At 36.6% G+C, this 288,358-nt stretch overlaps 1 protein-coding gene and 1 pseudogene across 8 annotated transcripts; both read right to left on the reverse strand.

The window, feature by feature from the left end:
* Positions 1–16,431: 16,431 nt before the first annotated feature.
* On the reverse strand, positions 16,432–229,465 carry CBLB (Cbl proto-oncogene B). 8 transcript variants are annotated; one of them, XM_037157011.2, is made up of 19 exons: positions 229,348–229,465; positions 227,845–228,026; positions 217,270–217,520; positions 142,075–142,221; positions 123,623–123,779; positions 118,322–118,443; positions 114,617–114,754; positions 111,300–111,387; positions 108,555–108,686; positions 94,278–94,481; positions 73,380–73,565; positions 71,503–71,868; positions 65,818–65,912; positions 50,573–50,719; positions 47,466–47,563; positions 47,222–47,353; positions 44,056–44,196; positions 33,516–33,635; positions 16,432–20,099 (listed from the first exon to the last, which is right to left on the reverse strand). In XM_037157011.2, exons 2-19 carry the CDS (start codon positions 228,010–228,012, stop codon positions 19,840–19,842), a joined length of 2,952 nt encoding a protein of 983 aa, XP_037012906.2. In that variant the 5' UTR covers positions 228,013–228,026; positions 229,348–229,465; the 3' UTR covers positions 16,432–19,839. The 8 variants fall into 8 exon arrangements, with proteins under 8 accessions (XP_037012906.2, XP_053519143.1, XP_053519148.1 ...); XM_053663168.1 differs by lacking the exon at positions 229,348–229,465 and adding an exon at positions 228,948–229,332; XM_053663173.1 differs by lacking the exon at positions 50,573–50,719.
* On the reverse strand, positions 116,504–116,602 carry LOC119058057 (uncharacterized; annotated as a pseudogene).
* Positions 229,466–288,358: the final 58,893 nt, after the last annotated feature.

Consider the following 288,358-nt stretch of genomic DNA (forward strand, 5'->3'; position numbering starts at 1 on the left):
TCTCTTCTTTATCTTGAGAATTATCTATTTCATTATCTATTTCATTTAGGGAGGAATAGATTCACTGCACTTTGATTGAACTATTTGGCTGAAGCCGAGCCCGCAAGGGTGTGCCTCGCTGGATCTGAATGCCACCGTGTGAATTCAGAGGTGATACAGTGTAATCCCTAGTTTATAACAGTGTCTTTTAAACCTGGCTCTGCATCAGAAATGCTTACAGAGCTTGGTGAAAATAATTTGAGATTATGATTCAGTAAGAGATGCAACCATGTATAAATGGAATTAAGTTTTAATCCTACTTCAAACATTCCTGAAAACCTTGTAGCCTCCGAAATCTCGTGCTTCTCCAAGTCTAAAATGTTATTAACCAGCATCCAACAAGCCGTCAAATTTGATAATGGGGGAAAAGAAGGAAATGCAGGTAACTCTCATTTGAACCATAGTGTTTTATTTAGAGCACGCAAGGCTGCGCTTTCTGGTCCGCCACCCTGGGTGCTGGTTGGCAACATTTAGTCTTTGGAAGGCTCAGAAATTTAAAAGTTTCATCCTGTTGATAATTGGAACTAAATATCCCTCCTGTTTGCTATATTTGCTTCAGCTTATTTTAAATAAAGATAGGTTTAAGCTAATTGACTGGATACTGAGAAAAAGAGTAGATCATAGGAAGGTGATTTAGGTATTTATATTTTCAGAAAAGACTTTTGAAATGAATGCCATTAATATATTCAAGAAAATAGAGAAGTGTATTTGCAGTTTCAGAAAGTATGGGTTGGACAAAACAAGCCCATTCAGTTTTTTCTGTAAAATAGAAGACACATTTGTTATTTTCACTAATAACTTTATTGATTTGGATATTTTGAGTATGTCAGCTATCTCCCGCTATTGGCTTCTAGTAGGTAGAGGCCAGGGGTGCTGCTAAACATCTCCCAACGCATAAGACAGCTCCACAGCAAAGAATTATTTGGCTAAAATGCCAATAGTACCAGGAAACTTCACAAAACATTTTTGACACATTCAATCAGTCACAGCACCATCTCCATACACTGCACAAAGCTTTTTTTGCATTTGAATTAGGTTTTTACCTTTCTTCAATTATTTACCTTACCTTCAATTATTATTGAAGTAATAAAGCATAATATGCCAAAAATGTTGTGTATTTTCTTCCATCTTCAATATTAAAATGGCTGCACAAAAATTCATCAGTTCTGACAATTTTTTAAAGTGCATGTTGATATGATAGCTGTCATAATACAATATAACAAAATTGTTTTGAGTGACATTAAAGACAATTAAGCACTATTAGAACCATCATACAGAAAAACAGTAAATGAACTTCTGGCCAACCCCTACCTAGAATTTATAAAAAGCAAGTCACAGAGAAATTCAGTTTTAAAACAGAAAAATATAATCTTTAACTACCCAGAAAATAATGAAAGACTGTATTATTAAAAACCTGATAATAGGAAAATTTGAATAATGTTAAAAAGCTTGAATTCAAAGAAGGCAAGAAGAATAGAAGCACAAACAAAAAATTTGAAAACAAGTATAGACAGTAGTTTTAAACACAAGTATATGAGTAATTAATTGAAATTCATCTGGGCCAAATAGTTCAATTAAAAAATATGATCATATCGGCTAAGGTAGTTACATCTATTTATAGAAAAATAAAGACCTCTTCAAATATGTACAGAAAATCTTGAAAGTGAAAGTATTAAAAATGTACCATGAACGTATTAACCAAAACAAAGTAGATGTGGCTTTATTAGGAAAATAGTTCTAAAGGAAAATGTTGCCAGAGATAATGCAACATTTTATAATGAAATAAGTCAGTTTAATAGGAACATGCAATAGCCCAAATTTACATGCATCCAATGCCATAGTTTAAAGTTATGTAAATGAGGTTAATAAAGCAAAAAAGGAAATAGAAAAAGTAATAATTAGCTGGAGACTTTAATAATAAAAATGAGTAAATACATATACGGTATGAAAAAACAGAAGTAACCAGCTTAATTGGCACTAATTACATTTGCATAACACTGCACAATAAAACATCAGAATAGACATTCTTTTCAAGTGAACATGGAATATTTATGAAAATAGATCATACATTGGCATCAAAGCAAATATCAATGACTGTCAAAGGACTGAAATAAATTTAGCATATGTTTTCAACAACATTGGAATTAAAATGTAATAAATAAGAAAAGAATATACAGAAAATTTCACTTGTTTATAAATTAAATGATATCTCTCAATAACCAATCCCATTTAAGAGAAATGAATGCATATGTTCATTGAGAGAATTTATTATTGTACATAGCAGCTTTGTTCATAATACCTCTCAAACGGAAAATAATTCAAATGCCCTTCATTGGGTGAATGAACAAATTGTAGTGTATTCAAACATAGCAATCAAAAAAAAAAGCTACTACAACATGGAACCAAACAGATGAATTTTATAGCCATATTATTGACTATAAGAGGCTAGACATGAAAGAGTACAGTTTCATTTCATTTATACAAAATTCAAGAACAGGCTAATTTATCTAGTATGATAGACCTCAAAATTGTTTCTGGAAGAGAGGATAGTAATGATTGCAATGGCATATGATAGAGCATTTGGGGTAATGGGAAAACTTCTCCATCATCTTCTAGCAAGTGGTCACATGAGTGTGTGTTTGTGAATGTACTTTACTGTAAGCACTTTATACCTTTTGTTATGGACTGGATTATGTCTCTTCAAAAATTCACGTGTTGAAATCGTAAATCCTACTACTGCCGAGTGTGACTATGTGTGGACACAGGGACTTTACGGAGGTAGTTAGGGTTAAAGGAGGTCTTCTGTGCAGTGTAATACAGTCTGCTTACCTTATTAGCAGAGAAGATTTGGGCACACAAAGAGATACCAGGTTCATGTGAATATAGAGAAGACCCTGTAAAGAGATGGTAAAAAGGGTAGGCTTTTGCAAGCCAAGGAGGCAGGACCTTAGAGGAAACCAACCCTGATGACATTTTGGTCTTGGACTTCCAGCCTCTAGGACTGTTTAAGAAAATAAATTTCTGTTGTTGAAGCCAGTCAGTTGGTGGAGTTTTGCTCTGGTAGCCCAGGCAAACTAATGCTACCCCCAAAATGGAAATAGTGGCTAACATTTGAAGTGTTTACCATATGCTTTTTAAACCTTTCAACACTACTAAAGGTTAAAAATAAAGTAAGGTTAATAATACAATTATTAATAATATGATCATTAACCTTATTTTATAGATAACACTTAAAAAGAATGAGTAACTTTGTTAAAAGAATTTTAACTTTGTCAAAATCATAAAGGTAGTAAGATGCAGTCCATGCCGCCTGACTCCTAAGTCCATATGTTTAATTCCTCAATAATGTATTTACTTTCTAAGTGATATTTCTAGATTATAATTCAGAGGATATTTTGTTTATTTGTGTGTGTGCTTGTTTATTTCTTTAACAAGGTTATCTAGCAGAGAGCAATGGTTCTGCAGAAATTTCCAGGAATGTTTTGGCCATGGGCACTGAGAAAGAGAAAATTCTAGAGCATGGGGCATTGTCAAAAGGAGAAGGGTTAAAGGGACCTCTAGCATTGAGTGTGTGAGGAGAAGAGGTGCCCTGAGGGGATCCTCTCTGAATTCAAGGTCAATGATAGTGAAAAGGTTGTTCACACTTGTAAGTAGATACTTGATTCCTTTCATTCTAACTAGTTATGAATGTTTGCTGCCATATACCAAGACCCTGATCCCCTTAAGTGAGGACTGTGTCTAATTTCCATTCCTTTACATAATGGGGAGCACTGAATGGGCACTTAGCACATGCTGTTGAACTAAATGGAGAGGACCCACAGGTCTTCTGGAATGGCCTTACCCTACTTAACACCTTCTCCTTGAAACTAATCCTGTGCTAATCTCAAATATCTAATAGTGGAAAATAAGCTTCAGGCTCACATCCTACTTCCTAAATTCTGTAGGATTTACTTACGAATTCTAATCAGATATGCTAAATCTGCCAAACGTGCCAGTTGAAAATAAAATGGAATTCAGCTGTCAATTTTGGGGGCCATATTTTCACTGTCCTTGTAGTGTATTTATTCTTCTCTAGAGCGTTCTCTCTGTTCCTTGCTCTCCCCTGCTCCCTTCCTCTCTCTGCAGTTGTCTCCCATGCTTCCCCTTCCATCTCCTCTGATTTACTCTCTTTCCGGCGGGTTGGGGGGCTGTCACTGGAACTGCATTTAGAGACTGATAATACTGCCTTCGTCCTGCACTGTGGTTGCTGCGCCAGGACCGGAGGCGCAGCAGGCGGCCACCGTTTCAACTCCGACTCGAGAGCACATCTGCTGCATGCTGATGGTTAATTTCGGGGTGAGATGAGGTGAAGAGTTCAAATTAGGATGTGACTGTCTCTTAAGAAATTCCCCCTCCCCTCACTTCGAAGGCGGATTCACTAACCACACACTACAGTGCTCATTTGGCTTTGAATAATCTTTTCAGAACTTTTCAAACTAATACTTATTTAATTTTTCCTAAGTTCTTTTCAAGAAATGAGAGGCTGTAATACCATTTTTCCTTATAGATAAGGAAACTAGTTTGTCGATAAGATCTTTTGTCTTCAGGGGACTAGTGCGTACATTCATTCCATCAGGCAGAGTCCCTAGTGTTTTTGAGTGAAGCTATTGCTTTGGGGCCCTCAGCAGAAGTTGCATTTACAAAAACGAAGCATGAGGTTGCAGCTGGTATCATGTCGTACTCATAGTTTGAGCGCAGTTTGATCTAAATTGAATGATATTTGAATTATGGTGGTAGCCAGTGCGTATATTTTAACCTAAGGGAAACTTAATTGTGTCTAAACATACATTAAAATTTTGCCCTTGACCAGAATGTCGGATAGTCTTGCAGTATATCAAGGATATTTCTTTGCCTTCAATTTACATAACTAAAAACTGTTGAGTGCTTTGAACTCTCCTTTGGAGTTCGCGTGAATGTTATGAGATGACTAAGGAGAGCACACAGCTCTCCTGAAGCTCGGTCCTGGATTGCATGTGGTGTGCACACCTCTTAAGATAACGAGGACAAAGCACTGAGGTGGAGAAGTTGAACTGGCTGAGCTCTCCAGGGCCGGCCCAGGGCTATCCGTCTGTGAAAATAGCTCGTCTGAGATGCCCCAAATAAGCTCACATTCAGCACACGGGTTTTAGAGGCTTCTTCAAGTGGGTAGCTTTGTAGTATGTGCCGTGTCTGTGTTCAGATAACAGGAGCGAATGCAAAGCCCTCAGCAGCTGCTTATCTCTCGGTTCCCAGAATTTAACACTTAGGGATTTATAGCAAACCTGCCACCCTCGTGGAAACAAAAAGTCACTCATCTTGCTCAGAACCCAACCAGTAAGTGATTAAAGTTAATCTTCCTAATAGTATACCAAAGGCAGCAGAAACTGTTGCTGACGGCCCCCAGCAATTTCTCCTGGAAATGTCGGCTTCTAAATTCCTGAATTGCTGAAGTTCGTTTGAAAGTATATTCTTGTCTGAAGAGCTTTATGCTTATTGCTTCTGGATTATTATTCCTGGGGGAGCCAAGAAGCAGACAGACTTAGGTGCGCACGACTCACTTGTCATTAAGCCAGCTCCACCAGTGCTCTGATGAAAAGGAAGCACAGGTTTTCACCTCAGGGAAATACCAGATTTGATTGTCTTCACTGTACTAATCAAGAGGTTAAGTACTAGTGTACACAGAATATTTTCCTCATATAATTTATTTTTATGTTTAATTTATTTTTTTCAGCTTTAGTCAGGTATAATTAAAAATCAAATTTTAGTATACTTTAAGTGTATAATGTGATGATTTGATATACATAGGCATTGAGAAAAGGTTTCCACAATGGAGTTGATGAACACATCATACCTGACTTATTTACCCTTTTTGTGAGAAAATCTAAGTACCACACTCTGTTAGCAAATTTCAATGATATAATATAGCATTATCAACTATAGTTACATTGTTACATCTTAATTCTCAGACCTTATTCATCTCGTAACTGGAAATTTGGGCCCTTTTATACAATCCCTTCCCTCCTCAGGGAGAAGCTAGGAGTTGGGGGTCCATCCAGATTGACAGGTGCTACGGGATTTATGGCAAATGTGCATGTTAGTCTTCCCTACCCAGTTGGACGTGGGTGTTTTCTCAGTTGCCTGCTGTGCAGGTGTCTCTTCACTAGTTTCTGGATCTCCCTCAGAGAGAAACGATCCACGTGTAGCTGTATATTTAGTGCATTCTCGGAAAGAGGGGAATTCAGGCGCCTCTTATGTTGTCATTTTGTTGACCTCCTCCTCCCCATGTTGACTAAGATTTGAAAGAACATATAGGAAAAATCAGTCCAGGCTCCATACATTGTAGATGAAGAAGTGGCCACAGAGAAATGACATGACTTGCTTACATGGTGGAAAAACAGAAATGGCAGTCATGGGTCTGATGTCACTGAGTATGCAATATTTCTCCAATGTCTAGATGCTCCGAGACAGTTAAGTGCAGAATGAGGCCATGGCCTAATGACTTCTGAAGTTATGGGTGGATAACATTAGAGGTCAGAACACTTGCTGAGGGCTTTGCCCACTGAATTTTCTACAGTGTCCCTTTAAGAACTCGGATCAGAGGGAATCCCATGTGGTAGCAGTGTGTTAGAGAAGTTGGAAGAGCTTAATCTATAAACAACAGAAGTGAGTTCTGGTTGCAGATTACTGTAAAAAGTGTAGAGATTTTATGGATATATTTTTTTAAATGTAGGGAACATCACTGAAGCCTTTTAAATTTGCTAGTAGATTTTCACAGTATCTTATGTCTTATATTAACTCTTGAGGTGTGAAGTAAAATCTGAGAATGCTCGAGTTTAACATAACTAAAAAAGACAAAATGAAATACAGATGAGCACTAATAAACACAAAATTAAATAAAGCACAGCACTACTAAATCTGTGCTGTGCTCTCGCGTTTTATCTGTAATGTGGGATCCAACCCCGGATCATTTTCTGAGGTATGTGAAGCTTAAATCTCCTTATTGATATGTAAACAGATTTTATTTTTATCATTTTTCTTTTTTCATTTTTATTGAATTTATTGGGGTGATTTTGGCTAATAAATTTATCTAGGATTCAAGCGTACAATTCTATAATATATCCTCTGAATATTATCTTCGTGTTCACCACAGGAAGTCAAGTCTTTGGTCACCATTAATCCCTCCTTCACCCTCTCCTGCCTCCCCCCAGGTCCTTTTCCTCTGGTGATCACCACACTGTTACCTGTGTCTATGACTTTTTGTGGCTGTTGTTGTTTTGACCCCTCTCCTCCACCCCTCTGACAGCTACGAGTCTGTTTTCTGTATCTATGCATCTTTTCTATTTTGTTAGTTTATTTAGTTTATTAGATTGCAGTTATAAGTAAAATCGTATGGTATTTGTCTTTCCCTGACTGGCTTATTTCACTTAGCATAATGTTCTGCAGGTCCATCCATTCTGTCGCAAAAGATACAAGTTCTTTAATCTTTATGACTGAGTAGTAATCCACTGTGTAAATGTACCATAGTGGTTTTATCCTCTCATGTACTGATTGGCACTTGGGCTGCTTCCAAACCTTGGCTATTCTAAAGAATGCTATAGTGAACCTAGGAGTGCAATATTCTTTCTAGTTAGTGTGTCGAGTTTCTTTGAATATATTCTCAGAAGTAGAATTGCTGGGTCATAAGGCAGTTCCATTTTTAATATTTTGAGGAAATTCCATACCATTTTCCAAGGTGGCTGCACCAGTCTGCATTCCCGCCAACAGTGCACCAAGCACTTCCTTTTCTCCACAACCTGGCCAATACTTGCTGCATTGATTTATTGATGATAGCCATTCTGATTTATGTGAGATAATATCTCATTTTAATGTGCATTTCTCTGACATTGAGCAGCTTTTTATTTGTCTATAGGCCTAGTAGTGTATGTCCTTTTTGGAGAAGTATTTATTCAGCCCTCTGCTCATTTTTTAATTAGATGTTTTTCATGTTGAGTTGTATAAGTGTTCAAATACAATAAATTTTGGATATTAAACATTGGTCAGATGTAGGACCCCCCCAAATGGGAATTTATTTATAAAAATTTGTGTATTTATTCTTACATGTTTATACTTCAGTCATCTTCAAAGCACTTTCCATTTGAGGCAACACACCTACTGAGACATTTTTTCCACTGCTCAGAACAGTTTGAAGTTGTCAATTTTGATGCCTTTTAGTGTCCTGCTGTTTTTTGTTTCACCTCTTCCACATCAGCAAAACTTTCCCCTTTGAGGTTTCTTTTTATTTGGTAAAACAACAATGAAAAGTCACGCGGGGTGAGATCAGGCTGCTGTGAAGGGTGGGGCACAGGGCTCATGCCAGTTTTGGTCAAAAACTGCCGAACACCCAGTGTGGTGTGGGCAGGTGTGTTGGTAAATAAATCCCCCATGATGAGATGGGCAAACACATTGAAAGAATCTTCAAAAGGAAAATTTACTGGAGCCAAATGCAGCCTCTCACAAAATCTCAGCTGGTGCACTGATACAGACGGGTTCCTAGAACACTCTCCTAGCAGGGGAAGCCTGTGCTACAAGGGGCCCGCCCTCCAGAGGATAATTCTGTTTTTTTGGGGGGGTCCCTCCTCATATTATTGACAAATATGTTCTTCCATTCAGTGGGTTGTCTTTTCATTTTGTTAATGTTTTCCTTTGCTGTGCAGAAACTTTTGAGGTGGATGTAGTTCCATTTGTTTATTTTTTGCCTTTGTTTTTCTTGCTCAAGGAGATATATCAGAAAACATATTGCTACAAGAAATGTTTGAGATTTTACTGTCTATTTTTCTTCTAGGATGTTTATGGTTTCAAGTCTTACATTTGAGTCTTTAATCCATATTGAGTTCATTCTTGCATATAGTGTAAGAAGGCGGTCTAGTTTTATTTTTTGTAAATATCTGTTCAATTTCCCAACACCATTTACTGAATATACTGTCTTTACTCCATTGTATGTTTTTGCCTACTTTGTCAAGTACTAATTGACCATAAAGACATGTATTTATTTCTGGGTTTCTATTTTGTTCCATTAATCTGTGTGTCTGTTTATGCAATAACCATGCACTGTAATATAGTTTGATGTCAGGTAGAGTGGTTCCTCCAACTTTGTTCTGCCTCCTCGAGATTGCTGTGGACATCCAGGGTCTTTTGTGGTTGTATGTGAATTTTTGGAATATTTGTTCTAGTTCCGTGAAATATGCCATTGGGATCTGTGCAGGAATTGTGTTGAATCTGTGCATTGCTTTGGGTAGTGTGGACATTTTCCGGTGCTATATTGAACAAGAGTGCTGCATATGGGCATGCCTGTCTTGTTGCTGATCTTAAGGGAAATACTTTTAGTTTTCGTCCATTGAGTGTGATGTTGGCTGAGGGTTTCTCATATATGGCCTTTGGTAGCATGGTGTTTAGCCTCTACCTGTTCATGTTTTTTTCCATTTTTCTTCTTGAAATTAATTTCTAATTTCATGTCATTGTTGTTGGAGAAGATGCTTGGTATGATTTCAGTCTTCTTTTTAAAAATATTTTATTTCTTTATTTTTAGAGAGAGGGGAAGGGAAGGAGAAAGAGTGGGAGAGAAAACATCAATGTGTGGTTGCCTCTCATGTGACCCCTACTGGGGACCTGCCTTGCAATCCAGGCATGTGCCCTGATTAAGAATCGAACCCGCGACCCTTTGCTTCACAGGCCTATGCTCAATCCACTGAGCTACACCAGCCAGGGGATTTCAGTCTTCTTAAATGTAATGACTTGTTTTGTGACCTAACATGTGGTCTGTCCTAGAAAATGTTCTATGTGCACTGAAGAGAATGTGTATTCTGCTTTTCTTGGATAGAATATTCTTTAATATCTAGTAAGTCCATCTACTCTAAAGTGTCCTTTAAGGCCACCGTTTCCTTGTTGATTTTCTGTCTGGATGATATGTCCATAGATGTAAGTGGGTTGTTAAAGTTTTCCCCTTGCATTGTACTACTGTTGATCTCTCTTTATTTCTATTAATATTTGCTGTGTGTATTTGGGCATTCCAACATTGCATGCATAGATATTTACAAGAGTTACATCCTCTTGTTGGGTTGAGCTCTTTATTATTATTATGAAATGCTTCTCTTTGTATCCTGTGACAGCCTTTGTTTTAAAGTCTATTTTGTCTGATATGAATATGGCTACCATATTTTTTGTTTCCATTTGCATAAAATATCTCTTTTCCAACCCATAATATTCAATATGTGTGTGTCTTTTGATCTTGAAGTGAGTCTCTTGTAGGCAGCATATATATGTAGGGGGAAAAATATATATATATATATATGGATTGTTTTTTCTTTCAGCCAACTTATGTCTTTTTAAAAAAGATTTTATTATTTTTATGAGAGAGGGAAAGGGAGGGAGAAAGAGAGAAACATCCACGTGAGAGAAACATCTATCAGTTGCTTCTCATACACACCCCAAATGGGGACAGAACCTGTAATTCCCAACTTTTTCTGATTGGAGTGCTCAGTCCTTTTACATCGAAAGTAATTTTTGATGGGTATGTAATAATTACTATTTTATTAATTTTTTCTTTTTAAAATTTTCTTATTCTCTTCAGCTGTACATTAATAACTTTCCATGGAAGTTTGTTTAGATTCCTTTTTCTTTATTTTTGTGTACCTATTATAGGTTTTTAATTGGTGGTTACCAAGAGATTCATATATACCAAGCTGTGGGGGCGACTTTCCTTGCAAGTCCCCCCGTGTGCCACGGATGAGAGTGATTATGACAGAGACATGATGTGATCTGCTTGGGGAGGAGAGGTGGCCAGTGTCCCAGAGGAAAAAGGCCTTGAACAGTGGCCAGTTTCTCAGGGGAAAAAGGCATTGAGCCCCTTCCTCCAAAGGCTTTTATTGGGTTGTAATACACAGGAATACAGGGCAGCAAGGATCAAACAGTAAATAACATTTCAAAGAAATCTGAGGGCTTAGTATGAGTCAGAGTCTGTCAGGAACAGAGTTTTAGGGTTTCCTGCTCAGAACCTTAACATATAAATGAAAGCAGTCTTAGCAGAGCAGATTTCACAGGTTTATCAGGAAGTCTTTGTGATGCTAGATTTTCCCCCAGGACACGCTCTAGCAAGGCAAGGAGCTGCACCTCTCCCCATCAGGTATTCAGGCTTCAAGGGATTAGAGCAAGGAAGCACTTCTCCCAGAGGACAAGGGGACTCAGGCCTTGTCAAAGCCGGTGGGGGGGCGGGGTGAGAGTCCATTGCTCTTCGTTGCAGCCCCCTTGAGTCCTTCCATGAAGGCCTCCCAACTGGTCGTGTCTGTCCTAGGTTGCCCCTCCTCTGAAGGGTCTTACCCGTCCGACCATGCTTTGGGGGCAGGGAGAGGAAACTGAGGCAGCATTTGCCACCATAAACAAGCCTTGTCTCCTGCGGCTCGAATTCTGGAGGCTGGCATTCCAGAGGTTGTCGCTCATTCATCCTTAGCCACAGGGGGTCGAGTTAGGTTCCTAGAGCCGGGCAGAGAGGTCCACAACACCAAGCTGTGTTCATAGAAGGCTATTTTAAGTTAATGGTCACTGAAGTTCAAACATTCTGAGAAAAAATAGATTTATTGGTTTGAGAGAGAGAGAAACATTGATTGCTTACCTCCCATACACTCCCTGACTGGAGATTGAACCTACATCCTAGGTATGTGCCCTGACCAGGAATCAAACCTACAACTTTTTGGTGTATGGGATGATGTGCCAACCAACTGAGCCACACTGGCCTGGGCAAGTAAAAAAATATGTATATTTTTTACTCATCTCCTCATGTTTATGTTTTGTAATCATATTTTACATCATTTGTATATCTCTTAATTTAATATTGTTTACACATGTTGTTAGTACTTTTCTTCTAACCTTCATACTAACTTTATAATTGCTTGCTCCATTGCTTATATTAAGTATTGCCTTTACTGATGTGATTTTTTAATGTTTTCTTGTTTTTAATTTTGACCTTTTCTTTTCCATTTACAGAATACCCTTCAGCATTTCTTGTACTACTGGTTTAATTTTGAGGAACTCCTTTAGATTTGCTTGTCCGGAAAGTTCTTTACATAGCCTTCGATTCTTCAGGATAACCTTGTGGAATAGAGTGATCTTTGCTGTAAGCTTTTCCCTTTCATCACTGCGAATTCACGGTTCCGTTTTCTTCCAGCCTGTAAAGTTTCTGTTGAAAACTCAGCTGATAGTTTTATGGGCCCCCCTTGTACGTAAGTAACTTCTTCTGCTACTTTTAAGATTTCCTGTTTTTAACTGATATTTTAACTCTAATGTGTCTTGGTGTGGACTTCTTTAAGTTCATTTTTTTAGGGGGAACTCTGTGCTTCCTAGACTTGTAGGTCTATGTCTTTTCCCAGGGTGGGGACGTTTTCAGCTATTATTTTTTAAATAGGTTTTCTAGCTCTTTCTCTCTTCTCCTTTTGAGATATCTGTGATGCATACATTGGCGCTCTCGATGTTTTGCAGAAGTCTCATAAACATCCTCATTTTAATTTTTTTTTGCTGTTCTGATTGGGTGATTTCCACTACTTTGCCTTGTAGGTCAGCGATTTGTTCTTTTTTATGATACATGACTTTCTCTTTGTCGACATTCTCACTGAGTGGTCTGTTTTCCTCCCAAGTTCACTGAGCATGTACATAACCATTGTTTTAAATTCTTATCTTAAATTCTCCATTTCATTCAGGGTTTTTTTTTTTTTTTTAGCTTTATTCTTTTCTCTCATTTGGAATATATTTCTCTGTCTCTTCATTTTGGCTGTCATTCTGTGCTTGTTTCTACATACTAGATATATCTTCTACATCTTCTGGTCTCCAAAGAGTGGCCTATGTAGAAGGTGTCCCATGGGGCCCAGTGGCACAACCCTTCCTGGTCACTGTGGGTGCTCCGTGGGTGTCCCCATGGATTAGGATGTATGGATTGTGCGTGCTCTCCTGTTGTAGTTGGGCTGGGGTTGTCTGAGTACATCAGTGGACAGTGTTGACCCCAGGCTGACTGGCTCAGAGAACTGTCCACAGCCACAGTGGACAAGCTGTGGTGAGCGGGGCTGGCCACACAGAGCAGGAGTTCCTTTAGCAGGGCGCTTGTGCCAGCTTAGGCTGTTGTGAGATGTACTGGTGGTGGAGCCACTTTGACGGGCCTCTGGCGCAGGCCAAGGATGGCCATGAGGTATGTTGGCCAAGGTGGGTGACCAAGTGTTTCGGCCTTGGGACCATTTGGTGGGAGCTATGATGTAAGTGAACTTTGGCTGCCACTTGTGCCAGACTTGTGGCCACTTGATTGAAGCTACACTGTGACCTGAGGCCAACCGGCACAGGTCCAAGGTGTGGGGCCATTTGTTAGGGGCTTCAATGTGAACTGAGGCCAGTGTTGCTTGTGCTGGACTTGGGGCTGCTTGATAGGAGATACAGTATGAGCCAAGGCTGGCTGCTACTTGTGCCAACCCTGAGGGCTTTGTGAGATTTCGGGGTGAGATGAGGCTGGCCACCTCTTGTGTTGAGGGTCCAGAGCCCCTGGAATTGGCTCTGGCCAGGGCAAGTAGGTTGGGTGTGTTGAGGTGTCAGGGAAATGCTGGCATGGGCAAATGGTATTAGCCAGTTTAATGAAGAAGTACAGATTTTGTGCCCACCTGCACCGGGTGAACTAGGTGAGAGAAGAGCTTCACAAAGGAACAGTGGTGCCCACCAGTGCTCTGTACCCTGGGAGAGTTCCCACAGGCCCCTGCCCATCCACTCTTGCCCTGAAGTTAGTTTTTTTTCTTACCCATATGATCCAGGCGCTTCTGGAAGTGCTGCCTCCATCTGCCTCCATCTGCCTCCATGCTGGAGCTTGGAGTCAGTGATTTGGGGCACAAATTAGGAACATCATCCCAATCTGTCACTGCCCTTCAACTTTCTACAAAGCAGTCCCCACTGTGCTCAAGGCCAGATGTTACTGGGATTCCTCTTCCTGGCCCAGGCACCCCGGGCTGGGGAGCCTGGTGTGGTGCACTGGCCCCTTGTTCCTCAGGGGGCCCCTCTGCAGCTGAGATGCCCTCCCATTTATCAATCACTACACCATGGGTGTAGGGCCTGGGCTGACCACATCGCCGCCCTCCTACCCATCCTGGTATGTCTTCTTTATAACTTTTCATTGTAGGAAATCTAACTAGTCTTCAGGTGATTCTCAGTGCTAATTGTTTTACTGTGTCATTTTGATGTGTTCATGGGAGGAGGAGAGTTTGGGATTTACCTACTCTGCCACCCTGACCAGGGCCTGCCTTTGCCACCACTGTCACTGCCACAGGGATCTAAGAGTAGTAGCCTTTTGAATAGACATGATGTCATAACCTATATATGAAGTGTTAAATATTCTTTTAGCTTCTCAAATTACTAAAAAATGTGTTTGAACTTTACCAAAACAGATTTTTAAATCTCCTAGCATTAACTTTGTGAATCTAATTTTATTACATACTTTCTGGTCCTCACCCAAATACTGCACAACATAACTAAGGCACCTCCTGTCACCATATTAGTGAGCAGGCTTGTAGGTCTCCTAGTGTTTGGGGGAAGGAAGCAGGGTCAAAGACAAGACACCATTGCACACAGGGAGCTGGGAGCAGAGCTGAAGCCAGAGCTCCAGACCATTTCCACTTCATCACATTTAAAAGTGCAATTTTTATTTACTTAAAATATTATATTCTGTACTGTGTGTTGGGCTCTATATTAGGAGCTTTGGCACACACAGAAATGAGACATTCTCCCCATAGTAAAGAGCTGCTGTCTAGTCGGGGCCATTGCTGAAGTCATTGCAACATCATATGTTAAGTACTATGATATTGGTGCTGTGAAATGCTAAAGATATCATGCTCAGCTCAGCCTGAGAGCATTCACAGAGACAGCACATGAGCTGGCTTTAAAGAGTTGGCCAGGCTGGAAAAAGGGAAAGTAGGATCAGAAGAACTAACACGTACAAAGACACAGAGCACAGATGGGCAACTGCAAGCGCAGAAGTAAAAGGGGCCGGCTGGGAGTTAGTGCAAAGGGGATGCAAGCAAGGGATCCAACCAAAGGGAGCCATAACGGGTCTTAGATCAGGAAGCAGCGTTGGGTTTGAATTTCAGAAACTTCATTCTGTTTCTCACTAGAGTGATGGAGGTCAGTTAGAGGCTATTTAAAATTCTATGGAGTCATAATTCAGATCCAAAGAGATGGTAGCGGAAGTAGGGATGAAAAAGAAGCAAAAATGGATAATTAAGAATATTGGCCAAGGTTCCCTTGAAAAATCCCAGACAGACATTAAGCAGACTGAGAATTAAATTTCCTTCAGCCTGTTGCCTGTCCTTTGTCATGGCCATTTACCAACCAGATTCCTCTTGAGTATTTCCATGGTTATGGTTCCCTCATCTGCAGCAAGCGCTTTCCACTCCCACAGTCCCTGGCACTGTCCTTTGTCCTCAGGTGCCAACCTGTCCTCCCAGTCTCTTCCCTGTTCCTTAGACCCCACTATTTAATGCCTCTAAGTAACAGTATTTTTATTACATGTGCTGTTCCTAGTTAAAAAGCTTTACTTCTGGAGTGCTTCATTAACAACAAAGACCTAGCTCCTCCTTTAGGCTGATGAAGGCTATTCAGCTTTACCTCTTGTCACACTTTCCAGCAGAAATGTATCATACACTCTTTGCTTAGAAGAGGCAGGGCTTAGCTTTAATGCTAAGTCCCCTGCATACAGTAAGGGCCCAATAAAGGCTCTTAAACACGTAGGGTATCTCAGAATTCCATTACCATGTGATAAATTATGTACAGCATTTATTAAATTGGAATTACTTGCTAATGTGTACCTCCTATTTAGTTGTATATTCTTTGGGGGCATAATTATATATTACATACTAGGCACAGAATTTTGCAGGTACCACTAATTACTTTCACAACATTCTGCTATGGTTCTTGCTTAAAAAGTTATTCATATTGGTTTTGCCTCCATTGTTCTCTTCCCATTATATACTGGCCTGTAACACATGACTTGAAAAGTCAAGAATTTAGAAAACAGGTGTTACTCTTCATCAGGAATGATCAATTATATGCTATGACATTCTTCAGCTTTCCCAGATATGTTATTTTTTTTACTCAGAAGCTTAATATAACGTTGACTTTCAGTTCTGAGATGTGGAGTGGCTTATCTATGCAAACATCTTAAAATGACGTGGGATAGTTACTTTTCATTTTACTTTGTTCAGTTAGCTGTTAAATGTCTTTTGCTTAACATGAAGAAATACAACAAATCGCTCTGAAAGAAATTTGTGTCTATTTGAAAAGAAAATACCAACTCTGTATTTAGTTAACATTCATTTTATAAAATACCTTAAAAGAACAGATAAAGTACTTGAGTTTACATAACCAGAATTGAAAAAAGGATAAAATATAAATTAATTGAACACATAACTATTTTGTCACATTAGACAAATTTTAAAAAGGCATTTAAAAAATAAAACAGTAATTAGGAAGAAAACCATTCACTCTATTGCTGTCTTTTTCTGGAAACGTTTCCTAGAAGCACTAAAACTCCAAGTTAACAGGCAGTACCTGTATTGTTGAACACATACTGTAATTTGCTTCCAAATCTGTCAGCTTAAGAGAAAAAATTAAAATTTTAACCAGGTTAGATAATTCAGTGCAAATTAAAGCTTCAAGTTGAAAATCCGAGAGGAAACAATGTCCAAACTGTAGGAAATACTTCTGGGACTAAAAGAAGAAAAAATTCACATTATAAAGAAATCTTTGCAAGTGTTCTTGTGTGAAATGTTTACAGATGGGCCCTTTGAAGTTGCAGTCGGGGTCTATTAAGACTATTTGCAATGTGAGCAAAAGGAGAAGTGGTTACAGAAGGGCTTAAAGGTCATCTTTGTGGAAGGTAGTTCAAGTTAACCACAAGCACTGCTCTGATTCAATTCAAAAAAATTTGGCCATGGTTATTACAGACACTTAGAAGAAATAAATTTATGGAGAATAACTTACTTGACTATCATTGAGGATAAATTATTTTACTCCCAGGACACATTGGGAAAAGGAGAGCTAATGTTGTGTTAATTATTAGGGCTAAAAATAGCATAGAGGCTAAAAAAACTTATTATCAGGTCTTGAGAAATGGGAGGAATATCTAACTTTTTTGGATCACAGTGAAACCAAGTTGGGATCATTACCAACCATTAGTGAGCAGTCATTTTTATAAATACAAATATTTGCATTTAATTATTTTCTCCAACATTTTTCTCGGAGTTTGATAAGTCACAGGTAATAGGTAGCAGTGGGCTTTTCATGACAGTGTCTGATATATTTTCCCTTTTTCTGTTCTATACTGTAGAAGTTTTCATCCATTCTTTTTAAAGATGAAACCAATGGTTGCTGTTGCATACAAGATCTGGAGATTTTGGTGGAGGCTAGTAAGTTTTCTTTGCAAAACAGATTTAAAATTTTTTTCAGGTCTAAATTTAATATTATTACCAGCAGTCCCTTCTTTTTCCCCTAATTTTCACTTGAAATTTTCACAGATTATTCTGCAATTGTTTGAGTAAGAAGAAGGTACTGTTCTAACATGTGTATTGTGCATCCTTCCCAAATCTACTAAGTCTGTCATAACAATGTCATCACAATGAAGCCGAAACCTTCAGATTTTAGACTGCACCTACAATCAGCAAGTCATAAGCAAGCCAAAATATACAGTGCTATTCCAATGTGACATCAGAAACTGATCAAACAACTGAAAACCATAATGACATAACATGGAGTTCACAAAACAATGCAGAATTGTCCAATATAATTTTTAAAAGTGTAAAAAAACTGCAGTCATATACCTAATCACAGGAAGAACAGCTAAGGCAAGTTAAAAATTCCCTTCCAGGGACCTTAATCAGCTCAGCATCATCTGAAGAAATTAAGACACGAGCACAAACTATCCAGGCCTGTGACTCCTCAAGTACCTCCTATCATGATAGCGAAACGGTCAGGCCAGGGCAGGCGTTACTTTGCAAAGGAATGCATGAGTTCCCCTCCCAGGTCAACTTGGGACTACACGAGTCTCAAACAGCATCACTGCCTATGGGATCTGCCAGATGACTGGCCACACCCTTTCAAGTCCTGAAGGGAGGTTCAGCATCACATGTGCCTTTCTATGTCACATGGTGTGTGAATCTAAGGCCCGGAGAGACATGCACAGTCCTGCGGTCAGGTGGCACCTAGAACACCTTCCGAGGGTTCTGCTGGTTTGCACAGACCTGGTTTTGTCTTATTTCTCCACTATCTTCTCATTAGGCAAGAAGATAGAAGCAGGTTGCCTGAAAATTCTGAAGCTTCGGTGGAAACATTCCAGACTTTCTCCATCAGAGACTTTTACCATTAAAAACACAGATAAAACAAATCATTATACTAAAATCAGCCTGTTTGTGCTTTGAAAACAGTGCCAAGCACATCATAGATGCACGATAAATATTTGTAGTTATTAAAAGTATTAACATGGTTTCTGAAGAACCAACCTCCATTTTCCAAATAAGGCAACGTTATAAGATTTCTTTCACCTGACTGGATGGAGCTATGTGAAGCAATGAATGAATCTACAAATTAAATATGAACTGTAATTTGATTGCAGAGAGAAAACTACCAAGGATTTTGAAAAACAAAAAACAAAAAACAAACATTGCCACAGTAGCATTAGCACTTAACAGTGCATCAACGTTTAATGTTTCCACTGCAGAATGACCTGGTTCCTAACTCTGGTACGTACCAGAGTGTAATCACTCAAATAGGAAATGAACTCTGTTCTACTTGGGAGAGGTATGACCACAGTTTTATCTGAAAATCATTACTATTTTCCATGGAGACAGCCCCCCTATTCAGCATGCCTCAGAGTAACGTGGGCACATGTACCAGGGACCCGTCACGGAACCTCCACACAGCACCCACCGTAACGTGCAGTGCAGTTCCCCCGCATCCGCAGTGGCTGCTTTCTGACTGTTCAGATGTTTACAGTCGTGACACTCTCGGGTGACAAAGATGAGAGTGTGGAAGATGACAGATCCCAGAACTTACACTACAAAGGGAAGCTCCTCTGTATGATATGAAAACACCTTATAAAAGGCAGGTCACTGAGAAAAATAAAATGTTTTATACATTCAGATTTTCCCCATCTCTCAACAATGGTTTCCAAAAAAAGACTCAGTAGTGAAGGCCACACACTTTTTTTGCATTAACTTGATACGCTGAAAATCAGAACCTTGGAAGCATCTTGTAACTGGGAGAGATGAGACGGGTGGGGGTGGAGGCGTGAAGGGCGAGTGTGAGACTGAGCTGTGCCACGTGGACGGCAGGCGAGTGGCGGGAAGTGTTACGGCAGACCTGACCACTCTCAAAGGGTCCGCCAAGAACACAGTACAAGGATCAACAAAACCAAACCAAAAACAAACTGCAACTTCGCCAACTTGTAAACGAGGAAAAGCATTTCACAGATTTGAAGTTCAAGGGAAGTAAACGTCTTTAAATTATTTTTGTCAGTTCAACCCTGATTTAAAAGTATGGCTAGCAAAAACAAGGAAGCCGCAGCCATGGACCTCCTGAGCACACAGCGTCTTCTGAGAAGCAGCCCTTTCCAGCCTCTCTCAAAACGCCAGGTGAGGACGGGACACCTTCCTCCTTAAATGACCCCACACTTCTCTGCTTTCCACTCCTGGAATATGCACGGCTTACTTTCCATCTGGGTGTCGACAGTCCTGGCTGCTATAGATTCAGACGTGGGGAGACTGGAGGGGGGAAGGCAAATTCTCGGAGGATGCTGCGGGCCACCTCGACGTTATTCTGGGCTATCTCTAAGGCTCTCTTCACCTCTTCAAACGCATAACCCTCTCCCATCAGTTTTGCAATTTTTGCATCGACATTTTCCAATGCGGCCTCAGGCCCATGGGGTTTTCTGTGGTGAATTTCTGGTGCAGTCCTGCGGGGTCGTGGTTTGGGAGGTCTGGCTGGTGCTTGGGAACCATCTGTGTAGATTTTAAAGAGAAATATCATTTAAATGATGAGATAAAAGACATAATAACATTAGTATGATTACGTTGTTTTACATGAAAACCTATTTTTCATTATCTTTACAAATAAATGTTTTTGTTTTTTATTTTTATACACCATTGTAGGGTAGGTTATATTTTCCCCATCCTGAACATTAGAAGACCGAGGTAGAATGTGCTGAAAACTTAACTGAGGAATTAACACTCATCTATTTCCACATCTTATTTTTCAAGTCTTATGAAATAAGAGATACAGAAGAAAAAAATAAAAACTGTCTGAAAAAGACAGGCTTTCACCTGGGAAAAACAGCGTACCCTTACTCGCTGTGGTGGGGGAAGGTTCTTGGCAAGTTTCTGCTACATACGACCCTGCTGCAAACTCACAGACACTCCCCACGGACACTCCCCCAGGTCCTCCATCCCACCCAGCAGAACAGCTCTGAGAAACACGCTTTGTAAGGTCTCTGCCTGATTTTTCAAGTTAATGATACTCTAAAGTGATGCCTTACTGACCCCAGCGAGGGAAATAAGAAATGTAGATGCTTTGAGTTTACTGTTTGTCAATAGGTTGAACAGAAATATTTTGCTCAAATACTTTATATAGTTTCCAACAACAGGAAGTTTTACTTGAGTAAAAGCTAAGCCACCTGAAACATCAGCAGGGCAACTGGGTTTCAGACCAGTTTCTCAAAGTTAAACCGAGTGACACTGTTGATCATGAGTGGTAACTTTATTAAGAGAAAAGGAAATTAATTACACACTACTACTCCATAGAAATATCATCAGGGCATTGGCTAATAACTTAAGAGGGTACTTTTCCATGGATTTCCATATATCTGCATTGGAAACTTTAATTAAGAAGACTAGATTTTTAAAAAGATTAAAATAAAAATTGTCATTTTATGCCATGAAATACATTATAAATTAACACTACATAAACATCAACCTTTATTTAATTTTCTTCATAGACCACATACAAATGATAAATCCAAGGACACAGGTAAGTAAGTGAGGAAGGAGGGTGAGCCCAGGACCACACGCCCCCCACCTGTGGTCCCCGTCCTGTCCCTCCTGCTCTCTGCTGCCTGGCCAGTTCCCCCATGGCTGCAGGAGATTCTGCAAATGGATATTTGCAAATAGTAATAAAATCTAAATCATAAAAATTACCTAATACTTTATTTCGTATTTTCCTAAGTATGATACCTTCATATTTTTCTAAGTATGATACTTTTCTATGAGAATATAGCTTGTAAAAAACCATCCTTATCACAATCCTGGCACTATCTATACCATACACAAAATAAAAGCATCCAGGATGAAAATATCTGGTTCCACACCAAATTGGATTATAGTCTTATTTTTAATTTTCTCTTCCTTATAGGATAATACTTGGTTTGAAAAAAATTATAGTAGACACAATTTATTAAACTATGCTCATATATAAGAACACATTAATTTGTTTCTTGCTAAGTCCATATTGCTTCTTGCTGTAACAAAACATCTCAAATTATTGTGGTCAGCTAAATTGCATTTTTTACTGTTTTGAGGTTCCATTTATTTTTCTATTAAGTTTTTCCACTATGTCATGCAGAGGTGAAAAATAAATTATATTTTGCTTCTAATAATTTCCAAAAAACTATCAGAAATTCTAGCAAGCCTTCCTTTAATCAGTGACCACAGAATTTATACATTGAAATCTCATCTGTACTGATATACTGAGAAAAGTCCTAGAAAAACCAAGTCTAAATTCCTTTTTTAAAAATATTTTATTTATTTATTTTTAGAGAGAGGGGAAGGGAAGAAGAGTGGGAGAGAAACATCAATGTGTGGTTGCCTCTCATGTGTCTCCCACTGTGGACCTGGCTTGCAACCCAGGCATGTGCCCTGACTGGGAATCGAACCTGTGACCCTTTGCTTCACAGGCCCGTGCTCAATCCACTGAGCCATACCAGCCAGGGCTAAATTCCTTCTTTTCTGCTGGTAATTTTATAACTTTTTTTCTCATATTGTTATTTTGTTTCTGTCCAAACTATGGAGAAGGGCACCTGAATGTCAAGCCTCTGTGTGCAGAACAGCTGTGTGTGCACTGCCCACGTGTGAGGGCCAGGGCACCAGGACAGGGTGGCTGGGCCTAAGGCCTTAAGATTTAGAACTCTGGATTTAATCAACCCCTGGGCAATGTCTTTGATCTTGATGGATGGCACTAAAAAAGATGGCACCTATTAGAAACTCCAAGAAACCCATCCACTCTGTGAAGCTTCTATAAAGAATACTGGCCAAATGCAGTGGAATTTAGGTGACTAATTTTATTTAAGAGAAAGCTATTTGCTTAAAAATAAATGGTAAATGTAATCTAGAAAACCTAAATTAGCAGGGAAAAATACTCATGACGGTTAAATCAAATCTCTAGTTAGAGTAGTGAAAGTATCTCTCATTCTGGTATTGGCATTTTCTTGGTACACAAAATATATTTAAAATATCAAATATAGAGAATAATTCAAACAACCTCTGAAGGAAATCATGACCTATTTTAAAGGCATCTTAATAAAAATAAAGCATTCCTAAAGCAAATTTTTTTCAATAGATGGATTTCCCTTTTAAATCCAAAACACATTTAATCCTAGTCCTCATTGCTTTACCTAAAAAATGTATTTCCCCTGAACAGTGCTGATGTCTCTTCAGAACCCTACAAGTGCTTGGAGGTTGAATTGTGTCCTGTATTAGGGTCTACATATGGAAGTGAAATGGAGTCTATGTTGCAACATTTTGTGATTTGCTATATATAAATTTTTACCTATCACTGAATGTTTATTTAATTTTGATTATCTTAATTTTTTGTTTGACTGTTTTGGTCAGTGCATCTCAGTTTGGCCACTAAAATTTTGAGTGACTTTGATTTAAGCAATTTTATAATTTCCCTCTCCAAATCTACCCTTGAATCTCCATTTTTAGAGTTATTTATCCCTTCTCAGTCAGGTAGTACATGAATTAATTAACAATGTACAGTGTATGTGGTGAGAAGACCATTAAAAAATAGGACAATGAGTTCATATTTATAATGATCAATGCTATACTGGAAGCAGCAATTACTGTATTTTAAGAGGACTATCAGTGAGGTGTGGACAGAACAAAAACATAGAATTTGCTGAGTGCATAATTCTACAGAAAGCTTTTAGGCAAGATCCTAACAAGATCTGTTACAACCTGAATAGTGTAAGCTGTTGTAAAAAAAAAAAAAAAAAAAAAGGAAAGAAAGAAAGAAAAAAGAGGTAGACCATTTCCTTGCTGGTCGTTAGAGCAAATCTCTTAAAACTAATCCCTCTTTTGACACATTTCTTCCCAAAGCTTATAAGCAGTCTCCCCTGCTCCCACTTATTTCCGCCCCCGCCCCATGTCTAATAGTAGGAGATGCCAAATCCTTATTTAATTTAAATGTGTGGGTAACAGAGGGAAGCACTGAAACAGAAGATAAAAACTATCCCACAGTTCCCAGGTTATTCTATGGTAGTTGGGTCATACATGCCCGTGGACTTTTACCAACTCTATGGGAATTTCTGTATCTGAATAAACGTCACCCTTAAAAACAGTCATTGGAATGGCATGTGTTTATTCTAGTGCTGTTGTCCATGCTCAAGGTATTTTTAAACTCCTGTGAGTAGCAGCAACAGTATCGAAAGAAGTGCAAGGATATGTGGATATAAATAGCACATTTTCCTAGGGCACCAATTTTATTCAAGGATGAGAGATTGTTAGTATTTTTTAATACTGAACCGAATACAGATATATCAAGGAATAAAATGCACAATATGCACATATTTTTGAGATAAATGACACTTTGAAGCAATTTCCTACATGTGATCATCCACTTTTAGTTACGGCCTTAGTCCCATGTTGTTCAGAGTTAACCATTTAGGTGTGGAGAAAAATTAGAGAAGCACTGACTTAGGGGGCAATCTTGACTGAATTTTCATTTTCTGAGCCTATTAAAGAGCAAAGAGACATAAAGGAAAGTCCTGGCTGGCCGGATGGCCTGGGAATTAGCCTGACGACAGCAAGATTAGAATAATCCCTTGAGTGATTACTGTACATAGTGCATTTTAAATTTGATACTATCAACCCCAACAGGCCAAAAACTGATCCTTGAGGGACAAAGAATGATCTTAGATCCTGTAAGGGTTTGTGGCCCTCCAAAGAGCCACAGTGCATAGAAATACATCACAAATCTGTGGTAATAAACTTACAGTGTGGTGGAGGGGGGCAGGATTGAATAGGGGAGAAAAAGCCTAAAAAGGCCTTTAGTTTATTTAAAAAAAACCCCAAAACAGGGAGACATGGCTGTGTGTCTGCACCCAAAGGAGAGGATGGCACTTCTACCCCAGGGGCTGCCAACTATTTTACCAGGAGAGGCCCCGAGGTTTTCCTTCATTATCCAAACTTTGGTGGGTTTTTTCAGTCCCCACTAAAGCTGTGTCTAATAAGTAACTGTCATCATTAATGACTACATTTTCTTCGTTATATTAAGTCTTATTTAACAATAACTACAACACCAAAAATTATGTATTTTTAGACAAAAGAAAACCCATTTAATGTTAGTTTTCTTGCATAAAAAGTGTCCCAGCTACCCAAAGCAATTTGTAAATTCAACGCAATTCATATTAAGATTCTAATGATGTATTTCATAGAACTAGAACAAATATTTCAAAAATGTACATGGAACCTCAAAAGACACTGCATAGCAACAGCAATTTTGAGAAAAAAGAACAAAGTTGGAAGAATCATGCTGCCTGATAGCAAAATATGCTACAACACCACAGTAATCAAAACAGCCTGGTACCGGCATAAAAACAGGCACGTAGACAACAGAATAGAGAGCCCAGGAATAACCCTACACCTTTACAGCCAATTTGTTTGACAGAGAAAGCAAGCACATAGGAGGGACTAAAGAGTTTATTCATTAAATGGTGTTGGGAAAATTGGACAGAGAAGTGCAGGAAAAAGCTTCAGCTTTCCTCTAATTACAGGTCTGAGCTGCTCACAGATCTAGGATGGGGAAACACTGGTTTTGCAGATCCATGAAGCCCAGAAAGCACACAGTGAGTAGCTTCCTAAGGTCAGGTGAAAAATGATCAGAACCCAGGTACTGCAATCCCTAATACAATTTTACCATTCTAATATTCTCTTCCATCTCTTTGTCATTGCTGCTATTCCTCTGCTGCTACCTTTATTAGATTTTCACATTGGGCATCTCCAAACTCTCTTTAATAACTGTTGTATGCACCCACAACTATTTTTTATTTTCCAATTACAGCTGACAGACAACACTGTATTAGTTTCAGGTGTAAAACATAGTGATTAGACATTTATGTAACTCATGAAGTGATCGCCCTGATAGGTCTGGTAGCCAGCCAACACCACAGTCTATTTCCTAAGCTGCACTTTACATCTCTGTGGCAAGCTGCACTTCTGAGTCCCTTTGTCTGTATCACCCAGCTCCCTACCCTCTCATACGCAAACCATACATTTGTTCTATCTGGGAATTTGTTTCTCTTCCATTTGTACCTTTATTTTGGTTTTTAGGTTCCACATATTAAGTGAAATCATATGGCATTTGTCTTTCTCTGTATGACATATTTCACCTAGCATAATAATGTTAGGTCCATCCATGTTATTACAAATGGCAAGATTTCATTCATTTTTATGGTTCAGTAATATCCCATTGTGTATATATCCACATCTTATCTATTCTTCTGTCAATGGACATGGGCTCCTTCATATCCTGACTATTGTAAATAATCCTGCAATGGGGTGAACATAGGGGTGCAAGTCTTTTTGAATTAGCATTTGGATTTCTTCAGACTAGTGCCCTGAAGTAGAAATACTGGGTCATATGTTAGTTCCATTTTAAAATTTTTGAGGAAGCTCCTTACGATTTCCCATAGAGAATGGACCAATTTACAGTCCTGCCAACAGTGCACAAGAGTTCCCTTTTTTCCATGCCCTCATCAACACTTGGTTGTTGATTTATTGCTGATAGCCATTATGACAGCTGTGAAATGGTATCTCACTGTAGTTGTAATGGACATTTCCCCAATGATTAGTAATGGTGAGCATTTCATATGTCTGTTGCCTATCTGTATGTCCTCTTTATTCAGGTCCTCTGCCCATTTTTTGAAAACCTGATAAAATTAATCAGTGAAGCCAGCTGGTTCAGGGTGTTTGCTGGAATTTTTTTTATTACTGCTTTGATTTTGTTAGTAGTTACCAGTCTGTTTAGATTTTCTGCTTTCCCTAATTTGGCATTAGAAGATTTTGTTTCTGGAATGTATGTTTTTTCCAGGTTGTACAATTTTATTGACTATAATTCTCTGTATTATTTTCTTATAATCCTTTGTATTTCTGTGGTGTCTGCTGTCTCTTTTTTTTTTTTTTCCTTGGTGAGTCTGGTTAAAGGTTTAGCAATATGGCTTATATTTTCAAAGAACCAGCTCTTGGTTTTATAGATATTTATATGGTTTTTTAAAAAAGCATTTAGTTTATTTCTGCTCTGATATTTATTATTTTCTTCCTTCTACTCACTTTGGGCTTTGTTCTTTTCCTATTTCCTTTAGGTGTAAGGTTAAATGGTTCGAGGTTTTTCCTGTTTCCTGATATACGCCTGTACTGCTATCAATTGCCCCCTTAGAACTGCTGTGAAGCTGCGTTCCATACACTTGGGGCCATCGTGTTTTCATTTTCATTTGTCTCCAGGTGTCTCTTGATTTCTTCCTTAATCTCATCGTTAACCCATTCATTGTTTAGTAGCATATTATTTATTTTCCACATGCTTGTGTGTTTTTTCAGTTGTCTTCTTCTGATTACTAGTTTTATACCACTACAAAAGAAAATGCTTCATTGGACTTTAGTCCTTTTCAATTTATTGGAACTTGTTTTGTGGCCTAACATGGGTCTATCCTGAACAATGTTTTATGTGCATTGAAAAGAATGTATCTTCTTATGTTTTTGGATGAAGTGTCCTAAAAATATCCATTAAGTCCTTTCGTACGATGTCTCATTTAAGCCCACCATTTCTGTCTGGATAATCCACTGATGTCAGGATGATGTTCAAGTTCCCTAGTATTACTATATACTGTTAACCTCTATATTTGTGTTGTTTATATTTATTTTATTAGTTGCAACTATATTATATGTGTAGATATTCACAAGAGTTATACCTTCTTGTTCAATTGTTCCCTGTATCATTAAGGAACGCCCTTCCTGTTTCTTGTTACAGTCTTTGTTTTCAAGTTTGTCTGACAGACGTATTGCTACCCCAGGTTTTTTCCCCAACTGCATGAAATATCTCTTTCCATCCCCTTACTTTCAGCCAGTGTCTTTTGATCTGAAGTGGGTCCCTTGTAAGCAGCATAATATACAAGTCTTGTTTTATCCATTCACCCACCCTGCGTCTTTTGATTGGAGCATTTAGTCCATTTACATTTAAAATAATTATTAATAGTTAAGGAGTTAGTGCTATTTTTTTGTTTTCTGTTTTTGTAGTGTTCTCTGTTTATTTCTTACCTGCTTTTCACTCTTTTATGGTGATGACTAATTTCTACAGTGTTGTGTTTGGTCCTTTTCTCTATTTCTTCTTTATCTCATAGATTTTTGGTTTGTGGTTACTATGTGCCTCATTTACAACAAGCTGTGTTTACAGCAATACATTTTAAGTTGATGGCTGCTTCAGTTTGAATCCATTCTAAAATCACTATCATTCTTATCCATCCATGCATGCTTATGTTTTATCACTACTTTTTACTTCTTTTATGCATATATTTGTATGTATCCCTTAATTTATTTGCACATAATATTTCTAACTTTTGTCATTTAACATTTGTACTAACTGTATAGTTGGTTGATCTATTGTTTTTTGAGGTTAGAAATTACTAGGTGGGAATTTTTCAGGGATTTTTTTCTTTGCTGTGTTTTACATGTAATTTTCTACTTAAATAATTCATATTAACATTTCTCATAATAGTAGTTTAGTGATGATAATTCCTTCAGCATGTACTTGTCTGGGAAACAATTAATGTCTCCGTCTATTCTAAGTTACAGCCTTGCTGGATAGAGTAATCTTCGTTGTAGGCTTTTGCTCTTCCATATTTTGAATATTTCATGCCACTTACTCTGACCTAAGAAATTTCTGTTGACAAATCAGCTTTTAATCTTTTGGGAGTTCCTTGTACATAACTGCTTTTCTCTTGCTACTTTTAAGATTCTCTGTCTTCTATCCAAGTGTTAACCAGGTCTGACCCTGCTTAGCTTCTGGGATCCGATGAAATTGGGAGTGTTCAGGGTGGTATGCAGGGAGAGTAAATGGGGGTTAAATAGGGATAACTGTAATTGAACAACAATAAAAAAATAAAAGTTGTATTCTAATATCCTAAAAATAAATAAATAGTGTAAGCATGTAGATACTTAAAAAAGATTTTTTGTCTTTAATTTTTGGCATTTTAATTATGATGTATCTTGTTGTGGACTTCTCTGGGAGACTCTCTGCACTTCTCGAATTTGTATGTCTATGTCTTTCACTAGTTTAGAGAAATCTGGGGGCATTATGTCTTCAAACAGATTTTCAATCCTCTGCCTGCACACACTTGCTCCTCTCTCCCTCCTTCTGGTAACCCTGTGGGTATGCATGTTGGTATGCTTAAGCGTGTCCCAGAAATCCCTTAAGTGGCTCACTTGTTAAAAGTTTTACTTAAAAATAAAAGATTTATTTTTAAAGAGAGGAAAGGTAGCAAGAAAGGGAGAGAAATGTTGATGTGCAAGAGAAACATCCATTGGCTGCCTCTTGTACTCCTTAACCAGGGGCCTGGTCCTCAATCCACGCATGTGTCCTGACCAGGAATCAAACTGTTGGCCTTTCAGTGAGCGAGACTTTGCCCAACTCACTGAGCCACACCAGTCAGGACTCTTTTTTCTTTTTGCTGCTCTGACTGGATGTTTTTCACTAATTTGTCTTCCACGTGGCTTTCATCCTCTGCCTCATCTAATCTTTATTTCAGTTATTGCATTCTTCAGTATGATTGGTTCTTTATTTTTCTGTCACCTTGTTGAGGTTCTCGTTAAGTTTATCTGTATGTACAATTTTTTAAACTTAATTTTAGCTTAGCTACTGGTGTGCTAACTATATTAACCTCGCTAAAAAATAAACATAAATGAATGAGTGCATAGGTTAGTGATAAAATAACTGATTTAAACCCTACCGCACTAATACTTACTAGCTGTGAAGACTTTGGTTAAATCACTAAACTTTGTTGTATTGTACTTTCTTCCATAAATTGACATTAAAGTACTTATTTAAGATTGGCTGTGAGGAATAAAATTATGTCTTAAGCTATATTATATGGTAAATTTACATTTACTTACATTTTATAATTACATTCATATAAACTACTTAACCTACTATATCATATAAAATATGATACACAGGTACATAAATTGTTATATATTGTATCTCTTATGTATAATCTACATGTTTATATTGAAAATACTTAGCACAACATTTGGACCATAGTATGTGATCCACAAATTTTAAATATCATTATTTTGTACAATCTGAGACATAAACTCTAAACTTACTTAATAGTTCAGTGACAATACTTGGGATGGACATCAGGACTTTTAAAGATATTCTCAACTATATCTGAGATTTAAATGACCAAAATAATATAAATTTAATTAAGGCATAAAAGAAATCTGAATTATTGAGTTGGCCAAAACGTCCATAAAATAGAAGATACATTCTTCATTTTAACCAATAACTTGATTAATTTGGATATTTTGAGTACGTCAGCTATCTCCCATTATTGAATTCTAGTGGGTAGAGGCCATGGGTGCTGCTAAACATCTTCCAATGCATAAGACAGCCCCACAGCAAAGAATTATTTGGCCAAATTGTCCCTAGTACCAAGAAACTTCACAAACCACTCTGACGCATTTGATCAGTTACAGAACCTTCTCCACACACTGCACAAATCTTTGTGTTTCAGTTGTATTTTTACCTTTCTTAAAATAATAAAGCATTATACACAGAAAATGGTGAATATTTTCTTCTATCTTCAATATTAAGTTTTTAAAAAACTACATGGGGATAGAACAGCTGTCACAATACAATCTAATGAAATGGTTTTGAATGAAGTTAAAGATAACTATGCACTATGGGAGCCATCATATGGAAAAACCTAAACAAACTTTTTGGCCAACCCAATACATTATTATTAAGGCTGTGTTTTTCTAAGTAGGATCAATTAATTCTGGAATTCAATTACACCATAAAATTGAATTGCTGCCACTAAAGATACTAAAGATGCACTAATTTAGATGGAGATGATTTAATACATAGTTTTCACTAAATACAAATAAATAAAAAATCTTCACATATGCTGTGGTAGATACTTATGATAGTTAAGGTTATGGCTATAATATACAATGTTTTAATGGTTATTAAAGACCATTACTATAAGATTTATAAGAAGAAAAGACTTCAGGTTCTGTGGTAAGAAAAAAAAAACCCAGGCAGTCCAACTATGGGAGCTACAGCACCGCAATTTTCCTGTTGAAAAACACAAAACTCTCACATACATAATTTATCTTAAAACATCACAACACAATTCCAACCATTCCAAATGAGATCTTAATAGAGATAAGTATAGAATATTTGGTCTTAATATAAAATTTATTCAATACTCATTACTTTTCCTTTAAGCTAGTAAAGGAAAAGCAGTATTGGAGTTAATTGCTTTCATAATGAAACCTCCTTAATTTTGTCTGTGTCTTTGGCAATAAGGTCTTTTAGCAGTTACAAATATACTTCATAAAAGTTATATGCTGAAATTATTGCATTATTCTCAAGTGTTGCCTTGAACTGCCTTCTAAATACTAACAATATGAAAAGTCTCAAGAGCTCATGCTGCACTGCATCAGCACAAGCACATCATTATGACTTTGTTGTTCTACTATAAGTTGGATTCCCTGAGTTTTTAAAGAATGATATTCAAACTGTAGCTAAGTATAACAAAGAAAAGCAACCTGTAAAATGTGTAAAAACTCAAACATAGCTGATAATAGCCATGAACACCATATGAATAATATAACCATGTGAAGAAATAAGCAGATTACAAGCACAAAAAAAGTCTGCCCCATATGCAGGCTGGTTAAATCCACTGATTTCTGATTAACTATCATTGCTACATTTGAAATATTCTAGCCCTGGCTGGTGTGGCTCAGTGGATTGAGTGCTGGCCTGAGGACCAAAGGGTCACCAGTTCGATTCCCAGTCAGGGCACATGCCTGGGTTGCAGGCCAGGTCCCCAGTAGTGGGCACACAAGAGGCAACCACACATTGATGTTTCTCTTCCTCTCTCCTTCCCTTCCCCCTCTCTAAAAATAAATAAATAAAATCTTTCAAAAAAAAAAAAAAAAAGAGAATACTTTAATCCTCTCCCCCCCAATTTTTAGAATTGTAAATATTTGGAAGGTTCTTTGTATGTGCAGATATACATATACATGCACACATCTATTTTAGATAACTGGACAGGGAACACAGTTTTATATAAAGTTATATTTTAGAATTCTTTAGAAACAGACTTTGCATAGAAATCTTACACATAAATTAGTCACTATCAGTCATTTAGATCACCACAAAGACCAGAGAAAACTGAATTATAACACGTAGCAACTATATCAGAATCCTGAACAGTCATCCTAAAGAGCCTTAATAAAAGCACTTACTAAGAAATAAAAGCTGTCAGAGCCCTCAAGGAACAGAGCACCAGTGTCAAATTCCTGATGGAAACCCCTAATTCGGAAGGCGAGCCCGAGCCCTCTGCTGGAGTACGGTTAACAAGTGACGGCTTGGTGGCCCTCCAGGTTGCATGTGAGCAAATACCTTGTTGGAAAGAGTATCTTATTTTCTGTGGTTTGACCTTGTTTGTAAAGAGACTTCGGGGAGTGTGTTGAAATATTTGATGTTACAGCTAGCTGAAGCTCTCTGAATAATAACCAGGACTATTTTATCACTCAGGTACAAGCCGCTTCAGGCTTCTGGTAAATGCCGATTTGGGGATACTTCCACAAGGTTTGTGACTCAAGGTTTATCCGTACAATTTCTAGAGCAATGCTAATCAGAGTTCCACCAGTGGAAATCATACATGTGAAAGATGTTCCTCTGGGCTCTATAACACCCACATATTATAGAACTGTAAAGAAGCTATGAAAATAGGGCATTTTGGTCCCAACTCTTCCCATAACTTGCATATATATTTCTTTTAATCCAGAGTTGCTGGTACTGAATGTGTTATTTTAAATCAGTAATGGTGCTCTCCTCCAAGTGATACTGGGACATTATTAAGGGATTTCCTTCCTTCTTATACCTACAGGCTGTCGGGCATGGTGCCCCCTCTTTCTGACGTTCACACTTTTTCATCAATCTGGAAATCCACTCTTTTGACTGAAGACTACAGTGTTTTGATGGTTACCCATGAATATAGCTGAAATCTTGGAAAGACCAGAATTGGTAAGAGAGCACTGACCAAAATGTGAAAAGGTTAATAAAATTTTCTATGCTCTCCTGAGTTTTATTCAAAGTGTTAAAACTTACAAAGCTATAGAAGGATTTCAACATCTCCCAGGCATGTTATAAAATATGTAAGTACTGTGTTGATAATTCTTAATCAGTCATTACTTAATTTGATTCAGAACTTAGAAAATATATGGCTATCACTAATAACAGATCTGTGAACTGAGGTTTGAACTATAGAAAAAAATCTTGAAAAAGGATAAAAATCTAATAGGAAAAATTCTGATGTTTATAATTATGAGAGAAAAATATCATTCATATTGTTCAAAAATATGGGTTTTAAGTATGGCTTGTATTTACTAAAATGGTGTATAAAGAGGGTATGTCCTTCTACTTACTGGTGGCAGTGAATCAGTGCATGGTGGCCCTAAATAAGCTATCAAATTAATAATTTGGTGCTAATATTAATTCTAAAGTGATTTCTTCCTTTAATGGAGAAACAAGAGAATGAGGCATTACAGTGTCTATACAGACTTCTCTCTTTTCCAGTATCTGGTAAGGCAAAAACAAGTTCGAGAATGAATAGATTTTGCATTAGAGAACATGCTCTACTGACTGATCAAAGATAATATTATGGCTAGACTTTTTTTATTTCCCATGAGGTAATTTTATAGGCAGTCTTCTTATAACACAAGCTTTATAAGCAAGTTGCAAAGGTTAAAAATCCCTTCTTAGGCTGGCAGTGCTCATTAAATTACATAATGAGTAAAAGGGTACTCCAAAAGCACTTTATAAGGGGAAGGTGTTCTTATTACTAATACTAGCCGACTCACCTGCAGATGAAGGAAGCTGGTCACACTCCTGTGATGCCCTGTTGGACTTGACACTCTCCCCTGGCAACCTCCTTGCAGGAGGCAAAGGAACTTGGCCACTTGCTGGATCAAAAAAGGGATCTTAAAAATAAAGATAATTTTCAAATTAGAATGACTTTCTCTGCTGGTTGACTGAAGGAAAAATTCTAGAAATTCTCTATAAAGATTCTACTTTTAGAAAATAATTTAGAAAACTAATTTCATAACTGATATTAACAACTTTTTAATCTACCAGCATATTTTTCTATTACTTGCTCAAATATACTCTTTCCATTTATGCCTAGTAATATAGTCATACAAATTTTATATTTATATTTTTCAGATCTTAGTTATGCAAAATTGTTGATAAAACTCCTACTAATTCTTATTTTCTGTCCGAATATTTCTTGTATAATGAATAGAAACTGTTGCAAAATTGAAAAAGGGGGGGTGTTGAACTTTTGTCTATAAGATTTGAAATCAGTGAGTCTCTCTCTAAGCAGTAGCAGGCAGTCTGTAAAACGAACTTTACACTGGTGATTTCTGAGGGTAGATGGATTTATGTATGTGAGCTCTCCTGTACATACAAGGTGCTTTATAAAGTAACACTAGATTGCATATCCTACGTTAAGAATTGTTTGTTGTAACTGGCTCACTGAATAGCAAAATAGATTGTTAAAGGTTGTATTATTAGTAACGTTTAAACATACAGTAAATTTTTTTTCACTACTTTGGCAGAGAGAGAGGGAACATCTGAAATAGTGAAAAATATAAATTACAGAGAAATTAAATTTTATTTTAGTACTTCTAATGATATTTATTAACTGGAACTAGAGTCAAAAAAAGAGATTTCGTCAATGCTACTATATCAAACTGTTAGGACCATGAACTTAACTGGTTTAAAATTAGTAGTGCATGGGCTTAATCCACAGAACTGATTCCTCTTCTGAGTGCACAAACGCTGCCTCTGCAATATCTGGTTCACTGACGACTTTCTGCCACCGCTTCCATCTCAGGCTCCTCTGGTTTCCTCTCTATGACTTACTTTGTCATCTGCCAGGCTCTCCAAAAGTGCAGTTAAGTTCTTTCGAGGTCACAGACCTCATCTTATTCATACTGTTTGAATTTAATCTCCTAACACAAACATAGTACCAAGAATGCTGTCAAGCAAATAGCCTGGATTTCATAAATATTTACTTTTAACTACAAAAAGTAAATGCTGACAGATTGATTTTCCACGAATTCAAAACAAACCTATGAATTTCACTGACAAATCCATGAAATCTGGATTTCTAACATAAGGCTAAAAATGTAAATAGTAAAGACCTAATTACAGTTCATTGTTTTAACTTCCATTTGAGTTTTTCATTCAGAATATGTAAGAGTTTGATTACTTAAGAAGGTAATACATGCTAATTTATACCAATTTTTCACTAGATAATGTAAGGCAACTATTGAAGTCATTGATTAATTTTGCCCCTATTTGAGTACAATAATTGTCCCCAGATTTGCTGGAGACTTTTTGACCTAAGAAAGGCTACTGAGCTTGCTTTCATTAATTTCAAGATTAAAATGAGTCTTAGATTTTGAGCTTTCAATATTTGAAGAGTTGGTGGTTCAGCACCATTAGCTTTGCTGAAATATTTTAGGAACATAAATTAAATTCCATGCAACAAGTGTTAATCTTTGATTAGGAAGAGTAACCAAAGGAACCAAATATGGTAATTTCTGCATAAAGTTAGAAATTTCCCAAGAATTTAGATATATTCAATGAAGTTTACTTTCAGTTCTTCTGCAATCTAAAACATCAATGACATAATAGGGTAGAGGGAAGATTATCTTTTACAATACATACACTTTTTAAATTTCCTTAGGGGTAATTTATAGGTTTGCCAGATATATGTATGCTATTTCTAATAACTATTTAAGGCCAACCATTAGATTCTAGATACACTGAGGAGCTATAAATAAAACACAAAATATACAGTTGTATGATGTTTTCCCATTAAACTACCTCACTTAAAAAGTCACCAGATACACTAAAACTATTACTATAAATTATAAAAATATTTGGAGTTCCGTTCGGAACCACTACCATGGTCTGTCATTCTGAGTTTGCTGCGTGTCAGGCACGGGGTAAACTGGGCTTTTATAGAAGGCTGTGCAGTTGGAAGCATTCATGCTTCAATGGGAAAAGGTATACTGCACAATTACTACAGAGTGCCGTAATTAACCGTCTCTTGGTAAGGAAAATTTGAAAAACAATAAAGTTGTTAAAAATAACTCTTCAAATACTAATTACAATAAAATTTTATGTTCATACTTAGAATTAGAACATACAAATTGAAATAACATAGCCAAATGTGCCATTAAATAGTAATACATGTTTGAGAAATGAATGAATAAACATCATGGGATTAATTTATTAAAAAAAGCAAAGTACTACGACCTGTGATTGACAGTATATAATGCTAAATTTAAAGTTTAATAATTATTTTAAAGATTATAAAATACTAAGGAAACACTAGAAGCAAATGTTGGCCAACTGTAACAGAAGTGGGAAAGATTTCTGGTAAAGATGGCAGAGTAGGTAAACACCGTGCTCGACTCCTCCCACAACCACATCAAATTTGTAACTAAATTATACAACCACCGCCACTGTAAACCACCTAAAATCTAGTTGATGTCCATAAGTCAAGACACGAAGAAGCCATGCGGAAATTGGGAGGAGAGATGGAGATGCAGAAGAGGCAGAACCCACAGTGTGGCAGTGAAGAACAAGGAGGGATATCTCAGCTGCGAAGGTGTCTCGAGAGAGCAAGGGGCCCCACCCCACGCCACGCTCCCTAAACCAGTGCTCCAGTGCCAGAAAAGAGGAGTCCAAGTAACATCTGGCTGTAACAACCAGCAGGGATTGAATCTGAGAGCGAGCGAGGCTGGAGAACTAGATGCTGCAGGTCTTAAAGGGCTTAAGCACAAACTCACTCGCTCTGGGCTCCAGTGCAAAGGCAGCAGCTCAAAAAATGCCTGGGACATAAGAGGAGAAACTAAATCGACTGGCTTCAGGGCCAGGGCTGGAAGAGCAGGGTTCAGGACAGCTCTCTCCAGTAACAGAAGTACTGGTGGGCGCCACTATATTTTTGTTGACCGTTCCCCCAACCCCACTGTCCCGGCTCAGGTGGGTGCCAAATCTGAGATCTTTACTAGCCTGGCTAACACTATTTGCCTCACCTTAATGATTCCCTGACACTCTGCCTCATCCTACTAGCACACCTGGCCGAATCTCTTCTACTGGCTCCTCACACAAGTAGCCTGCCTCGGCTCATGCTTCAGACTTTCCTAAAATCTATCAAAGGCCCACAAAATGCAAATAAGCAGTAAGTATCTGGCTTTGGTGTGTCCACTACCTCTTGCTAAACCACCTCAAGATTGGCATGACTAGTCTTAACCTGGAAATGTAACTCCCAACAGGTAACCCCAAGCCTAGAATAAGAAGCATCTAGTCTTGGCTTGGAACATAGCCTCAACTAAGTGGCCACAAACGTGGCACAAGTGGCAGCTGGCCTCAACTCACACTGTGATGCCCGCCAGAGGGTTCCAAGTCCAACACTAGTGGCTGCCAGCCTTAGTTCATAAAATAGTCTCATTCAGGAACCTCTCAGCCCAGTGCAAGCAGGAACCAAACACATATTACTCTGTAGCTCCTACTAGACACCCCCAAGCTGGGAACAAGCAGTAGATGAATTTGATCTGCACTGTAGCCCCATTTAAGAGGCTCCAGAACAAACACACCTGGTGGCCAGTACCACACCAGAGCCCCACCCAACTAGCTTCACAAGTTACAAACCTGAAGAGTGTATTTGGCTGGAACTTGAGCCCCACCAGAGTGATTCCTGCTTGTGGGGTCAACCCCTATACAACAGCTCATCCACTATAGTCACAGCCAGTCCTCAGACCCCCTCAGCCAGAAGGTCAAATTGACCCACTGATATGAACACAGGAACCAAGGCTCAACTACAATAGGAAGGTATACACAACCCACATAAGGGACATCTCTGAAGCACTGCTCAGCTGAAGTGACCAGGGAGACTGCATCACTGGGTTGGACAATAAGGCTAAATAAAGCCATGATACAAAGACCAGGAAATGAAGCAGATCTACCTAATACACAGTAACAAATACAGGGAGTCAGCCAAAATGACAGGACAAAACTGTGGAAAAGAACTAAATGGAGATAAGCAATATGCCAGATATAAAGCTCAAAACACTGGTTTTAAGGGTGCTCAATGAACATAGGCAAAGGATAGATGGGCTGAGTGAGAACTTCAACAATGAGGTAGGAAAGGTAAAAAATGGGACAGAAAACATAAAAAAGAATGACTCAGAAATGGAGAATACAATAACTGAACTGAAATGTATATTGGATGGAATCAACAACAGACTGGATGAAGCACTGGATAAAGTCTGCCATCTGGAAGACAAGGCAGTGAAAACAAATTATATATCGTGGTCAAGTGGGGTTTATTCCCAGGATTCAAGGTGGTTCAAATCTGCAAGTCAATGAATAAGATCCACCACAAAACAAAAGGAAGGACAGAATTTGTAAGATCATATTGATACCTGGAGAAAAAGCTTTTGAGAAAATCCAATGTTCTTTCATGACAAAAGACTCAGCAAAGTGGGGATAAAGGGAATGCACTTCCATACACGGCCAGATACGACGAACACGCAGCTATCGTCACACTCAGTAGTGAGAAGTAGAAAGCCTTCTCTCCGAGATTAGGAACAAGACAAAAATGCTCACTCTCATGGGATGTCCTAGCCACAGCAATCAGATAAAAGAACGGAAAAAAGGAAAGAAAGGAAGAAGGCATCCAATTTGGAGAGAAGTAAAGATGTCATTATTTGCAGATGGCATGATACTCTACACAGAGTACCCTACAGATTCCACCAAAAAATATAAGAACTGATAAATTTAGTAAAATAGTGGACTCAAAATTAATATTCAGAAGTTGGTTGCATTTTCATACACCAATAAAAAACTATCAGAAACAAAAATTAAGAAAACAATCCTATCAGTGGATTGAGCGCAGGCCAGTGAAACAAGGAGTCACGGGTTCGATTCCCAGTCAGGGCATGTGCCTGGGTTGTGGGCCAGGTCCCCAGTTGGGGGCACTCAAGAGGCAACCACACACTGGTGTTTCCCTTTCTTTCTCCTTCCGTTCCCCTCTGAACATAAATAAGTAAAATCTTAAAAAAAAAAAGAACGAAAACAATCCTACTTACAATACCTAAGAATAAATTTAGCTAAGGAGATGAAAGACCTGTTCTCAGAATAGGATAAGGTATTCAAGAATGAAATTGAAGAGAATATAAATAAATGGAAGTATATACTGTGCTCATAGATAGAAAGAATCAACATCATTCAAACATCTACACTACCCAAAGCAATCTATAGAATCAATACAATCACTATGAAAATACCAATGGCATTTTTCACTGAACTAGAAAACAACAATCCTAAAATTTATATGGGCCTACAAGAGACCCTAAATAGACAAAGCAATCCTGAGAAAGAGAACAAAGTTGAAGGTATTATGCTACCTGATGTCAGTCTATGTACCACAGGCTATATAATCAAAACAGCATGGTATTGGCACGAAAACAGTAATAGATCAATGAACCAGAATAAAGAGCCCAGAAATAAACCCATGCCTTTATAGTCAAATAATCTTTGACAAAGGAGGCAAATACATGCAATGGAGTAGAGTCAGTCTATTCAAAATAGTATTGGGAAAAATGGACAGATACATGGCAAACAAATGAATACCATATGTATACACAAATAAACTCAAAACAGATAAAAGCCTTAAATTAGGGCCCCAAAGCATAAAACTCCTAGAAGAAAATGTAAGCAATAAACTGACATTGCTCTTAGCGATATTTTTTTTTGGATATGTCTCCTCAGGCAAGGGAAGCAAAAGAAAAAATAAACAAATAGGCCTACATCAAACTGAAAAGTTTTTGCCCAGGAAAGGAAACCATGAACAAGATGAAAAGACAACTTAATGAATGCCAATATATATTCAATATTCACCAAAATACATTGGTTAAGAGCTAAAACATATAAGGAACTCATATATCTTAACACAAAAATAAATGATTTAAAAATGGGCCAAAGACCCGGAAGGTATCTAATCCTTTTTTCACAAATACGGTAATTCAAGATTGCTCTAATAATATCCAAGGCTGTCTCTTTTCTGAGTTAAACGTCCTCAGTTCCTTTAACCTACTATAGTTTACGTGGTATGGTCTGAGTTCCCTTTATGATCCAGACTGCACACTTCTTAGGTGTTTCTCTACCCAGAGATTCTTAACACTGAGCACGCATCAAAATCACTGGGAAGACTTATGATACAGGTGGCGTACACGGCCCTCCACCTTGTTTTACCTGCTCAGCACCTTGTTTCTACCCTGCGGCAGCGCTGAGCTCTCACTTAACTTGTTAAGGAGTAGTCACATTTACACAGTCCTAAAATTACATTCGGCCCTATGAAGGCAACTGTGAGGCTGATGTGGCCCCTGGTGAGAATGAGTTTGACACCCCTGCCTTATGAAAACAAACTACCGGGTCTTAACTCATTTAAGATACCCCAGGTGGGTCCTATGAATTTGCATTGTAAATTATTATGTTTTAATCCTCACTTGAGGATATCTTTATTGATTTTTTGAGTGAGAGTGAGAGAGAGAGAGAGGTAGAGAGAGAGAGAGAAGAAACATTGATGTGAGAGAGAAACATCAATCGGTTGCCTCCCCTATGCGCCCTGACCTGGGAGAGCAGGGATGGAACTGGTAACCTCTCCTTGTACAGAAAATACTCCAACCAACTGAAACACCTGGCCAGGACTGAATTTGTGTTTTAAAAACATCCCCGGGTGATGCTGATGCTGTTGGTCCCAGGGCCACAATTTTACCTCTAGCCCAGCAACCTTTCAACAGCTGAACAAGTAAGTAGTCTCCACACCCCTGAGCCCTGGGGAAGACCTCACCTCACTTCCGCTCTGACTGCAACTCTGGGAGTGCAGCCTCCACACAGCACAAGCTCCCTTGGTAGCCGCATTGTGATAGTGCTTTATAAAGGTCACAGTCATCAAGTATCCATAAATACTTTTCAATACTGTTACAAATGACCCAAATTTTCTCTGTATTTTCCTTAGGCAATTGCATTTCTGGATCCAAGTGGAAAACTTTCATCTATCTCTAATCAAGTCAATTTTGCTAGTTTTTAGATTTGAACTGTGATTTAAAATTAGATATGAACTACAAAAGGGATTCCAGGTTTGAAAAATAGTGAAAGGAAGCTTCAATAACAGCACCATAGACACCGTATTTTGTGCACTGCACAAAGACATGCAGTTATGGGAATGCACAGACATAAATACAGCCTTGGTTTTGTTCTCCGAGCACTGGCCCTGGCACAAAGTGGAGGGAGGGGTGCCTGTTTCAATATGCCAGCACAAAAGAAGTGCCTTTTTGTAATTCACAGAAAAGCACATATATGCTAGCTGTAGCCCTGGGCTTGGAGACTGGAAGTGTAGAGCTTTGTCTGAGGACTCTCCTGGTTTTATTAGGATATGACTGTCCTGTCACAGTAGACGGCTAATGTACAGCAGGGCATTAGTATTCTACCAAAAGAAACCCTGCAGGCAAGGCTAAAATAGAAAATAGATAGAAGGAGCACAGAGCTGTGTCCCGGCTTCACTTTCCCCCTTTGATCCTACTGGAGTCCTAAGGCTCCTTTGCAGAAATGCTGGACTGCAGTTTGAAAATTATTATTACTACAGAGCAATCGCTGGGCCATGGGGCTGGAAAGGTGCGCCTGACCCAAGTGTGCAGGGAAGTGAGCACTGTGACAAAGAGAGATAGGTATGATTAGATATTTCATACAACATCAAGAGAAAATCCAACCTTTGTCTTTAATTGGGTACAATGATTTCCTCAACCAAGTCTTACCAATAGTGGCCAGAAAAGATTTATTACTACACTGGATTAAAACTTTACATGTTAAATAGAAAAAATAGCTGTAAAATGCTATACAGTCTCTTTAAATTTAGCATTAACCTTTTAAAAAATCTTATATGGTGAACCACTGTTGTGAATCTTCTATCATAGTTCTTTAGACATTATAATGTTTTAAATACTTGGTAAAATAATAGTCAAATGCTTATTTATGAGCTGGAAGAAACCTTCACATTCTATGATATGATTAGGTAAGAAGAAGTAAAATATTTCTTTTTAAAAGGACAGCTAATGTATACGGTTTAAAATGGAATAAAAACAGTCTTCTCAAGGGATCTCAAAGGATCTGGCAACAGACTAGAAACTCTTGTTAATGATATACAAGATTGGAAAAGGAAGAGATGTTACCATTATTTTGCTTAAAAGTATTTATTACTAGGGAATGTCAACACTTTCATGAGTGCAATTAGAATACTCCCGTGTACAAAAGCAGGTCAAGGGAGAGTCAGCAGGTCCGAACAACACTGCTCAGGTCCACTGTGGGCCTGCCTCCTCCCCTGGGTTAAGGGCCATTGCTGCTGCGCCCCCTGCAGCCAAGCAAAGTCAAAGCAATCAAACCTGTATACAAAGTACTACAAAACAATGTGTACAATTTTTATTTAATAAAAGGGGGTATTTTCACTTTGAAGTACCAATTTTTTAGTAGTCTCAAGAGCATATTTATGAATACTTTTACATAATGCACAATGAACAATAAAATCATGATAAAGACGTGAAGTATTTTACAATCAATTCTATTGCTAAAAATAGGGGAAAGTATGTGTTTACATAAAATGTTTTTGTCTAGCTCCTGGAAAGCTTGACCTAATCTTAAAAGAAGGCACTTCATCGAACATTTATTTCATAGGGCTTAAATCACATATAAAAAAGGTGATAGGTACATTGTAGGAATCTGGCCAGAAACTATGCAGAATTTAGCCTTGGGAAAGGTTAACTAAGATTTAGAGTAATTCATTTAAAAAAATATGAATTAAAGTCCATGTATAAAGCAAAGATTAGAAAGTGTAAGTGTAAAGCAAATTGCAGTGCTTATGTGAAGCTGTCTAAAAATGTAAGCGCCTAGGCTGCCCACACTGCCTGCTGGGGTTCTAGAAGGGTATGGCCCTGGCTCTCTGGTGAGCATTTTGTCTCTGCACTGTAGGGGGTGGGGGGCACGTCAACAGGAAAGGTGACACAGAAAACAGTTCATTTTACTGATGAAAGAGTAAACTCAAAAGTATTTCTTAAAAACTGAAGTTGTACATTCCAAGGTTCATGTCTGATCTGTTTCTTATACACAAAGCTCAAACTTTCTGAATTATGAAACCAAGTGGGAAAAAAACAGAAAAATGAAGGCTATAGGTGAATGATAATAGCCAAAGGACAAACTGCACTCTTTTAAGGCTTTTCCATGATTTATCTCATACAGAAATGTAAAAGCAGCTGTTAAGAAAGAAGATATTTATCCTGTTGTTAACCAATCCAAATTGAGGAGGCACTCTTTCAGAGCCCAGACCCCAGCAGGACAGCTTGCAACAGTTAATTTAATGCATAACTGAGCATTTGTTCCCGATAATTCTGACTCATGGAGTGGATGGTTTAAATCCTTTTATTTTATTTCTACTGTATACCTGAGTTTTAAAAAGCCATGTATTAATTTTTCCTTGAAGACAATAATTTAAGTAGATACACTGAGACGTTAAAAATAAAGTAACAAGCCCTGGCTGGTGTAGCACAGTGGATGGAGCACGGGCCTGCAAACCAAAACATCGCGGTTCAATTCCCAGTCAGGGCACATGCCTGGGTTGCAGGCCAGTTCCCAGCAGGGGCCAGTTCCCAGCAGGGGTCGCATGAGAAACAACCATACAGTGATATTTTCCCTCTCTCCTTCCCTTCCCCTCTAAAGATAAATAAATAAAATCTAAAATAAATAAAAAAAATAAAGTAACAGAATAAAGGTATTCCAGAAAAACTTATCAATGTTATAACAATGTAATTTGCCAAAACAGTATAATGTAATTTACCAAAGTATATTTTTGAACAAAATTATGCCCGAGATATATGTAGTAAAATTTTTCAAACTTACTAGAAAGGAATTACAGTACTTAGAATTGGAGACGGCGTTTAGACCTTGTCCCCATCACTCTGTGGCGAATGCCCAGCCACAGAGCCCTCCTGGGTCTCCGGAACGCCTTCGGGACTACAGGTTACTGCTACTTGGACTTGGTGATCTCTAAAGCGCCGTTTCTGAATTCTGTTATTCCCTATTGCTCTCTCCATTTTCGTAACCCCTTTACGATTAAACCAACCAATTGACAAACAGAAGTACACAACTGCTGTTTTCCTCACTCAAGAGTTTTTTTCTGCTAGGGAGATAGAAACCAATGAATTACATATTTGACAGCATGATCTTAGAAATGTTCTTGCTTTAAGTTGAAAGCTTTCCTTGGCTTTTCCCTCCTACCTGAAGGAAGAAGGAAAAGGTCCTGTCCTGAGGACGGTCGGCTGCTGGAGCCAGGAGGTTTTGAGTGTTCGATGAGACTATGCCTTGCGGGAGGTGGGGGAGGTGGGAGGGATGGGGGCAGGGCATCAAAAGCATCTTCACCTGCATTTAAAGAAAGCTCAGTATCAACAGCAGAACTTCATTAGTCACAACACAGCATCAAGCCAAAGTAATGATCGATTTTCTCTTACTGCTTGTAAAGAACTTCACCTGCAGTGTCTATCCAGCTGTTCACCAACTTTGATAATGGGACCTAATCATTTTGTGGGAGTTTGGAGAGCAGCAAATGAGACACACAAACACACGTGTGTGCAAACTTTTTCTATCCCTCGGGTCTTTCTATTAAAAGGGAGTACTGCAGGTTATAAAACAGCCTATTATTCATCTGTAAACTTTGTAATGTTAAGACACTAGAATTTTGAACTAAAAATTATGTCACACATTCAAAACAGAATTCTGTGTGTAATAGCCTCTAATTAGAAAATCATACTATGCACAAAAAATTAATGTCACAGAATAAATTATCTTTTAAAGTTTATTCCACTGGGTTTTAATATTGAAGCTAATATTCCATATATTTCATTGTCAAAATATGCAGAAAATTCACCTAGAGTAGAAGAACATGATACTTTTCTACTTACAAGATAGCTCTAAAGAGGAACAACTAAGTATAGAGCTGCCTTTTGTGGTCCCAAAGCTAGTTACTTACATTTGTTATTTCCCAGCTTTACTAACTACAGAACAGTGTTGCATGCATTTGTCTATTTTTTCCCTGCCACATACACTGTTCTACTCATAAGTTCCTTTATATTGATTTTTTAAAAAAATAAAGCTGCAGTATGATATATTTTTGTAAGCAATCTTTGTGAATGGAACAGTATAAAATGAACACCTACATATTCCAGAAATAAAAATTCGCATGCATATTAATTTGCTGACAAAGACAATGGTATACTTAAAGTTTTACCATTCATCCAGTTTGCCTTGCCAAAAACAGTGAGAATATTTTCTCTAATGATCAGAAATATTTTTCTAACTTAAAATATTTGCAGGTAGAAGAGCACCATTTCTGTTTTCACTCCAACCCTCAGCTATATGCTAACTTCTCTTATTCATTCAAATCCTTTTTCAGCACCTAAATGTCGGGCACCATGCCAGGCACACTGGCACTGTGAAGATCAAAATCATAAGGCCTTGACCCAAGGAGCTTAGATTCCACATGGAGATCTCAGCAAAGTTCACAAATGATTCAGGACGCATATCACATAGGTCCCACAGACAGATATATTCATTTTAGGGAAGAGAAATTAAGAAAGTGGTGTTCAGCAAGGCATTACCAAAACCAGCAAGGTCTGGCATATCAGTGGCTGAAAAATATTTACTCATGAAACGTGAGGATGGTGTCCTCTAGACAGAGTAAACTGTATGAATAAAGCATGAGATATACACAAGGAAGGTGGTGTTAAAGAGACAGGTTGGAACATTTCTCTGCCCTGTCCAGTATGGTAGTCACCATCCACATGTACACCATCCACATGTAGCTATATAGTTTTTTCTGCTTTGAAAATGTGTTTTATTCTATTTCATAATCATCAACTAAACATATTCTGTGATATGAAATACAGAAATGAGTAAGAACATTATGCTCGCCACAGCATAATGGGAGAATTCTGTCCAGAAGTAAGATGACCAGATAGCATCCCCCAATGGGTAACACGTATCACTGTCCTCTCAGCTTCACCATCGCTCATGTGAATACACAGACTCCTTACATCACCACACAGAATTCTACTGGACAGCACTTAGGTAGGTCCCAAGGACTCGGGAAACAGGTTAAAAATCAGAGCATAGGAAGAAGGGAGAAAAACACTAGGTAAAGAAGGAAGTTAGGAGGCTCTTATAATTCATGTAGGTGAGAATAAAACGGTGAACTACAGAAGGAACACAGGAGAGGTGTCAAGTGTAAAACAAAAAGAATAGGAGAGCAAAATACACTGCAATATTTAAGTGGAAATACTGGTTGATGGTGATTGAGGGAAAAAAAAACAAAAGGTTCCTTTCACATTACTAGTATTCTAATAATTCAGCTAAGCTTATAAATGGACTTTCATCATACATTATTTTATATTATGATGACTTGCTACTGTGAAGCCTTAATGTGTGTGAAGATTCTGTTTTCCTCCGAAAATAGGGTAAGAAGCTTCCCACACAGAATTAATGAAATAAACACAGACAGCTAACTTTAATGTACATATACACCTGTGTGTACCTTCATACATGTACACACAGCAAACATACAACAGTATACTTCTCCATCTTAACATCTGAAACAAAGAAATTTAAATTCTTTGCATGTGTTTTTGGTAATTCTTTTCAATGATTATGAGACAGAATTTATTCCTAGCTCCCTACAATAAAATATATAATTTTCCATAATGCAACTAGCTAAGTGAAACTGAGTCATTAAATGCTGAAAGCAACAATACATATTCATTGAGAACTGTACTTAAAGGAAATCTCAGATGAATGGTTCAGCTCTACTGGAACACAAATGCCTGAACAAAGCTCCCATGTAGGTTTTTTGTAGACTACATTTAGTACAGAAGTTGATAAAATCCTGACTGATGGCCAGCTATTCACACCAGTGCTTCAAACATCTAAACCAGCGATTTTCAATCTTTTTTATTTCATAGTACACATAAATCAATGACTAAAATCCTGTGGCACACCAAAAAATATTTTTTTTGTCGATCTGACAAAAAATAAATAGGTATAATTTTGCTTCATTCACTGGATGGCTACTATTGTGCTGGCTGTTGCCATTTTTTATTTGACAATCTAAGGGAAAAGAGCTCAGTGCGCCTGACTAAATAGCCAGGGGCTGCTTGTTTTACAATTTCTTGTGGCACACCAGTGTCCCATGGCACACACTGAGAATCAAAGACTGAAACAGAATAATGGTCACATGAACTTGTGAGCCACCATTACCTGAAGGATCATCTCTAATTCAGACAAATTCATAACCTAGTGAGTCCGTATTATACTGAACTCTGATCTCTGATAACTCAGATATTAAGTAAAAGAACAGGCAGGGTGGCTTATTTGAAAATTGTTTTAAGGTTTCAACCTAATGGAGGGATGAGAAGATCATAATCAGAGGGCGTCCTGTTGAGTGAAGAACCATGCTTTGGATTGTCCCGAGTTGGAGGCCTGGCAGGTGGTAATGGCACTGGATCAGAGGCTGAATCAAAAACATCTCCTAGAGGATAACACAAAATCTTAATGTATTTTCAGTTCAATGGAATGGAATTTTGCCTTTAAATTCCGACCATTAAGATGTGGAGTGCAAAGAGAATCTGTGTAATACATACCCTTTAAATATATGCCTAACTCAGGGATGTTTGATTTCTTCATCTCTGAAGATGTTCCATGTGTTCCATTCAATATACAATGGCCATTATCATAAGACCTAAAGCAGAAAGCAGAGGATAGAAATCATAAGGTCAATCACTTTCCATCTGAAAGTCATTTGGGAGGGTGATGGGAACTAGCAACCCAGTTCCTATAATAAAGTGTGAAAACAAATAATAATTAATTTGGTTTTCTGGGAAAAGTGCAAATAATATTATCTAGATACTCCTACTCAAATATTTTACAAAGCAGAAGTAAACATCTCACTGAAGACAAATAATCTCTTTTTTAACTTAAAGTTAAACCAAAAATTACAATGGTCACAAAAATTGTTGCTACTGGAAACATCTTTGAAATTAACATAATGTTTTGAAAGAGTTCACTAATAACTGTCACACTTTTGAAAAAATATATCATAAAGCAAAAGATATGTTCACAACCCCAATGATTCCATTATATTTTAATGGTGTTTAACATTATATTTTTATTTCAGTGATTTAACTTTTCCTTATAATAAACTAGAGCCCAACAATGGAGAGTTAGGTAACGATCAGCAACTCCATCACAGTTCGGACGGGCATTTTCAAAGACCCAGAGTCTGCAGTGTAATCCCACTGCTGCAGTGAACAAGATGCTGGCGCTTCTGACAAAAGCACCAAAACAACTTTCGCAGAAGTCTTGGATACACGACAAATGTTTTGATCTAGATGTCTAGAGAGGATAATACTACTGACTGAAAAGCACTGTTGTTGTTGAAACCGTACTGTGGGCACTGGATAAAACAGGGGCACGGGAAGACAGCGGCAGGAAGGGAATGCAGAGAGCATCCTGTCTTCAGAATACAGCTGCGTGACAGCGAACTCTCTGCTCGCCGAGTTACTCTGCTCACAGAAAGCTATACAGAAAGCGGGGTTTATAATTTACTTTTCTCTAATTTACTCTGAATTCTCGGGCAAAGTAGAAGTGTATATCTATTAGAGGAGATGGTGGATATTTGAATAGTTATTGAAGAGTGTTTCATCTAAAATTCATTTTCATTCTCTCTGGTGGCCACCTCTCTTCAAAGGGCCAGAGATAGCTGATTTAGAAATAGTTATTGTGTATTGAGTTTTCATAATAATGATGAATTTTTAGTAAAACTGAATTGAATTATTCATCTGCTATTTAACCTGTTCCACATATTTACTTCTGCTGCTCCAAGAGGAGGGCAGGGACAGAGGGGAAACTGCTGTTTAGCTCGCAGCGTGCCCTGCAGAGGACATAAGAATATGCTTCATTCGTCAGCTTTCAGAAACAAATTAGACATAAAACGCACTCCAATTAAGTTTAGGGATTATCAACATTTATTACTTCTCTGTAACAGTACAAAGATGGTAATGATGGTCATAATTCAAATTTATTTTCTGGTTTTGGGAGGCCTGCCACCAAAGAACTCATCCAATATGATGTGACAATTAAAATTTAAACTATTAAAATTATACTCCTCACTTCTCCAGCAATGAAAAATAATGAGACGCTATGTAGACAGAAAAAGCTCATCTTATTTCAGTTTTTAAAAATTACTACACATTGGTAAGAGTCAAAGGAACTGAAAATTTCAACAATTTATATTTGATGTAAAGGCGTAACTTTCTTCTCTAATGAGAGCAGCAGACAACTGGTTCTTTTGATGTAACAAATTGCCTCTCAGTTAATTTTTTTGTCTCTGCACAGATACTATTTTAGCAACAAATGTCTTAAACACCAATTAGTAAGAAGTACTTTGGTTCTTGCTTGGAAATATGAAGCCTTGGACTTCAGAATGTTAATAATTCTGGTTAATAATTCTGCAGTGTTGATAATTCTAACCAGGATCAATCATTAAGACAGATCTCTGGTTCAAGTGAACACCTGCTTCTCAAATGTTGTGTTTTCTGCCTCAGTACGATATCAGAGAAAGGCATTAAAACAGTTTTAGACTTTTCATCTGAAAAAGGAACAGTCCATACGTAAAATATAATGCCTTCTGCTGACTGACTGGCCCTAAGAAGGACACGGCACACTAGGGTGACACAGATGACCGCCGCGGTCAACCACTCTCCTATCTCTCAGTCAAGAGCTACCGGAAGGCAGAAGGCTGGGCCACCGGCAGCAGTTGTGTCCTATCTCCCCAGCAGAGCTTCAGGGGTGCTGTCAGACAATGAAAGCTGGAGCTTAGAAAGTAAGTGTTGAAACTGAGATTTCACTTATTGAGGATCTCATATAGGTCAGTCTTTTAAAAAGATATGAAGAATCACATTATTATATTATGATTACTAAGTCAATTACATAAATGCAGAATCATCCTTCTACCTAAACACAAACTAATATTTCAATACACACCACTCATTTTTAATAAGTCATATAGCTCAATGAAGCTACAACTTCTAAGATCAAGGCTATCTCCATTTGAGCTAGGATAAACAAGTGAAAAAAACCCAAAGCAACACTATTCCTCACATTCTTATTTTATGTAAGAAAAAGTAAAATATATAGTACCTGATAAAAAAAAAAGTTAAGAAACCCAATTTTAGGATTTTTTAATTTTTCTTCAAGATCTGAATAGGAGGTAGCATGTTAAGATGGGAAATGAATATAAATTATACTAATCTTTACATCATGAAGAAAAATTTTAAGGAAGATGGGCAATATAATACATTAGTTTCTAAGCACTAACTTTTCTTCATGAGATAAGAGCTTAAAACTTATAAAATGGATTGAAAATAGCTTATTGAAAATGCATGAATTAATCATCACTACAGGCAACCTACAAAGTTTTATCAGAATATAGTTTGTTTTGGAAGAGAGAGGCAACAAAACCTCCCATTAGACTTACTGGTCAACTAATTTAGTCAAATAGTTTCCTGAAAAATCTGTATCTTTTAGTTTTCTCTGAAAGTAATGCAGAAAACAGTATATAGGAAAAAGAGGCTTTGAGCAAGAAATCAAGGATTTTAAATAAATAGATATAATTGCTAAAAAAACAGACACCACAAATGATACTGTTTATGCAGATGTGAGATGATGAAGAAGCTGCCCGCACGCTTACCTAAGAGGAGGTTTTACATTATGACAATGAGATGGTTGAGAATTCAGGGGAACGGGATGGGATGAAGGGATCTTATATTCATCGTCATCTTCCTCTACTGGGTCTCTCGTTTTCTCTGAAAGAGAATTTGCTAATGGACCAGTACACCTACCAGAGGGCAGAAAACAAACAAAAAAAATGCAGTCTAGTATAAGCGTAGTAATTTACAACAGGTATAAGCATAATAATTTATAACAGGTAAGTCTGATGTGATATATTCAAATTAAAGAAGCTACTTTGTCATGTGTATGCATTTTTCAATTACAGGGTCAGCACAAGGTCAGAAGGTCTGTTCTTATGCTAAATACAAATGAGATGAATTTTTCAATCTTTTGTTAAGACTCTACAGATAGAAGAATTGTTATAACTTTAAATGGCACACTAAGGAAAACTAGTAACTTGTCAAATAAAATGGTCTTGGAGTTGTAAAAGAAAATGCATACAATTATTCAAACCAAAGCTACTAAAATATTAACATTTTATTCCAATTGAAATGAGTAAATTAAGATTATATACACATACATATGTAGTAGTTATATACATTATAGATGACAGTTTTATATATTAATGAAGTTCTTATAGAAAGGACAAGTTTTCTGTCTCTTGTGAATATTACCTATAGTCAAAAAAATCCACTTTAATTAAAAACAATTCTTCCTTCTGAGAAGTCACAGTTCAAATTGTTAATTTTTCTCCCAAACCAACTAAGAACTAAAAGTGACTGAAATGATTAGAAGTAGATAATGAGAGAACTAATTAAGCTGGTGAGGTACAGTACATTATTTTTCTGGCTTAAATTCCCAGGCAAAGTAAAAAAGAATGAAAATGAGTAAAGTGATCACTTAGTATCAGAAACATTGTTCAAGAATTTTATTCATCCGTGAGAGCAAATAAATACAACAAAGCCAAGCAAAGAAAAACCGACCGTTTTTCACAGTTGTTGTCACTGGAGTTTAACCCTTGCTCATGCAAGAGAAAAACGCCAAATCAGAAGAGCACAAAGCTATCCTGACCAGCTTTAGGACAGCCAACCAGTCTACAAGACGTCAGAGGTACACATGGATCCAGAGCTTTTTATTAATCATCACGGGCCTCTTAACAAATCTATTTCACTGTTTTTTTTTTATTGTGATTCTATCCCTCTGGTTCTGTTTTGCTCATTAGTTTATTTTGTTCATTAAGTAAGTGAGATTATATGGCATTTGTCTTTCACTGACTGGCTTCTTTCATTTCTGGAACAGACTGACAGTGGGAAGAGGGGAGGAGGGGGGAAGCTACGGTTGGAAAGGTGAAGGGATGCATCAAGGAAACATGTATAAAGGACTCGTGGACATGGACAGTGGGGTGGGGACTATGGAAATGGGGGTGGGGTGGGCGGAGGAGGACAAGGGGTAAATAATTGGAACTGTAAAACAAAACTTAAAAAATTGGGTCTTCTGTATGTCCTCCTTGGAGACGTGTCTCTTCAGGACTTTTGCCCATTTTTGAAATGGACTGTTAGTCTTCCTGGAATGGAGTCCTGTGAGTTCTTTATATACTCTGGAGATCAAACCCTTGTCCAAGGTCTCTTTAGCAAATATATTTTCCCATACAGTTGGTTCCCTTCTCATTTTGCTGATGTTTTCTTTAGCTGTGCAGAAGCTTTTTATTTTGATGAAGTCCTGTTTGTTTATTCTTTCCTTCATGTCCCTTGCTTTAGGGTACATATCAGTAAAAATGTTGCTGCATGAGATTTTCCTGCCTATGTTCTCCTCTAGGACTTTCTCCAAGGAGGACATAAAGAGGGCCCAGAGACATATGAAAGGATGCTCAGCATCACTAGCCATCAGAGAGATGCAAATTAAAACCACGATGAGATACCACCTCACACTGGTCAGAATGGCCATCATAAACAAATCAACAAACAACAAATGCTGGTGAGTGAGGTTGTGAAGAGAAGGGAACCATAGTGCACTGTCAGTGGGAATGCAGACTGGTACAGCCATTGCAGAAAACAGTGTGGAGTTTCTTCAGAAAATTAAAAATGGAACTGTCTTTTGACCCAGCAATTCCATTGCTAGGATTATATCCTAAGCACCCTGAAACACCAATTCAAAAAACCTATGTACCCCAGTGTTCATAGCAGCACAATTTACAATAGCCAAGTGCTGGAAACATCCTGAGTGCCCATCAGTAAATGAATGGATCAAGAAACTGTGGTACATTTACACAATGGAATTCTATGCAGCAGAAAGAAAGAAGGAGCTTCTACCCTTTGCAACAGCATGGATAGAACTGGAGAGCATTATGCTAAGTGAAATAAGCCAGGTAGTGAGAGACAAATATCACATGATCTCACCTTTAACTGGAACCTAATCAACAAAACAAACAAGTGAGCAAAATAGAACCAGAGACATGAAAATAAAGAACTGCCAATAACCAGAGGGGAGGTGGGAGGGGATAACGGGGGAGGGGGGGAAGGGGGGAAGGGTTGTCAGGAACATGTATAATGGACACAGGACAAAGCCAAAAAGGTGGTAAGCCTGAGGGTGGGAGGTGGGGATGGCTGGGATTGGAGGGAAATGGAGACAACTGTACCTCAACAACAATTTTTAAAAAATGGAACTGAAAAAAAAACTTGGGACTGCAATTTTGAAGCACCTTCTGTAGAGGGAGCAAGAGGCCTTTGGTATATTAGCCATCAAGCAATCCTGAAATAACTTTCATTTTGATATCTTCTCACTAGAGTTAAAACAATTTTAAAGGCTTTTGTTGTGCCCATTACAAGAAGACATTCTGAAAAACCTGAAGGTTTTTACATTTCAATAATGTAACTGAGTTATCTAGAAGTTCAGAGGTGAAAGAAAAATTTCTTCTAAGATTTTTCAAAAGTATATTTTTGCCTATCTTTGGAGACTTTTTTAATACCAAGATTTAATTCTTGTTTGCTTCAGCAACCTTGGAAATCAAATGACAGTTCACAGTAGGATGAAAGGACAGAGATGATACAGTGACAAAGCCCACTGTCAGTGCCCAGAGCACAAGATACTAATCTTACTAATAGCTAAGGATTACCCCTCCATGGTTTAGTCCTGCAGGGTGTACATTCCAAATGAAGGCCAGTGAGTATATGGACAACAAAATGATGACTTGATTAGAGCAGGGATTTCAAACATTACCTTTCCACAAACTCTTAATAAATGTGAGTATGCATATATCAGTTTGACTAATTCAAGGACCAGCACGGGTTCTTTTAGCAAATGAAATGAGAAATTATACACCCTTTTTTGCCCTAATATACTTTCATTCATAGTGATACTTTTTTCCTATGCAATTCAAATACACTCTATAAAAGGACCAATTGACCAAATAGCCAACAACCATATCATCATTAAGAATGTTCTACTATCTGCCTGCTGCAGGCTATTTCCAAAGACTCGAGTTGGTAAAGAAGCACAGCATACGAGACATGAACAATTTCTGAAATCACGTCTGTTGTGGCTGACTCTGTGTTTTCTCTTTAGTGATAAAGAATTTCACCTGGGTAATTCCCCTCTAACTCTTTCTCTTTGTTGCAAACCCACAGAGAAAACATTTCTGAAGGAAATGAAAAACAAAGTAGGGAAGGTGAAGTATGTGATAGGGCAAGGAGTGTGTACAGGAAACCTCTGTACCTTCTCCACAAGTTTTTCCTGAATCTAAAACCACTCTAAATATAAAGTCTTATTTTTAAAAAATGAAATAGGAGGGTACAATTAAGATAACTTTTTTGCATAAAAAAGTTTTATGCAAAATACCAAAAGAGAAATTTCAATTCTTGCACACAATTACAATATATGTAATCATATGTGGGATTTTTCCCCTTGCAAACTCATTCTAGATGCAGGTTCAATTTAAATGGTAACTAAATAAGTGGTAAAATAATTAAGAATTTTCTTAGCAATCATGTATATTTGCTTTTGGCAGTAGAGAATATATCTAACTTTGTGACACAGGAAAATTTTCAGTTGCTGATTTAGCTTATGGGAAATTTTAGGGTACCAGCAAAATTAAACACACACATACACACACACATACAAATTATATTTGGCTGGTTCCAAGGTAAAGCTGCCAGGAAAACCACCCTTCCACGTTCATCTATTACTTCACTTTCTTCATATTATCATCATCCATTCATGGAGCACTCTCCACTGTGGCTGTCACCCCTGAATTAATACACCAGTAATGCACAAGGACAGACACTCCCAAAGATGTGCAGCCATCCTCACCACAAATGGCTCCTCTTGTAAAATTCACTGGTATTTGAGGCTTCAGTGAGTGATGCATGCATTTTCTGCAGGTGCACATTTGAGACAAACCAAGAGTATATAATCTAACACTGGTTTTCATTAGTGATTTGTACATTTTGGAACTGAAGGCTCACAGGTGTGTTCCTGTACAGTGTGCCATATTCCTGGGGTCAGGCAGATAGGGCGGGGCAAAAGAAGATTCACAGTGTGAGTATGCAGTTTATTTTTGTATTGTTATGTGTTAAATATATTACTTTGATATGAACTGCAGACCTACTTTTGCCCCACCCTGTATAATCAGAGGGGTGACCTTGCACATATCCCATTGGCTTTACCTGTGTAACAGATTTTAATCATCGCCCTACTAAGTTCTTTTCTTCCCTTCATTTGAGCAATTCATAATACTTCAATTAGTCTAACATGTAAAAATCTTCATCTAAGAATATCCGCAGACAAGTTTTTAAAAAACTTTTGTGAAAACTGAATCTTGTAACTATCCCAGTCCTAACAGAGAACATACCTAACTCAGAGAAATCACAGTGCAGAGAAGTGGTCACACAAAGTGCATCTGTGTTTGAAACGATGGCACATGTGCAGCACAGAAGTCATTTCCCCAATTATCAGAGTGAGGTTTGTAATACACACACTACTTTTGAGGGTTCTTTCATGACATTAAGGAAAATTAATGTGGTATATTATTAGGTTTAATATGTTTCATTTGTAAGCATTTTCGCTGATTTGGTTTTAAATTAGATAAACAAATTTCAAGTTATATTTTCAAATGAACTTAATTAGGGCCAGTATTCCTTTTAATACTTTTAAGGGTCTGTGTTAGCAATCCAAAAGATAAATGTTAAAGAAACTTGTATCTTTCTTGGACTCTAACTTTCCAATACATGTTGAAAAATAAAGACTTCAAGGTATTTAAAGTGGCATTATTTGCAATAACCAGAGTGGAAACAAACCAAATGTTCCCCAACGGAATACTTACTTGTCAATAAAAGGGACAGACTATTGAAAACACCTGACAACGTGGATCATTCTCAAGCACGTTATGCTAATTCGAAAGAAGGTACAGTATGCAGGCTACATACTGTACAGTTCTATTTATATGGGCTGGAAAAAGCAAAACTACACAGACATGAATCAGATTGGTAATTTCCAAGGGATTGGGGTGAGTGGATAAATTCACCCAAGGCATGGGGATTTTTTTGTTTTTGAGTGATAAATTGTTCTATATCTTGATTGTGGTGTTAGTTACACGACTATGAATTTGTTAAAACAAACTGTACATTAAACAGGCTGAGTTTTACTGTATATAAATTATACCTTAATTGGGATTTTTTAAAGTTTTATTTTAACTCATTTAAAATAATGCCCGTAAAAATATACTGCCCATAAGCATCATTCACAAACAAATTTGCTTTAAATTCTTAGTGGCCTTCAAAACCTTATTTAATTCTATTTGAGCCTATGGAGAAACATTAACAGAAACACAAGAAATACTTGAATATGGTGGAATATGTGAAAATGCTCTTATTAGGAAAATAAAATTGCTTTCCAACCCTATGCATTTTCTATCAAAGGGTCGTATGTTCTTTGGGGAGGAAGGAGAATCTATGGTAGATTATGTGTCTATGGGACAAACATGGAACAGTATGAGGAAAATATGTTAGATTGCATGTGAGCCATGGCTCACAGGTCTGTCTAAGGCCACCTAATCTTTTGTGATCACAAATTACAAGTAACAAATCTGTCAGACCACCGGGATTAATGTTCACATCAGTGCCCATTACAGCTTTTAGGCAGAGAAAATGAAAGGTCAGTGGGATTACTGGCATTCCCCCACCCAGATTACAGCCATCCTCCAACAGTCATTTTCCTGTAACAGAATAGAGGGGGGGGTTACAATTCTAAATTTAAAAACTATGATACTAAAATAAAAAAAGAAAAACAATGTCCCTATTTATTTTTTGACCTTTCCACACACTCGCTCTTTTCGCCGAGGCTACTTTAAAACGCTGCACTTGCAGCCCTCAATTCTTTTTATCGATGTGTCAACAAAGTAGGTTCCAGGGGTTCCCCCACAAGACACTAGAAAACCTATGTGAGGACAGGCAAGCTGCTTTGCAGGAGATTTAAATAACACTTACATTGTTTTCTGGCATAATGACATTGATTTATAAATTAAGCCTGAATCACATCCATGGGTTCAAACAAAAGGTGCAAACATTTCTCCATGATACATAAATGAAAGAACGCCACAGTGATCTTAAGGAACCAATGAAAAGAAGGACCCCTTCACACCACTCCTACATGTTGTGTCAATTGTTATTTACAGGAAACTGCCATCTTTGATAAAAGTGTGCCTTTCCATCCACCCAAGGGAAAATAATGAACAAAAATACTGTATCATCTTACCAAGTCTTCAAAAGAGTTTAAGGTAATGGAATGAAAGTTGGTTCAAAGACAAACAGCAATAATGTTCATTCACTAGGATCCATGGGGGTTAATAAAATAGAGCAATCCTTTATATAACTTTACCTTCCATTAAAAAAGTTTTCTACTATGTTATATTTAAATCAGTGATGCTACTTTCATATTGAACATGAACAGGATTAATGTAAAACTGTAGCACACATTGCCTACACAATTCCTCAGGTGAAAAATAACAGAAAAGAGCAGTTTCTTGACAGTAAGCGTAAGAAACAAAGCCTGGTGTGCACCATGTACAATACAAAAAATGTACATCAGGCTCATTACCCTTAAGTCTGCAAAAATCACAATGTGTTATTTGTTTTAACAGCTTCTGTGGCTTAGTTTTTTTTCTGTCATTTACTCTGTAATTAAAAAGCAAAGTAAAACAAAAACTTTCTACAATGAATTTTGCCCATCTTTTCAGTCAAATTGATCTAGCTTTAACACTTATTTCACTAGCTATAACACTAGTTTTACACTTATTTATGGACCATTTTGGCCACTCTTTCTTTCTTTTTTAAAGTATATTTCATTGATTATGCTATTACAGTTGTCCCCATTTTTTCCTCCCCTTTATCCCCCCTCTGCCCTGCAGGCCCCACACTCCAGCATTCCCCGCCCCGACCCCTAGTTTATGTCCATTGGTTGTACATGTAAGTTCTTTGGCTTCTCTATTTCCTATACCATTCTTAACTTACCCCTGTCTATTTTATGCCTACCAATTATGCTTCTTCCTTTTTAAAAACATTTTATTTATTTATCTTTAGAAGGGAAGGGAAGGGAAGGGAAGGGAAGGAGAGAGGGAGAGAAATATCAGCATATGGTTGCCTCCCATGCATCCCCTGCTGGGAACTGGCCTGCAACCCGGGCATATGCCCTGACTGGGAACTGAACCTCGATCCTTTGGTTCACAGGCCCCTGCTCAATCCACTGAGCTACACCAGCCAGGGCCCAATTATGCTTCTTATTCCCTTATTCCCATTCTTCCCCTCACCCTCCCTACTGAAAACCCTCCATGTGATCTCAATTTTTCTGGTTCTGTTCCTGTTCTAGTTGTTTGCTTAGTTTTTGTTTTTCAGTTTCAGTTGACAGTTATGAGTTTGTTGTCATTTTACTGTTCACAGTTTTTGATCTTCTATTTCTTAGATAAATCTCTTTAAACATTTCATATAATAATGGCTTGGTAATGATGAACTCCTTTAACTTGACCTTATCTGAGAAGCACTTTATCTGCCCTTCCAGTCTGAATGAAAACTTTGCTGGCTAGCATAATCTTGGATGTAGGTCCTTGCCTTTCATGACTTTAAATACTTCTTTCCAGCCGTTATTTGCCTATGAAGTTTCTTTTGAGAAATCAGCTAATAGTATTATGGGCACTCCTTTGTAGATAACTCTTTCCTTTCCCCTTGCTGCTATTAAGGTTCTCTTCTTATCTTTAATCTTGGGTAACTTAATGATGATGTGTCTTGGTGTGTTCCTCCTTGGTTCCAATTTCATTGGGACTCTCTGGGTTTCCTGGACTTCCTGGAAGTCTATTTCCTTCAAAAGTTAGGGGAAATTTTCCTTCATTATTTGTTCAAATAAGTTTTCAATTTCTTGCTGTTTTTCTTCTCCTTCTGGCATCCCTATGATTCAGATGTTATAGCATTTAAAATTGTCCCAGAGGTTCCTCAGACTCTTCTCATAGTTTTTGACTTCTTGTTTCTTTATTTTGTTCCATTTGGATGTTTATTTCTTCCTTTTGTTCCAAATTGTTGATTTGAATCCCAGTTTCCTTCCCTTCATTGTTGGTTCCCTGTGCTTTATTTCACTTTGTGTACCCTTCATTTCTCCCTTCATTTTCCAACTGAGCTCCATCAATTCTGTGAGCATCCTGATTACCACTGTTTTGAACTCTGCATCTGATAGGTTGTCTAACTCCTTGTTGCTTAGTTCTTTTTCTGGAGTTTTGATCTGCTCTTTCATTTGGGACATATTTCTTTGTCTCTGCGTACTTATTACATGATAAGGGGCAGAGCCTTAGGTATCTGTCAGGGCAGGGCAACCCTGTTTGCTACGTTCTGGTGCTGTGTGTGGGGGAGGGGTCAGAGAGGAAACAATGCCACTTCCTCTGTTCTAGCCCCACTTTCCAACAAACTCTCCTGTGAGACTGGGAGTTTATCCTGCCTTCATGGCCCCCACAGTAGTTTACAGCTAGAGGTGCTGAGTCTGTACTTCCCTGGTCAGCCAGCACCACCTTGCCTGCCTGGTCTGCTGCCTTGCTGTGGGTCCTCTCTGCCCACGTAGCTTTTGGCCACTATTTCAAAACAACCACACTCCCAGTACTCTCTGAGATAACTCTCACTAGAAGGTGGCAGTAGTTGAGGCTGCATTTACATATCTGAATTTATAGTTTACTTTCCCCAGCAATTTGGTATATAAAGGGAAATTATGATAACAAATAGCATATAATATTTGCTAAAATTTTTCTACATAGAAATGTTCTAAATATGTTTTCTACAATATCAACATTTCAGGGGTAAATGGTATATAGTTACCTTGAGGTAATAGTTTAAGTATATGAGTTCCTTCATTGTTAAAAATCTCCATGAATTACATTCACATGTGCTAAGAATGTGACTAACTTACTAAATTTGGTATTGTGAAGAAATGAATTTATCAGCTTTAGATGGCACCTACTGAAATTTTCCCCCGCAGGGTGTTTACATGTCATAGGCATTTGGTGATATGCTACACCATGAACTTGAGCATGTGTTGGTTGCACTTACTATGTAGCCAAAGGCAAGAGTAAACCACTGCTGCAATTTCTAAATCTTTATTTCTCTCTACTTTTCTTACCTTGAAAACTCTTAAGATGAGACTGTTCACTCATTCCTATAGTTGGAGCTGACTTGATGGCATGTAACAACTGAAATATTTGTATCGATGCAGTCAGATGGCATGGCCAACTAGCCCCTCCACATGTCTATTTGGAGATGTGTTGTGTAACAGGCACCCAGAAATCAACAGGTCCATTAGTCGATTTCCCCACCTCTGCCCCCTTCCCACACATGCTCCTTCTCTGATCCCCTCACTTCAGTAAATGGCACCACCTGATCACCCAACTTTTTTTAGCCAAAAAGCTATGTGAGTGTCATCACTGACTGTCATACCTGACTGACAGACCTCCAATGCATTACCAGGCATTTTGGGGTCAAAATGCAACCCCAAGCTGACCACCTAACTCCATCAGCATCATTCCAGGCAAAGCTCTGGCTGTACCATCATTTACTAGTCTGGCACATCAGTCAACTGCGAGTTCCCATCGGTCTCCTTGCATCCACTTCTGCTTTCCTAATGACAATCTCCACTGAGCAGCCAGTGAACCTCTTTAAAAACACAAACTAGCATCGTGTCAAAATGCTGATCAAAATCTACAAATGGCTCCTAAAACTAACCAAACCAAAATTCTTAGCATGGCCTTACAGGCATGATTTATCTCCTGCAGACCGTAATCCAGCCACACTGCCCTTCTTGCTCTTCTTCAAATATGACAAAAGGACTCACTTGTCTCACTGTTTTGAATGGAAGTCCGTGCATGCGTGTCACTCAGATAACCTCGGGGCTCTCTCCTTGACTTTTCCGGTTTCTGTTAAAAGACTACTTTTCCTGATGAGCTCCTGTAAAGTATAAACCTATCACCATTAACCCCCTCCCTGTTTTACTCTTTCTCCTAGCATTTACCACTACCTGACAATATGCTATAGTCACTGTTTCCTTTCTGTTCTCCCTAACTAGAGCACCAGCTCCAGGATGGCATTCTTATCTTGTTCACACTAAATCTCCAGTCAGCACATGCAACTGAACGAAAGCAGGACAGGCAAAATTTGACTCCCTAATTTACTGAACCTAAAATATTAGCAACCTTGTATGTCTAGAAAAATATATGACAATAGTCAACACTACCACTTCCAACAACAAAAAGCCTTTTTATAAATATATGAACCACATAATATTGGTTTGTATGTATTTGAAAGCTTAATATATCAAAAAGTACAAAAGGTCCATTTCTAAAAGACAAGGCAAAAGAAATATATTCTTAAAAAAAAAACTTCCTCAGCATTCCAGAACATTATCCTACCTGGAAGTACTATTCCATTATACTTGCAATAATTCCTTTGCTCATTTTCCAACATTTTATCTTATGTGAAATACACTAAATATTTTTAACTGTTTCAGGTTATATTGTTTAATTTTGAAAAGTCAAATTATTTCATGACTGAAAATAATTTAGAAAATTCTATACCACAAAGTATAAATAATCCACGAAGATTTTTTTATTCTTCCACAACCAAAAAACTAATTAACTATATTTCAAGATTTTATTTAAAAATTTATAGCTAAATGCAAGGTTAATAGAAGCAATTTAGAAAAACAGTTTAAGAAAAAATAAGTAAACTTATACACAGTAGTAAAGTTTCAGCTTTTATAACTGAAAACAATAAAAAGTACAGCTTCTTCTAGGTCTCAAAATATACTACACAGTAAGAGTCACAGCCCTGGCTGGTATGGCTCAGTGGATTGAGTGTCAGCCTGTGAACCAAAGCGCTGCAAGTTTGATTCCTGGTCAGGGCATACGCCTGGGTTGCAGGTCAGGTCCCAGGTGTAGGGTGCATGAGAGGCAACCACAGACAGACGTTTTTCTCCCTCTCTTTCTCCCTCCCTACCCCTTTGTCTAAAAATAATTAATAAAATCTTAAAAGAAAAAGTCACATAATTACAAACATACAGTTTTACAAACAAGTAAACACCATCACAGAGTAACCTCTTAATATCAAGTAAATGGGAATCAGAGTAATACAAAATAATTTAACAATGAAACCTCAGTAAATATTTACATGAACATGGTACAGATTTAAAGCAAATGGTATTTTTTAAAAGATTTTATTCATTTATTTTTAGAGAGGGGAAGGGAAGGAGAAAGAGAGGGAGAGAAACATCAATGTGTGTATGCCTCTTGCATGCCCCAAACCGGGGACCTGGCCCGCAACCCAGGCATTATGCCCTGACTGGGAATCAAACCAGTGACCCTTTGGTTCATAGGCTCGTGCTCAATCCACTGAGCTATATCAACCAGGGTGGTAAATGGTATTTTTGACATTAATTCAACATTGAGCTTTCAATAATTGTGAGCACTGCAATAGCCTATGTTAGGCAGTGATCTATAACTCTGCTCTGGCCTGAGTTTGAAACATGCACTAAGATAGAAATAGGTACGTGAACATCAAACTCCCTACTTCAGTGAGTTAATTTTGTCAAGACCTTTGTTCTATGCCCCTCCAGAACTGAGGATCTTTACTCATTGTACTTCAGTTATAAACTCTAATGAGGCCAGCTGACAAAATTTTAAGAAATAAAAAAACTAGGGCAGTAATCCAACTCACATTGGCTTCAGCAAAAGTATACAACTGACCAACTATAAATGAATATTCAAGTTGCCAAATATTTCAATATATAATTAACAGTACAGTTGAGTACTCTTTTAAAAATATTGTGTAGCCCTGATTGGTGTGGCTTAGTTGGTTGGGCATCCTCCCACAAAACAAAAAAGTTGCAGGATCGATCCCCGGTCAGGGCACATGCATGGTTTGGGGCATATTCCAAGGGCAACTGATTGGCGTTTCTCTCCTTTTCTTCCTCCATCTCTTCCCTTCTCTCTCTTAGAAAAAATTGCATAGAACCTAAAAAGCAGAAGTTCATTTTGGAGATTATTTAAATAAATGGATCCATTCATTTAGCAAATGGAGAAAAGTGAGTCCCAGAGAAGTGACCTTGTTCAGAGACAAACATATACTTAGTGCTGGTGTCAGGTCTGGGACCAGGTCTGCTTTTATTTCATGTTCATTTAGAATTCGATGCTGGTTTTATAATATGTAATGTGCATAAAGGCTTAAGAAAAATGCTTATTTAATTATTAAGTGGCAAAGGAGGGCATACAATTATCTGTACAAAATAATCTAAAAATTACGTTTTAAAAAGTCTTAAAAGAAAAAATGACAAAATGTTAAAACTGATCATTGATATTTGGGGGAATGCATATATCTGCATTTAAGTATTTATTCTTTTCTTTCCTTTATATATTAATACTCTCCTTATTTTTACAATGACTAACTGCTACCTAATAATAAAAATAAGAAATAAATCAGAGAGATAAATGTGCCATTAAAAGCCAACACTTGTATTTATTAACTACGGCTAATTTGCAGCATGCTAAACACAAAACTACCTTGCTACTAAGCATGCATTGCTAAAATATTTCTCTGGTTCATTAAAGCAACTGCATTATTTCTGTTGGAAAAATCAAGACAAAAAAGGGAGAAAGTATATCTACATAACATACAAACTGAAGGATTTTAAGAAGTCAACAAATATATTTTACTGTGAATTTATTATTCTTACTCTTTATAAAGAAATAGGTACTTGCTATTAAATACAAAGGAAGCAAACTGCAACCTCTGCCTCTTATCCCACTTGCCAATATGAATTAAATAAAGACAATGTGACCATTTAACCTTTAATAACAAGTTCCATTTACTTCACTTTCTGGTTTCCCCTCCATTCTCAAGGTAGTTGAGCTTAGATGTTTTAGTACATACAATGTAGCAGAGTCCATTTGAGGCTAGAATGCCACATGCTGTTACTGATTCAGAGCCTACTACCAAGATTGCATGCATGTGCTTCCAGCCTGTATGTCTACTATGGACCTGGCAGTTCCCAAAAAAGTTGCCACTGGAGAATGGTCCTATTAGCTTAGTTTTCCACTGTCCTCTGAACGATGCCAAATTTCACACTCCTGCTTTTTCTCATGTGCTCCCCCTTTTGCGATTGTACCTACTCTCCATGATTCAGGAAATTTCCATCCTCTCTATAAAACATCCTTGCCTTGCAAAGTCTACAATAGCCTATCCTCCAAGCTGACATAAAAACTAAAACATTAGGAGTCACACAATTTAGTGCATATTGTTCTCTAGTGGTTTCATGTATGCTAACTTCATTATAAAGTAGATTGTAAATTTTAGGGGGAGTTGCTATCTAGCTCATCCTTCTTTCGCATTCATCTGTACAGCGGAGCTCAGTGACCACCAGAGGAAGGAATGAAGATGCTCTAAAACTTTCATTTAGAAATGAGAATCTCAGCAGAGGAAGTCAACCAGCCACGCAACCACGTATTCTCAGCACTGAATGTACAGCAAAAACAGTCAGGTGTTACGGGAGAATCACAGAATACAAAAATAGGGTTTTGCCCTCAGAAACTTACAATCTTTTTAATGTGGAACAACACTTAAAAATTATAAAACAGTACAGCAGAGTATATAACTAAAGGTGTAGGAAATAAACTGCAGCAGGAGCGAGGATCAGTTTTACTACTAGCATCAAGCCTGAAGAAATCACTCAAGTTTTCATAACGAAATAGAGGCGGAGACACGACTTTATAGAATAAAGATTCTGAAAAAGTGGTGCATAGGATGGGACAGAATGAAAACTCACAAAGCCAGAAAAAATATCAAGAGAAGATTAGAGGCCCACATTAGGAATTACTGAACAACATTATAACTGGGTATAATTCTAGGGATCTTACTGCTAGCAGAAGAACAGAATAATTGAGAAGGGAAGAAAGAACAATGCTGGGTTTTGAACAGGAAGGTGATCTGGGGAAAGCAGAGTTTAAATTGAATCAGCAGTGAGAACAAAATATACCGGAGGAAAGGCAGGCAGCCTGACTTAATATAAAGAGTAGGCGCACGGGACTCGGGAGGCCTGTTCTCATCATAGTTTGGTTTGGAGTGTGTGTGTATGTACTGTCCATTGTGCCCTTGTGTGCCCGGTTTTTAAATGAGACACCTGTGTTAACTCATTTTCCCAGTTTTAAAGTCTAGTAATATTAATTCTGAGATCATATCATATGATAAGTGTAAGGCCTGTTCAGTTTTCCAGCTACGAGGAGAAGCAAAGGCAATGGGGAAGATTAGTTGAATATAAAAAACTTCGAAAGAACAATCAACAGGACTTAATGGATCAGTAGATTTGAGAAATAAGAAAATTGGAGGAACCAAAGATTATTTTATGATGTCACAATCGGTACCTGGGAAAAACTGTTATCTTTGAGAAAAGAGCTGCACTGGAAGGGAGAACCTGCTGTGCTATGTGCTACCCTACGATTTTCTTGGCCGCAGGGAAGACAACACTTTCTCTCCCTGCTACTCTCTCTGTATCAGAGAGTTAGGTGGGGTCTCATGGGTTCTGGGGTTACCAGCAAAGAACCAGGGAGGATCTTGATTTCTGGTACTCCAGTTTATAAATACAGCTGGGTCATCTTCACTGATGCATCTGAATTCACCCTATACTTCTGAGAACATCAAAACCAGTATTTACGACATCTTTATGCATGGACAAAGGACTCCCATATTCAGTAAAACTCACTTGATGCTAGGGAGAAGGGTGGCAGCTGGAGGAGGGGGAGAAAGCCGAGGGGGAACGTCATATTCTTCACTTCCCAGGTGACCATTGGAAAAGACCTGAAAGGAAACCAAAGTGTTAGTTTAGAATTTAACTTCTGGAAGACCTTAAAACAATAGCAGCATTAGAAAATCTATCATTTTGAAAAGAACATATAATTTCAGTTTGTATAACAAGTGAAATGCCATATAATTTACGTAAGAGTTAAGAACACCACAGTGATAATTCACCAGCACCCAAGGTAGTGTCAAGTTACAGGAAAGAAATGCAATGCAGCATGATTCTCAAACATACTGAGGGGCAGTACTGTAATTTCTGTAAATCGAATCTGGATAGCTAAAGAAAGAGTACAATTCCCAAACGTGATCAGTTTTTATTGAAACGTTAGAATTCTCTGGAAAGATTCAGTAAATAAAAAAGCAGCACGGGTACAATTCTTACCTCAGTTCCTCCCAAATAAGTGTTCTACATTGTATCTCTCGGGGGTTAACAACATTTTTATTCTTGGCAACACAGTACATGAATACAATCAGAAAGGCCTGTGTTCTTTCAAACTTTAGCACTGTGAAAATAACTAGAAACCCGCTCTGGCTTTCAAAGTGCAGGCAATTTTATACACAATTTTCTGTGTGTAAACAACACAAACCAAAATTGTAACATACAGAGAAACTGTTTCATTACTCAGAATTTGGAAATTTTGACTTCCAGGCTGGCTCAGTTACATTACAGGGACTGCTCTTTACTAAATCCAACAAGCATGAAATTAAAGCAACATGAAGAAAAGAGAGAATAATTTTGTAAAGACATATTCACAACAAAAATTAAACATATTTTAAGACTGTTAAGCAATCTTTAGTGTTTCATCATTGGGCTCTTTCCCAAACTCTCACTAATACTTAAAAGGTGCAGGTAGGGGATAGGGCAAAAGGGATGGACCACAGCTTGAACAGCCCTAGGCAACCCAATCAGTGACCTACCAATTGCCCCCCACTTCCTATTTCTAGAGCGGTGCTGCAGCTTTACAACACAGAATCAAAAAAGCCATGCATGTCCTCCTCTATCAACTTAAAATATGAAAAGGAACATGTTTAAGGAATACATTTGAACTATATCAATTTTTGTATTTCAAAGCTACATAATCTAAATTTTATAACTCTTAGGCTCTGTAGTACAGTTCTACTTTCCTCTCTCTCCCATTAGATTCAAGATATTGTTACACTATGACAAAATATATCCTTAAACAAAAAAATTTTATGGTAGGCTTCTGATTATAAACCAAGTAACAGAACAAGGCTGTTTTTGAACTTTGTTACAGAGAGAAAATTTTCCAATACATATTAATTGTGACAAAGTTCAATAAAAACCTTTAATATAAAAAAATGCCTTTTAACTCACAGATACATATAGGAGAACACAAATGCTCATTGTGATAATGAATATTTAAGTCATTCTTAATTGGCATCCTGTGCATGTTACTGGAATGGGTACAATGTAAAACTTGTAATCAACTCTCCTCGATGTTTCTGTCACAAATATATTTAAAATTTCATTCTAGAAAATGTGGTACGGATTTTTATTTGTAATAATTTGTTTTATTAAGAGAAAGTATCTAATGTACTACTGATAACTAATAAATTTTTAGCAGCTATAAAAGGGAAATATGGAAACACTAATTTATTACATAGGCTCTAATCTAATAATAAACTGACCATAATTTTATAATCAGGATATTGTGAACATATATGAAAAGAATACCAATATATTCAAACAATTATTGATATTAAAAATGCTTTCACTCGTACATTTGGTAAATGAAAGAATAAGTATATTAATAATAAAGCGTACATGACATTGTGGGTATTAAATTTTAACAAGTCACACAGGCAACAGTGTCTGTCTGTCATCAGTAAAACCATGAAGCATAGTTAATGATGTAGTTCATTTTAGGAGATCAATAACCTAAGAAAGTTAAGTGACTTGCCCTAATTTTGTGAAACAATGTATTAATATGCTTTCAAATGCAAACAGCACTTTGACTGCTTTAGACGCATTGTTATTACCACACAGTAACTCGAGGATTTCTCCTGCCTCTGAAATGCCAGTGAATTTTTCCTGAACCATCATTCTTGGCTTGTGCTGATATTTTGCTTCTGTTATGTGTAGCTATGTTCTGGGGAAGAGCATTCATGCCACACTGAGTCTCAGCACAAAGCCTCTCCGATTTGTATGCCATTCCTTCAGTGTTTTACACACAGCATGGCTGGGGTGAAAACTGCAGATTGGCTTCGATGACCTTATTAACGGAGGCATAACCCAATGAAATGACTTTCCTTTGGCACAGGTGGAAGAAACTCTTTAGTTTACTGGCATTCTCTCAGCAAATGTACACAATCTGTTTAACAGCTGACCTTGTATACAATATGCCTAATACCAAACAAGTAATTCTTTATAACTTTTTAGCATGTTTTTTCTTCTTGGCAAACCCAGATTTTATGTTCTGGGTGCTATTCCTGTGTTTTATCTCTGAGTTAATGGTATACCTGTCCCACCCTCACTGTGCTGGGCTTCCTTCAGTTCGTATTCCCCACAGTGTCCTGAACATCCTAAGAACTCATACAGCCACAATAGGTTGAAGGAGTAAAAATATATTAGGGGACATTCTGACATATTAAACTGTAATCTCAGTTATCCCATGATTTATTATAAATTCTAGGTTACTCATATGCTAGATTAATATTTTTCTACATCCTTCAAGAGAGCACTGGATCTTAATCTTGTAGTTTGAAGTGTTTCCTTACAATTCAGGTATTATCTAACAACTAAGGTTACCAAATTTGGGACCCTTGTGATAATAGGGAAAAATACTCTTGTGAACCTTGGAACCATTAAGAAAAACATTTTTATTTGCACAGATTCCCTAACACACCCCATTTCCCTTATCCCACACATGGAATCCCACACAAACTCTGCCCCCAAAGTGTTGCTACAGTCTGTCGTTCAATAACGTCAGATTGGAAATGAAACAAACATACACAGAGGACTCATCTTCTGAAAGACAGCCTTTGAGATCACAGATATGTTTTAAGGTTGTTCATATAAACACAAGCCTCACCACCAAAAGAGCAAAAGCCTCAATTTCAAAAAGTGAGATCACTTGATGTATTTATCTGGGAACATCCTCAACAGGTTATTACACACAGGGTCATCTCAGAGTGACGCCACGTGAAGTAACGTAAGTTAGAGGTAGTTTTTATCATCACTAAGAAAGAGCAGTGGTCCTACAGTCTTTCCACAGAAGTGAACAAAGATAGTCAGACACAACGTTAGTACCTAGAAATAAGCAGATAAACTTCAAGTTTCCTAAGGCATTTTAAAACATTTCAGTGCAAATATTTTTACCTCAGATAATTAACACACACACACATACACACAGAACCAACCAACAACAATAAATAAATATCTAGCCAACAAAATATTTATTAAGGAACAGAGTAATAATGTGACTAGAATCTGAGAATTTCAGAGAATGGAAACAGTGCTCTAAGACAGAAATCTCTTACCAAGAAAGTAAAACAAGATAAATAATGTTAATAACTCTGAGCTTGCAGGTTCGTGTTAATAAGTATTATGTTAGCTATTTGACTATGGTAAGTGGCAAGGAGAAGAGAACAGGGAGTAAATGAAAGTCACAGAAAATTCTTACACTTCACTTTAACTATGAATTAGAGGGCTTCCCCCCTCAGAGCTCTCTACAACTAGCAAATGGAGTAATTAGAACTTAATTTATTCTTCCTTCCCTTACCATTTATGTAGCAAAGATGCCAATAAAAAGGGAGAATGGTTCTAATGAGTGACAGAAACAGCCACACGGAGAGAGAAGACACACGATGACAGGAGCAGGCTGTCACTCCAGTTATAGGGGGTTTAGTTTTATGGATTCCCCTTATGGCATTCCATATGTGCATTCAAGTTTAATTTAAACTTTCAGGACTTATCCAAGTTTTCTTATCCTCAAATAGGAAATTAATACTTAGTTTGAAGCATCACCTCTAATGAAAACAAGTCTAAATAACAGTTGTTACACTGGACACAAAAATGTAACCTTCAATACAAAAATTAACAGCCAGCATTCTAGAGCTTAAAATAACAGGTTTGTGTTAGTGCTAAAACTATATAACACAGTATTTAAAAGAAGCCTGAGACAAGAAGTCTTCAGGGAATTGGCTGAGATAATTATTATATTTTAAGTATCTCTGAAGTGCATTCAGGAAATAAATTGTTACATGCTGCTAATATATAACTAGTCAATTCATGTCAGAGATCATTACAACACTCATCTCAAGACAAGCGTGATCATGTAGAAATGAAAAATAATACGGATTAAAGGAGAAAAACTTAAAAAAAAAGAATGGTGGGTCCCTCCCATGAGGCTTCCAGGTCGTAGAAATATTCTTTGGAGGGTAACAACGTCTCCGTTTTCAGAAAGCATTGTAAGGATGCCTCGGTAAGGGCTCTCCCTTTCGGTGGCACCCTGTTTAGATGGCTGGAGGACACTGGGAGCCCTTCCCATTTATAACAGGGGAGAGACTGAGTCAGGGCAGACCGCCACCACTCACGCCCCTTGTGTTGAACACCACACAGGACAGTTTGCCTCTCCTACCCTGCTACCCTGGAATATCACAGAGGTCGTCTATTATTACACAAAGTTTTCATCATCACTCTACCTTCACACAAGTGCACACACACACACATACAGGAGTTGAGTACATGTCACAATTCACACGTCTTTGTTTCTTGATTTTAGGATGAATTCATTGGCTCTAAGCCATTACTCTGAAGGAATAAGTTACTTCCCTTCAATTAACAATTTAAGATCAAAAAGGTGTCTTCATTTTAATATTAAAGACTTCAAAAGAGGCAAGCCTCCTTCAGCTTAGAGAAGATGGCAATGATCTGATCTCAGAGCCAAAAAATATGGAAGCAAAAACGAGAAGGTGAGCTCTTCTGCCAAGGGCCTGCTGACAGTTCTAAACTCGAAAATTCCTGCGGGTAGGTACCCCACTGGTTTTCCATACGCCTGCATTCTCTCCTGGACACAGAGATGATGGTGGTGACAGCCTCAAGAACTCGGTATACATGAGTCTCGCCCAGGTTTATGGAGAAACCGCTTGCTTTCCAACAGTGAACCAGACTTGGTGTTTTCACATTTGGAGAAGTTTCATTTCACCTGCTTGCATCGATGTATTGTCCTAGACAACAATTCCAATGCTCATTTATGATATGCTATAGTTATACATTATTTTTCAAATAAGATAGCACTAGGGAGTTTTAAAAAACAGTGCTAATTTCCCTACCTACTAGTTACTAACAAGAAAAAAATTGGCAGATGGAAACAAGGGAAGTGAAATAAATCTCTAGCAAATGTGTCCAGTGTCTTCACATTAAAATGAAATAATTACTTAGAACCTTTTTCTTGTTATTTTTTAAGTTCAAGTTTTAATGAGCTTCTGATTATTTACAACTTGGACTTAATTAAACACCTGCAGGGAAGTACCACACAAAACCAAACCGTACCAAACAAACACCACTGCCCATTCTTTTATACTACCTCCTGTCAGAAGAGTGTAAGCAGATTTGCATGTGTCTTACCTTGGCTCCTTCTAAAGGCAAATCCTCACGTCTGTGTTTCCTCATTAGCACTGGGTCTGAGCCCATCCTACTGTGCCTGCCATTTACATTTGAACTCGCTGTGATTCCAGGCTTAGGAGAGCCGTCCCCTAGCAGTCGACATCCCACTGATTGATTAGTCCCAAATATATCCCGAGGACACCAGGCTTCAAGAGGCATTGGCTGGTCTCTGGAAGGCACACTCTCCACGGTGTGCAAGTGACGACTCAGTCTATTGTCCGGTGGGATTGGGGGTGGTCGCTCAGGTGGAGGGGGCGGAGGATCTCTTAAGGGAGGAGGAGGTGCTGGGAGCGGTTTATCTTGTTTTCTCACCATGCAAGGAGAAGACTAAAGAGACACAAGAGGAAAAAAATCAACACTGGACCAGGCACTGAAATGACTTCCAGACTAGTATATTGCTTTTGTTTTCTAAGCCATAATGGAGCTTTATGAGATTGCTATGTCATCTTTAAGTTTCTGTTTATTACCAGTTAATGAAAATTTTAAGTTAATGGAAGACTCATATAAATATATTTCATTAGAAATGTTTGTAGACATAAGTATATAAGCTGAAATATTAAAATTATAAAGACCATATAAAAATAGCAGAATACCAAAATTATACAATGATTTTGAATGGTTTACATTAAAATAATATTGAGTCATTAATTATTTGCACATTTCTATGAATTAAGAGAGACAGAACAAACAAAATTGTACTTTTACTTTTTTAAAGAGCAACTTCGAAAGACTTTTAGTTTGGGCATTTTGGGGGCAAAACCACTACAATATGAAACAAATGATAAGGGCCAGGTCTGCTCTGACTCTTTGTTTTATCAGTTACCACCAGAATACTGAAAAGTCACAAATAATAGAATAGCATTATTTATAGACCTCACTTCAATTTTAGGGACCCTTAAAACAGAAAAAAGAGTAAACAACAAATCAGTAATTCTTTTATGGAAATATGAAGGCATATATATGCGCTTGAGTTGAATCTATGTAACTTGCACAGCTTTTACTTTTCTATACTTGGTTCACCTGATGAGTGATTTGTACTTTTGATATTAGAGAGAAAAGAAATATGTTATGTTTACATAATTCTCCCTAAATAACATCCTAAGAAGTCTTAATATGATCTTAAAACCAAGTTAACTGTAATGGAGAAACAAATACTAATAAAATATTGAGCTTCCAAGTAATTTTAGACTATAAAGCATATTGCCAAATGGAATTAATTTTAAATCTTGTATTTAATAAAGCAAAATATGCCCTTATCAAATTTGAAAAAAAACACATAGAACTAAAACTGTGGGCTTAGATTTACTGAGTTAGAATTATGTCTTCAATATTAAACAGTAATGTAATTACTCTGCAAATATTATAATTCTTTATAATTCATTACTTTAGGTATAAAAAGTACATATAATTCCCTCTTCTGAGTCACCTTGAAACATGGGCGATAATTTATTACACCTTAAGCCCTTATGCAAATATACTTCCCTCACATTTTTCTTGTCATGACACTATGAAAATGACTGTAAAATATCGTCTCACAGGTGTATTTTAATACATATAATGACTTTTTAAAACCATTTTACAGAATAATTGTACTTACTCTACTATTTTAGCAAGTCAGGGGGCCATTCCAGACATGTGTTGTCTTTGAAGTCATGGAGCTTTTATAATAAGAAGCAAGGAATGTAATAGTGGGCTCACCATAAACAAAATGAGAAAGCCATCAAAGTTGCTCAGTAACAATTAAGAACACAAGAAATATGACACGTGACATTTAAAAGAACCCGAGCAGTCGCCACTGTCATATAAAATCACTGTCTGTGTCTAGTCAGCCTACTCACCTTTGGTGAGCCAGTGGGGCTGCCGCACGGAGAGCGAACTATGCCTTTCTGAATCAGGTCCAGGCGAGGAGGCACAGGAGGCAGGCTCAGATGTGGGATCTGGAGAGGGTCCGCTTGTGGCTTTCTTCTCTGTGCAAGGGGAGATGACCCTGGTGAGGTGACTGGTGAATTCTGCCTGTCAGTGCACTAGAATAAAAAAAGATACAGATGCTTTTTAAAAAATGTGTCAAGTGAATGCCTTTTATAAGGAAGACATCTGGTTTTGAGAAGGTGTCTGACATTGAGCATCTGTTGAAATAAACTTACTTAGTTAAATCCGATTAATAGATGGGAAGAGCTCACATTGTCTCTGAAAGGTAGTATTATGTGAAAAATAAATGGACAATTTTCTCCTACATATTGCAGAAAGGGCCTAAGAGAAAAGAACAGCAAAAGTATACGGTAAAAACAACCAAGTGCAGACGCTATTCTAGAAATCCGTCTACACTTCATTAGGAAACCAAAAACACGCAATACAGTAATACATATTGTTCTTGGTTACCTATCCTTCTCTCTTTGATTTACAGCACAGTCTAGAAGTAAGAAGCCATTTTGCTCCATATAAAATATGTACGCATCCAGTGTGTAGTCTACTTTTCTACAAACCAATGAAATCAGATAAGGTTTAAAAAATGTTTATTTAAAGTAAACTGGTTTAAGCCCAAAGTACTTTCTTCCCAAAACTGCATATGGAAAAATAATTCCCTGTTAAATGTTTTTTACTTTAAATCAATGAACTAAATCCAGAAATGTCTGTGCTTCTGCAAAAAAACTGATATATTTCTATGCTACTACAAGTTTTCTACTTTGCCTGGTAGATAGCATCAAAAAGCCAATAACAAACACCGTATTTTGTCATGTATACTGCACTCCATGTACACTGCACACCCATGTTTTCATGAGCATTATACATGGGATCATTAAACTCATTATTATACTCATGGGATGTAATCATTATACCTATGTATAAATGCATCCTTATTTCCCCCTCAAAAATTTGCACAAAAGTGTGCATTATACGTTAAAAATAAGGTACTTCTATGTATTATATGGTCTGTCCAAAAAAAATCCAGCCATTGTTCATATAACAAGATTGTGTGCGTGACACTGAGGTAACCTGGCAGCCAAGGAGACTGGAATGTGCATGTGTGAACAATGGCGACTTCACTGTACTAGTCAGTGGGGGCAGGAGACACCACTGAGTGAGTATGTGTGCTATGCGGCCGTTGCATTAAAAATGACTGAGTGAACAGAGCAATGAATCTGCATCAAATTTTGCATTAACTTTGAACATTCCTCTATGGAGACTATTTCTATTTGGATGATTTAGAAGGCCATGGCTAGGGGCAACTGGTAATTGGAAACCTCACCACGTCTTGTGCAGAGTTTTTGGCAAAACATCAAATCACTCAGGTGACTCAGCCCCCCTCTAGCCCAGATTTGGTGTCCTGTGACTTCTGGCTTTTCAGAAAACTAAAATCGCTTTTGAAAGGGAAGAAATTTCAAACCATCAATGTGATTCAGGAAAATATGACAGGGCAGCTGATGGAGATTGGGAGAACTGTGTGAGGTCCCAAGGTGACTACTTTGAAGAGGACTGAGGTGTCACTGTTCTGTATACAATGCTTTTTATATCTTGCATTTTCCTCAATAAATGTTTCTACTTTATTACATGGCTGGATACCTTCCAGACAGAACTCTATAATGCTTTCCAATTTATAAGAGGTTGTATTTTTTTACATTGTGAACTAACTTGATTGCTACTTGGTATAAAATACATACTAATTAATCAAGTAGCCGCTCTACTTCATTAACATTCTATTCTGAAATATTAGGTAGATTCCTTTCCTAGGCAATTACTAGCTTTTAGGAGATCAGGGCATAAATTTTACACCCGCTGCGACAATCTAGCAAGCTTGGATATTCATCTGTTTCCTAACATTAGTATTCCTAAAGAGTTTTAAGTTTGTTTTCAAGCCATTTCTCCCCTAACGTTACTCACCTCTATAAGAGTAGTCAATGTCAACAACTGAAAAAGTAATTCCAACTCTGGAGACAGTGAGAAAGATTTAGCCATTCTGTCTTTATCTAACTGAGATGGTGTTCACATCGACACTCAGTTACATCGTATAAACTTTTTTTTCTAATTGACTACCATTGGATTTCATCTGATGTTTTCCCCATGATTAGACAGGGGTTGTCGGTTTTTGGAAGGAAGATGACAGAGGCAGAGTAACGTTTTAACCACTTCATGTCCAGGGTCCACACTATCAATATGATTCATCACTGTGAATGTTGATCCTGATTACCCGGCTGATATATTTATTAACTGTCAAGGTTTACTTTCTTCACTATAAACTGTAAAGTTACTTTCTCCCCCCCCTTTCCCCACTATACTCTTTGCAAGGAAGTCATTATGCACTGCCCACACTTAGGAAGTAGGGAGTTATGCTCCCCTTGTAAAGGTTTTTTTTTTCTTTAAGTTGTATTTTTTCATTACCACTTATTCCCCTTATACTCTGCTCCCACAATCACCACATTGTTGTCCATGAGTCTTTCTGAAATAAATTTGAGTGGCTAAGCAGAAGCTTCTAGACCATACCTCAGATACACTGAAATACTGTCATGATATTGCTAAACTCTCAAGTGTTTGTCTCTCTCAATTGATCAACTAATTTAAAACAGGTCAATATGTTCAGATATAACTTTCTGACAACTTTAAGAACTTTTCTTTTTAGTAATTGCATAATGCTTTTTATATTTCTTACCTGTGATAAGACAAAATATTTTCAGTTGTTACTAAGTTGAAAGAGAAAACGTAGAAACTCTATAGTCATAAACTGATTTCAATGCAGTTAGTGACTCTTAACAAAATAGCAACTGCCCCCCATAAAGCTGTGGGGCCTTCCTTACATGGTCATGATTTTAACCTTGTGGAATAAAATCTATGAAAAAATGATCACAGTGAAAAGAAAAAGAATTCCTGATGTAAAGCGGTGGGTTTGCACCATGGTATCCCAGCACTTCAAATCAGGAGATGTCACAGGACATCTCATTCTCCACCATGCTCTTCAGGGTAAATTACACTCACTGAGAGCCAGCACTATTTAACTAATAAAAATACCTTGTTAATCTGCTTATTATTCTTTTTAAAAAAGACTTGAGAAGTAAAGCTATTCACATAATTTCTACCCCTAGTAGTTTATTTCTACCCCAAGCAAAACACACACACACACACACACACACACACACACACACACACACGCGCGCGCGCATGCGCGCACAGTATTTAGCACTTCATTACTTTAGGTACTTGCAGAGAACTTTTTCAGTTCTAGGTGCACACACTGAAGGACTACTGAATAAGACCTATTCTCTAAGCACTATTATTTCACAACTATCCTCCTGCTTCCCTCATTACCTGTAACAGGAAGAAGACCTCTGAAAGAGCCAATAGCCCCTTGCCATCAGAACTTGACTTCCACTTTCATTGATAGTATTTAAGCAGTTACCAAATCCCTAGCACATATAAATAATGGAGTGGACTTTATTTGAAATGGGTGAATTATCAGACTTTGAAAGGGTAGAAAGTCATCAAGACAGATATCCAAACTGATGTGTATGATGCAGCGATAACCTTGAATTTCTAGATATTTCCCAACAAGCACACTGTCTTACAGTTTTGTGAATGTACTTGGAAGCAGAGCTTGCTTAGCACAATTCAAGTTGTATTCTCAAGGTGATTATAGACGTTCTTCTGAAGAACTAATTCATTTTGGAGCATTATAGTATCTGTAAGTTGACGTAGGTAGAAGAATTTTATGAAGGATATATTTGTATTAAAGGGACAAAAACATCTTTATTGATTATGTGGATTAAATTCACCATAACTTATTTATTTTTCCAAGTTCTCCTAAATTATAATAAAGTTCTCATATAAATGTAGATGATTTAACAATACCCCTTAGATAATAACATGTTAGTTCTGTTTGGTCAAACATTTTGCTATTTCTATGAACACTTCTGCAATTAGAACACTACATATTTGCATTAAATTTTATTGCTGGTTATATTCAATGCTAACTATGAACATTTGTAAACTTTTTTAGTAGATGATCATATAAAGGTAATTTTTAATTTATTTGAATAATTGCCATTTTTTTCCTTCCTACTTGAAAGTCTAAGGAGGAAAGAAGCCCAATACAATGTTTCACACTTTAGCTCATAACTAAATTTCTAGATGTGACTTAAAAATTAAGAACATCAAAATTTATTAGGTAACAAGATCAAGGAAAAAATCAAGAGATACGTACCTTGAAACAAATGTCTCCCAAAATCTGTGAGACAAGGGGAAAGCAGCCCTAAGAGGGAAATTCATAGCGTTATAGGCCTACCTCAAAAACAAGAAAAAGCTCAAATGAACAATCTAACTTTACACTTAAAGGAACTTGAAATAAAACAAACAAAGCCCAAAGTGAGTAGAAGGAAGGAAATAATAAAGATCAGAGCAGAAGTAAATGAAATAGTTAAAAATGATACAAAATATCAATGAATCCAAGAGCTGGTTACTTAAAAAGATAAAAAAGACTGACAAACCTTTAACCAGACTCATCAAGAAAAGAGAGAGGACCCAAATAAATAAAATCAACTGAAAGAGGAAGAATAACAACCGACACTAAAGAAATACAAAGGATTTTAAGAAAATATTATGAATAACTGCCCTGGCAGGTGTGGCGCAGTGGACTGAATGTGGCCTGTGAACCAAATGGTCACTGGTTCGATTCCCAGTCAGGGCACATGCCTGGGTTTCGGGCCAGGTCCCCAGTTGTGGAAGCGCATGAAAGGCAACCACACACTGGTGTTTCTCTCCCTCTCTTTCTCCCTCCCTTCTCCGTCTAATAATGAACAAAATCTTTTTAAAAAGAAATATTATGAATAACTATATGGCAACAACCTGGACAAAATGCATAAATTACTAGAAACATACATTTTTCCAAAACTAAATCAGGAAGAATCAGATAATCTGAACAGACAGATTAGATCTAGTGAAACTGAAGCAGTTACTGGATAGTGTCACAGGTGAATTTTACCAAACATTCTGAGAAGAACTAACACATCTTCTCAAACTACTTCTTAAAATTCAAAAGGAGAGAAGGCTCCCGAACTCATTTTATGAGGCCAGCATTATCCCAATTCAAAAACCAGATAAGGACACTACAAAGAAAGAGAATCATAGACCCATGTCCCTGATGAACACAGACACTGAAATCCTCAACAGAATATTAGCAAACAGAATACAGTGATGCATCAAAGAGATAATACACCATGATCAAGTGGGATTTATTCTGGGAATGCAAGGTTGTACAGCATTTGTAAATCAATATATGTGATTCGCCACATTAAAAAAATGAAGGTTAAAAACCACATGATCAGATCAAAAGATGCAGGAAAAATTTGATGAAATCCAGCATCCATTTATGATAAAAACTGTCAGCAAAATGGGAATAGAGGGAACATACCTGAACACAAAAAGGCCATTTATGACAAACCCACTGCCAGCATCTTACTCAATGGGCAGAACCTGTAGGTGTTCCCCTTAGGAATGGGAACAGGCAGGGATGTCTGCTTTCGCCTCTCCATTTAACACAGCACTGGAAGTTCTAGCCATAGAAATCAGACAAGGAGAAAATATAAAAGGCATCCAAAATGTAAAGAAAGAAGTAAGACTGTCATAATTCACAGATGACATGATAACTGTACATAGAGATTCCACCAAGAAACTACTAGAACTGATAAATAAATTCAGCAAGTAGCAGGATACAAAATTACATTCATTTTCTGTATCTAGATATCCGTTGCTCTTTTGTATGCCAATAACAAACTAACAGAAAAGGAAATTAAGAAACAATCCTATTCACAATTTCTACAAAAAGAATAAAAAGCCTGGGAATAAACCTAAACAAGTATGTGAAAGACCTGTACTTGGAAAACTGTAAGACACTGAAGAATGAAGAAGATACAAATAAGTTGAAGCACATAACGTGTTCATAGATAGGAAGTATTAAAATCATTAAAATGTCTATACTACCCAAAGCAATCTATAAATTCAATGCAATTCCTATCAAGATTCCAAAGAATGAAGAGGGGGAAGTAGGACAACTGTAATGGCATAATCAATAAAATATATTTAAAAAAAGACTCCAGAGACATTTTTCACAGAGCTAGAACAAATATTTCAAAAATTTATATGGAACCACAAAAGGCCCCACACAGCAACAATGATCCTGAGAAAGAAGAATAAAGTTAGAGGAATCACACCACCTAATAGCAAACTATACAATAAGGGCATAGTAATCAAATCAGCATGGTACTGGCATAAAAACAGACACACAGATTAATAAAACAGAGCACAGAGCCTAGGAATAAACCCATACCTTTATAGTCAATTAATATTCAACAGAGGAATCAAGCACATACAATGGGCTAAAGGCAGTTATTCAAAAAATGGTGTTGGGAAAACCGAACAGATAAGTGCAGAAAAACGAAACTAGACAGTCTTCTTACATCACACATTAGACTAAATTCAGAAATGGATCAAAGAGTTAAATATTAGACCCCAAACCATAATCATCATAGAAGAAAACATAGGCAACAAAATCTTGGACACTGCTTGTAGCAATATTTTATTGGATATATACCCCTAGGCAAGGCAAAATAAAGAAAAAATAAACAAATGGGACTACATCAAACTAAATTGTTTTTGCACAGCAAAGGAAATCATCATTAAAATAAAAAGAGAACCCACAGAATGGGAGAACATGTTTGCCGATGCATCTGGCAAGGGGTTAATAATCAACATTTATATAGGACTTACAAAACTCAACACTGAAAAAAAAAACACAACCCAATTCAAGAACGGGCAAGAGACGTAAATAGACACTTCTCCAATGAGGATATGTAGATAACCAACATGACATGAAAAGATGCTCAATAACACTGATCAACAGAGAAAGGCAAATTAAAACCACAATGAGATATAATTTCACACCAGTCAGAATGGTTATCATTAATAAATCAACAAACGAGTGCTGGTGAGGATGTGGAGACACCTCAAGAAATTAAAAATAGATCTGCCTTTCAACCCAGCTATCCTACTTCTGGGAATATACCCAAAGAAATGCAAAACACTAATTTGAAAGAAAATAAGCACTACTATGCTCATTGCAACATTATTTACAATTGCCATGAGATGGAAGCAATCCAAGTGTCCATCAGTAGATGAGTGGATAAAACAGCTGTGGGATATTTACATCATGGAATACTACTTGGCCATAAAAAGGAGAGAATTTACCCTTTGTGACCCCATATGGATGGACCTGGAGAACATTATGCTAAGTGAAATAAGCCAGTCAGAGAAAGATGAATACCCTATGATTTCAGTCATATGTGGAACAAACTGAACAAGGAAAATGGGGACAGACTCACAGATGGGGAGCAGGAGGACAGCTGGGATGGGCAGGTGAGGGGCAGAGGGATTGAGACAAAGGAAAAGGACTCATGGACATGGACAACAGTGTGGTGATTGCTGGGGGTAGAGGAGTACAAGGAGACTGACTACATGATAATGGAAGAAATATAATAAAGATAAATAAAAACATCAGTTCAATTTACAGGAAAGGAGAAATACTTAGACATTTTTCCCTTCTGAAAAGGAACAAAAACAAAATAGACTGATTTAATGTAGATCCAAGTTATTTCTTCTTTAAACTACACCTCTGTCTTTATCTAGTATTTGAGTATTTAATTGGTCTTCTAAAGGACTTTAACTTCTAGACTATCAGAATTTCCCTGCTATAGGGAGTCATCGGGTAAAACAAATGCCTCTAAAGCCAAGCTGTGATGAAGGGATATGTCCAGTCACCTTCGGTCTACTGATTTACATTATTTCTACATGGATTCAACAGACACTCCCCTCAGCCCCTCACTCTGCCTTCTTCCGTAGACCCAACGCTCATCCCAAAGTCACGGAGGTCATTTATTTTTCTCCACTTCTGCACACCATATAGGGAGTTGTCGGGTGAAAACAACAACAAACAATACTGGAACCAATCCTCAGGCTTACATTCTAAGACGGTGAACTGGGCTAACTTAATCACCCCTTACTGATTTGTTTAGTAACCCACATAATCACTGCCACTTCTATTCTGTATAAAAAATACATATTTAAGACATGCATGTAAAACATCTTGAACAGAAGAGTAAGAAAGTACTTATTTAAATCTTGAATAATAACAGATAAGCATTTTGTTAATAGAGATTTACTTGATTGGAATGTGAATTTCAAGTGTGGCTATCAAAATAAAGTTCTCACACCAACTGATTATAAAGATTTAGGTTTTTCTTTAAAAAAACACATAATTAATTATAAAGTCTGACTTCATTTACACATATTTCCTATTTTTGGCCAGAATTTAAAAATGCTATGTAGTCCTATACAAATCAACACCTGTTGCTATTGTCCCCTATAGATTACAGGTAAGGTTAATCCATTTTCTGGAGACTTTATGGGTTAATAAAATGAAAGAAAGTATGATAAAATAAAAGCTTCTAAAAACATTAATTTCTATTTGGGTGATAGGAATGCTGACTATCTCAGTATGACTCTCAATGGAAGTGGCATGTCCAATGTGTTGTATCTCTAGTCAAAGCTTGCTCATTCTCACTATCAGAACTGTATTAAAGTTATCTTTAAGCAAAATGTTCCCACCTTTTTTTATTTTATTTTGTCCTCCACAATTTTTCTCACTATCAGGCATAAAGAAAGCAATAGTGATAAAAATCAAATACCTAAACAGATATTTCTATGCTAAATTCTTGTAATACATTCGAAAGACAAATAAAAATGCTTGCTATTTGCTATTAACATTGGCCATCACCACAAAAGTCTAGAACTGAATTAAATATTTTTCTTTTTGCTTATTAATTTAAACACTGTCTTAAATATAGAAACAACTAATAGTAGGAGTAGTTTAAGAATAAGAATAGATGCATGAGTTTAGGGTATGTTGTCAAACTTTTTACAACAATAAACACTTTTTACTGGTTTGGGCACTCCACTCCTATCTTTTCAATTGTGTTTCCATTTCATTTTTTTGTTCCTCATTATTAAGAACATAATTTTACTGCATAAATTTTTGGAATTATAGAAAAATATATAGATGTTTTGAAAACATGTACACACAGCTATGGGTGATGGTTCCTAATCACATACATGTCTTTAAGTCTACTGTACACTGGTTAACAGTATACTAAAATAATATAAACATTCTTCATAAATATAATTTTAAAGGATGAATTATATGAATATACAAATATTTACAAAACTATACCCTTACTATGAACACTAACGCTGTTTTCAATTTTTCTTAATTACAAAGTGATAACAAAGAAATATTTGATTATATACATTAATTTTTTTTAAAGATTTTATTTATTTATCTTTAGAGGGGAAGGGAAGGAGAGAGGGAGAGAAACATCAATGTAGGGTTGCCTTTTGTGCATCCCCTGCTGGGAACTGGCCTGCAGGGACCTGGTCTGCAACCCAGGCATGTGCCCTGACTGGGAATCGAACCACGAGAACTGTGATTGTCTGGTTCTCAGGCCCGCGCTCAATCCACTGAGCTACACCAGCCAGGGCTACATTAATTTTTTTAAAGAAAAAATCCTAGAAAATTTTGAGCACAGGAAAATAAACTCATAACTGGTAAAAGATTAGGAATATTCATAAGACCTTTTTGATATTCTGATGGTAAAGCCAATTTATTTACCAGTGATTGTTACCACTGCACAATCCTCAGAAGCACATAGGGTACATTTAGTTTTCAATTTGTTTACTTAATACTTGACTGATATTTTAATGGCTCACAGTGATGTTTAAATTTGATTTTAACAAATAATTAGAAAACATTACAATTTCCATTTGCCACATGTATTTCTTCTCTTGTTTACTACCATTTTATGTTCTATGTGACACTATCTATATTATTTTATTTACCTCTCATTGACATGAATGAGCTCTTTATATATTAGGATAGTGAACCTCTCTATATTATCATTGCCATAAATACATTTTCCTCAGTTTACTTTATTTTGTAAATATTTTATGGTAGAGATTTTACTCCTACTCTTCTGGTTTTAATCTAATGAATGAGTAAAATTCAATCAGTATAATAAATGGTCTTCAATCAAGGGATTCTTAAAATCCCTTGGTCCTTTTTGCTAATGCCTTAAATGAATTCCTTTCTTTGTTGTTTTCATCTCTATCTATCTACTTTATTAAGTTAGGATAACAAAATAAAAGGCTATGCAAAAGTTAACTAGTAAAATATAGGAAATAGGATGTGGGTATAATTTATTGCACAATATTAAAAGTCATTTATATGTGAAGGTAACTGCAAGAGTTGCAAAGAATGGAACCTTGCTTTCAAGACACAGAATAGCTGATTTGTATAATTCTATTTCTTTACCCTGATTTTAGGTAATAATTCACTTTTCTCTAGCATTACACTTGCTTTCAGAACTTTAAATTGTCTTTTTTTTTTCATTTCAAATCCTATCAAAATGCAAAAGCCAGACAAGTGCCTTATCAGCACGCCTGCATACTTTTCTAATAATTTCTCCTAAGTTCCTTGGTACTAGTTGCTGATGAATATGTCTTTAACAAATGGGAATCCTGGTGTTCTAGACACTTTAAAGACTACATTTGATTCCTTTCTGTCTACATACAAAGTATCCCCAGGTCTTTGCTTTCTGAAATGCATAAGTACAATTCTTCATTACTCTGAAAAAAATTTACATAATTATTTAGCATTTAGAATGGAACACTAATGACTATCAAAATGAATAAAGGGATCCAAATATGTAATTTTAACAGAAAAGTCTGAGAGAAAAGGTCCAAAAAGTAAAGTAGTCAAAGGCCTGTCTTGGCATACTCAGCAATTACCAATAATAATCAGGGATTCATTCTAGTTCAGTCACTCTTCATTTATCCATACCTTTTAAGGGCTGATTTTACAAAAGCTTTAATAAGATCCATTACTATGGAAATGGAAAAACATTTGGTAAGAAACCTCAAACCCAGCCAGGCTATTAATAAAAACAGGACAAGAGGAAACTCTCCAATTAGTAATAAGATGAGATTTCTGACAATCCTGGAGATAACCAAAGTCAGTATTATAATATTTCTAACAAGGTTTTCACTTAATGAATTCTCATATCTGAGCAAGAGAGAGACATGCATTATAAGAATGATGAGAAGGGCTCTTAGACGGTCAACATTGCTCGCTAAACCCATGAAAATTAAAGAATTTTATCAAAAAACATAATATTCTAAGTATATTTTCCTTTCTACTAACTATTGTCTTCTTCTTTTCCTACATCAATTTGTGAACATAACAAACCTGAAGTCTTTAAAAAATAGCCTGTATAGAATATAATTTAGAAGGTATCCATTACAGGAACATTTACACACACACAGAGATCCATATGTAATGAATTTTATAGGATAAGTATAAATGATTTATTTTGGAGTACCTGTATTATTGCTCCATGAGATGATAAACAAAAGCTCACGTGAGGAATGTAGTATGAGAATACAGTCATTTCCTTCTCATCCACAGTCATATTTCCAGAAGCCTCAATTTATAGGAATTTAGGGAGAAGCTCAAAGTGAAAAAGAAAAGTTCTTCCAACTTGATCTATAGATTCACTGCAATCCCAGTAAGTTACTTTGTGGATATGATCAAACTCATTCTAAAGTTTCTAAAGATAGCCCTGGCTGGTGCAGTGGGGATTGAGCATGGGTTGCAAACCAAAGAGTCACAAGTTTGATTCCCAGTCAGGGAACATGCCTGGGTTGCAGGCCAGGTCCCCATTGGGGGCCATGTGAGAGGCAATCTCTCTCGCTTTCTCCCCACTTTCCCCTCTCTAAAAGTAAATAAAAATTTTAAAAACAAAAAAAAAGTTTCTAGAGACAACAGACCCAGAATACCCATAAAGATACTGAAGGAGAACAAAACTGAAGGACTGACACTACCTGACTTCAAGACTTCCTATAAATCTACAGTAATCAAGACCGGACCCTGGCTGGTGTGGCTCAGTGGATTGAGTGCCGGCCTGCAAATAGAAGGGTTGCCCGTTCAATTCCCCACCAGGATACGTGCCTGGGTTGTGGGCCAGGTCCCCAGTAGGGGGTGCTCAAGAGGCAAACACAAATTGATGTTTCTCTCCCTCTCTTTAAATAAATAAAATCTTTAAAAAATGTTTAAAAAATGTATGCTCCCAAAAGACACTATCAAGAGAATAAAAGAGACAAACCACACAGATTAGAAAAAAAATTTGGAAAAGACACACCCGATGAAGACTTTTATCCAAAATATACAAAAAATCTCTTAAAACTCAACAATAAGAAAACCAAAAATTAATTGAAAATGGGACAAAGACCTTAACAGAAACCTCATTGAAATATAGAGATGGCAAATAAAAATATGAAAAGATGCTGCCAATCACATGCCAAGAGGGAAATATAAGTTAAAACAATGTGATACCACAGTTCACCTTTTTGGCCAAAATCCAAATGCTGACAAGGAAGTGGAGCAAAAGAAACACTTATTCACTTGTAGTGGAAATGCATTATAGTAGATACTTCAGTAGACAGTTGGTGGTTTTTTACAAACTGAACATACTCTTACCATGTAATACTCCTTTGTATTCACCCAAAGAGGTTGAAAACTTAGGTCCACACAAAAATTCTGCACACAGATGTTTATCAGTGCTTTATTCCTGATTGCCAAAACTTGGAAGCAACAAAGATGTCCTTCGGTAGATAAGTGGATAAATAAAATGTGCTACATCACACAATGGGATATTATTTAGTACTAAAATGAAATGACCCACATTAAGCCATGAAAAGACATTGAGGAATCTTAAATGCATATTACTCAGTAAAAGAGGCCAATCCGAGAAAGCTACATACTTTACAATTCCAACTATATGACGTTCTGGAAAACTAGGGAGACATTAATAAGACCAAGGTTTTCTGGGACTGGGGTGAGGGAAATGAACACGCAGAACACAGATTTTTAGGGCAGTGAAACTATCCCACACGATACGACTATGTATATTCGTCACTAAACATCTGTCCAAACTCAGAGAATGAACACCACCAAAAGTGAACCCTAACATAAACTATGAATGTTGGACATTAATGAGGTGCCAAAATAGATTCATCAATTACAACAAACGTACCACTTTGGTGGGGGGTAGGCTGTGTACGCACTGGGACAGGAGATGGATAAGAAATCTCTGTATGTTCCCGTCAGTTTTTCCTGCTCTAAAAGCTCTAAAAGTGCTCTGAAAGTCCTACAATATAAAAACAACACAGAACAAAACAAAGCAAAAGAGCCACCAGCAACAAAATGTCCTGTAAGTTGGGGGAGAGGAAAATTCTGCTGCACTTCTCCCTGTAAGAAGGAAATACAGGCACCTTTCCACTTTCATTAAGAACATGGATGTGTGTGTGTGTGTGTGTGTGTGTGTGTGTGTGTGTGTCAAGTGAGGCTTACTATTCTAAATTGTCATTCAAGTTGTACTAGTAACTTCTAAAATTTTTTAGATACCACAAGTTAGAAGCAATGAACAGGAAAACTGAAATACACGTGGAGATATATCAACTGGATTAAGAGCTGACTTTTCCTTAAGGTTTGACCGAGAATGGGTCAAATTGCCAAGTGTCTACTTTAAAGAAGTTGCAGACAGCCTCACAAATGGAATAGCCCCAAGGGCACAACTCTGTTAACACGTTAAACACTCGGCTACACAGAGCTATGCTGCTTCTCCTTGAAGGACCTTTTATGAGAAGGACTAGTCTCCGTAACACTAATAATTCTCTGAAGTTTCATATTTTACTTTAAAAATTTCTATGAAGTTTGCATCCTGATCCAAATATATGTGATTTTAATTTTAATCAGTGGTTCCCCTCTCTTCGCACAATCTCGCCTTAACTTTTGTAGCAAAACGTATGCTTCAAGAAGGACGTCATGTTGGTTGTAGTGGCCTCTTATACTCTTTGATTCACTCAGCTGCATAACCAATATTGAGAAGTCAGGTAAGAGTGACATATAATTCAGAAATATTTTCATAAAATGGCTGAAAAACAAGAACATTTTGAGAATTAAAGGAATAAACTTCAGTTGCTGAAAAATGGTCTCATGTGAAATCCCTATTGTTCCAAAACATAAAGTACAGCTGGTTTAGAATAAGCAAGTACTAGTTAGTTACTACATTAGAGGATACTTAACCACTTCAATTTACATATGTAGAAAATAAGACATGTGAGCTCATTTAAATGAGCATTTTCTCTGACTTTTAAATATAAAAGATGGCTTTTGGGTACATTATTTTTTTAGGATCTTATCTTTATTTATATTTAGAGAGAGAGGAAGGAAAGGAGAGAAACATCAATGTGTGGTTGCCTCTTGTGTGCCCCCAAGTGGGGACTTGGACTGCAACCCAGGCATGTGCCTTGACTGGGAATAGAACCAGTGACATTCTGGTTCACAGCCGCACTCAAATATTGAGCTACGCCAGCCAGGGCTGAGTACATTATTTTAATGAGCTCATGAAATAAAGTCATAACTATGAATAGATATTGACACATTAGAAAACACAGCCAATTGCTTGCAAACTATAGTAGTTTGGGTGCCTAATTCTTGTTAAAGAATGACAGGTAACAGTATTTAAAAGAAAAAGAAATGTCCACAAACATCTCAAAACCACTGATAATTAATTCTCACAAGTACAGCAATATTTCAGGAGTCTTAAGTAATACTATATAAAAATTAATGTTAATAACAACAATTACTATGTACCAGCACTGTTCCAATGACTTTACATACATGAACTCATTGAATCTCAGCCCTTGGAAGGAAGGTTTCACAGACAAGGTCACTGAGGCAAGGGGGGTTGAATGACCAAAGCAAGGCCCTCAAAAATTAACCAGTAAAACTAGACCATGAACCCAGGCTGATGGATGCTAAGGGTCATAGCTTTAAGAAAAGTACAGTTAGGAAGAGTGTCACCACTGTTCCTAAATAAAACAAAAAAACGTTCTCAGTGGCATAGGATGCATCACACTGTGCAAGCCTGACAATGAGAAGAGCAAGGTGTGGCCTCTGCCCTCCAGGAGCCTGCAGTCCACCACAGGTGGCCAACCAGGTACGAGATTTCAAGTGCTTATGTCTCCTAAGCTACTACATATTCAAACCATTTTTGCAGAATACATAACAGTACCTTCAAGGTCTCCTATATCATATAGCACAAGGCAGTGTTTTGCTTGGTTAATCACATACTAATAAAGAAAATGCTACTATTTTGCAGAGAGCTTTAGGAACATAAGTAACACAGTTCAACATCACACATGGATGAACCTGTGACTTGGGATTGCTTACCATCATCCCTGACTTTATCTGTGTGCACAGTGTGAGAAGTGAGGACTATTGGCAGGAGGTCAGAATGATTCTCTCTGGTGGTACTGCCCTGGGTTGCAGGGCGTTTCCAATCTCTGGCCTTGACCACTAAATGCCAGTGGTTTCCTCCACCCATCAGTCATTGTGAAAACCAAAAATGTCCCCACATATTTCTGAACACCCTTAGCAGACAGAATTGCCTATGGTGGAGAATAATTACAGTGTGAATGTTCATTGTTATTTCTGTATTTCACTGTTGTTGTAATTTTTGTCATTACTGCTCCAGCATAGGCACGAGCCCTGTCGTTGGAACCTGAGTCACGTTAAAAAGGCAAAACTCTTCTAAAAACACTTCAAAGACACTGATCTGTACACACAAACTCTTTCCTCAAGATTAGAAATACTATGGATCCTTTTTTGACACTTAGTAAGAAAAGCAAGGCCCTGGCTGGTGTAGCTCAGTGGATTGAGCACGGGCCTGCGAACCAGACAATCGAGGTTTGATTCCCAGTCAGGGCACATGCCTGGGTTGCAGGCTGGTTCCCTGCAGGCCAGTTCCCAGCAGGGGACACACAAAAGGCAACCATACATTAATGTTTCTGTCCCTCTCTCCTTCCCTTCCCCTCTAAAGATAAATAAATAAAATATTAAAAAAGAAAAGAAAAGCAAGAATTATATGATACGTTAAATTTTTAAAAAGTAGTATGTATTTTACTTGGTGACAACATCAGAAGAATGTATAAAAAATAAAAAAATTCCCTTGACCTATAGCCATAGCAGTTTTTGTTCTTATATGGCAATTCATTTACATTTTATGTACTTTAAAAAAAATAAATAAAAAGTTTAACAAAGAAAATAAATTAATCTGGGTTCATATACCAGGCCAGTCTGTCAACATATTTATTTTGTATGCAAATCTTTATTTTTTTGCTTGTAATTTTATGTACTTGGTGAATGGCTCTTTACACCTCTGGCAAAATGAAACAAAATTCTGACTAGCAACAGACACCTTTTCTAAGCTTTGATCTCACTGAAGTCAGAGAGAAGGATGAGATCCTACCAATCATACCCTGCAATTCCTTTGAGGACTCACATCAGATCCAATCATCGTAGAAATTCTGACAGATCAAGGACATAGGCTATAGTACAATTTTAAGCAAAATCTAAAACATCTTCTAGGTAAAATTATAAAATAGTCTATATCAAGAAAGGTGACAAATATATACTATATTATAATTTGTAGGTTCCATTTCCTTCTGTAAGATTAGCGTTATTAAATATACCTTATAATAAGTCTTATAATACCTTATTATAATAACTTATAATAATAAAGTATAATGTTTAGTATGCTACTATTTATAAACTCCAGTTGTGGGATGTCACCATGGTAACAGGAATATATAAAGAACTCAGTCATGTATGATACGATGGAAGCATTACTAATTTAAAGAAGAAAATATGTATAAGATAGGTAGAAAGATTCCACAATATAGTCATCAACCTGCTCATTAAAGAGGAGAAAGATGAGTATTTTAAAAAGCAGATAAAAAATTGAAATCATTCTCCTGGACAATGACTGATAGTCACTCTTGGAGATGAGAAAATGAAATGATTTTAAAATGAATGATTAAACTAAACTAAACAAGCACTGAGAGACGGATTCAGATATAACAGGACGACAGACAGCTAAGGGAGGGAGGGTAGGATGTAGAGGGATTGAGCAAAAAGGAAAAACGACTCACTGACATGAACAACAGTGTAGTGATTACGGGGTGGGGTAGGGGGATATAAAGGGACTAAATGGTAATGGAAAAAAGTACAATAAAAAGGGTGAAAAATAAAAAAATAAGTGAGTAAGGCAAAAGAATGATTTAAAAAACATAAAGGAGGTGCCCTGGCCAAGTAGCTCAGCTGGTTAGAGTGTCATCTAATTACACAGAGGTTATGGGTTTTGAGCTCCCACCAGGGAACATACAAGAGTCAACTAACGAACGCAGTGAAACCCGTTTCTCTCTCTCCCTCTCTCTCTCTCTCAAATCAATTTTTTAAAAAAGAACCCTAGAGGAGGAAAATTCCAGAACAGCTACTATGTCAAAATGACCATGCAATAGTTATTTATAAACTCAGCTACAAGACAGAACTGAATAAAATCTATAATTTGATATATTGTGTGTGTGTGTATATATATATATATATATATATATATATATATATATATATATATATATAGTCTTCAGATTGGAACAAAGAAAAAAGAAATGTAAAATTGGATTACTGTCCCCAAAGAGCATGTAAGCATGAGTGTGCATTCATTATTTCACTTAGTATGTTTAGGTGCCAGGAACAAAAGGTAGACAAGAAACTCACCCTAGGCTTATGAATTAATAGTCTAATAGAGAAGACTTTCCTCTAATAATTTAGTATAACTACTGAAGTAGAAGTACATATTGAGTATTCTAGGAACATACTGTCATAGCAATATTTTTGCCAGTTATTCAGAAAGAACCGATGCTTATATGTACATTAAAATTGAGATTTTACAGACATTTAAGTGACAGCAATTTATGAAGTATTATAAAATCAACAATTTGTTTAATTGACTAGAGGCAGATCAGTGCACATAAAGACATTTCATTCAAATGATTCCTCAACTTAAGAACAAATAATTCCAAGTTCTTCAGATTTTTCCAATATCTAACTGCCATAGGAACGTACAGAAGTAACACTGACTACGGTGAAAGCTTTATTACATGGTAGTATTGACCGCCAAATACACCACTGAAGTGGGGCTTTTGGAACAATAACATCTGAAAGCACCATTCTCCTTTTCACATAAACTAGAGAGAAGATTAAAATAAAAAACCCTCAGCTCCCTTGACAGAAAGCTCACTGGTGGGCTAGGGAGAACAAAACATGCCTGGCCTTGAAAGCGGTAAAAGGATCAGGACAAACCACCAGAGTCACCTTCCAGCGTTCTGCTCATTTTATGCTACCAGTCATTCCTTCCACTTGCCAGAGACACTGCTGAACCAATTCTATGCAGCAGAAAAAAAGAAGGCGCTCCTACCCTTTGCAACAGCATGGACGGAACTGGAAAGCATTATGCTGAGTGAAATAAGCCAGGCGGTGAAAGACAAATACCATATGATCTCACCTTTAACAGGAACCTAAACGACAAAACAAACAAGCAAGCAGAATATAACCAAAGATACTGAAATAGAGAACAGGCTGACAGTGACCAGAGGGGAGAGGGGAGGGAATTTTAGAGGAAAAGGGGAAGAAGGGTTTACAAGAACAAGTATAAAAGACACATGGATAAAAACTAAGGGGGGTGGAAGTGGGAGGGAAGTGTGGAGCACTGCGGGGGGCAGGGGGCTGGGATGGGAGTAAAAGACAGAAAACTGTCTTGAACAACAATTAAAGTAAATAATTTTTTTAAAAAAGCTCCAGCTTCTACTTCACTCAGTGGAAGACAGGCCAAGACTGCAACATTTTCCAAAAAAATCACACAGGGCAAATACTGCTTCCCCCCAAGCAGTAAAGTATACAAAACTCTTGAAAGAATTATTTTTCACACCCCACTCTCCTCCCCTGACATGAATCACTGAAAGAAGAAATTCCATCTGGTAAAGAATACTGAAATGCCTTTTGCTAGCTAGAAAAAAATTACCATCGAAGTCACTTAAAGTACTTGAACTGTTTTATGCTTTTTCAAACACTTTTCCCTCATTCCCTATTACCCGTGCATTCAATACCATTCTCTACCTGCTTATAGTGCCCTAGACCTAGGGACTGCAGTGTTCTTCATAAGGTCCACATGGTAAATATTCTAGGCTTTGCAAGCCAAGATGCAAAATCAGTGAAATACGTAGGTACTTACAAAATCATTTAAATATGTAACCATTTAAAATGTAGAACAATTCTTAGCTCACAGAAAAACAAACAAAAACAGGCCATAATTTGCTGATTCCAGTGCTAGATCACAGCCATATATCCAGATAAAGCAAAGACCATTAGGTTATCAAATTTAAATGAATGATCTTTTGTACTAAGACTTAACATCTTCCAATATGAGCCTGCAGTGCAGGAGTGATCTAAGGAATCTCTGTCCTATAGAAGTATCTACTGGATAGTAGGATAAGAGAGACTTCTATTACATATATCTTCATTATGTATTTCAACACCTATAGAACAATGTTCTACATCTGTAGAGTTTAATATGGTAGCCACAACACAAGTGGCTATTGAGCATTTAAAATATGTCAAGTGTATCTGAGGAATAAAATTTTTATATTTTATTACCTTTTAATTATTTTAAATTTATATTTGAATAGCCACATATGTTCTCTTCACCGAGTGTTTCCCTACTAGACTGATAAATGTATATAGTAAATACAGTCTGATGCTCTTACACATTATCATCAGTCCACCTAGATGGCAAATAGGTTTCATGTTACCTGCCAAATCTTGATGAATTGCAGTGGAGGTTCCACAGGGCTGTGTAGGCAAAGTCTGGACTTGATGAGGGCCATGACTGATTAGCCATGCCTGCCCTGATGCAGGAGGAAGGGGGTCACCCTCACACAGTATTTGCAGGCCCCTTCATACCTCTCATTGCCATTTTGAGAGCATAAAGTTTCTGAGTATAAACTGAATTTCATGTATGTTACTGTACAGAGAATAGCTTGATATCTAGAGCCCAGTTCTCTGGATCATTGTATGTCTGGTTTGCAAATTACTCAATTTCTGTTCTGATTCATTGACTAGTCTCTTGTGAACTTGGTTACAGAAATTCCAACTGGGCAGTAGCATCCATTTTCAGTGAACTGACAAAATCAATTTTCTGAATTGGCAATATGGATAAACAAACCACAGACTATGGTAAATGCACAAAGTTAAATCATATGTGACCTCTTAGTAGCCAAAAGGAAGACTGGTTTTCCTGGGAAGAAAATAACTTTATCGGATACTTCTTTTAGACTTCAACAAAGACTATTTTTGATCAGTTTCATCATTTCCAATTTTAGTACTTTCTTCCTTAGATTTTCTTCACAAATCTCCTATTGCCAGTCTTAGATAACATATACCTCCATACAAAAGTTCGCACCACCTCCCATTCTGAAGTCTAAAGCTAGTGAGAGTGCACTTTGGGTCCACAGCTCTTTCACAGTGTATGAGTGCATCATTGTGTCCACATCACTTCTACCTTCCCCTTCCTTTTGATGCCTGAATCTTCCTTTCCAAAACCCACTCAGTCATACCCCACTTGTGCCAAGACTGTTTCTTTTTCATGTCCACATGCCACCCTAACTGAACCCACATTTTCTAGTTTTACCTTTCGGACATTTGCCAACCGATTCATCATCAAGGACTCCTCCCGGTCGTCATCCTCATCCAAGTCCAGCATGGGCATTCCAAAGGAGTCAATGATGCTGCAGCACCTGGATCCTTCATCTCTTGGATCAAACGGGTCCACAATTATGGGCTCTGTTCCTTTTATTTCACAGCGACAGAAGGGGCAGCCCTGGCCATCTGACTCCTGAACAAATACAAAAAAATGTGCTGATTGGTCTTTGTTCAAATAAAATAGTACTGGGAGGAGCCAAAGTCTTGTAACTATAAAAAGAAGTTGCAAAAAAGAGTTTTTAGGCTAGTCAGTGGGAAAAGGTCTGTTTTGAAGAGACAGCGAAGTAGAACAGAAAGCCAAAATATGTGATAAATGTTCAGTACATCAAATTTCACTTTTTAAAAAATTTCCTTTAAAAAAAGTTCAGCCAAAGCAAAGGAGCCTAACCTAATTTTCTTGAATGTTTGCTTAGAATATTAATGCATCAAAACTTCAGTCCTGCAGAAAACTGGAAATTGAATCATGTCCCTGTTTACCAAAAGGCACCGGTACTAACTAAACATTTTAAAAACAATTTATTATAAATAGAATAATAGTAACAATTAGAACGATCCATTTTACAATTCACTCTGGAAAAGATCCTGTGCATAAAACTATGACTAAATATTGCCATTTTAATTGCCTCGGTCTTTTAAAATCTTGATTTGCAAGTGGGAAAACATAAGGTAACTCTATATTCAGAAGCCATCATCTGTCCCAAGAGCCTGACATCTTGACACAGCCCATGTGGGACATACTATGTGGGATGGTTAGTGTCATCCCTCGTCTCCTTTCACACGACAAAAAGGTTTGTTGTGCAAATACTTTTGACAACAGAAATTTATTTCTGGTAATTATTAAAGATTTTGTGCATAGTTTCCCAATTCCATTTCCTAAATATAACTGCCCTAAGAATTCATAACTGACAGGAAAATAGGGCGAGACTGTTTCCTGCCCTGTGGATAGTGCTGCCTTACAAAACACAGATGGTGTCCGATATCCGCCACTGCATTTTTGTTTCTGCATTATACCCTGACTTTAGTAGTGTGTAATTTAAAAAACAGTAAAAATCATGTAAAGGCAGAAATGGGATGACTTAGAACCATTTAAAGATGAGACAAGGGATGCAAAGAGAAGCAACGTCTTTAAAGAAACCATTCAGTACTTAATTCCAGACTGCCCCGCCCCCTTGGAATGATGGGAACCTGGAGACCACCTGTGCTGCAGGGAGCTCTGACCAGCAGTGGAACGACACGCTCACTTTCCTCTCACGGGACAGTTACTAACAACCCCTCTGAGGCAGATCCCTTCCCAAACGTAACTCAGATTAACAAAATGAACATCCACACTGCCACAGATATTGTTAAAATAAAGAAAAAGAAAAACTTTCTGGATTGGTTAATGAGAGGAAATTGCAACATTCCTTATTTATTTACTGTTAAATAACTTGGGTAAGAATCTTGGAATGGTAAAATAATTGAACTCAAGTGGTGACAAGATACAGACACGCTACTACAAAATCCTTTTCTGTTTACTGCCACACATGTTCAGGTCTGGTGGGCTTCAAGGCAACTTATATATTATTTGGTCCATATTTACAGATAATAACAGATAGTAAAATTGAAAATTCTTCTATCTTACATTGATATTTTCTAACGCAAAGCTAAGTCTCCTATCTTTTGATAACAAGAACATTAAACTTAAGTACATATTCAATATATGTTGTCATCTGGGTGAATCCCCCTTATTATAAAAGTCAAAAGGGATCCATATGGTGTGCCTCTCATGGAATTTTCTTAGTGATCCATGTAATTTCAAAAAGACAGTTGTAATGCATCAGAGCAAGATGTGAAAGAGCTGATGTTCCCAGGGTCTTTACTGTATGAAGGATGGAAAGCAGTGAGGCCGACTTTATTCACACGTTAAAAAACAAAACAAAACAAAAAAACTACTACAGAAAATTTTAAACATACAAAAGCAGAAAGTATAATACTGGGTTGGCCAAAAAGTCTGTTACATTTTTTCTACAATATAAAAGATATATTTTTCATTTTCACCATTAACTTACTGATTTGGAAATACTGAGTATGCCATCTATTTCCCACTATTGGCTTCTAGTGGGTAGAGGCCAGGGGTGCTGCTAAACATCTTCCAGTTCATTAGACAGCCCCACAGAGAAGGATTATTTGGCCAAAATGTCAATAGTACCAACAAACATCTCAAACCACTTTTGACACGATCAATCAGTCACAGCACTTTCTCCACACACTGCACAAATCTTTTGTTTGTTTTTGTATTTCAGTTGGTGTTTTATCTTTTCTGAAATAATAAAGCATAATATGCCAGAAATATTGTGTATCTTCCTCCATCTTCAGTATTAAAACAGCTACACAGAAATTCACTTATTTTGATTTTTTAAATGCACACTGATATGACAGCTGCCACAATACGATCTAACAAAACTGTTCCGAATAAAGTTAAAGATAATTAAGTACTGTTAGAGCCATTACATGGAAAACACGTAACAGACTTCTTAGCCAGACTAATAAATTTGAATGTTCCTATCACCCGACATCGACAATTATCAATTCATGCTCAATCCTGTTTCCTCTGTACATTTACTTTCTCCCTCCACTGTTGGACTACTTAGAGCACATCGTACACATTATATAAACTCATCTGTAAATGTATGCATATCTCAGAAATACAAAATCTCTTAAGCTCTAACTACAATACAACTATCATAACTAAAGATGAGTCCACTCCATCTAAACCACTGCAGCCACACTATTTTTGAGTGCACTGCCTAGAATGTGTGAGCCACTCTGTTTGACTACAGATGCTTTTCTTAGACCTTCAAGGTTAATTTGCATTTTTTTTTGTTAAGGGGTCTTACAGTTATTGCCATGTATTTCTTAACAAAAGGTAACTAAAAAGACCAAGTATGGAAAGAGAAGGAGGTAAAAGGCAGTAATAGCATCCTGGTAGTACAAGAAAAAGACTGGAAACAGCCTATTACAGAGCCCAATTTAGGTTCTACTCCATCTCTCCTCTCTGAAATGCTATACAAATTAGTGACGTGTGTCAGAGTAGCAGTCTTATGAGTATGTATCACAAAAGATATCTCTGTCAGTGTTATCTTTGTTGAGAGTTTATATTACTAGATTTAAAAAACAGCTATAATATATATCCTTTCTGACTTTCAAACACAGATCACACTGAATGTGTCTTCTTAATGGTATTTACTATAATATGATTTCACCCATTACTCTTTCTCCGTAAACTGACTACTGTCATATGCAAATTAAGTTTAACCATAAATTCTCAAATGCCACCTTGGTAACTCTGCCCTGGTTTCTATTATATGGTTGACTGACTATACAAGAAGAATGCCTTTAGCAGGCATATAACTCAACAGCACTGAGCCTCAATAATTAAAATAATGTTTCTGTCAACATATACTTAACGCAAAATCAAGAAGCACATGTTAATGAAAAAGAAAGACCAATAAATGCCCCGTTTTCTAGTCTCCGACACATTAACATTCCGAGAATGCTAAGAGGAAGTGCTTGGGACTCCTCCATTCCAACTGAGTAAGTAGGTTTCACTTCCTCAAATACTCCCAAAACGAAAGATACAGAAGTTATCAGTAGGTACTATATTTACCTGAAACTTAACTATGTAATATTCTCATAATAAATTCATTGAGACTTATGCCAGCCCTTAATACTATAATTCAGCAATTTTCAACTAGTGTGCCTTGGTACACGGGGGTGCCGCAAGAGGTGTGCTGAAAAATGTTAGTACTTAGTTTGTGTGTCCTGAGATAAAAAAGGTTGAAAATCACCATGTAAGTTAATGGTATTAAATATTATGTTTAGGTAGCCTGAGAACAAGTCAACTATTGCAGAAAATAGAAAAAAATTCCAAAAATGTATTTGCTTTCAGGATGATTATCTGAGGACAAACTAATTTATGCTGAAACACTTCACGCCTTCACACATATACGATGTACACGGAAGGCCTGAGAGGGTACACAGGACTTCATGAGTCTCACTTTAGAGTGCATTTTATATCTTTACTGTGCAGGTGTGTTTTCCATATCCATCTAACTTATATTACTTTGCTATACTCCATGCAGATTTAAAATTACCATAAATCTTGTTTCTAAAACTGGAACAAATAGAAATAAATAAATAAATCGGTCTGTACATGGATACGTACATACACTGAGAGTAAATTGGATCCACAGAAAGCATTCTTCAAGCATAATAATCCCCACAGCAACTAAATAACTTCTTGTAAAAAGAATAAATGAAAGAATGAATGAGGCTCATTAATAGTAATCTTAGACCAAATAACACAGAGTGGGAGAGATTTTGGCTTTGGTGTTTTTATGATGGGGAAGCAAAAAGACATTGGTGAAGAAAAAGACTGGAAACATTTTATTACAAAGCCCAATTTAGGTTCTACTGCATCTCTCCTCTCTGAAATGCTATACAAATTAGTGATGTGTGTCAGAGTAGCAGTCTTATGAGTATGTATCACAAAAGATATCTCTGTCAGCATTATCTTTGTTGAGAGTTTATATTACTTACTAGATTTAAAAAAACAGCTATAATATATATCCTTTCTGACTTTCAAACACAGATCACACTGAATGTGTCCTCTTAATGGTATTTACTATAATATGATTTCACCCATTACTCTTTCTAGAGTAGTTAGAAGCTCTAGATTGAGAGCTTCTAATTTTAATCTGGGAGACCCATGAAAACAGTAAATCAGAAAAGCAGCATGAACATTCTGAATCAGGACAATTGGGTTGGAATATTACACCCACCATTTGTGACACTGAATAAGCCATTTCTTCTTATTTGCAGGGTCTGAGAGAATGTATGTTTCAAAAGGCATCTTAAATATAAAGCAAGATAAATTTAGTCAAAGCTTTCCAGAGACTTCCCACCAAGATGGAGGTATAGGTAGACACACTGTGCCTCCTTGCACAACTGAGAAAAGGACAACAACAAATTTAAAAACAAAAAACCACCAGAGCTGACAGAAAATTGAACGGTATGGAAGCCTGACCACCAAGGAGTTAAAGAAAAAACATTCATCCAGACCGGAAGGAAGGGAGGATATGGGTATCCAGGCAGAGAGGACTTGCAGCAAGGCAGCGGCTGGAGAACCAGGGCAGTAGCTGGCAGACCAGGTGGTCCCACATTCACGTGCAGATAAACTGGGAGGAACAACTGGGGGACGTGACAGACCACACAACGCAGGGTGCCACTGTGGGGGAAATAGAGCTCCAAACCTCTGAGTGAAAACACTGTGGGGGTTGAGGTGGCAGGGAGAGAAACTCCCAACCTCCCAGGAGAGTTCACTGGAGAGACGCATGGGGTCCTAGAAAGTACACAAACCCACCCGCCCAGGAATCAGCACCAGAAGGGCCCAGCTTGCTTGTGGGAATGAGGGGAAGTGACCAAAAACTGGCAGAGAGCAGAGCAAGTGGCACTGTTCCCCCTCCCCCACACACAATATCACGATGCAGTGAAGTGGGCTGCCCTGCCCAGGTGAACACCTAAGGCTCCACCCCTTACTACATAACAGGTGCACTGAGAGGAAAAAAAAATGGCCCAAATGAAAAAAAATGGATCAAAGCTCCAGAAAAAATACAAATAAGTGACAAAGAGATAGCCGACCCAGATGCAGAGTTCAGAACACTCGTAATCAGGATGCTCCAGGAACTCACTGGGAACTTCAACAGCATAAAAAAGACCCAGGCAGCAGTGAAAGTTACATTATGGAAAATAAAGAAAAATCTTCAGGGAACCAACAGTGACAAGAAGGAAACTGGGACTCAAATCAATGGTGTGGAGCAGAAGGAAGAAATAAACATCCAACCAGAACAGAATGAAGAACCAAGAATTCAAAAAAATGAGGAGAAGGTTAGGAACCTCCAAGACATCTTTAAATGTTCCAACATCCAAATCATAGGGGTGCCAGAAGAAAAGAGGAAGAGCAAGAAACTGAAAACTTATTTGAACAAATAATGAAGGAGAACTTCCCCAATCTGGCAAAGGAAATAGACTTTCAGGAAATCCAGGAAGCTCAGAGAATCCCAAACAAGTTGGACCCAAGGAGGAACACACCAAGGCACATCATAATTACATTAGTCAAGATTAAGGATAAGGGGAGAACCTTAAAAGCAGCAAGAGAAAAGGAGACAGTTACCTACAAAGGAGTTCCCATAAGACTATCAGCTGATTTCTCAAAAGAGACTTGCAGGCAAGAAGGGACCAGAAAGAAGTATTCAAAGTCATGAAGGGAAAGGACCTACATCCAAGGTTACGCTACCCAGCAAAGCTATCATTTAGAATGGGAAGGACAGACAAAGTGCTTCTCAGATGAGGTCAAGTTAAAGGAGTTCATGATTACCAAGCCCTTATTATATGAAATGTTAAAGGGACTTATCTATAAAAAAAGGAAGATAAAAAACATGAACTTTAAAATGACAACAAACTCACAGTCATTAACAACCAAACCTAAAACAAAAACAAAAACAAACTAAGAGAACAACTAGAACAGGAACAGAATCACAGAATTGGAGATCACATGGAGGGTTATCAGCGGGAGAATGAGTGGGGAGAGAGTGGGGGAAAAGGTACAGGGAATAAGTAGCACAAATGGTAGGTAGAAGATAGACAGGGGAGGTTAAGAATAATATAGGAAATGTAGAAGCCAAAGAACTTACATGTACAACCCATGGACATGAACTGAAAGGGGGGGATGTGGGTGGGGGGAAGTGCACAGGGCGGAGGGAAGAAAAGAGGGGAAAATGGGACAATTGTAATAGCATAATCAATAAAATAGATTTTTTTAAAAAGATGAAACAGGTTAGAGAAATGCTTTGCTCACAGCTACACAGCATGTACAAATAAAATCATCTATGGGGCGGGGAAGCTTTCCAAAGTGCTTTGTAAATTCCAGGTGGTATAACTACTATAAAAATATTCTCAAGAACAAACAAATATAGTAAGATAAGCAAGAAAACATATCTTAGCATGTGAAAAAATCTGTATATCCATAAGAATTCTATCTTAGAGTGAATGTAAAAACTGCACAATTATCAGTGTATATAAATAAAAAATAATTAGAAATATGAGATATCTTCCTAAAGTGATACTATCAGTTACTATATTAGGAACAGTAAGAGCTAAAATTCCAGGCACTGTTGTAAGCACTAGCCATATATTATCTCATATAATCCTATGTATGGGATAGGTAGTTATTATTCAGATTTCACCAAAAAGGATATTGAAAATTTACATAATTTGAGGGAGGTCACACAGCTAAACAAGACTGAATAAGAAATTCCATCCTAGAAGTCTGTTTTATAAAAAAAATATTTAATTACTGTTCAAGTACAGTTTTCTGTCTTTTACTCCCATCCCAGCCCACCCCCCCAGTGCTCCCCACCTCCCTCCCATTTCCCCCCCCCTTAGTTGTTGTCCACGTGTCCTTTATACTAGTTCCTCTAAATCCTTCCTTTTTTCCCCCTGAAATTCCCTCCCCTCTTCCCTCTGGTCACTGTCCCCCTGTTCTCTACTTCAGTGTCTTTGGTTATATTTTGCTGTTTTTAAGATCATAATCTTTCATCACTGTACTATCACTATACTATACAACAATAACTTAAATTATTTTGTACAAGCTGCAAGTTTCAGTTAAAGAAGTTACTATAAGCAATAAATATTCTATTTGCTCTAATTGAAAAGTCTCAACGTTTAGTATGAAGATGCAAAATTTGTCCTAGTAACTACACTATTCTTTGTGGTATTTTTTACATAATAATAGCTTTTCTTTTGAATATCTGTTTCTAGAATCTATTTTAAAGCTTTAATGCATAAAGTTTATGAGAGTTTACATTCTAAAGACATTTAATTTAATGGAGCCAACTTTCACAACACGTGTTAAAGGCCCTTGTTAGAGCCAACTGAAAATGTTTCCGAAGCATCGGTATCTGCAGTGAGCATCTATTTAATGTAGTCACTAGAGTCAGAGACACACATTTCCTCTACCAGATTTTAGTTTCTCTTATCTGTCTCACCCTTTTCATTCCTGTCATCTGTAGAATTAAGAACTTTAGTTCACGGCATCATTAGAACAACAGTTTTGTACAACTCAAGTAGCCCCTGCATCACTTCCAAAGTGAAGGAGGAGCTCTGACATTTCACCGTGCACAAAAAGACACAACATGTAATCCAAGACACAAATACCAATCTATAACATTCTTAAAGGCAGATATTTATAGTACTACAGTTACAAAATTTCACTGAGGCTAGAAATTGGTTGCTTTAAAGGAAGATGCAGTAAAAGAATATTTCTTAGTGCCTTAAATGTGATGCTACTGCTTCTCACCTGTCTTAAGAGAACTACACATTGTTTTTCTCTGACAATGCTCACTAAATATAGGGCATCCATAAAATCTCTTTAATCACATGTCATAGTAAAATCAGAGCTTACTGATTTACATCTATTGACTTTTTTGTGAATTACTATTTTGAACACTCTTTCCTTTAAATTATTTTGAAAAAGTATGCAAAAGAAATAATCACAGGAAAAAACTAATTGTATTTTTAATTGAAATCCTTAGTAGTATTTCAAAACAAGTCTGCAAATGTCGATACATGTGTATCCATTTTTATTTTGAAAGATATATTTGATGAACATGGTTTTGAGTTTGTGCCAGTCATGAGCTCAGAGAACTATTTTCTAAATTACTGGGGGAAAAAAAAACATAGAATGGAAACAAATCCTTACTTTACACTTTATGTGGTAACCCTGCAATTATCATAGATGCATAATGCTACTATAAAAAAGGAAGATATGGAGGAATTCAAGATGAAGAAAAAATATTTTGTAAATATTTTGTTAATATGCATGGAATTGTGTGGAAGTGAAAAAAATCCTCCAAGTTTTATTGCCAAAGAGAACAGAAATACCACACCCAGGGTGATCCTGTTTCAAAGAATGCCTCTAGAGAATTGATGATTCAACTTATTTAGTATTCTTTGCAAACTTGGGCTTGCTTATTCAATTTATTAAATAACAAATGTTTCAGAAGGAGAAAAAAGTATCTGACACTTCTTCAGAGGCATGACTAATGGACCATTATGACAGCAATTAAAGAGTAACTGCTTGCAGCCTGTAACAACTGACACTACTACTGTGCATTTCTTAGGGTTTCTGTTAATTACCTAAAATTTAAGTCTCCAATAAATTTCAATTAAAACAAAGTAGGGCATCAACTAGAAGGAAAAGTTGGCAAGGAACAACTGGCTAGATGTTTGCACAGGCATAATGTTTTATGGTTAGGGTTTAATATTTCCGATTGGACTCTGACTGATTTATCAGAGCTTCTTGGCAGACATGCAGCCTTTAAAATCCTTTCCGTATCAGCAAGTTCCACCAAAGTAAGACAAAGTAACAAAAATACATCTTATCCATAATTAAATTTGAAGGATAACAGGATGTTCATTTGAAGCAATTATTAATACCACATTCCTTTATATAAAACTTACAGATTTAATTTTAACTTCATTGAGGGCAGGGGCTGTTTCTTAGTGTTCTTAGCTCAGAGACTGGTACAGAACTCAAGACATAGCAGCTCTTTAAGGAATGTTTCCTAAGTAAATAAATTAGTAAATGAATGGATTTGAAATCATGGAGAATAACAGATGAAACAAATCCATGTCTGCTTCTACCAAACCATTTAGGAAAAGCAAAAATAAATTATTACTGTGCGTAATTAAGTTTAAAAACTTCACCTTTTCTCTAAAGAAAAAACATATATGCATATAAAATGAAAACACTTGGCTTTAAAGTCAGAAAATATGGACTGTAAACCTGTACCATTTTAAATAAGGAGAAAGTTGCAAAAGAGACATTTTAACTACATGCACTCATATCCACAGACATAATACTCATGTTTCCTATTACACCTATAGGTTTAGATGCATTGTTTGACAGTGTATTGCAGAACTATGAAGATGTTCAATAATTTTGTTCTCTGATTCACCATCAATTAGGTTAAGTCCAGTGAGCAACTCATTAAGGCTACAATGTAAGGATTTTGGAATATGTAATGTTAGTCAGTTGCATTAACTATGTAAGACTTTTATTTTTATTCAGTAACGGGGGCATTTGTGATTACATTTTTAAATGAGTGTCAAACACTGCTGGTTCATACAACATATGAAAGCTGCCAAAACAGCTCTGCTGGTTAGCAGGAAGCACCATGGTGTCAAATCCGTATGCAAATGAAGAAACATTCAGATCACCCAAAAGCAGAAATGTTTAAAAGTTGAAGCTTCCTTTGACCACTAAGATCCCACTGAGATAACAGAGACTATGTATGGAATATCACTTTGGAATTCTTTCTAACCGTGGCCTAAGAACAGTCTTTAAGGTACAGAAAACTTGAATAAGGGATCATGATGCCATGTTTCTTGGTGTAAAAAAGCACTAAAAAGAAACTCGGTCTTGCTCTGACCAACATGTCTCAGTTGGTTGAGCACTGTCCCACAAAGAGAAAGGTTGTGGGTTGGTTAGGGCACACATCTGAGTTGCATGCCTGGTCCCCAACTGGGGCATAAGCAAGAGGTAACTGATCAATGTTTCTCTCATACCTTAATGTTTCTCTCCCTCTCTTTCTTTCTCCTTTTCCCACCTCTCTAAAAAAAATAATAATTTTTTTAAAAAAGAAAGAAACTCAGCTTTACTATCTCTCCATTATATCATTGCAGGCAATAAAAGTAAAATAACGTGGGCTCAAAAATAAGTGGAAGAAGTCAAACTGTGAAAAGTTGAAGGGAATCACCCAACTACTGAATGTAAAAATTGATCTGATGTTTAAAATTCTTAGAATTCATTCTCAGTTTTTGAGCATGAGAAAAGATCTTTGATAAGATCATAAAGTCTTCTCAGAAGGGAAATGGACAGAATTAAGACATTATAAGGGTTTTTTGCAACTGATTTATAGTATCAATGTCCTTTAATGTAATCTCACTCCTCTTCTTCCATTTACATAACCTGTAGCATATAGTCATAATTACTAATGTGTAGGTAGGTAGCATGCTTGCTCAGCAAGAGGAATTCTAGAATAGGTAAAGTAATGCACACTTTAGAGGAGAAAAAGGTAAATATACAAATGTTTACAATACAAATACAATGAAGAGATTACAGGAACATTGTAAGAAAAATACTTATTAATCATGAACTGTCTTGTGTGGGAAGAATTAAAAATAATGCTGAAATAATTCCTTGGCATATTTTTCATTACTCTATATGAAAAATTCTATGATCAGATTAAGATGTTAATAACTTTAATCACTGGTGCCATGAGTGTGATTTCTTTTGATTATTATTTTGACCTCTGAGTACTTATAAATTTGTCATCTTTTGTTACTACTTTAGTTAGCACACTACTATTCCGTTACTACTTTCTTATATGGCTTCTCCTAAAATTCTACTCAGACTGTTTTTGGCGCTTGACAATTTATGCACTTCCTCAAGTTCTGAAAGTGAAGCTGAAAAATGAGAGGTACTTCAGAGTAAAACAGAAATAGCAAATGTTAACAATTTACAAATATGATTGGACATAGCTTCATAGAAGGCCCAATGCACAAATGCATGAAGTGAATCGAGGAATTGATCAGCTACTAGCAAGAGGAACTGCACCATTTGGAGAAGGCACATACAGAAAAGCTGTAGCGATGTAAAGTGCAAAGAATAATAAAAACACCAGTGACAACTGGAAAGTTCCCATATCTTTTCCACATAACATTCCTATTGCAAATAGTTCACAAACTTTAATAAACTATATAGCATTGACCCTGAAATTTTAAAAGGTGTATCTTTCAAAAGTATACAGAAAGCAAAATAAAATCTTTTTTTTTTTTGGTTTATGTCCAGTTGTGCTCTTTTATTCACACTAGGCCACAGGTAAACACTTTTGTACAACACTTTAAACAATAATCTTTGTTTGTCAAAGGTGTCTGGCAAACTATTGGGAGCTTCTGACTTTCCAATCCACTTAATTTCCAAATACAAGTTAAGTATCAAGTTAAAGATGCCAAGTCCCACAATATGTGTGTTTGTCTGTGCCCCTAGACAGGGCTGCAAGAGAGGAGGCTGGAACGCCCAGGTCATCCAGGAAGGCAGAGAGTATGGGGAGTCTGTACCAGCCTAAAATTCTAGTTTTCTTTAGGGAGGAATGCAAATTTTTACTATTTGTACCTGTGAGAACCATACCACCACACTGAAGGCATAAGTCAATCCAAAGGAGTGACACGCATAATGAACCTCTGTCAGTTTAACACTCACACTGAAATACAATAAGTACTCAATGGGTACCAGGTAAAGCACAGTATCCTAAAGTAGTCCCATCCCAGTCAGTGTGGCATTTGAAACACACTTGCAAACAGTTTCACCTTCCACCAGCTTAGCTAAATTTACCGAAAGTCATTTATAAAAACATTTCTAAGTCTGCAATCTACTATTGCTAACATTTAAATAGCAATCAAGTGCCCAGAAAATGAGAGTGAGCTTACTGATGACATACTAAACATCCTCCTTCCTCCAATTTCTCCTATACTATGCAAAATTCACCAACATCATGAAGGAATAAAGGCAAATTAGGGCAAGGATATCAAGGAAAAACTGAACTAAAATGTAACCCCGATGTGTATTGGAAGATAGAAGTATAGGGATGTTGAATGATTTTAACTAAGTAAACAGGGATATCAGGAGTTCAGGGATGGCTTTGAAAACTCAGCTCGATTGTAATTAATTTCCTAGGTTCTTCATCCTTTTCTTCATCCATTTTTTAAATGTCCCCAAAGGAAGAAGAGCGCCCTTTTCATAAGATTGTGAACAGGTGAAAATCATTATATTTCATTACTGAGCAATGAGCTCAACGGGCATCAACGCCCCTCCAGTCTGCATTCCCCTCCTGGACAGATGCTCTATGGGGACCCTTAGGCAAGGCAAGCTCTGCGCTGGAGAGAACACCAAGTGCTGAGAGGGCTCAGGACTACGGTGGGGATGTTGATTATACAGTCAGCTGCAATTTTAAAGAAAGAATTGAAATTTAACTATTTGTTTTCTAAGCCCCATCAATAATATTCACTTCAATACTGGCTGTGTTAAACAGCAGTTAAAAATGGTTTAATCAAAATATTTTAAGAATCTGCTACACACTGAAAACTTGAAATTCTGTTCAATGATCTATTTTTAAGTCTCACCCTTTATTACAGTTAAAGAAGTACAAGAAAGGCCTTGGGGAAACCAGTTATTCTCTAGGTCTTATTAAAAAAAATCAAATCAGTTTACATTTACTGAACATTTGCCTAGAGAGGGGAAGGCAGTTTATCTTCAGTTCTGCTTCTGCAAATTGAAAAATTTACCGCCGGTTTCTGTGGGAACCATAAATATTTGGGAGACACTTCCTGTCTGATTCTCCCATTTTGGCCTTAAGGAGCAACTGCAGATGCATGTGGGATAGGAGCCCCACCTCCTCAGGAGGAGAGAGGCGGCTGAAACATTAACATATGCTTTATCTACTAGGGTTTACTCTGCTTTACAGTCTGACCTGCTGTAAGCAGAATCTGATCTGCAGTAAATAGTGTCAATATAGTTAACTGGTAACATGGATAAGTGACTTTCTGAAACAAATACTTCTACAGAAGTAGAACTACTTATGACTAATACAAAGTTATAGATGCAAAAGAAACAAAACATAAAGCACAGCAAAAAATCAAATTATAAGCTAACAAGCAAAATAGAGACAAACACACAGAGGGCTGGCAGCTATGGCGGTATGGCGGGGCGAAGGTGGAGGGACTGAACAAAAAGGGAAAGTAAGGACTCGGGCAGGGACAACAGTGTGGTGATTGTCGGGGAGAGGCAAGTGGGGCAGTTGGAAGAGGGTATAGGGGGAATAAATGCTGACGAATATAAAATAAAATTAAATGAAAATAAAACTTTTAAATCAACAAAAAATCAAATTATATAAATAAAAGAAATTCAAACATGACTTTTTATTAACAACTATTCAAAGCAAGTATCAGTACTATTTCTTGAATCCTTGGATGAAGAGAACTGAAAAGATAAATACTGATAGGAAATATAAGGAAGAAATTCTCGAGGCTAATGAGCCCCTGATTATACCTGCCATGCTGTAAGACAAGAGGTGCACATCAAATGGCCACATGGCTCAATCTTGACATCTTTGTCGTTCTCAGCACAAATTTTACAGAGCTGAAAAGTGGAGCCCATTTCACAATATAATTCATATTGTTCCTGGAATTTGGGGGGAAGGAAAAAAGCAATGTTAATGTATCTGATGCATGAGCAGCTAATGCTGAATTTTCTCAAATACAATGATTCACAGCACATCCTTACACTTGATCATGTCGGGGTTATGGTGCCATTTGAGACATGATATAAATTGGTAATAATCATTTGGTTTACAAAATAATTTTCAAAAATATTTGAGCTTTCATTAGAAATTATAAAGGCTATTTTTTTACATCTCTGATATATTTAATGTTTTGTAGTATTCCTTTAGGAAGGGACTTGCTTAGACAGTCACAGTGATTCAAAAGACAATACTTACGGTTTTAAAAATCAATATAATTAACTTTATTTTCTTTGTAAATGCCACATATGCATCTAATTTTACTGTCAAAACACAAATATATACATGAATACAATGCTTCTGGCTGCATTAAACTATGTTTCTTAGATACCTATAGAATCCCGGAATGGAAGAAAAGCAGCACTTGCAAACCCCTTCCTTCATGGCAGGCGCGGAGGCCCTCATTTGCTGTCATGTCATTTCCCAAACACAACCAGATATACTGAACTTAAAAAAAATACTTGAGGGTCCATAGGTCTAAATTCTTCCCAAATCTATAGTAAATTTCTAATCCTAAATGTATGATCCTCACCTTACTCACTTCAGCAACCAAAACTGTTTTATAAAAACTCTTGATTTACTACTAGCTTAGAACATTCTGGCATAGTAAAATTTTCAGTGTTCAAATATTGAAAAGAGCTCTTACAAAGGATATATAAATATATTGATGAATGTAAAGAAAATACAAAAAAGTGTTGTTTAATAGAGATACAAATATTATAGAAATAAAATTTGTTTAAATAAAATAATGTTCTAATCTAGAAAGTGCCTATGTACTTGGTACTAAGATAAATAAATGACAATATTTAATGCTTAACCTACCAAAAAATCTTACAGTGTCTGTGAGAAAAAAATGTATACATGCATAGATTTACATACATACACATATACATTATGTGTGTAAATTGTGTCCATGATAATAAATGTATGTGTGACCATAAAAGTAATTTATTTTTAAAATTAAGGAAAAGATAAAAAGGAGACTAGATTAGTGTAGAAAAAGATAAATCTGAAGTAACCCAATATAAATTATAAATCACCGAAGTCCCTAAAATACATAAGTATTTATGTTGGTTTTGACATCCAAGGGTTTTTTGACATCCAGATTGGTTTTGACCAATCTACAATGATCAAAAAATTACCACAAGCTAAAAACCTAGATGCAGAATTTAATGCATCATAAGGAGTCAAGTATTTATGAGATGTTTAAGAGAATGATACTATTCCTGGATATGTATTTTCAAACAACAGTTTTATAAAGAGGGATTTTATAAAATGTAAAATATTTTATATTTAAATGTTATATAACACAGAATTACTACACAATTTAAAAATGGAAATAATATATTAAATTTTAAAAGCTGCCCACAAAGCTGTACATATGTCAACAAGTATGTTTCATATAATATCAAGACTACTGAGACTAAAAGCTGAAGAATCAGAAATAAAATTAAAAAAATTATCTACAGTCTTCCTTCAAACCTATAATTTGTTTCTTATCAGATTTTTATTTATTATACAAAGCACAAAAATACATGTTATAAGACATTTTAAAACTAGATTACATGTAAAAAGATCCTTTCCTCCTCTCCCTGACTCTCCAAACATTTGTGCCTCCTCAGTTAAAACACTGTTACCAGTTTGGTGTTTGGTAATTTTCATTTTTTTTAAATATATTCTTATGTTCATATTTGGTCATTTCTGTACTTAAAGAAATGGAACTTAATGTAATTTTACTAAATAAAGTGTTCTATCACTGAACTTTTCATAAACAGAAGATTTTTACATAAAATGCAGAGATGCCCATGTGGAAATGTAGTTACTACTACCCTCTTACTAATGACTTTATGGTATAATACAGTATGAGTAATATATGCTTTTTAACCTATGATAGAATATTTCAGTATTTTGTACTTTCACATTTTTATGAAACATGCTAAAGGGAACACTGGTGTACAGATCAGTGTGTATATGCAACTACCAAATGTATGAAATGTAGAGTCAAAGACATTTTTATTTAGATTTTGATCATGACTGAATGTCACACTCCAGAAAGCCTTTACGAAGTTATCCCCCCACTCATAATCTATGAGGCTGCCAGCAGTGAATTTATAAGATTGTAATGATTAATTTTAACTAGCTTCACTTATTCATTTGACTCTAAAAGTAATGCCATAATTATCCTAATCTGCTATGGAGTCTCCTAAGACTATGGCTCTGCCATATTTATCTATCTGCCTATGGGCTTATCTATCTCCCCAAATAAATAACAAAATTATATTGAAAGGAAGTCTATTAATAGCAGAAATTTTTATTTAAAAAGTGGAAAAAGTAATATGTTTTCCTTTAAAATAGCCTTAGAATTCCTTGGGTTATCTACTGCATTAAGTATGTGTACATGATTTTAGTTCTAGCACAAGTAGAGAATCTTATTTACATCAAAGGTATGATAAATACTTATATATTATAAACACATTTGCACCAACAATCCTTACCTGTGTAACTTTTATATGGTCATGTGGTGTAGGTTCACATAATCCAGTTAAATCAGGATTATAACTTCTCCCATCAGGATAAAGGTAGCTGGATTATAAATAGAAACTTTATTACTATAAACAGAGAAGCTTTAATTACAAGTAGGTTATTTAACCAGATTCTTTTATATGCAATCATACATCTGGACATTTCCTTTTTTATGTAACTCTATAATTATTTCCATAGTACAGGGTCTGGCAGAAGGAACGCCTTCTTGAGTGTGGTTGGTAGAGTGATAACATGGGTGTAATTATAGTTTTAATTTGAACATTTCACCTAAAATGTCATATGGTGTGCTTGAATGTGATATTGCTATGTTACAGAATTACATGTTTACGATTTTATAATAAAAAGAGGGCGGTATTTGTGCTAGACACTGTAGTTATTTTTTAAAACATTTAAAATCTAGAAATCATTTTCATGTAAGAAATATATAATGAATATGGACTCTGCCACTAAGCAATGGTTTTCAAATAAACATCCTACTATGTTTGTTAGGTAAGTTAAACATTTGTTTTACTGGTCCCTCATGTTCCATTCTAATATACTTTGAATACACATCTTTGCAAATACTACATCTTTCACCCGAAGCACAGTCAATGTTCAGTGTACCATTTCGCATCGCACTTGACCACACGAGGAGAGAAAACTGGAATTAAGCCCCCGGCTCCCCCGGAAGTCACTCAAACACCTGCACGGGGTTTCCGTCCCTCCAGGCTCCCATCCCTGTCTCCACCTCACCCTCCTTGTACCCCATACACGCACTTAGGGAAATCAGAAAGTGTTACAACCCCGGGTTTCACATACTTCAAATTAAGCTACAGAGTGATTTATAAAGTTCCATTATTAGAGAGAATTGAAATAAGAAATAAAAGTCATAGTGCTAATGCCATCTTGCTATGGTAAAACCGTTTTTACTAAGAAATTCACTAGAATAAAGTTTGTGTTGGTAAATCCCTATTTTATGTTTTTAAAAGATTTTATTTATTCATTTTTGACAGAGGGGGAGGGAAGTAAAAAGAGAAGGAGAGAAACATCAATGTGTGGTTGCCCCCTACCAAGGCCCTGGCCTGCAGCCCAGGCACGTGCCCTGACTGGGAACGGACGCGCCCATCCTTTGGTTCGAAGTCCAGTGCTCAGTCCACACAGCCACACTGGCCGGGGCCTATTTTAGAGTTTTTCAAATGGCAGTATTACTGCTGGATTTTGTCAATGTATTAAGTATTGGTTAATTTTGTTCAGTATCTTCCTGTTCTAGATGGCCTAAATGAAAGCTAAAAATATACTATTACAATGGTGAATATTTTAAGGGGCACACCATACTAGAACTACTCTCTGAAGTAACAAAGAATATTTATCCTTAAATGAAGAGTCTATAAATAGGTTACTGTTGAAATATATCCAGAAAAATCAGAGAAAAAAGAACTTAAGAGAACAGACAATTCACAAATGGTAAGGAACAAATCAGTTAGATATATTGCTTAAGATTTAGGAAAAGAAGTTGACTATATCTGAATGTGACTCCAATGTAGCGTGTCATTATGGAGATGAAATAAAAGTCTACAAATATTAAATGAGGGGTAATAAGCAAAGGTTGTTTAGTAACTTTCTTTTTATACACTACAGTGGCCAATTTTAAAAATCATTATATAACATTTTGATCATCACACTTCAAAAACATGTAGAAATTCTAGGAAAAAGTCAGAAATAAAAGATTACAACTACGATAATAATGTTGTTAAGAACAGGTTAAAAGGCTCTTTTTATTTAATGTATGAAGGGCAAATCAATGATTACCATCCTCATTAAACCAGGAGGGCACTGATGAGCCCCTTGTACAGGCAGTGAAGGAAGAATCCCGGCTGCTTATCAAAACCAACGCACCGCCTGTGTCACACGATGCTGGGATAACTACTGGAACAGCTGACCCTGGTGACAGCTGGACTAGACAGATGTATCCCTCCCCTATTTTTACTGATCTTAAAACAAAATGTGATCTAATTAATATAATATCTATTTTAATCTCACCTAAAATCTGATCTGTTTTAAAATCATATTAAAATTTCCATCTGATCTATGTTTAATGTAATCTATCCCTAAAGGAAAAATTCAACTCCCCTGAAAATGTGTGTGTGTGGAAATATTAACAGTTAATTTTCACAGGTGTTCAGAGGCTAGACTGCTGATTACAAATCACAGCTTGTTATTTTTCACTGGCTTTGGAAAAATGCTAGATGGAAGGCATTGTAACAATATAAATAGATTACATCAACTGACAGAATGTCCACTCATGACCTCTACTTATAAATTAAAACTTTAAAACAAATTTTCTTAAAAACAAAAATCCCGCAATCATAGTGCATCAAAGGAGCGCACAGGAATTTCTGCTGCACTAGAGGCAAAGTATAGATAACTGAGAAGAGCGCATTTATGATAATTAAGAGAAAAAGAGAGAACATACTTAGTACCACAGACTGTCATACAATTCGTACATAACTATTTCTAGAAAGCTCATGACTTTAAAAAATGTATTATTTTTCTTCACATAATCCCATCACTCATTTATTTTCTTTTTCTTGCGATTATTTTCGGACGATAAAAGGTAAATCATGTGCTCTTTGCTGACTCAGGTGGGTCTCCTGCTAGGTTCCTATCACAACCCATGCTGCAGCAACCTGAGTCCCGTATGTCTCCATGCTGCTCAGCCAGGCAAAGGGCCATAAAGTCTGTGGGATGAAGTGACACTGAAAATACAACCAAAGGACGGAACAGAGTAGGACTAAACGAACGACAGATGTGTTTACTACGAAGGGACTTGCCAGGTTGCCTGCACTTTGTGGGTGAGCAAAAGAAGGTTTACTGTTGTTCGTATGGAAAATAACACAGTAATTAATACATAATACAAGAACAAGATATTTGGCATACTCACAACTATAAACCTACCTTTGCCCACCCCTGTGTGTGTGTGTATGTACAGTTTTACGTCTATTTTAAAACAACTTTTAAGTTGCAACTTCCTTTCCTATAAAAGATATAAACTCACTGTTATTTCAGTTTGGAATTTATTTGCTAGAATATATAGTTAAATTCAAATAATTAAGTTACCTTAAAGTGACTATTTTAAGAGAGGAACAATAAAAAGTAAGGAGCATCCACTTCGTACTCTTGAAGTAAAAAACAACCATGTCATAGCCTCGCTACCCATTCTCTCCATCACAGAGCAGTCTGTGTGTTTCTCATCTGTGAATACAGCCTGACACCCATTTCTCATACTCACAATCCTTCCCTGCTGCCATCAATCAGGGCTTGAAATAAGGGCTTGTTATGAGGTATGGTCTGTAAGATATTGCCATCCCCTGTCACATAGCCGATGGCCCATTGTCCCAATCTGGTGCAGCTTAACCGGAAAATGTAGCTGTAAAACATGAAAAAAAATATGTTGAATCACATTCAAAAGGTATATAAGTACTATATAATTTAAGTTTCTTAAGCAAAAAAATAAACAGAATCATTTAGAATTCCTGATATAAATTTTTCTTCTAAATTATTTTAACACTGTTCTACTTCTCCATCTATTGATCTGTAACAGAAGCAATCACTATTTCATTTAAATATTTCCACAGTTATATGAGAAAATAATTTAAGTTGTAAACTATCAAGGGATTTATTGCTATTACCAGTAGCGGATACTCTGTATAAAAGTGCTGATGGTAGGAAAGAGCTATGACATAAATCATTTTCGAGTAGTAAAATAAGCAAGGAAAAGTTTAATCTGTCCATATTAGACAGAAATTGATCCAGTTTCTACTGTGGAATTCAATATTTTATAATTTAAAAATTGTTAATAACTTGCAGTTTTGGTTGTTAATAACTTATATTATTGTTTAAAAATATGCTTTTTCTTTCAAGTATTTTTTTTTAAAAAGCTGACCTATGAATACTAAGAACCTTACTTTGGTTATAGAACCTTTTGAAAGAAGTTCTCAGAAAAGTTTATAAACATTGTCCTCAACAGCTTGAAATAGAATATCAACCTATCATTTATTACATCCTTAGTCAGATCAAAAAACTCCACACAGCCTGGCTGGTGTAGCTCAGTGGATTGAGCATGACTCTGCAAACCAGAGGGTCAATTCCCAGTCAGAGCACATGCCTGGGTTGCTGGCCACATGCCCAGCTGGGGGTATATGAGAGATGGCCACACACTGATGTTCCTCTCCCTCAAATCCCCTCTCTACAAAAATACATACATAATATCTTAAATATATATATTATATATTTTTTTGTTTAAAAATTCCACACAGACCAATGACTGCCAGTTGTATCCAAAATTCAGTACAACCTGAAGCACCCAAATGTTCTTGGAAAAGGCCCAGCTATTCTCTTTGCCATGAAACCACAGTTGGAACACTTTCCAAGACAAAGGACCAGTTAAACAGATATATTCTGTAAAGCAATTATTTATCAAAATTACTTGATTTATTCGCTGAGTTTTTCTAAACACATTTTTAATCTCTATCATATTTTACATATTATATAATTTACCACACACTAAATGTCTCATCTTTACCTAAAACTTAGTAGAATAAATCATTACAAAGCAAGTTGGGAAGAAAAGGAAGACATCTTTCCAAAGAGCACTATCTATTTATTAAGAAACTATTCCTGCCCTGGCTGGTGTAGCTCAGTGGATTGAGCGCGGGCCTGCAAACCAAAGGATCGTGGTTCGATTCCCAGTCAGGGCACATGCCTGGGTTGCAGGCCAGTTCCCAGCAGGGGATTCACATGAGAGGCAACCATATATTAATATTTCTCTCCCTCTCTCATTCCCTTCCCCTCTAAAGATAAAAAAAAAAACAACAGCAATTAAAAAAAACTATTCCGATGGTGATGAGACCCAGCTTTTGCTTCCAACAGTCATTAACTAGCTCCAGATCTTTATTTTCTTAAATAGTACTTTTAAAGATTTTATCTATTTATTTTTAGAGAGGGGGAAGGGAGGGAGAGAGAAAGAAACATCAATGTGTGGCTGCCTCTTGGGGGCCCTTCACTGGGGACCTGGCCCACGACACAGGCACGTTCTGGTGACCCTTTGGTTTGCAGCCCTGCACTCAATTACCTGAGCCACACCAGCCAGGGCCATCTCCCGATCTTTTTTTTTTTTCTTTTTATGGAATGCTTCACGAACTTGCATGTCATCCTTGTGCAGGGGCCATGCTAATCTCTGTATTGTTCCAATTTTAGTATATGTGCTGCTGAGCACTATCTATCTCCAGATCTTTAAACAAGAGACCTTAAAGGGACTGAGCTTCCTTATTATATTCAGAGCACCAAACAAGATAATTTCCCAAATAACTTCTCTGTTAAATTGGTAAGACTGCAGAATTCCACCTGTATCACATCTTTCAAATCATACTCCAGGAATAAAACAACACTCTGACGCCAATCTAGACAGTAAACAATATGGAAATTCCTGCCTTGGGAGATCCTTGGATGAATCAGAATGACTCATTAAATCCACTGTCAATGTGCAAAATATATGACCAACTGCCATGGTCATAAAGAGAACCAATTCTCCTTAATCTTAACAGAAGACCTCAACATGAGCTAAACCATTTTCTGCACCCAGTGCTTTCTTTGTATATACCATACAAATTATTAAATATAAAAAGGGAGGAAATCTTCATTACAGCAAAGAAGAAAGGCATCAACAATATTAGCTTGTACTTGAAAAGACTATTAAAAGATACACAAGCACCATCTGCACTACAAATCAATAAAAATGATATTAGAAGAAAAAGACAGACTTAAAAAATAGGAACGAAATTCCTTCCCAAAATGAAATGACCTGTATATGAAAATAAGGACACTGAAAATGAGAGGCTGTGAGGAAGGGTCTCCACTGTCATTACTGCCATACCCAGCACTTTACTCGCCATGGCACCAATGGCTAGTATGTGCGTAATGCATTTCCAATTAAGATGTGGGGAAAATGCACTAACCAGGAATGACACATTTTCTTATCCCAGATTTGCCATTAATAAGGTGTGGTTTCTTGGGCAAAGTCAAAGGAACTGACCAAACCTCTGTGAATCTCAGTTTATCATCTGGAAAGTAAAATAACTTCTGTGACTGTAAAGAAGCATGGGGTATAATAGAAGTTCTCATGAACATAAAATTGGCTTGGATTATAATAATGGATCATATATGTTTATGTATTTATATGTCTTTACATGTACTCATGTGTTTATCACAAAGTCAAAATGAGTATCTTAAAAAATCACTTAAAAATGAACATAAAACCAATACACAAATATATACATACAATTTTTAAATTATATTTTATTGATTATGCTATTACAGTTGTTCTAATTTTCCCTCTATGGCCACCTCCACCCAGCACCCCCCATTCCCACAGTCCATCCCCACACCATTGTTCATGTCCATGGGTCATGTGTATATTCTTTGGCTACTCCATTTTCTATACTGTACTTTACATCCCCATGGCTATTCTGTAACTACATATTGATGCTTAATTCCCTCACTTCTTCACCCATTCCCCACACCCCCTCCCAACTGACAACCATCAAAAAGCTCTCCATATCCATGATTCTGACTCTGTTCTTGTTTGCTTAGTTTTTCAATTCAATTGTTGACAGATACAATTTTATACACAAACACAGGTACCATGAAAGTAGTCTATATGCTAATATTCCACTCCAATTTGAAAATCAGAACTCTGAGATCTAATAAATCTCTAAGTTCATCAAGTTACACAGTATTCTCTTCCAGTTTATGAGCACTAAGTTTCAGAACAAGCACAAGGCATCCGTTTGAAGGATTTGCTAAAGAAACGCTGTTGTGGTGTTATCAGCACTGCCATCCCTCCACCCCAGGGGTTCTACTGATATACTCGGAAAGTTATGAGAAAGGACTCTAGGTCGTCATCACATCCCAGAGCGGGACTATCAAAGAGCCGTACCTGCCCGGCTTGGTGCTGTATTTCTGCAGTCGTGCTTTCACTTCATCATAGGTGAGAAAGGCCATGTAACCTGGATGTGTTACGGCTAAGAAGTTCCAATTCCGCAAAATAGAGCTCCAAGGCTAAAAATATAGATAACGTATATTACCCAGATAATACCAACCATCAATTACATACTAACCCGTCATTTACTATACTTACTGAAATTCTCCTGGATATTTTTAATGTGAATTTGAGCTTAAGTGGCTTAGGTCAAGTTTTATTTTCTAACAGCAAACGTACAGAAATGTATTCTCTTTTTGAAAAAATATCCTTAAGTGGAAAACTTTTCTTAGGAATAGAAAACATAGTACAAAAAGAAAAACCACATAATTTTTTACTTACAAATATACACAGTAGAGCACCTGTGATTATTTTAAAACTTAAATCATATCACTCTTCTGTTCAAAACCCTCTAATTTGAGTAAAAGCCAAAGTCCCCATAAGTGGCCTAGAAGGACCTTACAGGGTTGATCCCAGTTCCCTTTCTTCCCGGCCTGCTGTGATGTCACCTGCTGTGATATCTCCCACTTTCTGCTCTCCTCCAGGTGTGCTGGCCTCTTGGCTGTTGGCTTGAACACAATTGCACTCTCTCACCCCACAGCCTTTGCATTTGCCAAATCCTCTACCTGAATTCTTTCTCTAAATATCTATGATTCCTTTCTCCAAACGTCACTTTCTCAATAAAGCCTTACCAGACCTCCCTTTTAAAATTGTTACCTCTCATAACATTACTTATCTCCCCATGTGTTCACTGCTGTACCTGTGGGCATTTCATTTTATAGAACAAGAAACCATATCAGAGAATGTAAGTTGTCTTACACATTAACCATAAGCTACACAAGAGTAAGGAACAAGCCTGTCTTGCTCAGCAAAGGGATACTGGCACTGATGCACGGTGTCAGAGACCCAGTGATCATGCAGGGATCCTTGCTGAATAGCTCCCCTCATTAGTGACTTGTCTAAACGGCCTTGACTCCTACGCCAGTGTTCTTTCTGTGGTAACACGCCCTTGTACTCACATTTGGTTTACCCTTGCACAATTATAAAATTAGAAAAGGTTTACAATTTACCAAGTTATGTAAAAATCTTTCCCAGAAATACTACACACAAACACTCACACAAGGTTTGTATCATTCTCTCTTTAATGTGATTAGTTGTCCTTCCAGTTAGTTACCATGGCAAAAGAAAAAAGGCAATCATTAACACATAACTTTGCTTGAGGGTGTAAATGAATCTCTGCTGTATTTTTAAGGCTGAAGCTACATTTTTCCCTCAGGGAATTGGCAGCATACTGTATCTGATGTGCCAGATTATTAATTCAAATCTTCTACATAAAAGAAAAAAACAGTTTATATTGCCAAGTGAAAGTTGTAGAAATAGTCATCCTAGAAATGATACTGGTAGAGAGAGAGCTTTTGCTTTGGTTTGTTTTGACACTTGTTCCTCATTATCATTAAGTGTTTCAAATTTATAAGGCAGAATTTGTCAAATACAACATCCCTTGAGATGAGGCTCACAAGGGCAAGAATGATTAAGTAATGAAGAGTTTTTTTAACTTTTTCTGACAAATAGTATCTTTAAGGCATTAAGAGATTTCCCCATCAAGCTGAAATACCTAACTGGGCAAAAAAGAAGCTCTAGAGAATACTATTATGAAAGTCTTGTCTACGTACTTGAACAAAATATATATTTAATTTCTCAAGGCATGACTAAAAATTGTATAACTACACTTGGAAGAATAGCAGCATATATTTTAAAAAACCCTGCTATTACAAGCACTGAGTTGTGTTTTCTTTTATTTTTTCTGCTTCTCTATCTACAAATGGAAAGGATGGAAAGAATATAAAATATTTGGGACACTTCCACTAAAGTCCACACAAATTAATGGAAGAGCCAATTTTTAAAAATGCTGAACTTTATGGAGAGCCAATGCACAGATCAAAATACAAGTGAAAAAAATGAAGTTTGAGTTTTGAGCCAACTACTGCATAATTCTTAGTACATAATCCAGAGGACCAGCTTCTAACTACAAAAATATTTATGTAATAGAAAGAGTCTGTGTACTGTTTTTCTTGCGAATGCAACCCACATTCAGAAACACGTGGTCCTTGTGTTGTTGCTTTTTTAAGTATTTTGCCAACTAATGGTTTAAAGAAGGCAAAACAGAGTGCTTTAGAAAGTAAAAATTGTTTTTGCAATTTGTTTTAGAGATTAAAGAAAATCTTTTTACATACATTAAAACAAAATTACTTGGAAATTTTGAATGACTAGTAAATAAATTAAGGAAGTGAACTAAGGAGATTAGCCCCTCCATTATCCCAAGTCTATTATTTTCAAAAACAGCAATTTACAAAGCTACAACTTGTGCTGGAAGAGGGGCCTCAAGGTGGTCTGCCCAGATACTTTTTCTTACTTGCTACAGGGAGTGACTTTCTTCCTCTTATTCTTCTCACCATCCCATTGATGCTACTCATTCTAAACCATTCATCCCTTATCCTGTTGTCCCTCAAATGCATTGCTCCATTTCTCAACAACCCAGTCTTCTCTAGTTGTAGGGAAAAGTAAGCAAAAGGGGGAACAGCAGCCGCAGGGAGAAAGAAGAGAGAAGCGAAACCCCTGTTTTTTCCACTCCAGGACATTATTACCTACCAATCCTAGGTCTCCGAACGACCTGGAGAGGAGAAGATTAAAGGCAGAATAAAGAGGAAGAAATACAGAAGGTGGCCACTGCAAGTTCTTTCCAGTTATTCCCCAGTATTTTTTCAAGTTTTGGCAAAATAAGAGAATGAGGGAAGAGATGAAGAAAGGGTAACTAGTAACTAGTATCCAGTTTCTTGCTTCTTCCATGTCCTGGGCATTTTCATCTCCTAGCCTCTGCTGACTCCTTCTCCAAACCGTATGCTAGTTATCAATGTCAGACCCCAGTCCGAGAGAGTACCCTGCCCACTTTCAGATCCCAGTCTGCTAAACATTCCACATCTAACAATTTAGAGCGAGAGGAATTCGCTGCCCATTAACCCCCAATATCAGAGCTGCAGAAGGATGTGTGTTCATGCAGTTACAAAACTATACTTTCACACAGAATACATAATTATGACTTAAAACTATTACTCAATCTTTAAGGTTGTGTAAAAAAGAAAAGACCAGTAAAAGTTAATGCACTTCTATTTCACTTTTCTATTCATAGAAGCAATTTTATCATTTTAAAGTACATGTATGATTATTCATTTGAATAATGAGACCAAAAGAAGTGAATAATCTCAGAAATATATAGAGGCTAATATGAATTCTTTAGCTACTTCTGTATTGTGTGTTTTAAAAGAAACTAGGCATTCTTTGGTCCACAAAGAACAGTTTGGTTTTGTTATCTAAAACTTTTCATAGTAGTTCTGATTAAAAAGATGGTTTTCCTCTCCCATCCCAATGAGCATAAACAAGATATACTAACAATATATTAAGAGAATTTAGGCTATTTTAAAGTGAAACAACTTTTAGGAAAATATATGCACATACTAAATATCAGTTGGGGTAAGTGTTTAACCAATATTAAGTTGTCCTAATATTTTTTATAACTGAGGTATTCCAGCATTTAACAATCATACTAAATATCATCCAGGCCCCCTGCCCACCCCAAAAAACACAATCCTCCTAGAATGAAGAGTTAGGTTTATGAAAATAACCTTTGTTCTCTTCCTTCACAAGTAGAAGAAGTAAAGCGCCTACTGCTTAGAGTGTCTTTGCACCATGTTAAATAAGGGGTTTGAAAAATTATCAGAAATCTTTAAAGAAAGGATAAGTTCCATTATAAAATGATCAATATCAGTTAATACAACCTTTTTCTAAAATTTATCTTAAAATTATATAAGCTGAGCACCTATACATACCAAAGGAATAATCATGAAACTGCTGTAAATTGAAAATAAGCAAAAGAACACTCTTTGTAGTCATATATCTAATACCTTATCCTATATGCTTAGGCAAAATTATGACTTTAAAGTTGTAATAAAGCAAAATATATTCTATGAGTATTGTTGACAAGAGTTAATTTGCCTTCTGTTAACAGGTTCTTTCATAAATTAAAAGTTAATCACATGCAATCTTGTTTTCTTACATAAATCAGTCACCCAATCTTTGCAGGCCAATGTCCAGTCACAAACCACAGAAGCCAAATACTTACATCATGGCAAACATGAAAACCAATATTATACTCTTAATGTTTGTTGAAAGCATGTTTCAAACAGAATAAATCTTACTACAGACTAAAATAATAGAAAACTGCATCAGAATGTAAGCAAGCCTGATTTCTATATTCCTTACTATATAATTTATCATAAAGATTTTAGGAGGGATGCTTTCATTATGTGACTACTTGAATCAAATTTCAGGTCTTTATGTTGAGGGTAAGTCCATTAAGACACACAAAAGAGTAAAATGATAGCATCCAGCTTTTATCATATGACAGCTGCTTTCTCTGAATAGCTATGTAAAGACAATTATAAAGGACTGGCTAAAAAAAAACAATAAACTACACAAGATGGTTAACCTCAAAATCATATACATTAGAGACAAAATAGAAAAAAGTCTTAATATTCCAAAAGAGAAACTTGTTAAATGATCTATTATATTGATGGAATATTAGTAGCAACTGAAAATTAAAAGGTATACTGATGAAAATATTTTTGACATGGAAAGATGTTTATAACACATGACTGAACAAGCAAATGAAGTGGTGGAACAGGACACCCAGAGTGATCTCCTATACAGAACTGGGTAAATGTGCCGTTTATTTCCAAGTTTATGTACTGATTACCTTCTCACCTAACGAATGTGGAGGCAAAGGAGAGAGGCTGGGATACAACCCCAGCAAATGCCCAAATGTAAAAGCTGCATTATATCAAATATTGGGCAAAAAAAAAGACTAAGAAAGTAAAGTGAAAACTAAATAAGGAATTTAAAACAAAGCTCCTTTGCATGAATCTTTTCAACACTAATAAGCAACCATTAGGCTCATAGCACCTGACAGTCCAAACAAACTCTAAACTTACAGCACTGGCCAAAAACTTACTGTAGTGACTGGCTTTAAAATTACACACTACAAAGAATGAGACTGTTTCCAACACGTTTGTGTGTTTGTGCCTGTGCATGCATGTGTACGACAGAAACTCATACACACAAATGCAAGTGTGCACCGCACACACACAAATGCAAGTGTGCACTGCACACACACAGAAGGGGAGGATTAGGTGAATGAAAACTTACCTGAAATAGCCTGGTAAAAATATCAAATTCAAAAACTGAAATATAATCATTACAAGTTAAGTCAATTGTTGATTTTAGAGCCATTGCTTCCAGGCCAGAGCTAATTTGATGGACCTCATGAAGGCACTGTCTAAATACTTTCCATGGCACGATAGTTCTGTGCAAGAAAAAAAAAGAGTAATTGAATCAAGAGTCATTTAAGACATACCTTCCATTGAAACAGCAAAATTCAATCATAACATTAACATAATTGCATTTGTACTGAAAGACAAATAGTTGAGAATATTGTTCATAATTTAGAACACATGTAATGGGTTTTGCTAATTGGATTATTTTCCATTTGCTAAGAATATGACAAAAATCTAAATCAATATTTCCCTCAAACAGCACTTGACTATCACGGTATTTCTAAAAATACATGTGAAAGAAGGTATTAGGTCTAAGTCCTGTATGTCTGATCTCTTTGTGTATACAAGATTACTTAACTTTAGAATCAAGTTAAATTTGCCCCCTCTATTTATTTCCTTAAAATAATTACAAGACAACGGGATCATATAATAGAACCTTTTGTTCATTGTGCCATTCGTCTACCATCTTGCATCGGTGGAAAGTCATTAAGACATTTCAGCTGCCACCCCAATGTTTTCCGCAGAGATGAAACGCATATGTGACCTAACCTTTCATATAATGCAGAGGGGAATCTTAATACCTTCTTATAAGACTGCATATATTTAAATCTTTTCTTCACAATATCTCTTCAGAAAACAGACTCAAGCAGAACAGACTAACTTGGTCCCATCTTATCCCAACCCTCCCATGAAGTGTCACACAAATGCACAACTTTCATATTCATTAAATAAGCATCCACTGCTGTGCCTGTCAAACCTGAGCGCGCACCAGAATCACCGAAACGACTGTTAATACAAAAATTGCTGATTCTCAACTCAAGGTATTCTGATTCAGGATGACTGGTGGGGCCTGAGAATTTACAGCTCTGACAAGTTTTCCAAGAGATGCTGATGCTGCCAGTCTGGGAACGACATTTGGGAGTCACTGATCTGTTGTATCTATTAATTGCTAAGGCAAGGCATGTTTCTACAGAGCAATCTCACTATGGAAACACAAAATACCATATCCGTCCTTGAGAACACACATTTTCAGGATTCTAATGCTAAGGAATATAGAGGCAGAATATTTAAGGAAGTGCTGGAGGAAATCCAAAGGAGTGCTCTGTGGCAAGATGAATAAATGAATGGTGAGCCAGGCTTACAACACTATGCTGCAGTTACAAGAAAGTTTGGGTCTAATAGTCCATTAAAAGAAAAAATATGAGTCTGAATACATCAAAAGGCTTTTCTCTATGTAAGAAAAAAACAGGAAACCACAGAGAACCGAAGAGAGACACCACATCAGATGCCATTTAGAAGAAACACACATCAGGCTCTGATTAAGGTAACCAAAATGTTGCTGTTTTAAAAGAACAAGGAAAACTTTTGATAATTACAGAAGACTACTGATTGATAGTGAAACGTAAATATGCATTTTGTCCCGCTTCATTATAGTTACTATGGAAGTAATAACGATTAAGAAGCACAGTTTTCTTTTCCAAATTAAAGTTCCAAATATTCAACACACAAACGGGACATGAACAATGATAGTAGAAGTAAAAAAAAATTAAAGAACTACTGATTTAAGAATGGTATATGTTTTATCTTTTATGTGGAAATGCTTTAAAAGTTGTCTTGCATATAAAGTGTAAAAAGTATAAAAACTGATCAAATAGAAATCTTATTATCTATTCCCATAAAAAAGAGATACTCATCCCCATATTTAAGGTAGATACAGACCATAATTCTTTTGAATATCCAATAATTTCCCAGAGCAAATTGTTTTTTTTTAATGTACACATTTCTAACATTGCAGTCTAACACAGCACTGAGGAACAGCAGTTTAAGAAGGGGCAAGCTGTATTTCCGTACAGCTCGAATACACAAGGCTTTCTCAGAGTTCACTGGTGATAAACCTAACATTCAAACAGCATTCGCTGGAACCTTAATGAAGAGTACTGAACGGAATTAAGAATGGCAGTACTGGCTAACTTACTATACACACAAGTCTGTACAACAGCTACCCTTCCTTCCTCTGATCGGCTGAGCTAAACGCCACGGTGGGGAGGACGTGGCGTGAAGGGGATGGTGGGGAAGGGGACACGTGAGTGAAAAACAGAAACAACTACAACGGCAGCTTTTAAAAATTGTTTTAAAATAGTTACACTAAGAATCTAGACTCACCAAAGAGGATTTCAAGTTTCCACCATACTCAGTCCTGAGGTGAGTTCCAGGGAAGGAGAAAGGAAGGTGTGAAGGGAAGGTGTGAAAGGACTTTCACATCTTTAAACTAAACTGTAGCAACAAGTCAGAGTGTTGGTTTCTACTACCCCTCTCCCTAGAGATGAAGAAAGTGAGAGAAAATGTTGGCAAATGGTCTTACAAATACGTAGAAACATCAGTGTGCTGGGTGAGACCTGGGGAAAGGAAAGAGGAAGAGAAAGAAAAAGAACAGAGAACATAAAAGCGCCAGCTAAGCTTTAAGAACTCACCGATCCAGAAATACTTTAATCTGTCCTTTTACTACATACAAGTGGAAAGACTTCTAAATAAATGATGGCATGCATGCCATGAACACAGGTTGTCACAGAAGAAGATGCATATGCCATGGGTACCCCACGGGATGGAGATCCATGAAATCAACAATTATATCTTCTTCATCTTTTCCCAAGACAAATGAGGCATGCGACTAAAATTTGTGTTTTCAAATTAAACTGTATGGAGGGAAGCCGTGAGCGTCTTTCACAGAGAAAGAGCCTACAATGCATGCTACCGTTCGCCTGCACAGAGACCCTCGATGACTTAAGGGGTGGAGGGTTCATAGAATGTCAGGAGAGACATGAACTTGATAAATATAAGGCCATATTTATAATTCTGTTATGCGATAATGGTTCCTGGTCTATCACAAAAACAAAATAAGTATAAAGTCTTGAAAATAAAGTGTCATTTCAGAGAAAATAGGGTCAAACCAACACACAGAAACAAAACTGCAAAGGTGTCGGGAGGCCGGCAACTGAGAAATCCCTCAACCTTTCAGGCTCCCCTCCTCCTCCGGGAAAGCGGAGGACCGTATTAGATCTTCTAATTTGAAAATGCTGCAGTGTTAAGACAAAAGTGTAAGGAATGGAAGACAAAAACCTTAAAGACTGATACCCCCCAAAAGGCAAAACATTTTCATGAAACACAAGTTCAAAAAAGGCTACAGGTTTTATTTATAACTTGCAAGAAATCATATATTTAAGGTGTAAATCTCAACACAGGCCAGGGTGTTTGGAAACAGTAACTTCAGTACATACAGTTCTGGTGTGAGTGAGTAAGAATTTACACAGCATTGCCAGACAGCAATTTGGCAGCAAGTGTGACCCAGAAAGCCTATTTCCAGGGATTTTCCCCTAAGAAAATTATGCCCACATCCTATTATTAAATGGGAGCAGCATTTAAAAAAGTGTACATTCTTTGTGATCCAATGCTACAAACGATATAGAATGTCTACAGAGATCGACACAGATTTTAACTGAGGATAACTGCACAAGGGTAGGATAATAAGTGATTATTTTATGTTTTTCTGTATTTCTAACAGGCTCTGATAGCTTACAGGAAGAAAAGATATACTAAAAACATTTTAAAATATATTATAAAACCACAGGCAGAATAGCTTTAAAAATAAGAGTATTTACCTATGTTTTTTTTTAAAGATTTTATTTATTTATCTTTAGAGGGGAAGGAAAGAAGGAGAGAAACATCAATGTATGGTTGCCTTTCATGCATCCCCTACTGGGAACTGGCCTGCAGGGAACCAGCCGGCAACCCAGGCATGTGCCCTGACTGGGAATCGAACTGCGATTCTCTGGTTCACAGACCTGTGCTTAATCCACTGAGCTACACCAGCCAGGGCTACCTACTTTTTTTTATATAGGAAATACAAAAGAATTTTCAGATTAAACTTTAAGAAGTCATAAGATACTTCAATATGCTCGCTGAACACAAGAACAACATATGAATATCGGTTGTATTTCTATACATAAATAAAACATAATTAGAAAATAAGGTTTAAAAAACTTGCTTTTACAATAGCATCTAAAAACTTCAAATAAATAGGAATAAAGCTAATAAAAGATCATGAAAGCCACAACACAAACACAGACACATACACAACCAGAGATACAATACACAAAATAATTTAACCCTTATTGGAAAGTTCTGCAGTTCTATTTTTTTTGTGTGTTTGTCTTAATCCTCACCAAGGACATTTTTCATTGCTTTTAGAGAAAAAGGGAGAGGCAGAAAAACATCAACGTGAAAGAGAAACATCAACTGGTCGCCCCTATACATGCCCTGACCAGGGATTAAACCTGCAACCTTTCAAGTACAGGATGATGCTCCAAGCAATTGAGCCACACTGACAAGGGCAAATTCTGCATTTTAGGACACAGTATAAGAAAAGAAAGACAAAAAAAAGTTAGGAGAACGACCCCCCACAAAAGGCAAAACATTTTCATGAAACCATAAGTTCAAAACAGGCTTTATTACTACTAAATAAAGGTTTTATTTTTACTCATATAACAAATTAGCAGATTCGGTAAGATGTAAATTCTCACCAAAATGATTCCTAGATTTAATAGAATCCCAATAACAAATTCTAGAAGGTATTTTTCTATTTGGAATTGAAAAGCTGATTTTAAACTTTATAGGAAAGTGTCAAAAAGCCAAGAATAACCAAGCCAATCACAAATAAAAACAACCCTGACAAGCTTATGCTCCAAGTTAATTGTAGTGTGGAGAGAGAGCAGGCAAAAAGGGGAAGGGATTAAGCAAAAAAGCGAAACAAGAAAACTCACAGACACAGACCAGGGTATGATGGTGCCCACAGGGAAAGACAGGGGTGGGGAAGATAAAAAAGGGTGAAGGGAGAGTAAATGCTGATGGAAGGAGACCTGTCTTGAGTGGTGAACACACAATTCAATATACGGATGATGCATCACAGAATTGTACACCTGAAACCTGTACTTGGATTACCCAATGAATTCCATAAAATAGTAAAAATAAAATAAATAAAAACAGTGTGGTACTGGCACAAGGACAGAAATATAGATGGAAAAAACCAGAAATTTTAGAAACATATGGAACCGTGTCTGGACACTGGACACACAACAGTGATTACAGGTAAATAGCAGTGAGTAATGGACACTGTTTTCCATTCATGTTCGTGAGTTAAATGGACACACGTGTGAAAGAAAATGAATCCTGACTCTTATATAATACCACAGAAAAATCAATTTAGATGCATCTTGGACCTAATTATGAAAGATAAAATAAAGTTTTTTAGAAGAAACATGGAGAACACCTGCATTACTCTGGAGCAGGCAAACAGTTTAAACAGGACCCAAAATGCTAAAAAAAAATAGAGAAAAAGATAAATTAAAAACCGATATTCATGAAAAGAGATGATGAACAAAGTGAAAGAGAAAGCTCCATATAGAAAGAAGCTATTTACATGTGTAAGATCAACAAAAGACTCCTATCTACAATATATAAAAAATATCTCGGTAATGATTACTCACACATTGGACAAATAATTTCTATATACACACAAAAGCACAAAATCAAAATGTTCAACAAACACACAAAGGTGTGCTCAGCTTCACTGAGTCATCAGAGGACTTCACTGGTCATCAGGGTAAATTAAGCCACCGTAAGATTCCACTCTATCCCACCAGATGGCCTATTTGGGGCAGGGGAGGGGGAGATGAATGCTATAATGAAGTGCTGGTGAGGCTATGGCATAACAGAAATTGTTAGACACAGGTGATTAGACTGGTAAATCACTTTGGAAAACTCTGATGGTCTACTAAAAACGCTACAAAAGCAGAAACTATGCATACACTAGGAGGAAGCAATACTCTTAGATATACATCCAACAGGAATAGATACATATTTTAATGTTCAAAAATAAATAGCCATAGCAGCACTACTGACGATAATCTGATGGAGGATGAACCCAATGTCCACCACAAATAGGTAAAATGGAATAGCTATTCAGTGCAGCAAGAAGGAACACAGCACTGCACTATGAAAGAACATAGGTGAGTTCCAAAAACACAATGAAGAATGAAAGAAGCCAGGTATTTCTGAAAGAGTACAATTACATGACTTCACCCCCATGATTCTATGATGACAGAAGGTAGGAGACTGTGGGCAGGTACTGACTGCATGGGAAGAACTGAAGGTCTGGGAGAAGGTGGATTCTGAACTGTAGGTAATACCTTATATAATAACCTCATATGTGTGGCATTTATATTAGTGTGTTTACTTTGCAAAAACTCCTCACCCTACATTTATGATTTCTGTACTTTTCTGTATTATATTAAACTTAAAAATACCTAAGATTAAAAAGAGAGAAAGGCAATATAAGAAAGGACAAAGTACCTGTCATAACATAAGTAAGGAAACCAGCATGTGTTTTTGGTCATTGGTTTTGTTGCTGTGGTAGTGGTGGCGGTCACTGCCTAAAATCCATTCAAGCTCAGGGATATAAAATGTCATCATGACTTTAAACAAACTGAAAACATGTTCTCTCCCTACTAGCCCATTTCTGCTTTCAATTTCATCCGAATGTTGTCAGAAAATTCACCTTGATCAACAAAGACATGGTTCAGTGAAGGCTACCTTTGTTCAGAAGGAAATAGAAAATTCATAAGATATTTGATTTTTGTTTTTATTGTGGAAGCAAAAATATTAGTTCTGTGATTCCTAAGTCTGTTGATATATTACATTTAGTATTTCCTTAAATCCAGTCTTTTTTTGTAATGACTCTTTGTTAAAGGACATGAAAATAGATTTTTAACAGGCTATTATTACTGCTCTGGTTCTTCCATCACTAAGAGAAAAACAATTGTTTCCCAGTAACACACAGAAAGAGGGTATCAAACCCTCTGATCAGACAGTCCTTACAAGGAACTCACCATGGACAGGATGACAGCCATGGTCACCAAGGATACAGGTAATCGGGTCTAACTATTCTTCCTCATAAGTGAAAATACAGACGGACTCATACAGAAGGGCACAGATGTTGGGCATTTGTGATAGGCTTTTTTTCTTTATAAAAAAAGTCATAGCATTTTGCCTATATTGTTGTTAAACACTTTCAGAATATTGCAAAAACATGAAAATTGCTTCTTTAACATGATTACTGATTTTCTCACTATCCTCATGTGATAGATTTGATACCCTCTAACTGCTAGTCTCACAACCTAACTTTGAATGTAGTAAATAGTAAATTTACTGTAGCCATGAAATTACTTTGCATGTAATTCCATTTATTTCCCGGCTTTGAAATATAAAGTGTATTGGTGGAAGAGAAACTGCAAGTACAATCCATAAAAACATGTCAAAATTTAATCTTTTAATGTTCCCGCTTAATAGCCATGACCATACAACAGATTTTATTCTTAAAATATTGTCATTTTCTTTCTAATGTACAACTATTCTTCAATATATTTTCTCTGAAAGTTCTGTGATACTTGGTAGGTTCACAATACACATGAGATACAGTATCCTCTGGATGACAGCAAGATGCCTTTGATCTGCTGAAGTCAGATTAAACAAATTTAGGAAATTATATACCCTAAAATTAGCAAATCCTGCCACAGAAGAGCTTAAGTAAGGCTTTAAAATGACCTCCCCTTTAGCATGAAGAGCCCAGACTATTTTACCAACAAATAAAAATGTCAATAATAATAATAAATCCTCATAAATCTCTCTACATAGAGCAATTAAAGGTAAAAAGTAATGGGCAAAGTCTGATAGGTATATAACTTAAAACTGAGGCAAAAGAAATATTACAACTTCTCATAACACTTCTAAAACCTTCACAGAAGAAAGTGTATACATACTATTGTGCAAAAGTACATCTCCTAAAATTCCTTTTGTTGAGAGGAACTACTAATGGTTACGGCATAACACAGCAAAACAAAGCTACAGTGGGAAAACAGTTATTGTCATTTCCTGCTGATAGTCAACATTCAGAATAAGGAAGAACAGAAAGTCTATTAATGAACAAATAAATTCCTACATGTTAATTTTAAAAAGCATTATCTATTTTGCTATTAAGTATAATTTCTCTACCAACAGAACATGATTCTCAGGAGCTGTAGAGCCTGGGATTCTACCCTATTCGCAAGTTAACAAGTTAGCCTGCCATGGTGTCAGGAATGCTGGCAAGGACAGGGTCCATAGACTTTGTTATTCACAGGAAAAACCATCGTCCCTACATCAGCATTTTCTTGGACTTGCTCCCTGAGAACCAGGTGACATCTGTACACACAGTGAGTTTTGTAACTGGAGAGGAACCTAAAGCTTAGAGAGCCCAAATATTTTACAATGGTCAATACATATGCCAGTCATTGGCTCTGCAGAGAATAGCTGCCTCTTTCTTACAAGCCTGTAAGCAAAGATAGTTTTTGATCTAGAAGAAAAGTGTCTCTCTATGCCTCTAATATGGAAACATCTAGCAGAGAAGGGAATAAATGTTCAAGAGGGATTAAGAAGCAGGAGCTTTCTGAATCCAGAGGCACATTATTAAATACTTAATAAGAAAATAATTCTCAGAATATAATATGAGAACTTTTTAAGAACAAGGGTATATATATATACGGTAAGTGGCTTGAAATTTTTGTTCTAATGGAAATGCAACTTATCAGCTGGCTAGAAGTAAGAGATGGAGATATTTGAAGTTTTTTTTTTTTTTTTTTTTTAAATAGGGCCCCACACAGAAGAGCACAGAAACACAAGGAGGCAAACACAAGGCCGGAGGGCCAAATCCGGCCCTCCACCTCATACTGTTAAGGAGTAGTTACATTTACACAGTCCTAAAATTTGGCCCTTTTGAAGGCAACCGTGAGGCTGATGCGGCCCCTGGTGAAACTGAGCATGGCACCCCTGATCTAGAAATACAGTTTCTAGAAATTTGAGTGATTGGCTTAATATTCTGAATTGTTAAGGAAACATAATGGTCTTAGCAAATGCAATAAATGTATTCTCCTCATTTGGCAGAGCAAACTAATTTTAAAAAGTGAACCAATTTAAGTAACTAAAGTATAGAAATAAGTAACCAAAGTCTAAACACAAGAACGGATTAGACTTTTTTAAGGACAGGAGACAATTTTGTCCTATTATTAGAGAATTTAGAAACTTCAAAATAAAAAGAAGGATACTATTAGCTTCTACCTTCTAGGGTGGCTGGCTATTACTCACCAACAGTCTTGGTGGAAGATAAAGACATTTAAACTACCTATTCAGTGCATTCCAAAGTCCAACACACCTATCAAGTACGCACCAAAAACCCAACACACCTACTGAATGTACACCAGAAACCCAACATACTTACAGCATGTACACCAAAAATGCACAGCAACACATAAACTCAGTGAAATTTGTGGAACTTATTTGAAGCTTTGGTTACAAAGAGACTTGCAGTATATTAAAAAAAATAAAATAGATTATAAATGCCTTGTTGTTACTATATATAACGAAAAAATTTTAAGTCTTTCGCTAGTTGATCTTTAAGTAATAGTACCTGGTTCATCTCCTTCTTTCTTTAAATCCTATCTTTCAGCATCTCTAATACTGCACTTCCTAGGTTTTCTCACTACTTTTCTGGTGACTCCACTTCCTTAAACTTCCTCTGGGCATTCACTGGAATTCTTCAGGGATCTGTCCTCTTCATTGTCTCTGCACAGTCTCCATGGTCTATGTCAATCGACTTCAATAGCTTTCAGAGATCACAAGAGTCAAATATCCGGGGACTAGTCGAGGAATGTAAATGAGTGAAGAGGTCCAGGTAAGGGCTGCACTAAACTGGAGGAGAACACATCAACACTGGGTAGCTGGCGCCCAGGTCTAGCCAATCATTGCCTGTCAGAATTTAGATGTAGTGTTGCCATCACTCCCAATTTTCAAGTAAATTCAATATAATATTTTTGTATAAAATCAGTAATTTGTAAAAGTTATCCACTATGTCTTTTTTAATGTAAATATTGCATGAGGCCAAGGAAACCGTTGTGCAGGCAGTCAGTCTGCAAACTCTCATAAATGTACTGTCAGTCCTAAAATCTCTACCCCTATTCTGCATTCTTTCTGCAGCATGAGGTTGGATATCCAACCTACTACTAGATCATCGCCACATGGATTTACCTGGGTACACAAAAGCAAACATATGCCAAACGAAACTTATCGATCTGGTTGCCAAATCTCTTCTTCCTGTTTTTCCTGTCTCAGTGATGGTACCCAGTTGTTCGAATCAGAAATTGAGGCATATTTAACTCCTTTCTTTAACCTCATATATTTTAAAAATCAAGTATGGTTCACTGTACCTTCATATCATTCACTTCTCTTATTTATAGAGACATTATTTTGTATATTAATTATATTCTATGTATTGATTATCATAAGTACACTATTATAAACTCCACCTAGCTTTCTACAGCAGCGTCCCACCTCTCTCTTACTTCTCTGGTAATTTATCAGTTTCTCCGGCGTGTGTGTGGAGGGGGAGAGTCACAGTCAGAGTACCCCAGACCCCAGGGGTGCACAAGCCCATCCTCTCCTGGATGAGAATACTGAAATTCTACTTTCATTTTTACTTAACTTTAAAAATGTACGTTATAATGTGTCCTTTATTTGCATCATATATGAGAATATACAGAGTCTGGTAAAAGTAAGGCTTGCTAACTATAGTTCGTAGGGTAATAATATGGGTGTAATAATTTATTGTTTTAATTTGAACATTTCACCTGAAATGCCATATGGTATACTTGAGTGTGATATTGTTATGTTACGGAATTACATGCTTATGATTTGTAATAAAAGATTTTATAATAAAAAAGGGGAGTTATTTATGCTAGACATTATATATTATCCATATAGTAGTACATATGTTATATATATGTATGGTGTGTGTATATATATACATATGCATACATGGTGTGTATACACACACATATACACATACATATATGCTTATGACATATAGTGACAAGATAAATATTCTAATCTACTCTAAATTATATTAGGCAGGAGAGTAAGAGAAAAAGACAACATTAATTAAGTAGTTAATAGCTGTGGGCCAACTCACTAAAGACTGTGCACGTTCCTGCACATATGTTGGAACTCTGAATCAACTTTGGTAATGACCACCAAATGCCACAGCGCCCTGAATATGCATGAACTTGTAGGACGGTAGGCTATGGTCAATCAAAAGCAGTAAGTATTTCTTATAGACTGTACCCCTATCATAAAACTGCCCCCACTTCACCTTTTTCCATTCTCCTTATCTGTAACCAATATAAATTTTTTCAAAACAACTTACACCTTTCTTCCCCCCCAAAATAACGTATAAAAGTGCCCATCAACTCCAAGACAAAAGACATGTTTGTCTTTTCTAGGTAGCCATGTTGCTGGTGATTCAGACTCCATGCCCCAAGACCTGGTCCTGTTTTGTGGCTTTAATAAAACCTTTCTTTTTAAAAAAGTCTTCAGCTGTGATTTTTTTTTATTATTTAATAATAGACAGATAGATCCTGATATGCAAAAAAACGTACTCAGCGATAAGTGATGTAACTGAATGGGTTTAGAAACCACCGCTCAGATTCATTATCCATACTTCAGCAAGGGTGACCCACTGAAAATGCAAGTGTGACCACCTTCCTACTTAAAACCATTGATGGGTCTCCATTTTCCTCAGACCTTCAAAGAACAAAGTTTCAAAAATGCAACTATGCATACAAATAAACAAAGTTCAAAGGGACAAAAATGGACAAATCTTTCAGAGCACAGTCCAAAAAAGAGAATAATAACTTCAATTATTTTAGTTCTTGAAGCAGAAAAAACCTATAATGGATTCCATGTTCACCAAGGAATGTAGGTGAGTAGCACTGAGAATAGCATTAATCACTGCAAACTTTAAAAACCATCACTCTGGTTACAGATCTTAGCTAATTGTGTCCACTCTTCTAAACATGCTCTTGGCCCTGATAAAATCAGGTTTTAAGAAGGAGACCCGGAACTTAAGTCATGGTGATTTACGAGGGTAAATGACATTTATTGAGGGGTTCCAAGAGGAGAGAAGGGAAAAAGAGGGGTTAACAAATGAATGGCAATTGGTAACCCAGAAGTTACTTTGCAGCTTTCTCTATGGCAGACGCCATAACACTTCAGTCCCAATGACCGTGTTCGCCCTGCACGACGGCTAGACCCTGCATGGACAAACGCGTTGCCCATGCACACTACCAGCTCCCGCATGGGACCTGAGTGGTCCTCTGACCACTCTAGTGAGTAAGTGGGTTACTATCAGTGACATTCTTTAGACACTTTTCTAAAGGAACAAAAGTGATCTTAAGTATTTATCATTTTCAATATACTGTCTTCATCAAATACATACTACTTAAAAGACAAAATTATAATTTGGCATCTTATTTGCTTTTATATCTAGGATCTTGTTACAACAACTTGTAACTTTATTTTCCTTATTAATATAAAGAAAATTTGATTAAAAAACAGACAATAATATTTGACTAAATAGAAATATTGAATCCTCAAGTTCTATTTCAGTGTTTTTCTTTCTCTCTAGAGATCCTGAAGCACAGTTTCCTTGTAAAAACCTTTAATTTCAGTTGTGCAACCCTTCCTTTAAATCAAGTATGACTAACTTGTCTCTTCTTTAAGGAGAGGGAAAACTGATCTAGGTAATATGCTAGAAAAACAACTATCTCACTCACTGGAAAGGTAAAGTAACCATTGTCCTTTGTCTCTTATTAAAAGTGAAAGGAAAATACAGGAAACCAAAGGAGGTCCATACCACTTCCCCAGGAAATCAAAGGTAGAGGTAATAAACTGAGCTTTAAATAGACGATTTTTTCCCCAGAGTAAGCAGGACAGTTTCTTAGGTTCTACCCTACTTTTATATAGGGCTACATACAACTTTAGAAAACTTTTACTTATTTTAGCTTTTGCTTTTAGACTTCTAGGGACTACAGAATCTCCCTTACACAAAGTTGAAATATTAAATACATTATTTGTAGAATTAATATAAATCAATACACTCACTTTGAGCAAGATTAAAGGTTTAAATTGGTTCATTATCCCACAACATAAAGTACTGACTTGTGCCAGACACTATTCTATGTGTGTTGTAGGCTTTTGCTCTTTTAACCTTCACAGCAACCCTAGATAGTAGCTATTATTGTTATTATCACCCACATTTTACAAGTGAATAAACTGATGCAAGGAGAAACCAGGCTGCTTGCCCAAAGTCACAGAGCTGGTAAACGCACTGCAGTCGGAGCCCAAGCACAGGTGGCCTCCAGGCCTGCTGTCACTCAAGCAAACCAGGTCTGTTCCTCTCTAACTCCTGTGTGCACACACTCACACATACTCCTCCATGCCTCACCTCATTTGAATAAAATGAATAACACTTTCCCAAAGTCAAAATATGGCACACTGTGTTGCGCTACTGCAGGAAATGCAAAGGTGAATAAATAAGGCTGGTTTCATGGTGCTTATCATCTAACAGGAAATAAGATTACTAGACAAATAATCTTAATAGAACAATGAAAATAAGTAATGTCAGGGGCTAAGGGAGAGCTTAGAAAAGTTTAAGAAGAGATCTAGTAATAACAACAGGGAGAGAATCTATAGTGAGGTGAACGCTAGAGGTAAGTAATAGTGACTGAAAAATAAAAATGATTAAAATAAAGATAATTTTTAAAGATTAGTAATAACTATGATGCCAGAGACTATAAAATAAAAACCTTCAAGTGGAAGGAGTGATATGACCAAAGACATAGACAGGAAAGAGCCAAATAATCCATTTCACTGGAGAACAGGAATAAAGAAAGGAAGACAGAACTTTAATGCCAGAATATGCCATGAACTCAGCCAAAAATTACTGCTGTGTATAAATGACCATTAAATGGTTATTTAATGACCATTTAAAGGATTAAACATTATGTTGAAAATAGGGTTAGCTTGTATGAAGGCAATGATCACAGAGTTCAATATATAACTCTAATAAATATATGTTTTCACTAAATTATTAATAAACTAAATTAATAAATTTATATATAATAAACTCATTGAAAATATTGAGGAGAACCTATTCAGTTATTCATATAGTCTGCTACCATTTATAGTACCCACACGTACCAGGAAGTGTGCCTGGCTCTGAGAAACACAAATCAGGAAGGCACGGTCCCTGCCTTCAAGGCGCCTTCCTAGTCTATTGGGAAATGTGCACATATCAGCAGTTCACTGCAATCTAGTGTGACAGATGACAGCAGGGGTGTCTGTCATAGCTTAGGGTCATCAAGAAAGCTTCCAAAGTGGTAACACCAGGTAGGGAAAGGAAAGTGGGCTTCCCACTCAGAGGATTCAGGTGAGGGGGTGGTAGGGGGTGCACATTAGGAAATAAGTACAGCATGCTGAACAGTTTGTTTCTTTGAGGATGAACTGAGTACAAAAAGATTAAGCTGGAAAAAACAGTTCCTAAAGCTTGTCATGTTGATGGGATTTTAGACTTTAACCCACAATCAATAAGGATTCAGAGAAGGACTTCAAAAAAAATTAGAAGGCTTAGGTCTATTTTTTAGAGAGGTCACTGGTCTCATTAAGGAAAACAACTGAGTAGGTTGTTACTGAAGGGAGGGAGACAGACAGATCAGAAATTCAAGAAAGAATCTGAATTTGAAAGTGAAGAACAGAACTTGAAGCAAAGATGAGGAAAAGAGGATACATAAGAAGATTCAGGAGCTGGAATCCAAGGTTCTTACTGAATTATTACTTGTTTGGAAATGCATCTCTATATCTCCTCAATGTCAAGAAGTACTTAAGCACTTAAGTACCTGCTTAGAAAAATGACTATCAACCAGAGTCTGATAGATACGATAATGCGTCTCTAACAGCAAGTAACACATTTTTTGAGCCTAGTGCTTACAGTCTCTAGATTACAAATTACTAACCCAGGGTGTCAATATTCAGTTTGGTATTGGCTTCATTTTCAGAATTTACTTACACATATTTATTCAATAATGTCACTTCTCTTTTCTTACATATTTTTACTATCTCCTAGTCAACAGACTAAGAAAGCAAAAGCAGGACTCAACTATTAAAACAGTGCATTTGCATAAAACTCTAACAGAGAACTTCCCAACCAGCTGAGCCTGACACAGATGTGTCACTTAGCCCCTCGGGACTCCCACCAGGCCCTCCCTGCACAGCTGAGCTGGGGCGCTGCCATGACTTCATAAGGGCTGAGAAGCAGAGAAATTAAGCATTAGGCATATGACACCTAGAGACTTTATGCCTTCTGCTTGTGTTTATAAGGTCTGAATCCTAAAGTTGTCTTTATAAGTTTTACAATGTCCTTTGAAAAATAGATTTTTCCCAATTTTAATTCAATCTTAAAATTTTGTTTTTATTGAGTTCCTTTTGGTAAAGAAAAAAAAAGCCACAATACTTCTTAAGCTAAAAGCTGCTGTATAAAAGTTTTAATCTGTTTGGCTGATTTTAGAACTAACCTCTCAATGGTCCTGTTTATAGCAAAAAATACTGCTTTATGTTCAAAGGCATTGGTTAGGTCAAATAAAAGCACTCTTCCTGGCTGATGTGGCTAAGGGGATTGAGTGCTGGCCTGAGAATCAAAGAGTCACTGGTTTGATTCCCAGTCAGAGCACATACCTTGCAGGCCAGGTCCCCAGTAGGGGGTGTGCGACAGGCAACCACACATTGATGTTTCTTTCCCTCTATTTCTCCCTCCCTTCCCCTCTGTCTAAAAAATAAATGAATAAAATCTTTTTAAAAAATTTCTCACATGACCTCAATGGGTAGCTAGGTAAATGACAGGAATGCTTCCATGTAAGAACTAAGTTATGTGAAAATACAAACTAGTATTAGTGCATAAAGAAGACAAAAGAATTCAACCTTTTGAAAGACTCTATCATTTATGTATCTGTTCACTCGTTCAATGAAATACTGTGGAACAATAAGCTGAAAATCCAGAGAGAACATAAAGATGGTTCCTCCAAAGATCTTTTAAAAGAATCATTAATTTTGATGACTACAGAAATATGTCCACGTTCCAGAAGAAGCTTTAAATTTGGCTCTCATCCCAAATGTAAAAATGTTAAAGAAAAATTAAGTAGCTTTTTAAAGTAAGTGAAGACAGCAGACATAAGTACAAGGCTTTGGGAGGCAGAGAAAGTATTTCGTCGGTATTTTAAGAATCCTGTTTGATTTAGTAGTGATTTCACTCATGTAGCAGTTGAACAGAAATTTCAGCTCCCTGATGTCTATGACTATAAATAAAGGGAAGTAAAAATGTCTCAAGTGCATAATTCTCTGTGGCTTAAGGTGCCAGCAAAACAAATGCCTCTCTTGAAAAAAGTGTGAGCAATCTCTCCATTTTTTATTGACCTTTTGAAAAGCAAACAATTTCATGACTCACTGAAGTTTTCAGTTTTCACAAAGAAATACCACAAACAATTTATCCTATAGATTTTCTTATAATTTCGAGATAAAGTTTATTTTAAAGGTTACCAACTGTTTGCATCAGGTTCACAGTGTTAATGCATGAATTATAATTTCAAGAAACCCTCAGCTTTTTCTCCCAGAACTCAGCAATGACTTTCTCCTTTCTACTATTCACAAAATTTTAATTAATATACTTTTGGCTCAGAGGAGGATGAACCTTTTTTATTTAAATTTCTCATTTGTGACTGGATATCAGAACATTGTAAATAGCTAGATTTCTGGAATACAGAATGTCCTTATTAATGGCAATAATGACATTTCCTCCTTTAGTGTCCAAAAATAATGCAGAAATACTTTTATTTAAGTAGGAAAAAGACTTAACATTTTCAAACCCAAAACATTATGTATGTAGTAAAATATGTAATGCTATGTAAGCATATTTTAATCATGGTGGTAACTCTAGATAAACATAGTAGTTCCTAAAGAAAGAAAAAAGTTATAGTCAATTCACCAGCATATGAGGACTAAGACCACCAAAAGTGTATACCAACATTTTATATATATATAAACTATACCAACATTTTATATATATATATGTACACCAGGGCATAAATATATATATATATTTAGAGAGAGAAACAAACAGATGGACTTTAAACTACAGGATGAGAACCATAATCTAGGCGTAAACAATCTCTCTTCCTCCTTAACACTCAGCTGCAGTTCTGCCTACGTGTAAGGACATTCTGATGTGCACTCTCATCAAAGAGACCCTTAAAATGTTACTGAAGAAACCATGAGCCTCCTGATGTTCAGTTCTTGGTCATCTTACTGAGGGATTCCCAACAAAATTTTTAAAGTTTTTTTTAAAGATTTTATTTATTTATCTTTAGAGGAAAAGGGAAGGAGAGAGGGAGAGTAATATCAATGTATGGTTGCCCCTTGTGCGTCCCCTACTGGGAACTGGCCTGCAACCCAGGCATGTGTCCTGACTGGGAATCCAACCATGATCTCCTGGTTCACAGGCCCGTGCTCAATCCACTGAGCTATACCAGCCAGGGCATTAAAGTTTTATAAGTTTTAAATTATGCTGGCTTCAAACATTCACCTTCTATTATTTAGCAAGCTCACTTGAGTCTGAGTATAAAATACCTAAAAAAATTTTTACCCAGCTATTTTGTGATATAATGCAACTTTGTGTTGATATTATCCTCATTTCTGTATCTTGCTTACACAGTGCTTGCTGTGCAATGATACAAACAAAGCCTGAATCGGGATTCTAAATGCCTCTTCCCACTCTACTTTCAGACCTTAACCAAGCTCAGGCACCATCTCCTTCAGAAAGCAGTCCCTGATTCCTGAAACCATGAAGCAACTGATCCCCTCTGAGCAACGTATTTATGCCACCTTTAAAGTATCTATGCCCTTTTGACTCTTATTTTGTACACATCTTGTATGTTTACTGTATTATAAAAAGTTTCAAGCATCTCATGTAAAAGAAACTCTATCTTATACAATCCTGCTGCTTAGAACAAATTAAGAATGAATTAATCGTTGTTAATCAAAATTAATTAATGATTAATCAATGAATAATCATTAAATAAATAAATGCTGTATAACTGACATTTACTCTGGAATCACATAAAACTATTCAGTTATTAAGGTATACTTTTGGTGGCTAACCAGAAAAAACTAGCAATCAAAACACTTATCCAAAATATTCAAGTACATTCCCAAACTCCTAAATCCACCCTACAAAAGTGGAAACAGGACTAGGTCATTCTGCAAACATGGTTCCAAACTATAAAATGACTTTTTACTTACTTGTCTCCAAAAAACTTCCTCCAGAATTCAGCAGCATCTGCTTTCGTAATACGAAAGTTATCTCCCTGAAACTGCCCGTTGGGAAAGATTGCTTTGATTTCTGCCAGCATGTGACTGAAGATAAGGGACAGTTTTGTGAGATTTCGCCTGTAGACACAAGGGAGTAAAGAAAAGAAAAATAAATAAATGTTTTAAAGGTACCATATATTATAAAAATAAAATTATATATAGTATCAGCCTAGGTATTGGTGGTTGATTACAAATGTCTCATTATGACCCTAAAAATAATGTTCATAAAAAGGCTGAATACTTAAATTCCTAACAAGCCTTTCACTTATTATTAATCCAATTTAAAATAAACAGGAACAAGATTAATTAATTGCATTTAATGGGAGAGATAAGACAGTAAAAAAAGTAACCGAATATAAATGCTGAATACAAAATATAGAGTAGCTATTTCAACACGTAAGGAAAGATTTGTCATGAGAGGAGAATCCAGGAAGTTAAGACATTATTTGACAGACGTGAGACTTAGATTAGAAGGGGAGAGCAGAAAGAGAAGGTGGTACTTTGGAGATTAGGGACAACATGTACAAAAGCATAGAGGTATGGAATAAAACTATTTGTAGACTATCTAAATTTAGCATGGCTAGAGAAGAACTGAGGATGGCTGGAGGAAATGGCATGAGATGGGATAAAAAAGTTTGGTTGGAACATGACATACAGGGCATATGAAATAATGAAAAAAATTGCAAATACACTTTCCACTTCTATGAAAAAAATCCGAACCTCTGATGATGGGGTTCAGGTACATGTATATTTTAGAAGCTTCTTGAGCAATTCTAATGTATTCCCGTTGTTGAGAGCTCCTGCTGTAAGGAATGAATAGGGAGCCAAAACAAACTAGACTAAGGACATGATCAAATCTGTTTTAGATATAAAATGTTTTGACAGTATGAAAAAATGGCTTGGAATTTTAAAAAATGCCAGTTGAGGCATCTGAAGGGTAGGGGTGGGGGCTGCAGTAATTACTTTAAGACTGAAAGTAAATATAGAGGAAAATTAATAGAGAAAGCCATCAAATCTGGACTATATGTAAAACCCTACAATGTTTCAACATGACTTTGACATTGAAAGTTTTGGTTCTTTTTCCTCATTGTTGCTCTTGTACCTAATGCTTAATGATTCTCAAATAACAGGCCAAAAAAAACATGTTAGGTACCAAACAGATCATATAACATACATATGTCGATAAAGTCAATGGATTTTACTCTTTCTAAAACACAAAAAAAAGTCCCTATAACTTCTTATATAGTATGAATAGAAAATAAATGAATATACTAGTTACAACAAGTGGAAAAAGAAAGACTGAAAAGCAGCACTCAAGAACAAAGTAAACTACATCTCAATAAATTCATCTCTATTGGAAAACCAAATACATCCCAATTTCCGTAACCTTTATGTCTATGAGATTTACGGAAAAGAAGGGTTAGAACTTAGTCCTTGTTTTTGTGCTTGGCTGGCAGCAATAAACAATTTGCAAAATCATTTTCATTATGCATAATGTTCCATCATTTGCTTAGATTCAGCGACACTTCCGTCCAACTCAGACTACTCAAATGTAAAACTTCTTTAATTAGTTGAATCTTTCATCTTCTCATTTATGTCAACACATCCACATTGAGATGATGGGATATATAAGAAATTCAAGTCTTAGGACATGAAAAGTAAACTGCTGAACTACATTAAAGGAAAGAATTGTGACCAACATAAACTGCAAATGACTTTTGAAATTTGAGTTTAAGGAAAAGAATAAAGTCATTTCAGAAAATCTGCACCAAATTTATTTCTATAATTAGGCCAAGGGTTAATTTTCTACTGAACTTCTAATTGACAAATACAGAAGAAAAAAAGAGAAAGAAAGATGGTTATAATTAGGTGAACCAACTGTTCCATATTTTCTGAATTGGTTGCTTTTTGTCCTCGCTTCTTTGTTCTTTAATCATAACCAAATGTTTTCCGTTTTTTTATTTGTTAAGATCTAAAGTTTGAAGCACAATGCCAATAATTATCCATTTTGGCTATTTGATCCACTGGCTATGTAGACACTAAACCTTTAAAAAAAGTAACATTGTGTCTTTATACAATCCAGAAACTCTAGTAATCACTAATACCTATATATCCAATCATTGTGTAATTATAAAATATGTGTATAGTTCAATTTCCTTATTCTTGCAAGTTATTTATCACATTTTACTTTTTGTATATGAAGGCAATGAAAGTGAACATTGCTCCCCGGCTGGTGTAGCTCAGTGGATTTAGTGCCGGCCTATGAATCAAAGGGTCACAGGTTTGAGTCCCAGTCAGGGCACATGCCTGGGTTGCGCGCCAGGTTCCCCAGTGTGGGACACACAAGAGGAAAGCACACATTGATGTTTCTCTCCCTCTATTTCTCCCTTCTTTCCCCTCTGTCTAAAAATAAGTAAAATCTTTAAAAAAAATAAAAGAAAATGAACTTTGCAGTAACTTTAAGCTGTTAAAACATACAATTGTGAATGCAAAGCTTTTGTGTTACCTTATTTTTCACATATATCAGACTATATTTCTTTTATATCTAATTTTTAAATACACATGTATACCATACACATGTAAATAATCATTTTGGAAATGATTTAAAAGACTGATTTATAGCTTGCAATCAATACCAGGATATGAAAAAAACCTGACAGATAAGTCTACCACCTAATGTCATTTCAATTTATTATCAAGACAAATAGCTTTTCTTTTTTATGTAAGTGTAGGTTTCTTTTTGTTTGTTTGTTTACTGTATTTTATTACACATTATGTGCTTTCTTTAATTCCCCACCTTTCTCTGCACTCGTAGATATCCATTTAAAAAAATAACCTCTAGTTTTGAAAGTGAATTCCAAGAATACAGTCGTCTCAAACCAGGGGAAAGAAGGGCAACAGCTATACATCTTCTTTGTAACTGAACTGCTTTTTTTTATTATAAAACTTTTCCACACGTGGCTAATTCTCCCTTGATTCCCTCTCATCATAAGACCAGTAATAATGACTGCTTAATACATATTTGATGCTTACTAATTAAGAATGTTTCCATCACTAAAGTTCCCTACCCCAAAATGATGAAAAGAATAAAATCTGTCTACAAAGACTCAATAATTTTATAATTATAAATTTAATTTTACAAGGAATTGTGTAATACTCTCATTTCCAGTATAAGAACCCTTGATTGTGACTAATTACTAACTCATATTTCCCATTAACCATCACAAGCTAAGCCCTTTTTTAAAATTTGTTGTGTGCGATTTTGTTTATAAGAAATAATTATGAAATAAAAGTATTTTGATATACCAGGTAATCAAAAATAGCTTCTAGATGTAAATACTTGGTAAACCAGCAGAGATGGTAATATTACATCTCTACTTGAATTAGAGGAAAGGAAGAAAAAAGGAGTAAAAATAGAGAGGAGGAAGAATAGAAGGAAAGCTAGCTATTAAAAAAAAAGTGTGAGTAATGTATAAGCAATGTCAAGAGTATCACCTAAAGAGCAAACAAAGTATCTCATTCTCGCTTCAATCACCTAACACTGTATTTCTTTAAAATAATGTGAATCAATTTTAACAAAAGTCAAGTTACATTATTGCACAGAATATATAGTTGAACCAGAGCAAATGAGCATGACTATTGAAATGACAGAGCTTCACTGTTCATAAATAAGTCTTTGAAGCTTAAAGTGGCTAGAGCCAAACTTCATAAGAAGACTGAAGGTGCGCTAGTTTTGATATAGAATGACATAATCCTACTCTTAATAAATCTATCACATAACGTGGGACAAAAAGGCACAAACAGATTATTATGATACAATACAGTGGGGGCAATGCAACAACTATAGACATCTCCATGTGATAAATTAAGTCTGAAAATAAAAAATAAATCAAGATTCGATTAGTAGCTTCCACTAAAACATGAGGGGGGCACAACAATGCAATCTAATTAAATTGAATGCAATTTTTGCATTTTCTCCATTCAAAGAAAAACAGTTGCAAATAATAAATCAAAGAAAAATAAAAAATTTTAAATGCTGTATTAGTGAAAAACTTTCAATGACACTTTATATCAGTGAGGTCCAAAGTTTGTGAGATATACTACTTTGGAGAGAAAAAGGGGGAGACCATTTGTTAATTTAAAAATATTTATAATTCAACTCTCATATTTAGAAGTTAGAATGTGTTCTTCTTAATCTTTACAAAGTCAAACAAATTCAACATATAAAGAAAGGCAAGACCATAAAGAATACAAACAGTGGTATTTTTCTCACCAAAGTGAGACATTCAGCTAAAGAGCAATTTCCATTCACTGAATTTCTGACATAGTGGCCTCCAAGATAGTTAAACAGTTACTTCACACTGTTTTTGACCTTGGGAACCTTATAGTTCCTATGAATTTGAGGAGACTGGGTTGATACAAGCCTTGCCTTTCATTTCTCCCTCTTGGGAATAAACTACTATTAAGATGGATTCTGAAAGTCTTAAATAAAGGTGGATCTTACCCATTCCCCTGCTTAAATGCTTTTAAGTTTTCAATACCTCTTAGGGAAATATGAAGCACATCTTAAAAGTCCAAAAATCAACAAAGACTCAGAGTCTACACCAAGCCATAAGAGAAGTCCCGCGTGAATGCAGAAAAGATCTAACCTAAGATGCAGGCAGAATAATTTTCCACATTGCCCCATGTGACCTCATAGAAATTAAATGGCTTTCTTAAAAAGGAATTTGGCAAAGTATGTCAGTCAAAAAACTTCACTGAAACAGGTAACCAGAGAAGGTGCTTTTCCTTTGTCCAAGGAAACATAATGCACCACTGACATGGCTAGGCAGGGGAGAGCTGACCCCTCACCCCTCTGTAGGACGGTTACTCCAGAACATGCCGCCAACAAAGGTCTATGAAGAGCAAGAGGCTATCCTTCAAAAGAAGATATTTCTTTCTACAACAATTTACAAATGCCTTTCTTAAACACGGCTCAACCACAAAACATGCCTATGATGTTCAACTGTAGTATCCTTTGACAAGTTCTCAGAAGATACTCAAGAGAGATTCTGCTCTAATTTATCAACTATCCTAAATTAAGGAGTTTGGCCTTGAAGTCTGATAGTGTTTGGTTCACATCTTTACTCTGCTGGTAGTCTTGAATAAGCTACTTAGCCTGTCTCCCTAAATCAGTTTCCTCAACTGTAAAAGTTTTCAATAAAAATGCTTGTCTCACAGAGTTGTTGTGAGAAGTCATGTAAGTAAAGTCTAACACATTTACTTTTAAACTCTCGACAAATCACTTACCATTATTATTAATTTTACCTACTTCTTCTGTTCAAAAGTATAAATATTTATCATAGTAATCTTCCTTCTTTTTCTCATATAATACTATTGTCTATTACACTGAAAGTTATCTTAATAAGGCAAAATCATCAGCCTCCCCTTATTAAAATCATCAGTTGCTATGGTGGCCTTTCATAATTCTATAATGGACAGGTATCTGACTCACCCATTTAGTCAGTTATTCTGCAAATCCTGATTGTCTATTACATACCAGGTGTGATTTAAGGACTGATGATACAAAGATGAAATGACACAATCCTACTCTTAATAAATTTAAAAGGCTTAGCGATCTCCCACGGTATAAAAAATTGTGAGAATAGAGCTGAGACAGAACCAGAACAAACATGGTCATCTATAGGTTCTGCAGTGACGTAGTTCTGAGCGGAATGTGGCGCTGCATTCTGGTAGGCGGAGTGGTGGATCAGGCTACAAATTAGATGTGGCTGAGTGGGGCCATGGGGATTTTAAAATCTCTGATTGTGATAGTAGTTTGCAGGCAGGAAAGGACTATATACAGTAAATCTTACCTCAACATACTCAATAAACCTTCCCAGATAGGATTTAAAATGCCAGTTATTTTAACTTTGTGGCAATGCCAAAACAGGATTAACAACATCCCTTTGATAATTTCAACAGTTTTATATGAAAAATTTATAATGATATGACTGCTTGTACTTTCGTCTGGTTTAAAAGCTTAACAATATCTAATTCAATCAAGAAAATTCTTTTGTCTTTGAAAAATCTGTAACAGGTATCCCTTTGTAAACTAAATTTTTAAAGTGCAGACCAGTCTACTACTTGGAAAAAAAAACTCACCTCTATACTTCTTTTTATTAAGATAAAATACAGTAACAGTTCTGTGAACTAAGCAAAAAGTCTCCATTGCTATGAAACTCATACAGAAGTAACCAGAATATAGTAGAACTTTGTTTTCTTTTTCTTTTGAAACATTAGAAGTTCAAACTATACTCTTATGACCTAGGGTAATTTGATAAAAAGAAATGTCTCACCAACAAAGAAAATAACCTTGACCTGGCAACAATAATTTTATTTTAAAAACTAGATTCACTTTTCCTCTTCGCAAGTCCCAATATCATATTTCACACTTCAAAGACGGCTTCTGTTCATGTGTTTGTTATTACTCAGTGAAATATATTTTAAAATTCTCCTAACATGTTTTCTTCAATGATTTCCACTTTCTACCTTTCTGCCACTTCTCATGCCATCTCTCTGTGCTCCCCTCAAGCTGTGTGACTGGTCTGCCTTTCCCGACCCACACTTTAGGTTATTCCGTCTCTGCCCCCTCCCTGCCTCCTCTCCGATACAAAGTTCCGCGCCTCAGCCTATTTAACTTTCATTTGCACCAGCTCTAGGTCGAGGTACTCCTGTGGGATCCTTTCCATCCCCCTCCCAGAGATGCCACCTGTCAGGCTCTTTCTTACCTGTCGCATCACTCCGGCCACGGCACACAGGTTTCTCTGAAGAGCACCACGGTTCCCTTATACAAGTATCACATTAAACTTCTATCAGAGCAAAAGTCTCAGCTGGAGGAGAAAAAGCCTTATTTTCCCCTCTAACACATAAGGACTATAGTTCTCACACACAGTAGATAGCCAACAAATGCTAATTTGAAGGACAATGAAAATATTTAAAGAACTATAAATAAGAAAGGATTTCCTTTAACAAGAGCTATATAAATAGACAATTAAAAATCTGGGGCTTGATTCTAAATTACAAAAAACAATGTCATATGAGTGGTGAGATCTTTTCTTTTCTTTCCCTATCTTTTTGTAAATTTTCTTTGTGAAAGGCAAAATACAGCACCAGCAAACAAAAGGAAATTAATGCTATGGTCCTCATGAGCAGTTTCCAGAAACTCAAGTGAACTGAGCAAATTTGTCATAGTTCTCCGGGAAGCATAACATAGTTTTCCACCACACTATCTGTTCCCGGAGAGCTACTTCCTCCTTGTGGCTTTGGAAATTTTCCTTATTGATACATTTGCCCTACTTCACCCCTGCTCTCTGAGAGGAGAGGAAGTAAAAGACAAAGGAACCACAGGATGAGGAAAGAGATGGCTCATCTCTCTGGTGCCAGTGTTGCATGTTACTAACAGAAGAAAACTAAAATCATGAGATCTAGTCCATTCATTCATTCCCCTGGACTTAAAATCATCTTTATTTATATGATTGGAGCAAATGTAAAAATGAAAGCAAACACAATTTTGCCAAGCAATTCTCATTCATTTTTGATATAATCTGATATGAATACAACATCATAATGTTTTGCATGTGCGTGTGTGCATGCACAGGAGGCACCATGAAAGTGTGAAGTGAGAAAAGGAGGATAACAAATAGTATGTCAGTATCCTCTTAGTTCTTTAAAAAAAAAAACTTACTACCAAATTATAGATAAGAAGAAAAAATATATGGGCTATAAAAAATACAAACAGTAGTAATCTCTATTACTAGTTTACAAATAATTTTTCTCTTCACTTTTTTCTTTGAATTTTCCTATTTTCAACGAGAAACAAAAACATCATTAAAAGCCATTATATTGATTTTCCAATAAGCAAGCCTACAATGTGTCCGTGGGACACCAAATAGGTTTCCAGACACCAGGGCCCCAACCCTCTGACAGGCCCCGCCCACACCAGGGAGCTCTGGCTTTCCAGGGGAGAACGCATCCCGGTGCAGCACCCAAACCACGGACTTCACCACTAATCCCAATTTCCTGAAAGCTGTTAGCCCTTCCCCCATAGCACATTCACCAATGGAATATTTCTCTAAAGGACTAGTATCCTTCCCTGAAAGGACTCTATTATAATTTCACATTTTTAGACTATAAAGCAGGAATACAAAGGTTGAACAGTCCAGAAACTGATGGAATAAAATGAGGGGTCTAATTCTAATTAAAGACTTTACCTCCTCTTATAATAGTCTTCTAAAAAATTTGCCTCGAGTTAAATTATTTTTAGAAAAAAAATCCCTGATGGTTACATAGATAAAGGAGCACAATACATATATTCTTTATCATAAAACAGCATAAAATAAATTGATAGTCACATATGACCAGAGGATTCAATTACCCACACAATTCTTCTTCAGCTTACCAGATACATGACATGCATGCATGATATCGGTTCAAGAGAAAGTAATAATTTAGATGTCACGGCCTTACAGAGAAATGCTATTTTTTAAGCAATAAAACTATATTTGAATTTTTTTTCATTCAAAATGGAAAACAAAAAGGCAAAGCAATCATAGAAAATCATGGCTATAATAATTTACCCATTCTAGTAGCAAAATTTTCTTAAGACCACTATAAAATCTTAAATTTTCTGGATATTACAACAGCAATGAATATATTTTTGAAAAATAGGTCTAAGATTTCCTTAAGTTGGCAAAAGTTAAACTGGATATAACTTTCTGTAGTTTAATTGTGGTTATAATACCTTCCAGAAAAGGAGTTTCTACATTCCCAACAGCAAGACTCAGGCTGGAAGTTCTGTGATCGAGGGAAGAACACACAGCACCAGAGAACAGGGTTCTAGACCAAAGTCTGCCTGTTTCATTATTCAATAATATAAAAATGAGCTGAAAGCTTCTCTTATCCAAAGTTTTTCCTCTACAAAATGAGGTGATTGCATACCTAAATTCTGAGGCCCCGTGTCACTGTGTGGTGCTACGATCACTTCTATTCCAGCCAGTAGATGATTAGATAGCTCTGGCACTAGTAAGTCCACATGCTTTAGGTAAAAACTCTGAATCTGTTCCCCATCCTGCAACTAATGCATAAGTAAAACATGCTATATAACATTTTCAGTTTGCAGACATTCCTCAATATATGTCAGAATAAAAACTCATTAGTATTATTTGAATGTTCTGATTTTTATTTTGTTCTTTATCATAACAGGAATCTGAGATTTCTTTTTTTCTTTGTTCAACAAAGTAAAATCCTTGATAACACTGGCTCTCAAAACAAAACAAAACAAAAAAAGCAGCAGAAATAATAAAAAAAGGCAACTGAAAAGTTCTGTGTTTCATGTTAATGAATAGTAAACATTGTAATATTTAAACCATATGAAAAATGTGGACTACCAGAACAGAGTATTCCCACTGGGAAATTTATGTTTTAAAAAGTTGGCTTTATTTATTTGTTCTTGTTAAGGAAATGTGTTACTATATGTAGTAGGCATAGAATAATACTAAGTAAAAGAATTTTAATTTTCATCACAACCAAGAGTTCAGAAATTGTCCAAATTTAGAGAGACTGTGATGTTTACTACATAATGGCTAACCAATAATATGAATCGAACCCCTCAGCTATTTCAGTATGATTGCAAATAGAATAACACCCACATCAGTAAAATCACCCTCCCATTTGGCTTTGAAAAAGACAAATGGATCACATTGTCCTAAACCCTGAAGGCAGAGTATTATGATAGTGAAAAGCCCTAGCTCTAGAGTCAAATTTACCTAAACTGGAGTTTAAACCACTTAGTAACTGAATAACCTTGGGTATTAAGGTAGCCTCTCTAAGCCTCAGTTTCCTCCTCTCCTTTTAAAAATATGAATTATAACATTACTTATCTCAGAGGATTTGTGGGGGATTATAAATAGCCAAAAAACTTTTCTGGCTCTTCTCACCATGAAGTAGAGTCCATTTCCTTTCCACTTGTACCTGGGCTAGGCTGTGCCTTGCTTTGATCAACAGAATGTGGTAGAAATGATGCTTTGTAAATTTTGAGGCTAGGCCTTATGAGATCTGCAGTTTCTGTCTTTTTACATCATGGAAAACAACCTGGAAATTTAACTACCACTCACCGAGGGAACCCAAACAGTCATGCAAGAAAGACCCCAGTGAGGAATTAAGACGACAACAAATGCTGGGCATGTGAGTAGGGCCACTGGACCCTCCAGCTGAACCTGAACCTGGCCAACACCACACAATATAGAAGCTGCTCTCAACCAACAGAGGTTTTTGCAAGAAATCTGAACTACACTAATTGGAATGCAGCTGACCACTACAGTGATTTCCCAAAACATATTTATTTAGATGGCCAAACATTAGATGTGAAAATGCCATTAGACGGATCCACTGATTTCTACTGACAACAGACTTAATTTCCACAAGTCTTAAATATTCAAAGGTCAAGAATCCCCTTAATATCATCATATCTATAGAAAATGTAAGCAGAAACCTGGAGTGTTTAGAGACTTTATAGTAATCTTTTAATTGAACTGCCATTTAAATTACATGTGCTGTGTAGACTATTTAACATAACAAGATTTAACATATGTCTAGATAAGAAATCATTCTGAATGTTGGCTTGTCACTTCTACTCACAGGAGCCTCTGTTTAAAAGTCAAATACTATTAACAATCCCTTACTTATTATCAATTCTACAGTGTATACAATCATAATTCTTTTAGCTTCCAGCTGTACCTAAACCATTACTATAATAATCTCAAGCATTTTAAAATACTGCTGACCAGGTCATTGTGCCTATTTACCCATGGGAATGCTTTTAAGTGAAATGGTTATTCAACACATGTATTGCAATACCTAAGACTTACAGGATTTAATTTATACACTAAGCACCAAAATCAATCATTCTTCCTCTCCTGAAGATACCTATCATTTAAAAGTTAATAGAAACAAGAAAATCCAAATATGTAAAAAGAAGAAGCTGTTTTTGATATTCGGTCAAACATTAGAAGAGGGATCATGTAATAACTTACAGAAATTTTATTTCTGGCTTAACTATTTCCTGTTTAGTCAAGTATTTAAGGAATTAAGTATGGAGAGGGAATGAAAAGCTACAATAATTCACAAATATCAGACAGTAAAAGGAGCACCAGTTAATTATTTCTACTTGTGCTATATCTTACCTTATGATACAGCTCTCTGCTTCTCTAAAAGCCTAGCTTGTTTGCACAAATGTCAGTTCTGTTTTTCAGAAAAAAATTTATATGTATAGCAAATGTGATCTACATATGTGATATTCCAGTGACTTTAATAAAGTGTATTCACTCAACAACTATTTTTTGAGACTCTGGTCTGTCACTATCCTAGGCAATGGGGTTATTAATAAGGTGAAAACCAGTTATGTCCCTGCCTTCTGGGAGTTAATAATCTAAGTGAGTAATTACATATAAAAGCACACAATTACAACAGTGCCATTGTACAGGGTGGGGCAAAAGTAGGTTTATAGGTATTTGTATGGAAATAACCTCCGTGTTTTGAGTACTTACAACTGTAAACTCCAACTTCTATAACTGAGGAACATTCCACATGCTTCAGGAACACATGGGTTAACGGGAGAAAGTACTTCAATCTGGGCCTCTTAAAAAGAGTTAAGACAGACAGTGGAAGGACAGAAGAACACACCAGATTAAAGCAGCAAGACCACTAGAAAAAGCCATGGGGTGTATAGATGAGTCTGGCAACATGAGAGATTGCAGGGTCAGAAGTGATTTGTATTCAGGGGTGAGTCTGATAGGGTAGCAAGATCACACTATAGATTTTAAACTTGCTTCCTGTGCAGCAGGCCCGCCCATGTTACCAGCACAGGCCCACCCCATCTAGCAGGCTGCTGGGGGAGAGAAGACGTCTACATATCTAAACATGGCTCCCCTGGGCGGGACTGCATCTAGGGGTAGTTTGAAAAAGGAAACCACTTTCAATAAAATGCCTCACAAGGTACAATTTAATAACTAGGAATTCTTAAATCTTGATCCAAATTCAAAAGATTTGGTTGAAGTTTTCTCTGTTGTAAGATAATAATTGAATTTGGAGGGTTTCTTCCCTATGCCTTTGATGGGATATAATCTAAATTTAAGAAATTGAAAAAACGAGCAGAAGAAAGTAATAGTACACAGAGAAGAATGCACCACAAGCCTACGTCTTAGATGCAGATGTTCTTCTTTGGCAGAGTCTCAGGCCCTGATGTATTACCATTTGAAACAGACACAGAGATCACATTGCTGATACGCATCTAAAAGGATGTGTTTCTATTTCAAAATACCAAAGTAATCCCCTCAATTCCAGAAATGATTCACCAGATAAGTACTTGGTGTAATAAAGAAATGTATCATTTTTCCATCATTTAAAATAGAATATTCAATATGTGAATTCCAGACACCACATTATTAATAACCAATCAACCACCACGCCACCAGGTGACATCCTTGTAGATAATACAATAGATAAGAGGCTCTGCTGAAGCTCTCAAGAATGAGACCCATTTGATTCCACTGAATGCACTGTGTCCTTTGAAAATGGACTGGAGTTAAGAAATACATTTTCCCATTAAGTTTTATGGCACCTGATGTATTCCTGTGTCAAAATCTACCACAAAAATATGTTTCTCAGACATCTGTTTGGTCTAAAGCACATGTGAATACGGTACTGTGTGAGATGTCTACAATAACAATGTGTATCACAGTATTTGGTTCCTGATGAGAAAGAATTTCTAGTATGTTGGTTGGTGGACTTGATTTGGATTCTAATAATATCTATTATTTATTATGGTTCTTCTCATAATTCACCTATTATATATACTACTTATATATAGACACTACATTTTATACCCTTTTCATTGTAAATAGCATTTTCATAGTCAAGTATAAAGAAAAGAAGACTAAACATGAATGAGTACTAATATTTATTTTGTAGGCCTTAGATTTCAATGTGGCATTCAAGTTCTAAGGCAAGAACAAAAACAAATGCCTAACAATCATACTCAAAATTCTATCCTTGGACCAGCAGCATAAACATCATTTCGCAGCTTGTTAAAAATGCAAATATCAGGCCCTGCCCCAGAACTAATCAATCATTCTGTACTTTAATGAGGATTCTTATTTAAGGGGTTTGTATGTGTGTTTAACTGCTGAAAAGCATGCGTTTAACAGGAACCTCAAAAGATCTTTCATTTTTCATTGTTCTGTCTCTGGGTAAAAGTGCATGTAAAGCAGCCCCAAGATCTAAGGACCTATGTAAAGATTTGTGAAAGACTGCACTCTGTTGCCCCAGACCTCCTCATCTCACTGGTAGTCAGCTAACGTCAGCACAGAGCTGGAACATCATTGTTTTAGACCAGAGGGATTTAGCTTCTCTTTCAGGACAGACCTCAGGGGCAACTACACATGAAGCTTTCATTTGTCAAACCTCTTGCTCAATAATCCTAAGGACTCACCCCTAGTTGTTGGTGGCCCAGTCCTGGATACTTTTCACATTTATAAATATTAATATCAGGCTGATAATGACCTCATCACCACACCCCAGTTCACCCCTACATCCCTATCCTGGGAGAAAAACTCGTTTCTTCTGACTGGTTAACACACTGCCAGAGGTCAGAGAGAGGGCTTGCTTCCTCCTACTACAGGAAACAGAAGACGGCATACACAGCGCTAGTTCACTGTAAGTGGGGCTCGCCTATGTCTAATTTGAGAAAGGAACAAATTAACTTTCCGTTCAATAATCTCCCTCAATCACCATTATCCTTGAGATTTGTAATGCAAGCAAGCAATCCATCTACTATGCGTGATTCTATCTTTAAGAACAGCAAAGAGGTTGGCTGGGATGGTGGGGGAGAGTAAGGCCTGCCAGCTGAGAAATTTAAAAAAACAGCTTCTGGAAATGCCACAAAAGTGCTTTTCCCACCTAAAACTGATTTTTCTCACTGCTATATATCTCCCTGTAACAGTAATTAAAGAGCAATCAGTGCCTCCCCACTTATCCACCAGCATAACTATCCTTGGAAAATGTCAATCAAGCCCGGCTAACTAATTTTATCATGAGAACCTCCAATCAAAGAAAGACCTTGGCACAGCCCATGGTGGAATGATGAACGCAACACCACAGACTGGCAGGAGGCCAGGGGATGTCAAAGCTTGAAAGGAGCAGCTGCAGAATCCTGAAGGTGATGCTGCTCCGTTCTGGCAACTGAGAGGAGGAAAGTGAAAGGCAGAGAAAGACTCCCCTGGCAGAGCATATAAACATGCCCAACACTGAGAGGTGACTTAGAGCAATAGATCAAGGGTAAAATGAATTAAAGGGCTCTGAAAAACAGTAGAGAAGCAAGCCTTTTCAATATTACAGGACTGATGAAAGTGTTCTATAAACCACTGGCTTCCCGCTGCTTTTGTTTAAAAGACCTTGAAATGTCTGGCAATGACAAAAATAGGGGAAACTAACAAATGACTCCTATTAACTTCACCAAAAGGGCATTAACAAAAAAACATCATTACAGAATATTTTCACACCACAAGAACAAGATGGGCATAATTTCAGGGTAACAAATGTATTCCTTTAAATTAAAACAATTTAACTTCATGAAAGAGTCACTAAACTGCATGCTATAACTCCAGTTCCCGGCCACAGACAGGTCAGAGGAACACTGGTCAGGAGCAATGCAGAGAATCAGGAGGAAAGTTTCACGCTGCAGTACCTCCACACACCCCTGATCACGGGGGAACCACTGAGCTAGGCACGCAAGAGAAAGGAAATACAAAGTGCTGAAGAAACTTCTCACAAAAAATGAATTACATTAGTCTGTTAAAAATTAGTTATTATTCACCTATAAAATATGACCTCATTTTTTTCCCAACTGTGAAACTGATTTGCAATTACAGACTATACACAAAAAAAGGCCAAGAAGAAAAAGAATGACTTTCAAAATACAGCCAGCCAACATTAAAAATAAGACAATAGCTCTCATTTAATCCATTTAATGCAAGTGAAAGTTTAATACAAAGATTTCTTTGGACATAAAATTTCAGGTTATCGAGTTATTTGAATAGCAAAATTAAGTGCTGTAAGTTCATTTCAAATACTCTCTGTTAAACTTCTTGACAACTACTACGATGTAAAGGAAGGAAAATCAGTATTTTAACATAAATCTTATGTAAATTTGCCTATCACTAAGTCATGCCCGCTTACGGAAAAACCCAAATAGATTTCTGCATATCCCAATACTATTCAATTAGTGTGAAAATAATATAATCAAGTGTTAACCTTACTAGGTAGTTTTGTTACCTAGTAACAAAGCATACTTCTAGGACATTCTTCTAGGTAACATTCTTCTGAGATACTTCAAAATAATCACAGAGGTAAAGAGAGGAAGGCACCTTGAAAGTCATAATTATGTCTCTCTTATTTATAGAAGTGTAATCACAAACTCAAAAAGGCTGTGATGGACCCAATATAACAGACCAGTTAGGGCTTGAAATGAGTCTTCAAACTCCTCCGTCTACTGAAACCACACATACATTTTGTCCCCAATATAAATAGGTAATACGTTCTTGTGGGCTAGCCAATTAATCAGACATAACTCATGTTTAAATGACAAAACAAGTAAATAACAGACACCATATAAGTATATTAAGATATATATATATATTCAACTAAAGCACAAGACATACCCCATGACACAGCAACAGGATGACAGTTACAATCACAATGTTGAGCAAAATAAACCAGACTCAAAAGTATATACCACATTGTTTCATTTTATTTACTTATTTTTAAGTAATATTTACTTAAGTATTTTAAGCAATTCTTAATATAAGGATGCATTACCTACTAATGGATACAATCATAAACATGTGGACAGATACATGTTCAGTGTATATGTAAAATATGTATGTATGTATCTGCCCCTCCCCTGGGTGAAGAAGGAAGAAAAGACTTATGCTGTTTTCTTCAGTCACTCCCTGAACTACAAGCTTATGAACTCCAGAGACTGACTTCCCCACTGGCTACTTTTCAGTCCAAGCTTACCCACTGTTAAAAACAAGAAATCAAGATCAAAATGGAATCACATACTAAGCTGCACATCATCGAACAGACTCAATTCCATTACAGTTTGGCTCCCCCAGAAATGAAATGTTAAACCAGTGAATCAGACATCATCTGAGGAGCACAAGTTAGCAAATCTACCTCATAAGCCCCTGCTACCCCACCATTTTAGGGAAGTAACCTTGCAATAACCAACCCATGTGGTTGCCTAGAATAACTTCCTGTTCCCACACCCTTCTCCCTGTAAAAGTCTTTCCATTTGTACAACTCCTTGGACCTCCTTTCTTTCCGCTAGAGTCAATGCTGCCAGATTCTGATTAATTTTTGCTCAAATAAAATTTTAAAAAATTTAATATGCCTCAGGTTATCTTATAACGACCCTAAAGCTGAACGTAAAACTGCCAAAGCCCATGAACTGAGGCTAATATCGGAAAGTTGTTTCATCATTTTTGTTTAACCTGCTGTTGTGTACATCATAATACTGTTGTTTTTTTTTAATTCACCTTCCTCCATTAAAAATGCTAACTACCAACCTTTCATAATAAATTCTGGATTTCAATTAAAACTCAGTTCTCCCCACAGAATACTTTCAAAACTTTTTGATGTAAATATGTAAATCAAGGTAAGTAAAATTAGGCCTAATTTAAGTTTGTAATTTATAAATTCAGTTATCAGGACAACTTGATTTTCTTGGGTATGAAGTCCTCTTCCTCAGGCATTCCCTAATTCTGTGCATGGAAGCAGGAGGAACAATAATGGAAAGTGGAAGCTCTCACCACCTATAATTGTTAGGTAGAAGTTTAAGAGAAGAGGAGGGGTGAAGGGGTTCCATACTACTTGCAAAAGAGGGGCATAAATACGTTTAATTAAATGCCAGCACCTGCTTTCACCAGGCTAACAAGAGGCGGTCTGAAGCAAGATAAAAATCTGAGTTAGCAGACCTCCACCCACACTTATGCTTAGGAGGTCACACCCTCCCTAGGAGGAGTATGCACAACCTCTCCGACCAAATCAATTTGTAATTCCCTCACAAATTACTTAAGTCCTCAGGACAAGAGACCAGGAGCCCGGGCCTTTCTCACCCACCTGGGCTTGGTCCAGCCTGTTCTCTTCCTTGAGAACATATCACTAACAAACTTGAGTGCTTCAATACTAATATGCTTGCTGATCTGCAATTCTTATACTGAGTAGGCCTGGGCCTCCCACAACATGCCCCCTACAAAGATAAATAGGAGGCCCGGGCTCATTACTGGGCTGCGGCTCAGGTGCCAGCTGCAGAGCAATGCAGACCACCCCATTCTGGTCATTCTAAATTAAATTTGAAGGTGACACCCATCACCAGATGCAAATACACATTTAGTTTTTTGTGAGAGACAAGCTAGCATACAAAGAAATCTAAGAAAATTATTTAAAATATTTAAAATGCTACACTAAACTTGTTCCACTAAACAAAAACAGATATAAAGCACTAATTAAAAAGTTTTAAAAAGTGGAATTTTAAAAATACAGATACCACATAGCACCACTTGAGCTCTGCCCATGTGAACTGATTTCCTATTCAAAAGTTAAATTAAAAAATAAAATGCCATCAGTAGATGAATTAAATGTGTCTGTTTGTTGTTGTTGTCATTGTCTCTAAAACAAGACAGAAACACAGGATACGCAATAATTTCTTTCCTTCAAGGTTTCATTAGCAGATGATCACATTTACCCCTATCCAGGGATTTGAAATGTTGGCGTATCACACCATAACTGATACGGGGGCTGATCAGATCACTGGGGAGGTGTAGAGAGGGGTCAGAGGAGGAGGTTGCCCAAGATAACGGTAAACAGATTAGGAACGGGATTGGCTGAGAAGCTGAATGCCTCCAGAATGCATGGAATTATGGGCCAGAATGTTTAAAATAAAAGGAGAGCAGAGGCCGGAACTCTGGCTTCTTCCTGGAGGACCCCTTGATGATCATGTTGCAGCGGTCTGAGTTTCCCAACAGACAGTGTTTTGGATGGGAAGGAACTCAGGGCAGAGCCTGGGATCAGGCTGGCCTGGCAGAGGGTGGCAGGGTTACTCTCCTTTGGGTGTTCTAGAGGGGACGGCTACGAGCCAGAAGCCTGCCACTCCTCCAGAAATGTGTAGCTTTTGTATCTTATGTTTTAGTTTATAAATAAAAACTACAAAAATAAGATAATTAAAAACCAACAGGGAGAATGATAGACAGGTGTTATTAAAGAGTTTAGCCTTAACTGAAAAGCTTAAGTAATTAAAGCTGTAACTAAACACTTAAAGATTTTAACCTTTTTTTTTCATTGATAGGTTTAAGTGACTAATGCATGTGGAAAGCTGTTATTCCAAAATGTGAAGCTTTTGAATAAAGACTCCTTTCCTTTACCAGCAAACCTTGGCCTCCAGAATTTTGCCTGGAGGGTGGTGGTGGGCAGCAGGACCCACTTGCTGTTTGGTAACGTGACTACTCAGAAAACTGTAAGGCATTCAGAACAACCTTCAGGTTGTGACAAGTCATAAACCAAAACATCTGACCCTACAGACCACAATAAAAATTAAAATGTTACCAGAAATCAAATGGTTGAAGGCAAGAGCAGAGTGAAAGAGGATTTAAGTCTTTTTTTTTCCCTTCATCTCTTGTCAGTACCAGATATTAGAGTTTGAGATTGGGGTGGGGAAAGAAACTTCCTCTTTTAAAACCCAGGAACTACCCTTTTCCCCACTTTACTGCTTATTTTGAGTGTTATGAGTTTATATGCAAACATACAAGGTTTCAACTGTAGTTGCAGCTTAGATCTCAAAACCTGCTAGTGAATGTGCCTGTGTGAGGAGGTCAGGAATTTAGAGAAGCATTTATGGGTTTTTCTGCTTGTTTGGAGGTGGCTGGGCATCACAGATAAAGCCAAAAATTAAGCTGCAGTCCTCAAAAGATCAAGTAGGGAGGTAGGTAGGGCTCAGCAGCAAGGAGGACTCATTTCTTTCCTAAAGAAATACCGGTACTTCCAAAAAGAAGAAATGGTGAAAGACAAAATGAGACCTCCAGGGTGATCATTTGTTGCTAACCTCTCAAGATCTAATAAACAATGTGTCTACATGAAGAAAAATATAAAAATGACCAGAGTAATAAAAATAAAAATGTAGAAAAGATAATAGTGAGAGAAAAGAACACATGATAAATAATAAGAAAAAGTCCCTTCAACTGAGAAAATGAACAGAAAAAACATCAAGAAGGTTAACAGGATAAACGAATTAATAAAATAAAGAGCAGGACAACAAAGAGTTTAATGTAGACGTACGTTAAAGAAGAGAGCATTTAATCGTGGAAAAGCTACCTTTTGGCAGTCTTTACAGCTTTATCAACTACATACAATAGGCATAATTAGTAAACATTTGTTAAATAGATGAGGCAAGAATTGCACCATGAAGTGTTAGTAGCTCATAACTCCCATCCACAATATATACCTGCATATAAGAAAAAAAGGCATTTTGATATCTGATTCAGAAACAGCATTTGTGCTATGTTATCTCTGGGTGGGAAGGTTACATACATGTGATTTTTATCTTATTTCCTTTATACTCATGTGTTTCCAAATTTTCTATAGTAAATATATAATCCAGACAATACATTTTTGAAGATTCAGGTTGGAGGTCTGAGGTGGATACATGATGAAAGAATGTTCTCTTAGCAACTAGTATTTTAGGACATACTTTGAATTGCTGTCTACACTTACCACCCCTGTCTCCCTAACACACATACCCAACTTGGAAGTGGGTGTGTATGGTCTTAAGGCTAATGTTATGATTGATAAACGTACTCCAAGGAAGACCCCAACCAAGACACCAAATTAAACATTTATATAATTATATTTTTAGGAGAAAAAAATGCTGTATTGAAATAGTTCGGAATTTGAACCTGCCATTTCCTGTACCCATTTTTTTATTACAGATCCACAAATTTAAAAAAAAAAAAGTCCCCAAAGGCCTTCTTTCTGCAGAAGGCAGGAATAAAACAGTTCTCCATGACAAAAAGAGCAAGATGCTAGATTATCACAAAAGGAATTCTCTTTTAAATGTCCTTTTTGTTTTCAAAGGATATCTTATACCTTTAGGCCATTAATTATATTCTATGACGAAAAAACAAGTTTTTATCACCAACAAATATTTACTGAGTAAATTATAAAGCAGCTACAAATTCCTCCATCCCTGTATGCATATACCTTTGCGATATGACTGCTCCCTTAATCAAGAGATGGGATCTCTGGCTCCACTCCTTTCACCAAGACTTGGTCATGTGACACACTTAGGCCAATGAGCCATTAGTAACTGCAACAGAAGCAGAGGCGTCTCCAGCTCTAGTGCATTGGTGGGCCCCTTCTCTTGCTTCTGGAAACCATTATGCAATCACATGAAAGTGCCCAGACTATCCTTCTTGGGGATGAAAGACACATGGAAAGAACTCCAGCCATCCAGCCAAGGCCGCAGGCATACAAAGCAAGGCCATTGTAGACTGCTGAGCCACAGCTGAGCATCCCAGACCTCAGGAACCACCCTGCCAACCCAGACTAGTGAGAAATAATTACTGTTCTCTTACGTCACTTGGTTTATTATGCAGCAAAAGCTAAGCACTGTAATAAAGTCTGTAAAGCACCCAGCATAGTACCTGGCATCTATGTTCACTTTGTAAATGCCACCATCTTACTCTTTATTCTAGGTCCTTCAGAGAATACAAAAGAGGTACGGTATCCCTCACCTGGGAAAGTGAGAAGATAAAATCCGCAGGATCCTAAAGCAATGATGATTGAGCTCCACTTTCAGAGATTCTGATTCAGTAAACAGGGACTGATAATTTGCCTTTTCGTGAGTTTCCCAGGCATTTCTGCTGCTGATTCTACTAGTATGCAGGTCATATTTTGCAAAACACCTCCTTAAGAGTTTGTAGTCTACTTAAGTTATTCAACAAATACTTCTTAAACACACACTATAATCACAAAGATGCTAAGCTAAAGGCTACAGAAAGATAAGTGTAATAAGTAAAGCAAGGAGCAGGTGTTGTGGGGACTGGAGGGGGCTGGAGCTATGCCTACAGAAAGGCTCATTTGTGTGTTTGGGGAAGTAATCAGTTGTGGGCTACAGGATAACACCGCTCCTCTGCCCTAAGAGCATCAAACACCCATTTGTTACCCAATTATATAAGAACATATAGTTAGCCTATAATATTTTCCCTCCCTGACACTCTAAAAATATTTCTAAACCACTTCTCTAACTCCTACCTTTGCTATTACCTTTACTGATAAATTACACTTTATAATGTATATTGCAGCTATATCTCCAACCATATAGATCTGTGCAATCTTCTCCTAGAGAATGACCCATTTATAAACACAAGCATTTCTAATTCCTGCTATAGAAATAAAAGCCTGGGGTTAACCTGGTATAATACATTTCAGCTGGATTATTTTCTTAGTGTAATTTACTTCTAGATTAATGGGTGCAAATTCTAGAATATTTAAATGTATCTAATTCCTAGCTCCTACTTCCTGCTTTGTCACCACTGTGAAAATGATTAAATCTTGGCTAACTTTCACATGTCCAGTAATAGAGAAAATATTTGTCATTTTCTGAGCTAAGCAGCCAAAGAAGATAATTTTGTAGCTACTTCTGACATGCCAAAACCTACACTTCCATAAAAATATGTGATGCCCTGGTAAACATATTTTACTACAAGTCCTAAAATCAGATTTGTGGTTCTGTTCTGTGGATCTTGGACAAGTCACTAAATCTCTCTAGTCTGAGCCTCAGATTCCTCACCTGAAAAAAAGAAGCTGCAGACCAGTGGTTCTCATCTTTGCCATTGTACACATTCACCTGACTGTTTTGTAAAATCCACATGCACAGGCAATATCCTAGAACAATTAAATCAAAACTTCTAGGGGTAGGACCCAGACACCAAGAGCTGCTTAATTAACTGAGTGATTCCAATGTACAGCCAACACTGAAAATCATGAGTAGGAGGACCTCCAGGAACCTTCTAACATTCAGCAGCTCCCAGGGTGGCTGGCATATCGGAATCACTAGAGAAGCTACTGAACCTATCATTGCCAGGGCCCACACTGGCACAGACCAATCAGAGCCTCAGAGGGTATCAGGGCACTGGTGTTGCTGTGAAAGCTCTCCAGATGATTCTAATGGATGGTCATGATTGGAAATCACTGTAAAGATCCACACACTTAGCCATGACTGGTGTGGCTCAGTAGGTTGGCATCATCCTGAAAAATCAAAGGTCCCTGGCTCAATTCCAAGGCCACAAGCCTGGGTTTCAGGCCAGGCCCCCAGTTGGGGACGTGCAAGAAGCAACAGGTAGATGTTGCTCTCATGTTAATGTTTCTCTTTCTCTTTCTCCTTCCCTTCCCCTCTCTCTAAAAATAAATAAATAAAATCTTTTAAAAAACATTAAATGTACAGAAAAAATAATTTCAGAATTCTTTTAAGTGGCAAGTTCTTATCTGGTTACAGCAGATTTGTTAACAAAAACCTACAATTTATGTCCAAATTTCTAGGAAAAGGAAATATACATAAAACTACAAAATCTAACACTGTGAGCTAAATAATACTCTAAGGACACTTACTGATAATTCTAGAATAAATCTCTGGAATGATCTGATTTATTGGGAAGTGACAATTATATTACATTGATAAAGGTAAAAATGTAAAGACTTACGATTTAGGTTTTAACAAACTACTGCACAAATCAGATTTAGTAAATGGATATAAAAACAAACAAATTGTGAAAGACAGTTTAATGCATATTTTATTGAAAAAAGAATGTTGACCCATTTGGTTTATTGAACCACTTGAAGAAAGCGACAGAAGTAGAGAGAGAAAGAAAATGCTACTTTGGCATGTTAAAAAAAATTCCTGAGAAGAGTTTTAAAACACAGTTCTTGAATGTTTGACTAGTAAGTTTATACTTTAAAAAAAGTTAATACCCATGACTTGAGCAAGTTTAAAGCCAAATTTTATAATTTAGCCTCTCTGGTACTGAAATAATGACTTATTAATAAAAATAATCTTTAAAGCACTTAGAAAAATAACATAAAAAGCAGCAGTAGTCATCATTAATACATAATGGGTCTGTAACTTAATAGCTTGCATAACCCAGGTATAGGAAACTAAAATGATACATAATCATTCTACTAAATACCACACTTATAAAAGTGAGAAAATACAACAGTTTTAATGAGAAAGCATATTATTATGTTTAATAATTTTAATGTATTTAAAATTATTTATACTAAATTAATTAATTTAAGACTATTTAAAATGTTTAGCTACTTAAAAGTTGATGAATTCAAAGGCTAAAATGAGTAATCCTCTCACAAATTGCTAGTCAAATTATTCATTGAGCCTCTAAGGAAGCATTAAGTATTAACACGGGTCTGTACAAATGAAATCTTCATTTTATAAAGAACTCTGTTGTGCTTCACCACATCACTGAATTCATTTACATGAAGTGGGCTCCTTCCTTCACTCCTCCTGGTGCAGCCAGCAGCTCAGGGACTTCCCCAGCAGGCTGGGCCCTGCCAGCTGCCCATGTTGAAGGCGCCTTTGCAATTTGTTGTTCTTGTTGCGACTGTTATGTTGGCAGAGGCCAGGCAGGACTCTAAGCTAACCTAGTGCTAATAAGAAAAACAAGTTTGTTAAAACTCTTAAGTGTAGGAACTAATAATGATAGGATTTCCTCAAAAACATGCTTCAGAAATGAGGACAAGCTCAGGACTCCATCTCTATCAGCAAGATACTTTGAATTACAACCTAGGACGGAATCTTTAGAGACTCCAAGGATATTTGGAGGTGCCTGGGTTGTAAGGGGAAATAGAAAAAGCTTTCTTCAAATACACAAAGGAAAATATACATATTTGAATCAAAGATAATAAACCAGAACTAATAAGCTGAATCATGTTAATAATTTATCAATTCACCAGAACTAATAAGCTGAATCATGTTAATAATTTTCAAGGTAATCCTGTAAACAAGCCAGTAATGTGACATAATTTTAAAACACCTCATGGAGAAACACACACCCACATCCTACTGGATGTCAGACCCCTGCCCTCAGTATCTGGCCCCTGCCGTTAGCCTCATTCCGCACTGGGACCTTCACGTAGGACTTGCGTTACCTAAATAGGCAGCTGTTCCAGGCACCAGTGCCCCTCTCACTTCCAGTCCTCTCCAGCTGGACCAGTGCCCAGTTTGCTTCTGTCTCACTAATTCCTCCCAGGCCTTATGCAAAATTGTTCATTTTCGTATATCTTTCTGGGGAAAAGAATCCATAGATCCCTACCAGACTCTTAAAGGTATCTATAAGCCAGAAGAGGTTTGAAACCAGTGCTCACCAAAGTTGTTAACTAAAACCTTCAGTGAAAATTCAATAATGCATTGGAGCCAAATACCAAATCCAAGTCCCAGACACTGAGACTCACAGATCCCAAACAGCTTCCAAGAGACTCACAGCCAGAACCAAAAAGTTGAAAAAGATGCTTAATTCCTAAGAGTCAGGCCGTAAAAATCATCCACTTGTCTCCATCTTTTGACAAGGAAGGTCAGAAGAAGGGAAGAGGAAGATATTTAGCTGGTTCCATCTAGATACACCTCAATCTGTACTCACAGAAACTATTACAGAACCAGCTAGACATTTTATAGGATCAGTGGACTCTGCTGTTAAATTAACTGCACTTAGAAGACAATGAAATTTTCATTTAATGATGGAAAGAAAATTAATGGCATTATCAAGGGAATTAACATATGAATGTTAATATTTTCTTGGAATTTATAAATAAATGTAGATATTTTCATGTATTATTTCCTTTCACCAGTTTAGCTGCTTTAGTTTTAGACAAGGACTACTGTTTGGCTTAGACAGGGAGGCAAGTAACAATTTAAACCTGTAGTGTTGACAAAAATTAAATTAGAGAAATCAGCAAAGTCTTCACACCAGCCGATGCTAACAAGCACTCCATTATAAATAGCTCTCACACATAATCACTTTATGTCCAAATTTTGGTTACTGAAAGATATTCACTGAGCAAGCAATTCCAGGTAATTTGCTAGTTGTGATTACTGTAATGTATAATTTTTAGTTGTGATAATTACTCAAGAGTTTGGAATACACAATTTGTAGAATAATTACAGAACCTCTATTTCTTTAGTCTCAGTTTTAGAGAGTAGAGACTGAGTTTATGAGGCCTGATATTTATTTTTCAAGTCCATTCCTAAATTGCCTTTGCATGGCAGTTTGTACGTCTCCAATTCCCCACCATAACCGCTATCTGCTATTAAGTACAGTTCCTTTCAAAGTATCAAGGGTACCATAAAGACATGCAGTTTATTTTCATGAAGTGAACCACCTCCTCAGCATTCTCAAAGTTCAGTAAAAAGGAGCCAGTCTTAAAGCACTCCATTCATGCTTTCCACCTTCCTCCAGTCAGGGCACAGAGGAGTTGTGGCTCAACCTGCGCCCTTTTCAGCAGTCTCCTAAAATTCTTTCATGTGCTAGTTGTCATTATTTGTTCTATTATTCCAATGGCCCTGGGGGGGAAGCAGTATATTCTTAGTGGAAAATCCAATTCGAGTAATCTAAAAGCTGACTGAAATGACAAAGTTAATAAAGCTAAGTATATAGTCTTTTTTAAAAGATATTATTTTATTGACTTTTAGAGAGGGAAAGGGAGGGAGAACGAGAGGAAAACATCAGTGTGCAAGACACAGATTGATTGGTTGCCTCTGGCAGGTGCCCAGCCAAGGACCTGGCTCCACAATCCAAGCATGGGCCCCTGACTGGGAATCAAACCAGCGACCTTTCAGTTTGCAGGCTGGCACTCAATCCACTGAGCGACACTAGCCAGGGCTGGTGTATATATTCTTTAGGATGATAGAATCAACTTAATGTATTATGTTATACCCCTTGAATGGCTACATTTTTTCTCACCTTACCTTTTTTTTAAAGTTATACTTTCCCCTCAAAAATGTATTGCTGGCCCCAAAATATTTGAAACTAGGAACAGTTAGAAATACCAAGATACTCCACTACAGCATTTTAAGGTAATGCTGAGAGGAAGTTTCTTCTATTCACATGAAGGCCTGTGCATTCTTCTCTTGAGCTACATACAACTTTATTTCATAAAAATTACCAGTTCTCACATAGCACTCTGAATGCACACTTAAACTCCCCAACCCCAGCAATTTTAATATGTATAAATTATAGACAATTTTAAAAAAAGACCTCCTAAACCTGCACTGTCCTTCACAGGCAGTCACTAGGCACATCTACTATTTAGCACGTCAAACATGGTTAGTATACACTGAGATTTACATTAAGGGCAAATGCACACTAGATTTCTAATACTTAGTATTAAATAAAAAAATATTTAAAGTGTGTTACATTGATTATGTATTGAAATGATACTTGTCATTTTAGATTAAACAAAACATTAAAATTAATTTCTTTTTACTTTTTAATATACTACTAGATAACTTAAAATTGCATGTGGTTTCCGATATATTTCTAGCAGACCTCCTTCAAGCTTAGCTTCTCCCACCTTCAGTTACATCTATTGCTTTGTTTCTGTTTTCTTTCACTGTGTCTCCTCTTTAAGGATCTTTGAATCCACTTAAGACATTCCCTGTAGTGGAACTGCTGTTCCTTTATCCTCACTGCATAGTGAGAGAGCATTCCATCTCTAATACCATTCACTACCAGCATCTAAAAGAAATAACCAGGATTTATAGTTCCAACATTATAGTTATCAGCTCCTCTTCCTCAATACACAATAACTTCCACACCCACCGCAATAACAGTTCCTTAGGTCAGACCTTCACCATCTCCCATCCAAAAGCTAGTCATGGGCATCTACTGTTTTCTCTGCCTCTAGTCTATCTTCTCTTGATACATTTCCATACTTTGTCCATGATTATCTTTCTAAAACACAGATCAGATCATTCATCTCCTCTAACAAATGTCAATGGCAGCCTTACTTTTATAAAAATTCACATTTCTTTTTAAAAAGATTTTATTTATTTATTTTTAGAGAGAGGGGAAGGGAAGGAGAATGAGTAGGAGAAAACATCAATGTGTGGTTGCCTCTTGCACACCCCCTGCCGGGGTCCTGGCCTGCAGCCCAGGCATGCGCCCTGACTAGGAATAAAACCAGCGACCCCTGGTTTGCACACTGGCACTCAATCCACTGAGCCACACCAGCCAGAGCAAAATCCACATTTCTGAACATGTCAGTCATTCTCTCGGGCCTGAACTGACAATCCCACCCAGCCACATTTTTCTCATTACTTGTCTCCTTACTATACCTGACCCAACTTTTTGTACTTTTTACATGGAATTCTCTGAAATACCAGATACATTCAGAACCCTCTATTTTCACTCATGCTATTGCTTCAGACTGAGAGACCCTTCCCTTGCATGGGTGCTTTATCCAAATTGTGTTCATCCCTCATTGAAGCTACCTCCAGTCCCAGAAGGTGTGATTAATCCCTCTAGTCTCTGGAGCCCTGTACTACTTTGCCAGTATCAAAAGTGCAGCATTTACATTTTTTCTTCCTTTGAATTGTATTCATTGATCTGTCTCCTCTGCTGTGATTCTTTTTGAAAAAACAACAAAAGAATGAAAGAAATGGACAAAAGGGAGAAAAGAAAAAAAACAATTAAAAAAAAAGAGTATTAAGGATAGGGTCTCTTAAGGATAGAGTCACGTTAGTTACCTATGTTGCGTACAGTGATCTGCACACAGCAGAGACTGAATAGGATAGCCGTTTGCTAAATGAAGACCAATGTGAACGAAATTCATTCCAGTTTTAAAAATTCAGAAATTCAAAGAGATTTTTAATTCTCACTAGCATGTGTTGAGTGAATGAATAAATAACTTTTATATATCCTCTGCGAGGTACCTAATGCCTGGAAAGATCTCAACAAACATAACCAATCTTTACCACACAAAGGAAACTTTAGGACAATGAACACAGTCCTCCAGGGGAAGTTGTCTCTTTTGAACTATTCACCAAACTTCACTCCAAAGCAAAAGAGGATTGTATGTGACGATTACTAGAGGGAAAGAGAGGTAGAAGAGGGGATAAATGGTGAGGGAAAGAGACTTGACTACGAGTGGTGAACACACAACATACAGATGATATGTTACAGAACTGTACACCTGAAACCTATTTAATTTTATTAACCAAAGCCACCCCAATAAATTCGATGAAAATTTTGAAAAGTGAACAAGGCAAGTTGGAGGAAAAGGGCAGATTGTATACAAATCAGAAAGGGGTCACAACAACTTAATTTTACATCTTTCTGAATGAAATTTATTTCCAACAGGTCTTCAGGGCAAAAATAGTACACTGACATTTTAGAATACTTACATTGGAGGGGTTTCAAAACCCCAGATTATTAATCTGAAAGCATCTCTTTTGTGAGTACAAATGCATCCATTTTATGGATGGAAAAATCAGGATGCTAGGAATACTCACTCATTCAATAATCAAACAAACTGATAAGTAAAATTTTAATAGTCAAACTCCTTATCTTATGTACATGGTTTAATAAACTGACTCATTAAAACTTCTCGAAGACAGAGATAGTAAGTATGAGATCCCTATCTGTTACCAGCAAGCATATATTCTTCTTAAAGGTCACCAAGATATGATGAGCATTAATCCCTCACACTAGGCTTTGCAGATAGCTAGCTGAAAAGAAACTCAAAGAAAATAGATATGCCACAGGAAATAGCATGGGTTACATCAGGTTATTTTTATTTTTAAGTTAACAATTAATGGGTAGAAAGTTTCTAAAAAGATTAAGCAAAAAAAGACTTAGTAAAAATAAACATCTGAAAACCGTTAAAACATAGATAAAAATAGAGAAATTTTAATAATTAATTTACCAGAATTAAAGAAACAATGAAGCCAATTCAAGTTGTCACAGCTGCTTAGAATTTTTTTTAAAAAATTAAGAAATGCATTTGCATTTACAAACCTAAAAACAGAACCATGTAATTTAGTAAGCTATTGTTATTGAGCTGTTTTAAGACACAATAAAGAGTTTTTTAGGCTTCCTCACTAACTGGAAATTACTTGGTTTTCATTAACAAAAATACTGAACTAAATATTTATTTCAATTAGTACTCAGAACATTTCATCACATATATCTAATAGAATACCATTATTTAAAGGGAAACTTTAACTTTCCTAAGTAAATTTCTATTGAAACATCAAAACTGCACTGAAATAAATGTTACTAGATAAAATTTTGTGGAAGACTACTCTCCTAGAGATTCCAGTTTTCATTATTAGTAATTCAATCACTAAACTAACTAGTCACATAATTTTGCAAAGAACCCTGAGAATTTGGTATGTGTCCTGTTAGCATTTTTAATAGTTTGATACAGTTTTATTTGTGAAATGACACAATGTTCAGAGAAACACAGACAATGAAGGGAAAACATGGCTTCTTTATATATATATATATATATACACACACACACACACATATATATTTCACAAAACATAGTAAGAATTAACAACCAAAACAAAAAATCTTATTTGCTTTAAAGAAAAATAATCAACTGCAATCCTTCTTAAGATTATGCTCAAAGAGTATTCAGAATTACTGCTTTTGAAGTCGAGTCAAATATATCAACAGACCTTGAAAGGACTTTACAGATCATGCAGAGCAACTCCATGAATTCATAAAGTAAAAGATCCAGAAAACTTGCTTGACATTATACAACTAGTTGGAAAGAGAACCAGGTCTGGAATCTTAAGATCCTTTAGTCAGTACTCATTCATTATACTATCACTGTGTATGGAATAAATGTGTCACTGCTTTATGTAATAAAATCAGAAACCAAGTCACCAAGAAAGAACCTTTGTTTACAGAACTTTTCCTAAAAGATATCGTTGGTCCACTGTCTGTTTGGCTAGCTTCACTATACAGGCTTGGGTACTATCATCTTTCTTCTACTGAGCCTTCTAAAATCAATAGGAAAAGAATTTTCCATATAAATATAAGAAGAAAAAATTAACTTCCCATCCTTCTACAAAAATTATTTAATTTAAATAGGGTTTTTTGTTAAAAACTTAAGAACCACAGAAAATAAGCTTTTAAACATCCTTAGCTTAACATTAAAGCTACAGAAGACCAAAGCTGAACCATTAATTTCATTCTCTCTTCCTCAACCTTATGTCACGCCCAACTGTTGTCCCACCATCCTCAGTAATATTTCTTTCCCTTAGGGTCTGTATGTGCACTCCTTTGGAGTCTGTTGTTGTGGTAAGCTGCTCCAGTAATCACTTGTTCAGCAAAGATCCCATTGGATACACACTTGTTTTCACAATATAAACTTATTATCAGTTTCCTGCTATATCATAAATCCCAGGCAGCAAACACAAGGCCCGCAGGCCGACGCCAGCCCTCCAAATAGTTTTACCTGGCCAGGCACCTTGTTTCTACCCAGCGGCAGCACCAAGCTCTCACTTAACTGTTAAGGAGGAGTTACATGTACACAGTCCTAAAGTTACATTCAGGTCTTTGAAGGCAACCACAAGGCTGATGTGGCCCCCGGTGAAAATGAGTTTGACACCCCTGTAATAGACTTTCTTATGTCATTGGACTGTACTTACCCAACTATACTCTTAAATTTCTTGAAGGCAGGACTCATAATTTCTATTTCTTTTGTTCTCCCCTACATGATTTGTACATATTAAATGTGTTACAACTGTTTTTAATTAACATAGATAACAGAATCTGAACTTATTCATCACTCTTTGAGCCACCGACAATAATATACATTCAGGTGAAAATACTTTGAAGATGAGAATAATATTAGTAAATATTATTTACCAACAATATTCCCAACAGTTATTTGTTGTTGTTATTTATTTGGTTGCTTTTATTCCATTTACAGAAACCAGTAACTATTGTTTCAAATGTTTTTATGTGATAATTTAATAGGTCATTTTAAGACAAATCTAAGACTAACATATCCAAAGACTAGAAGCATGGAAAGTAAATTATGAAAAATTCATAAAATTAAGTAATGTATTAGCTAACTTAATTGTAGCTTTTAATTTATAAGATCGGATGCTGGCTGCTTAAATGAAAACATAAAATAACCCACCCTGTAAGGAGACTGACGCATTCATTCATTCATGCATTCATGCGATATTTACTGAGTCCAGCTAGCGAGCTGCCCTGCACACTGCTAGGCAACAGTGACACAACACTGAATGCACGGAAACATACTTAAACAAATGAATGAACAGTCAGATAAAAACAGACAAATACACACATGAAACAAAATATTTAAGAATAGCTTTTTTCATTATACTCTATTTTGCTACAGTAAGATCAGAAGTAGCTTTTTAAAAAAGTATATAAGCAACACATATTCCATCCATGAAGAGCTCAGGAAACAAATATACCCAACATCTGAGTTTAATCATAGGAGATTATTATTAATACAGTCTAATTGAATGACATGAATGGGATATCATTCCTTGAAATTTGTGTCAGTACTCATCTGACTTCTACAGGAAAGCCTAAAAGCTGATGAAGGTTGGCAGGAAGGCAGACAACCAGACAGTATGATGCTTCTGTCACAAAGCCATTCTTGAGCTTGCCAAGAGTGACTTCAGACTTTTTCTTATTGTGAAGCATACCCATAATCTGCCAAGAATAACAAGCAAAAGAATAATCTAAGGCAAAATCATAGAGACAGTAAAAAGACCAGTGGTTGCTAGGGGTTGAGGGGTGGGGGATGAATAGAATAAGCATAGATTTTTAGAACAGTGAAATATCCTGCATGACACATACATGTTATACCTTTACGTACATCAATACCACAATGATGCATACATGTCATATCTTTGTCCAAATCCAGAGTGTAAACAACAAGAATGAACTGCAGTGTTAACTATGGACCTTGGGTGATTATGATGTGTCAATGTAGGTTCATCAATTATAACAAATGTGCCATTCTGGTGGGTAATGTTAATAATGGGGATGGCTATCTATGCACGAGGGCAGAGTGTTATCTTCCTCTCAATTTTGCTGTGAAACTAAATTGTCTCTAAAAAAAAGTATAGCCAACAACAAGAAAATAATCTCACCACCATCTTGTTTTTTTTAATACCAATGTATCTAATAAAAGGCCTTCTTTATGTTTATGGTTATTTGAGTCATAAAATCAATGACTGGAAGATAGGCATGTGTACAAATCCCAGGCAGATTCAGCAACTGCCAAACACTGTTCTTTTTGTTTTCCTTTGCAAATACTAGTTGGTTGACTGCTTCCTCAAACAGATGAGTGCTCAGATGGGGCAAAGGTCACATACACTGTTTAATGGTATGTAGCAAAACAACAAAGCAATAAATGGTAAATGACACATGTGGTTTTAATGTCCCACTATCATGCTTCTGAAATGGAGAAATTCAGTGAAAAATAAAGGTGGGATATTTAGAAACAGTGAACCAGAACTCCCTAATAACTAAGAAGTATAAGCTAGCATAGCAAAAATACCAAGTTTTACATTCCTAAATAAAATACTTTTGTAGACATTAGAAGGAAAAAACAAAACTTTAAAATTCTCCACTGACTTCAAAAAGAATAAGCTAATACTTCATCAAGCACAAAAGGCATACACCCAGAAACATGCTTTAAGCCTTGCTAGAAGCTCTACAAATTAAGTGAAATTGGTTTTGCTGTGGATTTCTGCCCATTCAAAATCGATGACTGCCTGGTAATAGTGCCAATCCAAAGACATTTTCTATTAGGAAATATGTTTCCCTCATTTTTATTCAATGGCATTCCGATTATAATTTAATTATATTACAATACTAAAATAAAAAGTTCTTGGTCCAAAACCTTTAAAAAGATTTTCCCATAAAAAATTAAAATATCCAGAATTTTTCTGTGAATGAGATAATTATTTAAGGTGGTTTACTATTATCTTAAATCCATAAGAATCACACATTTTAAAAGATAACCTATATTCCATATCTTATCCTAATGTAATGAAATTACAAAAAATATTAGAAACTGCTTCATAGGTAAGTTGAACTTAGGGAAGAAAGTGCCGCCCACTCGTAGTAAAACTTCAGTTCTACCTCATAATTGTGTGGGTCATGTCAAGCTAGAAAACTCCCCCACTCAAAGGTAGTGCATAGTTTGAGAAAGTAATTTGGTTACAAACCATTTTTTTCTACAATCAGAAAATACAGAAAGGCTTCCATTTATTATTTTTTTTCAGACAGGCTTTTAACAGGATTATTTTCAAAGAAGAAGAAGTTAACTTTTTATCCGATTTCAAAACTAAATAAAATATTAATTTATATTAATTTCTTTATATTTCTTAATAGGAATAAAGGCCTGCTACTTCTGTGAAGTATTAAGGTTGTCCACTGATCCATTTTAATCCTCAAAATAATTCATACTTTAGGGTTTATAGGTTCATACTTTAGTAGTTCATAGGCTTAAGATTAAAATATTGCTCAATGCATTAAGTATATATACCATATATAGTATTCTATACCATATATAGTTCAGATGCCACACATTTAAAATCCTCAACTTTTACTACTACAGTTTATTATTGAAGCAATTAGTTACCAGAAGAAAAGCATCAGCAGATAAGTAAGCAATTAAAAACCTTTATTTTTTATTCTAATCCAAGTGATTAAAGAATGGTTTCAGGAAACCTTAATTAGGCCTTCCCTGGGTATTAGAGGTCTGCTTCTGGGCAAAATCAAAAGCAGAGGTTTAATTCCAATATTTGACATAGATCCAAGTTGATAAAACTCAATGTTCTGAGTCTGTATGAACATAGCTGGTTAAGAGGCGTAGTTAATCTCTCCATGTAAGAAGATCAACCAAATGCTAGCACTAATGCTAATGAACAGTCCTGATATTTGCAGAATTCTGTAACTTATGGCCAGTGGACTGAGAGCAACATGGAATTTAACAAACAACTATTTTGTCTCATGGACTGGTGGGTGACCTTGAACAAGTCACTGAAGCAAGTCTATAAACTTGTATTTTTTTCATTAAAAATCTCCTCTGTCTCAAAAGAGTACATGCACATAACTAGACAAATCTGAATGAACTCTGCGAACGATGCCAATGTCAATTTTCTGCTATTGATATAGCGCTATAGTTATGCAAGATGCTAACACTGAGGGAGACTAGGTGAAGGTTAAAAAATTTTTAAAAGATTTGCCTAGATAAATTGCAATTCATCCAGCTATGAAATTTGTAGTCCTGTGAAAATCACTTCCTTTTTTTCCTACTTGGTTTCCCTCCCTTTCTTCCATTTCTACTTCTTAAACTTGTTTGTTGTTTTACTTAAGCTCCAATGACTTCAGCCTACCAGTCATTTCTGCATTATTACTTTCCTACAAGTGGCACATGGAGTAAAATCAGACAACAAGTAAATGTAGAAGCTGACAGAGATCACTGGTTGATTGTAAATGTTAAAAGACTCTGGGGGAAATTTCAGCAAAGATAGTGTCATGAACCCACCCACTCATGTAATAAATGTTTACTGAGAGCCCAGTGTGTCTCAATGTCTGTGCTGGTCACGCACAATACAACAGTGAAGAAAAGAGGACCCAAACACATCACAGTCATCTCACAGAATTTACAGGTCTGTGATGAAAATAAAGTAACACTGCAACTATTTCTTGGGCTACTCAAAGGAATTTCACCTGGTGAAGTCTGGAACATCTTTTCTGAGGAAGGTGAGATCTGAGGAATAAGCAGGGGTTACCGATACTGAAAAGACAGGGGAGCCACGGGCAAAATGAGCATGGGCAAAAACTCTTTGTTAAAGGGAACAGTAATTCCAAGGGACTGAAAAAAAAAGAGTCCGTGGATGCAGCAAAGAAACGTGGGAAACCGGATATGAGATGAATCAGGAGGGATAACAAGGGTCAGACTCAGGAGGGCACTGTAGGTTATGTTTAAGATTTGAGACCTGTCAAAGATTTCAGACTCCTATCCTCCGTTCTTCCTACTGTTTTAAATAAAATCAATGTTAATTTCAGAACCCTAATTTCTTATTTCAGTTTAGTCATCTTAGGCAGGTTGCTTAAACAGACAGTCTGGCGTCACACGGGCTCTGCACCGGCGCCTTGGCCTTCCACCCTCTTCGGACCCCCCAGCGTGTTCATCACCTTTGCCTTTCTCACTCCTAAGCTGCAAGGACCCTTTTCCTGCCTCTGTAACTTTCTAAATAAACTTTCTGCTTTAACTTGAAAAATAAAAAGAAAAACTGACAGTTTATCAATTTTCTCATCTATAAAATGTAAACAGAATCATCAATCCCACATATATATGTTGAGAGAATTAAATGCCAAAATGCATCTTAAAAGATAAAGCAAAGAATAAAGTAGTATATGGATTAAAAAATGACATTTCAAATACTATTAAAACTAACCTAACAAAAACATTTTTAAATGGGTAAAATTCAGCCAATTCAGCTAACACAAAAGGAAAATGACTGGTCATCTTCTCTGGGAGAAGAGTGGAAAAATGACTACAAAGAAACTCTACAGAATATTTCACTATATAAGTGCACATACTTTCTAAGTGACAATTACAAACAAAAAGGGAGGAAGTCAAATTAAGTAGATCAAACAAAATCTCCAGCATAGGTATCTTGGGGCTTACCTCCGTTAGTTTCATGAAAGAAAATATTTTTTAGGAATTAGTAATAACAGATATGAGAATAAAAGAAAACCCACTTTAAAGACAAGGGTTATTAATTATTCTAAATTGTTACTAAATGCATAGTGGGTACTCCTTAATCACTTTATATTTACATTATTTTTATGCAGAGGTTTTCTGAATAAAGTTATAAGAAGCCATCATTTCTCCTCCTAAACATTAGCATTTTTTTCTACAAAAATGTGAGTCCAAATTAGTTACACATTTGCCTTCCAAGGTCTATTGGGCTATGCCCCCAAGAACCAAAAACAATATCGCATTTAAAATCTATCACAGAAATATTAGAGAATGTAGAATTTTGAGGAGAAAGACTCACATTCGAGGCACAAGTAGCAGCTATGCACACAGAACCAAACTTAGGAGATAACTGGTAGGCTACACCAAAAACAAAACAAAATAAAACATCAGTTAGAACTCCAAACTGAGTATCACACTCAATTCCTCTTAGAAAACTGTGGCTATTTTTCTTCCCTCCTGGGAAATCTGCTTTTCTACTCTTCATCAATGGCAGAATGTCAGGGAAGAAAATCTTTCTTATATGCTGCTTGCAATGCTGCTATAGACTCTTCAATGAAGAAATATTTTAGGGCAGGAAAAGTTGGTTGATGATACTGAAATTTGAATAAAGTTTCTGGCTTAAAATATAATTCAATTAAGCAATTTTGATTTTTTAAAATTCTTTCAAATGAAAACAGAAAAAAAAATCATCTGGTTTATATGCCCAAACATTCATGCGGCAGAATTTGAAAATTCAAGGAGACTCAAAATTTGAATAGAATTTCAGATAGAATTAAATTCTCCCAATCAAACCTCTTATATGCTTGATTTTTTATATGTTCATCAACAATAATAAGAAAAATATAATTTGATGAAAAATAAAACTTACAAAATAGAACTCAGATATGAAGATTTGCCAGTATATCTAAACCAACCAGCATCACTGAAGCTAAATAACTGTTGCTTTCATTTCATTTTATTTTATGCAAAATACTATATTGAACTTGACGTAATTCTGTAACAAATCTCATCTATTTGCCGTGACAGTAAACAAACTTTGTTGCTACAATTATTCAAATTAATTAAGTACTCCCACCACTGACCATATTTGAGGAGAATAGTATAAATGTGTAGTGTATACTTAATGACTAAATATTCTCATGGAAGCACAAAGAGATATAGCACCAAGTTTTGCTGATTCATCCAAAATCACTCTTGTGCCCATTCATTCTTTCCCATTTTCACTGCTACTACCTTAATTTCAGGCTTCAACTACTTCTTACTTATACTATCACAATAGTCTGTATAGAAGTGTCGTGATTACTGATGTCATCAAACTCCAGTTTTTCCTGCCCAGTTTTTCCAGTGGAGTCAAATCTTCATAAATTCACAACTGGTTGTGTGGCTGCTCTGCTATTATTATTCCTCACATCCTAAAGAGTCTGAGACATATTCCTTAGTGTAAGATCCAAGATGTGGTGTCACCCATCTCCAGATCTGTGTTTTCTACTCTCCACACCCCCCACTACCTCCCTTGTATCTGCTGCCCTGTATCTTGCACAGGACAGTCTCTCCACCTCCCCTGTCCTTGCCCACAGATCGCCCATTTGTTTCTGAAAATGGAATCAAACGCTGTCCACAAAACTCTCCATAAATGGCCCAGCATGACATAAGAAATCCATCTTCAAAAGTTCTGTTTTATACTTCTCTCAAAACATCTCCCAGCATCCTTCCTCTGCAAAACCCTAATGTCTTTTTGTACATGTACATTATTCCCTCAATATGAGAATGCCTTCAGGATAGACAACTTTAAATCTAGAGAGAATGTCTTATACATCTACAGCTACCTATGTGTTTCTTGAATGTGTGAAAAAAATTTTCTTTGTTCTCTTTGAGTGTAGTAGTCAAAGAAGAGATTCACAGATGATAAGCAAAAACCACAGGAAGACTGTTAATAGCTTTACATTACAATGGAATATCCATAACATTTTTTACCATTTCCATTGAAACATATAGAAATTGCATGGCATTATCTAATTTAATCTTGTTTTCCACTTTGCTAAACTATAAAATTAAGAAGAGCAAACTGACTTCATCAAAGCCAATGGTAATAAACTTGTTAACTGATATCATTTAAACCATTTGGATAACTACTAAGCAATTTTGCCCAATCTTCGTATTTAGTACTTAAGCTTCTCTTTTCCTCAAAACCTTAATTTTGCTATATTAATTCTCTTGAGTACACATAAAGTCACAAATACACTAATGAAACACAAATACTATTCATTATTCCCTGTGCTAAAAATGCATTGTTAAGAAATAGAAGCACTTCGCCAAGTCTATGAAAAAAGAGCAGCAGAAAGTATCTTTTAGAAGGTACCTATAGGAATAAGTGATGAATTCTACTTATGTGTTGTATACATGTGCTGTTCACTTAATCTCAAGCCAAGCACTTTTAAGAAACAAAGTCTGTATTTAAAAGTTGAATTATAACCTCCTTATTTGATTTAATCAACTATCAAGATTACTGAGCATCAAAATATGGGTCCAGCACTACCAAACTGAGTTTCAAAAAGTAAATGATCTCTACAAAAGGAATCTAAATTTCAATTGAAATGACAAGTCTACCACAATTGCAAAATTTAAAATAAAGTATACTTTTGCATACACTGGTATCCAGCTCAAAAGAGCTAAGACAGGTTTAGGAAAAGGAGAAATCAGCAAGACCAAAAGACTCAAGGAATAGCTAGAACAGGACTTGGGTAAAATGAAGAGATTTCAGATAGGTGGGAGGATATATTATAACCAAAGGAGACAAAAATTACCATGATAGGTGTCTAGGATTAAGAGGAAATAAAAAAGAGATGGAGACAAGTCTAGAGTAACAAATGAGATAGGATATGTAAAGTAAACCAGATTACAAAGACCTAATCTTCTGAAACAGAGGCAAATGTCCACAATGGGGACACAAGTGTTAAGGCAGACCTCCCTAGCTTTAGCACAACAGAGGAACATACTGAAAGGCCAGCTGTTAACAGTAATCTAGCCCGGAGTATGGGAAGGCTAAAAAGCGTAGTTGCAACAACAGAGAACAAGCAGCAGCAGCACAGATTACTTTTAAGGGGGAAGAGGCTGAACAGAATTTAGGACTAAATGAAGAAGAGAGATGGGGAAGGAATGAGCAGCCACACATGATTTGAAGCTTGCTGACACCAGTAGAAGCAAGGATGTTGGGAGTTGAGAGGAAGAGTTCAGATTCAATAATCTTAAATAATGTTATGAGTTCCCAGCACACATGTTCACAGACAATGTGGAACTAGAGCTAAGTTGAACAGAAATCATTAGAAACATGAGAAGCATAAACATGACAAGGGTACTGGCAGTTAAATGAAGTCACCAAGAAAAGGTAAGACTGTGTCAAAGACTAAGCCATGGGGAATATTGTCATTTAGGAGGAAGAGAACCTGACCAGAGGAATACAGAAGGAATAGTTTAGAGGTGAGAAATGAATTGAGACAGATAATGTTATTGAAAACCAGAGAAGTGAATATTTCAAAAACCAGTGAGAGAAACAGCAGAAAACAAGCCACTGAGTTAAATAATAAGGTCAAAGATAATCTCAGGGCAAGTTCTGAAAACCGGAATATACTGTAGCCTAAATCCAGGAAATAACAGAAGACATTGTTTAGGAAAAATTAAAGAGTTGTGTACACCACCAGACTGGCAATAAAAAAATCTGCATTTTTTAATTGGCATTTAAAAAATTACCAACAACTTCATCAAAATTAGTGAAAACTTGTCCTAAAAAAACTTCTGATGATAATTATTCCAAAGAATGAAAACTAATAAATTGGTACTAATGAAATATATTTACACACATCATCTTATACAATCAGCTTCTAGAGAAACACAAAATCCTTTATTCCATAATAATTCAATTTAGTAAATAAGTCATTAATTTTAACGGTTCATCATCGACAATCAACATGTACTGAGATTCCATTCTTGTACTGCTAATAGGAAAGCGATTACAGAAGCTGGAAAGACATTAAAAAGGTAATAAAGTGGGGTTCACATTAATAGTGCTCCCTACTAAAAGAGAGCAATTTCAAAATGAAACACAATGACTGCGCGGTTCTTTCACATCAATAAAAGTGCTGAAAAACAATACTGACATTTTTAAGGCAAAAAACTAAATCTCAAAATTAAGTTAAAAGCCAAAAAACAAAAAAGTGTGATTATGATTACTTCTGATGATACACCATAAATGCAACTGTACATTATCACTGAATTTAAAAAGGTTTTTAAAAGTTTTAGAAAGTTCGTTTTCCATCTTTCTTACTCTACTCCATTTTGTTCTTGCCTAGAGAAAATGAAATGCAAATACTGGTCAAATAATTCTAAACAGAAATTGTAAGAATTTTTCAACCAATAACCATAGAAAGCCTATAGAAATTAACAAAATGGTAATTGTGAAGATTAGTTTCATTGAAACAATTACAAACAATAGAGTATACAGCTATTTTAAGCTAGTCTATCACTTCAAGTCTTTCAGCAATGTATGAAATATAGAGTATAGAAAAAGTAAAGTGAGGATTTGCCCCATGGCACTAACTTGGAAAAAAAATACGGAGAAAGTGGCTGTGTCTGTGAGCAAAAGGAAAGTGGAAAAATAGCTATTTCAACTCAGTTCTCTCTGACTTAACTTTACAACTGCACCTGTCAATCTGCAAAACAGAAATCCTACTTACATGAAGACAAAAACTCCATTATGCACCACACGTACTTTGTAAAATGTTGGCTATAACGTGACTAAGTCTAGACTCAGATATCAGCTACATATAGTCAACTGTTGTGCAAACCACTTGGAACATATAAATATAAGTATTTAAGTTGGAGCACAGAGTTTCTCTGAAAGTCAAGTTAAAAGACTTCATAAAAATATAAAATTAGGTGAAAGTAGGTAATGAAACTTAGTTTCTATATTTGAATTTAGAAACTGAATGGTTCTACAACTTAACTTCTGGTCAAAAGTAATCAATAGTATAGTTTTTTGTTCCTGTTTTCGTTTTGTTTTCTTGTTGCTATTTTTTTTTTTTTGGTCACAGTTGTTGTGTCTTCATTTCTTTGCTCCTGAAAAGTTTCAGCTATCATTTCTACAAATACAGTAATATCAGAACTTCGTGCAAAATCCTCTAAATGGATGTCACATTTCCTTTCAGTTTTATTCACTCTACATATTGAATATTAAATAATTTCAAAATTCTGTTGATATACTGATTTGCTATTATTACATTAAAAATTCTAAAATGAAAATATTATATTTCTATATGAAATCTTTTCATCCTAAATTATAATAAAAGTTCAGAAAGAAGCAGCTAACAAAATTTAAAATATGATTAAGATTGGGTACATTTAATTTGGTTCTAATTTAATGTGGTTTTAGGAAAAATTAATTATATATAAATAAATGGCTAAGATATCATAGCTTATGCTTGACAATTAGCAGTTCTCTTCCCCCACCCAATCCCGTTTTTTTTTGTTCTTACAGTAACCAAAGAAAATAAACTATTTCTTTAGAAAGATCAACTCATTTGTTTTAAACCAGTCACCATAATTTAAAGTTTTATAAATTTCACACACACAATATTAAAAATGTAAAACCTCAAAGAGTTTACAGGCAAAAATTTGTTAGGATAATTTTTAAGAATTCTATACCATAAAAATCAACAAAATACATACAGATACTAGACTTTGTTCCACTGTAAAGAAATCAACTGGTAAGTTGGAAAAAGCATTCATTTGGCTAAAAAGTTTCAGAAATATGTTTTCCATCTTTGTTACTCTCCACTCCATTTGTTCTTAACTAGAGAAATTGAAATTTTATTTTTTTAAAAAAACTAATAATTCAATATTTTAATGAAGGCTCATCTGATCTGTTTTAAAATATATATTTAGCTATGTCCTTAAAGGTAGGACATAAAGTGATGGTTGTGAGATACCATAAGATGCTATGATCCCCAACATTTAAAGTTTTATACAAATGCCAAATAAGAACTAAATATTCCATTGTTTCTACTTTCCTAATTTTATAGGATTCGGAACATTGATCAAGGTATTCATTCTGTCCCTCACATCCAAGCAAAATAATTTAGATGCCTAACATTATTCAACAATTCTAGTCTCTTTAAGATCAGAGACACATAACCTATTCAACTAGTAAGCATCTGCCTAAGAGAACCATCAATATTTCAGTGCCAAATAGTTGAAAGGTTTATACATTCGCCTTCCTAAAAGTCAAGTGCCAAAGCAAATGATCTTACTTCTAGTAAAGTCCTTTCTAGTTCTACCAACAGGTAGTATACTATCCCCAAAACCAATCTACAGGCAGGGTGTTAAAATTTCACAATACGAGTACAGAGTCATGTAAGAGTTACTGCAAAGAGAAAGAAATAGAGGAGGTTAGGGAAATGAACACAAAACAAGGGGAGGGAGGGTGACGTGACAAAAGAAGGAGAGGAAAGAAAGGAGGGAGAAAAGGAGGGAAGGAAGAAGAAGAGAGGGAGGAAAAATTTTATGCAAGGCAGGTGGGAAAAGAACCTGATGACAAAGGTCAGGGGCACTAAAGAATGTTAGTGCCAACTCTGAATTTGTACTCTCCACGCCCCCTTCCCTGAGCATATGAGAAGGTACTGCAATCATTCAACCAATGACCCTGCATTCTCAAGATTCCCAGGTATTAAAGTGTATATTTTTAAAAATATACAGGGTTTGTGCTCACTGAATTCCCTTCTTTTTTTTCCTCAACTAATTGTTCATCATTTCAATATTTCTCTTTATCTTTGCCCAACTTCTGTCCCCTTATCGTAGAGGAAGAAACAGAGCTTCTCATTTCCAAAGTCATGACTCCACCCTTCTCACCTCTTCTCATGGTCCAAATATAAACAGGCATAGATGTTAACGTGTGTGTCTGTAGATATCCCTGCTCACAGCATGTTATTATACTAAACACATTTGTCTGCATTTAGTTGCACCTTCTTGTTTCTGTAAAACCTTGAAAATTGTTCCATATCAGCATGTACAAAAACAACTAATTATTTTTACAAATAAAAATGTTCTATTGTGTAGATATATAATTTCTTTGATTCTCTGTTATTTGCTACTATAAATTATAATTACAACTTTTATGACTAGCTTTATTCATATGCACTTAAATATGAATGCATATGGTGCATACGTATGCATACACACAACTATAATGACAGTGGTTAACCTATTTAACAACAAATTACACTTGTGAACAGAATAACATGTCACATGGCTCTAAACACAAGAGGCACAGGAAAGCTGCTCAGGAAAAGCTGGCAAATGTGAAAGAAACAAAACGCCTGAACAGTTCTCAGTCTGCCAATTCCTGAGCAACCCCAGTATTTCAGGGCCTGTTCTTAGGATGAGCATGCGAACGGGCAGGGATTTTAAATCTTTCCATGGCTGGTTAATTCTGGAACAAACTGGTACTTTGTATCTTGGGTACAGTGAATGGGGTCTCCTCCCTTTAGAGTGAACTAAAATAATGCTCTCACTCACGCAGGACTCGGGGCACTTGGTGGGGGGCGGCAGGGGAGTGGTTAAGTGTCTCCAGGCACACACAGAGCCCAAGTGAAGAAACCAATGAAAATCTAAACTATATGAAGAGATAACAGTAGCACCCTTTCAGATATGGGTGGGAAGTAAACTCCCCAAGTGACAGGATTTAAAATGTTCTTCAAAGTCTCCTCCTAGTCTTAATACCCAAACAATTCTATCCAATTTCTTTTGCCTTTCCATCTTGTGATTTCTATAAAAAGCAACATGTGTTTAATCAACATATAATATTATTCACATATCTATCACTCAGAAGCTGCCTAGAGAACTGAATAATGGCAAGTAGGCACATCAGCCTTTTCTGATTTATAACCTCACTGCTCCTTAAATCAAAGATAACAGTGTTGCTTCCCCAGAATGGAGCAGAGAAAGCTCTCAGCCTTATTCCCTCATCACATCCCTTGTCTTGTTGACATGCTATCTTTGTGCTGCTGTGTTCCTGTTTATGGCTCAGAAACATACTTGTTTATAGAAACCGTTCAATGCCCTATTCATCCCCAGAAGTTAAGTGTGTTGAAATTAAAAAGCTGTGCTTGAGTTTGATAAATGAAATGACAGAGGACAGAAGGTCTAAACAGCTTTATCTTACGCCTTTATAGAAGGCCCTAAAATTCAAACATCACCTCTGACATTCTTCCTGCTTCTACTGAAAATACATGGCAAGTCTGAACTTCACTGAAACAGCTGCTTCTGGCTATGATCAGTGTCACTGACCAACAAAACCACATAGGACAACAGAAGGCTCACGGGCCTGCTTGCATTTCTGCTTCTCTTAAAGACCTCCCATCCATACCACTACAAGGCAAAAGGGCAAGAAGGACTGACCACTCCCCTCCAGACTTGAACACTAAATTTTGCATTTCTCTAGCTACACCAAACCCCATTCCAGGCTACAGTAGTTCAACACAGACACTGTCAGATCCACAAACTATTTTTTTTTAATTACAAGAAAATCCTATGTTTAAGTAATCATTTTGAGAAGCATATAGGAGTTTCATGTTACCTAATTAGCTTATATATCCTATTTCCAAATCAATCAATATAGTCCAAGTTCACCTGTACATTTTGACAAACAAGCTACTACTGCCTTTCCAACTGGGTTATTCTTCCTCCTGAGGAACATGGACTGAACCCTGCGCCTCAGCAATCCTGACCTTTGAAAAGGAGGACGCTTCTCTATCTTAGTCACAATGACCCTTTTGTTTCAAATTGCAATGAATCTCTAGAAATTCTTCCACTCCCAGAGTAGAGTAAAATGCAGCTTATAGAGCTCCTTAGAGTTCCCATTCTTATCGTTTCTCCATTACTCTCCTTCCCTGGTGGCACCTCCCACCCCTCCCCCAAATTCTGGCTTTACTGCAGATTCTAAATAGCTGACTCTCAATCTACCCCGTATCCTTTTTTTCAAATCCAAATAAGGTTCTTTCTTTCTCCCCATTTCTCTCCACACTGTCGTCACCATTCCTCAGGGGTTCTCTAAAACCCTCCCTCTTTCACAACTCTTCTCCCCAACATCAGTTCTCCTGAGGGACAGGAAGTTCAATGGGAATCTTAAACTAAAGCCTACTGATATTATTTTCCTATAGCTTCAGAATTCCCCAAACTCCAGACTCACAGGTTGTCAAATCCCCAAGAGTTCCCCCTGCAACCCTACTCACTCTTCAGGGATAAATGGGAGGAAGTGAAATCTTCTTTCTTTAAAGGGCAAGTTTATGCATAAGGGGCCTTCCTTGTAAAGGGTACTATTGTGGTGACTGTTACCACAGTTTCGAATTCAAATGTCAAACACCAACCCTGCTTACTCAAGTAAAATGGACTACAGACTGGTCTCGTGCTGTCCAAGCAAGATTACTTTAGTTAACAAAACATGTACATAGAACCTAAACCAAATGCCACATATTTCTGTCACATGAAGGGCTAACACCACAAACACAGCCCTGGCTCAGAGTACCTGTGAAGCAGACAAAGGCTGTCTTTAGTGAATTCCACCCTGCCCTCTCTGGACCCCTTTATTCTTTTTTTGCACCCTTCCCCAGCATCACCTAGCACATTCCTCCTCACAACTGGTGTAAGATAATAACAAGTAAAAACAGGATTGGACACCAACCGTGGAAGTCTGTGTGGCAGAAATGGAGAACACTGAAGGCTCAACCGGCAGAGTAACCCTGATGAGGCAGCAAGAACACTGAAGGAAGTGGGCAGCCTCCTCCATCCTTCCACCTCACGCCAGCCACTGGCGGGGCAATTTCAGTCTCCCACCTTCACCCTTTCCAGCTTAGACTTACAGGAAGAACTACCTCCACTCCTGGGAAATGTGCGGAGAAATGACAGTGCCATGTGCGTAACACCAGGCTGCAAGCAGAACAGTACCTAGAGCATCCCTATAAAGCATCTTCTCTGTTTTCCATCCTCTTACCCCAGACTACACTTCTTCACAGAACACATCACTAATTGAAATAGTAGCATCTTGTATATGTTAATTTCATGGTCTGCATCTCCACTAGAACGTACGTGGCAGACCCTAGACTGGTTGTTTTGTTCAATGTTGTTTTGTTATGACGTTGATGAAACGCTGTAGGAACTTAACTGTTGTTTACATCAAGCAGCCTGTGGCAAAGCTGGTTTCCTTCTACGTCGTCTCACTTCAAGGTGCAGAACCTATCGATGACATTAAGACTCACTACACACTCCAAGAGAACTGGAGGCCCATCTGGTTTGTTTACCATTGAAACTGTGGTGCCTGGAACACAGATGGCACACTGGGAGCCTTCAACAGATAACAGTGGGGTAAGGGGTTTCATCCAGTCATTGTCATCTCTTCCTTTCACAGCTTTGCAGCTAATGCCTTATCAGACACTAGTCAAGGTTCTAACCCAGGGTGGGAAAACGATGTCTTTAAACCAATCTTCCACTCTGAAGTCCCATCTCCTCATCTCCTTGAACCCAGAGAAGGGTGAGAAAGGAAGAATGAGGACAGTGCCTTCCCATTAGCTGAAATTCTCATCTGCTTTTGACTGACTACACCTGATGAAAAGGTGTGAAGCCAATAATTTACAGAGGCATTATGTCCCTGGCCTAATCTGAAGTATCCACTTTCCAGTGTGGTAAACAATGTACCCCATTATCAGGTGAGCCACAATCTTTCCACTCACATTTCATTTCAAATCTGAACGGCATCTTTGTGACTATTTTGATAACATAAATTCATTAAAATTAGACAAAATCAATTTAATGAGATTCAAATTTTTGAGATCGCTTTAATTAAGCATCTAAACAGCAAATCCAACTACTTTTCAAAATTAAAACCAAGCACTTCGGGCTTCTAAATGGCTCCAGTATGAAACAACCCCAATTTTGTTTATGGAGACTCAAGTTCATTGCACAACTCTAAGGCAATGAGACACTAGGTACCTCAAAAGAAATCCGTTGTGTCCTTGACCAGAAAAATGAACTTACATTTACTACATACATTAAATGTTCTCTATTAAGTAATTCATTACAAAAGTATTAAGATCATATGGTACAAAATGTCACAATACAGTATTAAAACATAATCTACATTAAAGAGAGATAAATTATTAAACAAGACACAGTAACCTGGCAACACCATAGCTTCAGTATATTATCCAACAAATTTCCTATCCGGTTCTCTAGTCTTTACCACTATCACACAAACTGTACCAGAGTAACCTTTCACATGTATTCTGTAAGTGGTGTCACTTTACCTACGATGGTTCTCCATGACTTTTGTAAGATCAAATCTATATTCCTGAACCCTTAATTATTTTGTCCCTAATTTCTGCTTTGTCATCTTTTATCATTCTCAAATAATGTTAAAATATAAAAGCTCACATTAATTTTTAACTAATTGCATTGACCTCTACTAGGCAGATAACCAGTACTTTCCTACAAACACTCAAACACTCCACTGGATGAATATTATTACAATACCCTCCTTACAAGTAAGAATGTTGAGACACAAAGGTAATTTATCTCAGTTACACAGTTACTAACTTGGGGAGCTAGAGTTTGAACTCAGATCTGTCTGGCTAATGATTAATGGGATCTAAACTGGGTATGGAAATGAGTGGGACCTGAAGAATGAATAGCAGAAAATATCAATGAAGTTTAAAAGGAGATTTCATGGGTACAAGGAAATGAGAGGTAGAAAGATTGGGGGTTTGTTTGCAGAATGAGATTTTGGAATTAAGAATTGTAAAAGGTAGCATGATTTTGCCAGAGATATACAAGACTGAGTGGAATAATGTAAGAGTCCCTAACAGTCAAGTCAATGAGGTGAGAATTATGGTTGCTTAGTACGAATGTAACACCTGGAGCACAAAAAGACTACACAGGAAGTTCCCTTCAAATGCGGAAAGATTCTATAAAGACTAATATGGACATCTATTGGGTGGGCCAAAAAGCTCATTTAGTTTTCTCCCCCATACAATGGCCCTAGTAGAGTTTTTGTTATTTTTAACTTCAACAGCTGCCATATCAGCATCCATTTTTTAAAAATTATCAAAATTGGTGAATTTTTATATAGTCAATTAAATATTGAACATGGAAGAAAATATGCGACATCTTCAGTGTATTATGCATTATTATTTCAAGGAAGGTAAAAACACGGCTGAAACACAAAAAAGGATTTTTGTAGTGTATGGAGGTGTACTGGAGCTGTGACCAATCGAAGCTGTCAAAAGTAGATTGCAAAGTTCCTTAATACTACTGACATTTTGGCCAAATAATTCTTTGATGTGGGACTGTCTTATGCATTGGAAGATGTTTAGGAGTACCTTTGGCTTCTACTCACTAAAACCAACAGCAGGAGATAGCCAACATACTCAAAATATCTAAATCAGAAGTAACTAGTAAAAATGAAAAATGTGTCTTTTATTTTACAGAAAAAAATGTAACAGACTTTTTGGCCAACCCAATACAAGGATGTGCCTGGTACACAAGTCAGAAGATTGTGGAAGCCCTGACAGGAAGATTTTTTAAAGTAATTAGGAAAACAACAGTGTACAAGTGGCTGCGGTTGTAAAGAGATTTCCAATACTGGTCCAAAGATCAGGATACATGTATAGAATGCGGTGCTAAAAGGTTTTCTATATTAATATGGAAGGCAATGTCCCCTACACTTTGCTCACTGACATATAAACTGAATTTTACAATGTGAATGAATCATAAGCAATGAAGATTACATGTAGCCATTTCCTAGTTTTCTCTATAATGCAAGATGCCTGTTATTTGCATTCTTTATATCCACACATACAGAATCTGATGGAATTTGGCACAGACACAAACAGAGAGGTTGGAAAGGACAGGAATAGAGGAACACACATTGTTCCTGCAATATAATACTTCCCTTCTTTCAACTCTCCCACATACGGCATCATACAATTTTCAATGAGTCTGCAGGGGCAGAGTATTTCAATATAATGAAACAGGCCACAATGACTTGGGGAGCAAACTGTATCATTCACTGAAGCTATATCCCATCCCCTATGTGATGATGTAAGTTGCCTTTTAGATTGAAAGTGATAAACTAAACAATGCTTTCTGAAAATTTCTCACTCATCATTATGAAACTTTTTTTTCCCTTGTACTTATCTCCCACACAAGATTTGGTTCCTATAACATTTGTAATTTCTTGTAAGTGGTTATTACTTAGTATGAAAGGTTGCAAAGCATAGGGCATTTTTCCATCCATTTTAATACAAGCTCCAAACCCTCCAAGCAAATAACTGAATTTCACCAGTATGTGTGTTCAGTAATAATGCCAGGTACCTGGGCTTGGTGAACTAGTCAGGCAAAGCTGCACCAGAGCTTCTTCCCGAAACACTGCCCAAACGTGGAAAGGGAATAAAAAGACATGGGGAACAAAGATAAATTAAGGAAAGTCTAGTAAATCAGATACAAACACTACAAACAAAGGATATCTGGATTATTATCAGATAATATCCTATTTACTCCTCCATGGGTCCTAAAATCCAACAGAGTCAGGGATAGTCATGTGATGTTTTAATATAGAACAACCATATAATATAAGTCAGAATACTATAATATTAGCCCTGGCTGGTGTGGCTCCATGGATTGAGCACCAGCCTGTGAACCAAAGGGTTGCTGATTCAATTCCCAGTCAGGGCACATGCCTGGGCTGCGGGCCAGGTCCCCAGTAGGGGGGTACTCTACCCCCCCAGTAGGTGGGCAACCACACATTGATGTTTCTCTCCTCTTTCTCTCTCTCTTCCCTCTCTAAAATTAAATAAAATCTTAAAAAAAGAATACTATAATATTAAAGGGCCTCACTAGCATGAATTCAGTGTTTGCTTTGGCCTAAACAAAGCATAGTTCATAAAGCTTTATTTATATGGCCGCAGTTTCACTTATACAAATTCCAAGCTTAAATCACAAAATGGTGCAGCAGAAACGGTGAATATTTTCAACACCATGGCAGATTTTAGCTTGTAATTTTGGGTGACACGGAATAACAGTGTTTCACACTGATGTTTATTTCCCTCTCACTTAAAAGTGCAGCGGCTCTCATCTATTATTTGCTCAATGACCAAGGCTCTTTCTCCCTTGAAGTTCTACCATCACTCTCCTGGTTAGGCCAAGATGACTCATAACCATCCCCACATTCTAGCCCACAGGGAACAGGAAAAAGGGGGAGAGAAAGGCATGTGGCCTCCCTTTAAGGGCATAATCTAGAAGCTGCACACCTCACTTCTACTCTGACCCAATTAGTCAGAACTTACTCACAAAGCTACATCAGCTCCAGGTGAGGCCAGGAAGACTACTTCCTTTACTATGGGTAAAACCTGGGAAGGACCGTGTCATGATGAGAAAGGAGCAAAATGAGTTGTGGGAAACATTTAGCAACCACTAGTACAAATAACAATGGAAACTACAAAATTATTTTCGTTACATATTAAATGAAGTCTTGTTGAGTGAATTAAGCTAAATTAGACCATCTTTCCTTAAAGGACAAAATATTAAGACAGATGCCAAGAAACATTAACAGCAGGATTATATCAACTACCAATTATTTTTATAAACTAACACTAAAATGAATATTTTCCCCATTTCACCCTCAAACTTTTTATAATCATAGTATAAAAAATAAATAAATATGCCTCAATAAGTTTAAATACTATTACTCTTGACCTGGGGCAAAATACATTCTACCTTTCTTTGAGTGAAAAATTTACATGAGACAGACAATTATTTATACAATATAAACTGAAGTATCTTAATAAATAAACTTACATATCTAAATATAACCTACTTGAATTTTTATTTTATCATTTTTTAAATCATCAGCAGGTCTAAGGAGGCTTGGCCCTTGGTCTAGAAAAGGCCAAAGGAAGCTTTACACAACTTTCTCTAGGCACATTTCAAGAGAGCACTTACATCAGCAGTAATGAGGTAGTACAAACAGGTGAGAAAACATTTTAACCACAATGGAACTGAAGCTTCTAGGGAACTTAAATGCCACATTGCTGTACCAGAAAATTTAACATGAAAAACTTGCTATAATTCTTTTTCAGTTATAGTCATCCTGAAAATTTAAAAAAAAAAACATTTTTAATCTTCTATTCCCCATGTAGTAACAGCTAAAGAGACACTATAACATCCCCTAATGTAATGATAAAATATTTTAAAATGCCATTTTTATGCCCTGCTGGTGAGCAATGGTCTTTGAACCAAATGGTCACCAGTTTGATTCCCAGTCAGGGCACGTTGCCTGGATTGTGGGACAGGTCCCCGGTGGGGGCATGCAAGAGGCAACCACACATAGATGTTTTTCTCCCTCCTTTTCTCTCTCCCTTCCCCTCTGTCTAAAATCAAATAAATAAAATCGTTTTTAAAAAATACCATTTTTGCAAAATTTATGACATATGACTACTTTAGGAAATATGGTTACTTTTCCAATCTGGTTTTGTAGTTTATGGCAAAATAAACATTATAGTATCAAACACATGGCTGAAATAAATGTAATGCATAGTGTTTATCTGTATAGTTGTTTTCTCACAGTGAAAGCAGAAGATCAACTCCTATACACATAACTGCAGCTATCTTTATGATATGGAAGGAAAACTCCTCTAAAACTAAAGTTTTCTATCTTTTTAGCTTCCTTGGAATAAGACCTGGCTGGTAGCAGTAACTCCCAGCCCTATGTCACATCCCAAGTCTCCCAGTTAGCTTTGGGACAAACCTCAACTTACTTAGCTTTTGCTTTAATTTAAAATTTTCTACTACCTAATGTAGCATGTCACAAAAAATTATTAAAGATATTTTTTTTATTCATAATTGATTTATTTATTTCTATAACAGATAACTCCTAGATTTGTTAAAAATGTGTTATTTTAGCAGAGTCTTCAATCATTCTGCTCCTTACTTCAGCAACAGGAGCCTATAGCACATTTAAGGGGAAAAGGGAAATATTTTGAGTAAACAACATAAATTATGGCCCAAAAGTTTAGTACTATGAAAAGTTTAAAGTAAACGGAAGTGAAAAAAATTCTATTCAACCAAAAGTTAATTGGAATTCCCACAAAGTGGTTAGTTATAATATACTAAATTATTTCTGAAGTCATTTATTTAGCACCTAGGATTCAAGGTTTATCATGTTTGTTTCTATGCGCAGTTGCGATGTTTGAAGAATGGTCAAGGAAATGCTAATAATCCTAAATCTTTTTTTTTCCTTTTAATTATTTATTTATTTATTTATTTTAATTTTATTTAGTTATTTTTCAAGTACAGTTTTTTTGTCTATTTCTCCCATCTGTAAATTCAAGGTGGATAAAAGACTTAAATGTAAGTCATAACACCATTAAAGTCCTAGAGGAGAACATTGGCAAGAAAATCTCAGATATTTCACACAGCAACATTTTTACTGATATGTCCCCTAGAGCAAGGAATGTAAAGGAAAGAATAAACAAATGGGATCTCATCAAAATAAAAAGCTTCTGCATGGCTAAAGAAAACAGTATTAAATTAGCAAGACAACCAACTGTATGGGAAAACATATTTGCCAATGATACCTCAGACAAAGGTTTAATCTCTAAAATATACAAAGAACTTACACGACTCCACTCTAAGAAGACACCCAACCCAATTAGAAAATGGGAAAAGGACTTGAACAAACACTTCTCCAAGGAGGACATAAAGATATATTATAATAATTTTGGAAACACTAGTTCACATTTCTAAATGAAGGAATTCCTGCTTTGAAAGTCATTACAAGAAAGGCATATCATTTATTATTGCTGAAAATTTAGTGCAATCCTAATAACAGTATATAAAATCCTGTCTTCAAATACTGTTTTATATCCCATTTTATATTAAATTAGTCGGCACACCTATAAACCCAAGAACCCCACTGATCCGGCTGATCTGACTTGACTCTATTGTCAGTGGGACATACATTAAATTCTACTGCTTTAGATGCTAAGAAACAAGAGAGTAATAATGTAGAGTTATACTCTGTACTTTCCAGTCCTCCTCCAATAGTGCATCGCTGTCAACATAAAACACCTTGTAAGACTGGTATAATCATCTTACAAATCCTTGAGAGTCACAATGGGAAAAGTATACTAATAAAGCCATTGAATGGGTGTTCCAAAATTGCCTAATAAGGCTGTCCCTTGTTGATATGACAGACATGTATATCCTTGTACTTCATTTCCTAGAGGAAGCAACGTTTCCTATCAAAGCCTTTTCCTCTGTATGTAACACTTTCCCCTGAGTCAGCAATACAAAGATCTGAATGTTTTTCATCTGTCAGGGGAAGTGTTTGCAACCTTGATACAGAATTGATCTTATGAAACATCATATGATAACAAGAAAGAGCAATCAGGTTTTGTTGTGAGATAGAAGACGGATGAGACCTACATAAATTTTTCTTTTAAAATACCATCTGTCTCTAAGTTTGTTAAAAACAACAACAACCCTGCAGTCTAAGATTAAATTTTAAAGCAGAAGTTACAAAACAGGAAAATATCTGATCATGTATTTTCAGAGACAAAACCATTTCAGGGTATCAAAGTAAGACACACACCTTCATATAGTCAAATGCTTCTCTTGTGAGCCTAATGTAAAACACACTGTTCTATAACTTCAATTAGGACATAATAAAGAAAAAAACACCAAACTTAAAAGTCAAACTCTATTCTCAAAAATTGGTGGATTCCCTCAGGTATTAACTGAGTGCTCACTCTGCACAGGACACATGGTCTAGTACAAAGCGAAAAGTACTGAAGCTCTGAAAATACAAATGAGCAGCAGCAAAATTGCTTTTTCAATTTTAAAGATTTTTTATTGTTGTTCAAGTACAGTTTTCTATCTCTTCCCTCCACCCCTCCCTACCAGCCTAGCCCTCCACACCTCCTTCCCCTGTTTACACACCCCCTTGTTATTGTCCATGTGTACTTTAATGTTCTATCATTGTTCTATCATTGTGTACTATCATTGTTCCTGCAAACCCGCCACCCTTTTCCCCCATTACCCCCTCTCCTGTCCCCTCTGGTTATATATTGAGAACTGTCAGCCTATTCTCAATTTCAATGTCTTTGGTTATATTTTGCTTGTTTGTTCATTTTCTTGATTAGGTTCCACTTAAAGGTGAGATCATACGGTATTTGTCTTTCACTGCCTGGCTTATTTCACTTAGCATAATGCTCTTCAGTTCCATCTACGCTGTTGCAAAGGGTAGGGGCTCTTTTTTTCTTTCTGTTGTGTAGAATTCCGTTGTGTAAATGTACTATGGTTTTTTGACCCATTCATTTACTGATGAGCACCGAGGTTGCTTCCAGCACTTGGTTATTGTAAATTGTGTTGCTATGAAAATTGGGGTACACAGGTTCTTTTGGATTGGTGTTTCAGGGTTCTTAGGATATAATCCTAGCAGTGGAATTGCTGGGTCAAAAGGCAGTTCCATTTTTAGTTTTCTGATGAATTTCATTATGTTTTCCACAGTGGCTGCACCAGTCTGCACTCCCACCAACAGTGCACTAGGGTTCCCCTTTCTCCACAATGTTCCCGGCACTTGCTGTTTGTTGTTTATGATGGCCATTCTGACCAGTGTGAAGTGGTATCAAAATTTCAAAATGAACAGCTAACGTGTGAAATATCCCATATGCAAAACTTTGTTATTTAAATACAAAAAGGTGTGGTACACTATCATAGTATCTTCCTTTTTTGTTTTTGTTTTTTTGATATACACTCCCCAATGCCTCCCATCAGAAACATAACCATGCTCATAGCTGAAAAGTCAGAGAGCAGAAGAGAAAAAGTGAAGTGCAATAAGAGAACATAAATCTTCAAATTCCCATGCTGCTGAGATACTGGAAACCACAAAACCCCAATACAACATGCTTTCACATACTTCTGAGCTAAACAAGTTAAAGTCCTATACCTTTAAAATGTCTTCCATGACACCCCCACCCAGGCTATATCTAAAACCGCTACTCAACCCTGGAGCATCAGCTTCTATATAGTTTCCATTGGAAGTCTTCCCTAATCCCCCAATTGGCTCAGGTACCCCCTTCTCTGAGTCTTGGGGATATGAGTGTCCCTCAGCTAGATACAGGACATTGAAGAACAAGAAAAAACTGTTTCTACACTACCATCCAGAATGTTTTGACAAATAGTAAAAGCTAAAATAACTCAAGTGCCAACCCTCAATTGTTCAAAAAATGCTTCAAGTGTAAGAACTTCAACTGTATCTTGAACAACAGGTTACATAAATAAAAAGAAGAAGAAACCATTGGCAAACTTTGAGAATACTAATGGAGAAAAGCTACTTTAGTGGTCATAGAAGACCCATCTAAGGTGATAAGTACACTTCAATCTTTGTCCTTGGCCTAAAATGTGAAGTGTCAAGGGAAAGAGCTTTTCAGAAAGGGGAAACAATTTGAAGAGGCAATAAAGTGGAAAAGATCATGGCTCAATCCAGGAATTGAAATTAGACAAATGAGGCTGAAGCCTAAGTGGTTTTCAAGAGTAAGGAAGAGAGAAACATGGTATTTTAAAAATTATTTCAATTTATGAAAATCAGATGAGAGAATACTGCAGTGTGGGGTATTGAGTTATGGATGGAGGTAGAGAATATGGATCAGAGAAGTAGGGTAAAGCCAAAAAGCTAATCACAACAGTTTCAGGTTGATACAACTAAAATAAAGAATGACAATTATTTCAAGAAGGTAACATAATTACAGTATTATTCACCTGTTTCAGGAAGAAAGTTGTATATCAAAGACCCCACCTATAATATATTCATAATATTATGTTCATGAACTTAAAGACTTGCCACCAAGAAACAGCTCAATAGTTAACAAGAAGAAATATATCATTGATACATCAGGTTCCAATTTCATATGTCACAGTAAACTTTTAAATATGCCACATTTAAAGCAGCGCAGTACAACACATAATTAAATATGAGGAAAGCGGTTTCACGTGTAATCCCGATGTTTCCATGCTATTGAGTTCACACTAAAACATACTCTAGACAGTGGCTGTGATTATGGATCAGCAGGCAAAAGAGCGATGAATGTGGCTGCAAGGCCTTTTTCATCTTTTGTTAAATGTCACAAGAAGATACAATCCTCAAGTGATTAAAAGAAATATCATACAAGATTAACAAACCCAATTCAATTGCATTTCTTAGGCTTAATAAGTATTCCATTTTTTCTTCTATCCCCAGGGAAGAAAAGAAAACTGAACGAAACCAAAACAAACCAACAACAGCCCCTGCCCACATACAGGTTTATTCACACCTGCCAAGTTTTACGGTGCTCCCTAAATACCATGTGTCTTGAGATTAGTAGATATTCATCCATCCTTCCTTTAATACATAGTTACTAAGTACCTACTATGTGTAGAAACTGGAGTAGGCTCTGGGGGAAAATGGTGAAAAAAGAAAGAAAATTATATAAATTATGACAGGTCCTGGAAAGAGAATGGAGCACCAGGAGAGAAAAAGTGCAGAATAATGCAGAGCGTGGAGGAAGGCCTCTCTCAGGCACCGACGTTTACGCTACGGTCTGAAGGACGAGGGAGAGCCAGCTGAAAACGTTTTCCGGCAGATGAAGCAGTAGTTATGTGGAGGTCCTGAAGGCCTGAAAAACGGAAAAATGTGAAGTGGCTGAAGCACAAAGACCTGAGGGAAACTGTCTTGAGATGGGGTTAGAAAAGTAGATAATGGAAAAATGTAAGAGATAAACCATTCATATGAATAACTAGTGTTTTTGTCAGGTTATTTCTCAAGGTTATTGCCATCACAGTTTCCATTCATTTCACCCATATGGTCTTAGATAATGAGAATAGATTCTGAGGCCAGAAAATAAAAACTACAACTCATTAGACATGAAGAAGGTTCTAGAGAGCATGCTGGGGTTATACTTCAAGCAGCATTGTGAAAGCAGACCAAATACTTTTCTCTGGGACAAACAGACTTATTAATTTCCATGACCAGTTAAAACTAAAGACAAAAAAACTTTAATGTGAAATAAAAAATAGTGATTTTTATTTTTTTACAAGTATTTGGCTTACAGACATTCAGTTGGATAATTTCTTTCTGCTTGAAATCAGTTTCATTTTCTAAATAGAAATGCTATTAAAATGTGTTTTCAGTATCCAGAGGTATTCTAAGTATAAATGTATGAGTTTAATTCTTACTTGAAATTAAGTAAGATTTATATACCAAGGCATTTTCCTTATAATTCAAATAATGTAATTATTAATGAAAATTTCAAAAATCTAATATTCTTCTCTTTTAAATCTACTGACATTGGCAATAAATAATTTAAAGATAGGTCTTTTAAAAAAATCTTGAAGCAGCATAAATTTTTAAATGAAAACCCAGTTTTCTTTGGAATAGTTACACAATCGTTAAATACCAGTATATCAAAGGATTTAGAACTTGTAAATTAAGTAAAACCTTTAATTTTAAAAAAACCTGAAAGTTATTATTTTTCTAGGTCTTAGGATTACCAGGTCCAGAACAAAATGACCTTCTCAAAGTTTCCATGAAATAGCCCTTCTGTTTTGCTACTGCTTCTTTTTCCTTACTACAAAATAAATCCTCACTCAATATACTTCAAAGCTTTACCAATCAAAATGAACTCAAGAATTTGAAAACAAGATGTTCAAGAACTAGGTTAACTCTGATAATAAAAGAACAGGCTACATAGGGAAAATCTAGCCTAAATGAGAATACCAGGATTCTTCACTTTTTGCCCTATTGATTCCATTTGGAGAAACAGTTAACACAATAGTACAACAGACTTCCTGGTGGTAACCCCCTAAGGCTTTTATTCAGAAGCCAAGAAACTGCTTCTTACATAGCTGTACACAACAGTTGGGATTTTTCCAATAAAATAATGCTAAATGCTATGTAAACCAACAAAAGAGCTAAAGGAAACACAAATATATTTCTAGCAATTAAAGAGAAACCAGAAGATTAATATAGGTAAATGAGGGAAGAGGGATGAGCCACATAATACTAATATTATGTAGTACTTCAAACAAATTTTAACACAAAATTAACTATATAAGTTGATTACAAATGCAAAAGGAGAAGAAAACAAAAAGAATTCATTTGTATTAAAAACAATACACATAATGTGCACAGGTCTTTTTCAAAATTCTAATGTTATTTTCTCTATACCAATTAGAGAAAGTCACATTGTTACTTTAACTTTACTATGACCATATCACAAGAGACTATATTTTCCATCAATGATGTAATCTTTCGGGAAATTTTATATATAGGACCTTTCAAGGGAATCTTTTTTTATTCATCAAATAAACTATGAGTGCATTCTGTCCCCCTGAACTGGTCAGTTATACAAACTGTAATATTTTGCAACTGAAGGATGGTCTGCCTTTTACATATCACTTGTTAACTGCCATGAATTATCTGTACCAAACATTTTTCAAGGCTCTTCACTTTCATCTTACTGGTGAAAAGCAAAAGTTTTTCTAGTATCTTCATATTATTTGTACAGATGAAAAAAAATGAGATGGCTTTATATATAAACTTATTTTCCTATACCATGAACAGTTCTAAAAACTACCTTCAATCTGAAAAATAAAACTTTAAAGTCATATTTTACAAGCATTCTTTGTGCAAACTGAAGAACTAAACTTTGAATTATGTAATAACTACTATCTCACAGTCAAAAAAATCCTCCATAGAGCTGTGGGAAATTAAAAATAATCACAAAATCGCCATGAAGAAAAATGAACACGAGCTTACTAAAAACAAGATACCAAAAGAAATTTTTAAATGTGTAAACTAACCAACTTGATTCTGAATTCCCACTAGAAATTTAAAATAATATTATTTAAAGTTAAGTAGAAAAACAGTTTTACTCTAAGGCACACTGGAGCCCAGAAAATTTTTCATAATTTTAAAAATATAACCTCTAGCTCCAGATGAACTTTTAACCACATGCAAGAGATTACTGACACAGTAAAATACCTGGAGTCCGTACTGCTCTGTCCAAGCTTCCCTGACCTGCAGTGAATTGGAAACTTCCTAAAATAGCATCTAATTAAAATTCTTTAGAGTAGTTTGAGATTGTAATACAGCAAATAAAGTCCTTCTCTCACTGTGTTTACTTGCCATCTGTCTTTTAAATGTCAAGTACTAAAAATGCTAAAAGAATTCATTATTTTAATCTCATATAAACAGCTGTTTTAATTTTAATCCCACATAAATATGTAATTATTATTAATCCTATATAAATAAAGTAAATAAAGAGCTATTGCATAATGGAAAATTATCAGCAACATAAGACAGCTACACTTGACCTTTAAATGTAGTGGTGACCCTGAGTGACAAAAGAAAAAACACTGTTTGCCTTTTCTGTCTCATATAGAAAGTTTTACTTCCCAATCTTAAAATCATGTCAAAATCATGTACTAGGACCACTATATTGCACAACTCTTTGGAGTGCCATTTCTCTTAGGAAACAGTGAACAGGTCAAAACAGATCTGCCTAGTCCACCTTTTCTTTGTTAATGGTTCCAAATTGGAAGACCCTTTTAATCAAGTCCAGAGGCCCCATCCTTTCTTTCAGATGCTACCAAAGACTTCCTCATCCCTGATCAAAACAATCTGTCATGGTTCTTTCTCTGTGTCTAAAACCGACTCTCAGGAAATTAAATGTGAACTTAGAAGAATCTCCAATCTTGCAATAATAAATAAAACTAAATTTCACTATGTAAAAAGAATTATCAAGATAAGTTTAAAAATAATTCAAGGAGGTTCCCAAATTAACTAGAGAAATACTATGAACATACCACAGAGGCAACGTGAGACAAAAACAGAGTATAGAGGGTGGGCAAACATAGGCTTACAGTTGTGAGTACACAAAACACAGTTTATTCTTGTATTATTATTTATTAATTACTGTATTATTTTCCATACAAACAACTGTACACTTACTTCTGCCCCACCCTATGTATCTTAAGGATCAGTTTTGACTTCCGATATTATATCAGTTTTTTCCGAAGAAAAACTACTTGGTAAATATTTTAGGGCAAGTTTTAGTACTAAAATATGGCCTAGGAAAAGGATGGATTGAGGCCAATCAAAATGGTAAAGTTGAGATTACTGACATCCCACACTAGGCAACTTACAAAAACACGAGAAGCCACGCCCACCTTGGTACAGTGAGTCAAAACAAACTGCTGACAAACCCTAACAGCTCTGTGCGGGGGCGCAACAATAACACACAGGGAGAACACACATGCCTCTGTTTTCCTTTAAAGTCTGTTTCTAAGTCTGCATGGTTGATAAAAGAGAACAGCAACTCCTTTCTTTAAAAGCCCTGTCCACACATTCAAAATGTCTCAGATGTCTCTTAAAGCTGGAATGCTCCTGCCAAAAAAAAAAAAGGAAAAAGAGGCAGCATATATGGCAAGAAAAGCAGATCCAACCATCTAACCTTGCCTTTTAAGAAAAAGGAATAAAAGCATTTAAGTAAACACATGAATACAAATAAAATGTTAGCTAAAAATCTGAAAACTAATTTTCAAGTTTGAAACTCCTTCTCTGTATTGGGGAACCCCATCAAAAAGAACGCAAGAGGTTTACCATAATAAGCCACTTTTTTATTTGTGCACATGTACTTATACACTCCCTGTAGAGTCGTAAATGATAGAACAACCATCTGCTACACAGACAAGCTATAAAAAGGATGAAGCACTTGTGTCAATAAAATATGCCAAATGAAACTGGGCTATTCATGTCAAAAGCATAGATTTTTTGGAGGATTCCCAGTTGCTGAAAAGTCCTGTGTATTCAGAGCCATAAATACAACATAGCACAGAAACAAAAATGGTCTTTGAAGAAATGTTAAAATAAGAAGGAGAGGAAGTGAAAACACTCAGAAGGGCTCAGAAGGAGAACTAATCAGTCAGTTGGAGAGCCTTGCCATATGCTCATTACCTTGTGGACTTTGTGGGAACAGGCAGTGTGGTGAATTTTTCAGGGATTTATTTTATAGGTGATAAGGGTAACTAACACTCCATTAAAAAAAGTACTTCCAAATCGTAGTATCTTCACCAGATTTATCTCAACATGTCATCACATTAAGGATAATTTCTACACACAGAGAATTAAGACCTGTTTTAAAATACGATTACTCTATAATAGGTAATGGTACTAGTATGTTTATGGACATTTTTTCCCTCTGAAAAATCAATGGCACTCATTGCCAAATCTAAAGACACTGATATTCCAAGTTTATCTATAAACTATAAAAAGTAGTCTTTGGCCACTTTACAGGACACTTCCCCGTGTAACACTTTCTCCTGTTGCTAGACCCTAGTAGACCACAATCAAAGGTTATTAAATAACCCTACAGCAATTCTAGAGAAAGAATCGTACATTTTTAGGAATGTTTGCCAGCTATGGAATACTGCTCTGGATACTGTGGGAGATACACGGGAGAAAAAGTGACCTTTCTTATTGCCAATATTTTTTAAAAGATAAAAATATTTGAAAATATAATTTAGTGCCACATAAAAGGTCTTAATAAATGCTATAGTCAGAGGAAAAAAAAGACATTTGCCTAGAGTGATCAGAAAATGCTCAGACAAGACGGGGATGAGGGCAGAGTGGGAGCTTTAGTGGCATCAACAATGAGAAAAGACAGCTGGAGACTGGCTAGGCAGGGAGCAGCCCTCAACAGTGAGAAAAGGGATCTGGGTCAACAAGGAGGCCATGGGGAAAAGAATGGAAAATGGCAGGATAAAAGGCAGGCATGCAAAGATAAATTCTACGGATAGTGGTTAGGCCGGCAATTGTCAACATTTTTCATTTCATGGCATGCATAAGGTAATTACTAAAATTCTATAGCACACTAAAATATATATTAGATTTTTGCCAATCTGACAAAAAATAGGCAGAATTTTGATGCACTCATACTGAGGACTATCTCATGTTAGCTATTGTTATTTTTTGAATTTGAAAAATCTAAGGGAAAAGCAGTCAATGCTCCAACTAAATAGATACTGCATGGTCCAATAACATTCCTTCAAAGACCTTATAGAAACTTATTTTTCTTTGGGGTCCATTAAAATAAATTACAACTAACTGGGAGCAGATCCCTACAATGACGATGAAGGAAGCTCAGTAACGTGAAAAGAATTCTGAACAGGTCCAGGATTCTAGTTCCATCTGTGCCATCTCAATGGTCCCTGATAACTGCATACATAAAGTATGATTTGACTTGGTGATACTAAGGGCAGGCAGGTTATCAGAAATAGCTAAGGTACTTCTTATAAGTGTGGCTACTCAGATCCCAGCTGATAAAGACAGCAGTACTGCAGGAAGTTAGGGATCTTGACTTAATCATTCTAGAGGAGTAGAGTAAATCATCTGGTCCTTGGACTATATAGGGAAGCATTAGACCAGATGACTGACAAAGACATTAGGGACCTATCTTGTGTTATTAAAAAAAAAAAAAAGGAAGAAAAGAGAAAGAAAGAGAGGAGAGGCTTTCAAGATGGCGATGGAGTAGGACAGAGCAGATACCAGTTCCTAGTACAAAAGGGAGAGAAACCTGTCCGATGGGAGAACGAGAAGCCAGCAAGCCAGCAGTTGCCTAGCATATATGAAAACAAGGGACCAGAAACCTCGACGGTCACAGAGGAACCAGAAGGTAGGGAGACAGCAGCAGTACAGTAGTCTGGGGACAGAGCAAAGAGGAACAGCAGGGAATCTCCGCCGCCGGTGCCTGGTTGGGGGATCAGCACCCAGCGGTGAGTCCCCAAGGGTGCCTGTGTCAACGTTCAGCACCTGGACGGCTCCCTCCCTGGGATTTTTGGCCGGGGAAGGCCAAGTGGCCCAGGCAAAGAGGATGGAAAGGGATTTCAGCCTGCACACAGTTCGGGGGACCAAGCGCCCAACGCGCAGTGTGCAGTGTATCTGGGCGAGTGCCTAATGGCGCCTGAGACGACGTTCAGCACCCCTATGGCTCCCTCCCTAGGGTTTTTCAGCGGGGACCCAACCAGAGAGGAGCAGAGGGGATTTCAGCCTGCGCACAGTTCGGGGGTCCAGCACCTGGCGCGCAGTGTGTCTAGGCAAGTGCCTGCCGGCGCCAGGGACAGCGTTCAGCGCCCAGACGGGTTCCCCCAGCGGCTCCCTCCCTAGGGTTTTTCGGAGGGAAGAAAGAAAGAGAGAGAAACCGAGAAACCTACAGCCCTAGCCAGTGTGGCTCAGTTAGTTGTGGGCATTCGATTCCAGGTCAGGGCACATGCATAGGTTGTGAGTTCCATCCCCAGTAAGGGAGCCCATGAGAGGCAACCAATCAATGCTCCTCTCTCACACTGACATTTCTCTCTCCCTTCCTTTATCTCTAAGAAGCAATAAAAAATATCCTCAAGTAAGGATTAAAAAAATTAAAACCTAGAAGAGAGTTTAAATTTATTGCACTTTAAAAGTCACCATGTACATCAGAATGCTGAAGTAAGACAGGAAACAGGGATGTAGGTGGGCTTAAGCTTTTCACCGTTGGCCACCTTTCATCCACTTTTTATTGTCCTTAAAGATCGCAGTGGTAATTCATAAAGCATCACTGGCAAACATAGGGGGGAAAATAAAATCATTACAAAGAAAATGTTTAAGATTATAAATGCCCAGTTTCTAAGACTGCTGTAGATTACATCAACTGTGCGGGGGTTGGTACATTTTTTCAATAAATGCCTAGATGATCAATATTTTCCATTTTGTGAACCATATAGTCTCTGTGGGAACTACTTACGTCTGTCATTGTAGACAGAATGGGCACGTACATGTGCCAGTGAAATTTTATTTATAAAAAGAAGTGCAGGCTGGATCTAGCCTACTGGCTATAGTTTACCAAATATTGATAAAGTGGAAAAAGTATGTGATACAGTAGCAACTTCAAGACTTCAGATGCTTTATAAAAACAATTTCTACATATCCAACTGTGGAGAAAACAAACTTAAATTAGAATTTTATAGAAAAAATGCAAAATTTGGTAAGGACATTTTGCTGTTTAAGCCTTGAATCCATTCAAATGTACTTTAATCAGATAAGACAGACCGGGCTGACCAGAATGAAGAGCTTTAATCAAATTAAAGTTTTCTGAAATTTCTGGGAAAGAATAAATTTGACAGTTCCACATGTTGTTACAATCATAAAATGAATATACCTCATAAAAACTATTTTAAAACAAAAATTGAAGTGTTTGCAGCATCTGCAAAATAAGCTAACATTTTCTTTTCATTAATATATTTCAGAAAAAATATTTAAGTAATCTTTCTTATTTCCTTAAAGGAAACAAACAAAAAAAAAAATCCCTGCTTATCTAGAGAAATTAAAAGCTTTGAAAATCACGGGCAACATTTCAAATAGCCACAGAGAGAGAGAGAGAGGAGAGAAAGGCATGCTTGAGGAATTAAGTTTTAAATAAATAATCCCAAATTTAATAAATATAAACTGTCTTGTTTAAAAAAAACAAAGTTGCATTAACTGACCATCTCACATACAATATGAATACTGGTTTAATGAAGATGAAAAAACATATCTCATTTCCACAAGTATAAAATGTGCTCATTGCTCAAATGAGTCTTCCTGAGACAAACTTAAAGGGTTTACGATGCTGACACACCTTCAGATGCCATGAGCCCCAGGCTCACACACACCAGCTGCTCATGAGACATCATTTAGAAATATACGATACATGAGTATACACAAATCATGGAACCTCCATTCAATTTCACTTCTCTAGATAAAAAATGGCATTGGGATATTTATCACTCATCTCTGAGTGACAGACATTGATAACAAAGATAATGATATAGTTCTGATAAAAAATTTCAGTCTTCCTGACCTACTAATAATTTGCTTTAAATTATTTGAGTGTAAACATAGTTTACAATAGTAAAAGTTTAAAAGGGAATGAGGTAATACTCAAGGAAAAAAGAAAACAACAGTTTTCTCTTTTAAAATGATAAAAGTATATTAGTATATTTATGCCCTCTTATTTTTGAATATTTTTCCTAGAAAGCCAAGAAGAATAGAAAAAATTACATTAAACAGATTGCACCATTGTTCTGGATGTCACGTTCTTTCAGGCCTAAAAATACCTAAGAGAAGTTGGCTGCAGGGAGCAAGTCAGTGGAAGGGCTCCAGGGCAGCTCTTTAATCAAAGATAAAAAGAGCACAGACATATGTGGTGCTGCCCTTCTTTCCTCAGTCTTTCTGCCTTAAAAAACATGGAGTTGCAGCAGGAATTCTACATTCACTGAGGCAGGATGGTAAAAACCTAGGAAAACTCCTTGGCAAATGAAATGGGGAAACTGAGACAGGTGGCTGAACAAACCGGCTGAGCAGTTTGCACCCAGACACAAAAGATCATCTCCCTAGAGATAACATCTGGGCCTCAGTTGTATTTCAGCTCTAGGCCCAGAAAAGCAGCAAAACCAGGGACTGGAAGGAGGGGCAGGGCAGGGGGGCAATACCAGGACATGCTGTAATAAACAATGATCGATCCCCCTCCTTGCACTGACCAGTCAATCAGCAAAAACTACAAAGAGCACACCTGGAAAATTAATGAATATTCTGCTGAACCACCCCCCAAGACACCTCCCTGATTCCCACCAGCAAGAAAGAGATAGAAACCCTCAAAACAAAGGACCCAGCTCATTCTTCCTCTGGGGAGCACACTCACACCTTTCCCCTGCTTTCTTTCCCCAAAGGCAGTCATCTCCTTAACTCTAAAGGATCCCACCAGACTTGCAACCAGGGGAGCAATGGACAGCAGCAGCTCATCCCAGGTTTCCCCCTAAACCTGTCTCCAAAGCTCCCTCTTCTCTGACCTTCCAGTGAGCTAACAGCCGGCCCACCTAGGTTCATTTCTTTCCTGTAACATTTCTAGAAAGCCAAAGCGGCCTCACCTAGGCTCTCCTGTTGCTTCTTCTATGCCACAGGTGGCAAACACAAGGCCCACTGGCTGAATCCAGCCCTCCACCTTGTTTTATCTGTCCCAGCACCTTGTTTCTACCTGGTGGCAGCGCCGAGCTCTCATTTAACCGCTAATGAGAGTTACATTTATATAGTCCTAAAATTATTTTCGGCCCTTTGTGGCCCCTGGTGAAAACGAGTTTGACACCCCATCTACGCTAAACCTTTCCTTGTTTATTGTCCCCAGCTTTACTAAGCGTACTCTCATAATCACATGGAACTGTGTTGTGAAATCTTTCCTACAGGAAGTCAAAGAACCCACACGTACCAGCTGGCCCAAGGCAGACCCACGCAGGCCAGGTCCCCTGTCCAGTAACACCATGAGGTGCCTAGAACGAGGTCAAACCCAAATACTAGGCAAGGAGATTACAAAGCCAGAAAGACAGTGGGTCCCCGACAGCACTGTGAGAGACATTCAGGGTGGGCAAAAGTGGGTTGATAGTTGTTCATATGGAAAACGACATGCAGGTTAGGATTATTACAAGTACTTTATTAACTCAAAAGAATGTCACAATGCAACTGCCATACGTATATGCATGTGTATACTGTGTATGTATAGTGTTGGCCAGGTATTACTACTTTCAGTGAAACACATTCCTAAGTGATACAACTCCCTTCCATATTGATAAAAGAAACTTAAAATTTTAGCACCCAAAACTGAGATTAACACTTTAACCAAGAGTTGACTCACAGACCATATTCAGTGTACCTCGTTTTTGTAAATAAAGTTTTATTAAAACACAACCATTCCAATTCATTTATGTATTGTCTATGCCTGCTTTCCTACTATAAAAGCAAAATTGAGCAACTGCCAGAGATGATCTGGCAAAGTCTAAAATATTTAGTATCTAGTTCTGTGCAGTTTGCAGAACCTTGGTTTAAGCCAATCCACACACCATTTTTAGAAACAATTATTTACTCTTATTTAAACTAAAAGTCTTGAATTGATTCTCTAAAATTTTAATATGAAATCATAGTTAAAATACATTTTATCTTACTATTAGAGACACAAAGTGAAGGTGGAATGTATCCTTCTCTATGCCATCAAAACAGAAAATACCTATGCCCTCTTTTTTTATTTACAATACAGAAAACTCTATAAAGAGATTTAATGGTGATGATGTAAGTCATAATTAATATTTTAATTAATCCTCCAGATCTTATCATAAAATAAAACAGCACAGGAATTCTCTACTAAGAATAATCAGGGCTATTAATGTTATAACTTTTATTTAAATGTATATATTTATAGCATTAGTAATTCCTAAAGAAATGGCATTTTATACATTAAAATCAGTGAGAATGTTTGTTATAACAAGATACTTATAAATTTACTCAGGTCAATACATATAAAAATTTTATTACTGATAAAGGTTGAACTCACTATGCTTTCTAATATATGCATAAAAATTAACAAATAAATTTATTCACCATACTTTTTATCATAAATCTGAAAAAAACTACAAAAACATTTAAGCTACAGGCCATTCAAAAAATTATTTTAATTAATTTTGCTTGGCATTATCTTCTATCAAAGTTTTACAACAGTCACAACACACAGGCTGAGTTTCAATTTTCTTCCTCTCCACAGTATAAATTTTACACTACCATATTCAGTCACTATTACAGGTTGAATTTCGTCCCTGAAAGAGATGTTGAAACCCTAATTCCACCCTACCTGTAAACGTGATCTTATTTGGAAATAAGAACTTAGTAGATTTAAAAATAACGTTAAGACAGTCTCACTAGGCTAGGCCCTGATCCAGTGATGTTAATATTAGTATGAGAGAAATTTGGACACATGCACAGAGAGAACATCAGGGGATGACAGAGACTGAAGTTATGGGGCCACAAGCCCAGGGACCCCTGGGGCTATCAGGAACTCAAAGAGTCATGGAAGCATCCTGCCCTAGAGGGTTCAGAAGGAGCGTGGCCCGGCTGGCATCTTGATTTCAGACTTCTGGACTCCAAAAGTGTGAGAGAATCAACCTAAGCAACAATAAACAGTTGCTCATGCTATTCAGTTTGTGGTGATTTGTTACAGCAGCCCTAGAAAACTAATGAAGTCACACATCTATGATTGGATGATCACATGATCAGATGTTCAAAGCGACACATTTCAATAATAAATCTGAATTATTTTTCAGTATCATCTGTTCCTCAGTGGTTCAACCAAACAGGACAGGCAGCCTCAATCTTTTTATTTTTGAATTCTGTAATGACTTCATGTCAGTCCTGCAAACTATGTGTGTAAATGCAAACTCAAATAAGAACTCATGTTTTAACAATGAATTTAAAGACACCAGAGATTAAAATTAAAAATACATTTAGAAAAACTAGTATTTCTGAAGTACTGTAATATTTCAAAACAGTCAGACAGAAATACATTATGACCTAATCAATTAGTGCTAGATGCTAATCTGTTTGGATCCCTGAAATGCCACTTCTTTGTTAAATCTCTAGGGGAAAAAGAGGGGGAAAAAAGATGCTTCTAGGCCTAGATTTCTAGACTGCCAAGCATTCCTCAGGCTATAGGATTATCACTGCAGCTTGTCTGTTTCATAAACAGACTTTAATTTAGTTTTTCAAGAAACTGCCAAAGGAGCTTTCTTTAACTAAATAACAAATCTGCCACTTGAAAGACATCACTCATCAACCTTCTTTGTGGGAGTATTGTTATTAGGAAACTAAAAACAGACATTCTTTCTTAAGTGCTTCTGGATTTTAATTATCAAATTTGAATGTCACCAGATAGTTACTAAAAGGAAAACACCAATTTTAATAAAGCTTCCTTAAGACTGAAAACATAAAAGGTATTCAACCGTAAAGCCAAGTTCACTTGAGTCTTGTGAGTTGGCTTACTCTCTTATACTCCACCGCTTATCACTCTCAGGAATTTATAAACATTTGATAAACTCTATACTGCAAAACAATTATTCTCCTTTTAAAACCAAATTATCATGTGTGTATAATGTGTAATTTGACATGGAAGGAAATTAAAGAAATTGCAATAAAGTTTTTAATTGAGAGTAGGAGGCTGAGTGGTGTTAACACAGGGCTGAAAAAATAAAATAGCAAATAAATGGATTAAATGTAAATGTTTTATTTAAAAACAGCAGATTTTGTTTTAAGTCATATCTGAATAATATGCATTTTTTCTTTTTGAAATTGTACCCCAAAGAGGAAATTGCTGGGGAAGCCCCTTTCGCTTTTCACCTACATGAAAATCAACATGAAATTTACTTTGTATCTGGTTAGCAAAGAAGCGTGGATGGATGTAGCTAGCACTCAAGTCTTTAACAGTCAAATGATTTTGCAGGTTCTCACCTGCCCACTCTAACAGACTCCCATTGTTTAACTTGAAAACATGTGTTTAAGTAACTTTCTTGTGGCCTCTACTTGATCTAAAGTTGATCAAGAAAAGAAATGGCCTCTAAACAAATAAGCTCCTTCATTTCCAAACTTTAGAAAAGTATATTCATATCTCCCAGATGCTTGAAATATAAATAAAGGGATCTTATCAAAACTTAATAAATGTTTTATTCATTTATGATGTCAATCTCAGGAAGTTTTCTAAAGAAAATTTCATGTCCTAACTGGCAGACACACTTCTACGTAAAAGGACAGACTACTAGTTGTCCTCTGAATCGAAGTTTTATATTATCATTTTAAAACACCAAATATTAATCTCTTAATTTCTCTAGTCTTCCACTGAAATGGAAAAAAATGCCTATAATGCAAACAAATATAAAGAAAAGGTAAACAGCAAGTACCTGAGTTCAAAAAGATTAATAACTATTTTGGTTTATTTAGGAATCATGTTTTTCTACTTGCACTTATCTCTTCTCATGAATCAAAAAGAACTGCAATTTTCACCACTTATAAATAAAAAAGAGAAATAGACTATGTTAATTCTTTTAATGTAAAGTTATTTCTAAAGGGTATAAGCCATTCCCTCTCATATACCATTAAATAGATCACAGAATAAATGGAATGCATTTGACAGTGTACAAGTTATTTATAAAAGACATGACCCTAAGATGAATTCTTCTGCAAATGATTACTGTAATAACATAAACAATAGTTTTAGCATAAACTACTACTGAATTTGAGAAACTAATAAACTAATGTAGCAACAGCATCATTAGTCTGAAGCAAACTATATCTTCCTTTTATGATGTTGAAATATCTGAGCCAAAAAAAATATTGTGACTATCCAGAAAATAATTTAAAGGCTGAAAAAACAGACTGGAGTCAGAAAACCAACAGAAGTTACAAAGACCACTCCAGGCAGAAAAGGCATCAGAGGTGAGACTCCTGCACTCAGTTCAACAGCACTCTTTCCTCATTTCCTTCTCATAACGCACAAAGCTGCCTATGAGAAAATGGGGAACTAAGTGACATTATAAACAAGGCTATTAACCTGTGAGTTCTAGTAACAAAATCGTTACATAAAGCCCACATTGTGCAAACAGGTCAACCTCTTTATATGGTTAAACTGAAAATCCATGAGTAATTTCAGAACTACTTCAACGACCACGTAAATCAACATGTTTTGTGTTTATGCAAATATAAATATTTAAATTAATGCAACATTATTCTTAGGCCAAAGCAATTTGACATGTCATACAGGGGTATGAGGAAAAAAAGTAGGTTTACTTGCAGCTTTGTGTTTTGTAGTTGCTTTTATTGTTGTAATTAAGGCTGTTTTTTTATTCAACTTTCAACTTTATTATGTCTCTTTAATTTATCACCTCCCACATGTTCTTGGTGTACTGTCTCACAAAGGTCCACACAGATACCAACAGCAAGCACAGAGATCTGTGGTCCTTTAGGAGGAAAAGGCGCTTTTCTAATACTAACAGGTTATACATTTTCTTCTTCCCAATGAAGAAAAGATTTTTTTTTTCCTGAAGGACTTTAAATAAAGGCTAGCATCTTTCAGAACCAATTTTTTGATGTCAAAATATTTTTTAAAAACATCTTAACTGGAATGAATATTATACCAACTATACATAATATGATTTGTTTTGTACAACACATGTGTATAAGGAATAGTCCAGGACTTGGAAATGACATTAATAATAATACAACATCTATATATTACTCTCTGGCACACATATTTTAAAAGCCTTTATTTTCTTCGCAGAGAGGTTATCAAACAGTTATTTTCCACCTTGGTCGACTTCTGGTTTTGTTTCAGTGGTTGCAAACCAGAGTGTGGGAGGGAAAAAATGGGTTGTAGCACTCTGGTTCACTGAAGCAACTCTAAAATATGGAAAATCTGAACATTATCAGGCCATCCCCTCTGAGTGTTCTTAAAAACAATGTCCAACACCAGGCCTTGCACAGTCTGTGTTTAATGGATAACTTTTTATATAAAAGAGTAAATTTTACTATTAAAATGGTCACCTGATGAAACCGCAAGTCAAGTCACTGAAGACAGGCATCTCCAGTATCAACATTTTTCAGCTCTAAATGCCTTCATACCAGTTTTGCTTTTGCCATTTAAACTTTAAGCAATATGATATAAAGTTCCTCCTCTTCTCTGTACTTGAAAGTACAAATTCTCCCTTCTCTACAAGCTCCCCAACCCCCACTCCACACATACACCTCAAAAACTTTGTGTGCCAAAAATCACTGCACTCTTCCCAGAAACACCAGCTCAGAATGGGTTAGACACTCAAGCTGGAGAAACAAGTGACTCAGTGTGAGGTTCAAAATTGTTGGTAGAAAAACAAAAACAAAAACAAAAACAAAAACAAAAACAAAAAATGGAGAAAAGTGAAACTAGACAAGGAAAAGGTTTACTATAAAAATCAAGCAAGGCCTGCCTCTTCCAGAAGTCATTATTCCACCTATTCTCAAAGCAAGAGACTTGTACTATGTGCCTTTAATATTTATTTCAGTAGTGAATAAATTTTTCTAACTATAATTTCTACCTTTTGCCTTCTATTCAGGAAATACATTTCATGCCATTTGCCATATTTACTTTTTTGTTCTTATTTTTATCACATGTATGTTAAATTGCTTTAAAAATTCAGGCTAGTCATATTTTGACCATCAACTAAAACAGAGCTAGTTCAAAACTGATACCTGATTTTTCCCCTTACATTTAAAACAAATCCAGAGCTTATTTTTGATACAATGGGGACATTAAAATAAACATTTTTATTCATGTATTCATCCAGCACAATTTTCTTTAATAAAGTACCAAACACTGGAGAAAATACTGGTGCAGTCACTGAACTCCACATTACTATTTCTACTATCACTGTCCTTCATTTTTAGCAATAATACTAATGTCCTCAATGATATTATTTGCAGAATTAAAAAAAGATTGTTCAGAGAATTTATAATATTCCCAATAATTAGTGTGGCATACATGTTAGATAAGAGTCATTCTACTAAATAGAATACTCTGTTACCTGTTAACTATGATAACATTTTAAGAAGTTTCTTTTATATTCTATAGAGCAAAATACCCAAGAGCTTCACATACAATGGCACACTTTAGCCTCAGTTTGCATTTGGAATCCTAGCGGAATCTGGAAGTGAATGTGTAAAAACATATTACTACTAAAAGAAAGATAAATCAAAAATCCATGTCCTTGTTATGGTGTACCAAGAATGGTACATTATAAACTATGATTGGCTATTTACCAGATGTAAGTGTTGCATAAATACAGCTGGCCACAGAGCACCATCAAAATATGGGCTATGGACAACAGTAAAATCCAATCAGGAATGCTATCTAGCAAAGAAAATAATAACCTTTGTCTTAAGGTCAAATTTAGGAAAGTGACATGTACTTACAACACAGAATTTAAAGAATAGTCTCAACGTAATCAGTTAGCATTATGCAATCTCTCATCATCTACAGATATCTACACACAACCAAAGTTTATACTGTCCCCTATGATACGCTCCTACATAAACCCCCAAAATATCAAAATGTATAAATGAAACAGTTGTTACAAGACATCTAATGAATCAAATAATGTTTCTTGTTACTATAGAAGATATAAAAGTGGGATACAAGTTTACCACATCATATATTACTACATCCAATTAAAACACTGTATCAACACAAATTCCTAGAAGTTACATACCTTCTCACTGTCTTAATACCCTAAAATGTAACAGTTAATGGATTATCTTGCTGTACCAGAAAGAATTTCAGGGCTACTAAATCTGAATAAGGACTATAATGATGTTTCTAAAACAACTTAGTCTTCTTAGGTCAGTCTTCAAACTACAAAATGAAGAAATATCTGGCTTCCCACAATCTTGGCCATTCCTGAAAGGTCTCCAAGAAGAAACAATCACTATGATATGCCTCCATCTTTCTTCCCACTCCTTGTGGCAATCCAAATTCCCCTGGGTGGTCCTAGAAAGAATCTTAGAGCTTTAAAGCTAAAAGGCAATTGGAAGATTCACCACCCTCAAGATGTGTAAATTGTGGTCCAAGAATATTAAGTGATGAACCAGCTAGATAACTGGTTAGACTCCTATGATTATGTTGGTGTTCATCACCAACTTACAGAGCAAATTATAAATAAGTAACACTTTATGACATTTTACATTTGGCAGAGAGTTTTTCTATATTTAGGTTAGATAGATTTACTCACTCTAGGTTGTTTTATGGACAACTTCAGAGTCCGCATACCTAGATAACTGAATTTTCTCTTACAAAAACCTATGTTTCATTAGGCTAGTTTTTCCAATCTGAAAGGAACATTACAGGCTTCTTATAAATTTTCCTATATATAAAAGTAAACTAAAATCCAGAGGTTAAGTATCTTAAAGTGAAGCTCAGCTTAACTATGTTAACATATTATATATTTAAATTAATACCATATTTGTTTTTTAGTTTAGAAATTTAAGTAAATTATCACTGCCAGTGAATACTCTAGATATATTTAAAATATCCCAGAAATAAAAAACTATTATTTTATTTGGTTTAAGGTAGATCACAAAATTTAAAATTGAATTAGCCAAACAACAAACTTCGATGAGGAGTTTCTAAGTCAAGAATTATAGCTACAAAAATAAGGAGTCGGTTGATGTCACTTCAGTCTCTGCCACCTCGGCCCAGTTTCTCACTTTACCGACAAGTACGAGAGCCCAAACTATCGTACATCTCCCACCCACATCCACCACACCCACACATTCATTCCCTCAGGATCTGCCTTAAAGACAGTGTCTCCAGTATCAAATACTGGTGGATATGAAGCAATGGGGAACCTTCATTCATTGCCTGCAGGAATGTAAAATGTTATAGCCACTTTGGAAGACAGTTGGGGAGTTTCTTACGCAGGTACACAGGATTACCATAGATCAAGCAATCATGCTCCACAGTATTTACTCAAATGAGCTAAAAGCTTATACCTACACTAAAACCTGCATATGAATATTTATAGCAGTTTTATCAATAATTGCCAAAACTTGGAACCAAGATGTCATCAACAAATAAGTGAATAAACTGGTAGGCCCTTGTAATTAGTATTACTCAGGGATAAAAATAAATGAGCTATCAAGCTGTTGTTAAGTGAATGAAGCCGGTCTGAAAGTATTACATTACACGATTTAAACTATATGACTCTGTAATAAGGCTAAACCACAGAGAGCTACGTTATTTTTAAAGCACTGAATCCTAATATAAACATGAACTTTAGTTACTAATTCTGCATCAGTAAAGATCATCAACTGTCACAAATGTAGCACACTGCGCAAGACATTAACAATAGGAATAACGGCATGTTGAGGGGAAAGGGTATATGGGAACTCTGTACTTTCCACGTAATTTTTCTGTAAATCTAAATATGCTCTAAAATATAAAATCTATTAAAAAAATAAGAACACTATCTCACAAACTAGCTATTATCATCACTTTATGTAAAACTAGGTTTAAATAATGTGAAAAGTGCATGTACAAATGAAATGACATTTCCCCCAAAACAAACATGGTGATGTTCATGCTACCTACAAAACAAAAAGCAACAGAGATGACCGTAATTAACTCCGAGACATAAAACCTGAAATATCCTTACCTGTCCTGCGACTGCTCTTCATACATCCTTTCCTTGCCTTCTTTAAAGAGTCTTATGGCCCGTTTTGACTTTTTCATTAGACTATCAATGTAGATTTTAAAGTACTCATTCTCACTGAGCTGGGCAAGTTTCTGGTTGTCGTCATATTTACTCAGTATAAGTCGCAAATGCTGATAGGTATCAGGTAAAATATCAAGTATATATGGTGGGCTGTTTTTCAATTGAAGTTTGGGATTTTGACACAGTCTGACCTAAAAACAAAGACAAAAATAAAACATTTCATATGAACCACAATACATTCTTTCAGAGAAAAACTGAGAAACTTAGTAATCTATGTACTATTTCTTCACTTTCCATAATATAAATTTTGATGTTAAAATTATTAACAACAATCTGAAGAGTTGACAAACACCTGCATCTATCTTAATACAATTAAATCCCATTTTCTCCTCCTCCCACATTCAGTGTTTCAAATTGAACTCATTGGGGCGACACTGGTTAATAAAATTATATAAGTTTCAGGGGTACAGTTCCATACAGCATCATGTGTGTGCGGCATCATGTGTTCATCAGCCAAGTCGTCCATTTCCATCACCGGTAACTGTCCTTTTACCCTCCTCTACCTCCGCCCACCTGTCTTTCCCTCTGGTGACCACCATTCTGTTGTCTGTGTCCATAAGTTTGTTTTTGCTCAATTTTTCTTACATCATACCTTTACTTTCAATCCCTAAGATTTTGTTTTTCTTTTACAATGTCTTACTGTTCATGGTTTAATAGAACTTCAGGGTGCTAATTATTGTATACCACTAAATCACTACTTTAAATAAAAGTGAGGAAATGAGCCTCTTCTACTGGTAACCACTGTCTCATATTTATGCATTATTTTACTACACTGAACTCCCAGCTAAAATGCTATCATTGATTTTTTTTCTGAGTTTTCTTTAAGATTTTATTTATTTATCTTTAGAGGGAAGGGAAGGAGAGAGGAAGAAAAATATCAATGTATGGTTGCTTCTCCTGCGTCCCCTGCTGGGGACTGGCCTGCAACCCAGCCATGTGCCCTGACTGGGAATCGAACTGCAGTTGTTTGGTTGGCAGGCCCATGCTCAATCCACTGAGCTACACCAGCCAAGGCTTGATTTTAAAAATGTGACAGCTCCTGCTGAAAATGAATAACCCTACACCAGGACTATGCCTTCTAAGCAGGTCAAATTCAATTCAATTCAATAAATATTTATTGAGTGCCTGCAATGTGCAAGGAACTGTGAAAGCCAGGGAAAGAAAAATTGCTTTTCAAAAAGCAGTATATTAAAGAAAAAAATCAAGCTCACCACAAGGTTCAAGTTCTGATACAAGCAACTTAGACCTCTTCTGGAAATACGTAAGTCACTCCCTAGAATAAAAGTTGCTCCCAACCCAGAAGAGCTTATATAAAAAAACCAATCTCAGTCACATAATATAATAATAAACTTCTTAGGGCACCAACTGGTACATGAAGAGATTGGTTCATTAGCAATGTTACTCTTTGATTTTGAAATAAAAAGCAAAACAGTACTGGAATTGGGCTAAAAATTCAACAATAGTCACTGACTCAAAAGGATTTTACAGCTACCTATAGATGACCTTGGAGATCACCAAGACCCACTCCCTCCTTTTGACATGACAATACTAAAATAGAGAAATGGAACTCAGCTCAATTTACTGCTCAGAACTCAGATGTCTAGACTTAGGAGTCAAGCACTCTCTCTATACATTATATAATTGCCTTGGTGTGTTTATTTAAAAGTATTTAAAGATATTTAAGCAGAGCTCTCTATATTATAATGTATGCACTGTGTGACACACATAAAATATATGTCTAATCTACACAGACTATATATTTCAGAAAATATATGAATCTGTATGTGCATACATTATATACTTATAGTAAACCATACCAAAGCAAAAGCACAAATACAACCAATATACTAGAATTTTCAAAGCCATCAATTATTCTTGGAATACTCTTATGTTTAAAGAATTTCCTGACTCTGCCTTAATTAAAATTTCCAGCCAAAACATAACAAAAAGGTATTAGATCACCTAACATATTTCTTGCAAACAAGGTTCAAACCAGCCCCTAAAATGTATGAAAGAAAGTCTACTGAAGTAAATGGAAACTTCATCATCAAGGGGGAATTGCATCTACACTATAGCAGACTTTCATTATGAAACACACCTCACTTCATGGAACATTTAGTTATATGAAATCAAGAAATGTACCCATGAAGCAAAATACCCCATTTTTAAAGACAATACCCAAACCCTGAAGGAATGCCTTGTCTCTGCTTCCCATGCCAATCTTGTAAGAGGTTCCTTACTGCAGTCACATAAAAGTACATTATCATGATAAAATGCAGCTATGAGTAGTTTGGGTTCCTTCCATGTGAAGCTGGCAAATCCTCACTAAGTACAAAAGCCCAAAAATATATAAAATATAGAAATGTAAAAAGTATAAAAATAATACAAAACTCTACATAGAATATCAGTTGGACAAAACAAGAAAGATAGGATATAAAACTGGTTATGAATCTAACTTATTAATTATAGTAGGATTTGGAGGAAGTGTCTTTATTAGATATATATAGGAAGCACCACGGAATAACTGACTGGTTGTAATTAAAATGTCAACTGTGTATTCAATTGTTCACAATCTTTCTTCCAAATAAAAACGGAACTTCCTTAAGGGTGGAGAACATATCTATATCACTGGTCTATCTCCATCACCTAATGTACAATCTTGTGTATAAATGTGCAATAAATACTTGATGAAGGGAAGGAGGAGTAAAGGAACAAAGGAAGACCTACTTGGAAGCAGGCTAATAATATGAATAGGAAGTCTGTGATAGACTGAATAAACGTGTCTAAAAATTGAGTGCAAAATTTGGAAAAGAATTTCTCATATCAAATATAGGGGGTAAAGATGCTTTTGACTTTACTACTCATGGAAAGAGGCCAAATCACATTACTCCATGGAGCACTGTACTGCAATCTGCATACTAGGAACACAGGTATTAGAATCACTCAAACCTAGGAGAGAGCCCTGCCATTTACTAGCTTTACAACCTTGAGCCAGTTTCTTCTTCTAGAGACCGCTTAGGATGTTCTAATTCTTAGAAGAGAAAAAATAAAGTGCTCTGCACAGAACCTGGCACATAGTTGACACTTGCTACTCTTCACTATTTCTTCTCCTTACATAGTTTATTTGTTTGTTTCACAGGGCTGTGGTCAATCCACTGAGGTACACCAGCCAGGGCTTTTACATAGTTTATATTATACCACAACATGGCAAAATCCCTGCAGGTTTTGCAAATGTATGAGAATTAGACCAAAGGTACTGACCATTTTATTGATCATTAAGAGCTCTTTTACTTCCTGAAATTTCTTCACAGTACCTGAAACTCTTTGAAAGTATGAATGCTGGTGCAGGAAAGCAACAAATAAAGCTAATAAGCCCAAGGCAGTCCTCCAGAGTACATCCTTGTAGGAGAACTTACAATAGATACAACTGGCTCCTACAGCAAAAGCATTTGGGAAATGCTGGACTCTTAACTCTCTGCAGCCTCAGGCTTGGCTGACTACTCAGAAAATCGGAATTCACCCAAAGATAAACACCGTGCCCCCAGGAAGGAGACTAGCAAATGTATACAGTGGGATGACTACCTGATGCTATCTGTTAGCTTAGGAATGCATTGTTCTTTCTGGTGGTCCACATGAGGACCCACTACATGGTTTCACTATTAACCCCCTACAAAAAGGGATCTTGTCCTGGGAGGGGTGTGGATTCTTTCCACCAGCCACACTGGGAGCAGCTGCTCTGCCCCAGTGTATGTAAATTTCTCCTATTAAAGCCCTTATGAATTTGAATGAGCCTACCTGTCAGTCTTTGGAACCCTTCCTCAATTTAGACTACTGGGGCTTTTTCCCAACAATGCTGACATAAAAATTTTTAACAGGTAACACATGTAATTTAATATTTATTTGTGTTATTGCTACTGGAAGATAATATGAGTGAGCTTAACAATTATTTTAGTAGTAACATGTTAAAGAGCTAAAAGTTTAGTCAGATATTCAGATATTTTCAAAATGCTTTTATCATTACTAGGAAAAAAACAGCAACTTAAAAATATATATTAAAAAATTTAAATACTTAAATATATGACTAAGCAGAGTAGATAAAAATAGCACCCTGGCATCATTTAAGTCACAGTATGTTTCTAAGACGATCTTAATGTACAAGTTGAGAAGTGGTTTCCATTTTAATGTTTTACTTATTTACTAAGTTATTGCTAGAAGACTGATTAAAATATATAGCATTTATTCTATAACATACAATTTTAAAACATGGTATAAGCATTACAAATGTTATATCTTAAACCACTTCCAGCAAACCCAACATAAAATTTACAAACCCCCTCGAAAGTTCTGTTTATTTTCTCATTCTCCTTTTGTCTAATCAGAACTTAGTGATCTACCAAAAGTTTAGTCTTTTACATGTTCTTAGCCTTTCCCTCCCACCCTTGTAATTGATGATGCCAATTTATCTATTGTTTCTATTTCTGTTACATCTGAAGTCATTCCCTCCCTATACTCCTTCTCCACAATCAACTAAGGTCTCCGATAGCACCCCCCACACAGTTATGCTCTACTCAAACCTTTAAGCTATCACAACTTACTTCGTCTACTAGTTGTCAAAAGTTTAAAACAATTTTTAAATATTCCACACATTCTTTTTAATCTAGCCCCATCTCCTAAGAGAAAGTACTCAAAAAGACTAACAGTGGTCTCTAATCATGAAATTCAGTGACTTCTTAAATTTTCATCCTACCTAGTTTTCTCCACTTGAATTTGACTTTCTACAAATTTGAAACGACCTTATTGAAGCTGTCTCTACCCAAGAAATCCAATGCTCCAATTCTTTTCCTACCTCTCTCACCACTGTTGAGAGATTCTTTTTCCTTCACTGCCATCTAATTACGAATACCACATGACACAGCCAAAAATTCAAATCCCTGACTTTTTCTCTGCCTCTCACCTTCCACTCTGCCTTGCAAATCTCTTGCTGTTCTATAGCCTGACATGCTACCTCAACGGGCATATCCACCAAACATGTCTCTAGTTTCAACTTCTCTCTTAAACTACCCAATTTTCTGACTTCAAAATGCATTTCATTCTGATGGACACAGGTAAGGTGGGCCAGAGACTTGGTGAAGGAAGATGGGCAAAGGAGGAGGGGGGGATTTGGGGACATCTGTAGTAGTGTCAACAATAGAGAAAAAAATGTATTTCACTCTGGCATGTCAAACTCAACATGGTCAAAAACAAACAGCATGCACCAACTCCCGAGCTTCCTCTTTTTCTTCCTATGTTCCTTATATCATTAAGGGCATCACTGCTTTCAGAGTCAACTGGGCTGAAAACCTCAAGAGTCACTTTCACTTCAACTTCTTTTTCATTCTGTGTATCTAACGGGTCAGCAGGACCTGCGGATTTTACCTCCAAAATGCCTCCCACCTTGGAACCAGCACTTGCCTTTTCTAATGTCAATTCTCTAGCTTAGCCCTTCATTATTTCTTGTCCAGTCTGTTTTAATTTCTCTTTATTATTCCTACTTTTAAGTTTCTTTTCTCTTAATCCTTCTCTGTAGATTCAAGAGAGTAATCTATCACATCATAGCCTTGACTTTGTCTCTGCCCAAAGACTTCAATGGTTCTTTGTCTGCCAAATAAAGTTCAAATTCCTGGACAGAGTGGTAAAGCCTCTTCATCTTTCTCTAACGCACCTTCTCTCATTCCACAATCTCCCTTTACCCATCACCCCTTCAAACTGCATATACTCTTCCTTACTGGAACCCAAAACATACAAATTAATAGCTGGTTAGCACCTCCACCATGCTGCATTCTACATCCACATTTTGCCCGCACCGCACACTGCCTCACATATCATGGCACTTACTATGTTTTACAGGACGGTATGATTAATTATGAACCTCTCTCTACAGTTCAGATATGGCAAATGAAAGAGAAAACCAATAGGCAGTATATGAAGGAACTTTGGTGTAAAGTAAATCTATTCAAAATCTGGATGATTACAATTTTATACCAGTTAAAATACTACTAATTGAGTAAGGCATCTGCTACACACATGCCCTGTATAATAAGGATAAGCCAAAGTAACTCTTGGGAGGACTGCTTTAAATTTTTTCTTTTTACTTTATCAAAAGCTTTTTCTAAAAGTGACAAGTAACACGGCATGGATGTACCTGGAAAGCATGTTAAGTGACACAAGCCAGTCAGAGAAACACAAGTATCATACGATTTTACTTCTATGTGAAATCTAATGAGCAAAGTAAATAAACAAACAAAATAGAAACAGACTCATAGTAATACAGAACAGACTGACAGCTGTTGGAGGAGAGGGGGCTTGGGGGGCTGGGTTAAAAAAGGTGACGAGATTAAGGGAAAAACTCATAGGCACAGAGAACCATATGATGATTACCAACCAGAAAGGAAGGGGTTGGGGGAGGTAGAAGAGGGTAGAGCAGGATAAATGGTGATGAAACATTTGACTTTGGGTGGTGAATACCCAATACAATATATAGACGATGTAGTATAAATGTACATATAAAAGCGATATAATTTTATTAACCAATGTCACCCCAATAAATTCAATAAAATTTTCTAAAAATAAAACTAAATAAACAAAATAAAAGTGACAGTAGCAAACTGTGGGATCCCTTCATTTATTTAAGTACAAAGTCAAACCCTAACTCAGTACTAAACAAAGTTGCCCAAGTAATTAATGTGTTACCATTTGTCTACACCTACTAGGGCCCATGATTCTGCTGACACAGAACAGCTTCACTAAGGAAAAGAAAATACGTGAAGAATTATTTAAATGAATGGTATTCCCTGTCCCAAGGGCCCAATGAAGATGATATTCTTAAACCCAACAAATACATATAATTCAAGCTTCTTTGGTTGACAAACTTTAAAATATATTATGGTCACAGTGAAGTTACAAAGATAGAGTATGAATTATATTCAAAACTTGACAAACATACTAAATGTACTGAGGGTAAAAAGGCACAAAAGGCTGTTTGGTATAACTTTTTAAAGGCTTTTAAAACTCAGTAATGTAATTTCAAATAAATGACAAGGACAGCAAGACAAAAATGCAGGCAGGTACTCAACGTGCTTTGCTCTTAGGCCTCAATTAATTATTTTTTAATTTCCTGAATAGCTACATATGCTCAGTACACTTAGTATCTATTAGACAGAAAATTGTTTCCTCCATTTTCCATCATGCTTATGAAAATCCTGCTCAGGAACCTCACATTAATAAATTATCATTCCTACCGTACTGATTAGCAATCATTTCCTCACCCTCACACCTCAGCATATGCGTATCCAAAAGTACAATAATGCTGTTCCTAAAGGCGAATCCAGACAGACAACCATCTCAACAGTGGCCAGAAAACAAGGTGGTTGTTTTCAACACTGCTCCCACTGTACTTTGTGTAAGTCTGCATTACAGCCCTTTCTGCACTACACAGCAATTAGACATTTTTATGCCTGGCTCTGAGGCCAGCTTCTGAATTCCTTGACAGGTCAAGGGCAGAGTTATTGTATCTTACCTAGCTTTACGAACACAGTAGGCCCTCAATAAATGTTTACTAAGTGTTTAAGAAAACCCCATCTCCGTAATACTTTGGAACAGACCCCCATTTCAGGATATCTGAACCCAGATCACAGTTCTATCACTGTATGAAATAAACATGAACTGACTTGAAAGAATTTGGGATCAGCTACTGACTTACAGTGACACATACAGCTAAGGCCAGAAAATATGAGAGGCTCTGGGATATGCTTGTATTCTTTTTCTCAATAAATTTACTACATTCAATGCAACTGAAGTTTTGTTACATTTTACATCTTGTAAGGTACACACTGAACAATTAATCCCTCCAACTCTCAGTGACCTTGTATAGAAAGCCTTCCTTCGAAAAACATAACAATTAGTTGGAACTGGAATCTCAGTTGACCATTTTAAATTCTACAGGCCCAGGGAATGGTAAAACTATACCCTGGACTGCTTCATATCCCCTGTCAAATAAGTTCTCTAACTGTGTATGTCGGTGAGACAGACTGAACTTAAAGCATATTTTTTATTTACACTTCTAAGATCTGCCCTTAAGGAGGCTTCATAAAGAAAAAAAACGCTAACTAAACACCTTACCCTGCCTTTTACACAACAGTTAGATCTGAAATTATGATTTTCTGTTATTCATGAGCTAACTCATACTATTGCAGTTGTTTTACAAAAACAGTTAGGTAATGTGTCAAGAGATTAACTTTTGGACTAATAATAAAGATCCTGATGTAATCACCAGGAAAATGCTGAGATTATGAACCGCTTCCTTCACCACTGACAAAGAAGAAAAGATAAATACATGTGGGGAATGCTTCTACATTACACAATTAAGTAAAATATATTTAATTAGTAATTATCAATGCCTTTTATTACTATGTGATGAAAAAGTAACAAACTGAGCTCTTTTACAATGGTTTATGTAATTTCCCTCCACAAAGCCCACGAATGCATTCATAAGTGAACACAACAATCTCATCATTGACAAATAATGAAGATAAATGGGGTAAAACCATACAATCCACCTTTGCCAATACCCCAACCCACATTCCACTAAGTAGAGACTTGAGGTAATAGATTTCCTTGTAAGTCAAGTTTCTGAAATGGAGAGGCTAAACCCAAATCCACAAAAGGGTTAATCAAATAAAAAATGGCAGAAGCTTACCTATCAAATACCCATCTATTTTACCATAACCCATGCTGAAATAAATAAAAGTGGATAAAACTTACGTGAGTAATCAGTTACAGACCAAAATTATGCACATATCTTTAGTGTTGCACAAATAACAACTTTATATTAACTATAGCTCACCACTTCCTTACATCAATCTTTTTTCATTTGATGTTCTGTACAAATTCTGACCACTCAAAGAAAGGGGTAAAGTGGGAGGAGCAGCTTCCTAGGAGAATCTGACCCATTTTTTCCCACTCAAAAAACAGGTAAGTTAGAGCAAAACCTTACATTCCTCCTCTTACACCCAAATAATGGTTCAGGCAATGAAAGTGACTTCAATTGCATACTTTTTAGAAATGCAAAGACAGCTAGTATTGTGCCTGCCAAATAAATGCACTTTTTTCAACTGCATACTTTTCATTCTTAAGTATCCAATGCTAAAGTCAAAATCTGACCTCAAGCAGCAAGTTGCACTATGATATCATTCTCTCTGGAGCACTTTAATATCACAATTTGAATAAATTGGCAGAAGCTTAAATAGGTCACAATTAAGCCCAAAACTAAGGATACTTATCTGGCAAAAATACTCTGGCTCTGCATTTAGCACCACCAGACACACAATAACAAGCCTATTATTCACCTATCCATCTGTACTTTCCCTAAGGATTAATGAAAATAAGGTAAATCTTATCATCTTTCTGTATTTTTAATACCACCAACAGTGGCTTTTTGTAGCAAGTATTTGCACACTGTTACAAACCAAAGTAAAGATGACTGATACCATTTGATTTTATGCAGGCTTTAGTATATCCCTACAAAGGAATGGTTTTTTTTAAACCTCCATTTCCACAATCATAAAGATATCAAGAACCCTGACCCAAGTAAATGTATAATTATCCCCCATATATCTATGAAATAAAGCCATAAGTGTGAAAACATTTACCAACATGTTAGGGGACAGCACTACTGCTTCAAAAGCAAGAACTATTAATTCTGGTTCTGACATCTGGCCTAATTTCTTCTTGTGAAACTGTAGTTCATCTGAAAGCAACATGCAAAAACCACAGAGGTTTCTGATACTCTCAGCCCCACACCTCCATCATAAATTTTCCTTTCACGATAAACAATGTGCAATCAAAAAGGTTTCCTGTTTCAAAATGGAAGAGATGAAAGAAACTATAACTCTCCCATTAACAACAACAAAAAAGTTTCTTAATGAAGATGAATTCTCAAAGACGAAAATGGAAACTCTCTCAAATACGGCTTCCTCATGTAAGGACTGATCTGCTTTTTCCCCTGCAAACATTCTCAGCATCACACACTGTGGCTGTCATAAGCAGCCCATCAAAGATTTCTTAAATTATTTGTTTGCACTCTTTTGTTATCTAATAGCAACACAACTTCAAGTCAGATAGAACAAACAATTCCAAAGTATTCTATGGCCATGCACCAAGAAAGAGCAGCCAACAGTAAAAACTTTGCATATCTGAGTCATGTAGAGAAACTTGGATCCTTAAAGTGTAATACAAAAGGGAAAAAAGTCTTTGCTTTGAATCCAACTTTTAAAAACACACAGTGGATGTAAGAAACATGGTCAATCCAAATCAAAAGATTGTCACCATAACAATTATTGTTAATTAGCAGTATAAATAAAACTGGAGAAACCACATTCAGCGTGAACAGGGCCAAGTACAGGCACTACAGAAACTTACCACTTTGTCCATGAGTTTCCAAGTTTTCTCCACAGTTCTGCGATCCGCTGCTGCTTGCTTAGGGGGTCCAACTGCATCTTGAATAGCATCAATAATACCCAAAATGCGTGGTTTTCTGGGGTTTCCTCCTCGGCCTCCAGGGTTTCTGCCATTCATAGAATTTGCCATCTGGAATCTTAGTTCTTTGAGAGGAAAATTTTTAAAAAAGAAAAGTTAGCTGGTCATGAAAATACTTAGCCAACAGAAAACTGACCTGGTTAACTTGCACATACTACATCCTCCTTTTTCAGTAAGAACAAAATCCAGGGGCCCAGATTCAACTTTTAAATAGAGTGTGAATTTGCACTTTCAATCTCTACACACAAAATGTTAGGTTGCAATGGACTTAGATTTGCTTTTGGAACACTAAGAGTTAAAGACGCAGAGAAGTCTTGATTAATACCCAAGTCAAAACACAACAAAAAACTTGCATAGGTTTCTTCCAACTAGATAAGAACATAATGTTCTCCCCCTCCCTGCCTTAATTCCACTTAAAAAATCTAGAACTTAAGTCCCTGGATACATTTTAGGGAGACTCACTGGAAAACTGCCCTTTCACTCTGCTGGGTTTCACGAAGTTATATAAACGTAAAGATTTTTCTACAGAAGCGTAAGAAGCAAGTCTGTTGTCAACAAAGACTCAGGACTTGGATATTCCCCGCTAAAACCACCAAGTATGGGCACATGAACACACTATTCTTTAAGCCAAAGCAGTGCGGAGTTATCCCGAAGTTAAAGAGCTAAATGAACCAAGAAACAAACAAAAAAATCCATTTCAAAAGAGAGGGTGAGAAACTGACAAGAGCGGACACGGAAAGACGAGTTCACATCTTTCGCTCCTAGCCTCTCATCTCACCCAAGGCTGTGGGATGGGGGGTCGGTCCAAAGCTTTGTTTCGGGACGCCTGTGCCCCCTTCCACGTTCAGGCCCCTCCCCTGCCACTTTTCGGACCTTAACTGGAAAAGGAAGGTGATCGGAGAAAGGACAAATTATCCCTCGCGCCCCCAGCACCCGCAGCCCCATCCGTCCGGGGCGCTCCGGGTTCAGCTCCCGAGTGGACGCACCTCCCTGGGCTGTCTGCGATTCCAGCAGCCCGTCTTGCTTTTACTCCCTCTTCCTCCTCCCAGGGCCCGGCCCGGTTCCGCTCTTTAAATACCCCTCTTCAAATTGTGACTGCGGCGGCGACGACAGCTGGAAGCTGGGGCTGTCCCCTCTTCCTCAGTGGCCCGCGCTTGGCTGCCCCTGGGCCCCCTGACCGGAAAGAAACGTCGAACCTCCCCGGTGCCCACTTCCCTCCTGGCCTCTCGGCACCGTATCTGTCCAGAGACACGCGTGTGCACGAGTCCGACTCTACACGCACGAGCCCACGGTACGTGGGTAAACGCGGGCAGGAGCAATCGCCGTAAACGCACGCTCCCAAGGAAGGAGCAAGGAGCCACCGAGACGGGGAGACGCAGCAATTACCGTTAAGACCAATCCACACCCGCTCTCCCCTCCCGCCAGACTCTCGGAGAGGCCGCGGGACGCCGCAGCAGCACTTAGCCGGAGGAGGAGACCACTTGCTGGACACTCCACCCCCGTAGGCTACACACAGACACCCAGGCGCGGGGCAGGGCCGGGGGCGGGGCCTCGCCGGAATGAACCAATCCGTAAGGTCTTACACTGCCAGACAGAGGGCGGCGCCAATAGGCGGGAGGTGTCGGTCCTCTTCGCACAACCACCGGGGTCCACGTCTTCCAGGGTACACAATGGCCCCAAAGGAAGGCCCACTGGTCGTAGCACCCAAATGAAAAGGGACTCTGAGGGAAATGGGGTGCTGGAATCATTCTAGAACGAAAGTGGGAAAGGGAAAAGAAATGGAAGGAAAGATTCAAGAGCCCTAGGGAGCTGACCAATAAGGACTGGACGGGTGGGCGTGAGTGTTGGGAGCTGGAGCCCAAGCCAACCGGGACTAAAAGGCGGGACTTCCTGCTTTTGCTCACCTTCCTAGTCTTTTGTTTCATAGCAACAGTGTAGTGGCTGAGAGGGTGTTGCTTCTCCACTCTGGGCGTGTCCCAGGCTGAAGAATTTCATCTCCCTAGGGCTGCCAAACTATTCTATCCAGGACAGAAGCCAAGCAGGTCTAAGATATGCTTCTTGTTGGCTGTCAAAGAAAGAGCAACAGTCACCCACCTGATTGGCAAACAAAACTTCCTAAATTTCCGAGTGTTTCCCTCTTACAGTTAGTTGTAGAGGAACTGCAGATTAAATACCAGGCTGATGAGAAAGCAAATAGTTGACTACAATGGCCACACAGTCTTCATAAGTGCCAGGGCAGTGAAACTGATGATGGGAATGGCTAATATATGTATCACCCCTTTTATTAAGTAGAAGCGACTGAAGAGAAAACAGCTTTTATATTTTGCCCAAGCCACCTTTATGTAGATTGCTCTTCATCATAAAAGCAACCTGTCAAAAATTCAGAAATAGCCACAGTAAAAACAATGAATCAATGAAGTAGTATTGATAAAAATTTACTGGGCACACCACAAAAAGACCACAGTTTGCAAACCGGGAGCACCCAAACCAAAACATGGAATGAGATTGGGGTATATCATTACAGAACAGCTTACATGGTGAGAAAGCAGTATCTTCACAGTGATTGGTAATTAAACTAAATTAATGACTAAGCTGATTTTGTCTGCTCAAGGAAGATTCAAAGCTGGTCTCCATTTTCCTTTGGTTTTAACAACGTTATTGCATCTGCCATTCCCTCCCAACATTTATAAACTCTTTTTCTGTGGCTCTACATATCATCGGAAAGGTCCACATCCAGCTAGTCTTAAAAGGAAAAAGCTACTGGGCTGGGACTCTTCTTTCAACAACACTCTCAATTAAACACATGCCTTTTTTTTTTTTTCTATTTAACTTCGATCCTACTACATCTGCTACTACAAATTGCTTTGATTGTCATGCTTTGAAATTTTCATTCCTACAGTTGGTAGTCTTAAATGAACTTTACATGTGGGCTTCTCAGATGTAATATTTTGTGATATATATATACACATATGAATATATGAATATATATATTCATTTTCTGAGTAAACTGATAAACTGTTTATCAATGGTTATAACCACTTTCTACCTAAATATTTTAGTACTTCAATTATTACTATTCAGGATCCTGAGTTCTCATAAAATATTTTACAACCCTAAATTCAGATCATTAAAACAGGCAAAACATTTCTTTGCAATAAGTAAGGTGATAAAATATGATGCAGGAAGTAATTTTGTTTCTTCGCCATTATTTCTGCGCCAATAATTACAGAGCATTCCCTTGTTTTTACACTGTGTTTATCTACAAAAGTACTGGCCTCTCCATATCTCCTCTACCCATGATTTCTCCTCTACTTATAGTAACAGAAACTGCATTTACTAAGGGAAGACTGCAAAAGGGAAAAACTTACTGAGTCATGTTTTAAATAAATTCAAAAAGTATATAAACCATATGTAGAAAGTTTTTAGTGTGTATGAAAACAGTGGCTTAAGGGAATAAGTACATTACTCATATTTATATCTAAATAAATAAAATACATGTAATAGCATGTACATTCCTTCTATATTATTTTTGCAACTGAGAAATGACAATGAGAAAATGGCATTGCCTATGGTATCAAGCATATCACATTGATACAAATTACAAGTTCTGTGGGATATGGTTAATACATATATATTACACACATATAAAACATAATATCAAGAAATTACAGCTTCGTTCTCAACTAGCTGTTTTATCAATCCCACCTAGAGTCCAAGTTAAGTTCTGGTGCAGCAGGGTTTTCATTTGAGCCCAAAGAAGGATTTGGTTATGTCTGATGAACTAATAATACAATAGTCCTCCCTGCAAACTATTAGCATAAGTTGATGCATGTGGGAGAATAAAGAACTATTGAGATAAAACTTCATACCTCATGCACTTCCAATGGAGACACAAGGGGCAGAGCATAATAAATGAATGTATACTAAGGGACTATAAAGAGTAAACAGAAATGTTTTCATGGGAGACTTTGTGATACTCAGAACATAAGCAGTACTATATCAAGGTGACAGAATTGGCTAGAGAAATTCCTCATTTCTAAACAAAATAAGTCAGTTTCCAACACTGTGTGGTTTAGCGTGAAAGTAGCCTCCTTAGGCAGGATGGTGATTTGTAACCTAGAATGAACTTGGATATGGCATTTTTATAGAAGAGGAGTGTTCTCCTGGAAGATCCTTACATGAGGCAGAATGGTGAGACAGCTGCCTAAGAGTCTTGCAAACACCATAGCAGCCAATATATACATACTGATCTTGAGCACATGTGAGATCCTTCCCCCAGGACTCCCAGAAAAGACCGGGAGACTTTGTGGAAGGGGTACTGAGCAATTTTGGAATGGTACCTACATACAAACCCTTGTAATTTGAGCATTAATATTTGATATAATCCTGTATTTAAACACAGGGAAACAATTTAAGAACACAATTATTTCAAGCAAATATTTTTCTTTTCTTTTTTCCTACATTCTCCAAATTTACAGATAACTTGTGTAATAATGAACACGATTTGACTAAATAGCAAAGCATTCCAATAATTTTTTGATCCATAATAGCTAGTCAAAAAAAAACATTTGTTAAATGAATCAATTTACTATTTAAGGGTATTGCCTAGGAAAAAGGCTGTCCCTCTTCCTGTCCAAATTTTCAGACTAAAGAGAAATAAGAGCATTATTACCTAGTCACACATGTATTTAATAAGTCATTCCATGCTAAGAGGAATAAATTTCCAACTCTCCTTACCAGCATTCTAATAGCTGACAGATCCATCAGATATAACCACACTCTGAGTATTAGTTTGGGCTCAGGTAGAATTCTTGCTTAACAATAACAGCAATGCAAAAATAACAATGACTTAAACAAGACAGAACCTTATCCTTCTCACACATAGAAAAAGTCTGAAAGTAGAAACCACTGGCAGGATGGTGGTTGCATAATTTTCTCAAGGACACAAGTTTCTCTCTTATTCCTGTATCATCCCAGCACCTAAATTTCTACTCTCAGAATCACCTTATGTTCCAACATGGCTGTTGGTGCTCCAGCTATCACCACTGATTTTGGGGGCTAAATGATAAGAAGAAAGGTGGAACATTATATTGAACTTTTGGCTGAGTCAATTCTGTTTAAGCCATTTTCAAAAAACTCTCACAAATATTTTCTTTAATATCTCAAAGCCAGACTCAGTTTCATGGCAAAACTTAGCTGTAAAAATGTCTGGAAGACAATGTGCTTTCTACTATGGGAAGGAATATGACCAGCCAAAAATTTAGGTTTTGTTTCTGAAGAGAAAGGAGTACATAGATGTTTGGCAAGAAACTAGCAAATCCTACCACAAAGATCTTGTTCTAAGAATTGAGCTTATGATTAATAAACCAGTTAATATATGATATTATATGTTATCAGTTCCTTAGCATACACTAGCATCTGGTAGATGTATTACCAGATATATACATATATATATATTGAAGTTTATCATACGTAAGTATATGTAAATTATTTACAATTTTTATTACAGCATGTAGGCTCAATAATCCTAAACAATTCAATATCACCAGGTGCAAAATGGGCAAAATTAAGTAAGTAACTTCCTCACTACATTCCATCCTAAAGTTCATATCAAACAATTAGATATCTGAAAAATAACATCTTCAAAAATCGCTTCCTTGAGATTTTTCCCCCAGATAATTATTTATTTGGCAGTTGTTCTTTGTAATAAGATAAAGGATTTATAATGAAGTGTTAAAAATAGACACTTCAAAATTTGGAATAAACCTACAGCTTTGTCTGTGCTGTATGCCTTTGTACCTCCATAGCGTTCTTCATGTTTCACAGTACATTTTTTTATGTTCATTTAATACGCTTAATTCGGAAAACTATGAATAATTTTCTGTTCTCGCAAACAATTGTGTGAAGATGTAAAATTTGATAATATTTGTCACAAAGTAATTGATCTATAATCCATATGCATTTTGATGTATGCATATTAATAAAATATTGAATTTTTATTTTACAATTAAACAAAATACAAATTCCTAATTTTTTAAAGCTGACTGGAATCTTGATACTAATCCTCTTCACTCAGTTTAGCAGATGTGGAACTTGGCAAATTTGTCCAGGGTAATTGGGCCCTTAAAAATATAGAAAATAGCCCTGGCTGGGGTAGCTCAGTGGATTGAGCATGGACCTATGAAGCAAAGGTTCACCAGTTCAATTCCCAGTCAGGGCACATGCCTAGGTTTCAGTCCAGGTCCCCAGTAGGGGACACATGACAGGCAACCACACATTGATGTTTCTCTCCCACTCTTTCTCCTTCCCATCCCCTCTCTCTAAAAATAAATAAATAAAATATAAAAAAGAAGTACATTTAAAATATATATACATATAGAAAATAAACTCAAATTCATAGATTAATGAGTAGTATAAAATTATATAATTTTGTAAGAAACAAATACTAATTAGACCACTATTAATATAGATCAGTTATATATTCTTTTTTCCAAAAGAAACAGCCAAATTAAGACCAGAGATTTCCAAAACAAATGTAAAAATCTGAAGCAAATAACATGAATAATGTTGGTAAAGATCTAATATACTCTAAATCTATAGAAAATCTTCTTTACTGGATTCCAGGTTCACGTTCTCAAGTACAAAAACTACCTCTTTATATTTTAAACCTTTTGATTGTTTCAGGACCCAACATCTATTAGCCATCTAACTTTATTTGATCACCTCTGACCAGACACCAGGGAATACAAAGGTGATTCAGCCAGTCACTGTTTCCAGAGAGAAAGCAGGCATAATAAGACATCATAATAAACTCAAGCGGTAAAAGCAGCAATTTCTTTAAGCAGAGTTCACAATGACAAACTGAGCAAGATGCTTAACCCAGCTTGGACAAAGTGATTACAAAGTTGAGACAAGAGATAAATAAGATTAATAGTTAATCACAAAAGAGTCATTCTAGTCAGAGGGACAACTCATGAGTAAAGGCACAAAGAATGAATACAGCTATGTATGTACAGAAATAAATGGGTCATTTTGTAGGAAGTAGAGAAGCAAATATGGGACAAAAGTGGCAAATGATGAGTAAATTAAAACAAAGCCTCAGCTGTCCAATTAGAGACCTGGATTTGGATTTAATCTTTTCTCTTTTCCATTTTTTTTCTTTTTTTGGAAAACAGTGAAGGATTTTAAGCAAGGGTAGAGTACATAGGATTAGATTAGAAGAGCAGGGGAGATTACATCGTACCATATATATTTCAAAATGTTTACCCTGACGGTCAGATTGTTGATAGATTGGAGAGGCACAAGACTGAAAGCAGGTGGCCAGTTAGGACACATGCAATACATTGACGATGAGAACCTCAAAGTGGGGCAGTGGTACTGGAGTTAAAACACAAGTGACATATGTGACAAATATTAGGATAAGTGGTTTCCAATTATCTGCCCCTTAGAATAATAAATTTCCAGGTCCCCCTGCCAGAGACTCTGCTCTTGTGGGTAGTGTTAAAGTTTCCCAGGTGATCCTCATTAGCAACTGAGGTTGAGAACTAGATTATTTAATTTAGTCACTGATAATTACAGGAATATGAAAAGTGCGGAAAATGAAGGAGTCAAGAATGATAGTATTCTAGCTTTAATAACTTGGTAAAAGACACAACTAGTGTAGAGAATATCAAACAACAGTCTGGGAAAAGAGAGAATTAATTTTGTTTTTAAAAATAAAGAAGGAATCTATCAAATAAGCAGAAGAAAATTTTAGTTAGATGATATATATATGATCATATATAGATATATATGATCATAGGTTTGGAAGCATTGACAAGTGAGTAATTCCTGAGAGTTATAACATAATAAAAGACAATTATATGGGTAAGAAGAGCATAAAATTGTGAATTGAACCCTCATGATCAAACTTCAGAGAAAAGCAGAGGAAAAAAAGTAGACCAAAAAAAAAAATCAGTTCAGTGTAGTATACTGGAAACCAGGGAAGAATGCCATTTCCATGGAGCAAACAATAGTTTCCAACAGAGCAGAGGGATCCTACTGAAAAAAGAAAGAAAGAATGAAAGATGGATGGAAGGAAGGAAGGAAAGAAGGAAGGAAGGAAGGGAAAGAGAGAGAGAGGAAGGAAGGAAGGAAAAAAGAAAGGAAAAGGAGAGAGAGAAAGAAAGAAGGAAGGAGAAAGGAAGGAAGGAAGGAAGGAAGGAAGGAAGAAAGGAAGGAAGGAAGAAAGAAAGGAAGAAAGGAAGGAAGGAAGGGAGGAAGAGGGAGGGAGGAGGAGGGAGGGAGGGAGGGAGGAAGGAAGGAAGGAAGGAAGGAAGGAAGGAAGGAAGGAAGGAAGAAAGAAAGAATCTATCGGAGTTAACAGCTGAGAGGTCATTTGTGACCTTAGTGGAAACAATGTCAATTAAAAAATGGGTTGAAACAAAGGAGAGATGATAAATTGAAAAGTAGAAATTGGTCTTTTAAGAAATCTGTACAAGGATGAAGACAAGAAATCAGACACATCTGTAGATAAATGCAGAGATATATATTTTTATGAGAGATTAAAGGGCTATTCTCTTATCCTATGAGAATAAAAGAGGAGACCTCTGAGAATAAAAAGGGGAAACATGGAAATATATAAATAATGCCTATAAAACTACATATACTTTCACTATAAATAGCTTTCTAGAGGATAAGAAATCAAGAGTGGTCATGCTTGATGGCTTCCACCTCTACTGAATGTAGTAGACAAAACTGTTATCTCAAATTGAAGGACACTTGAGAGTAGTGAAGGTTCTGAGTTGAAGAAAGCCAAAAGGACAAGAGAAAGACTGAGAATCCATTCTGAGGGTACAATGGAGCTTGGAGACCATGAATCAGAGAGTTGATGCCAAGTTGGAATGATTTGTAAATTTCTCTAGCCGGGTGCTGGGAAAGTAAGATTATAGTTCCAACACAGGTTTGCATTTTACTGAGCAGGTGTTGCAGAAATACAAGAATGAAAGAAATCAAGGCTTCTGGTGAGAAAGTAGTGCAGATGATCAACTACAGGGCTCAAGATGAGTCAAGTAGGAAGAAATAGTACCTAGTAACAGGGGTTATCTTTTTAACATGGAGTGTTAACATGTTTCAGCCTACCAGGAAGGCCATGTTCTGATAATCAAAGCCTGAAAGAAAAGATTATACTTGGTCATGTGCTTGTGTACAATTTTACATGGTTGTGTATGGCATTTTACTTAATCATTAGATATACTCTTAGTTACAGTCTATGTGTCATTAAATATATTTAAATATTATATTTTTATAGGGATTTTTCTTTTCCAGTCACCAGAGTGAAATAGGAAATAAGATATTTTCTCATATTTATAATAAATAGATTTAAAATGTTTGTGGTAATGTATTTCACAAACAATAAAACATTAAAAACATTAAATTAATTTTACTATTTGTAAATGTATGGGTTGTTTCAGTTTACAAGAGGGTTGTTTTTAATCTACTTGTATATAGCCACTAACTAATTTTGTATGTGTCCTTTCACACTAAGTGAATTAGTAATCATCCAGGAAAAAAAATGGCCTTATAAAATGACATACAGAAACATGAGACACAAGGACAACTTTCTGAACTATTACATGCCCTACTACATGGCATTTTAATCCTTATCTATGAGTAAAGGGTATATATTCACTAGTCAAATTCTTTTCCAACACTGGGTACTACGCATTGAAAAATCGGAAAGTGGAGTAATCAAGTCCCAGCTCTCTCATGCATCACCCAGAAGAATCAGCAGTATTAAGTCCATCACCAAAATTCTTGTCTCTGTCAATTGTCAGCATCTCTTAATAGACATTTCATCAGACTATGCCATTTATGGACTAGATTTCCAACATTTTCAATTACATCTGGCCAGACGTGGGTATGAAAGATACCAGCTGATCATTTTCAGTGATTTCTTTTCAATGGTTTCCCTTTTTAGCACTCCTACACATTTACATGAACACATGTGTGCGCACACACACACAAAATACACAAATGCACACATGCATGCAAATGCTCACAAATTTATGTGGCCAGTCTGACCAAGCCTGCTTTACTTAATCTCGAGTTTCTTGGACTCTGGCTGCCTATGGTTTTTAATGTTAAGTTTACCCACATTGTACACTTTGTATTCAGACTGTATTCAAGTTTTGCAGGCGAGCTCCTGTTCTCTCTCTCTCCTCCCTCCTTCCCTCTCTTTTTCACTCTTTCTCTCCTCCCACTCCCAATTGCCTGGTTGTAAAATTATGATAAATTTTCTCACATGGTAGGTATATGTCATCTTTTTTCCAAATAGTTGCATTTATTCCAGGATGATAGGTATCTTCATTGGGTGGCATTTTATGAAGGGTCAGGCTTGAGGTGGGTTGATTCTTCTGGTTATATGTACCCGACTACATCACACAATTCCCTGGCAGGAAGTCACTTGGTTCACTCACACTGTACATTTTTTCCCCTCTCCGCCCCTGCCCCACATGTCTTGTCTTTGTTTTGCCTGTTCACTAGAAGAAAATGTCTATTTCCAATATTAAAGGGGAAGATCAAGAAGGGTCTATATATCTATTTTATCTTTTATATTAATTAAAACCAGATTTACTTTTTAAATATAATTTCATGACCAGCACACAAGGATGAGAGTCAGAAACCTCAGCTGGGAGATATGTGCTGCTTATATTTTCTATCATAATGAAAAGGAATATTCATGCAAATAATACTTACCTAGGAAATATAGATCAAAGGCTTTCTTACCAGTTACAGTTGCATCTAAATGTGAAGAAAAGTGAATTTGAAAATACAAGGTGGTATTTGGGAAGACATCCTCTGGGAAGAGCCTGGAGTGATGAATACAATTGATTTCCTCTCTTCTTCCTCCTAAACCTGCTCTCTAAATGACCTCTTTTCAATTTTCCGTCTTACTCTCACAAGTCACCAGAAGATTTCTGAAACACAATCAAAATTATGAACATTGATTTTTTAATGTACATAAAAGAATAAATGAGGGGATTGTTTGAAGTGAATGTCAACAGCAGAGAGAGAGAGAGAGAGAACTAGCTACCACCTGCTGAAGTTATTCAATTTTCTAAAGAAGCTTAAAAATGTTTTTTTAAAACTTGGGGAAAAATAACCACCTCAGTACTTATCAATTGCAAAATCTCTTGATTGTCTTTTTTTCCCTCAGTTACAAATGAGTTTGAGAAAGAAAAACTTTTTAAACCCTACAAGTCTCTTTTTTTTCTCATTTCTTCCTTACTTGGTTTTTAAAACATTAAACAATTCTACTGTTGCATCCATGTATATTTAAAAAATAGCCAGGGAGTCTTAGCTCTGAGTCGAGTGCAGGGTAATTCTTGCGTGAAATTAGATATTTCTTGGCAGAGCTAAAAACAACAGATTTTTGAGATGCTATCATAGCTCATTGCAACTTGCAAGCAAGCTTCCCCACTCAGTTCCTAGTGGACGGCATATCCTCTGTCTAATGCCTCTTAACTGCAATGCACTGCATGGAAACATTTCCTCCTCTCAGTGGGTGACAGGGAATAATAGCCCATGTTTTTTTCAGGGGCTAATTAATGTTGATAAGAAATAAGTGTCAATGTGGAATTGAAGTTGCATATGCTCAATTAAGCCATATTATTGGTAGAAAGTGAACGGGACCACACTATGTATCTGGAGCTTCTCCCATACACACTGTAAATTGGCTGCTGCTGGCTTATTTAACAAGTATTTGATATAAAAACAAAGTTACAGGGCCTACTGTGAAAGTAAGAAAGAAATGGGTGTTTAATTAGGGCGAGAGAAGTGAGGGAGGAAGTAAGCTAGACCCTCAATGAATGAAGAGAATGTAAATTCAGAGATGAGGGTTAAAGGTTGAGGAATGGAGTGCACACAAAATGCGTAATAAATACTAAAGTTTATATCCAAGGGAAGGAAAGGTATCAGCTCCTATGCCAGAAAGTTCACATTGAAAATGACAAAATACCAAAGGTAATGAAAACCAAATTATGAGAAGTTGTACATGATATAATTGGGAGTTTCTGCTAATTCAGTAGTCAAAAGGGAAATTTAAGAGTTACTAAACAGGGTAAAGGTAAAATAAAATCAACTATTGAGAGACATTATTATTAGGATGGTGAACTATCTAACAGAATATAAAAATGAGGAGACTAGTAGCAGAAGCTCTCGTTAGGATGCTGCTGACCTGGTTTGGCTTGAACGGTTTAGAGTCTGGAGTGATGTGGTAGCTTTAGCAGTGGGAAGACATCAAAAGGATGAGTATTAGACACAATTTAAAGAAGGATAATCACTTTGACTCAGTTTGAATATGATTTTTAAAAAAGTAAAATAGTAACATTTATCTACTCATATATGTTTGACATAAATAGAGAAGGGGTAATTAAACTTGACTTGAGGTTAGAATAAATATTTCTATACACACGGGCTTGAGGCCATATTATGTGATAAAGAGGTCTTAGTTTTCATGTAGGTTCATTGTCTTCCTCCACTATGTGTGTCTAAAAATATCTGGCTAAATAATAATCAGTTTGATAGATGGGAAAATATCTTAGGGTAGAGGAAACCTCTGGATTAACAAGATCCAAAGCTTCCAAAATATACAACCCTACTAAGTGAGGAAATAGCCTTTTATCAACTTACTAAGAGGAGATTCCATTCTCACTTAGGCACTTCTATTTTAAAATGTTTTCTTTATTGTTGTTCCATTACAGTTGCCCCATTTTTCCCCTATTACTCTCCCTCCCCTTCCCACCCCACCTCCCATATTCAATCCTCCCCTACCCCACCCTTTGTCTTGTCCCTGGGTCCTGTATACATGTTCCTTGACTTGACCCTTCTTCCCCTTCTTTCCCATTATCTCCCTCTCACCTCCCCTCTGGTCACTGTCAGTTTGTTCTTTATTTCCATGTCTCTGATTCTATTTTGCTTGCCTGTTTGTTTTGTCGATTAGGTTCCACTTAGGCACTTCTGACTGTGAAAAGAAAGCTTCTCTTGCAGACAGCCAGTCTGGTTGAAAGATCTTCATAGTGTATTAATAAGGCAACATACATCACCTGAACCTTCAGTTCTTTATGCTAACTTGCTTTAGTTTCTTAAACTGGTCCTTGTGTTATTTGGTTTCTATCCCTTCACCTTTCAGTGTTTCTTCTCTGGCTGTACTCCAATTTGTATCTCTAAAAATATGATGCTCGCTTAAGATAAACTATGGACCTTAGGTGACTATGCTGTGTCTATGCAGCTTCATCAAATGCAAAATTGCACCATTGTGGTGAGGGATATTGACAATGTGGGAGGCTATGAATGTGTGGGGACACAAGAGCTGTGGGAAACCTCTGTATCTTTTTCTCAACTTTGCTGTGAACCTAAAACTGCTCTAAAACATAAAGGAAAAAGGTCTGATGCTCAGTTACGAATACTGTTGCAGATATGGTCTCATTACCATTATAGAGTGTAGCTGGTCTTGGTTATTTTACAGACTGTTACTTTGGTAAGCAGCCTTCTATACCATCAGTTGTGATCTATTTGTTCATTTGTTTGTTTCAGATCAATCACATTTCATTCAAAATACTACTCAGCTATTTTTTTTACCTATCTTGTTGATTGCATAAAATAGCCTTCCTGCCATTCATCAGTTCAAACATGCACACATGCCCAAACCCTGTAGGTAGACAGGACCATTTACAATGCAGCAGGCCCACATGCAGGGAAGTTTTCCAAATATACAGGACCTCCTACCAAGAGCAAAGGGAGAGGTTTCAAACCCACTACAGATCATTTCTCTTACTGATTAAACTCAACATGCACGTAACACAAGACATCTGACATGAGGCATCATAAAAGAGTAAGCTTTAATAATAATTATAAATTCAAGAGAAGAAAAATTTTACAATAACTTTCTGTATAACATAGTTAAAGAGGTGTGCTGAATCAGGATTTCATGAGAATATTCTTATTCTATATAGTTTAGGTTGTGTTCTTCATATATGGAAGCTTCTGACATGTAATACTTAACTAGTTAAGGAAGCTTATCACCATGGAAACAAAAACATCTATTTGGAGTCTTAAATGGAATGGGTGGAATTTATTCCAAAGATTTCTTAATAATGGTTGTATCTTAAAACCCATACTAAAGACAAAAAGGAGTTAATCAAAGTCATTAAAGCACAATGTGTGAAAATAAGTATTGAATAAATGCCAGCTTGTGCAAATAGTGCAAAAATAGGGAGGGGTATTGAGAGTGAAGGAAACTGCTTAACATCAGTGTCAATTTAATTAATAACCTGGCATGTAAAAAAATAAACAAAGCTAGATTAGATTAGGCTAGAAAAGTGCAAATAGGACTTAATAACTAATGACATCAAAAAGGACCTAACAATGAAGGGAACAAGCTATACAGTGACTAAAGTTAACTATAGAGGTTGCTGGTTCTTGGACATGAATAGATCCCATCTTGTTCATAACCAAAAAACAAATTCATTTATAGTCTCTAATGTAAAGACATTAGAAGTACAGAGACTGTGGTTGGTAGAATCAGAACATTAATAAGCCCTAGATGAGGGCATTTACAAATAAAGATTCCACTGAGCTCTAAAATGCCACTATCTCTGTTCATAAGATAGTCCTAGAAAATAGTGGAATACTTTCTCTCTGGTAAAAAAGAAAAAAATGAAAACAGTGTCTCTAATTTCAGAAGAGAAAAAAAGCACCAAAATAATGACCATAATATTAGTCATAGTTAGATACAGAAGTCAGACTTCTCATTCTGATCCCAGGGAAATGGGGAGCAATTGAAAATCCCATCTCTTTCTCTACACAATGAAGGAGCCATAATTCTATTTATCTCTACCCACAAAATATACCAATACTAGTTTACAGAAACACACTTTTCAAGAGAACAGCTGGGTATAACCATAATTAGGTAACATTGATTATATCAATAAACATAATACATTAACATATATTTTTCATAAGTTTAAAAGTTTATTTGCAATATAAGAATACAAAAGGCATTGTACTAAACACTTACAATAACAACAAATTTATCACGTTGGAGCTCAAGGAGCAGCAAGGGTAAGAAATATGGTAAATGTGATAGAACACTTTAAACACTAGACAAAGGTCAAATGAAACCACAAGAAGAACATAGACCTGATTTGTTTGTCTATTTATAAAACTATGAAAACAAAAACAAGGGGGAAAAAAGACAAAGATGACAGAAAAATGACAAAGAAAATTTTAAATTTAAAAAGAAAAATGACAAAGAAAATTCTCATTCATTTCTCAAAGTGCTGACATTTTGAATAGACCAACAATTTGGCCGAAACTATTCTTTTCCTAGAAGTGAATGTTTTTGAGTATTAATAGGAAGAAAAGCTTTTTAAGATCCTTTAATTTCTCTATGCTAAATAGCTGAACTGATTGCTTAACTTAAAATCAACATATTACCATTAAACGTTGGAATTTCAATTTCATTTAATGTACAAATGAAGGTACACTGGTATACAAAATAAACAAGAAGAATCATTGTGTCAAGTAGTAAAAAAAAAACAATTCAAACCAGTTTAAGTCAAATAATGAGGAAAGGAGGAGCTGGAGGTCATGCCTTTGGCTCAGGCCCAGCCGGGTTTCTGGGGACTCAGACGTCCGTGTGTTGCCCCTGTGATGGTCCCATTTGCAAGCTGTGTCCACGTGGTAGTAAGTCCTCCACTGACCGTTCTAACGCTTCCTCCTCCTCTAAGTGAAAAGAACCTCTCTTTCCCGATGCTTTGAGGAAACTACCAGGGAAGGTTCTGATTATCTTGGTTTTTATCATTCATCTATCCCCCAAAAGGTTACTGGAGTCGGAAAATTGAAGGCTGATTAGGGAACATTCCAGCGTGAGAGTGGAGTGGGGAGGTGTAGGTGCTAACAGGACAAAAACCAAGTGTCACCTCAGTTGTGAGCATTGTGTATTTAAGATCTATGTCTAGTCATTGTCCTGATTACTCCCTTCTAACTAGTCACCCAATTTCACTAACCTCCCATTTCTTGTAAAGTGAAAACATAAAGAGCTGGCATCACAAAATAATGGAATGTTCTGTTCACCGTATGACAATTTCAAGACAACGACCTTGCTAGTTTTATTTCCATGTACTTTACCAGCTACTCCTGCTGTAGTGATCTAAGTGTGAGACTGACTGGAGCTCTACCCTGCATGTGTCCTTCTCTCTCTATGACATCTCTTTAAATGACCTCATCCACCCTCATGACCTTAAACGCCATCTACATATCCATTCTGAACACATGTCTGCAACTCTGATCTCTCCCTGAAACCCTAGGCTCATGCTTGTGTACACACCCATATATATATATATGTGTGTGTGTGTGTGTAATTTCCACAGGAATATATAATAGGCCAAAACCAGAAATTTTGATATCATAGACTCTCAAACCCATTTCCTCCCCTGAGTCCCCATATTAGTAAACAGCATGCAACTCATGCAAATATTTAAGACAAAAATCTAAATATTAGTCTTGATGCTGTTTTTGTCTCCAACTTAAAAGCCACATTAGTGGCAAATCATGTAAATTCAGATTTCAAAACTTACCCCTAATTCATCCCTCCCCCATCTCTAGTATCAACAACCCTGCCCAGGAGACCAGTGTCGCTTGGCTCAGCTATGAGCCACCTAATTGACCTCCCTTGCCTCTCTTTATCCTTTTCTCCTAGAACAGCTAGAGTAGCCTGTCAAAATGTGACCTGGCTTGAATGACACAAAACTCTCACATTTCACTCAGCTTCCCATCCCGTTTGGAGTCCAAGTCCTCATCCCTGGTATTCCCTCCAAGGCCCCCATTCACCTGGTCCCCATTGTGTTTCAGATCTCATCTGAGACTATTCTCATTCCCCACCCACACAAGGCACACTCTTGCCTCAAGGGTATCATTCCAGCCTCCCCTTTTGGCTACTTTACCCCCTTATCTTCTCAGAACCGATTTCTTCTAGTCGGTTATTAGTTTAAATGTCATCTGTGAAGAATGTTGTCTTAAAAAAACTCTTCTGTTTTTTCTCCGTTGTTCACTTAATACTTCCATACTCCAAGTGTGTAAGCACTTTCCCCACACCAAGCAATTCTTCAACTGTGATGGACACCAACTGGGTGTCCTACAATTCAATTCCGTTCTGACACTATCTACCTAAAGTTAGCACCAGACCCCACGGATTAGAGGTTCAGTCCCATAGGCTTCCCAACCCCTCCCCCACTTTGGAAACCAATCATAAGTCTAGATTGTGACACGCGCTTCTGACTGATGGCTAGAAAGTGGAGATTCTCCCAACCCACTCCTCTGGTTTGATTAACTTGCTACTGCAGCTCACAGAACTCAGGAAAACAGTTTACTTACTAGATTACCTTTTATTGCTACAAAATATATTAAAGAATACAAAAGAACAGTCAGATGAAGAGACACGTACAAAAAGGTCTGGAAGGGTCCTGAGCACATGAGCTTCCGCCCCTGCAGAATTCTGGGCTTCCAAACTTGTTCACAAGCCCGTAACTCTCTGAATTCCATAACTTTGGGATTTTTAATAGAGGCTTCAATGCTTATAAACATGAGTGATTAAATCTTTAGCCATTGGTGATTAAGTAACTCACTATTCCTGCACCCCCGCCCCTCAAAATCTAGAAGAAAGGAGGGTGTATGAAATGTGGGTGAAAGTTCCAAGCCTCTAAACACTTGGTTGGGTCCCTTGGGAATAAACCCCCATCCTTTGGGGCTTTCCAAAAGCGATTGAAAGGGTTGTTATGAATGATAAAGGACAACTTTATTGCTCTTATCGCTCAGAAAATTCCAAGAGTTTTATGAGATGTGTGTTAGGACAGGGCAAAGACCAGGTTGAATTCATCATAAATCTCAGTATCAAAACTGTTCTCTAATTATTCAATCAATAATGGCCACCCAATCTTACTCTATTACCAGGAGTCTACAATTTTTTTTTCTGTAAGTCCCAGGTAGCAACATTTTATGATTTGCTGGTTGTAGCTTCTCTGTTACAACTAATTGACTGGTGTTGCTGCAAGAAAATAGCCACAGATAGTAAGTAAATAAAAGAGTGTGACTGTGTTTTAATAAAACTTTATTAGCCAAAACAGGCCAACATTGTTTGCCAACATTTGCTCAATTACACCAAACTGTTTTGATTCTCTGCTTAACAGCCTCTTATCTGTGTTCTGTGTTTTTCCTCAGAAAAACAATGCAAGTCTTGAATGCAAGTCTGAGAACAGCAGTGACCTTGCTTATCCTACTCTTTTTTCCCTAACACTCAATAATGGGAGCATGAAGGTAGTTTGGTAAATACTAATTACATGAATGAATGAATGAATGAATGAATGAAACTGGTATGTAAAATTCAAAACATTACCAAAAAAAAAAAACCCACCCTCAAAGCGTTTACCTAATTTTTCAGTAAAACAAAAATGCTAAGACAATTATTACTAGAAATAGATGGCTTACTATTTAAAACTTTCTATTTATTTTTAGGTGTGATTATACCACATAATGACAAAAAGACATAGGAAAATTTAATTATGTTTCACAGTACATAGGGGTGGGCAAAAGTAGGTTCCCAATTGTTTATGTGGAAAATAATACAATAATTAATAAATAATAATATAAGAACAAACTCTCTTTTGTGTACTCATGACTGTAAACCAACTTTTGCACACCCCTGTATATTATACAAACGTTACTCATTTTTACTTTCCAATGAGGTACGTAGGCTTGCAACTTGGGGGGATTTTTGGCCCCCAGGGGAACTTTGGCAATATCTGGAGACATTTTTGATTATCACAACTAGGAGGAAGAGTACCAGTGACATCTGGAAAATAGAAACTAGGTATGCTGCTAAATATTCTACAATGCATAGGACAAACAAAGAATGCTGTGGTCCAAAATGTAATAGGGTGAAGTTCAGAAAACCTGCCTTAGGCTTATTTCCCATTTAAAAAAAAGGGTCTTTGCTTTTAAGGAAATTCTTACGAAATTTCAGAATGCTACCTAAATCTATAGACTACTTTTGAAACCTATGAGAAAGCAGATTGTATTTCTTACAAGCTGTAACTTTTATATGAGATGCAAAACAATTCTGAAGGGTAAATTTCAGCGGGAGGAAAGACAAACCTCACAGTCACATTTGTATTCCAAGAACATTCAGCCAATCTGATAACCTGCCTAGAGGAGTCAGACTTCAGACTGCCTGCTAGTGAAGTCACACAAGGTTAAGTGCCTACCATTTTCATGATATTCATTGGCCAAATGACAACAATGACAGTAAATCTGAGCTGACATCCTATGGCAGCAAGAAAACAGGAAAGGAAGGAAGGAGCATTCCAAGGGCAAGAACAATACAGCAAGTATCCTTTTATAGTTTTCATGTAAGCCTGCGACTTTGTTGTTACACGCTGATACCGTCCATTGTTAAGTTAAACTGGCCCTATGCCACAATGTCTTAACAGGTTACATTCAGACAAACAAGAGAATACATCGTGAATCTGTTGGTCTAAATTGAGACTTGTTATTGAGGAATGAATATGAAGAGTGACTTTCATAACCACTTACTCACACTTAACTAACATAACTGGTATCTGTGTGTGTGTGGTGGAGTGGTGGGGAAAAAGTATCTAGAAGATGATCAAAGTCACTATTGGCACATTTTGATGCTGTTTATATCATTAAATAAATAACAGAGATTTATACATGAACAATGTAGGTAATTATGTTTTTATGAAACTCTGCAGTGTTTCATTATTCAGATTCCACTCTGTCTCTATGATTACTCCTTCCCAGGGATGTCTTCCTTGTGTTTTCTCACTTATGTTACGTTGATATTTAAAGTTCTATCCTTGGTTCCCCTCATCTCATTTTTCATTTTATTTTTGGATTTTTATCTACTCTCATGGCTTCAACTATTGCTTCCCAGTCACTACTTTCAGGTCTTTACCTCCATTTTTCACCTACCTCAAGAATACCTATTCAATTTTAATTGCTACAGGTATATCCATTTGAAAATTCTCTTGGTTCTCTAAATTACTTATGTCCAAAATTCAGTTCATAGGTTTCTCCTGTTATACGAATGGAGCTTTTCCACAATCCCCGTCTTATCCATCTTGTCAGATGATAAAAAAATATGGAAGTCACCCTTACCCTTCATTTTCCCGAATTCATAATTTCCAATCCATTATAAAATTATGCTCTTTTTACCGCCAAACTATTTCTTAAACATGTCCACTTCTCCCCTGTCTTCTAGCTCCCATCCCACTAGTCTGTGGTTCTACCTCATGCTCTGATTATGGTAGTTTTGTGCTTAAACATTTTCCCTGTTATTCTATTGCTCTTAAGGTAGAATAAACCTTTTAACACAGCCTACAAGTATCTGCATGGTTTAGCTCTTTCTTACCGCTCTTGTCAAAAATCATGACTCTCCTTCTCTCACTGTCTACTTCAGTGTCATGGCCACCTTTCCATTTCTCACAAATACCATCTTCATTCTCTCTACAAAGAGCTGTAGCAGTGGTGGTGGTTGTTTTTACAACACACACACACATACACACACACACACACACACACACACACACACACACACACACACACAGAGCTTTAGAAAGAAGGCCCTTTGCTGGCTTCTTTTGTTTGACCTCCACCCCCTGGCCTTCAGATTTCAGAAGAAGAGTCATTTTACAGGGAGAAAACTTTCTCTAGAAACCCAGAAACCACTCCTTTTATCGTAAACTCAAGTGTAACTCAGTATCTCCCCTTCACAGTGCTTGTCACTTTTCTTACATTATTAAGTTTTTAGTCATTTGTGTTGTCCAACAGCTCAGCTTTTTTCTTCAATAGACTCTGTTCATGCTCAGCATTTTTGACTCCAGCACTTAGCTTGGTTTCTGGCACATAATAGAAGATCAATAAACATTTGTTAAAAATATGATAAAAATTAAACTCTTCATTTTAACACATTAACTCAGCCCTAAATGGTTACACTTCTGAGTTCTCTAATTCTGTTGATGTTTTACAACATCACCTATACCACAGGCCCGGATTTTCAGACTTTTGGGGCTTCTCTGCTTTTCTTGCTGTCTACATCTATTTGTTTGCCAGGTGTCATGGACTTTACCTCCAGAGCACACTTTCCATAAATGTCCCCAATGCCATCACTGCTCCTCCCTGGGGCGGGTCCACCCCACCCTGTCTGCAGGCTATGGCAAATCACCCAGGTGGATTCCACATCGAATCTCTTCTTGCCTTAATCTTTCTTCTAGTCTTCCAAAAACACTTTTCTGTTGCTCCCATTATAAAAAAATAGTTTTAGCATTCCAAACTGTCTAATCAATAGAGTATCCAGCATGCAGATTCTCTTGACTCAATGAACATTTTCTTATTTAAATCTAAACATTTTCTTTTTAACACCTTATATTCCAACCTAACTGAAATATTTTGTGTGCCTAGTACTCGTCCTGCATTAACCACCGCAAAGACTTTGCCTGGCCTACCCCCCTCCCAGAGCTCCTTGTCCTGCCAGCACAAATTCTACTTCCCTTTTCTAGACTACATTCTTATATTCAAGGACTCTGTTTTATTTATCATTGTATAGAGTACTGTGATTAACATCGAAACTTTGGACACAAATGCTGTTCAATAAATTTATTTAATAAATTGCTTCATTCTTTTCTCTTTTTTCAGTAGCCTTAGTCTGTGAAAGGTAAATATTTCCTCGTATATTTTATATCTGCAGGGGGTTTTCATAGCATTTTTGAAAAGAGCCAAAAAATAAGATTTTATGAAATCTTCCTCTTTTGCCATTTAAGAATATTTCATTTTTTTCAAAACTGACAAGAACAGGATTTTAAAATTATGACTTGGGAACAATAAGCACAAACACTTATTAAAGATTTGCACTTTCCTGGACTCGGAGATGACACACAATTCATAAACTGGTTAAAGATTGGAGAAAGATAAAGTTTATCTAAATTAATCCTATATACTGAGAGTACTATAATAGTCACCATGGAAATCTTTAAGTTGGCTTTTACTGCAATAGTTATCTTTCATCTCAGGAAATAACTCTTTCTAGAGGAGGTGAAACATGAGCGTTCTTGACACTTGAAGCTAAGGCAACTTACCATATTATTGCTTGTATATATTTCTACATAGTCAACCTGAAAAGGATAATTTTGATTGTGAAGAGCACAAATATATTTTTCTTTTCTGCAGAAACCAAATCTTAAGTATATTAAATAGTAGTTTTAATAAGTATATATATACTCTAGCAAGTGCTTTGTACATATTTTCTAGCAAGAGTCCTGTATATTTTAAAGCATATTTTTCTTTTATTTTTAATATTTCTCCTACATAAACCATGTAAGTATTAAGATTTTTCTAATAAGCATATAGTCACTTTTTCTTCCCTTTAATTTCATGTATATATAGATGCCTTTTGACTTACAATGGGGTTATGTCTCAAAAAGCCCTTTGTAAGTTGAAAATATCATTAAGTTGAAAATGCATTTCATATATCTATGCTACAGAAATCTTAGCTATATGATTTTATGGTTCATAAAGTGTATAAAGTATAAAAGATTTATAGATTAAAATGACAATATGAAAGTCTATTTTATATAGCTTAAATATCTCCTTTAATAAAACTTCGTATGTGAACATCATGGTGGTAAAACCACAAACCAACAAATGCATGGAAAAAAAATTTTTCATTTTCAAAGGGTTTTCCAATCATAATTTAAAGACATTGAAAGCCTTTCTGTGGAGTAAACTTAATGTGCATGTGTGGAAGTGCCAAAAATAAAATAAATCCATCCTTGCACCATTTCAAAGTTCAACTCTGTGGTCATGAAACCTGCCATGTTTCACAATGTCATGTGATGTTGATGATAAGTGGTTTGGAAACAGACCATTGCCTGCACCAGTGCCTCAGTGTACAGCAAGAGAAAAGTCTATTCACTTAAAAATGAAAGCATAGTAGAGAAATCTTACTCTATTGAGTTTATTTTAACAATAACATTAATTTCTTCTCATTGAGGTAAAGGTAATTTAAGAAATAAAAACATTATCTAAAACACCGATCCTGAGTAAAACGTTGAGAAAAATATAGGTGAGGGTTGTAGGTTCCATCCTAGGTCAGGGCTCATACAAGTGTCAGCCAATGTGTGCACGAATGGGTGGAACAGTAAATTGATGTCCTTTCTCTCTCTCTTCCTCTTTCTCTCTAAAATATAAATGAAATTATATTCGGCAAGGAAGAGCATATATTAGTTAACAGCTGAATTGAATTAATGGAATACCTTACTCCTTAATAACAGCAGTGAAAATTTTTATTATTATTGTTACTTATGAATTTGGCAGAATTTTATGGTTTTTACATTTCGATTTATTGAATTAAAAAAATATTCTGTAGCATTCAAATTTGCCTTGGGTATGATAGGTAAATAACATTTAGAACACAACTATTAGCTTGCATGTTTTGAATACATAATGGGAACCATGCACTATGCAAAGTACTTAGTACTTGTATTTTCTCTTTAATTCTTTAATTCTTATAACGTCCCTGTGAGGTAGGTGCTGATGTTTAGAAAATTAAGTAGTTTGCCTAAATCACACAGCTAGTAAGCACCAGAACTTGGATCCAAACCCAGGCCTTTCTGAGTCCAGAGCTCAGTACTTCAAACTCTCTAATAATACCACCTCCCCTAAATGGGGCTTTCTTGACCTAATCACATTTACCAGTATATGAACTGCAATGAAAAGAAGTAGAGAATATTATCTCTATTTAAAGTATAAAAATAGTGGCTGAATACATGTAAATTAGCTTGCAAATAAGTGATATAGCTGAAGATCTTAACTAAGCTGTGTGTAAACTGAGAACCCTTGCTTTATGCACTATACCAGTCCAGCTGGACTTTCAGCAGACAGACATGATCTTTCTTGGTGGCCCAATAAGTAGTCACTAACCACATGTGGCCATTAAATGCTTGAAATGTAGTCAACGATCCTGAGGAACTATATTTTAAATTTCACTGTATTTATTTTTTGATCCCTTTCACTCATTTCTCCCATCTCCTACCTCTGGCAATCACTAATCTATTATATGAGATATACATTTTTTAAAGAATCCACATATAAGAGAGAACATATGGTATTTGTTTTCCTCTAACTTATTTCACCAGGCATGAAGCCTGTGTTGTCCATCCATGTTGTTGCAGTTGGCAAGATTTTGTTCTTCTTTATGGTTGAATAATATTCAATTATTGTGATATATATATGTGTGTGTGTGTCACATTTTTTTTAATACTCACCTGAGGATATGTTAATGGATTTTAGAGAGGAAGTGTGGGTGGGGGGAGTGGGGAGAGAGAGAAACATTAACCAGTTGCCTACCATATGCACACAGACCAGAAAATACGAGTACTAACCGGAACTACAAACCCACATCCTAGGCTTATACCCTGACCAGGAATCAAACCCACAACATTTTGGTATACATGACACTCCAACCAACTGAGCCACGCAGCCAGAGCTATACCACAATTTTTTAATCTATTCATTCATTGGTGTACATTTAGACTGTTTCTATGTTTTGGCTAGTGTAATAATACTGTGATGAAAATGGGGGTGCATATATCTTTTCAATTCATGTCTTGTTTTCTTTGGATAAATATCCAGAAGTGGAACTGCTGGATAATATGGTAGATCTATTTTTACTTTTTTGAGGAAACTCCAAAATATTTTCCATAATGGCATCACCAATTTAAATTTCCACCAACAGTGCACAAGAGTTCCCTTTTCTCCACATCCTCGCCAACACTTGTTATAATATGTCTTGTCTTTCTCATAATAGCTATTCTAATAGATGTGGGCTGATATCTCATTATAGTTTGATTTGAATTTTTCTGATGATTAATGATGTTGAGCATCTTTTCATTGATTTTCATCAGTTTAAAAAGTTAATTATAATTAATCAAAATTTAAATTTAAATGTCACATGTGGCTAATGGCTACTATACTGCATAGCATAATCATGAATGAGTTCTATTATCTTAGCTTCCTAAGCAATACATAAACAGAACTTTATAAAAATAATTAAATGAACTTAATCATTAAGTGAACTCAATTTTAAGTAAATTCAATTATTTTTAATTAGTCAATCCTTTAACTCAATATAAATTAAAGTTTTTAAGTAAAGTAAACCAGCCATACCTAATGTAGAACTCAAAATATTTTCTTTCTTAGGACACAGTATTATAATAAAAAGAGAACCAACCATATAGGAAAACATTTGCCAATGATACCACAGACAAGGGTTTAATCTCCAAAATGGATCAAGAACTCACATGACTCCACTCTAAGAAGACCCAATTAAAAAATGGGCAATGGACATGAACAGATACTTCTCCAAGGAGGACATACAGAGGATCCAGAGACACACAAAAAGATGCTCAGTATTGCCAGCCATTAAAGATGCAAATTAAAACCACAGTGAGATGCCACTTTACACCAGTTAGAATGGCCATAATAAACAAAGTAACAAACGACAAGTGTTGGAGAGGGTGTGGAGAAAAGGGAACCCTAGTGCAGTGTTGGTGGGATTGCAGACTGGTGCAACCACTATGGAAAACAGTATGGAATTTCCTCAGAAAACTAAAAATGCATCTGCCTTTTGACCCAGCAATCCACTGCTAAGATTATATCCTAAGAACCCTGAAATACCAATCCAAAGAACCTATGCATCCCAATGTTCATAGCAGCACAATTTACAATAGCCAAGTGTTGGAAGCAACCTAGGTGCCCATCAGTAAATGAATGGATCCCAAAACTATAGTACATTTACACAATGGAATTCTATGCAGCAGAAAGAAAGAAGGAGCTCCTATTCTTTGCAACAGCATGGATGAAACTGGAAAGCATTGTGCTAAGCAAAATAAACGAGGCCGTGAAAGACAAATATCATATGATCTCACCTTTAACAGGAACCTAATCAATAAAACAAATGAACAAGCAAAATATAACCATGGACACTGAAATTGAGAAGAGGCTGACAGTGACCAGCTCAGAGAGGAGAGGGAATTTCAAAGGAAAAGGGTGAAGGGTTTGCAGGAACAAGGAAGTATAAAAGGACACGTGAACGATAATGGGGCTGGGGGATGGAAATGGGAGGGAAGTTGGGAGGGCTGGGGGGAAAGGCAGAAAACTGTACTTGAGCAACAATTAAAGTAAAAAAACAGGGAATGTGAAAAACATTTTCTTAATTTTTGCTCTGAGGTGACTTTTTTGCTCATTGCTATATTTCTATTTTTAATTTTTTAAAAGATTTTTATCTTATTTATTTTTAGAGAGGGGAAGGGAGAGAGAAAGAGAGAGAGAGAAACATCAATGTGTGGTTGCCTCTCATGTCGCCCCCACCGAGGGCTTGGCCCACAACCCAGGCATGTGCCCTGACTGGGAATCAAACCTGCAACTGTTTGGTTCGCAGCCCGAGCTCAATCCACTGAGCTATGCCAGCTAGGGCTAGTTGCTTTATTTCTACTTTAACTTCCTTTCTAATTGGTTAAAAGTTTTTAAAAAATACACATTTTAAATCATGTTAGAAAAGATATTTTATCATGCATTTTTCATGGTCTCCTCCTTTATATTCTACCTCTAGAAAATGTGAATTCAGTCTCCAGTCTCTCTGCAATCAATCTGATTTGTATTTCACTGGTCATGTGGTGACATTCACAGATCAGTAAGTCCTGATTTAGAGGACTAGGAGTCAGAGATGAGGCAGTTAAGTCAAAAGGTGATTGGGTTTAATGTCACAGTTCCTAGTCTGGACAAACAACCCAAAGCATGATGTTTTCAGCTTTTCACTCTTTCAGTAACATGGGAAAACAAATCAAAGGTTTATGAAATTAAATGTTTTCCCTGGCTAAGGTCTGTGACAAAAGTTACTACCCAAGATTGAGGACTCTTAAGTAGCCTCTTGCCCACTTCTTCCTCTTGCAAACATTATAGGACCTGAGGCTACATCATGATGTTACCTGTGTCTTAGAACTAGTCTTAGAATCTGGTAGCATAATATCTGGATTTCTGAGAATTGGCAAATGGATCAACTTTTCTTTAGCTTGTGAAATTGCTACAGACCCTTCCTATGCTGCTCCTTCCTTCCCCTCTCGCCCTTCTCTGCCTCCAGAATTCAGAGAGTACTCCCAAAGTCACCTGATTAGGAAAAAGAATGGATCTCTCTATAAATAAACATCTATACCTGCTGAGCAGTTTTTAATATGCACATTTCCCTGGTTTTTCTTAGAATCCAGGTACCTCAGTATGAAATCTGAAATCACTGGAGACAGCATTGTATTATCTGGCTTGTTTTCATGATTCTCACTGTCACGATCATTGCCGTTAGGTCATTAAGAAAAACAAACAAAACAGACTCCAAATTAAGATTAAGCAAAATTTACAAAATATACCATGTACTTTACCACTTATAATGCATACTTTTTTTCCCAAAATTTTCAGGGAAAAATAAGGATGAGCATTATACATGGATATAATGATTACATACCATGGGTATAATGATCCTGTGTATTATGCACACCAAAATGTGAGTGTGTGTTATACACGAAAAAATATGGTAGTTTATATATCAACAGGATGAAGATGATTTGAAATTATTAGCCACATTTTTCTTTACTCACCTTTTCTGATCTCATGTGAATTTTATTATTAAATTAGATAGATTGATAATATATACATTTTATTGGTTTTCTACTTGTGTCAAAATCTTTACTTTGACTCCTGTAAGCCATGGTCATGGTCAAGGTGTTTTAGTCCTTTCATCCTTGTTTATTTTTTTAATCTGCAAAATCAGTATAATATTGATACTTCCTCCATAGAGCTGCTGTGAGTATTGAATGAGATAATTCATGTGAATATTGAACACAGGCTTGACATATTGAACAAACTTTAAAAATAGTTCTATGATCTATGTATTGATGTCCATGAAAACATATATAGAAAAACTAATGACCACTAATAAATACTCATTTCTATTTATATGTAGAGCAATGCAAAGTAATGGATATTCAGTAAAAAACAGAGAATCTAAGTTGACTAAAACAAACAATTTTGAAATTTTCTTATAGTTCTAATTACTTACCTAAACTAGTAAAGAATATTTGAGTAATTAGTTGTAAAGATAAAACTTTGAGAATATAAAGAATTGAACCTGAAGACAGGCTGCTAATCATTGAAAACACATTTTTCCTACTTAAATGGAATAATAAAACATGAAGCAAGAATAATTACTATAATTTTTCCTGATGTTTTACCTAGAGCTAGTTAATACCAATTTGCATATTTTTAAGAAAGAAGTAAAACTCAAAGTATAAAGCAGAAATGAAGCACTACTTATATTATGGCTTTTATACATTTTAAAAACATTAGTTTCTACAGTGTTCCCTTATAAAACCCCATTATTTTTTGTGGGTTTGCAATTTAATTATTTAAGCCAGAGAAAGCTTTAGAGAAACCATTATAAATTTAGGTTTTTTTGGCAAATGAATGGTCATAATGAAAATTTATAATTTAAAAACTATTTTAAAAAAGAATGTTCTAGTAATTGAAATTCTAATAATTTTGATGATGAGTAAAATTTTAATATAAGTTGGACTGTCTTTCAGTTGACATCTTCCTGAAATGGTACTGTGATTTTAGTTATGATATTATGATCACAGCCAATAGCTACTTTTATATAAATAGTTACAATTTTATTTTAAAGCTTCTATAATGCAAGTAAAATGGGCACAATGTAAAAGTTGTAGGCACTACCAAAAATTTCAGTGACCTTTCTATTTTTAATAAAAGTAGAGAAATATTTATTCTCATATATTTTAAGATATATTTAGATGCATGAAAGCAAAGATTCATATCTACCTACCTACCTACTTGCCTACCTGTTCATGTACCATCTATCTACCCATCTACCTACTTACCTACCTGTCTTGTCTATTCATATACAGAGTGGTCATGCAAAAAAAAAAAAACACAAAAAAAAACCAGAATTATTTTCTGGAGAATGGGGCCCATGTAGTACAGGCTCCCCGGCTAATTCAGTGTTCTAGGAACCCATCTGTATTCATGTACCAGCTGGCATCATTGTGAGAGGAGGCATTCAGCTTCGGTGAATTTTTTTGGAGTCTCATTAATGCATTTTACCATTTCATGATGAGATATTTATGAGTGCACATGCCCATACTGCACTGTGTAAAGCAGTTTTTGACAAAAAGCAGCAAGACCCCCATGCCTCACCCTCCCTACTTAACGGATCTTATCCTGAGCAACTTTTTTTTTGGTTGTTTCTCCAGGTGAAAAAGTCCTCAAAGGGAAAAGTTTTGCTGGTAGTGGAAGAGGTGAAACAAAAAATGGGAGAAGCACTAAAAGTTTTAGCATCAAAATCGACAAGTTCAAAAACTATTTTGAGCAATGGAAAAAAAAGTCTTAATAAGGGTATTGCATCAAATGGAGAGTACTTTGAAGGTGGCTGAACTTTAAACACGTAAGAATAAATACAGATTTTTAATTAATAAACTTCATTTTTTAATGCTCACAGATAGTGTTTGGTTTTCCATAAGACCCCTACCTACTCAGAGTATGAGTATAAAATGTCTATAGTTTATTTGCTCAGCTAAATCTTATTTATATACTGTTTCTTTTTTTAAAAAAATGAGCTCTGGACTCATACATGACATTAGGAGAATGTCTCTTTATATTATGCATTTATGTCTTATGTGCATGATTGTGCATTTTTAGATGGAAAAGAATAGATGAAGACTCATTCAACATGCTTAGGTGCCCCACCTACTTGAAGACACTTGTGGAGAAATGAAAAATACATGTCTTTGCCTGCAAATATCTTAAAGCATTAGAATTTTTTGTAATAATAATTAGTGCTCATTGTAAGGGTATAATAATATGTTTGATTTTGGTATAAACAATTCTTTTAATGTAGAGTTTCACTGTCTTATTCTGTTGAAAAGAATCAATGGTTATGTGTACTCAAGGAAACAGATTTGCAACCTGTCTAGTTGCTATGGGAACTACATTCTTTGTTCACAAGATTGATTTCTGCAAGAAAAAAAAGAAATTTGGAAATAATTAAGGCAATATAAGTTTATTAAATTAAATTTTGGAAAACAAGTAGTATTAAAAATGTTATCCATATTCTTTCACCAAACATAGTCTGCTAATATTTTGAGATGTTTCCCTTTTCCTTCAGTGCACATATATGTGTGTGTGTGTGTGTGTGTGTGTGTGTGTGTTGCTGCAATAGAGGTATTTGAAACATTAACATATTTTTGCATAATTATTTTCCAGTTGACATTATATCATAATTTTTTATTAAAGTTATACTTCAAAAAGAAACACACACCAAGGCACATTGTATTATATATATAATTATATATATTATATATATATACACATTCTTTAAATGTGATCTTGACATTTGGAATGTTAATGCTTTTAAAATCATCTATAATAAAGTGCATTTATATTCCATCTCCTACTGTTTTTTATAATACGTTTTCCTCAAAAATTATCCTATTCTCTGCTTCAGAATTCATCTCACTCCATCACTATTTATCATATTGCCATATATGGGCAGGTTTACACAAGGTTTGCTCATGGTTATGTGTCAGACTAACTTCTAACACTAACATGCCTTTGAAGAAATCATCTGTGATGGTTATGCCACATTTCTATTCCTCTCTGTTAACACATCTCTCACTATGATTTTCTTTCTCCTTTGGCTTCAACTTTAATTCATTTACTCATTTGGTGAATATTTATGGAACATTTTTACATGCCAGGCAATGTGCTAGACACTGAGCTATAGCAGTGAATAGGACACAATTTTTGACAGTTAATTACAATATAATGTAATAAGCACCAATCAGCATAAATAAAAGGCATTATGGCAGAAATAGAAGAGGCAACTAGTCCTGTCTTAGGGGATCAAGAATGGCACACTCAGCTAGAATAGCCAAAAAAGAAGATTTAGTTGTTATGGAGAATTTCCTTAAATCTAAATTAAGTAATCAGGTGGATTCAGGAATGAGATGTTCAAAGTGGTATAATGCAGGGTGTTAAGAACAGGGTAATCAAGCTTCCATCAAAGTTAAGGCAAAGAAGAAGCTGGACAAACTAGTTTTGCTACAGATACTGTCTCGGAAAACTACCCCATGCACAGATTGCCCAATGCATAATGACTGATGAGCATAGCAAGCTCCCATGCGCATAACCTGTTCATTGAAATCAGTCTAAGTTTTAGACAAGTGAGAGGGGTAGCACAGCAGGGAATTCTGGATGAAGTGCTGGGCATTGGAAGAACTTCATAAGAGAGGTGTGGACAGGAAGTATGGATCCAGGATCCATATTTGGGAAAGGGCCTTCGACTTTGAGTTCATTTGACTTTACTGTCAATTGGAAAGCACTGGAGTCTAGAATTAACATACAATAGACATCTTAGAAATAGAATCTTGGCTGAATTTTGTCTAATAGCCCAGATCAACACAGAGCATACGAAAGGTTATATTTATTAGGAAGGGAACACATCTGAGGAACGAACTATACTGAATCCATAATGGTTAGGGATATACTTTCCTCCAAAAACAAAGTATGTTTGCAGACACATTAACTTCTTTTGCTCCTTCAAAACAGTTTGTTAATCAAATAAAGAGAATACCAAGTTTTAGTAATATTTTTCAGGAACATGCTGTTAACTGATTAACTTTCTGAGAGAGAAGAAGAAAACAAGTAGAAAAATATTGTCAGAGAAACACACAGTCCTACAAAGATTCTCAGTTTTATGAAACCAGAGGAATAGGCTGGCTCCATTCCAAGCTGCTCCGCAGGAGGCGGAATCTTTGGAGAGCATTTATGGGGCTTCTGAGGAGTGTCTGGGGAGAGCAGGAGTCTATGCTGTATTCACACTCCTTGGTGAGCTCTGACAGTAGGTGCTGACTTTGCGAATTCATGACATACAAGTTTAGGGATGGAGTAAACTTTTGAGATCAATTCTTTCCCTAGATTTCATTCTGGCAAATCATTTCTGCTGAGGTCTTCAGAAAAGGATCTGAGAAGGACACAAGACATTCCCACAGATTATCATCTCAGGAATTCACTTCCTGACTCAAGAATCCCAAACTATGAAGCAACAGGCAGAAGCCTGCAGATGTTATCTGTGACTCCTGTGAGCAGTCAAGACGCCTGACCTTCCTCCAACCGAGAATTTTTGCTGACCTCGCAATTCTCTTCTTAAAGTTCTTTATTTTATTATTAAGTTTATAACATCTAATTTTCCAATTAATGTAGGTTTAATATGAAACATTTTGAAGGTCCAGATGAAAAGTATAAAGAGGAAGAGAGGAAATACCCATCTGTAATTGCACTCAGTGTCGATTTACCATGTCAAGGATCTAAGTGTTTTGAGAATATGTATTCTTAAAATAAAAACTCTTCAAGGCAGAGCAGAGTATCTGAGACCTCGATATTGACCTCCGTACTGGCAGGAGGTGGGGGTGGTGGTTAAGGACCCTTCCTTTACTCAGAAAATTATTCAGAGAAGTGATATGGAGTTGAGAACTACCTGAACAGTAATTGGATTTTCTACTTTTGAGACTTCAAAAGCCAGTATATTCTCTAGCCGAACTTATCGAAGGGTTAGGGATAGGTTATTTCTAAAACTATAGCCATTCATACAATGGAACACCATCCTTGCACTGTAAAAGAGAAAAAGTACTTCTTTATTCATTAATATAAAACAATATTCAAGATGTGTGTGAAAACAAAATTAAACTGCATAATAGACTACAATGTGTTCAGATTTCTGCTAAAAAAGAAGTATATAGGTTTGTTGATATGTATGTACTTGTATATCTAAATATACAAGTTTTTTCAGTAGAATATACAAAAAACAAACAAACAAACAAACAAACAAATAAAAGCAAACAGACTCTGACAGCTGATAGCAGTAGTTCCTCATGGGTAGGTTGGGAGAGAAGAAGGCTGGGGAGGCTGCAGAAGATTGGTAGGGGATACTTGGGGTGGGAGAAGACAATTCTCATTTAATTGCCATTTTTCTGTGCATTTCCACTGCATAAATGTACTATTATTTTTAGTAAAAGAAATGTTTTTATTAAAACCTATTAAATAAATATATCACTCCATTCGCCTTATGGAGTGGTATAGATTTGAATCTAAAACTTGCTCCTTTAGCATATGATTGTTATGAGACACCCGAATAATTAGTTAACATTGAACCTATAAATTAGAACTTTATTATCAGCCCATTTCTGATACATTACATATATATAAAAATTAAATCTTTAGGAGACAATAATGCAGACTTAGGGAATAACAGTAAATTCTGTCTAGTCTTTCAGGGCAAATGTTTCTACAGTCTTAAGATTATTATTTACAAGTATAAAACTGTTTTGGAATTTTATACTGTATATATCTATCCTGTGTTTATTTTTCATTTCTTAGATTACTGGGCATTTAGATAAACTTCAATTTATCCCCCACTTGTGCTGCCAAAACAGAGCTCTTCTGGGAATATCATCCATTGCCTGATCTGAAAATAATCAAACAAGTTGCAAGCAAGCAAGCAAGCAAACAAACAAACCAAAACCAATTTAGAGATAGAATTTTATTCCTTTTGGTAATCCAATTGGAAAGATTATCCAATTTGGAAAGATAGAACTTTATTCCTTTTGGAAATCCAATATTTACTGGTGTGAATAGCTTCCCCATGGCACTTGGTGACCTGTACTGTGTGAATTGGGAGAGATGGAGACCACATTCCTCAGCTCATTTTTAACCCATTGAAGAAAAATGCAGCATTTTAAGACCCCATCATTAGTCATATAGATAATTTTGATTTAATATTCCAAGTAATTCTCAGATAAGCCTTGATGATAGTCCACAGAAGTAGGCTACTCAAAATCTTGAGAGATAGCCATTTTCTGGATTTATAAATTTAAGCATGCCTTTCTCTTTTATTATTTAAAGTTTTCTTATTTAAGAGTCTACGGAAGGAAGATGGATCTTAAAGGACATTTTATCTCATTGTAGACAACATGCTGAAGCTTCTAGAAATAGAGTTTCATTGAAAACATTACAAGAGACTTTGGTAGAATAAGAACGTCTTGGCAGAGTTCATAGATGAGAGGGAAATGGAGGAGATTTGACTAAAATAGTCTACCTTTCAGCTAAGAATTTTCCTTTATTTTCTGACTTCAGACTTTTTAAATGTTATTTTTGACTGCCTAAGCATACCAATCTTTTATAGGTCTTTAATCTATGCCAATTGCTTCAACTTGGGTTAAAAATTAAGTTACATTATAGTAAGGGTGTAGAAACTATATACAGGACTGATTTATAATCACAGTCCTTTAAAACAAAAACAAAAGAGCATTCACACCAAATAGCAGTCCTACTACGGAGGTAATTTTGCCAGCTTTTCAAAATGGCCTCTACTCCAATCGATCTTTTACTAGCTTTGAAAACATTTCAAAAAAACTGATTGCCCCACAGAGGCCTCACGCTAAAAAAAGTCCAAAATTACATTCAGTACTTTTCCCCACTCGCTGTCTCATGGATTTCCTTTTGTCCTGTTTCTAATCTCAGCAAAGGTCTCTGCCCTTCGTTACCCTAATTATCCCCACCTTCTCCACCTCATCCTGTCAAACTGTCCTTTCCAACTTCTCTTAGATCCACCCCTTCTCTCTTTTTAAACTCATCCTAGTTAAACTTCTAGTAATAGCTTATTCCGATGAACACAGCAGCCATTGAACAATTAGTCTTCCTCATGTCATGTTTTTCAAGTCCATTCCCCACAAAAAATGTTAAGATGAAGATATGATCATGTTGCTTCCTTCAAATGACTTCTTTATGAATAGTTCAAAGCTTGTAATAAGCTGATCCTTGTCTAATTCTCCATGATTAAATTCTGTCCTCTTTTTTGTATGTATTCTGAATTCTCAGGCATAGTAAATTTATGACCTCTATTTTCTATATGAGACCATTTCTCTTATGATGGAGTTTAAAGTGTAGGTGGAAAAACAAAGGTCCTAAAAAAGAATTTCTGCAAATATCCCCAGGAATAGACGCAACAGTAAACATTTTTTTTAGATATGGGGAAAATTTGGCAACTCTCTAAACAAAGTATAAATACGAGAGCTCCCCTCAAAGATAGATATTAAGAAAAAGACTACAAAGAAATAAATCACAACATTGCTAGAACGTGCTTTTCATTTTGTGAAAGTATGGAGAAGTTATTAAAGAAGAACACAGCTCCATTTCTGTTATTGTCTTGACTTTGAAGGAAACAGGGTCCAATAAGTCTTTTTCATGAAAGTATGAAGTGATGTCTTAGAAAAGAAGGGGTATAATCTAACTGAGGAAGGTAAAGAAATCCCCCTTTTGCTGGTTGCTTAAATTCCAGGCAAACTGCACTGATTACCCAAAGCTCCCTGAAGTGGTGTGGCTTTCTCATACCTTTGGGCATGTTACTCTTTCTCTGCCTAGGATGTTTTCTCCTCTCTTTGCCCTGCCAGTTCATCTTTCAAATTTCAATTTCTATAACCACCTGTGTGAAACTCGCCCCATCATTCTCCTCTGCTGTAACACTTTTCACCATATACTGAAGCTGTTTCCTCACTTGTTTATCTCCTCAAGTACATCATTCTTTCTTCAGGGGCGCCATTGGATCCCTAGTACCTGTCACAAAGTAAGAATTCTATGTGTGCTGAGTAAATAAAGAAATGAATCTATAATAAGCCCTGGAGAAATAAAGAAATATGAGCACTATTAAAATTATTAGATAGGGTCCAGGTTTTGTAATCATTAACTTAAAAAAACTAACATTTAGTTTATATATAAATTTGGGATAATCTGCTAAAAGTTATCATTCTCATGATCACTATAAGGGAAACCATCCACTTTCTCATCCCATGTTCTATTTTTTTTAAATAAATAAGGGACTTTAACTCTTTCAACAGTATTACAATGAGACCATTTGCTTTTCTCTGGCTTCTCTTGTTCCTTTCCTTGGAAGGAGGAGTGATTTGTATGATAAGTATGATGGTAGGTGTCTGACTTACATTGATCTATGCCTTTCTTTGCTAATGCTCAATGTCACTATGCTAAAGGTTGCCAAACACGTGTGAGTTTTCCTCCTGAACTCTCTGTGTGCAACTCACTGTGGGGCAAATAACAGAGTGTGCACTATTTTGCATACCCAACTCGCTCCAAAGGTAAGTTCCAATGCCTAGACCTGTGAAGAAATCCATTTGGTCTCAAGGTCATGAGAGGTTTTAATCTGCCTTTATCAGATACAAGTCAGGAATACATTTTCATTTCTATCTGACTCTTCTGTTTATTTCTCAGTTGGTACAGAATTTGTGTGGTGTGAAAATATCACTCTCAAAACCCAACATCATTCAGTAAGCATCGTAAATGCACATATTTATATGTGGTAAAGCAATCTTTTGGATCCCCAAATGGCAGAACCACTAAATGTTGGAAGCAGAGTGTAACTAGGGGTTACTTTGATGGACTGGTGGAAGAAATACCATGGAAATTAGATAATTAGATTCTACTCCTAAGAAACTCATTCAAAAAACAGAAACTAGAGTTTGTGAAATTCAGAGCTCCCTTACCACCTGACCACTGGCAACCCCTTAGCCATTGTGGCAGTTACCCTTTGTGGTCGACATTGCAATCAGGACTGACCTCTTGATTATACTAAGGCACAGCTGACTCCTGCATTTTACTTCTAAAGCAGGATTTTACTGAGCTCTTCCTTTCCCTACCTACTCTCATGTCGCTTCCCCTTCCTCTGCATAGACCAGACACCTCCAAATGACCAGGATAGTGCAAAAAGGCAGGATAGTATCTGCTGATCTGAACCTGATCTCCACCTCACTTTTCTGATTTCGGACAAAGATAGGGGCTTAGAGGTAGGCTGATTTGTTTTTCTTCTCCAGCCTGAGCAAGGGTCATCTAGACGGTTAGTTGGTCCCTGCCTCGTCATTGTCTGGTCAAAATTCTGCTCCTTCAAGAATCTAGACTGTATAACCAAGACAAGGAAAAATGCACTGTGGGAAAATATATCACGGGAATAAGTAGTGATAAAGTTTCCTGAATTAGAAAAAAGATGGATGAAGAATGGCGAAGAGTAGTTTTGGGAAAGAAGCACTAAGAGACTGCTGTTTGTTTTATGAGGCGGGTGTGTGTGTGTGTGTGTGTGTGTGTGTGTGTGTGTGTGTGTGTGTGGAGGGGTCAGCACGTTACACTGGGAAGCATGAGGGAGATACCTACGAGTGGACTCCCCTGTGAAGAACTCACCTCTTGTGTTTTCACTTTAGCAACTGAAAATATATGACTTACCACACATCTTTAGTTTTTTCATTTTGTTTAGTTCTTATCTTAAACCGCACCAATTCTTTACTTAGTAAAGAAAGCCATATATGCATATGTATTCAGCATGGTGTCTTGGGGGAGGCTAAAAGAGGGCCTGATTCACCCCCCTGAGAGAAAGCAGCCTCCTGCACAGACAGTGGCCACCATCTCAGAGAGTGTGACTTTGGTCCTTTGCATTTCTGTCTTTAAGTGAAAGGCTGCTTTTTTCTGAAAGACAGGGCACGATGCATTCTGTTTTCATCATGGGTAACAAGATACACAAGTCAGAAAGTCTAATGAACTTTAGAAAGTAAAACTGGTTAATTTTAACTTGAAATCTTGACTTGAATGGACCTAAAAATGCAAGCCAAATATGGTCTCTATTTATGATTGAAAGAGAGCTAAAGATAATACAATGTGGAGTCACAGAATTTAGAGCCAGAAAAAAAAAGCCTTAGAAATTATTCAGTTCTCACTCCTGGTTTTGAACCCAAGATTTAAAGAAGTGCAAATCTTGGGCCTTGATCGTGCAGTGTGTGAGAGGTAGTGGGAATGTGGTGGAGCCTGGAAACCGAGACCGTCTGTAATCTGTGTCCCATACACGCGGTCCTCTGCCTCTTCTCAAGTGGTCCTTGTTAGTGGTGATGAAAACCAATTCCTGCCTCAAATCAGCAGAGGCCAAGAATGACCAGTTTTCTAGGCAACTAGGCAACTGTGCTTGCTGAGCTATGTGACCTGATTTGTCCTACAATGTTTATTCTGTCACCTAGTTATTTTTATGACCGATTTAATGTCATAAAATTACTCATGAAATTAAAAAGAGCATAGTTTGTAAGATGATATTATGAGGATAATGTCATTGATAAGAAATCCTAAGTAGACTATCAATTTTTAAAATTTCATAGGTATTTAGAAGTTCTGCTTGGGGGGACTGATTTGAACTAGATATGAGATTTAGCTATATTAAAAATGTATCTCTTTGGCAAGCTCATTTTATTAGTTCTTCAAAATGACTCTGCTTTAGAAGTGAACACATGTCCAAAGCCAATGTAGAAACCTAGTGGTCATTGCAATAATGTTGCAAAAGATCAGCTGACCTAGCCAAATACCTATTTTTAGACAGTGCTATAAATGTCACCTTCCCACGGGATGCATATTTCAATTCCTTTTTTGTGAATGAATGTGTTCCCCAGTCCTGCCCCTGTCATTTACAGGAAGTGAAAGGAACATTGGAATTACTAAATGAAGCATGACTCTTTTTCCAGACAGCAGGACCAGCCATGAGAATGAAAGCGCCCCTTGGCAACCAGATCTCTTTCCTATTCTCAGAGGCCATGACACTTCAGGAAGGAGCTTACCTCCACGCACTTCCCAAAGCCTTATAAGGTCAGTTGTGTTTGCTGAGAGACATTTATTTTCCTCTGCCCAGTTTAAAGGTATCGCAGTCTTTTCCAGAGGAGTTTCAATTCTACAAAATTATTCAGTGAAGATACTGGTTTTAAAATTTGTTATATTAAAAACTACTAAAATCAATTCATTGCAATTTGCTCCAGTTCAAAATAACTATCATAAGGGCATGGCTCTGGTATTTGTGTGTGTGTTTAAATTGAAATTAGTTCATTGTAATTTGCTCCAAGTTATAAAATAATTATCATAAGAGTATGGTTCTCTTTTATTTAAAAATCATCTTTTAATCATTTTAATATCATTATATCCTAATTATATTAAGATTACTCAACAGTGCAATTATTTTTTTAGCTTAATTGGTAAAAATGCAGACAAAAGTACGAATTTCAAAACAAGTCAATATTCAGGATAAACTTTTAGAGTAAATGTAAAATTCATCTCATAAACTAAACAGTAATTTGCTTACATTGTTTCAGAAATCCACCAGGAAACCTTGTTCATTAATCTGACTTGATTGTACCTTTGGGATTGCTTCTAGTAATTCTGCCTCCTTATTTCTTTCATAATAAAAGCTGAGTCCTCACTAATAACCCTTGACAGCAGAAGAAAGTCACTGTGGAACAGAAAAGGAAAATGTACATCCTAAGGTATTGGAGTTTATTTGGAAAGACAAATATAGACAAATTAATGGTGGATACATATTGAGAGGTCTTTAATTACTAAAATCTTAATGTTGAGAAAGCAGTGAGTGACAAGATGCCAGCAAGCCAGTTGCCGGGAAGATTTGTCCAACATGACGTCATGGAAGGACTTGGAACATTAAAATAGAAAATTCACCATTCCACTTCCTTCTGAGAGAGATTTTCCAAATGCCACTGTAAGATCAAGGCACTAAAATACCTCGACTTCTTAAAGATATGCACTCCTGAAATAAGGATCCAGGATGTTTTAAATGTTACTTGGTTAGATTGACAAAGGTAATCCTTGGGTCTTAGAATGCTCTTGATCTTAAACTTATTTCTTTTACGTTAATCCTCACCTGGGGTTTATTGATTTTAGAGATGAGGGGGGCGGATAGAGGGAGAGGGGAGAGAGAGAGAGAGAGAGAAACATCAATTGGTTGCCTCATGTTCAAGTCCTGGCTGGGGATGGAACCTGCAGCCTACATATGTGCCGTGACCAGGGATTGAACTCCCATACTTTCTTCAGTGTACAGGACAGCATTTCAACCAACCAAGCCACCTGGCCAGGGCTTAAACATTTTTCTTAAAATCTGTCAAGTTACAGAAAGTGTTGTTAGAAAACCGCATAGGAACTGATTGCATCTTGAGAAACAGTAAGAGTTTGAGCTTAATGATGGAAGCTTTGATAGAATTTAATTCATCCTCATTACTTTTAAAAGTTTTATTGTATTCGGCATATATAAATTTTAGGTGATTTTCCATTGAAGGCAAAACATTTAAAATTTTTCAGTTTGTTTTTAGAGATATGTTAATGTGGAAGGTAATTTCTATGTTTTATGGACAACACAGTATTTTAATTGTTTACAATAATATGACTCTGTGGTTATTGAATGGTGTCCTTTGGCTGGTGCTGCTAGAGACCTTCTTATGATGTGTGGACTTGGAATTGTAAGTTTGGATGGCCTCACTTCAGCTGCTAAATTCAAGAACTAGATTTTTATGGATTTGACATCTCTTAATTTGACACCATTCAAATTATATAATTTGTCTTTAAATTCAGATCCTGCCCCTATCAATCATTATTTGCTTCATAAAGGAGCTTTCTTGGCTATGGAGACCTTCGTATGATAAGAGATACCTAAGTTTTTCATCATTGAAATAAACTGCCTAGTTTCTACCCATATTATCTTAGTAGCAGAATATCTCCTATTGCATATCATATATATATGTATATATATGTATATATATATATTTAATTATTTATTTATTTATATGAGGAAGACCCCCCCAAACCTGGACTTTATTTATAAAAAATTGTGTATTCCTACATGTTTAAACTTTAATCACCTTCAAAGTTCTCTCCATTTGATGCAATATACCTATTGGGACATTCAAAGCAGTGCTTGAACTTGTCGATTTTGATGCCTTTTTAGTGCTTCTACTGTTTTTTGTTTCATTTCTTCCACATGGGCAAAATGTTCCCTTTGAGAACTTTCTTCATCCAGGGAAACAAAAAAAGTCACTTGGGATGAGATTCCATACCTGAATAAGGAGGGTGGGTGCAGGGGTCATACTGTTTTTGGTCAAAAACTGCTGAATGCTCAGCATAGTGTAGGCAGGTGTGCTTGTAAATTCCTCATCATGACATGGGCAACCACATAGAAAGAGTCTTCAAAAAAATTTCACTGAAGCCAAACGCAACCTCTCACAACAACGCCAACTAGTACACTGATACAGCTGGGCTTTTAGAAGACTCACTTAGAGGGGGAAGCCTGTACCACAATGGGCCCATCCTCTGGAAGATGATTCTGGTTTTCTTGGGTTTCCCTCATATTTATAATGTTGGAGAGATTATTCATAAATTGTTTTCAATTTTTCTAATTCTCTTTATTTCCATCATAATAGTCTATATACCATTAAACCATAAAACAGAAAAATTAAGGACATTAAAAATAAAAATTTTACCTTGTTTAAAAAGCTGGGTGCAGAAAGAATCTACATACAATAGACCAAAAATAAACTTTTAGCTTGTCTGTGTATTTTATCATTCATCATTTCACTTACAACATAATTTTATCACTATGACAAATTTTTATCATAACAATTTAATAATTTCTATAATTTTATACATTATATTATGTTTTCAATTGTTGTGACTAAACATTTTCATGGAAGAAAAGCATAAAGGCTCAACATTAATTTATAATGTTGAGCATAAAATTAACCTTTACGCTGATCAGTGGGACTAAGTGAAATAATGATAGCTTTCTCAAAAATATGAAGTAGTAGCTGGGTTTAGTGTAAGATGTTCGTGGAGGAGTTTTAAATTAAATTTGGTACATTGACATTATTCTTGGTAGTTATATTTACTCATTTGTTCTTTTCTTTTTTCAAATATTCATTCAGGGACTATTATGCCTCATTCTAGGCAGTGGAAATTTATGGCTCTTTCACTCAAGTAGAGGCTATTCCAGTGAGGACATAGGCACAACAAAGGAAGTGTGGTGACTGGATACTTGTGAGGAGACTGACCTGGATTCCAGGGGTGGAGAGGGGGGATTTTCCTACAGGTTTTGTCTTAACTGCTGAGCAGAAATTGGTCAATAAAGATTGGGTGGGCATTTGAGACCAGGAATAGAGTCAGCAAAGACAGATAGGCTTAAAACAGATGATATCTGGGGAACTCCACTAATGCTGCTAAAACAGGAAGCAGAAGAACAAAAGTGTCCGTCAATGGAGGGCTAGAGGGATGGGTAGAAGCCAGATTGTACAGAATCTTCTGTGTCATGTTTGGGATCGTGGTCCTTTCTCTTATAAGAAATGTAGAGATATAGAAAGATTACAAACACGTGTAGACATATGGAGAATTAATTTTAGGGGGATAGCTTGGAGCCTGTTGGGATGATGCTAAAAGAACTCACAGTTATTAACAACCACACCTAAAACGAAAGCAAACTAAAAGGACAGCTAGATCAGGAGTGGAAACATAGAAATGAAGGTCTCAAGGAGGGTTGGCAACAGGGGAGTGGGAGGAGAAGGAGGGAGAAGGTACAAAGAATAAGTAGCATAGATGGTAGGTAGAAAATACACAGGGGGGAGGGCAAGAATAGTAGGGGAAATATAGAATCTAAAGAACTTGTGACACATGGACATTAAACTAAAGGGGGGAATGGTGGAGGAGGGGTGTGCAGGGTGGAGGGGAATGAAGGGGGGGAAATGGGACAACTGTAACAGCATAATCAAAAAAAAATTTAAAAAAAGAATGCATTTTAAAGATAATGTGGTAATAATAGGAAAGAAGAGAATTAGATATATTTAAGAAACATCTGGGTGGTAAAATCAGCAGGGTATTTATTAAATGGGAGAATATAAGGGCAAAGAAATAATTGGGTAAATATTTGTAGTGTGGGTTACTGGATAGATGGGGAAGCCCCAAAGTTGTATAAAAGATCCTAGAAAAGTAGGTTATTGTGAGAATTGCCTGTGGCTGGGAGACCTATAAAAGAGGCTGGCAACTCCAGAATTATGTGAAGAGTTAATTAAGGGACCATATGGACAGAAGCAGTGTCTTGGACAGCACTGTGACAGTGAAACTCCACGCTCAAAAGGGCGGGGCCTTGTTGTAGAAAGACAAGTGGCATGTCCTCACACAGGTGGCTTGTAGCCAAGGGCTAACACAGGTGGCTTGTAACCACGTGGCCCATGATTACTAAGGGCTGTAAAATCCAACACAGTAAACAAGTTAATGGGCCCATTCAGGTGAAGGATCATCTGGGGTTGTGATAGAAAAAAAAAACAAAACAAAATCCTTATTTCTACAGATTCAGAATTAGTGGATGGATGATAAAATGGAGATAAAAATTTGAATTAATCTTTTGAGAAGTTTGGATGAGAAAGGAGTGAGAAAGATTATGTGGTTCCAAAAAGGAAATATTTCATTAAAGAGCAGTTTGTTTATAATGGGGAATACCTGAGCATGTTTACAATCTCACGGATAAGAGCAAGTTGAGAGAGAGAGAGAGGTTGAAAATACAGTAAGAGGTAAGATAATCTTTAACTGCACAAATTTCCGGAGCAACCATGAATGCACAGGCTTGTTTAAAATAGGTAAGAAGCCATGGAATTCTTAGATACTGGGAAAAAAAAGTGAACTTGGGTTTGTTTATAGACAGATTTGTAGATTTAGAACCTTGAAGTAGAGCTAGATCATAACTGAGGGCTTCAAAGATCTTGGTGTAATTGGGGACAAAGTCTCCTGCTGAGAAAGAAGGAGGAGGGAGTGGACCAGGGGATTTAAGAGACAGATCTGGACTAATCATTAGCAGAAGTGGAAGAAAGAACTAACCAAAGACAAACACAGTAACGACTGGCACAGAGGACCCAGGTGAGATTTAACACTGTGTACTAGAAATGGTCACAGCTGCTTGGTGGGGAAGTTTTCTACACAGATGCTCTGTGTCCACAGCGGAGGAGCACAGAAGGCAGGTTTTAGCAATAATGCAGCTTTTTTTTTTCTTTTTGGGTGAAGGCAGTGGAAGAAGGAGAAGTAAGATAAGTGAGAGTGAACTGAGAGTCATTTAGATAATCAGATATAGAGTTGGAGATAGGTAAAGAACTCAGAGATCGGAAGAGAGGCCTGGCAGCTTGAGAGAAAATGAAGGAAAATAAGAGGCTGGGGACTCAGGTGGCAAACACAAGGCCCATGGGCCAAATCCGGCCCTCCACCTTGTTTTATCGGACCAGCACCTTGTTTCTGCCTGGTGGCAGCGCTGAGCTCTCATTTAACTGTAAAGGAGTAGTTACATTTACACAGTCCTAAAATTATATTCGGCCCTTTGAAGGCAACTGCAAGGCTGATGTGGCCCCTGGTGAAAATGAGCTTGACACCCTTGGTAGGGGAATCCAAATTGTTAAGGACAGGTAGAGACAAAGGAGCTGTGCCTAGAATATAGGTTGTTGTGGCAGAAATTAGAAGTAAAGGGAAATTATTAAACAGACTATGACTTACATGTGATTTACCCAAGAACTTAATACTACCTAGATTTGTAATAATCTTTATTTCAATAGACTTTGTTCTCATTAGTTACTTTTCACTTAATTTCTGTTGAACTAAAGGAAAAAAGGCATTACTTTACAAATAAGAAGACTGCAGTGGTGTGTGCTGTTAAGAGACTTACCAAATATAATAGGGAGTTAGCAAAGAAAGAAAAATTGAAGTTAGGGTGTTTGCTGGGAATGCAGGATAAAGGCACCACTCAAACACTTAAATAAAGTAATACATTTTTTTCTTCTTTGTTTAAGAGAGATAAATCCCCCTCCCAACCCCAAAAAAGAATAATGTAGAACTCTATATGTAACTAAGGAAGTTAGAAAGAGTAACACAGATAAAGTTGTTGATCTGCTTGGTGATGCTTTCAGAAGAAATACCGGCATTAGCCCAATGTTAGGAAGAAAGAGATAGTGATAGAGATATAGACAGTGAGAGAGAAAGAAAGGCAAGTCAAATGTCTAATAAAGTCTTCCAAAACATAATAAAATAGAGTTGAGGTATGCTTTGTGATTTTTTTTTATATCACAGACCAAAACCACCTAGAATTCTCTGTCTCTATACTAATGTCTTGAAAATCCTCCTTTGCCTCTCCTCTCCCTCTCTCCAAACTTAAAAACAAAACAAAACAAAAGCAAAATTGTCCCCCAAAACTCAGACTACAATGGCTTTTTTTTTCCCCTCCTCCCCCACTCATCTTCCATGCTCTTCTCTACAGGGCGCACTCAGCCTTCCCCTTCACTAATATTCACTTATTGAACTGCAGAGAAGTGAAAGACAATGTTGGGGAGCTGAAAACCAGGTTCTAAATTAATATGTATCTTTCCTGTTGGCTAAACAATTGCAAAGATACTACTAGAAACAGTGCTAAGATAACCAAATGTTGTTATTCTATGTTTGCAGGGTCATCTAAGAAATAAAGTAGCATGAAGAGAAATACTGTTCAACTATTTTTTTAATCAATTCCACGTATCTCTCTTTATCTTTCATGTCTGTGTTATCATCTGATATTTAAAGATTGGGGTCTGGAGTCAGGCTGCTTGGGTTTAAACCCTGGCTCTTCCACCTATGAGAGAAGTGCCTCTAAGCAACGTATTTAGCCTCTCTGTACCTGCATTTTCTCATCCACAACGGGAGGTTGAGAATAATAGCATCCAACTCACAGGAGCTATTATGGGATTAAAGGAGATAATGTTGAAAATATACCGTAAGCCCTGATGAATTGTTAACCACTATTACTTTGACTACTAATACAGAGACATGAAGAAAAAGATCAGAGAGAAGAGAATTTAAGTGTATGTCTTTTTACTTTAGAATTAGTCTGTGAAATAGATAGTTATTTGACTTTTTCCCTCCATTGAAGTTCTCCAAGTTAACAGATCAGTAAAACTTCAGGGGTTTTTGATGACAGGTGTTCTGGGAATAAGATGGCTGTTTACTGGTCCCAAGTAAGATTTAGTTATATGGTTGAATTTCAGGGTGAGGTGAATTAGAACAATAATTTTAATTAATAGATGGCTTCATATATTTTTACAGTTTTAGAACTTAGAAACCACTGTGGAAAAAGAAAAACATTATTGAGAAAGATATTAACAGAAACCTTAATCATTTATTATACTGTTAGTCTCTTATAAGGAATATTTGAAAAAAAAAGAATATTTGATTCAGTGAATATTACTTGTGTTTAGTTTGATAGTTTTCATTTTTAAAAGGAATAGTGAAAATGTATGGTCTTATGGTAAATATGATTTAGCCTGTGATTTACATTATGAATTAGATTACTAGTATATTCCCAATGTCAGCTGTTGGTAGGATATATTTAAGTAGTAAATATTATTCTTAAAATTTGAATCTGTAACTTAAAGCTATAAAAAGGCACTAAGTTTTATTGACCTGACCAAGCTCTCTTATGATCTATAACAAGTAATAAACAAGAATCTCTACTTTTCTGAATTAATCCATTGCTAGTCCAGGCCATTTATTACTTATCATATATTATCTTATATTATTCACTAATCTTCTTTGGTTTATTTTTTTACTTCTAAAATTTACTATATAAATTTCTTGAAGACAGTATTAGTTGACCCCTAGGAGTAACTTGCCCCCTTATACCTCAGGCAGGTTTTAACCATAAAAATATAAATAAATAAATAAGCAAAAACTTTTACTTACAACTTTTATTTGTCTGTTTATATACTTTCTTTGGATAGGCTCAGCATTCAGGCCAGGCATAGACATATCCAAAATAAATGGATGAGGATGTAGGAATAAATTATAACCATTCAAAGATCATCATTTAAACAGCCTTAGGTGAAATCATGAATTGGATGAGATTGGTCTTTGATGTTTCCAGCCCCCCTTCTCCTATTCTCTTTCATTTCAGAGATATCTCTTTTCTCCCCTGAAAGTGAGATAAAATATCCCAGACACCGAGAAAGTGGCTCAGGTGATTAGTGTTCTTGGTCACCAGGTCATCAAACACAGAGGGGGAGGGGTCGTCACGGAGACCCGAGCCCCAGAGCCTGAGCAACTCTTGGCTGAGCCAGGCACTTGCACAAGAGGAGACTTGTGTTTCCTCTTTTCAGATCCATTTCATTGAGGGAAGTTTGCTCTATATTTTTAATTTCCAGAGGCAGTGGAAGGAAGTAGAAGATCACAGAGTTCCAGGACCTACACCATCTGCTAGTTCTGCTGCTTGAACTTTAGAAGGATGTGTGGTTGGTATTGCATCCAGCATGTCCCTTTGAAAAATACTAAATGTTTGGAGGCACAAAAATGAGAAATTCTAGTACCTGAATTAGCAAAGAAGCTGTGTCATTCTCCCACCCCAAAAGCGTAAACTTTGGAATCACATATAAATTCAAATTCTCCTTCAGGCCTCGCTAAATATGCTAGTTGTGGATAAGCGCCAACCTCTCTGAACTTGAGTTTCAGAGACCACAACTCAGGGTGGTTGTGAGGACTAACTGACATAAAGTATGCAACATATGAGATAGTGTCTGATGCAGTTTTAAAGTGCTTAATGCACCAGAGGAGCACCTTACTTGTTTATTTCTACAGGGGACTCTGGTTGTGTATTCTGAGCCATCTTCCCTTGGGGAATTGCTTGTCCTTCATCACAGCCTTGTGGAAGCACAGACCCTGCACTCATGGTATAGGGTGGAGACAAGGTCAGGGCTAGGCCAATTATACTATTTCACTTCCTGCCTTAATGATCATCCTGGAAAGACAAGAAAAGTAGTAACCAGTTCAAGTTTGTAGGGGAGCATCTTTCTTCTCAAGTACACAAAATCAATTTCAACATGGAAGGAGAAGTATCGAAAGATAGTCGTAAGGGTAATTGAAGCTGGTTCTGATTTTACTTCACAGCAGCTTCCCCTCTGCTTTCCTTTATTTCCTGAGCACAATTGCACTGGACTTCCAGTATTTCCATCCCAGTGTCCTTACTCTTATGGCTCTCCCTCTCTTTCCTCCCAATCTGGAAGGCATAATCTATTCCAGCAGTTTTCGACCCTGTTCATTTCATGACACACATAAACTAATTGTTGAAATTCTGAGGCACACCAAAAAGATATTTTTTGCTGATCTGACACACAAAAAAACTAAGTATAATATTGCTTCATTCACACCGGCCTGCTATTGGTGTACTGGCTGTTGTCATTTTTTTATCGGACAATCTAAGGGAAAAGGACAGTGCCCCTGACTAAAGAGTCAAGTACTGCATGTTTTAAAAAATCTTGTGACAAACCGGTTAAAAATCACTGCTTTGTTTGCTTAATGATCTGCCTATTTCAAGCTGGGGATGCCTAACAAAATTTTTCTGCTTCTTTTCCTTTACTTAATGCTTCTTCTTACCTATCCCTGTCCTTATACCTATGTGTTCTGTGGTCTAAGTCTTGGGAAAACAGGTGCTTGAGCTCTATGACTCTACAATGAACAGAGACATGGTTAGTCAATATGAAAACTAGGACTGGAGAAGATTAAATACATCTATTAAAACTGACAAAAACCCCAGTGAAAATCTCTCGGGAAGAGCATATTGGCAGATGTTGAGTTCAATATGAGGGCAGTATATTCCATTTCATTTTTTTTTGTTGTTGAGCATGTAACCATTGACATTGAATACAGTCCAAGCTACAGGAAATAATTGAGGACATCAAGTAAAAAATGCACACATGGAGAATATTTTCCGATACACTTTTTTATTTAGGTAAAAATTTATTTAGTACATTCACAGTGTTGCATAACTACTATATCTATCTAGTTCCAAATATTTTTATTATCCCAAAGAGAGCATACTCCTTAAATAGTTACTCTGGATATAATTTTAATACTGTAATCCTTTTAGTATTGAGGATTGAGCCCTTCCTCTCAAAACTAATTTAATAATAAGACTTTATTCTTATTTTCAAAAATTTATAAGATTCATAGGATATGAAAAAGAAATATTCCTCTTTCACTGAGGTCTCTTTCATATTGTTTCTGGTCTCTGTCTCTCATTCCTGAAGTCTGACACTATAGGTCTGATTTTTCAAAATACAATAAATGGTAAAGTTGCAGTTTATAGAATAAGATGGCAGAAATAGGTAAAAAATATCACACAAGCACTCATGGTACTTCCTTCCATTTCTTGCATGGAAAAAATAACTTCTGTACTAACCAAAGACAGTCAGCATTGGAAGTCCTGCTGGCTCCTCGCCTCTTCGTTCATTTTTACCCACAACCACAGGCTCTCAGCCCGCACTCAGTGGTGAACATGCTCTAGCCTGGAACAGAGCTGAGGTTGGGGAGGGGGAAGAAGAGTCATTTAAGATGAGAAGTTCAACAAGCTGCCATTCTGCATTTCAATCTGCATTAGAGGCCCCCAAGGCCCTGTGTTGTATTTCCTCAAGTCTGAGTTCCAGATGACCTGTCCCAGTCTCTCTAAGACAGAGATCTTGCCCTATTTTCACTGGTCCTTGAGCTAGGGCAACCTCCACATGACTTCCTGCTAGATCTTGGACTCTCTGCAGAAGTGGAGAGGGGCACAGAAAGGAAGACATGTTCTATTTCCATTTTCTCAGAAATCATATTGCGAGTGGTTTCTCCAGCAGCCTGGGGACTCGGCTTTTGGTCCCTGGGCTGGGGTGTGGCAGGACATGAAAATGGAGCTTTCTGTGTAGAACAAGGTGAGAATTGGTAATGGCCTTTTCTAACTGTGAATGAGGACAGGAGAGTTGTCCCCTGGACCAAAGGTCTCTCTCTGTTCCAAAGTGTGGAGTCATTCGAGGACAGTTGTAACTAAGAACCTATGTTGCACACCAGTGTTAGGCCTAACCTAATTTAAAATCTTGTTTGTTACTGCGATTTCTGCAAGCCCCTGGCAGATGCAGCTTTGAAGTCCTCCCACAGGGGCCCTTTAAAAGCCATGTGAAAATATCCAATAGAACATAATTCTGAAGATGAACACAAAGTAATAGTTAAAAAACGTATGAAGAAGTATGATCCCATGACTCCACAGATGAGAAAGAAACCTGAAAGGAAATTTAAAATAACTGTTTAAATTTTTCCATGAGACAGAGGAAGGAACTGGAATTCACATAATGAGAATGGGGATACTTGAAAAAGGGTTACCTAGAAAATAAGAATTAAACCAAACTATTGGAATTATTGTTATTATTATCACTTAACAGATGAAGGTACAGGTTAGAATAGCTGAAGAGAATTAGCGAACCACCAACAGAACAATGAGGATGATTCAGACCAAACTGCATAGATACAAGGAGATGGGTAACACAAGAAGGAAAGGGGTGGAGAGGATAGAATGAAAAACTCCAGCATGTGTCTAATATGAGTTTCAGAAGAAGAGAATCAGGAAGCAGCAACTGTGGGGCCGACTTTGCCCACAAGTTCCCCCCTCTGCCACGGATGAAAGTAACACTACCAAGACATGATCTGCTTGGGGAGGAGAGGCGGCCAATTTCTCAGAGGAAAAAGGCCAGGAGCCCCTTCCTCCAGGGACTTTTATTGTGTTGTAATACACAGGAATACAGGCAGTAAGGATCAAACAGCAGATAACATTTCAAAGAAATCTGAGGGCTTAGTCTGAGTCAGTGTCTGTCAGGTAAGGGAGTTGCAGAAACTTTGGGAGACATACTCATTTCCTGCTTGGACCCTTATCATATGAATGAAAGCACTCTTAGCAAAGCAGGCTTCACAGGACTTTTAGGAATTCTTTCTTATGCCAGATCACTCCAGAAACCTGCTCTAGCTTAGCAAGGGGCTGCACTATCACAGGTTTTCAGGCATAAGTGGATTAGAACCAGGAAATGCTTCCCCCAGAGGACATGGGGACTTGGGCTATGTCAGAATAGCTGGGGCACAAGGGTCCATCACTTCCTCTTTTTTGCAGCCCCCTGGGTCCTTCCATGATGGCCTCCAAGTGATCGTGTCTGTCTTAGATTGCCCCTCCTCTGAGAGGTCGTACCCGTCATGGATTATCCAGCCATATATTAGGGGCAGGGGGATGAAGCAGAGGCAGCATTGCTACCAGAGACAAGCTTTGTCTCCTTGTGGCTCACAGTCTGGAGGTTGCTCACTCAGCCTTAGCCATGGGGGGTAGTTACAACTCCTGAAACCAGGCAGAGCGGTTCCCAACAAGCAATGTTAGAAAGTGCTTACTGAATGTAAAAGGCACACCAAGATACATCATAAGGGACTTAAATAATACCACAGTTAAAGAGAAGTTCATAGACATCTATCAGTTAGATTACTCTCTCAGGGAAGCTTTTAACTATTTCCTTTGGAACAAGTTGCTCAAGAAGAAGCAAAACCAAAGACCCTATCTATTCCTCTGTCCTGGTTTGGAACAGCCTGGAGGAAAATTCCTTGACCAGTTTTTCTGGTCTCAGTTCCTTAAACGTCATCCTCATTTCGTTCTGTGGAGTAGAAATGTCTTTCCTTTCTGAACTTCTTGTATTGCCTGATCCCATTCTTTCCATCTCTTTCTTTTTTTTTTTTAATTTAGTTATTTTAATTGTTGTTTAAGTACAGTTTTCTGTCTTTTACTCCCATCCAGCCCACCGCCCAGTGCTCCCCACCTCCCTCCCATTTCCACCCCCTTAGTTGTTGTCCATGTGTCCTTTATACTAGTTCCTGTAAATCCTTCCCCTTTTCCCCTGAAATTCCTTCTCCTCCCCCCTCTGGTTCCTATCTGCCTGTTCTCTATTTCAGTGTCCATGGTTGTATTTTGCTTGCTTATTTGTTTAGCTTTCTGTTAAAGGTGAGATCATGTGGTATTTGTCTTTTACCGCCTGGCTTATTTCACTCAGCATAATGCTTTCCAGTTCTATCCATGCTGTCACAAAGGGTAGGTGTTCCATCTTTCTTTCTGCTGCATAGAATTCCATTGTATAAATGTACCATAGTTTTTGGATCCATTCATTTACTGATGGGCTAAAGAAAACAGTATTAAAATAAAAAGAACCAACTGTATGGGAAAACATATTTATTAATGACACCTCAGACAAGGGTTTAATCTTTTCATCTCTTAATCCCTGTTTTAGGAGGGTTTTATAGTGAAGCAGACCACTGGAGAAGACTTCCCTGGAACACCCCTGTGTGTGAGATACACAGGACTAATAAAAGATGTGCACATGGCCTCACAGGGTTGTGTGTAGCTGCCCACACTCATCATATAAAGAGAAATTGTGAGCCAGAGAAGTTTGAAGCCCCATTATTTCTTTGGTGATTGCCTCTCCAGAGACAGACAGGAATGGAGAGGAAGCTGGAACACAGGTGAGAAGACACGATATTAGTGTACGGAAAAGGCAAATGGGAAGACTTTGGAAACCGCTGCATATACTTGCACAAAAGCTGATATAGGTCATTTAATTGTGAGAGGAAATGAAAAAATGGAATTTGCTGATGCAGGGAGGAAACAGGGAAAGCACACAGCATTCAAGGTTGTTCAAGAAAAGCTCTGAGAAGGCAGACAAGCGCTGGCCTGAACAAAGTGGAGGAGACTTCTGTCACAAAATGAAGGGTTATCAGAACATCAGCACTGACAGTAAAGTAGCTGTTACCCTTCAGTGGCATCATACACTCATCTTCTTTAGAAATGTGTTGAGTGTGTTGCCATAGCAAAGGATAAACATCCTTTGTACATATGTGCACAGATCAAAGCATGGATCTAGAGAGCCATCTCCTCTACCTTTTCCACAAGCAAAGTCACAAAAATATCACCTGTGGACTGACGCCTTGTGTTTCTCTGAGCAAGATAACTGAAACATGGAACCAAGTAACAATTCTATGGAAATGGTTTTATCTATTTTCTGGTTTGGGTAGGAATGTTTGAAAGAGTATTATTTAATGTTAGCACAACTTAACAAAAATCTCTTCTTTAGGTTTTTATGTTTGTCTGTCTATGCCTTTCTATCTAACTAGCTATCCATCCCACGTATTGACTTTTAATTCCTCTCAACATTGTTGTGCTTTGAAATTTAGAATGTTTAGAATTTTTAAAAATATATATTGATTGATTTAAGAGAGAGAGGGGAATACTGATGTGAGAGAGAAACATCAGTTGATTGCATCCTGTAGGTGCTCTGAAGGGAAATTGAACCTACAACTTACATGTGTGCCTTGACCCGGAATTGAACCCATGGATTCTCGGTGTATGAGGTGATGCTCCAATCAACTGAGTAACACCATCCAGAACTAGAATTTTTTAATTGACTTGATTGGTTCACAATACCATACAGGTTTCAAGTGCACAACTCAAGAAAACATCGTCTGTGCATTGAATCATATGCTCATCAAACAAAGCAAAATCTCTTCCATTTAAGAAAATTTAATGAGATTACCACTTGCTAAACATATATATTATTACATTTTATGTCGAACCATGTGCAATTGCCAATATTCAAATTATTTTGGGTCCACAAAAACAAAAGGACAATTTCTTAAGGTTCGAGTATAAAAGATATAGAATCAGTTTTTATGTTAGTCTCTAGTTACTGCTTTCGAAGGACTTGGTACAAACCTTTGCCAATCAATGCTGAGAGAATGGTGCTGATACAGCTCCCAGTCTTCCTCCAGGCTGATTCTCTCCAGTTTGTATTACAACATTCTTTAGGGACTTTATTGCTGATGTCAGACTAAATAAAGAGATAAACTGAGGCAAACTCAAAAAGCTAAGTTTATTCTGGACATGAAAGCTATAGAAAGATACAGGCAAGGTGTTGGGGGTTTGGAATAGGCTGCATTTATGGAAAAGGAATGTAGAGAAGAGAAAGTTTAGTTAGAATCTGCTAAAGTAAACAGCAAATGGTGACCAGCTTTGAAAAATCCCTGAGCAGATAAAACTAGTCAGACATACAAATAGAGCTCAATCCAGCTTCTTTTGTGCGATCAACTGACCCGGATCATTTTTCATTCATGCCTCTGGAATCCAAAAGCTAGCCTTCCCAAGGCTGATATGAAGCGCCCAAACCAATTCTCTATCATTTAAGTAATTCCAATATTATCAGTCATAGTTGGCATATTTCAGACATTTATGGGAAATCAATCTCCTAGGCCTTAAGTTTTGTTTTCCCGAGGGTACATGTGTGAGATTTTCCATTTTATACTCTCTAGTTCCATTTTAGATTGAAATTCTTTCACACTGAGTTCCTCAGTTTTTGTTAATATGTTTGCCTAAAGTTTGCTGGTAGGGGTGGCAGCACTTTTTCCTCCACACTGGTATCACCTCCCCTGACCTCTGCCCCTGACTTTTGCAGGTATCTGTTGTTAGTGCTGTGTGTACCTGTCCATGCCTTTATCTGCGCTCATACAATCACGTTTAAATCCATGTGCACATACATACACAGAGTTTGGCCTTTTGTATGTCTTTTTTTTTTAAAATAGTTGTGAGTTTTTTGTCATTTTACTGTTCATATTTTTGATCTTCCTTTTTTTAGATAAGTCCCTTTAACATTTCATATGATAAAGGCTTGGTGATGATGAACTCTTGACCTTTAACTTGATTTTTATCTGGGAAGCACTTTATCTGCCCTTCCATTATAAATGATAGCTTTGCTGGATAGAGAAATCTTAAATGTAAGTTCTTGCCCTTCCTGATTTCAAATACTTCTTTCCTGTAAGGTTTTTTTTTTTTTTCCAGAAATCAGCTGATAGTATTATGGGAACTCCTTTGTAGGTAACTGTCTCCTTTTCTCTTGCTGCTTTTAAGATTGTCTCCTTGTCTTTAATCTTTGGTAGCATAACGAGATGATGTGCCTTGGTGTGTTCCTCCTTGGGTCCAACTTCTTTGGGACTCTCTGGGCTTCCTGGATTTCCTGGAAGTCTATTTCTTTCACCAGATTGGGAAAGTTTTTCTTCATTACTTGTTCAAATAAGTTTTGAATTTCTTGCTGTTGTTGTTTTTCTCCTGTGATTCAGATATTGGAAAGTTTCAGGTTGTCCCAGAGATTCCTCAACCTCTCTTAATTTTTTTGGATTCTTGTTTCTTCATTTTGATCTGGTTGGATGTTTATTTCTTCCTTTTGTTCCAAATCATTGCTTTGAGTCCTGGTTTCCCTCCTGTTACTGTTGATTTCTTGAATATTTTGCTTTATTTCATTTTGGGTATCTTTCATTTGTTCTTTCATTTTTCAGCCAAGCTTCTGTGAGCATTTTGATTACTGGGGTTTTGAATTCCCCATCAGATAGGTTGGCTATATCCTTCTTGCTTAACTCTCTTTCTGAGTTTTTGCTCTGCTCTTTCATTTTGGCCCTATTTCTTTGCTCAGGGCCCCCAATAAGTTGTAAGGGGGCGGGGCCTTTGGTAGTCACGTGGGCGGGGCAAACCTCCTTTCAGTGCGGCTGCGCTGACTGTGGCGGAGGGGCCAGAGAGGAAACGACGCAGCCTGTATGTCTTTTATGCAAATAAGGCTGTCCACTACATATAACATATACTTCTCTGCATCCTTCTTATCTCACTTAAAAACATATTGTAGCAATCTCTTTAATGCAAATGGATAGCTTTAATGCATACTGCTTAACAACTGTATAATATTCCATAATATGTATGAAGTAAAGTTCATTGCTTAGCATGCCCAGTGGTGGATTGGAGCCAGCTTGTATTGGCTCATAAGAGCCAATCTCTTCCCAATTCTGCATACAATGAATCATGTTGATAGGTTGAAATTAGCTATAGTGGGAAGATGAAAAACAGCAGATGCAGCAAATTTAGTTTTTTTTTTTTTCAGAGAGCCAGTTTACCAACACACCATGGTTCATGCCAGTGCTAGTATGTGTGTGTTTAATTTATATCTCATTAAACTGCAGTGTGACAAACTCCCCTTTGTGTCTAACTTTACCTACAGGTACTTTTATTTCTATGAGAATAGTCCCAGGAATCAGATTATTAGGATGAAGAGCATGCACATTTGGATTATAGCCGATGTTGCGGGACTACTGTCCAAAATTGGTGCCGCAGTGTATCAGATTACTGTTTTTCATTCTGATTCCCTTTAGCGTTAGGTGTTATCCTTTTTAGTTAGTTCGTATTTTCCTAACATTGACGAAGATGCAGCACATTTTCATATGTTCATCAGCTAGTTGGATTTGCTCTTCTGTGCCTTGTATGCATATTACATCATTTTCATCTGTGTCTTTCATGTTCTTAAGCTTTTTATAACCATTTTGTGAAATTTCTTTATGCATTACAGTTATTTCATTTTTTCTGTGATCTACCTTGTAATTTAAACTAGTATTTGTATATCAATATCATTTTTTGCATAAAATATTCTTATAATATCTATCTATTTCTTTTGATTTGGGAATTTCTTTCCAATCTCTAGGTAGTAAATGGTCTTGTAAATTTTCTTTTAAAGTTTTTTTTAATTGGGTCTAAATTTGTTGGACTTTTAAGTTGTTTTAGAAAAATTAAGCATTTTGCTTTTTTATAAAAGTAGTATCTTCTTCAATAAGTCACAGTGCACATGTGAGCTGGTCAACTCCCAAACCATTACAATGGCCAGATATTAAACAAAACAAAATCAAACAAAAAAACTCAAGCCCTCAATCATACCATTTTTTAAAATTAACCTATTGAAACAGTTTTTCCAGAGCCTATCTTTATCAAATCGGCACTAGGAGACTCTGTGGTCAGTGTTGCGTAAGTGAAATACTCATGAAATTTCATGACATAGAATTATCTCGAAAGGTTACACAGCCTGTCTTCCTACACCTATGTGAGACCTATTCTAAATGAACAATTTAGTTTCATTCATCGTCATCCTCCATAAAAATAAAATAAATCAGTCAACACTGCTGCAAAGATGCTAAAGTAGTAGAGTAGGGACAAATTTTAAAATTCAGTTTATTGTATTGTTTTCAGGAGATTAGAAAATTCAAACTTCATAGTGAGTTAGGGCAAGATGCTGCTGCTGCTGATGTTGAACATGATATAGAAGAAGAAAAAGGAAGAGAAGAAGAAAAAGGAGGAGAAGGAGAAAAAGGAGATAATTTTTATCACTACTTGAACCCATGGTAAACAGTCATTATTAAATTTTCTATATAAAAATATTTTGTGAAATAACTTTCCTTCATAATGTTGACCATCAGTAGCATATATGAAATATTCACATATTTCTGGGGGAGGGAACATTGCCTATCAGAAAAAGACCTTCTGCTTCATTTGATGACATAGTAGATTATAGCTTTCATAATATGACAGGTTTAGTTCTAATTGTGAAGATAATACTTTTCCACTGTAGAGTTGCTACTTATAAATTTAAATGAGGATATAAGTGATTAATACTCATTAGTAGATTATGATGAACATAATTACAAATGCATGTAAAAAATATTTTTGGAATACTTGTAAGAAGCATACTGCACCCTTTCAAATGCTTATTTGATTTTTAGATGTGACAATAATACTGATGCTTATTTTATAGCAGTATTCTAAGACTTTATTATATTAATTTCATACTCACAACAACTGAAGAGACAGGCCCTATTTTTCTCATTATTTCATGAATTAAAAAATGAAGCAGTATAAAATGAGTCACATATATAGTAAGTAGTATAGTGAAATCAACCAACTCTGTATCCTACCTCTTACAAATATAAAGAGTCCATTATTATCTAGATTTTTAAACAACACATGAATCATTCTTTCACAAGGACTAGAATAAAGTTTTAATAGGCCAACTCAATATCTTGAAAATAATTAATAGTTGGTGATTCTATATACTTAATATAATTATATTTACAGTCTAGGATTTCATCATTTGCAATTTCCATTCATCAGAAGTTAATTTTCATAAGACCATCTACAGAGAAATGTTATTTAAAAACTTAACTTTGAACAAAATAAAATATGCACAGAAATTTGCTGTTCTAAACAGTACTAGCCTTGGGCACTAATCACAACATGCTTTTAACTTAAAAGGGTAATTTAGTCTTTAAGATAGAAAAATAAAATGACCATTGTTCATGATTATTAATTTGATTAAAAATTTTGAGAAATTGGTTTCATCATGAGCCAGAGAACAAATTGATTTATATGTACTGGCTTCATTTAATGTATAAAAAATAAAACCACATGTGTTGTTTTTTTTCTCCCCAAACCACAATCTTTTAGAGAGCTCAGATTTATAGAAGAACCCTGATTTGTAGCATGTGTTGAATTTATAAAGCACTGCTTGAAAATTATTCAACACACACAAATTCTTGCATGTGAAGCAGAATCTGTGCATACTAATCTTTGATATTATTTTTATAAATAGACACAGAAACTTGCTTATATGTATCTTTAGCCTCCAAGTTTGCTAAATGATATAAAAGACAATTATTTACAATTACAGAGGTAGAAAATACAAAAAGGGAGGAAGCAATTTTACAGATTCAGTGTTTTAATGAAGAAATAGTTCTTCAACCTCTATAACTTCTCGACTTCTTTTTTAAAAATTTTTTTATTGCTGTTCAGTCACAGTTGTCTGCATTCCCTCTACCACTTCCACCTACCCCAGCCAAACCCACCTCCCTTTCTTGCTTCCACCCTCCCCCTTGGTTTTGTCCATGTGTCCTTTATAGTAGTTCCTGAAACCCTTCTCCCCATTGTCCCTTCCCCACTCCCTTCTGGCTATTGTTAGATTGTTCTTAATTTCTTACTATACTAAGCCTCTAAAAATCCATCTTTTCTACATTCCTTAGCTGCCTACTCCACAATTACTTTCTAACTGCAGGAATAATAAACTCCTGTAACTAGTTTCTGGAATGAAAACTCTGTATCTTCTGCACACTCCTGGTAAAATCCTGGTTCAATACTTGGTTTGAGAATATTCCTCCTTTAAAACTTTCCTGGTGTAAACAGAGTGGGTATGTTTATTTCTGAGTCAGTTTTATAAACAGTCTATGCCACTATCATAATATTTTTCAGCTATTGTTTTATATATATATGTTATGTGATATATATTTATCATATATATTCTAGATGACTGTGAATTCCTTATTGTCATAACTATATTTTATTTGTCCTTGTGATTAAAACTCTGTTTTCTTGTCTTTGAGTTCTAGGTAGAACATAAAAGACAAAGCAGTATCCCAGTTTATCTTTGTTGAATGCATTATTAGAGATACCTTTTTTGGGACAAAACTAAGAAATTCATTTTCATGTCATTCTCAGAGAAAATGTAATAGAGGAGAAAAGCCACTGGGTCAAAATAAGGAATCCTGAATTCTTATCTTGACTCTCCCACTAACCGTCTGTCGTCTTGGATATTGACACAAAATCTCCTTGAACTAAAATTAGGACATTTATCTATAAAATAAGGACACACTTTGAAACTTTATATATAGATGATTTTTGGAGTTGATGAACAACAAATAAATATAGGAATTAATTCGATAATGACCAAGCAATTTCCTGGAAAAATAATCTGTGGATGAGAATTTAAGAAGCAATTTCTCTTCACGATGGTGACATAGGGAGATACGGCTCGCCTCCTCACACAACCACATTAAAATTAAAACTAAAATATAGAACAACCATTACTCAGAACCATCAGAAAAGACTTGAATGGAAGTCTGACAACTATGGAATTAAAGAAACCACATCCATCCAGCCTCTCAGGATGGGCACAGACTCAGAATGGGCTGGTCCCTTACCCATGTGTGGTGGATTAAAATCAGAGAGGAATATCTCAGAAGCAGAGTCCCAACGCCATACCAGGCCCCCAAATCCAGGGTTCCAGTGCCAGGAAGATAAGTCCCCACAGTTTCTGGCTGCAAAAAACAGCAGAGATTGAGTCAGTGAAAGAAGCTTCTGGAGCCCCAAGCAGTTCCTCTTAAAGAACCCAAGTATGAACTCACCTACTCAGCTTACCCACTGCTGGAACTCGTTCTCCCTGAGTTCTAACAGTGGGGTAGCAGCTTGAAAGGTACCGGTGGCATATAGGCAGAAACTGAAGTGCCTGGCATCAAGAGGAGCAGAATCTATTGTCCCTTTTCTAAACCCTCTCCCCATAGCGCCACAGAGCCAGCAAGCTGGTGCTATACCTGGAACTCCATCAACCTGGCTAACACTGTTTGACCTGCCTTGGAGATCCCCAGAGACTCTGCCCCACCCAACTTATAGGCTTACCCAAGCAGCTTTTCTGTATGAATGGCTGGTATTGACTCTGCTTCACAATGTCTTAAATAATATCAAGCAAGCAACAGCTGGGCTCAGTGAGCACTAGGCCTGGCATTAGCAGTAGCCAGCTTA

Source organism: Artibeus jamaicensis, unplaced genomic scaffold (genome assembly GCF_021234435.1).
Source record: "Artibeus jamaicensis isolate MK-2021 breed Jamaican fruit bat unplaced genomic scaffold, CSHL_Jam_final contig_3126, whole genome shotgun sequence".
NCBI lineage: Eukaryota > Metazoa > Chordata > Mammalia > Chiroptera > Phyllostomidae > Artibeus > Artibeus jamaicensis.

Coding starts and splice junctions, on each gene's coding strand:
- CBLB (XM_037157011.2), bottom strand. CDS start 228,012: ATGGCAAATTCTATGAATGGCAGAAACCCTGGAGGCCGAGGAGGAAAC. Junction 118,444..123,622: donor TTTTTACCAGGCTATTTCAG/GTAAGTTTTCAT, acceptor CTATATTTTTAG/CCTTGGAGCTCTATTTTGCG. Junction 20,100..33,515: donor CCAGCTTCCTTCATCTGCAG/GTGAGTCGGCTA, acceptor AAATCTACACAG/ATGGTTCCCAAGCACCAGCC.